Source organism: Nuphar pumila, chromosome 6, assembly GCF_984573655.1.
Source record: "Nuphar pumila chromosome 6, dmNupPumi1.hap1.1, whole genome shotgun sequence".
NCBI classification, from domain to species: Eukaryota; Viridiplantae; Streptophyta; class Magnoliopsida; order Nymphaeales; family Nymphaeaceae; genus Nuphar; species Nuphar pumila.
The window spans coordinates 2691324-2979681 of record NC_143254.1 but is presented as its reverse complement, the minus strand read 5'-3'; the positions used below and the strand labels follow the sequence as shown (position 1 = coordinate 2979681).

Sequence of the window (288358 nt, the reverse complement as noted above, 5' to 3'; positions counted from 1 at the left end):
AGTTATTGGACATACATTCATGATTGTATAAGGCACGAACTTTAAGAAATGAAAGTTGAATGAATAGTATACATAGGATAATAATACAGAGCATGATAAGCAACTCTACTAGGTGAGGCATAGTGTAGGGCATTGTTTGAGGTGTTTACCTCGTCCATATATTGGGATTTGCTCAAAAATTCCTAGGTGACCCTTAGGGGTTAAAATATTGCCCACTAGACACATGTAGGATGTAGCATGAACCATAAAACCTTGGTGGTAGGTATAACTCATCGACACCTTTAGAGCAAGTATAGCTTATTGAGTACCTTTGGTGCAGGTATAGTCTATCGAGCTCTTTAGCTGGTTACTGATGAGCACTTTGTGGCTTCCACCTTGAAACTGGTAAGTAGCTGCAACACTTGTGAGTTTATAGTCTGAGGTGGTTTGGACTATGTTATTGTGAATGATTCATATGTTTGGCCAATGTTGTAGACTATGAATTGTCTACATGGGTTGCTATGCTCAAGTAGGTTATTTTTATAATAGCCGATTAGAGTAGAATATGAGTATGATGATAGAGAATAGTAAATGGGGTAAAATCTATAAATAACATATGTGCTTAGTTAGAAAACTAAACTAAGATTAAAAGCTTATAGTTCATTATATTTGTAATGGTCATGTCTAATTTATAAATGAAAATTTGCTGAGTTGTAGACTCATCCTCTCTCTTGGTTACAACTATAGGTTCAAGAACTGCTCTAAACCGAAGGAACTGGTCATGGACTTTGACTCAGCTACCACCAAACTTTTCAGCATTTGAAGTATTATTCAGTTTATATTTTCTATTTATTTTGCTTTTGTAATTGTGACACTTTTATTTGGATGGTAACAATTATTGGCAATGGATGTATGGACTTTAGTTATTATGAAAAAAAAATTACATGGTTTTAAGGTTATTTTGGTAATTTCTCTTTAAGAACTAACATCCACGAACTCGAGCTTGAGAGGCCCTAGTTTGGGTTGTTACAATTGGTATCAGAGTCAGGTTTTGAAAAAGAAAAGATTATGAAAAAAGAATATCATAGATCAAGGATATTCAAGATTATAACCTCTTATAAGAAGGATAATTTGAATAATTCAAGTGAATCAATAGCCACAAGTCATAAGAAAGTCTACGTAGTTGGTTAAATCTTGAACGTATTGAGTGTTTCATGTTAGCAAGTATAGACGCTAACAGTAGCAATAACAACGAGAGCAACCATAAGAGTGATAGAGATGTAAGAAGACGGAGGCATCCAGAGGTCATTCACATGGACCAAATGGTTAAAGTCCTCTCACTATTCATGATAGCTTTGATGGATGTGTCTAGGGAAATTGAAAGTATGACACCTTTAACTCTTCTCTTGACTTCAATCATAGTGATAATCAATGATCAGGGGCAAGGATTTGAAGCAGAAGGGTTAGCACCACCCCAACCACCCTTTGAGCGATTGTCAGCATCACGAGAACATCCTCCCTATAAACATGTCAGAAGAGGATCAATAAGAAACCAGGGAGGTAGGGACACAACGGCTTGTTGTGCAGGTTGTGGTAAACCCTTCTACGACCACTATAAAATAGGGCCAAGCAACTCTATAGCTAACGATAGCAGGAGAAGAAGTCATGACCATCACAGAACATCCTATCACAAGGATGTTAAGAGGACAATAGTGCAACAAGACAGGAGCATTGTCGTCCTATAAGAGAAACAAGCAACAAGATTATCGCAGCCTCTTTGGAGCATGTCTCTACCTAGGAGAGGTAGAGGGCATTTGAATAGGAACTCATACCTATGTGCTTTTAGCAACACAATAGCAACAACACCTATTAGGATTTTTTCAATCTCCGAGGATGAGGAGGAACCCACATACACCCCAAGTACTCCTACCCCTTAGTGGGTTCTATTGTAATCATTTAGTGCCTTGTAGTCGAGTAATAAAGGCATGTTGTTACAGAACTCGTGAAAACATTATAAATGTCTTTTAATAAATAATAATTTATGTGTGATGAATGTGTCTACTTGCATAAATATTGAATGACTAAACAAGTACAACTACTTTGTAATACACTCTATTATTAATTGTAGTATGAGAACTCGTCAAGGTAGATCGCACCAATCCAGGGGCTCCCAAGCAAATAGGAGTCAAGCTGGCCCTTCTCAAGCAAGGCTAGCATATGAGGGTTCTGTAATAAGAGGTACGACAAGCCCCAATGGCCATGTATCTCCCCAAGCATCTGGAAGTCTACCTCCAAAGAGTATTGGAGTGAAAGGTAGAGGAGTTTCACCAACTTCACTCAGACAAGAGCATGCTACGGTAGGGAGTGGTGTGCCTCTCGGCTATACTGCGAAAACAATTTTGTATGAGTTGTTACAAAATTCACTGCAGTAGAGCCAAAACCAAGTAGTATCTAAAAGCATTTCTTGGGCTGAGAAGTTCAAGAATATGAGGGTGCCTACCTTCGATAGAACTCCTCAAGGAGAGACGACAAAAAAATGGATGATGCAAGCAGAAAAAGCACTGCATGCGATACAATGTCTAAAGGACCAACAGGCTTGGGTGGAAGCATCTAACCTAGTTGGTGATGCAGAATATTGGTGGTGATCCATCAGAGATGTCCTAAGTAATGGAGAGTTTGTTCTTTTGATCACTTTCAAGAATAAATTCTATAGACAGTCTTTCTCCAAGATCAAGAGAATGGAAAAAGAAGAAGAGTTTAGGAGGTTGAAACAAGGAAGCATGAGTGTGGCAGCCTACACTGCCAGATTCAACTTATTGTCTAGATTTGCTAAGGCTTTAGTATCTACAAAAATGCAAGCTCTATGAGTGCACACTAAAGCCCAAGATTATGAGAATGGTGGGACCATTAAAAATTTGGAAGTTCGCCAGATTGGTGGAGATGGCATCTTGTTATAAGTTTTGGGATGCCCGAGCCTCAAAGTCGAAGATTGAAGAGTAGCCAAAGCAATTACAACAAGGATAGTCCAATTCATCATCATGTGGTTTCTTCAAAAAAAGGAAAAATAATGGCAAATTTTTGAAGACACATAAAGAAAACAGTAGAAAAAACAACAATAACCAGTAGGGAAGGAAACTTGAACAACAAGAAGCAAAGAAACCCATGTACCACGAGCCATCGTCCGAGAGCAACAACAATTGTAGGTCTTGTGACTTCAAGCATGAAGTTCGTTGTGATGAGAAGAGTATCAAGTGCTATAATTACGGATAAACAAGACACATCGCAAGGAAGTGCCCCCAGCCAGTGCAAGCAGATGGAGCAAATCCCAGAGACAAACCAATTGCACCAAGTTGAGTTTATGCGACGACTCTGCAAGAAGCTCTAGCTAGTCCAAACATGGTAGAAGGTACACTTCTAATTTATAGTGGCAGTGCTTATGTTCTTTTTGACTCGGGTGCAACACATAGCTTCACTAACCCTACTTTTGCAGCACTATTACCCGTTTCACATATATCTTTAGACATAAACTATAAAGTAGATACACCAGTGGGAAAGAACGTTTGTGTAGATAAGGTTACCATGATGTATAATACAAATCAAAGAACGTCTATTGTCGGTAGACCTCTAGATATTGGAATTTAAGGTAGTGAACATCATCTTAGGCATTGATTGTTTATCTAAACATCATATGATGATCAATTGTCAAAGAAAAAACTGTCAATTTTTAATACCACAAAGCCTCAATATTCACCTTTCAGTGTATTAAAAAACTTGCAAAGTTAACAATTACTTCATGTTTTTAGGCCAACCGTTACCTACAAAAGGGTTCCCTTCGGTATTTGGCTTATATAAAGCCAGAAGTTGGTGATAACCTTTCAGTCACAGAAGTAGATATTGTGCAAGAATTCGTGGATGTTTTCTTTAAAGAACTACCAGGACTTCCACCAGACAGAGAAGTCAAGTTTCAAATTGATCTAGTTCTTGACACTACACCCATCGTGATTGCACCATATAGGATGAAACCTGCAGAACTTAAAGAACTCAAAGAGCAGTTGTAGGAGTTATTAGATATTGGATTTGTCCGTCCATCAATGTCACCTTAGGGTGCACCAATTTTGTTTATGAAAAAAATTGGCGGGTTACCACAAATGTGCATCGATTACCAAAAATTGAATATAGTGACACTAAAGAACAAATACCCACTGCTAAGAATAGACAATTTATTCGATCAACTCAAAAGGGCAACCTGCTTTTCTAAGTTGGATCTAAACTTCGGGTATCACCAATTAAAAATTTGGGAGGAGGACGTGGCCAAGACAGTTTTTCACTCAAGATATGGCCATTATGAATTCCTCGCCATGCCTTTTTGTTTGACGAATGCCCCAACTATATTCATGGATTTAACGAATCGAGTATTCATACTATTTTTGGACAAGTTTCTAGTGGTGTTCATGGATGATGTTCTCATATGTTCAACCAATAAGGAACAACATGCAGAATACTTGAGAATAGTTTTGCAAATACTCAAAGAACATAAGGTATATGCTAAGTTCTCTAAATACGTGTTCTGGCTAGATCAAGTCTCATTTTTTAGACATATTATCAGTAAAAAGGGTGTGATGGTGGACCCAACAAAAGTTGAAGTGGTGACCAACTAGTCTACACCCAAGAATGCCAAAAAAAATCAGAGTTTCTTGGGGTTAGTTGGATATTACAGGTGTTTTATTAAAAGATTTTGAGTATTGACAACCCCAATGACCAAGTTGACAAAAAAGGATGTGAAGTTTGTATAAAACGAGAAGTGCGAGCAAAGTTTTCAAGAAATCAAAAAGCGATTAACCACTACAACAGTATTAGTTCCACTTTCTAACACTGGTGATTTTACCATTTATAGTGATGCATCAAATAGAGCTTTGGGTTGTGTCTAGATGCAACACGACATGGTTATCACATACACATCTCGATAATTAAAAACACATAAGATGAATTACTCAACTCATGATTTGGAGTTAGCGGGAGTAGTGTTTGCACTCAAATTTTGGCAACAATATTTATATGGAGAACAATTCAAGGTCTATACTGACCATCAAAATTTAAAATATTTGTTCTTCCATAAATAATTGAATATGAGGCAAAGGTGATGACTTGAGTTACTAAAGGATTATGATTTTGAATTAAAATATCATCCAGAAGAAACCAACGTAGAGGCTGGTACACTTAGTCAAAAAGCAGAGTCAACCATAAAAATATATGTGCCAAACCTGCTTATCAACTCTTTTGAGCAAAAAGTAGAAGTGCAATGCCTAGCAGGTCGATTGATGTTTGTCTAGGCAACCTCAAGGTCTAAAATTTGGAATAAAATCAAGGAGAGACAACCTTTAGATAAGAAATTGGAAGGAATCAGATCAACAATATGTAAAGGTGAAGTTTCAGACTTTAAAGTGGACAACCAAGGTATTTTGAGATTTTGAGATCAAGTATATATTCCTATGGATGAGGAACATAGAAAACAACTTATTGACAAGGCTCATCATTCCAGGTAATCCACTCACCTTGGTAATGCGAAGATCTACAGAGACTTGACAGACAACTTTTGGTAGAATGAAATGAAGAAGGGTGTTGTTGATTTTGTTAGTAGATGCCTTGTATGTCAGTAAGTAAAAATTTAACATCAAAGATCGGGTGGACTCATGTAGCCACTACCCATCCTTGTATGAAAGTGGGTGAATATAACAATGGGTTTTGTTAAAGGATTTTTTAAGACCAAATAAGGATTGAATACAATATGGGTGATTGTTGATAGATTGATGAAATCTATGTATTGTTTCGTGTGCAAGACAACGTGTTCCTTTGAACAGTCAACTTATCTCTTTATCAGAGAAATAGTGAAATTGCATGGTGTGCCAGACTCCATTATATCCGACAGAGATTCGAAATTTGGCAAAGCTTTCAAGAAGCAACGGAGACTCAATTGAAGATTAGCATAACCTTTTATCCTCCGATAGATGGATAATCGAAAATGATCATCCAAACGTTGGAGGATATATTGCAAGCTTTTGCATTAAAGTATCATGACTCTTGGCACAAGATTATACCATTAATGAAATTTGCCTATAATAAAAGTTTTTAGGCTAGCATTGGTATGGCTCCCTACAAAACTTTATATGGGAGACGTTGTAGAACATCTTTGTGTTGGGACCAGAAAGGTGAGAGAAAAATATTTGGGCCAGAATTGGTTTGACAAATGAAAGAACATATCAAATTCATTCGTAAAGGACTCCTAACTTCTTAGAGTCAATAGAAAAGTTATGCAGATAACATGTGACATAAGTTAGAGTTTGAGCAAAATGACCATGTTTTCTTAACGATATCACCTTTTAAAAGGGCAATGAGGTTCAGAAAGAAAGAAAAATTAAGTCCAAGATATATTGAACCCTTTAAAATCTTCAAAAAATAGGTTCTACAACTTATTGGTTGGCATTACCTCTATCATTGTCCAGGATGCACAATGTGCTTCATGTATCAATATTAAGGAAGTATGTTTCAAATCTTTCACATATAGTAGAAACAATTGAATCAGTGTTGGATATCCAAGAAGACTTAAGTATTAGTGAAGAACCAAAAGAGTTTTTAGAATTCAAAGCGCATAAACTAATGAAGAAGGTTATTTCGATGGTCCCGGTAAGATGTAAGCATCAAAACAAAAATAAACCTACGTGGGAGAGTGAGACAAACATTCATGCATAATTTCTCCAATTATTTTAATGTAAGATTCAAGATGAATTTTCTTTTAAGGATAGTAGAATTGTAATGCCACCCAAGTGGGTGGACTGTTATGGGAGGAGAGGGCGGTTACCCCCTCTCCCTCTTTCTCATATGGAAAGTGGGGAGAGGGAGGAAGGGAAGCACCTCTCTTAATAAGGTAAGGGGGAGAGGAGCATCTATGGTTATAAAAGCCATGGGTCCCCTCTCTTTCCACCTGTCGATTTTGGCAAAGGAAAGAGAGAAGGGACACACATAGAGAAAGGGAGAGATTGAGAGAAAGAGAGAAGAAGAGGAGAGGAAAAGAAGCAAGGGCAGCGAGGAGCACCACTACCTGCTAGCTAAGTCACCTTCCTTCTTCCCCATTATTTAAAAAAAATAGAGGTCTGCAATCGTGTGATTGCTAACGATTGCAAAAGCACAAGGACTAGGAGGTGACCCTATCCCTACTGCTAAAAGGGTGGTAAGGCACAGAGGGGGTTCCCTCTGTCCTCACAACCAACAAACGACAGGGGTAGGGGGCGAACCCTGCTGCCTGTTGTTCTCAGTGGGGATGCACAAAGGGGTTCGTCCCCTCTGCCCTTACCATCGACAACTAGGTTATCTGTGGCCTACGATTGCAAAAAAAATAAAAAATAGAACACTGAGCAAACAACCACTGGCAATCAACGATGCCGCCTACAGTCAGCGATGTCATCGCATTCATGTGGACGACAGGGAGAGGTCCCTACAACAACCGTCGACAACCATGAGGTTGCGCGAGGCATCTCTACAATAGAGAAGGGGGGAGACAGAGACTCCAACTCTCTATCTTGACCCAAAGCGTCAAGCAAACTCGGTTTGTTTATAACGGCAGACTTAGTCAGGTCAAGAAAAAAAAACTTTAAAATAGATGACATACCAACTCGGTCTGGACAGACTAAGTCGGGTCTGACTTGTTACGACACACTGACTAAGTCTGGATAGTTCGAGTCAGGTTTGACTTATTTTGACAAACTGACTCGATCTGAACAAATAAAATCGGTCTGAACAAATGGAGTGAGGTCTAATTTATTTCAACAGATCGACTCTGTCTGAAAAAGACTAAGCTAGGACTCTCTTCTTTGGCAAATTGGTTCGGTATGGACAAACTGAGCTAGATCCATATTTGTGGCAGACCTACTCAGTTTGGATAGACCGAGTTAGGTCTATTTTTGGCAGACCGATGCAGTCCAGACCGAGTCGAGTTTTTTGTTGGCAGACCAACTCAGTCCATATCAAGTTGGGTCAGCGTGTGGGATAGATCGACTCGATCTGGATTGGGTCGGCCATGTGTTAGAAAAAATATATAAACAGTGAATAAGGATATATTCGTATATATATGTATATATACACACATGCGTAAGCGGATATGGACATGTGTACGAATAAGGGTGAAAATTAAGATGGTGAAGACCTCGATTTTTTTAATATGAGTTGGATCCAGATTTAGATCTAAACCCAGATAGGATCTCATATACATAAAGTGGATCCATAACTAATTGTATCTAATTGAGTTTAGTTAAAATCCATGTCCTTTTCATCGTTTATGCCATATTTGAAGCAAACCATCACTAAAGGTCTGGATCGAGCATACCGGATCCAATATCAAGTCAAATTTATAGTTAAAAACTTAAATGACGTGCATTAGAATAAGAGTAGATCTGGAATTCAATCGAAAGATCAAGTTAAACTAAATCTGAACTATAGTGAATACGAATTAGGTGTGGTATAAAGACAAAATGATTCTGGAAAAATTACATGAACGCATAAATGGTGGAAGAGTAAACATATTATTTTTCCCTTGATATGCTTGATTAGTAAATGAGGCATAACTTTTCATTTCAATTTTAGATTCACGTGATTTTTTGATCATTGAATTCTCCTATTCGACTAGGATCCATTAGCAGAGAAAATGGTGACAAACTCTAAGTAAATGGAGTTGTTTGGCATGAAAGCCTAAGGGTGTTTTCATATTTTTTTACGAAGACAAGACTTTAAATGATGATACATGATTTTTATCTATTTTATATCAGAACTTATGAGAATACTAATGCTATTTATTATATTTAAAATTTAAGCATTCTAGGTAAGTGAACATTTACAATTTTTTCCTTAGTTAAATAAAATACATATTGGTTACTTTAGGCATCATTCAATGTGATTCCATGTGTTTTAAGTATGCTAGTTTTATGTTATTTTGAATGGAATAACTGTTTAGCATGCTTAGGAATCCATAACCTTAATGCTCAATATGATGATACATGTTACATATTTCTTAATTTATGACATGATTCAAATTATGAATATATCTTGTGTAGAGATGATCATGTTATTACTACATGTAAAATATTGTTAAAGGTTGATGTATGACTTTGAGAAATGACTGTAGGGTTTCAGAGTTTCGGGATATGATCTATCTTGAGAATGTCACACTCATGTCGTAGGAGGGGCATTGTAAGTATCGTGACGTGATGACTTGACCCTATAGTAGAATGTTATCCTTAAATATATGATGTGTACATATATTAAAAGTAGTTAGTGGACATACATTGATGATTGTATAAGACACTAACTTTAAGAAATAAAAGCTAAATGCATAATGTGCATAGGATAATAATACATAACATGATAAGAAACTCTAATAGCTAAGGCATGATTTAGGGCATTGTTTGAGGTGTGCACCTCATTCATACCTTGGGATTTGCTAAAAAAATCCTAGGTCACACTTAGAGGTTAAAACATTGTCTACTAGATACATGTAGGATGTAGCATGAATTACAAAACTTTAAGGGCAAGTATAGCTCATCGACACCTTGGGGGTAGGTACATCTTCTTGAATACCTTGGGTGTTGGTATAGCCTCTTGAGCTCTTCAGCTAGCTACTAATGATCATTTAGTGGCTCCCGTCGAGCAGCTACAACACTTGTGAGTCTATAGTTTGAGTCGGTTTTAACTATGTTGTTATAGGTGGTTTATATGTCTTGCCAACACTATAGACTCTGAGTTGTTTACACTCAAGAAGATCATTTTTTTAATAGCCGATTAGAGTAACATGTGAATATGATGATAAAGAAAAGTAAATGGGGTAAAATGCAGAAATAACATATGTGTTTAGTTAGAAAACTAAACTAAGATTAGAAGCTTATAGTTCACTATATGTATAATGGTCGTGTTTAATCTGTAAATAAATATTTACTGAGTTGTAGACTCATCCTCTCTCTTGGTTACAATTGTAGATTCAAGAACTGCTCCCAACCGAAGGAACTGACCGTGAACTTTGACTCAGCTGCCACCAAACTTCTCAACATTCAAAGTATTATTCAGTTTACATTTTTTATTTATTCTGCTTATGTAATTGTGACACTTTTATTTGGATGGTAACAGTTATTGCCAATGGATGTATGGACTTTAGTTATTATGGGAAAAAAATGGCATGGTTTTGAGGTTATTTTGGTAGTTTCTTTTTAAGAACTAATGTCCATGAACCCGAGCTCGAGAGGCCCTAGTTTGGGTCATTACACTCTTGTTGTGACAAGTCAAATCTTTATAATCTATTCTTAATTTGGTTTATCATTGAATCATGTTGAAACTTGAATCCATATATGCTATATTTCAATTTAGTCTAACCCACATTTTTTTTGGGATGTATTCTATGAAGGCAGAAGAGAGTGATTGATTAACATTGATCTCCATTGGTGACATGTTTGTCTGTCATTTAGTTTAACTGATTGTTGCAATTGTTGATCGTGCTTTTGTATACATTTTGATTGGTTGTGTTGTAGACTGAATCTGTGATTTTCATATGTTGATATGGTTGTTAATGCTATAAGTTCATTTTCGGTGTTAGCATAATTATCACTAAAACTTTTAGGTATTGTTGTAGTTGATTTCTGTGCTTGAAAGAGTGTATTAATGTGTTATTGATTCTCAGAATAGTGTCAAAGAGAACCAATCTTCATTGTTTTGAGCACAACTCTCTTATTCGGATTTGAAACTATGCTTTTCTAGCTTGTTGGAAAGTTATCGAATATGCCTACAAGTTTTTTTTTTTTCTGCCTGTTTTTTTGTTCCTAAGTTTATTCTGCAAAAAACTCTTTGGTACTTAGTGAACAATCATGCGAGTGACTGTCCAAGACTATACTAGTTTGACTCAGTGATTGAGTCGTATATGAGTCATCTAGACTTCGATCGACTCGATTCTTGTATTGTTGAAACCAAATTAATATTTTCTAAAACTTTCATGTTCGGATCTTTGGCAGATTCCTTAAGAATCAACCTCGTTCTGGTCTGTCCCAATTGGGTTATTCCAGGAGTACTAGGTTTCAAAACGAGTCAACTGTTTCTTTGTCAGAGTTGTTTTTTAACTACTTGTGGTCAAAAAATTACAAACTTAGGTTCGTTGGAAAGGTGAAAGTGTGACTTTCATTTCTCGTGTTGTCACCATTGGCAGATTAAGTGTGCAACTGAGTCTAAATGACTATGAACTGAACCCTGTCAGAATATCGTTTACCAGTTTATAGCTTCCGCACACGAGAATCTATTTGGATCTTGAATCATGGATCGACCTACAATCGATACCACATCACTACGTTTTCGATCCGTCACCACCAACTTGAATGACTCATCTGAGTCACTGTTTTTTTTATAAATATATAAAAACTTATATTTTATTACATATAATAATAAAACATATATCATTTAAAATTTACTCAATTATTGATAAATATTTGGTACTAAAGCATGAAACTATTGAGTAGACATCAAACCTTATAGACGTGATCTATAATATATGTCTATTAGATACGAGCTTTAATGTGATTGTAACATAAGAATGATATCAATGCCATCGAGAAGTAAGCATATCAGGTGATGCTGAACATGAGCGTTTTTTCCCATGCCGACATCGTGGCCATCAGATTTGCAGTCTAAAAAGCTCAAAAGTCAACAAAACCACGTGGCATTCATTCAAAATGCAAGCAGACGGCCACGATGTCGGGATGAGCAAAAATGCTCATGTTCAGCATGACCTGATCTGCTTCCCATCGAGAAGGATTGAGTTTTAGTGTAAGGTTTTGATTGAATTCAACAGGCTGGTAGCGAGTACTTTCAATCCCTCCTATCTCAGACAGGGACATATTCCATCTTATGAGAAGGGTCATATTGTTCTTTAGAGGCCCATCATGTGCCATGGGTGAGATTGAAGATGGACCTGTCTAATAGGATCGAGCCAAGTTAGTTCGGACTTGTCTTGTCCTTAACTCATTTAAGATCCAAGTCGTTTAAAAAATAAACGAGCCAAACTTAAACAAGGTTTATGGCTCAGAACACATAAATGAGCCGAGCTTGAACCGACAGTCCAGCTCGAATAAGTTCAGTAAGCTCGATTAGGCTCAGTTCATATAGTTATATAAAGAAATTAGATTTATATATCTATATATTTTGTTCACGTTCTTAACACAAATTAAAGATGTGGACAGCTCATTTATCAATTTTTGAATAGACGTGTGTTCAAATTTCATTGTTTGTATCTCTTTCAAAATAACATTTTACAAAATTTTGAAAACATTTATAAATTAAAGGTTTTAAGCTCTAGCCGAGCCGTGGTTGAAATTTCATTGTTTGTATCTCGTGTAAAAATTTTCAAATTTCATTGTTTGTATCTCGTGTAAAAATTTCCATGCGCGATACTACACTTTCCCGTCCACGTATACTGACTATAGCCAGAATTTGCTTGGTTTTCTATGGGGTCAGGTGTGAAACAACCTTTTGTGCAAACCAAGTTCATAGTTTAAGTGGGTTCAAGTGATGAGTCAAATCCAGAATGGTTAGGATTCATGTCATGTATGAAATGAGTTTGCATACAAAATGGGTTCGAGTTTGGATCAGTTCGGATATAAATTGCACAGAACAATCTTGGTCATTAGGGGTGTGAACGGGCCTGGTTTACTACCCAAACCAAACCCTACAAGGTCCAGTTATGGTGATAAATAAGAAGACTGGATTAAGACTCGGGTCCGAACCCAAAGGTCTGATTAATACATGAACCTGGGTACAGTTTGTGAAATTTTATACCATACCCACACCCGACCCGAGTTCCGATTAAGACCCATAAATTTGTCATTGTAAAAATGATAAAAAATATGGTTTTACCGGGTATGGTCAGGATTTGGTTCATGTAGTTCTTATCGTATCTGGGTATGGTTTTCTTATAGTGGACCCGATTAAACCTGAGTTCGGTCGTGATACCATACCCAAAAGTCTGGTTCCACCTGAGTTCGAACCAAACCTGACCCGTTGACACCCGTCATACACACAAAAAAAAAGGATTGGGTAGAAATGAATGTGCACAAATGCATATCCAGGACTATAAATATGTTGCATAGCTGAAATAAAAAAGATCTCACAATAAATCAAAAATATATTGCTTGGAAAATATTGAGAAAATTACTGCACGTGCAAATTAAATACTATAAACAAAATACAATTTGTATAGATATTAAATAATAAAAAGTTTTTTAATTTTCATGATTAATTCACAACAATTGCTCATATTCGGGATCATGATAATAACAGTTAAAATACTTGCATTATTAGTCTCGTAGTTTTAAGGTATTACAATCTCTTAAATGTATTTTCAATATAAGTATTGATTAAATTGTAAAATATGCTGTTTAAATATAAAATCCTGAAATGTTGTTGATTCATTAAGCAGGAGTGTCAAGGGGTCGGGTTTGGTTCGGCCATGTGGAACCAGACTTGGACTAGATTTTCAGGTATGGTATTGGGTCCGGACTCGGGTCTAATTGAGCCTACTATAAGAGAAACCATACCCGAAACTGAAAAAACTACATGAACCAGATCATATATGAGAAAATAATATTTTTATCATTTTTACATTAAAAAATTACAAGTCTTAATTGGAGCTCGGGTGGGGTTCGAGTCTGGTATAAAATTTCACAAATTATACCTGAGTCCATGTATAAATCGGATCTTCGGGTCTAGACCCCGGTCTTAATCGGGTCTTCTTATTTGTCACCATACCCGGATCCTATAAGATTTTAGTCCAGGTAAACCAGACCCGTTGACACCCCCTATTCATAACTTCATAACTATCATTCGCTTAACCCAGGTAAGACCGTCGGGGTTAATTTAAAAGTTTGGGGTGCACATGAATTAGAGGTGGTGGAGTTACGTCTTTACACGTGTCTCTACAAAATGAAGAACTTGTTCTTAAGATGACTACGCATTTTTTCCTTTCGGAAAAATTTCAATAGAAGAAGATGAAAAGGTTAAAAAGCGCGCCAAACGCCAAGGGTGTTCAATGGATCACTGACTGTGCAAAGCCGCCTTGAAAAAGAAACGAAAAGAGACTGAAGCAGCGGGAAAAAAATGCAGCGCCAGAAATCCATCCTCCCCTTCTTCAAGAACGCCCCGCCGGAAAACCCTAAATCCGGAGACCCGGCCGTCCCGTCGAACCCTGGAAAACCTCCGTCGAGAAGCCGAGATGCCGGAGTTCCTCCCGCATCCCGGAATCCGCCGGCGAGAAGCCGAGACGCAGGAGGTCCACCCTTCTCCGGAAATCCTCCTCCGGAGAAGCGAAACTCCGGCGGTTCCTCCTACATGGAGATACTGAACCGACGAGGCAAAGAGCAGTTTCCGTCGGGTATGACGTCGGAGGGCTTCACGTTGGTGGACGTTAAGGGCACGGAAACTCCGCCCGAGAAGGTAGGCCGTCTGCCCCCGGCACGCTGGGATTCGAATGTTATGAGGAAGTTCGAGATCGATGACGGCAGCGAGGGTGCGATCGGTGAGAGGTATGCGAGTGAGAAGCCTAGTGTTGAGATTACAGTGAAATTTCTCATTATGTTTATTTTTTGCTTTTGCATTTCTTTTCTGTTTCTCAGTTAGTTACTAATTGACGCGGTTAATAGCGATTAATGCATTAATCTGTGGAATGTTCAGCAAAAAATGCTGACAAAGTAACTGTGCTTGTTTTTCTTTTGTACATGACAAGCTATGTGTCTGAGTGTTCGATTTAAGTGTATCTGAGTTTCAAATGTGTTGCGATCCACAAGTTCTGCACGAACGCGTGCTTTATTCTTTGTTATGCTTGATTTTTATAGACAGTTGATTTTAAGATATATTGGTCTCTGACTTTGGTGTTTCCTGTTTGCAGTTTGTCTAATGGAGGGCCTGTTAGTTTTCATCTACTTTCTAACAAAAAAATGAATGAGAATAAAGGATTCCTGAAGCAGTGCATTCCTTCATCCGTTCCATTCAATGGCATTGACTCTAACTTTGTTGGTAATAATTATGTTTTTTCTCATGATGAAATTGACACCAATTCAAAGGTAGGGCGCCGGCCCCAGGCATGTTGGGATTCGAATGTTATGACGAAGTTCGAGATTGATGACTGCAGCGAGGGCGCTATCGGTGAGAGGTATGCGAGTGAGAAAGCCCAACGTAACTTGAGATGATAGTGAAATTTCTGATTTTTGTACTTTTTTTTCATTTATTTTCTGTTTCTATGTTAGTTACCAATTGATGCGGTTAATAGTGATTAATGTGTTAATCTGCGGATTTCTCAGCAAAAAATGTTGACAAAGTAACTGCGCTCTTGTTTTTTCTTAATTGTGATTTACATTTTCTTCTGTACACGACAAGCTATGTGTCTCAGTGCTTGATTTAAGTGTGTCTCAGTTTTCAAATTTATTGCGATCCACAAGTTCTGCATGAATGCATGCTTTATTCTTTGTTATGCTTGACCTTTAGGGGCAATTTATTTTAAGATATGTAGGTCCCTGACTTTTGTGCTTCTTGTTTGCAGTTTGTCTAATGGAGGGCCTGTTAGTTTTCATCTGCAGTCTGACAAAAAAATGGATGAGAATAAAGGATTCCTGAAGCAGTGCATTCCTTCAAGTGATCCATTCGGTGACATTGGCTCTAACTCTTTTTGTAACAATGGTGGTGTTTCTCATGATGAAATTGACACCAATTCTTTGGGCCCAGAAACACCAGCTATGCGACCTCTTGTTCCTCGCCTAAAACGAGTCCAAGACGAATGTAAGCTGGAGGACATATTAGGTTCTCCTCTATCAGATTCTTGTAAAAGGAAAAGGCTTGCTCAAGAATCTATGATTGATGTTACGAGAAAAGTAGCTGAAGATTTTGGCAGTAAGTACGAGTGGCTTAATCCTTCTTTGATAAGAGATGCTAAAGGAAGAAGGCCAGATGATGCTCTTTATGACAAAAGGACCTTGTACATACCTCCTGATGCTCTTAAGAAAATGTCAGCAACACAGAAACAATATTGGTCAGTGAAAAACCAATATGTGGATGTAATCATCTTCTTCAAAGTGGTAAGCTGTAGGCTATTGTGCCATCAGTTAGATAGGAAGTTTCTGTTAGTTCTTGGTACTGCATATTAGTTGAAAATCATGATGTTTAATATTGTACACTTGCTATTACTTTTGTGCTATGAGTTTTTTTTTAATTTCAAAATATTGGATTCTGCACAGCCATTTCTTTGATTGTTTATTTAGCATAAACTTAGTCGACAAGGATTTCTGTTTAATCTTTAACACACATTTTACTAGCAGCCATATCACTATAACTAGCTCTGTTCTCAAATTTCATATTCTACCTTTTGTAGCAGTCAATATCTTCTCATTTGCAAATTCTACCCATGCTCTGTAGCCTCTCCAGAGCTAGTGGATTTCCCCTTCCTCTGGATTTTCATCAACAAAATTTTGATGTGTAAAAGACTAAAAAACAGAGTGTTTCACTCGTGGGCTTAAAACACAAGGAGTGTAGCCAATATATATATATATATATATATATATATATATATATATATATATATATATATATATATATATAGAGAGAGAGAGAGAGAGAGAGAGAGAGAGAGAGAGAGAGAGAGAGAGAGAGAGAGAGAGAGAGAGAGAGAGAGAGAGAGAGCTTTTCTGGTGATTTTTCAGGATTCTAACCCTTTAAATGTGTTCATCATGGTCGATTTACTAGAAATCATCGCCCATATCATATGTTTTTGATAAAAAAAGGATATTTAGAGCCTAAAAAATTTACAAAGATTTTAGACCATTGTTTTTTTGAACCTTATAAAAGCCCATCCATGTGTCGACATTGAATGCTCCAAGTGCTGATCCCTATAAAATCAAGTACGAAAATAAAATGAAAAAGTCCTAAAAACCCATTTGGCATGTTTGCATCACTCTCTCTCCCTCTATAGGAAAAATATTTGCTACTAATGAAGGTAAGGGACTAATGACCTTGAAATCATAGGTGCTAGTTGTATCGACTCAATCTAACCACATAGATGTGTTCATCATGGTTTTTTGCTAGGGATCAAGCCTTGGGTTGTACTTTTCTGATGTAAAAACATGATTTTTCAACTTATGAAATTTTAGCACATTTTGGGCCATTGATTTTTAAAACCCTTTAAAAACCTAATTACTTGTCATAACCACATGATTCAAAACAAGCTTCCTACTAAACAAACCATGTAGATCACATCCGTAACATTTGATCTACAAAAAATTAAATTTTTTTGAAGAAAAGAGTGCTTTTTGCTCATTAGTTCCTTACCTTCATTAGTAGCCAATATATATATATATATATATATATATATATATATATAGGGTTTATTTAACATGAAACTAGTTGTGTTTAACATTAGCTACGTTTAACCATATTAAACAACAACAACAACAACAACAACAACAACAACAACAACAACAACAACAACTACACCTTCATCCCAAAACAATTGGGGTCAGCGATATGAACCAAAAAAAGAAATTCAATTTGGGTCTTCCACCTGAATCCTTTTCCTCCAATCATTTCTATCCAATGCCATGTCCTCGGTGAGGTTCAAAGCATTCATATCCTTTCCTATCATCTCCATCCAAGTCTTCCTAGGCCTACCCCGACCTCTTTTAACTAATATATTTTCCCATTTCTCCAACCTTCTAACTGGAGCATCATTAGGCCTTCGCCAAATATGTCCAAACCACCGTAAACGATTCTCTCGCATCTTATTTTCAATGGGTGCAACACCTACCTTCTTACGTATCTCCTCGTTCCGAATCTTATCTTAAAGGAATGACATCTTTGAAATGCATGTTTGCTTTTTCGGCATTATAGGTCTTTTGAGCTTGGAGTGAAATGAAAAGTCAAACATATTTTCCAAAAAAGTAACTTTATGAATCTATCAAGGTTACTTTTTGATCTCGAAAAGTAATCATGCATTTTAAAAAATGCCATTCTTTTAAGGGAATTTTAGTCATTTTAGTAAGGTTGAATCCATCTAATGTTAAATACAACTAGTTTAATGTTCTCTCTCTCTCTCTCTATATATATATATATAGCAAGCAGTTACATTTGGAGTGGATCCCAGAAAGAAAAAGAAGTCTGTGTTACAGAATAAGTAGTCAAGCTTTCAGAGTTTTGGCAGTTCTTGATACCCCTGAATATAAAATGTTGGATCCCGTTTATCATGATCCTGCTCTGTTCTGGACCCTGGAGATGTTCTGCAGATGGAACATCTCCTTTGTATGTGCATGCGTGTGTGTGATACAGCATATCCATGTCCAATGTTATGTTCATTCGCATAATGTAGATTGTACATGATGTCTTGTTCTAATTTTCTTTCACATTCTAGTCATAAGTTGTTCAAAGAAAATCCTTTATATGTTACTGCCTGTTGCATTATAAAATTAGTTTGCACTTTTGAACGGAACCATTATGGAATCTGCTCTTATTTCTTCTTCTTACAAGCACATTCTTATCATATGCAGATAGCTGAAGGTTATTTAGGCTGATGTGTCAGCATGTTTTCATGCTGCAAATGTTTGCTTATGTTATCCATTACCCATTGGGCACACATTTTTGTGTTTGACTTATTATGGTCTCATAGCTGTTGGTGTCAGGTGAATAACATTTCCTATGGTATAATCAGACATTTGCCATTTCCATAAAGTGAATAAGGGAACACTATCACAGTTCGGAGATGCAATTATGCCAAAAGTATCACTCTCATTTAGATTTGTAATTGGTGAATTTTGAATGATTTGTTCTTAACTTGTTACCTTTTTCATATAAAGTGCATCACTTGTTTTGTTCTGAAAAAATATTAAATTTAGACTCATTATTAGATCTCATCCCTGCGTGAATGTTAAATCTATTATGGGCTAATATTTGTTTCATTTATATGGATATAGGGAAAATTTTATGAGCTTTATGAATTAGACGCTGAAATTGGACATAAAGAGTTTGATTGGAAAATTACAGTTAGTGGTGTTGGCAAATGCAGACAGGTATCTTCCATGTGCTTTGAATGTTATGATTTGGCTGAATCATAGGGTAACTTCATATATATGTGTGTGTGATTCATAAATTTCGCAATATACATGTTTATATAAATGTTATGTATGTAAATATGTGGTATTATATATACATTTATATTATGTATTTAGATGTTGACTTGACCGAGTCACATTGACTCAACCAAATCATGGCTGACTCAGATGAGTTAACATTCAACCTATAACTTGGTCAACTCTTGTTGAATGCTGGGACATGCACAAGGTTAACCTAGTGAATAGCCAATTGTGGTTGACTTGGCCGAGTCAGTGATTAAATCGGCAATTTTTTAAACATTGATTAGGTATGAATTTGTTTCAAATAACTACATTTGATTAAGGTGTTTAAGATGGTGGATAGTGATGAAAAAACAGCCATTGGATATCTTTATGCGGAAATGGTCAAAACAAAGAAAGCCATTATCGATAACGTAAAAGCTAAAAGGGAACAATATTAACCTTTATGAAACCTCATAGGTGAGAGGTGGACCAGTTGTTAAAAGATGACCTTGAATGCAACAGGTTAAAAAATGAACCAATAATCACGCACATAAAGTGCGAATACACAAACCCATTTAAAGGGTTACCAAATGCACATAAAGTGCAAACCCATAAACCCACAAAGGGGTTAAGCCAAAAGGCTAAGAGAATACATCTTTATTAAGAGTGAGGGTAAAAACCCTTCACATTTATACATGAAGGGAGAGCTAGGGAGAGAGGGCATTGGGAGGTCCAACAAGGACTCGTTGGGCCCCCCAATGCAATGCATTTAATGCATTTACAATCAAGAAAAAGAAAAATAAAAAAAGAAAAGAAAAAAGAAAAGGGAAATAAAAGAAAAGTAAGAAAGACTAAAATGCCCCTATTGGGCAGAATTATAGAAATACCCTTTGTCGGGTATGACATGATATATATATATATATATATGTTTATATATATATATACATGGTTACATATATTTTAACACCCCCCCTAACCTAAAACTTTACGTGGGGATAACGAAAACTTTGAAGATACAAAAGGAGGATTCCAAGTCTTCAAAAGTCTTCAGTGGAAGCCATAATCTTTATAGCACATGAAAGAACTTTGCAAATGTCAGCCTTTAACTGTCTTTAATGATCATCCCCAAGCTCCTACCATGATGTATCATAGGTACTTCTTTCATCTCATCTTGAAGATCCTATGAAACAAGCCAAAAAACTCCAAGTAAAAAGTATCTTTTTATCTCGAACAAATAAAGCATATCAAATAAAATGAATCAAGAGACCATAACATTGATCGAGAAGAACATATGAACTTAAATACAATATTGATAAAACTCACTATGTTCTTGAAGAAAGATATGCGCACAAAGGCCCAATAAATACTCACAAAGGAATTTATCAATACTTGGAAGTAAGAAGTGTGTGCACAAAAGAACACGAAAACACTTACAAGTGCACGAAGACACACAAAATATGAGATTTGTATTAAAATCAAGTAAGACTCTTTTAGAAAAGTTTCATGTATTAGAAATATCTTTAAGAAGACAATGTTCACACAAGAACTAATTGCTCCCAAGGGAATGTGTATAAGAGCACACCAAAGAAAGCATGTTTAACACACACAAATCAATAATAGGAAGACATTTTATCAACAAAAGATGAGTTAATGATTTCTCACACATCTTAGAGAGAAGAAAGTCTATGCCAACAAATATCAAGTGCGAACTTGCAAGAACATGATTTAATTAAGTATAATAAAGACATCCACCCAAGAGTCAAGAATGAATGTTATTTGAGTAGAGAACCTTACTCAATGAGGAATTTCTCACTCAAATATTTGACAAATAAAAGTGAGAATACTCACCCTATAAGGAATTCAAATATTTGAGTGATTTTCAAATATGCATATCAATGATATGATCTTTTTATCGATAAATATTTTTCTTTGCAAGTAATAAGGAAAAACTCATTTAGAAGGAAATCTCATATGATATATGCAGATAAAAAATAAATTAAGAATGAAATTTTGCAAATTTCAACAATAGTTCATCCACTACAAGCAATTACCTCATTAGTCCACAAAAACCCATAAATCAAGTTTATAAGCTATTAGAACAAGAATATAAACATAATGCCACTAAAGGCCAAAGACACACACAAAGGTGTGTATAAACACCTCTTGTCTGCATATAATAATACTTGAAATGAGTGTATCAACGACTAGAACAAGAGTACAAAAGTCAACCATGGGCTAAAATCACATATAAAAATGTGAATAAACACCTCTTGTCTACATATAATGACACTCTAAATCAAGTATGTTCAGCTACTAGAACAAGAGTACAAAACCAACCATGGGCTAAAACACACACAAAGGTGTGACTACACATCTCTTGTCTACATAAAATGATACTTGAAATGAGTGTATCATCGACTAAAACAAGGACACAAAAGCCAACCATAGGCTAACATCACACACAATGGTGTGAAACACCAAGCCTTGTCTACATATAATGACGCTCAAAACAAGTGTGTTCAACTACTAGATCAAGAGAACAAAGCCAACAAAGGGCTAACAATACATACGAAGGTGTGAACAATATTTCTTGTCTACATATGATGACACTTAGATAATGGGTATAAGAGGAGAAGACACTTGAGGCAAGAAGGCTTGTAATGAAAAACATTTAACAGGAAGGATATCAATTTTTCAATAAACCTTGAAACACTGTGGTTTCAAACCTTAGACATCCATCACAGGCATACATAATTAAGAGCATCCGTAATAAAATCAATGGCAAAAACAAACGAGTGACACACTCATTATCAGAGATCACATAACATGTCATTTAGAGTCAAACTACAAGTTGATAATCTAAAATGACATAATACAAGGTTCACATAACTCACCTCAACAAACATCTCTGATTCAATAATAACAAGGCCAAAAAGTAATGCATTAAATAACAACCTGCGACAGACAATAAGAGTGTCATAAAAAGGCAAAGAGTACTCTATTAAAAACAACATTCTTTCGAATACGTAATGCTATGTGAAGGGTCCATTTTGGGATAATCCAAGAATAAAACCAAGCTTTAATTAAGCAACTATATGCTCAACAAGTGCAATTCAAATGCAAGAAAATGAGAACATATTACGGCCAACGTAGGCACCCTTTAATAGAAGTGATACAAGCAAGAGGTTTGGAAATCTCTTGTGAAAAATTAACACACGAACGAACAAGTTTATAAACTTGCATCGTTAGAAGAAAATCCAAACTAAAGGATTAAGCTAAACATAGTCCATTCTTAAAAAATGAAATCTTTTATACCAAAAGATCTTATTATGCAATAAACACAATATGAAATTTTAGGCAAATAATGCATTCTAAGGTTCTATATTATGTGGGAAATTCTTTAAAAGATCTTTCTTAATGAACACAATGGTTCATACAACGTTCTTACCACAAAAACTTTCCAAAAGAGACCACCAAGATTCTTAAATAAACCAAAAACATTGAAGGACCTTTACAATCCTTCTTTTCACAAGGATCACGGAATTCTCATAAATAGTTATCACTAACAAGAACCACTTAGGGTTCATACAAAAAAGAAAGACAAAGACTTAATCCAAATGTGAGATATTCATATTCAAGAATTACCAAATTCATACATCAATTAAAAAGTGCACTAAGACACATAAACAAGACTCTGAGAGGTCCTCAAAAAAAGAATTAAGTTTCAAATGAGAGTCAAGTGCATTAATCAAATACCAATAATACTTATTTATCAAGAATATATATATAATTTTAGAAGTTAACTTATAAGTCAATCATGAAACAACTATACAAAAATCATCAAAATTGAAGACAATTATATTTGAAAAAAGAACATCACTACTTGGAGGACCATAAATTACTATTATATGTTATGGGTAATTGATGAGTTTGTAGAGAAGTATGTGAATGATCACAATCCTTCGTATACTAAAATTTTCAATCTCAACCCAACTTTCTTTAAGAGCTTCCTATACATATGGAATTCATGTTTTCAAACAAAGTTATGTGTATTCGCAAGAGATAACTTTTAAAATATCAAAGTTATTTTGTAAGATTAAATTTAAAGAGTCAAAGAATTTTATCACAAAAAGCTTTTAATACTTGAAGTCAACATAATAATAAAACATACACGAGTTTAAATAGGATTGGTATCAAATTTAAAAGATAAACATGATATACGACCCATTTTTGAGCAATCATATATCTAACAAGTTTACCAAATGTTAAAAAATATTATTTAAAGCTATTTTTAAAACATGCGAACAAGTGAAATATGATATGTGAAAAGTAAGAGTTCAATGTTCAAGTACCACAAGCACTAAATGTGCAAAATACATTTTGATTTTTAAAGAGAGCATAATGATAAAGAAAACACATGCAAGAAAATAGTTTTATAATGCATGATACTTTAAGAAAAAGAATACATACCAAATAATCTTCAAGAAAATATAAAAAAACAATGAATACTTCATCATTCTTTGAAGTTTCTTGAGCGACACGCTTTCCGATGCACCAAAAGACAACCCGATCACGACCTCACTCTAATACCATGTTAAAAGATGACCTTGAATGCAATAGGTTAAAAAATGAACCAATAATCACACACATAAAGTGCGAATACACAAACCCATTTAAAGGGTTACCAAATGCACATAAAGTGCAAACCCATAAACCCACAAAGGGGTTAAGCCAAAAGGCTAAAAGAATACATCTTTATTAAGAGAGTGAGGGAAAAAACCCTTCACACTAAAAAGAATACATTGTAAGGGGGTTTACCCCATATTTATACATGAAGGGAGAGCTAGGGAGAGAGGGCATTGGGAGGCCCAACAAGGACTCGTTGGGCCCCCAACGACCCAACGACTCTTAATTGGGACCCCCAATGCAATGCATTTAATGCATTTACAATCAAGAAAAAGAAAAAGAAAAAGAAAAATAAGAAAAGAAAAAAGAAAAGTAAAAGAAAAGAAAAGAAAGACTAAAATGCCTCTATTGGGCAGAATTATAGAAATACCCTTTATGGTACGGAATGTTGGGCTGCCAAGAGACATCATATTCAAAAAATGAGTGTAGCTGAGATGCGTATGCTTAGATGGATGTGTGGAAATACCATAAAAGATAAGATTCAGAACGAGGAGATACATAAGAAGGTAGGCGTTACACCCATTGAAAATAAGATGAGAGAGAATCGTTTACGGTGGTTTGGACATATTCGGCGAAGGCCTAATGATGCTCCAGTTAGAAGGATGGAGAAATGGGAAAATATATTAGTTAAAAGAGGTCGGGTAGGCCTAGGAAGACTTGGATGGAGATGATAGGAAAGGATATGCATGCTTTGAACCTCACCGAGGACATGGCATTGGATAGAAATGATTGGAGGAGAAGGATTCATGTGGAAGACCCAGAATGATTTTCTTTGTTGGTTCATATCGCCGACCCCAATTGTTTTGGGATGAAGGCGTAGTTGTTGTTGTTGTTGTTGTTGTACCCTTTATCGGGTATGATGTGATATATATATACATGATTACATATATTTTAACACCAGTATCTTCACCATCCTCTTGATGTTAGTTATTATTATAACCATTATTTGAAATATCTTCCAGAATTCATGTTTGGCAGAGATAAATAATTAGAAATAGCTAATAACATTAAACTTTAGTATTGAATTGTGAGTAATCTTTATGATATGAGGAGATAACAGTAGTAAGAAATCTTGTTCCTATCGTCTAGTAACAATAACTTTGTTTTGGCATTTTCAATCTCTTTTTAGGCTATCATGTTATATATCTTTTTCCTTTGAAGCTTAATATCTATGATTGAACTATTTAACATTGCTTCTATTGTTGCTATTTAGATTACAAGAGAGTACGTTTTGTAATGATGCCGTAAACCTGGAGAAGTTTGTTTCACATCTTGAGCCACACTTGTGGTTACAGTGGATGTTAAGGAAACTATAATGTGTTTGATCAAATCCACAAGTGAATTGGAGCATAAATGGCCCAACGATCTTATCTTTTCCCATTGCAGTTTGGAGTTATTAGAGATATTATCATTTTTACTTAGTATTTCTATAAGTAGAATTTTGGTGCTAAGAGCAATATACTAAAGTATTAAATATGTTATTGTTTTATTAAAGATGTTTTTTAGGAGGAGCTTGAATGCTGAATGATGAAAATGTGAAAGGAACAAGCACTTGTTGATTGAAAACATCTGTAAGTTGTTGGTGATCTTTGGGAAGAGACAAATGAAAAAGAAGATGACTGTTTGAATATTCACTTGTTAATTTAACCCAAGTTGAGAGAGTTAGAGGGAACTTTATACTGGGTTTAGACTGTAAAATTTATTTTATTTGGATTGTAGACTTTTTATATTGGTCGTATGGTGGCCTATGATTTGTGATCTTGCCAGTGTTTTTTATTGTTGCAGATATGAATAAAAACATATCTTGAATCTTTTAAAAAAAGAAAGATTATTGCAATAAAAACAAAAGGTGACAAGTACTCATCATATCTTGATTATTGAGCATTTGATATTCCAAATTACATGGTTGATAATTGCTTATTGTTATTGATTTTATGCCATAATCTATTTACTTCATTATTGCAATATCAAATAGTTGGCCATGATGTCATATAGATAATCAAATTTTATAGAATCTAGGATAGAATTCAATTTTGAGCATTTAATTTAGCTTCATTCATACCACAAAAAATTATTTTGTACACTTAAAAATTGTTTCTTCTGTTATTTGTTATTAAGTTTTAAATATTAAATACTTGCGTTATAATAATTTATGTTTTGGTATACTACTGACACAGTAATACATTTGACAGCTTTGATACTAGTTACAAGACACATGTTACAACCTTGGGAAAGGTAATTTGAATGTGGTTTGCACTGGAATGTTGGGTTTATGAGCAAGGTTTCTAAGTTTTACCTATTAATTGAACATAGTTGACTAGCTCATATATTGGATAGATGTTCCAAGCTGTACAGATACTCAACATAGCAGCCTCATAAATTTAGCCAAAAAAGATAAAAACATGTGATGCACATCCTATTATGAAACGACTAACATTTGGCCATGCTAAGTATTTCCTTTCATTCTGATTTTTCTGTTGTTTTGGTAGTATTTCTTGCACGGCCTTGTCTACTTTGATTGATGTAACTATAGGATGTTGCTTTATAAGTTTATAATACATTTTAATTGACCAGGTTGGCGTTTCTGAGAGTGGAATTGATGAAGCTGTTCAAAAGCTGATTGCTCGAGGGTAAGGCTCTCTCTAAACCTGAAAGCAATCTGATTTGATTACATACTTGGTTTCTATTAGCTGTGAGGCTGCAGAGTGGATACCTCCACACCACAGTATCAACATTTTGGGCCAAAGAAATTGTATAAAGGGCTGGTTTGATATTTGGGAATTTCCTTGGAAGTACTATACCATTCATTTAGGCCTCGTTTGTTTCATGCAACTTACATGGGAAAGTGCTGATCTGGCAACCCTGGTGTAATCCTTTTCCACCATGAATGAAATAAGCATAAAATCATCACGGTGAGAAAGTGCCATGCTGGCACAAGTGGGCCCCAGTTTTTCCGACCACATACCACTTTTTATGTGTAAACTCATTCATACCTCCCCTCTTATGAAAGCTTTCACATGGGCTTAGCTAGCAGGAATTTTTAGAAATCCGAGCCCATTCCCATGTAAAGCCTTTCCTTTACATGTGAATGAAACAAATAAGGCCTTATAGAATTCTGAAGGCTTGAATTATTTAGTTATTTGGGTGTAATGTCTTGAATTGAGTATTTAGTTATTTGTATCTAATGTCGATATTGTGGCATGCAGCATGCGTAAGGCTTTACCTTAATGGTTTATTTCTTTTAGGAACATGGTTGTGGAGTATGGTTACCCAAGTAAAAACCAAGTATCTTCTAAAAGAATTGTTCTATAGAGGAACCTTTGAGGATGTCTCTTATGTTTCTTTATGCAATTGCTTGATTACTTATTTTATGTGTGGGGGCTGGGTGGGAGGGAGTGGGGGGTGTTGTCAGATGTTTGTCATTGAGCTATGGTTTCCTTTTAATTTTTCTAGTTAGTGTCCATTCAGTTCTTTCTGCAATTGGGAATGTTATTCTTATTAGTTTTGTGTATTTGGAAGGTACAAAGTTGGACGAATGGAGCAAATTGAGACAGCTGAGCAAGCCAAGAGTAGAGGCGGTTCTTCTGCTGTGAGCATTTCTTGGGACATTGCGAAGCCAATCATATATACGTTGCTTTTTGGATGCATGTTTAATTGTTTATGTTATTCAGTCTATTTGTACACTATGCCTTGTTTGTAAATTTTCTTGGAAGTTCATATAATTGATTTTGAAATTACATGGGAAGTGAGTATATTGTCAAAATCTAAAAATGATGGTTACCAATTTAGAGAAAGCACATGGGAAGTGAGTAAAGAAGTGTGAGAAAAAGCACATAGAAAATATGAAAAGATGAGAAGACATATACGAAGCATGGACGAAATGTGTGGGAAACACAAGAGAAGCATGAGAGAATCTAGATTCTAATCAAGTTTTAGAAGCAAGGAGTATCATGCTTCCAAAGTGAGTTTTTGGGAAGAGCACTTCTCACCTATTTAAGAAACTTCTAGGAACTTTGTATCCAAACACGATGCAAGAATAAAAAACCACCCCTTATACACCTTAATATAGATAAAAATAGGTAAGGGATTCAGGTCTAGATCAGGTCAAATCCAAGAAAGTCTGACCTATACCTACTGAAGTACCAGTACTAGTACCCGTGTTGACAGGGGTCAACACAGGTATGGTGAAAGTGCACTAGGATCGAGGCAACAAGCACTAGAGGGGGGGGGGGGGTGAATAGTGCTTTTAAAAACTTTCTGCGGAATATTGAAGGATTTTGCAAATCACAAAGCAAACACACAAAGAACACAAGATTTTATCCTGGTTCGGTCAAACCCGACCTACATCCAGTCCCCAAGCAAAACCCGCTTGAGATTTTCCACTATCAACCTTGTAAACTACAAGATCACACAGACCATAACCGGTCCCACTTTCAGTAACAATCCCACTGAAAGCAAACAACTCCTTTACACCAAGGAGTCCTTCTTTTTACAGAAAATAAATAACAACTTACAATACAACCTATGAGCCTTCCTTTTGAATGCAAATGAGATGCAATTGGCTTTTGAGGTTGTTGAAACACTCTACTCACGAATTCACTATCTCTCAAAGTGATTTGAGTGAAAAACTGAGGTGAAAATATCACGTGAGTGAGAAAATCAATACTTGACTGAATAAGAGTGAAAAGCAAGATTCAAATCGATTGAATTGTTGTTTTTGAGTGTAAAATGCACTCATATTTATAGTTAAAAGATTCCATACGTTGAGAGTATGAAAGGGTGTCAAAACTGTCCATTTCGAACGATCAAATCGTTTGAAAATTGAAAAGACACGCCTTTTTGAAGTTTCAGGAAAACGACGAAATTAGTCGACTGAAACATCAGTTAGTCGACTAATAGTTAGTTATTAGTAGACTGACAGTTATCGTCGGTCGACTGATCTGTTAATCGAGCCGTTTGAAAATCTGAACTTTTGAAACTTAGTCGACTTGAGAAAAGTTAGTCGATTGATAATATCATCAGTAGACTGAAAAACCTTTTAGTCGACTGCTGCTAAAAACTTCTGAAAAACAAACATTCTGTTCGGTCGACTGATAAAAAGCATTAGTCGACTGCTGCTAAATTTTTCAGAAAACACATGTTCTGTTCAGTCGACTGATAAAACCATTAGTCGACTGCTGCTAATTTTCCAGAAAACAGACATTCTGTCCAGTCGACTGATAAAACCTTCGGTCGACTAATTTGACAAGAATGACTCTTTAGAAAATATGGCGCGAAAGGATTAGTCGACTGATAAGTCTATTGGTCGACTAATAAACATGAAAATTTAAGAAAAGAGTTTTCTAAAAAGATTTTCAAAAGAGTTTTTTTTAGAAAAGTTTTTCTAAAGACTTTTAAGGTGAAATGCAACCTAAATATGCACTCTAAGTAAGGCTCTTACAAGAATCTAAGACTTTTAATGAATTAAACATTTGCACACTAGTCTTCAAGGATTCTTCACTGAATTCTTCAATTTCTTCATAGCCTTAGCTGAAATGCAGTTGATTCTACTTGCTCATCATCAAAACCTTGTACTTGAAGTATCATGTATGACTTCATTGTCGTAACATATGGTACCCTTTTGGAAGTACCCATGTTATATAGAAGGGAAGTGTACTTGTAATATTTAGATTTCTCAAGTAGTTAGAAGCATGGATAAATGTTTTATATTGTTGAAGAATTTATATCAGTTAATTGAATCAAGCTCATTAATGGACAATATGGAGAGAAATCATCGGTGCTGCTAGCAACATCAGATAACTATCAGTGCCTAGCTAAACTCAGTAGTTAATTTTTCTATTGGAAAGTTTACATACAGGCCATTTGGATGAAAATACTGTCATATATTTCACGTCTGTAAAACCTCTGGAATTCTCTGTATGTATTTATTATGATGGTTCTTTTTTTTCTCTTGAATTTGTAAGTTGTAACAGATTATAGTGGTTTAAGTCACTATTAAATGTGTATACAACGCTGTCGCTCACAGGTAAGTGAAATCGGCATGCGTTAGTTCTGTCTTTGACAACCACTGTACAATATGCTGCATTTTCATGGTGTTTTTTCACAAGCAATGTTCATGGAATAATTTATGGTTACATTTAGAAAACAGAATATGATTTTTTGAAGTTATCTGCTGGTCTGTTAGCATATGCAATCAGATTTAGTAGGTTCATGTTACTGCATTGCAGGTGATCCAGAGGAAGCTAGTCCATGTCCTCTCCCCATCTACTAGTACTTGTGGAAATACTTCAGCAGCCGTTCATCTTCTTGCCTTGAAAGAGGTTTGAGCTGCTGTAATATATATATATATATATATATATATATATATATATATATATATATATATATATATATATATATAAAATTTGGATGTGCTATTCTTTTGCTTTGTGCTGTTCATCAAGGTCTTTTCACATTGATCTCTATGCAATCACACTATTTAAAAATGTTTGGCTTTTGGATTTGATCTTTATGGGGATTTAATTCATATACTGATGGATCTTTCTAAATATCATTCTAATAGTTCATTTAAGCAAAAACTCTTGGATCAATTAAGAACAATCCTTTAGAGGGAAAGGTTTGACTTGTTTGACAAATACTGCACACTAAACACAAAGCTTCTTGATGGTATACATTGAATAGTTGATTCTTGTAGGGTTGAATGCCACTTAAGATGTGAAAAATGTGTAAACTTTGGTACTGAAAACTTTGACTAACTAATTAAGTATTCTTCTTGTTTTGCTTTTCTTTCCTAGGCTCATATTTTTGTGAACTATTTCTTGACATGATAATATCCTACAGTTGTAAGGATAAATGGATTGTAACATCCAAAATACTTGCAGCCATATCAAGTATGGCTAGAGAATGTTGTAGAATAAATGGACGACATGTTAAGGACATCATATCCAGGTCTTGTTAACAACTCTCTTTTGATAGGTGTTTGTTTATTCCTTTCAAAGTTTTGTCCTCTTCTTAAAACTTTTGAACTGTCTGAAGACTGAACTGACCTTTTCAAAGTAGTGGTGAATTGCATGATAAGTTGGATATTCACATTTATGCCCTCATATTTTGTTTGTGGTTGCTATTGAAGCATAAATAGTTTTAGTATTGAAGTCTCTAATATGTATTGGTAGTGGATGTGGGTGCAATTATGGATATGATAATCTCTCTGTCACATGGGTACACCGAAACAACCCTGTGACCACATTGACACATCAGGACATGGATGTGGGTGGTGGGTGCAATATTGGTGCATTTTGGGTTGGGTCAGGTCCAATCGGATGCCAACTCGACCCAAGAACCAGTTTCTTTTTCCTTCGTAAATTTCCACCTGGTTCCCCTTTTACAGCCCCTCTCCAGTCCTGACACTCAAAATTGCTGGTGGCAGAAAGAAGGGTTTATATCCCTCCCTCCCCCCATGTTATGGTCATAAAAAAGAAGAAGTTACTGCCCTCATGCCTAGGCGAGGGCAGGTTAGGTGCTAGTCGGCAAAAAAGGTACCCTTTTTTGGGAAAACTAAGAATCTGACCGATTCTTAGTTTTCCTAATCCCTAACTTTAGGGACTTGAAAATCTTTTGAAATGTTTTCAAAAGTTCCAATACTTTTTATTTCTAAATTGGTTCTATTGGCCATAGAAACACTTGTACTATAAAAGTGTTTTGTGCATTCATATACAATTTCTAAAGAATTCATGTGAAATGAGGCACCAAAGTCATGTATCCAAGAAAGCGTACCTAAAGGAGAGGAGGTGGAGATGGCGGCACCTAAAGTTTGTGTGGAGAAAGTCTTAAAGAATTGTTGTAATGCTTCTGATAGTTGATTAATAGTATCCGTAAGATCTTATTTCTTGATTGTTTCTTCACCTTTTTTGGATGACTTCTACGTTTGTTACTTTCTTTTCGAGCTTGGGACATTCCGGTTCGATGTGTCTCGGTTCTTGACAAAAGTGGCAAATTACCTTTCTTCCTCTTCTATTGTTGTTCCTCCCAAATGTGAAGGTTTATATGCTTTAACGTTGTTGTCGGGTCTTGTCATGACAAAAACCTCTTCACTTTCCTTAGTCATATTAAGTCGAGTTTCGGCTTGGTACACCTCAACAAAGGCATCACTAAGAGAGGTGGTGATGGTCCTATGTAAGATTGTGGACATCACTTGCTCAAACTCGTGTCTCAACCCAAATAGGAACACACAGTGTTCGTTCTCAAGTTGCTTTTGCTCTAATTCGATGGCGAGCCTTCGCACTTAGGCTCAAGCAAATCTAACTCATCCCAAAGAGGTGAGAGAGTGCCATAATAATTTCTCACTTATCACCTTGTTTAGTGGTTCAGATTTTCTCTTTAAGAAAGTATTGTCGTGCCAAGTCTTTTTTGCACAAACGTATTCTTGAAAAAAATCCATGTATCACATGCCCTTTTAAACTTTACTATGTTGTGGCATAGTCACCAATATCGTTAAAGGTAAATTTTCGACGAGGGTATTTATCAAAGAGATTTTTAAAAGTTGATAAATCTTGGGAGTTTAAAAAATTGGAAAAAATATAAATAACAACAAAAAAGTTATCAAATGCATTATTTTCTTCCAAAAACATAAGGAAACATGTTTTACAAACAACAACAACAACAACTACGCCTTCATCCCAAAACAATTGGGGTCGGCGATATGAACCAACAAAGAAAATCATTCTGGGTCTTCCACATGAATTCTTCTCCTCCATTCATTTCTATCCAATGCCATGTCCTCGGTGAGGTTCAAAGCATTTATATCTTTTCCTATCACCTCCATCCATGTCTTCCTAGGCCTACCCCGACCTCTTTTAACTAATATATTTTCCCATTTCTCCATCCTTCTAACTGGAGCATCATTAGGCCTTCGTCGAATATGTCCAAACCACCGTAAACGATTCTCTCTCATCTTATTTTCAATGGGTGCAACGCCTACCTTCTTACGTATCTCCTCGTTCCGAATCTTATCTTTTATTGTATTTCCACACATCCATCTCCGCATACGCATCTCAGCTACACTCATTTTTTGAATATGATGTCTCTTGGCAGCCCAACATTCCGTACTATATAGTAAAGCGGGCCTAATAGTCGTCCTATAAAACTTTCCCTTCAACCGCAATGGCATTATACGATCGCACAACACTCCAGTTGCACTCTTCCATTTCATCCACCCAACCTTTATCCTATGATTTACATCTCCATCAATTTCTCCATACTTTTGAATGATAGATCCCAAATATTTGAAAGAATCATCCACCGGTATTTCGTGCTCACCAAGCTTCACTACACTCCCATCACTACTTCGTTGCTTACTAAATCGACATTCCATGTATTCTGTCTTACTCTTACTCAACTTAAAACCTCTTGCTTCCAATGTCTGTCTCCATAGTTCTAACTTAGCATTAACCCTAGCTCTAGACTCATCAATCAAAACAATATCATCAGCAAACAACATACACCACAACACATTTTCTTGAATTGATCTCGTAAGCTCATCCATCACTATAGCAAATAGGAAAGGACTTAAAGCAGATCCTTGATGTAACCCAACCGTTATAGCAAAATTGGTTGTCACCCCTCCACAAGTGCGGACATTGGTTACTACTCCTTCATACATATCTTCAATTATACTAATGTACTTGAGAGAAACACCTTTCTTCATCATTGTCCACCAGAGAACGTCCCTAGGTACTCTATCGTAAGCCTTCTCTAAATCAATAAAAACCATATGCAAATCTTTGTTCTTCTCTCTATTTCTCTCAATAAGTTGTCTAAGAAGATGTATAGCTTCCATAGTTGATCTTCCAGGCATAAAACCAAATTGATTCTCCGATATCATGACAACCTTCCTCAACCTAGACTCAATCACCCTCTCCCAAAGTTTCATAGTATGACTCATGAGTTTTATACCACGATAGTTTGTGCAATCTTGTATATCACCCTTATTTTTATATAGAGGCACCAAAGTACTCTTCCTCCACTCATTAGGCATCTTATTTGTCCGCCAAATCTTGTTAAAAAGATTTGTCAACCATTCTAAACCTTTCTCTCCCAAGCATTTCCAAGCCTCGATAGGTATACCATCTGGGCCAACTGCCCTTCTTGATTTCATTTTCTTCAAAGCCTCTGCAATTTCTTTCTTTTGAAACATGTTTTAAAGGTTTTAAAATATAAAAGAAACAAAAAAAAGGAAATGCAAACTTAAAATAAATAAAAAAAGTTTTTTTTCCAAGAATATCATGATATTTTGTCTTTTGGCAATATTTTGAAAATATTGCGACATATTACCTTTAATATCAGCTACCTTAAAATATCGGTATTTCTTGCTATATTTTCAAAATATCGCTGATATCGGTGACAGTGGTTCACAACAATCTTGAGTTTTGTACTATTTAGAAACCAAAAAAGAATTTGGGCATTCTCGGCTTTTCAATCTTCAACCTTGATGTAGTATTCTTTAAGCGCCTTTTCTCTTTCATCATCATCAAAAGCTTTAACTTGATCTTCATCCTTTTTGGTAAGTATGGGTTGTGGTTCACATTTAGTACCACTTACATGTCTCCACAATTTTTTTCCCTTGAGGTGATTTTCCATAGCTGCGGCTCACATTAGATAATTGGAGTTGTTTAGCTTGAATGTGACAACCATCGTGGGTTTTTTTTTGCCCATCTGGAAAGAAAAGAACAAGAGTTTGAAGAAGCCCCTTTCTTTGCTGCAATCACGATCCTTGGAGAAGTTCCACGATCCCAAGAGTCTATGACTCTGATACCATGTAATGAAACAAGCAAAAATACAAGAGAGAACCCAATAAGGGTACACAAGAATACAATAAAGTGTGCACGAGCACTAGTCCACCAAGGGACAATGCGAGAACCAAGTAGAAGCAATTACAAAAGCACAAAAGTGCAAACAATAGCCACTATGGGCAAGCACAAAACATACAAAGTATATCTTTATTCACTTGAGAGAATGCTTGGAAAAAGCATAACAAGAGGGGGTTTGAGCTCCTTTGAATGGGCACATTGGACCTAACAGCTATAATTATAGCTGTTGGGGAGATTCCAACAACTAAGTCCAATATGCCCTTACATTACAATAAACTGATAAAAAAAATAATGTACAAATGATAGATTTGCCCCTAATGGGCAGTTCCTATGATAGTCATGTAAAAAGACAAAAATGTCCCTATGTGGGCAAATCTATTACAATGAAAAAACAGGCATATATATAATATATATACTCATATATGCATATATATAAGAAAATGTATGTATGCATATAAGTATACATACATATATGCTATGTCACAGTGATTCGGCCAACCAGGTGCCGCACCCGCATCGAAAATCTCAAATTTAACTAAGTGTGAAAATACATGACATTACAATATATATATATATATATATATATATATATATATATATATCCCCCCCCCCCCCCATAGTTTTGCCCTTGGTGTTATTGGGCATGCCTTGAGCTCGTACGAATTTCGATTTTGACGAAATCACTTCCGTTCTCTTCGAATTTTCTATGTGAACGTAATCGTGCATTCAAAAATCATAGAATAAGTCATCAACATATCTATTACTTAGATATTATAATTGATCAGGAATATTGAAAGTTGTCTGGTGTTACATATACATCCATTAGGATATGCATGTATCATGGTCACACATGTAACAGACTTTTTGAAATATCACAATATACATCCGTGCCAAGACAATTTTTGTTTCAGGAGATGCTCCTGTAACTTATTTTTCCATCATGTTTATTTGTTAGCAATTAATTTCTCTGTAAATTGAATGATTTTACTGGTTTCTCTTTTCCTTTTTTGTGGTTATTTTCTTGGAACTCGTAGCCTAGACTTCATTCTATTTGTACTAGTTATATTTTCTTTTTAAATTTTCATTTTTCACGTTAAAAACATGGCATTTAGTTTTTTCCTACCTCCTGGTCTTTTCTTATAACTTTAACAATTCCACTAAATCTATTGTCAGGGAAACTGTGGGAGTGATGAAAGTAATTCCTATGTATATGGATTTGCGTTTGTTGATTTTGCTGCTTTAAAATTTTGGGTGGGCTCCATATGTGATGATGCCTCTTGTTCAGCCTTGGGTGCATTGCTTATGCATGTAAGTCATCTTTTCTCATGTTTCTTGGAAACGTGAAAAAATGCACGTATAATGACTTGTTGATTTGTTTACTAGGTGTCTCCTAAGGAAGTAATATATGAAAACGGAGGTGAGCTTAGTTTATGTTCTATCTGTTAGAAGCATTGCAAAGACTACTCTATGATAGCTGAAGATTGAATGTGATCATGAATTGCAGGACTTTCTAAAGAAGGTCAGAAAGCATTGAAAAAATATGCTTCGTCAGGTAATACAATGTTTTTATTTTCCATTATATGATGAACATGATATAGTCATCAATATCTATGTTTCTAGCATAAATAATGCAATTGATCAGTTTGTGAGCTATTTACCTAACATAAATATTTGTGGATAGATTGCAACAGAAAGAAAGGTTAGGCAATGAAATGGTAGATAAAAATCTCTACAGTTGTTACATTTGGTTTGGGCATGGTTGATAATGTTTTCTTCTAATAGATATTCTTTTGATATCATCTCATGAAACAATCATGGCATTTATATTTTTGTTTATAAATCACATGGAGAAATCATCTTGCCTCGTTGGCAGTGCATCAATGGTGGTGTAGGTTTGTGTATAACATACATATTTTGTCACTTTGACTCCTTTATGCGACTGATTGTCATTCTGCCTTTTCTTCTATTCAAATTTCCTTTTTTGTGTGGCTTGTGTTTCAATACCCTATGAATATGAACCAATATGAGAATTTCGTTGGGGCGTTCCCTACTGAGCGACGCGCTGTACTCTATAGGCCTGGAGGCAGTGATAAATGGGCAAGGGTTGCTAGGTCGTCGCTCGGAAGCGACGCATCACACCGGCGCCCGGGTGTGGTGTCACATAGGCAAGGGTTCCCTCACTTTGTTGGACGGGTGGGGGTAAAGAAGTTAGTCCAAGACCATAAAATTAGGTTAGCCACTTGGAACATAGGATCTTTAACTGGTAAGTTGGTAGAGTTAGTAGATGTTATGTGTAGGAGAAAGATTGATATTTTATGTCTACAAGAGACCAAATGGGTAGGTGAGAAAGCAAAAGTGATAGAACCTTGGGGATATAAGATTTGGCATACATGAATAAATAGGAATAGGAATGAAGTAGAGATTGTTATGAGTCGTGAGTTTATAGATAATGTAGTTGAGGTCTGTAGGAAGGGTGATAGGATTTTACTTATTAAATTAGTAGTAGGTACGGATATTATTAATATTATTAGTGTTTATGCACCTCAAGTAGGTTTAGATGATTCCATTAAGCGTCAATTTTGGGAAGATTTAGATGAAGTAGTACAAGGGATATCTTATGGAGAAAGGCTTTTCATCGGCAGTGACCTTAATGGGCATGTAGGCATTAGTAGGGATGGATTTGAGAGTATCCATGGAGGCTATGGTATAGGAGAAAGAAACGAAAGTGGAGAAAGGATTTTAGATTTTGGTTTGTCCTATGATATGATCTTAGCAAACACTTGGTTTAGGAAGAGCGAGTCTCACATAGTAACATTTAAAAGTGGGGTTAATACGAGTTAGATAGATTTTTTCCTACTTAGAAAGAGAGATAAGAACTCCGCCTGTGTAGTTATACACTGCCGGTCCCAAGCCCGGATAAAGGAGGAGGGTTGCGGTAGGCCTGTGACAGCCAGCATAAAAACTTTGTCATATCCTATGAAAATGAACCAATATGAGAATTTCGTTGGGGCGTTCCCTACTGAGCGACGCGCTGTACTCTTTAGGCCCGGAGGCAGTGATAAATGTGCAAGGGTTGCTAGGTCGTCGCCCAGAAACGACGCGTCACACCGGCGCCCGGGTGTGGTGTCAAATAGGCAAGGGTTCCCTCACTTTGTTGGACGGGTGGGGGTAAAGAAGTTAGTCCAAGACCATAAAATTAGGTTAGCCACTTGGAACATAGGGTCTTTAACTGGTAAGTTGGTAGAGTTAGTAGATGTTATGTGTAGGAAAAAGATTGATATTTTATGTCTTCAAGAGACCAAATGGGTAGGTGAGAAAGCTAAAGTGATAGAACCTTGGGGATATAAGATTTGGTATACAGGAATAAATAGGAATAGGAATGGAGTAGGGATTGTTATGAGTCGTCGGTTTATAGATAATGTAGTTGAGGTCCGTAGGAAGGGTGATAGAATTTTACTTATTAAATTAGTATTAGGTACGGATATTATTAATATTATTAGTGTTTATGCACCTCAAGTAGGTTTAGATGATTCCATTAAGCATCAATTTTGGGAAGATTTAGATGGAGTAGTACAAGAGACATCTTATGGAGAAAAGCTTTTCATCGGCGGTGACCTTAATGGACATGTAGGCATTAGTAGGGATGGATTTGAGAATATCCATGGAGGCTATGGTATAGGAGAAAGAAATGAAAGTGGAGAAAGGATTTTAGATTTTTGTTTGTCCTATGATATGATCTTAGCAAACACTTGGTTTAGGAAGAGGGAGTCTCACCTAGTAACATTTAAAAGTGGGGTTAATACGAGTCAGATAGATTTTTCCTACTTAGAAAGAGAGATAGGGGTTGTTGCATCGATTGTAAGGTTATACCGGGAGAAAGTGTAGCTACACAACATAGAGTCTTAATTTTAGATCTTAGAATTAGACAATGCCGCAAAAGGGATAGACATAGGATAGATCCTAGAATTAAGTGGTGGGCACTGAAAGGAGCTAAACAAGGAATGTTTGTAGAGCTGGTAGTTAAGGAAGTTGATTGGTGTCTCGAGGAGGATTCAGAATCAATGTGGAATAAGATAGCGGGTGGTATGAGAAAAGTAGCTAAGGAGGTATTGGGTGAGTCTAAAGGCGGTGCACCACTAGGTAAGGATACATCATGGTGGAACGAGGATGTCAAATTAGCTATTAAGGTTAAAAGAGAGTGTTATAGAAATCTAAGTAAGAGTCGTGATAATGAGAATTTGGAGAAGTATATGATAGCAAAGAAGGAAGCTAAAAAAGTTGTTCGAAACGCGAGGGCTAAGGTATATAAGGAGGTTTATGACAAGTTGGATACCAAAGAAGGCGAGAAGGATATTTATAGGCTTGCAAAGATGAGAGATAGGAAATCGAAGGATTTGGGTATGGTTAGATGTATCAAAGATGAAACGCAAAGGGTTTTAGTCAAAGATGAGGAGATTAAGGAGAGATGGAAAGATTATTTTGATAAGCTATTTAATGATAGTCATGCTCAAGATCTTGGAGACTTCTCCATTCCTTTTCATGAGATAAATCGTGACTTCATGCGCAAGATTCAAAAGAAAGAAATTGCAGAGGCTTTGAAGAAAATGAAATCAAGAAAGGCAGTTGGCCCAGATGGTATACCTATCGAGGCTTGGAAATGCTTGGGAGATAAAGGTTTAGAATGGTTGACAAATCTTTTTAACTTGATTTGGCGGACAAATAAGATGCCTAATGAGTGGAGGAAGAGTACTTTGGTGCCTTTATATAAGAATAAGGGTGATATACAAGATTGCACAAACTATCGTGGTATAAAACTCATGAGTCATACTATGAAACTTTGGGAGAGGGTGATTGAGTCTAGGTTGAGGAAGGTTGTCATGATATCGGAGAATCAATTTGGTTTTATGCCTGGAAGATCAACTATGGAAGCTATACATCTTCTTAGACAACTTATTGAAAGATATAGAGAGAGGAACAAAGATTTGCATATGGTTTTTATTGATTTAGAGAAGGCATACGATAGAGTACCTAGGGACGTTCTCTGGTGGACAATGATGAAGAAAGGTGTTTCTCTCAAGTACATTAGTATAATTAAAGATATGTATGAAGGAGTAGTAACCAATGTCCGCACTTGTGGAGGGGTGACAACCAATTTCCCGATAACGGTTGGGTTACATCAAGGATCTGCTTTAAGCCCTTTCCTATTTGCGATAGTGATGGATGAGCTTACGAGATCAATTCAAGAAAATGTACCGTGGTGTATGTTGTTTGCTGATGATATTGTTTTGATTGATGAGTCTAGAGCTGGGGTTAATGCTAAGTTAGAATTATGGAGACAGACATTGGAAGCTAGAGGTTTTAAGTTGAGTAAGAGTAAGACTGAATATATGGAATGTCGGTTTAGTAAGCAACGAAGTAGTGATGGGAGTGTAGTGAAGCTTGGTGAGCAAGATATACCGGTGAATGATTATTTCAAATATTTGGGATCCATCATTCAAAAGTATGGAGAAATTGATGGAGATGTAAATCATAGGATAAAGGTTGGGTGGATGAAATGGAAAAGTACTACTGGAGTGCTGTGCGATCGTAGAATGCCATTGCGGTTGAAGGGAAAGTTTTATAGGACGACTATTAGACCCGCTTTACTATATTGTACGGAATGTTGGGCTGCCAAGAGACATCATATTCAAAAAATGAGTGTAGCTGAGATGCGGATGCTTAGATGGATGTGTGGAAATACAATAAAAGATAAGATTCGGAACGAAGAGATACGTAAGAAGGTAGGTGTTGCACCCATTGAAAATAAGATGCGAGAGAATCGTTTACGGTGGTTTGGACATATTCGGCGAAGGCCTAATGATGCTCCAGTTAGAAGGTTGGAGAAATGGGAAAATATATTAGTTAAAAGAGGTCGGTGTAGGCCTAGGAAGACTTGGATGGAGATGATAGGAAAGGATATGAATGCTTTGAACCTCACCGAGGACATGGCGTTGGGTAGAAATGATTGGAGGAAAAGGATTCATGTGGAAGACCCAAAATGAATTTCTTTTTTGGTTCATATCGCTGACCCCAATTGTTTTGGGATGAAGGCGTAGTTGTTGTTGTTGTTGTTGTTGTAGAAAGAGAGATAAGGGTTGTTGCATCGATTGTAAGGTTATACCGGGAGAAAGTGTAGCTACACAACATAGAGTTTTAATTTTAGATCTTAGAATTAGACAATGCCGCAAAAGGGATAGACATAGGATAGATCATAGAATTAAGTGGTGGGCACTGAAAGGAGCTAAACAAAAAATGTTTGTCGAGCAGGTAGTTAAGGAAGTTGATTGGTGTCTCGAGGAGGATTCAGAATCTATGTGGAATAAGATAGCGGGTGGCATGAGAAAGGTGGCTAAGGAGGTATTGAGTGAGTCTAAAGGCAGTGCACCGCTAGGTAATGATACATCATGGTGGAACGAGAATGTCAAATTAGCTATTAAGGTTAAAAGAGAGTGTTATAGAAATCTAAGTAAAAGTTGTGATAATGAGAATTTGGAGAAGTATATGATAGCAAAAAAGGAAGCTAAAAAAGTAGTTCGGAACGCGAGGGATAAGGTATATAAGGAGGTTTATGACAAGTTGGATACCAAAGAAGGCGAGAAGGATATTTATAGGCTTGCAAAGATGAGAGATAGGAAATCGAAGGATTTGGGTATGGTTAGATGTATCAAAGATGAAACGCAAAGGGTTTTAGTCAAAGATGAGGAGATTAAGGAGAGATGGAAAGATTATTTTGATAAGCTATTTAATGATAGTCATGCTCAAGATCTTGGAGACTTCTCCATTCCTTTTCATGAGATAAATCGTGACTTCATGCGCAAGATTCAAAAGAAAGAAATTGCAGAGGCTTTGAAGAAAATGAAATCAAGAAGGGCAGTTGGCCCAGATGGTATACCTATCGAGGCTTGGAAATGCTTGGGAGAGAAAGGTTTAGAATGGTTGACAAATCTTTTTAACTTGATTTGGCGAACAAATAAGATGCCTAATGAGTGGAGGAAGAGTACTTTGGTGCCTTTATATAAGAATAAGGGTGATATACAAGATTGCACAAACTATCATGGTATAAAACTCATGAGTCATACTATGAAACTTTGGGAGAGGGTGATTGAGTCTAGGTTGAGGAAGGTTGTCATGATATCGGAGAATCAATTTGGTTTTATGCCTGAAAGATCAACTATGGAAGCTATACATCTTCTTAGACAACTTATTGAGAGAAATAGAGAGAGGAACAAAGATTTGCATATGGTTTTTATTGATTTGGAGAAGGCTTACGATAGAGTACCTAGGGACGTTCTCTGGTGGACAATGATGAAGAAAGGTGTTTCTCTCAAGTACATTAGTATAATTGAAGATATGTATGAAGGAGTAGTAACCAATGTCCGCACTTGTGGAGGGGTGACAACCAATTTTCCTATAACGGTTGGGTTACATCAAGGATCTGCTTTAAGTCCTTTCCTATTTGCTATAGTGATGGATGAGCTTACGAGATCAATTCAAGAAAATGTGTTGTGGTGTATGTTGTTTGCTGATGATATTGTTTTGATTGATGAGTCTAGAGCTAGGGTTAATGCTAAGTTAGAATTATGGAGACAGACATTGGAAGCAAGAGGTTTTAAGTTGAGTAAGAGTAAGACAGAATACATGGAATGTCGATTTAGTAAGCAACGAAGTAGTGATGGGAGTGTAGTGAAGCTTGGTGAGCACGAAATACCGGTGGATGATTCTTTCAAATATTTGGGATCTATCATTCAAAAGTATGGAGAAATTGATGGAGATGTAAATCATAGGATAAAGGTTGGGTGGATGAAATGGAAGAGTGCAACTGGAGTGTTGTGCGATCGTAGAATGCCATTGCGGTTGAAGGGAAAGTTTTATAGGACGACTATTAGGCCCGCTTTACTATATAGTACGGAATGTTGGGCTGCCAAGAGACATCATATTAAAAAAATGAGTGTAGCTGAGATGCGTATGCGGAGATGGATGTGTGGAAATACAATAAAAGATAAGATTCGGAACGAGGAGATACGTAAGAAGGTAGGCGTTGCACCCATTGAAAATAAGATGAAAGAGAATCGTTTACGGTGGTTTGGACATATTCGACGAAGGCCTAATGATGCTCCAGTTAGAAGGATGGAGAAATGGGAAAATATATTAGTTAAAAGAGGTCGGGGTAGGCCTAGGAAGACATGGATGGAGGTGATAGGAAAAGATATGAATGCTTTGAACCTCACCGAGGACATGGCATTGGATAGAAATGAATGGAGGAGAAGAATTCATGTGGAAGACCCAGAATGATTTTCTTTGTTGGTTCATATCGCCGACCCCAATTGTTTTGGGATGAAGGCGTAGTTGTTGTTGTTGTTGTTGTGTTTCAATAAAAGAATTTACAAAGATACACTTGATGATAGCTAGGATGGAGCACTAGAATTTGCTGTAAAAAAGATGGAGCACTACCATGGTATTTTGAAATTTGCTAGGCACAAAATTGGTAAAGTTTGTCAATGTTTGTTGCTTCTGATGGACCTAAAAATGTTCTCAAATTTCTTTTCTTGTTCCTTTCTCACAAATTTTGGAATGTCACCGGTGGCTTGCATTAATGATCTCCAAATAATAATAATAATTTCATCAATTGCAACCTTTGTTAGCTTCGCTTTGTGAAATACAAAAATCTTTATGAAAATTCAATATGTTCTTTTTTGTAAATTTACTATTACACTGATTGGTGGTACCAAATTAATGCATCACATTGCTATGTTGTTTAAAAAAGTTCTTGGGGCAAAATAAATTTACGCATCCACTGCTTTAAGTGAATTAAAAAACAAACCAATTTATTTTGCCCAAGCTATTAAAGATATGAGTGTAACACATAAAAAGTCATTTGTTAGTTCCAATGGTTACGTCAATTTTTTTTCTAGATTCATGGATCGTTAAATATATGATAACAGTGTCATTGACAACTGGTTGGAAATGGCTATGCATAGATTATTATGGTGCATTGGTGTTTGATGGACTAACTATCCCCATGCTATGTCTTTTTTTTTTTGGAAAGATATCACCAAGCTATGTCACACAAATACTCCTTTTTGATTATCGTATGTCATGTCCCCTTATATGCTTGTAGTAATGGGAAACACACAAAAATGGTGACTATCTTTGTCTCTATAGTTGTATCTTCATGACAGTCTCTACAGCTGTTGTAGGCCGCCTTTGGTTTTGTAATTCTGAAATTGAAGTTTACCATTTGTTCTCAACATACACTAGTATAATGTTTATGTTCATGATAAAAAATCACTTGCTGAATTTCCTTGGCGTCCCTCAGCTTGCCAATGTTCTTTTGGACTTGCCAATTGATATACATTCTATGTTTCCTTAAATTGTATCACAGTCTCAATTAGGTTATGTTATTTCAAGGTTTTTTCATAATATTGAATGGCGACTTTTTGATTGACCATATGTCTAAGAATTGAATTTTCGTTTTATGTTGTGAAAATTTGGTTTGCCTATGCATTATAAGGTGAGGTTCTTGTTTCATTTATGGCATGGAGAGTCCTGCATTCTCAGTTGTTGAGAATGATAGCAGATTTCCCTTACAATTACATTGCTATGCAGTCAATGTGCACGAAAATGGTAAAATCCATTTAATGTCAGAATAACTATTAATAGCATTTCGAAAACTGTTTGTGTTTGTCTGCTATGAAATTGAGCGAGTAGTTGATTAAAGTTGTCATGCTCCCAAACTAGCATATAATTGGTCTAGTCTTAGGGTGTGACTTTAAGTTGTTTATATATGTCTTCAGGTTTTAAATAAACCCGTCAAAGCTTTAGAAAAGCAAGAAAATGAACATTTACTGAGCATTGTAACAACTCTATGTAATATATCATTTTCATTAAAATCTCCAATACAAGGCAAGATACAACTATGAAGTGATTGAGAAAACTCTAAACTTGCATTAGGGTTAGATATTCTCAAATGAAGCACAAAGGAGAAGTGGGAAGGAAGTTAACTATACTTCTCATTTTCAAGGAGAATCCCTTTTCATTTTAAGGGTCGATTCTCACTATTTTACAAGGTAAGAACAAAAAATAAAATATACATGACTAAACTACCCCTAACAATTAAATAATATACAAGGGAATACATAAATAGAAGTAGCACAAGACTAGTAAAACACTATTTTATGTAAGTCTCAATACTCCCCTTCAAACTTGGAATGATGTAATGGGACCATTTTGAGTTTGGAAAGGAAAGAGTTGAAATGTGAAAGAGCAAGACTCTTAGTAAACATATCTGCTATCTGATTCTTTGAGCTCACATGTTCCAGAACAATGACTTCATCTTCATAAGCTCTCCTTGTATAATGACAATTTATTTCAGTGTATTTAGTTCGCTCATGAAACTTTGGATTCTTTGCAATATGAATAGTGTTCATATTGTTATAATATAAATGAGTCTTGTCCATGCTTGAGATTCCCAACTCATTCAATAACCATCGTATCCAAATAATCTCAGCACTGCAGTCACTTGAACCATAGTTCTATATTATGCTTCCATTGTGGATAACACAACCCTCTGTTGTTTCTTGCTTTTCCATGAGATTAGGGAGCTTCCAAGAAAAATACAGAAGCCAATCGTAGAGAGTTGATCCCGAGTAGAGCCTCCAAAATCAATATCACAAAAGGTCTTAGCACAATGTCAGATGACGATGAAAAAACATACCGTAGTGCATAGTGTCTCTCACATATCTGATGATCTTGAGTACAACTGTTAAGTGAATTGTCCTGGGAGTACTCATAAATTGACAGACTACAAGAACTACATAGGTAATATCTGGCCTGGAAATGGTCAATTATATGATACTTCCAATTGTATGTATACTATAAGATTTTCTAACTCTACACCATCTGTGGCTCTCAACTTTAAATTTGCTTCCATGAAAAAATTGATTCTTTTTTAGTCATCTGCCAGTCTTGGCTTTACCACCAAATTTGTTGCATACTTATGTTTTGACAAGTATAATCCCCTCATTGAGTATTCTATCTCCTGACTAAAAAAATATTTTAAATGCCCCAAGTCTTTCATCTCAAACATGTTGGCTAACTTCTTCTTGGTCTCCTCAACTCTCTCCAAGTCATCTCCATAGAGTATTATATCATTTACATAGGGAAGTAATATGCATTTCCCGAGCATAGAGGAAGACACAAACAAGGTAGAGTTATGATGACTCTGCTCAAACCCAAGAGATTTCACTGCTGAACTAAACTTCTCAAACTAGACTCGTGGTGCCGGTTTAAGTCCATAAAGCTCCCTGCAAAGTCTACAAACCCTACCTTCTAGGTCTGAATATCCTTTTGGTAGTTCCATATACACTTCCTCCTCCCGGTCTTTATTGAAGAAAACATTTTTTACATCTAACTACTATAGATTCCACTGTTGTACTGCAACCACAATAAACAATGTACAAATAATTGTCATATGAGTTACAAATGAGCGAAGGTTTCAACAAAATCAATTCCAAACCGTTGACTATAGCCTTTTGCTACTAATCTTGTGTTATATCTTTCAAGTGACTCATTTGCCTTGGTCTTTATCTTATAATCCCATTTACTCCCAACAACATTCTTTTCTGGCGGAGGTTTTACCAATTCCCACGCATCCTCTCAAGTGCACTCATTTCTTCTGCCATAGCTCTTTGCCACTCCTCTTTTCATGCTGCATCTACATAAAACTTAGGCTCAACATAAGAATGAATTAATGCTAAAAATGCGTAATGCTGATGAGAGAAAGATTCATAGGATACAAAACGATAACGAAGGATCAAAGTTCTAGAGATTCTATGTACCTGAGGAGGATTAAGGAAGGAAGATGACAACTCAGATAATGACTCTAAATTTTGGTGGTCGGATTCAGCTGACGAAGGAATGCGATCAAAATTGGCTTCTTTTCTTCTCTCTGACTTCTCTTCTACGGTTCTACCTAATTCAAGAAAGAGATTTCAACCTCATTTTTATGTCTTCTTGAGTAGGTTTATCCAAACCGACTATCTCTAGGTTGAATCTGCTCTCCTTGAATCTCCTCCCAGTCCAAGCCAACTGGGCCAATTGTCCTTTTTAAAAGACCCCCCCAAACCTCGATAAGGTTGTCGAGGGGCGATATACCATCCGGTCAGCGGTCCACTTATACTTATGTGAACGGATATTTAAATTCAAACACTTAAAATCAATCAAAACAATATTCATTTGGAATAAAAGATTTTGAAATGAAATTTCATCTGATTTTCAATGCCATATCCTATTTTCTAAATAACACAGCTTCAAATAAACTCAAAGATGATAAAATAAAACTAGGGTAACACTTAAAACCATAATTATATTTATAAGAGATATAGCTAATTACTTTTGAAGCAATTGAGAAAATCTGATGGCTTTTCAAAACAATTTAGAAGAACTTGTTTAACTTCGAAAAGATTGTTAAATTGCATTTAATAATAGTAAAACTTTGTGATTTATGAAAATCAATGCTTTTGAAAAGGATATGAAAGATGAAATCAATTATTGGATTTGTCTGATTACTTACTAAGCAAAAGACTAATTTTTAAATCATTTGAAACTTAGGTAATCTAAATTCAGAATCTCTGGCTACAATCAATTGCTTGTGGGCAAATGAACATGTAGCATGCTTAATCTTAAATATTGGAATTATAACTATCATGAAACTCCTTTTCAGAAATCCAACTTTAAATGGGAATACTAGAACTTACTATCCATAATAAACTAATTTTTGACACTTTAATCCTAATTAACAGAACCATAATTGCTTACAAAATTTAAGAAAAATATATATGTACACCCCTACTTATGGAAGGCATTTAACTACCTAGTTACAAAACTTAAATTAACAAAACCTCACTCTAACTATCAAAACTACAATTAACTACATATAAAACTTAAGAAGCCTAATTATTGAAAACCACAATTAATTACTTATCTAATAGTTGCAGTCCACACCTTTGCTTCCTAGCTCCTTGCGCCTTCGCTCCTTAGCCCCATGCTCCTCCCTTCCTTTCCCCGTTTCCATACCCCTTGGGGGGGGGGCATAGGGGTGAAATGACTATTTCACCCCAGGCTTTCTTTCTTATTTACATATAAGTCCCTTGCCTTCCTCCTTATTTACTTGTTTATTCTCCATTTACTTAAAACATTACATGTAAATATAAATAAGCAAATACTCCCTCTCCCTATTTGAATCCATGAAAGACATCTAAAAATTCAAATTCTTTGAAGGATACAAAGTCAACATCAAGGTTCAAGTAAAAATTTTGAAATTTTGCGGTTGGGTCCAAGATTGCGCCTCTTGAAATCTTAAGTATTTCTTTGGTCTTAAGCTTTTAAAAATTCTATTTTTACATATTATTACTTTGTGTCAAAAGTCTGGGATAAAATCTTTCATAATTTAATTATTAAAAATATTTTCTTGTTATGGGTACCTTTCACAACACTTGGACAAATAAAGACCTAAGGTTGACTTTTGTATAAATCACTATATTTGGAGTAAAATTAAGGCCTATAATTTACGAAAGTAGGGCAGTATGTTACAAAAGTAGTCATGCAATCACATTTCTTTGAGATGATATGGATCAATAGAAACTGTTCACTCCTTTTGTTTGTCTTGAAACTCTTTTGTAATTCAAGTACTTGTGTTGTCATGTACTTGCATTCAGGTGCAACTTGATAATCAGCAAAATGGTAAAGTTCACGGGAACTATTAATAAGTTGAAATTGTTTTTATCTGCAACAAGATTCAAATGCTTCCCTTGAAATGATATGGATCAATAGGAATTTTTTGCTCCCTTCCCTTTCCACTGGACCTTTATTTTGTATTCAACTGCCAGTGCTGTCATGTACATGTGCTTGAGTGCGACCAGTTTATCAAGGTATAGATTTCTTGTCCTTTTCCATGCATCTATTCATTGGTTTTTAAATGTGTTAAGTGAAAAAAATGTGTTAAGTGATGTATTAACTGCAACAATATATGGATCAATAGCTACCATTTATTTATCTGATCTAGGATGATGTTGATAATCAGAGATGAAATCATATTTCATTTCATGCTTTAGTCATGGCTTCTTTCCACCTGCCTAAAAGATCAAGCATTTGAAACGTCAGTTCTTTTCTGTATACTCTTGATGATGTCCCCATTGATGTTGTTCCATTATCAGTGTTAAGCCTCCATCATTTGTTTTATGTCATATTCTTTACTACTTAAAGATCATGTCTTCTATGTTAAATTATTCTATTTTCCCCTTGATAACCTAAAAGGGAAGCTTGTAATCTTGTCCAGGTTCTACTTTTTTGCAAATGAGCTCGGTTCTACCTGGCACTGATTTCATGGATGCTGCTGTAGTTTGCAAGTTGATTCAATCAGAGCATTACTTTAGTGGATCCAGTAATTCTTGGAGTTCTGCATTAAATGGTATCCTGCACCAAGAGCTTGCTCTAAGTGCCCTTGGTGCACTTCTTAGAAATCTATCTAGGTTTATGGTGAGTTTCTTGTATGCTTTGGTACACAATTCATTTTTTGCAGGATTGAGTTACAGTATAGTGATGACTTTCCCTTCTAAAACCAGCTAGATGATGCTTTACGTAATGGGGATATATCACCTTATGAAGTTTACAAAAGTTCACTGCGTATGGATGGTCCGACTCTTGTAAACCTTGAGATTTTCAGCAACAATGCTGACGGTGGTACATCAGGTAACCTATAACTCAAACTTAAAAATTTACTTTAGAAACACATACCGTAAAAAATATCTTTTTCTTTCTTTCATGCCAAAAAATATGATGTGCTTGGAAATTGATCCCTCCCATCGTTTTTTTTACCTTTTGCAACATGAAAAATAACTTTGACCTTGTGATAACTGTAACGCCCCAAAATTTCAAACTTGCGAACCTTTCAGGAAACATGCAAGAGACTAGAAAAAATATCTTTCCTTTAGAGTTTGTTTATGAAATCAGCGAAAGACTATTCTTTTATTAAATTCAGAAAGGCAAGCTGACAACTTTGGGCACGTTAGCTAGAAGAACCAAAACGCACAATCCATGTCATTTAAGAAGTTTCCCCAATAGTACAAAATTCGGATATCCCAAGGAAAATCCGTTACAAAACCCAAAACGTCCAGGACGGGAGCTAAGAGCAGGAAGAAGAAAGTCTTGAAGCCATCTTTCCATCGCGCCATCGCCCGTGTTGTACCCAATCATCACCTGTACCCATAAAATAGGTTAGTTTCGCAAAAAACTAGTAGGTGCACAAAAGAGACTACAGGAAACTGTATGCTAAGCAGTGCAAAGTAGATATTCAGTTCAAGCAAGCAGTGCAAAACAAGTAAGCAGTGCAACTGTCAAACGCAACATGACGATTCATTTGATCGTAAGCTGTGAAATACCACACAACTAGGTTGTTTTCGTTCTTAGAACAGGGTCTCTATATTTAATCATTATCAGGACATCGTTTGTCGCTCTCACTATTTCTAACAAACTCTTTGTTCTGAACAACCTTAATCTATTCCCAACTCTCAAGGCCTTACGCGGGCAACTGTCACCTGTTATGACTCACTTAAGGCGTCATACTTTCTCAGAAAAACCCACCCTTCCATAGAAGGTCCAAAACATGATCTAAAATCAATAAAGATCTGATTCTCACATCAGGGTTCAACATGTATGCATGCTAAAGCAGAAAGCCAAAACTATAGATTCATAACTCAAAAGATCATTACAGCTCACCATAACTTTTTATGGTAATCAAAATTCACAAGTTACACGTCGGATCGCTTGGACAGGAAAATATACAACCTCATAAGGAATTACTGCCCTAGATGGTATACCTGGTATTGGACCATACACTTCCTCACAGGAGTTCACCGTCTTTGCGGCTACCCGCTCGTGGAGAGTGTACATCCTCACAGAGATTCTATCGCTCTAGTCGGGTTACCAGATCTTGGAATTGTACAACCTCACAAGGAATTACCGCCCTAGATGGTATACCTGGTCTTGGACCATACACTTCCTCACATGAGTTCACCGTCTTTGCGGCTACCCGCTCGTGGACAGTGTACATCCTCATAGAGATTCTACCGCTCTAGCCGGGTCACCTCGTCTTGATCATACATACCCTCACAGAGAATTCTTTAGGAACCCGATTCCCAACAAATGCCATATGCAATGAAAATCATTGCGATACACGCATCAACACAAATGACTGCTCTCAGGGTCGATAGCCACTATTATAATCAACAAGATCAACGCTGGATCATCTGGTCCAGGAAATATACTTGGTCTTAGATCATACACTTCCTCACAAGAGTTCACCGTCTTTGCGGCTACCCACCCTTGGACAATGTACATCCTCACAAAGAATCTACCACTCTAGCCGGTTACCAGATCTTGATCATACACGCCCTCGCAGATAATCCTTTGGAGATCAGGTCCTCAACAGATACCATACTCAGTGATACATGCATCAATACAATCGACTGCTCCGAACAATTGACTGCTCTTGGGGTTAGTAGCCACCAACATGGGCACAAACATGTATACCAACAATATGCATCGTATCACTTTACATGGTAAAACAAATCACAAGATCACACGTTCTTCCAACAAGGTTCCATGAACTATGAACATTTATCGCATGCTTTCAACATTTCTTATCACGTGGCATTTCAATCACATCATAAAGAAGCATATAATACTACGTATCGTATCATTGCCACCAGGAACATTGCATTCCTCAAATAGGACCTCGAAGCATGCATAAACAAAGCATGAGTTCTATACACATGAGAACACGCAAAATACATAATATGAATCGACTAAACATCAACACATGTAACTCTTACGTAGTTCAATAAATTCACAGGATTTAAGTTATATATGCAAATATTCAAATCATTGCATCATCATATGTATTCAAATTCTTATCTCAAAGCATATCGCATTCGACCTTTCTAGCGTGTAACTCATGCCCATATCTTCAAGACATTTCAATCAAATTCAAGATACTTATCAATCATGTTATACAAGTATGTTATATTCACTTAGGCAATCATAACACAATTCTCTGCAATAAAACTATGTAGGCGTGATGTATTATTCACCTAAATAGTCTAAACTAATCATTTGTCGGTGTGACATGTCATCCATCTATATGCTAACATAAACATCATAATCATAAGAATCTCGGAGACACACAAAGTCATACGTAATTTCATCAATAAGCTTTTACTTGACAAAAATATGTATCCAAAACACACGAAAGTCTTATGACCCATCAACCAGTGTGAACAAACTTATGTTTCGATATTACTGGCCTGCGGGTACGCGCAGAAAAAATGTAGAAACAATTGAGATTAGTTCGGGCGTCTGTTATTCTATGTATTTTCAATAACCCGAATATCTAGTTGAGTCCGCTCTTAAGGGCACTACTTTAGCCGAGAGAGGATTCCCCAAAGACAGGTAAGCAGTGCCACAGATGCATCCAACTTCTGCAGAAGTGTTGAACTAACTTTTGTAGCCCCTTTCCCCTAACTCCAATGACTGGGGAGGCCGGATCTTTACCCGTGAGGTGGTTGTTAACAACTTGTCCATTGGAATTTTTGTACCACTTTGTCCTCTCCCTTGACAGACAACAAGAAGCGAATGGGTGCGTTAGATGTTGCTTAACTAATGACCCATTATATGCTGTGGTCTTTCAACCACTCGAGCATTTAGCCTGTTAAGGCGATCAGTCACCATTTTATGTGATTACAGCATTGTGCATTTAGCACTATTTGAGGTCGCACGACCGTCTCATCCGATCATTGCAGTACTAGCGTGTAGTGCACGACTACAAATACTCTAGGATGAAAGGGGTGTAGTTCCTCAATAGGAACCTCAACAAAAGTGTTTCACAAAGATATAATGTTTCTTAAACTTTTGACATCCTTTATCTTTTGAAACAACCAACAACTTGTGCCAACATCTGGCATGTGATTTTCTCGAATCTCATCCGCTATCGAGGTATCTACATGCCTCACATGACTTGATACCGGCCTCGATAGATGGGATCCAGGTTTCTCAACAGAACCCTCGCTAAGAAGTTCGCTCAAGCCCCAATTTGGGGTTACCCTAGATATGTCGAATAGGCGAACAAAACCAACCAAAACACATTCTTTCAAATACTTTGATTTGGGCAGTCTTTGATGATTTTGCGCAGCTCTCTAAATCTCAAGTCTACTTTGCAGGACTGTGCACTCGAAGAGTCAGGATCCTTGCGAGGTATCCCTTTCCTTAGATGAGGATGTATCGCCAAGCTCTCGACTTAACTCTTGTCGCAAGAGAGAGAGAGAGAGAGAGAGAGAGAGAGAGAGAGAGAGAGAGAGAGAGAGAGAGAGAGCGGTAAATGCCTTTGCATCCTCCACGAGGATGCCTTTATAGCACGTGCAATGAGCGAAAACCTGAGCGTCATCTGCAATAGCAAGGCAGTAACAAAACATTTGCAAAAGCAAGAGCCTGGGCGCAAAGCGCGACAGCAAGGTAAAGACTTGACAAAAAGTAAATGATAAGGATTGCGAAACCGTGTCCTTGAGTTAAATGCGTACTCGTATAAATATATATTTGTATATATATTTATGTAATTGTCCTTTTTAGTTAATTGAACTCAATTCAATTGTCCAAGTCCTCCGTGCAATCTTCTCTTAACTTGGGGAGTTGCAAGCTTGCTGGTGTCTGTGGGTGTAAACGATTGATGGCTCAGACCGCGGAGCGCGAGCGGGACCCGTCGTACGAACTGCAAAAGTGATGATCTTAGCAAGCTAACACCAAAAATAGAAGGTCAGGGACACTTTCGGCGTTCTGACATAAAGGAAGCAGGGGCATCATGCCCTTGCGCACCTGCTATCAGCGCACGAAGCAGGGGCAGGGGCAGCATGCCCTCGGCGAACCTGCTTTACGAGCAAGAAACAGGGGCAGGGGCTGCGAGCCCCTGCTTACCTGCTGTCAGCGAGAAACAGGGAGGCAGGGGGCTGCACCCCTGCCTGAAGAAGACAACGAAGGAGGCTTCATCCTGCCTATCGTAAGAGCAAAGAGGCAGGAGCGAGGCCCTTGCCCGCAAGCCACTAAGGGGGAGGCAGGGGGCTTTTTCCCTGCCTGCCGAATATACAAAGAGGCAAGGGGGAAAGCCCCTGCCTGACACCTGAAAAGAGGGAGCAGGGAGGGGCCCCTGTCGTAACAGGGAGGGGCTCAACCCCTCCCCTGCCGTAACAAGGAGCAGGGAGGGGGTTGGGCCCCTCACCTGTTAAAGGTGGTGCGGGGAGGGGGTTCGACCCCTCCCTTGGCCGCAGGGAGCAGGGAGGGGGCTCGACCCCTCCCTGAAATCAAAGGGAGTAAGGAGGGAGCTTGACCCTTCCTGCGTACTATGAAGGCAGGGAGGGTTCAGCCCTCCCCTGTGAAGATAGAAGGCAGGGAGGGTGAGACCCTCCCTTGCGCACCTAAATAGAGGAATAGGGAGGGGCTCGACCCTCTCTGTGATAAAGGAGACAGGGAGGGGTCTCGACTCTCCCTGGTGAAGAAGGAGACAGGGAGGGGTCTTGACCCTCCCTGGTGAAGACAAAAGGGCAGACAGGGCCCCCAAAACCCCCTGCCGGAACCCTTCTCACAGGCGGCAGGAGTAAAAACCCCTGTCGACCTGTCGGCAAACTGGTAGGGGCTAAAGCCCCTGTCGGATGGCCATTCCCTGCCGTAAAAGACCGACAGGCAGGGGCTTTTGCTCTTGTCGGTCGACGGAAGGAAGAAAAGAAAAGGGGAAGAGGAGGCGACAGAGGGGTACACGCCCGGGCTTCCAGTGGTAGGTGGTCGGATGCTGGGCGAGAACGGAGGGTGCCGGGGCGGAAGGCGGTGGGTCACCGGTGCCTTCGTTGCATAGAGAAGGAAGAAGGTGGTGGCCGGCGGCTTCCGTCGCCGGGGCCTTCGCAGCAGAGAGAAGGAAGAAGGTGGTGGCTTGCGTCTTCGGTTGTCGGTGACTGTGGTCGTCAGTGGCTGCGGGGGAACGAGAGGAGGCGGTTGGGGGAGAGAGCAGAGAGAACGAGAGAGCAGAGGGGAAATGGGGGTTTCGAGAACCTCCCCCCCTTGGCCTCGTTGTCTTTAAAAGACACGAGAGGCGATGCCTCTGTTGGGTCTGGGTTGGGTTCAGGTCCGGATCCGACCTGAATCCAAGCTTTTTTTTGGTTTTTACAATAACTGATAAATTAACAATACCTGCATCTATAAAGTCTTTAATAATTTCATGATTTTATGTGATACTTGGAAGATTTTAAGCAGTCAATCTTTTTAAACATGGTTAAATAAACTGATTGAAGGTAAAGAAAAAGGTTCAAAGAGAGATTAAAGAACCTTAATTGGTGGCTTTTTTAAAGAGATTGACTAAACGACGTTTCAGTGTTGCAAATCATGGACTTGAGTCCTGTCTAGTTTTCACAAGACTTCTTTTTCTCCTCTTTTTTTTTTTGATGTCAAAAAGAAAACTTGTTTGACAGGGGAGGGACTGACATTTTGACAAGGTTTCACACCAAAAAAAGAAGTAATAACCCATTGTAGGTATGGTTCTTACTCTTTCCAAATTTTCATGAATGGGTTATGAGCTGCCATCTCCAAAACATTATACCATTTTGGGGGGGGGGGGGCTTCTTAGGTTAGTATTGGTAGGCTAAAAATTTTAATTTTAGCCTATAACGTACACTTTTTAACTTCAGGGTGACTAATTACATGGACAGTTCCGGATCTTTATTTGAAAACACAACAAAAAGTATATAATGTTAAAAATCCATGACATGTACAATATTGTAACGCCCCAAAATCGTGGACTTGAAACCTTTTATGAAAAAGATTGAAAGCTTTGAAATCGATTACTTATTAGAGTTTGAAACAGGAGTTCAGCGGAAAATTATGTTTGTAATAGCAAGTCCCTAGACTTTGGGCGCATTACAACACAAACTTCCCTTTACAAACCGTTTTGCAACTCGAATATATATTTTATTGAAATGAAAAGAAGAACAAAGTTTTGGTAATACAGTTTTAGTAATCCAGAGTTTTAATCAGAAGAGATGCCTTTAAAGAAACTTTATACCACATTTACCAAAAGTGTCCTCAGGAGCGCAACGTCAGGGAAAGGGGCTCGCCTTGAACGCATCACCTCATCGTGCCATCGCAAGCTGTCTCAACCTGTTCACCACCTGCCCATGAAATGAGTCAGTCTCACAACAGACTAGTAGGGGTGCAAAAGACAAGAAGGTACAAATGCTGCAATAAACAAGATATCTGATAGATCAAGTAGGAAAAAAATAAGACTAGCAGAACTAACCAAACATACTGTGGAGTAAACAAAACTCTAGTAAAGCAAACATCTAAATACAAGAGCAATAAGGACCATAGTGCTAAACAAGCAAACTATAGCGATCCAATTAATACTATAGGTAAAGAGTGACTAACTCTATTCAACAGTCAAACAAAGCAACTGCATAAGACAAACATTCATAACAATGCTCGTAAAACAATACAATTACCATTAGATGTTTCAGTCCATCGGCAAGTAACTACATTAATCGTAAGGCACACACTATTGCATCACAAGCAATTCATAAGTTACACATGATACACAATCATACGGTATTAGTTATATCACAATATGTAAGCAGCTTATAAGACAAGCGGCTACATCAGTCCTAGTTGCCACCAGTTCGTAGATTACGTGTTGTATGCAATCATATCAATCATAAGAGACGCACGCCAACGAATAAGCATTTAACTAGTATGAGAAACTAGTTATTGCTAAACAAAGAACTGCGTAAGCAGTTTAATCAACTAGAGTAACGCCTCGGCAGACATGCATAGCTCAACGAGTAGCATACTAAGCTACCGAACAAGCAAGCAATCAATTCATGTCACAACACATATCTCATAATCATGTGCGTAGGCTATATCTTGTTCTCAGTATGAGCTGGCCATTGTGGGTACGCACAAGGAAAAAACGTAGGAACGACCGAGATCGATTTGGGGGTCCATTATGCTATGTATTTTATTATACCCCGAATGACTGACTGAGTCTGCATCCTAAGGGGACGGCCAATGACCAAGAGAGTAAGTCCCCAAAGGCGAACATGGCCTATGGATGCATCCAACTTTTGCAGAAGTGCTAGACGACTACCACCTAGGATAATTATGGTAGCCCCATTTCCCCTACCTCTGATGACTGGGAAAGCTGAACCTTTGCTCGTAATAACCATTAATGGCTCGTCCATCAGAGTTTTGTACCATTCATCCTCTCTCTTGATGAACCATCCTGAATGGGCACGACGGGAGGTTTCTTAACCGCCGTCTCATTCTATATGCTCTGGTCTTTCGACCCAATCGAGCATCTTGCCTGTGAAGGCGTATAATTATCATTATGTGAATTACATGCGCCATTGCGCGTTCGAGGCAACTGCACACCTTTCATCCTACTCACCACAGTAACAACGTACCTGTTCAAAAGTACAATCACGATAAGAGGGGTAAGGATTTCTCATAGGAATTCCCCCACACATCTGCTTTAAAGAAGTCCACAGTGAACTCACTAAAGATCCAACTTATCACGCTCGGGTCCTTTAAACAGTTGTAAGCATTTTGCCTATTAGGCGAATATCAACATTTCATGATTACCTTAAAGTGTCAATACACGTTTCGAGGTTACTACAAACCTCTCATCCTGCTCTTCGTAGTCCAAACATATTGTACATGACCGAGAGTACGACTACAAGGAGAGAAGCATGAATTCCTTAAAAGAAATCCATCAACAATAATCTTGCGATAATCTCGCGAAAGAAGGAAGTGCGCCAACTATCTTGGTTTAACCAGAAAGCCTAGAAACTAAGTCTCGCATTAGAGGTGATATAATGTCGATCTTAGCGATGGTGCAAGTACCTCGATAGGACTCTCGCCCTACTCGTGCACAGGCTCCTAAACAAGGTTATCTGAGTCGTATCGGATACGCGAATCGAAGTTGCAACACACTTCTCCCAAATACATCGATTTGGGAGATCCATCTGCAATCTCGTAAAAGGCTTTCGAAATTTGCTTTGCAAAACTATACGTTTCGAAAATAGGTTGGTGCTTAAAAAGTCATCCTTTGGAGAACCGAGTGCATAGGTGTGCATCGTGTCTTTTAAGACAAATAAGTGAAAACGGTATACACTATACACTCGAAACTGCACTCAGGGAGTGCAAGCTCGTGCACATTATAGTGTCGTGGCAAATCGAGGAGCAAGACTCGATGCGCAAAGCTACACCTCAAGCGTAAAATGCACAAGCCACACACGAGCTATGAAATCATACCTCGACCATCGAAACACACAAGCAGACAACTACGTAAGCAACTCACAGGGTATGGGATCCTATCCTGACTAAGCAAGTGCAAAAGATGACTCGCGAGGCATGGAGTTGTACCTCGATTAAACAATAAGCGTAAGCAAGTAAATGAGCATACAACAGTGATAAGAATACATGCACGAGCAAAGCATATACACGAAATGCAACATCAAAGTAAGGACGAACAACACATACAAAAAGTAAGTGCAAAAGCAAGCACGACTACAACAGGAAAGTAAGGTAGTAAGTAGTAAGGCCATGGCGCATAAAGCGCGAGGCAACAAAAGTAAATGCAGAAAGTAAAGTGCGAGAACGTAAAAGAGGACTAGGATTGCATCCTGGAGAAAAGGCATACATATACAAGTAAATGTCATAGCGCAAAGCGCGGGGCAACAGGAAAGTAAAGTACGAAAAAGTAAAGAGGACAAGGATCGCGGAACCGCGTCCTTGAGTTAAAATGACATGAACTGTAAAGACATGAATAAAAAGCCTGAGCACATATAGCGCGACGACAACAGAAAAGAAAAGTGCAAGAAAGTAAAGAGGACAAGGATTGCGAAATTGCGTCCTTGAATTAAAAGACATACATATATATTTATACGTATACATATATCATCGTCTTCTTTCATTTTTAGTTATCTTTCCTTATTTTAGCATTTATCCATTCATTGTCTATTTACGCAAGAATCCCCTACCTTGAGGGGTTGCGGGTCCTCATACGCCTGCAGCGTAGGTAAGCACGAGCTCGAACCACTAAGGCAAGTTAGATCCACTGTTCAACCTGTGATGCTTAGAACATTAGTAATATGCCATAATACAAACGAGAAGCGGGTCCGGTAAGACCTGCAGTGGTACCGGACCCCAAATACGAGGGTAGGTAGCTCCCTGCAAAAAAACAACAAAGGCAGGGAGTCCTGGGTTTCCTACCTGCTGGAGCAGCAATGGCCCCCTGACAGAGCCTTGCTGACCACCAACAGTAAACAGTGGCAGAGGCAGGGAGCCTTGCTCCCTACATGCCCTAACAATAGAGAGGGCCCCCCAGCCACACGAGCGGGACAGGGAGACCTGCTCCCAGACTGCCAGAAATGCAGAGGCAGGGGCAGAGACACTGCACCCTGCCCACGAGGATGCAGGAGGCAAGGACCTCACCCCTGCCTGGCAAAAAGCCACAGAGGCAGGGACAAAAAAGGCAGGGGAGGGAGCAGAGGCTCCCTGCCGAACCTGACTCAACAGGAAACAGGACAGGGGGCGCAACCCTCTGCTGGAAACGAGATAGGCAAGGGCTCTACCCCTGCCGGCAACAGGATCAAGGCAGGGGGACAAAGCCCCTTGCCGGCAAAACACAAGAGAGCAGAGGGAGCTTCGCCTCCTGCCGGGAAACACAAGAGGGATAAGGGGAGAGGAACCCCCTGTCGACAAGACAAGCGGCAGGGGGCGGAGCCCCCTGTCGGCAAAACAAGAGGGACAAGGGGAGCGGAGCCCCCCTGTCGACAAGGCAAATGGCAAGGGGATGAAGCCCCCTGCTGCCAGCACAACAAGAAGGGCAGGGTGAAGCGGAGCCCCCCTGCCGACCCAGCAAGGACAAGGGGAACGGAGCCCCTGTCGATAAGAGGCAACGACAGGGGGCTCAGCTCCCTTGTCGGTCAACCCCTCACAAAGGAGAAGAAGAAGAGGGGAGGGTTTACCTCGGGAGATCGCGGCAACGGGGGAGTCGAGGGGCCTCGGGGTCGCCTATGTTGAGTGCCAAAATCCTTGTAGAAAGGGAGGAGCGCAACATCGACCGAACACAAGGAGATGAGGCAAAAAATGGGTGTGCTCGGGGTCGTCGAGGGTTTACCAGAAGGGAGTCACCGGTGTTGTGGGACCAAGGAGGAGGGAGAAGGGGGATGGCGACGTCATCGCCAGTCACGGGTGGCGATGGTTGGACCTCGTCCAATGGGAGAAAGCAACGGGGTCGTCGGTAACTTCGATCACCGGCGGCAACATAGGAGTCATCGACCAGGGGAAACAGGAGGAGCCAGAGAGAGAAGAGCAGCAATGGTGCTATCGTCGGCGGCGGCTGTCGTTAGGTGGCCACAAAAGAAGGGGAATCGAGTATTAAAATATGATTGTACATATATATATATATATTCCTATGTGTCTATCTACATATATTTATATATTTTCTTTGTATTACCCACTAGGGGTAAAATAGTCTTTTTACCCTCATTCACGCCATGTACATTTTTCCCTATTTATTTTTCTCTTTTCTTTTTCCTTTTTCTTTTTTTTCTTTTACCTTGGAAATGCCACCCCTTGAGGGACGTTGGAGCCTCCAGCGGTCACATTTGTGACCGTTGGAAGGGCTCTAACATCCCTTAGGAGCCCTTCCAAGGGTTCTCTTTTTATGCCTATAAATAAATGGGTTCTCCCCCATTGTAAGTATGTTTCTTTGAAGCCCTCTTGAGTGGAATATATTTTTTCACTTCATTTTGTGTGTTTTTTTGCCCATTAGTGGCTACTTGTGTATGTGTGTGTTTTGCTTTTGGAGATATCGCTTCCCTCATTTGGCACTTCATTACATGGTATCAGTGTTATTAAAAACGCGCCTCGCCTCAAGGCGAGGGGCTTTATGCCTTGAGGCGCAAGGGTAAAGCGCAAAACTTCCGAGGCGTGCGCCTCATAGGCCTTGAGGCGCACGCCTCGAGGCGAGGCGCGCCTCAGGAAGAGGCGTATACGCCTCAATGCATTTGGTCAAATGAGGGTCAAAACCCTCATTTGACCAAAAGTTAGGGCTTAAATAAACGCTCCCCGACTCTAATGAGGGTGAAAACCCTCATTTTTTTTACGCCTGTTTTTTTTCTCACAACAGTCACACTCTCTCGGCTCTCACACAGTGGCGGAGCCAGAAGTTTTTCGTTGGGTGGGCAGACTTCGGGTGGTGATGATCGACCTCTATCGGTGGCGCAATGGCTCGAAGCCTCCGTGGTGGTGAAGATCATAGATCGAGATCGAAAGCTTGTTTCGGTAGTTGAGCCACCTCCTTCTCGGTGGTGATCCAGCAGCAAGTCGAAGGTCTTCCAACTGAGGTGCCTCCTCAGCTCCCTCTCGGAGGGGACGGTCCTCGCCACAGCATGAGGCGGAGCAACTCCCTCGGCTGGCTCCATCCCATGTCCACCGTCTCCTGCGTCTGGGTGCCATAGGGTACTCTGTATCGCAGGGAGGCTTGATCTCCACTCCTGCACCACCCTGCTCTGATCTTCTTCGACAAGCATTCGCAAGGAAAGAATGCAACCACCAAATCGTGCGGAATGAAGAAGAAGACCCTTTAGTTTATTTTACTTTCGTCTGACATTTAATTATTTTTTTAGTATACACAGCATGCATATCTTATTTCTTTCCCGGGCTGCAAACAAATCTGCGTGAGTTGCATACTCACGCAGAGTGTTTGATCTCGCAGTACGCCCAAAAAGATCTGCAGATTCCTGTTTTTTTTAGCCATATATGTTATGTCAGAAAATCTTGATCTACGAATCATGCAGATGTGCATGATTCATAGACCATAGTTGTTTGGTCTGCCGCAGTCGATCTAGTAGTTTGGGAGAGCGCAGTTGGTCCTCAATCTGCCTCGCATTATCGGCTAGATGAAGCCAGCGTGAGCACTTCGTAAAAAAAAAAAACTCTGATTTAGTGCGATGGAGCGTCAACAACCTGTGTACATCACGTTGCAGATCATCGCAGATCTGCAGCCCTGTGCATAACGAAAAAATTAATACAGTCATGGTCTGCAATACACTCGTAGATTTGCTCAGATCTGAACACCCTGCACAAAACATAAATTTTTTTATTTCTTGTTTTGGGTCGGTAGCATATCGGCACCAGCGTGGATCAGATCACTGCGAGTCTAGATCTGTTGATCGTTGACATTCAGCATAAGTATTGAAAATATTTTTTCTCCTATACGCTGACCTGCGAAATCAGCAGATTGCACTGTTAGGTCCATTCAGCATGATCAACGGTGAAGTTATTGGTTATTAGCTTTACGTGTGTGTTGCAGTATATAGTTAGGTTAATCATTTTTTTTTTCTTCATTTCTGCAGATTCTTGTTAGTTTCTTGATAGGTAAGTTTCATATTTGTTTTCTAAGTAGCCAGATTTGTTAGGGAATGCTAGAAACTTACTGGAGGTAATTGCTACAACTTGAGGGGCTTAAGTCCACCCATGCAACACACAAAGCTCCAGTTGAGTGCTACCTTGAAGAATTTCAAGGATGACCAAAACATGAAAGACACATTTGGGTATAATATCTGAGATTAGAGAACTTAGCGACTTTGAAATGATATTCACACAATTGATCACAAATATATTTACACAAACACCACATCTACTTCACTGTCTTGCTCATCTAAGTAATCAAACTTTCTTGAAGTACAACCAACAGCAGTTTTGCATCAACAAGAATACACGACCCTGACCCTTTCCCTTTACCCACTCAGGGTCCAAAGAAACAACAAAAATAAAAAGGAAAGAATTAATAAACTTGGACAAAAAAACAGCAGTTGTTGCTTCATCAATAAAGCATTTCTTATTTATTTATAATTTTAGATATTTTTTATAGTTTTTTTTTAAGTTTTAATACAAAAAAAATTTGAGGCTTACGCTTTGCGCCTCGAGGCTTACGCCTCGCCTCAAATTTTGGCGGAGCGCCTCGCTACGCCTCAACGCTTTTCACAACACTGCATGGTATCAAAGCAAGGGTAAGGAAGCTTCATCGGGATCTCACTTGACAAGTAATATCTATCCTCTCTCTTGCCTTTAAATCTTTGTTTTTTAATATGGCCAACAATGATGCAAAAATCGATCTCTCATTCAAATTGAATGGGACCAATTACCGAATGTGGGCGGCCGCTATGGAGAATAACCTCAAAGGTAAAAAAACTTTGGGGGTATGTGTGTGAGACCATTCCGGAACCTCAATTGAAATTAACTAAGTTTGAAGGTGATGGGGAAAAAACTTTAAATGAAGAAAAAAAAAGGCTATTTTTTACTTCTCTTCAAAAATGGAGGATTTGGAAAGTGAGCATGCTAAAATTCTAGCATGGTTCATGAATAATGTGGATTTAAAGATTTGTGCAAATCTTGCAAAATTTAAGAAGGCCAATGAAGCTTGGTTCTTTATGAAAGGAATGTACACGCAAAGAGATCTTGCTAGGCATTTCTTTTTACAAGAAAAGGTGAGAGAAACCAAGCAAGGTGATATGAGTATTAGGGACTATTATAATGCCCTATCTTCTTTGTGGGATGAACTTGTTCTTCTTGAACCTCAATGGGAAGGTAGTGTTATTGCCATGAGGAAAGAGCAAATGGAGAAAGAAAGATTCTTTCAATTCATTCATGGGCTTCGTCTCAAATTTGAGCAACTTAGAGGATCCCTACTTCATAGGGCTTCTACTCCTCTAAGTGATATTTTGGCCGACTTATGTCAAGAAGAAACTCGCTTGGCCTTGAAAAGAGATGTTGATGAAGTTCATGTCGTATCTAGACCCGACAATAATGGTAGGTCATATAAACCACCCCACTTTTGGAAGAATAATGATGGTGGAGGGAGAAATGTTATTTGTCATAATTGTAATGAACTGGGTCATATTCGCCCGGATTGCCCTAAATTCAAAAGGAAGGTTGCTTCCGTTGGTGAAATTCCTCCAAATACTAATGAAGATTCAAAGAAGGATGGAGACATAAAGGAGTCCATTGCGCATCTTATCGAAACTCTTCAACAATTCATAAATATGAACTCCTCTACATCATCTTCTTTGCCTTCTACTTCCGGTGCCGCCATTTCCTCTTTTTCGGGTATGACTTCTTGGATCCTTGACTCGGGTGCCTCCTTTCATATGACCACAAATGCATCGCTTTTATCAAAACCAAGTCTTAACAATCCTTGGATGTTGAAGGCATTGGAAACCTTGAGAAAACTTTTTACCAAAACAAAGAATTTTTTGTTCCTAAAATCCGAATTATTCCAAAACTTAATTTAAATCTTTTTTCCGTTTCTCAAATTACCGATTTTGAATGTAATGTTTCTTTTTTACCAACCCATTGCTATGTGCAGGATCTCCGGTCCGGAAAGCGAATTGGGCAAGGCCATAGAAGAGGGGATCTTTACTATATGGATTTTTTGTCTTTGCCATCTAAATCATTTTGTAATCATGTTCAATCTAAAGATATTGAGACTTGGCATAAGAGGCTTAGACATCCTAGTATTTCCAAGTTGTATCTATTTTCTTTTTTGGAAAAATTTTGTAGTACAAATACATTTACATGCAATGATTGTATTCTTAAAAAGATTCATTCACTTCCGTATTCGCATAGTAATTTTGTGTCAAAAAGATCTTTTGAACTTGTGCATTCCGATGTATGGGGGCCGACACCCGTTATGTCCAAAGGGGGATATTCCTACTATGTTACCTTCATTGATGACTTTTCTAGATATACATGGGTATACATTATTCAAAACAAATCCGATGTCTTCAATATTTTTAAAGAATTTCATGTTCTTATTCAAAATCAAATTCAACTCAATATAGTTATATTTAGATCCGATAATGGAGGGGAGTACATGTCTAGAGACTTTCAAAATTATTTTAAATCAAACAGAATTTTACATCAACGTTCTTGTCCTAAAACTCCGCAACAAAATGGTCTTGCGGAAAGGAAACATAGACACTTGATTGAAACCACAAGAACACTTCTTGTCTCTAAAAATGTTCCTAAAAATTTTTGGGCCGAAGCTCTTCTTACCGCAACATATCTTATCAATCGTATGCCTTCCTCTTCATTAAAGAATGTATCACCTTTTGAAAAATTGTTCAAAATTACTCTCGATTTTAATAGACTAAGGATCTTTGGATATAAATGTTTTGTGCTTATTCAAGGACAAGACAAATTATCACCAAAGGCCCTTGAATGTGTATTTATTGGCTATGGTGAAAATAAAAAAGGTTATAGATGCTATGATCTTCAAAACAATAAACTCTATGTATCAAGAAATGTAAACTTTCTTGAGGATCAAAATGGTTTTGATATTCACATATCTAAAGAAGACATTGATTATTCCTTCCTATTTGATTTAGCTCATAGAATTGAGTCCCTAGACACAAATATTTGTGATAATACTTGTGATGGGATTTTACATCATAATGACATACCTCAACATGATAAGGTTTTTCAAAATGAAAACTCTAATGATTTAAATATATATACTCGGCGGTTTGGAAATGAACATCAATCGGCTCTTGAAATATATTCTCAAAACTTAGAAGAATCTAGTGATGACAACCAACCTAGAAGGTCTTCTCGTAATAGTAGGCCACCACAAAAATTTGTATCTTATGAATCTTTTTCACCCAATTATAGAACTTGCCTCATGATACATTTGTATCATGAACCTACCTCTTATAAAGAAGCTAAGGTTCATCCTCATTGGATTGAAGCAATGAGAATTGAATTAGAGGCTCTTAACAAAGCCCAAACTTGGAGCATTATTCGTTAACCATTAGGAAAAAAGGCTATTGGGTGTAGATGGGTATATAAAGTCAACACCAAATGTGACGGATCTCTTGAAAGATACAAAGCTTGTTTGGTTGCAAAGGGCTACGCCCAAGAATATGAGATAGATTATAAAGTGACCTTTGCTCTAATTGCTAGAATGACTAGTGTACGAACGTTAATTGCCTTAGCCTCTATTAAACAATGGTCGATTTATCAACTTGATGTTAAAAAGACCTTTTTAAATGGAACTTTATGTGAAGAAGTCCTTATGGATCCACCGCCAGGTTTTGAAATTGGTAAAGGAAATATTCTAAAGTTAAACAAAGCCCTCTATGGTCTCAAACAAGCACCAAAATCTTGGTATGATCTTTTTAGCAAAGTAGTTCTTCATAATGGTTTTTCTTCTTGTTATACCGATACTGCTTTGTTTGTTAAAACTTCTAATGAAAATATAACAATTTTATTGTTTTATGTTGATGACATGATTATCACAGGTAATGACAAAAAATGTATTGATCTTATTAAGAATATTTTGAAAGAAAATTTTGATATGTCTGACCTTGGTTTTCTAAGGTATTTTTTAGGTATTGAAGTTGCATATTTCCCTAAAGGGTATATCCTCTCCCAAATGAAGCTTGTCTCCGATATCATTGTCAGGTCTGGGCTTACAGATGACAAAAAAGTAGAGACTCCAGAAATGATCAACGTCAAGATGAGAGCCAGTGATGGCACTCCTTTAGAAGATCCCACGCCTTATCGTCAGTTGATTGGGTCACTAACATATTTATCTATCACCAGGCCGGACATCTCTCATGTGGTTCGTAGTGCAAGCCAATTTCAGACTGCTCCTACCATTCACATGGCTGCAGTCATGAGGATTGTCAGATATTTAAAGAACACTATAACTAAAGGATTATTCTTACCCTCTTCTTCACCTCTTACTTTACTTGCTTATACTGACTCTGATTGGGGTGGTAACCCCCGATGATCATATTTCCACCACAGGTTATTGTGTGTTTCTTGGAGAGTCACTTATTTCATAGAGGTATAAGAAGCAGCAAAAAGTATCACTCTCTTCTACAGAGGCAGAATATCGTGCGATGATTACTACCACCGTTGAGATTGTATGGTTAAGAAGTCGGCTTAAAGATATGGGTGTTTCATTCTCAACTCCTTCGAAGCTGTGTTGCGACAACAAGAGTTCTATCTACATTGCCTGCAATCACACCTTCCATGAACGAACCAAGCACATTGAGATGAACTGCCATTATGTTAGTGATGAGTTCCTACGTGGCACTATTCAATTGCCATATGTTCCTACCGAATACCAGTTGGCGGACTTCTTCACCAAAACTTTGCCATCGCCTCGCTTTTACTTTATACTCAGCAAACTCTTGGTGATCTCCCTGTGTGTTTGAGGGGGGTGTTAAAATATGATTGTACATATATATATTTATATATTTAGATCATGACACACACACACATATATATATATAATTATATATATATATATATGTCTATGTGTCTATCTACATATATAAATACATATATTTATATATTTTCTTTATAATACCCACTAGGGGTAAAATAGCCTTTTTACCCCCATTCATGCCATGCACATTTTTCCCTATTTCTTTTTCTCTTTTCTCTTTTCTCTTTTCTTTTCTTTTTCCTTTTTTTCTTTTAGCTTGGAAATGTCACCCCTTGAGGGACGTTGGAGCCTCCAACGGTCACATTTGTGACCGTTGGAAGGGCTCCAACATCCCTTAGGAGCCCTTCCAAGGGTTCTCTTTTTATGCCTATAAATAAAGGGGTTCTCCCCCATTGTAAGTATGCTTCTTTGAAGCCCTCTTGAGTGGAATTTATTTTTTCACTTCATTTTGTGTGTTTCTACCACTTTTGTGGTTGTATTTTTGCCCATTAGTGGCTACTTGTGTATGTGTGTGTTTTGCTCTTGGCGATATCGCTTCCCTCATTGGACACTTCATTACACCGAGGACGGGGTTCTGGCAAGGCGTAGCCGGCGTCGAGGCATAGATGGCCAGATGATCGTCGATGGCAATAATCGGGGGTTCACGAAGGAGATACCAGGGCTGCTGACGGTAGGTGGCCAGAAGCAGCGAGGAGTCGAGGGGTCGCTTGCATGGGGCTGTCATAATGGGGTGGTTGCTGACGACAGGTTGTCGGAGGTGGCAGTGCTCGCCGACGATGGTGAGTCGGGAAAGGCGACGAGAAGGAGACTTCGACGTCGGGGGCTCTGGCACAGCCAACAGTCAGACGGGAGGAGACAGGGAAGTCGGCGACACGACGACGACTCTGGTCGTCGGTGGCCACAGAGGAAGGGGCGATGACCGGTGGCGGGTGGTCGTCAGCGAAAGTGGTAGCGGGGGACGAGAGGAGACGGGATAGACGAAGTTTAGAGAGAAGGGGCGAGGGTTTTGCCCCTCGCCCGAGGCGCCTGTGTCTTTTAAAAGACTCAGGCTTTTCGATCGTTCGAGAAGCCGGGGTCGGGTCAGGCTCGAGTCCGATTCGGACTCGGATCCGGGCCCGACACAGCGGACCAAACCTCAACACGTGTCTTACACGAGTCCGATACAAATTTTTTTTTTTTACAATATGGACTATATTTAAATTCAAACCAGTTGCAAAAAAAATAGTTTATTAAAAATTTGTTCATGGAACCCTAAAAGAAAAGGTGAGAGTTAATGACAAGAGAAAAGGGTGCTACTAGAACACTATGATTATGAATCTGCCAAGTTTTCAGTTCATGAATATTTTTACTCAAGATTCCTGTTTATGCTATTTTTCTCCTTTTAAAATATTTGAACTTCAGTAGGTTGTTTCTGAGATATTCTTGAGAAAAAACACAATTGCTTGAAATTTTGTAGAAATTAGTAACGTTGACTCTCTCTGTATCTGTCTTTCTCTTTCTCTCTCTAATATAAATGTGTAATATATATGTATATATATAGAGAGAGAGTAGAGAATAGCTGCCTACAACAATCCGTGCCTACGGCGCTTTTGAACGGTTCTTTTCCATGTTTTCTCAAATTTGACCATACAAATGTGTTTTGCGTTTGATTTTAAAAAATCCTAGCAAATCGACCATGCTGAACACATCTGTGTGGTTAGATTTGGGAAAAACAACTCAGAAACTCCCCCTTCGCTCACGGTATGCAGCTACTTCCTTCTCATAGAGTAGAGAGTAGCTGCCTACACCAATCCGTGCCTACGCTGCCTATGGGGATTTTGAAGGGTTATTTTTCATGTTTTTCTTGAATATGACAGTATAGATGTGTTATACGTGTTTGATTCCGATGCGTAGGTAGGTTTTTATAAGGCTTGAAAATTGACGATGTAAATTTGTTATAAATATCATAACTATTAAAGGCTTAAAAAATCATGTTTTTTATCAAAAAAACACAATCCAAATGTCGTTCCTAGCAAATCAACCATGTTGAATGCATTTGCATGGTCAGATTTGGGAAAACTAAAGCAACCTGGGAACCACCCCTTCGCTCGTGGTAGGCTGCCATGGGCAGCTACTCCACTCTCTCTCTCTATGTGTGTGTGTGTGTGTGTGTGAGAGAGAGAGAGAGAGAGAGAGAAGATTTCTTGTTCTCTATCTTCTATATGCACGATAAAGTTGAGGCTTACATCTGTTTTTTCAGGAACATTATATAATCATCTTGATCACTGTGTTACGGCATTTGGCAAACGACTTCTAAGAAATTGGATCTGCCACCCTTTGCAGAATATTGAGGAAATTAATAAGCGACTTAATGTGGTCGAGGAGATGATGATTCATTCAGAAATAACATTCTTGCTTGAACAATATTTACAAAAGGTTTCTGATCTTGAGAGACTTGTGGGACGTCTCAAGATCAATATTGGGTCATCTTCCATGCTATGTTTTCCTTTTGTTGGAGAAAAAATATTGAAGCAACAGGTATGTTAATTGGATTTAATACCCTGAGATGTTGAAGAAAAAAAATGAAAAATTCTCAACTAGGATCATTTAGTTTTGCAAAACCTTTCCTGTTTTACAGTGAAAGCAGTAATAAGTCAGTTTTTGGATACATAATACCTTATTTGAACATACAACCACTGTCTATTATAGAAGACATTTCTGATGTTTGCATCTGGCACTGTGTAACTGAAGCATTTATACCTGTCAGGTGAAAACATTTGGTTCACTTGTTAAAGGACTCAAGACAGGTCTGGAACTATTGTTGGTTTTACAGAATGATCATGGGAATTCGTGTATATTAAAAAATCTGGACCTCTCAATCAAGACTGGCTTTGAGGAGCTTTGTGTCCATCTTCAGCAAATAGAAGTGGCCTTTGATGATGACTTTCCACATTACCAGGTCTGGGACAACAATAATGTCATTGCTTTTACTGCACTATATGCTTCCATCTTAATGTTCTCTTTGTGTTAGATTGCTCCACCTTAATTGATGTTTGTGTTTTTACCTTAAGTTGGTTATGCACATAGCCACATGGTGTATCTGTGAATCTTAATTCTGATATTAAAAAGAGGGATTAAATGGTGCTGTGTTTTTCTTAGGCATAATTTCTGCTTTATGTATATATTTTTCATCTTTTTTCATGGTTGCATTGATGAATGCATCTCTGATTTCTTCGCTGCATCCAGGACCATGATCTGAAAGATGCAGATGCAGAGACGTTAACTGTTCTTATTGAGCTGTTCACTGAAAAGATCGATAAATGGTCTGAAGTGATTCATGCCCTCAGTTGCATTGATGTATTGCGGTCCTTTGCAATTGCAGCAATTTCGTCAAGTGGTTCTATGTGCAGACCCGTATTTGTGCCAAGAGATGGTTCCATAAGCTTGAGAAATGAGAATGAAGGCCCTATACTTAGGTTAAAAGGTTTATGGCATCCTTGTGCTACTGTAGACAATGGTGGCAGGCTTGTTCCAAATGACATACTTCTTGGTCATGATGTGGCAGAGTATCACCCTTGTTCCCTTCTATTGACCGGGCCAAACATGGGTGGAAAATCTACTCTTCTACGTGCTACTTGTCTTGCTGTTATACTTTCTCAGGCATGTTGAATATGTTTATTATGCACTGCCACTTTTAATTTTACAAATGGTTGCGATTGGACTTTTGATGAAACTTTCAGCTTGTGATTAATTTGTATCTTCCTTTACTTGCAGCTAGGGTGCTTTGTCCCTTGTGAAACGTGTGCCTTATCACCTGTAGACATCATCTTCACACGCCTTGGTGCAACAGATCGTATAATGTCTGGCGAGAGTTAGTTTCATCTCATTGTCTTGCAGTATGCAAGTAGTTTAAATGTCCTAATGATAATGCATTCCTGCTTGTTCTTCTAGATCTCAAACATGTGATTTCAGTTTAAAAAAAGTTCTTTTTTATTGCAGACATCTTGTTTTGTTTAGCTTCTTGAAAGTGAGGCAGTCTATCCGTATGTTCATCTAAAGCTTGTAAATTTAAAACATGGATTTCTATTTTGCAGGCACTTTTCTCATTGAATGTGCAGAGACTGCATCAATCTTGAAGTATGCTACTCAACATTCTCTTGTTGTTCTTGATGAATTAGGTAGAGGAACTTCTACATTTGACGGATATGCCCTTGCATATGCTGTGAGTACCAAACCTTTTCCTAATACAGTATATATCACCATTCACATTTTTGTCCCTGTGTTAATCTTGCTTGACATGAAAAATCAAATTATTAAATATTTCAGGCTCGATTTGTGAGCAATAGCCCCCAAAACGGGAGGGGTGATGGCCCTCAAAATGGTGGATTTCAACATCCTTCTAAGGATGTTGTGAAATGCGCAGAAGCAACACCACTCTCATCTCCCCTCCCGTATCCTTCCCTATACTGGCTTCCAAACAGAGCCTCAGTCTTGATTTAAACAATCTCTCTATTTAGCCTGCTTGACATCTAAGTTACTTCATCATGACGACTCAAATTTGACAATGCAATCATAGTTTGTGCTTGCTCAGAATTGTTTGATCAATGCAATCATGGTTTATCCTTATCCCAAGGGATTTTAAACTTCAGTTGATCACGTTGATGGTGGATAGCCTACTTGTCCTGCCTCATTCCACGGTCACTAGTTCCCAGAATAAACCCTCCTAAAAAATGGTTTTTATTTTCCTTTCTACTCTTGCTACTGGACTTGGGCGAAGGGGTCGGTGAATCAACTGAGATGCAACACCACAGTTTTGCCAGTTTTTTTGTTTATTCTTAGTCACCATTCCATCTCTTTTCTCATTCCAGGTTCTCAGGCATATGGTTGAAAGAGTCCACTGCAGGTTGCTGTTTGCCACACACTATCATCCTCTCACAAAGGAGTTTGCTTCCCATCCTCATGTGAACTTGCAGTACATGGCCTGCATGTTCAAGTTCAAGAGAACAGGATACTCGTCTGGACATCCCTCCAACGATGGCGATAAGCAGCTTACTTTTCTATACAAGCTGGCATCGGGTGTTTGCCCAGAGAGTTATGGCATGGAGGTGGCACTCATGGCTGGGATCCTGAAGCCCGTGGTTGAATCTGCATACAATGCAAGTCAGATTATGAAGTCATGGGTTAGCAAGAGCTTCCAGTTAAGTGAGGGAAGATCTGAATTTTCAACTCTTCATGAGAATTGGCTCAAGAGCCTGTTGGAGATCTCGAGAATAGGTGGACATGTTTCTGATGAAGACGATGTTTTTGATACACTGTTGTGCCTGTGGCATGAAATCCAGAGTTGCTACAGATAAGAGTATGGGAAAACATTTAACTTGAGATTGGAAATGTGTATAAAGATGGTTCAAAATCGTAGTGACAAATGCATAGTTTGAAGTGTATGCAGGTGAACCTGCATACACGTTTAAATGCTCTCTCTCTCTCTCTCGATATAGTAAAATATGGTGGTAATGCCTTGCCTAACGAATGATTTATCTTTTTCCTTTCTTTTATCATCTAGTGTTGAGAAACTACTACTGTGATTTGGACATCCCATTATGGGTTGAAAGGTGTCATGTTAACCGTGGACTTGTGTCGGTGTTTGCAGTGTAAAACCACAAGTACTCCCTCTCGGACCACTGAAGACAGTTTCCCATTTGGCTTTGGCCTTGCAGCCCAAGGATGCACAACCCTGGTATCCGTGTTGTCTTGAACTGCAGAATTTAATCAAATCCTATACAATTTTTCTAGACCAAATCACATTGCTTAGTTCACAAGTGGCCTATAGTTGGTGTTTACGTGATGTTATCTAACCCAGAAAGGTGTGAAATTTTCTCCATATTTATTAACTCCCGGACACTGAGGGGCTATAACATGACCATGCAAACAAAAGCCTTCCAAGAAGGCACTCATTGATGAAGACAAATCCATAAAAAAAATCCAAGGGTTTTTATCTATTCTGAAAAATAAAGGTAATCCATGCTTTTTTAGCATCCTTTAAGGATTCTAAGACAATCAAAAACTCATTGAACAACTATATATCTTGCCTCAAACAAAACCTTTTGCCTTCAGCTAACATCCTGTCAAAGATTAAAATTGTAGTTCTTTTGAGAATCACACCGTTCACCAGCCAAGTAGTAGGAGCTTCAAAAGAGTCATACGAATAAGTAGACCATTCTTTGCTTGCCTGAAATATGCAGCTTGAGAATCATCATCCACATCCACTGTTATCTGAAAAGTATGAGTAATGTCACACAAAGTAGCAGTATTCAATATAATAATAAAACAAACAAGTTGATCACAACAACAACAGCAGCAATAATAATAGTAATTTGTATATGTTACAACTTTCAATATGCACTTCAAAGTCATCTGCTCACCTCATCGAGCCTTGGTAGTGGATGCATAACGACAGCATGCTTCTGCAACACACCCATGACTTTCTTGTCTAAAGTGTACTTTCCTCGAGCCTTCTCATATAAGTCAAGTCGGTCACCAAATCTTTCCCGCTGAATGCGTGTTTGATACACATCACATTTTGATGCCAGTTCCATGAGATCTGCACTTTCTTTCCATTCAACTCTTTTAGAAAAGGTAGTCCTGCAAAAGGGAAAATGGTGCATTTAGGATAAAATATTTCTTACAACATATAAGTTTTATGCTTTCATAAGCCACATGTGGTTCACATAAAAGGAACTAAAAACATACAATGTCATATAATTTGTTCTATGTATCATCTTTCTATGGAGGCTGGTCCAGAAATGGAACTCGTTTATGGATGGCTAATTAACCACCAATGTAGATATCAAGTGTCAACGTGCTTGATTTAAATGGTAATAGTGAAATATATTGGAATGCTTGATTCTAAATTGTATACATTGTCTTGGGTAGACATACTTTCAAGTTGCATATTTGAAGCCACATTAATGGTCACCTGAGGAGCGCAAACAAAATCCTCCAAAGGGGTATGGATTAGGGTGGGCAAAGTTTGACACAATATGGCGACCGAGAAGTCTATGTTTGATAGGCCCACACCCACATCGTCTGCTAGTGTTAGAGTACAATAAGAAATATTGAAAAAGAAAAGTTGTGTTGGGTTATTCTATCTATTATGATGTATGTCATTAGCTTGAAATGTAGACAGAGAAGAAGCCTATTTCATGGCCAAAATACTAGTTGTGCGACATTTATTGCAAAAAATATAGCTTCAATTATGAGTCACCCCTAAAGAAACAACCAAAATACCTAAAATGTTAAACAAATTGCAGTTAACAATTGAAGCACAATGTGCAAAAAATGATGAAGAGTTCGTTACCATAATCACGTCTACCGTCCTGGAAGCATCTAAGGAGGTGGTAGGTGAAGGGAAACGGTAACGCCCCAAAAATTTAGGACTTGTAACTTTTTATGAAAAGTTTGGAAGCTTTGTAATCAATCATTAATCAGAGTTTTTAAATAATAATTCAGTGAAAAATAGTGTTTGAAATAACAAGTTAATGGACCTTGGGGGTATTACAACCCAAACTTTCATTAACAAATAGATTTGAAACTTTGTACATTTTAAGAAACCAAAGAGATTATGAAAATACTTATACAAAAGAGAGATTTCTAGGAAAACCTTTATGCAAATTTATCGAAATATCCTCAAAAGCGAAACATTAGGAAAAGAGTCTCATCTTGATCTCATCACGCCATCGTGCCATCGCAAGTTGTATCACCTGTACACCACCTAGCCATAAAATGAGTCTGTTTCACAAAAAACCAGTAGGTATGCAAGAGAGTCAATATAGAACTGAAACAAGTTATGAGTTATATTTAGCATGTGCAATAGATTATGCAAATGAGTAAGTATTTCTAACATGAACAATTGAGTATGCAAACAAATAAAAGTTTACAAGGTGATCAATTATCCATAAAATCAAGTGAGCTATCAACTATCACAAGGTATACACGATTTTACGGCAAGTAACTACCTAACTCATAAGGTGCAAGCACTTGCATAACAAGCAGTTTATAGGTTGCACGCGGTAAGAAATCATACGACAATAGTTATACTAATTATAAGATGTAAGCAACTTATAAGACAAGCAACTACATTAGTTCTAGTTGTAAACAGTTCGTGGATTACGAGCTGTAAGCAGTCACATTAGTCTTAAGATGCAACTAGTTTATAGATTACGAGCTGTAAGCAATCACATGACAAGTCAGGATAATTCGACCAAGCATGTCACATGTGTCATATTGTCACTAATATAATGCTATTATCATAAGCATTTAACTAGTACGAGCAGTCAGTTATTACTAGCAAAGAACTAGTGTAACGCTACAACAAGCATGCATAATTCAATGAGTAGTATACTGAACTAAGCAAGTCATGTCATAGCATGCATATCTCAATAATGTGAATAGTTTAACTTATGTTTCGAAATTAGCTGGCCAAGCGGGTACGTACAAGGCATGAATCATAAAAACAACTGAGACTAGTTCGAGGGTCTATTATGTCATGTATTTCAATACCCCAAATAGCTAGTTGAGTCCGCTCCTAAGGGGACGGTCGGTGATCGAGAGAAAATTCTTCAAAGGCCACTCGTTTCACTTGTTCCAAATGATGCATCTAACTTCTGCAGAAGTGCCTGAAAGCTATCTTTTGTAGCCCTTTTTCTCTAACTTCGATGACTGAGAAAGCTGAGTCTTTTGTTCGTAACTGTCATTAATGGCATGTCCATCAGAGTTTTGTACCATCCATTCTCTCTCTTGACGAACGGTGTCGAACGAGCACGATGAGGGTTTCTTAACTGCCACCCTGTTCTACATGCTCTGGTCTTTTGACTTACTCGAGCATCTTGCCTGTTAAGGTGAAACCATCACCATTATGTGAGTTATACATGCTATTGCACGTTCGAGGTAAACGTGGACCTCTCATCCTACTCATCGTAATACGCAATGTAACTGCTCAAAAGTACAATCACGATGAGAGGGGGATGGATTTCTCACATGAAATTCCCAACACATTTGCTTTATAAAAGTACACCGTATAATCACTTGAGTTCATATTTGTCATGCTCTGGTCTTTTAGACCCTCACGAGCCTCTTGTTAGGCGATCATCAACATTACATGATTACAACAAGGTGCCAAAACACGTTTCAAGGTTACCACGGACCTCTCATCCGATCATCATAACACCAATGTGATGTACTTGTCCAAAGGTATGGCCATACCTGTCAAAAGGTACGACTACGATAAAAGGAAAATGATTTCTCAAAAGAAACCCCAACATTTATCTTTTATAAAAGAAGTGATACAATAATTACTCAGTTTGATAAGATCAAGTCTTTTAATTTATATTAACAACAATGGCATATTGCACGATACGAGATTGTCTCGAATCTCTCGTTTGGAGTAACGATACAATATTGCATGCAGGAGATCACTACAAAACTTGATTTCGTTCTCCAAAGACATGGCAATTTGGGAGACTTGCTTGATATATTACAACTCCCAAAACCTTTGAGCTTGCTTTGCAAGACTACACCCTCGATAAGTTATAACCCTTTTCAGAGTTTCTAAATCATATCAAAATATCAAATTATAGTTGTAAAACATTCTTTTCGAAAGTGCTGACTTGGAAAACCTAGTTGCACTTTCGCAACCTGTGAGACTTCCAATCTTTGTTTTTGCAAAATGGTGCATTTAACAACTAGATTCGCATAAGGAATCCTTTTAAAAAGAACTGTTGCACACAAGCGCAACTCGCATCCTTCAAAAATTAGCGAAAACAAGATATATAAAAGACTCATTTACTCGTATACCACAACTACGAGCATGTGCCCATTATAGCGTGACAACAAAGTACTAAGCAATACTCGATTTGCAAAATCACACATTATGCGAAAAATGCATAAGCAAAATGCATGACATACAAAACCGTACCTCGGACAAAGGATGGGCAAGCAAGTAAATGTGTAAGCAACGCACAAGGTACGAAATTGTACCTCAGCCAAATATCTGAGCAAGCAAGTAAATGTGTAAAAAATGCATGAGGTATGAAACCATACATCGACCAATAAGCATGAAGGCAAATAAATACGCTGTAAACAACCCAAATTTTCCACCTTCGCTCACAAACCCTTTCCTCTTACCACTAGTGTTTTCTCTTTAAATCCTTCATAGAACCAGTTGGTCGACATCTGAGCCAGGGCTATTCAGAGCTCAAATTTTGCCCCAAATTCAAATATTTCAAAATTCAATCTCTATTTTGGCTGAATTTCAATTGTCAATTTTCATCCCTGAACAGGAACGTTCAATTCTTTGTTTCTCCCAGGGGCCCGGGACTTCAAATTCCTCATCCAGGGTTTGCATTTTTCATATCATTTCATACCATTTTGTTTTGTTTTGTATCATTCTATACCATTTCATACCATTTCATATCATTTCATATCATTTTATCGCATTGCATGTTATTTTCGATATCCAACACTTTTATTTTTTAAAATCTCCAATCCAGATTCGAGTTTTAAATCCTTATTTTGAAATCAATTTCAAATACTTGGGTTTTAGATCGATATTTTGCCATTTGTCAACCCCCGGGATCTTATATTTCAAAATATCTCCTTTAGAAAGCGATGTGGATTCATTTAAACTCAAATTTTAACTGATCTCAATTCTAAGATGAGACCCATTTAGGTGGTGTCACTTATGGATCCCTTCTTTCATCCAAATTTCTCAAATTTTAGAGTTTTAGTTGATTTAGGACTCTGTTTTTACATTTTAAACCTTTTTAAAATTTTATTTTGGTTTTAAATCAGAGGTAGCCTTACCCCTTGCCTATTTCTTTCATTTTGGCCAAAATATTAGAGTTTCAGTCGAACTAGGACTCTATTACAGAATTTCAGTCGGATTAGGACTCTACCTTTTATTTCTATTTTTACCTCTTTTCGAGAAAATCCTTTAAAATCTTTCAAAAGAAACCAAAATCTTATAGTTTCAGTGAGACTAGGACTCTATCCCGAAGTTTCAGTCGGATTAGAACTTTACCATTCACTTCTATTTTTACCCATTTTTAAGAAAATCTTTCAAAAACTTTCTAAAGAAATCAAAATTTTAGAGTTTTAGTTGGATCAGAACTTTGTTCCAAAGTTTCTGTCGGATTAGGACTCTAACCTTGACTTCATTTTTGAGAAAATCTTTCAAAAACTTTTTCATTTATCTTTCAAAAAAAACAAATTTCAAAATTCTAGGACTTTATTTTTGAGTTTCAAAATTTTAGAACTCTGTCCGAGAGTTTCAGTCGGTTTAGAACTCTACTCTCATTTCATTTTTTACTTTTATTTCACTTGTTTTTCGAAAACATACCCAATTCTCAGAGTTCTAGTTGATTTAGGACTCTATTTTAGAGTTTCAATTAATTAGGACTCTAACCCTGATTTTATCTTTTTGTTTGTTTTCACTAATCTTGTAGAAGATCTTTCAAAACATCTTCATTTGTCTTTTAAAAAATCAAATTTCAAAGTTTTAGGGTCTTATCCCAGAGTTTCAGTCGGTTTAAGACTCTAGTCTGGAGTTTTAGTTAGTTTAGGACTTTGTTTAAACTTTTGGTTTTCATCCAGTGATTTTAACCTCATTTCAAAACCCCTTTTTTTAATCTTTATTTCAATCTTTTCAAAACCTAAATGTGGGGCCCACACGGATGGCGCCACATTTGAGAGATTTTCAACTCAGTTAGGACTCTAGCTGATTTAAAACTTTGGTTTTTATCTTTTGTTGCAAACCCCTTTTGAAAACCTCATTTTTAACTCCTTTATTTTCAATTTTTAAAATCGTTTTTGAAAAATCAAATGGGGCCCATAGTAGGTGGCACCACATTTGAGGGTATTTAGGTTAGTTTAGGGTTTAGTAGTGTTTAAGTTAGATTAGGAGTTTGAAAAAGCCAAAATTGATTTTAAAACTCAAAGTTTATTTTGACATTTTAAAATTTTGTTTTTAAATCTTGAAATTAGAGCTTTTACAATCAAATGTTGGCCCACACTAGGTGGCGTCACATTTGAGATTGTTTTAAGTGAATTAGGACTTAATTAAGTTTACTTAGGGTTAGTAGTTAGTGTTTTAATTAGGTTAGAAGTCTTTAGGAAAATATCCCCCCTTAATTGGATTAATTAAAAAGAATTTCAAAAAAACAAAACTCTCTAATTAAGAGTTGGAAAAAAAAAACTATAAAAAGGGGCTATGAGGGCATGCTTTCTCATCAAATTTGTGGCTATCTCTCACCTCCAAGTTCCAACCCCTCCTCCATTGCTGTCCAAAGTAAGCGCGTCTTCCTTTTTTCTATTTTGTTCTAATTTTTTTTATTATTTTCACCATTGTCGTCCCCCTATGCATGAGTTCTTTTCATTTTTTTGTTCAGGCCCCATGCTCCATGATTCAAGATGATGATCCACTGATCATCCTTGATTTTTTTTACATTTTTTGATCTGTTAGATTCATTGAAAATACGTTTATTATGCTAAATACCGGAAAAAGACCGAGATTCGACCTTTCGATAGGTCGAATCCCTATTTTGATGGTTAAATCAAATTTCCAACCGTGTTATTCCTGATTTTTTTTATTATTTCATCATATTCATGTTTGTTTTACTTATTCAAGCATCAAATCAAAATTCTTTATGTTATTTGCAAGTTTTTTATGATTTTGCATATCCCTAACTCGAGATGCTTTTTCTGATCTGTAAAAAGGATTATTTTTTTTCATCTGCCTAGTTTCTCCATGTGAAATTTTACAGTTTTTCTTTATTGTTTGATGTCTGATGCAGGTCTGACACTATGACAGGTACGTGCCCATAGGCAAAATTGCATATTTTTCTTTCTTTATTTAATTTTTATATTTAAATAATACCAAAAACAAATTTTTTCGATTTCATTTTAATTTTAGGGTTATTAAAAGTGTTCATGTCAATTTTTACAGATTTTGGAATTCATTTGATGCATTATTTACTTCTTTCATAAAAACAGGATGCCCACGGAGTACCGATTCAACTTAAATACGGGCAAAATTTGATTTTTTTGTAATATTTCATATTTTTTATGAAAAGTTTCAGATTTTTAGTGTTTGATCATGCTCATAATCATATTAGGGTGCTCTCCACCCAATTTTGCATTGTTTTGTATTCGTTTGATCACCAGATTAAACAAATTACCAAAATATTTTCTAAGAAACCCTGATTTTAACTATATTTTGCAATAAAGGTCAATTTTCAAGGGTATTTTAGCCATCTTTCTCAAAATTCTGAATTTCAAAGTTGTTTATTTTTATTATTTATTCAATTCTACATTATTCTTTATTATGTTTATTTCAAGAAAACATGGAAAAAGGCTTATATCCGAATAAATCTCTCAATTTCAGATATTGTTGGATAAATCCAGAAAAACCGACATATCGCTAGTTTTGTAGAGACACTCAAGATTATATTTTGCTTTATTTTCCTTATTTCAATTCAATTATTGTTGTAAAATATAATTAAACATTGGAATAAGAATTTAATTTCCTGCTTAGATTAGGACTGCATTGCATATAGTTTATTTTCAATAAATATTAATTGTGCAATGGATGATGATACATGCATATTTCAGATTCACAATGGTCAACATGAATGGCACATGCACTCGTTTTTAAGGAGTTAATAAACTCGATTGAGTTTGTATTTGTGGCCATAGTCAGAATATGAACAATATCCAGATTTATCATCTTCTTTTAAGCCACAAACAACCTACACTCTTAGGTTATCTTCAAAAACCATTGCATATTTTCAAAGTTTTCCAAGTATTTTTCCCCTTTTAGAACCAATGAGATATATTCAATGCATATTTGTGGCCATAGTCAGGGATATGTGATGAGTTTATTTCATCTAAATTCTATAAGGTAGAAAAAATACTTTTATCAATAATTTTAATAAATTCTTCAGAAAATATTTTCTCAAACTACATTCATGCATCATCTAGGTTAGATTGTATCATGAAAATATTTTCATAGGGCCACATGCCCATTCTTTTGATCAACTCAAAAAGCCTATCCAAGGTGTTAAAACCCGTGACTCGGGACTCGACTCGTTCTTTATTGACTCAGGACTCGGCAGGTCAACTCGGTGACTCAGACCGGGTTTTGTTAACTTTTGATTTTAAAAGAAAAACAATATATAAATATGCACTAGAAGATAAATAGTTGAAAATGATAAATAGTTGCTTCATCCTTGTGATTGTAGGTTTTAATTTGGTTGGTGAGTCTGTTTTTCTTGGATCTAGTCATAATGATCACTCTTGTAAAGGAAGATGAGAAATTCTCAGAACTGTTTGATCACTTCTCCTTCTGAATCTGTTCTTTTTCTCGTACTGTTGTAACCATCTATTTCTTTTCCCTTGTTACTTTTATATTTATCATTTATTTCAGAGAAGCTTTCTATTACAGTTGATCTGCAATTTCTATGTTCTTTTTCATTGAATTTGTTGTGGTAAGATGAAATGATTTGGAATTTTGGATGTGTTATCAAATGTGTTAGGAATGCACATCTATGGTATGTGTTGTTAAAATTTTACTGGTGCATTGTCTTTATTGGAACCTACAAGTCACAAGTTAACAGAAAATACACATACGTAGAATTACAAAGTCAAGGATGAAAGCACATAGTTGAGCGTGTGATGGATAAGACTCATATTTCCTTAATTTTTACCTTCAAAATATTTCTTATAGTAAGATGAATTGGATTGCTGTGGTCAAATCATAGTGATAGACTTCTCTTAAGGTCCTTGTGACGCACAGTGTAATCTAGTGACAATTTTGATGCACAACTAGATAAAAACAATTTGATATGCACTAGAAGTTTTTTTTTTCTTCAGAATGATCTAAGGCTCAGCACTCGCCCGAGTCAGACCTGAGTCTTGGCAAACCGAGTTTGCCTTGCCGGATTGACTCGCTGGAGGGCTGAGGCGAGCCGAGTCACCGAGTTGACTCGACGAGTTTTAAAACCTTGAGCCTGTCTTAGAAAAATCAATTTTCTCAAAGTCACCTGAGTTTTTCTCAAAATCAATTTTCTCAAAACCCTTCATTTAAAAAAAAATAATCTTTCTAAGTTCAATTCATGATTGTCCAACGTTCCAATACTTTTCAATTTCAAAATTCAAGTTCAAAGAAATCAACTTTCTTAGAGTCATTTGAGTTTTCTTCAAAATCGATTTTCTCAAAACATCAGGCTATCTTCAGAAATTGATCTTCCTTTCTTCAAAAGTCTTCTCCCAATGTGAGTCAAGATTTTCAAAGTATCCTTTTTTCAAGTATTTTCCAATATTCGAAGCATACATCATGTTTTCAATCTGCATTTATTTCAAAGTTCATAGCACATGCTTAATTCTTTGTGCATTTAGGAATTGAACATCGATTTAGACAAGTTGAATAAAGCAAAGCACATGATTGATCCTTGGTTAGATTACCCCTGGTTATAGTGCCAAGAACGGTTGAATCTCGTACCGACAAGCGACTCTCATTCCTCAAATTTTTTTTTGTATTTTAAAACGGATGCGAGTTATTTTCAAATCTTTTCCAAAGGTCAGTTTGACTTGCAAAAGTAAAATTTTGCAATGATAACACATGCAAAGCAAATAAGTACAAGAAAAATAAAGTAAATCTAAACAAATTTAGCATGACTATTTTAATTATTTCAACTTAATTTGGTTTATCTACTGCCCTTTTTGCGCAACTTTCACATACCTTAGAGGTTGTGTCGTTGCGAGTATCTATGAGCGTAGATGATGCGAGGCTCGAGCCACGGAGCCAGAGCGGGGTCCATCATACAAACTACAAACAGACGTGATTATTAAAATACCGCAAGTGTTGACCGAGTTAGGGGTCGCCCCCAACCCGTGATTTGACACCATTGGGCTTTGGACATACGACATCCCAACACAGGATTACGTGAACTAATAACACTTATCAAACAAGACCCGGGGAGACCCGTTTGGTCCCACTGGCATAGGTACCCCTGCCTGTCGGCTGGAGCAGGAAGGCGACAAGGGCCTCACCTCTATCTATCGGATATGAGATGCAACAATGGCCATGCCCCTGTCATCCAGATTCCCAGAGGCAGCACAGGGCGAGCCCCTACCTACCAGGATCGAGAGACAACAAGGACCATGACCCTGTCAGCCATACTCTCAGAGGCTACATGGGGTGAGCCCCTGCCTGTCGGGATCGAGAGGCGATAGGGGTCATGCCCTGCCTGTCGGGATCGAGAGGCGATAGGGGCCATGCCCCTGTCAGCCGGACTTTCAGAGGCTGCAGGGAGCGAGCCCCTGCTTGCCAGGATCGAGAGGGAGAGTGCAGGGGTTTCCTTTTCTTCGTAGAGGGAAAGGGAGAGCGGCGTGGGGGAGGAATATGGTTTTTAAAAAAAATCTCACCCCCCCTGCGTCGGGTGTTATAACCCTTGTGGGTTATCGGATCTGGGTCGAGTCTGAATCTGACTCGGGTCCGAAAAGGATTTTTTTAAGTAGGTTTTACATCCTACCCCCCTCTTAAAAGAATTTTGTCCACGAAATTTCATTTAAAGATTATTCTCAAAGATCATGTTCTTAGTCAGTCAATGTTAATGAGGATGCACCACATGTGTGAGTGATCCCAAACACTTATGCCTTTAAAATAAAGGTTTCGATTGAACAAACTATATGCGTGATTTCCTTAATAAACTCTTGTCTCTTGAATGGGTTCTCTGTATTTTATCATAATCTGGTTATCGTTTGTTGTCCTTGTTATCTCTAACAGACTCTTTGTCCAAAATAATCTTAACGTATTCTCATATTTCAAGGTCTTGTGCGGCCACTTGTCATAACTTCGCTTAAGGTGTCATTCTCATAATGACCTATCTTTCCTTAGAAGACCCAAACATAACCTCATATCAAGATTTAAGATCAATAAGGATCTGATTATCTAATCATGCTACAACAGAAAGCCAAATCTATAAATTCATAAACGGTTATCTCCATCAATCTTAGAAGATCATCATAACTAACTATAACTTTTTACGTAATCAAAATTCACAAGATCTACATCGGATCACCTGGCCTGAGAAATGTACGACCTCACAAAGGATTTCCGCCCTAGTTGGTTTACCTGGTCTTGCACAATACACTTCCTCAAAGGAAGTCACCGTCTTAGTGGCTACACGCTCTTGGACAATGTACTTCCTCACAGAGATTCACCGCTCTAGGCAGATTATTTGATCTTGATCATACATATACTCATAGATAATCATTTGGGCACAGGTCTTCAACAAATACCATATTTAGTGATACACACATCAATACAAATGACTGATCTCAGGGTCAATAGCCACTAACATAGGCACAAGCATGTATCACATCATACATCAATTCACATGACACTTAAATCGTAAAATTACACATTTAGTCAATAAGGTTCCATGAACCATAATTCACTATTAAACTTAAACGTGTATCGTATGATTTCAATATTTCATAGCACGTGGCATTTTAATCACGTCATACAAAAACATATTATCTAAGGCATCATATATTGCCACAAGGAACATTGCATTTCTTAAATTGAACCTCAAAGCATGCGCAAACATAAGTTCTATGCATACCTAAGTGAACCTTAATACAAATTTATTGAAATATCCTTTAGAGCGAAACGTCAGGAAAGAGTCTCATCTTGATCTCATCACGCCATTGTGTCATCGCAAGCTGTAACACATGTACACCACCTGCCCATGAAATAGGTCAGTTTCATGAAAAAATGGTAGGTATGCAAGATAGTCAATATAGAACTGAAACAATTCATGAGTTATATTTAGCATGTGCAATAGACTATGCAAATGAGTAAGTATTTCTAACATGAACAATTGAGTATGCAAATAAATAAAAGTTTACAAATTAAGCAATTATCCATAAAATCAAGTGAGCTATCAACTATCACAAGGTATACATGATTTTACGATAAATAACTACCTAACTCATAAGGTGCAAACAATTGCATAACAAGTAGTTTATAAGTTGCACACGGTAAACAATCATACGACAACAATTATACTAATCACAAGGTGTAAGCAACTTATAAGACAAACAGCTACATTAGTCCTAGTTGTAAACAGTTCGTGGATTATGAGTTGTAAGCAGTCACATTAGTCTTAAGTTGTAACCAGTTCATAGATTACGAGTTGTAAGCAATCACATGACAAGCTAGGATAGTTCGACCAAGCATGTCACATGTGTTGTATTGCCACTAGGATAATGCTATTATCATAAGCATTTAACTAATATGAGCAGCCATTTATTACTAGCAAAGAACTAGTGTAACACTGCAACAAGCATGCATAATTCAACGAGTAGTATATTAAACTAAGAAAGTCATATCATAGCACACATATCTCAATAATGTTAATAGTTTAACTTATGTTTCAATATTAGTTGGCTAGGCGGGTATGCGCAAGGCACGAATCGTAGAAACAATCGAAGAAACAAATATACTTTCAATTATGCAACATTTATTGCAAAATACTAGTTGTGCAACATTAATTGCAAAAAATATAGCTTCAATTATGAGTCACCCCTAAAGAAACAACCAAAATACCTAAAATGTTAAACAAATTGCAGTTAACAATTAAAGGACAATGTGCAAAAAATGATAAAGAGTTCCTTACCATAATCATGTCTACCATACTGGAAGTATCTAAGGAAGTGGTAGGTGAAGGGAAACTCAGCGAACAAAAGATTTGACCCATACGCTCACTATAAGATTAGTGTTAACCTCAATGACCTAATAGATAAAGTTGAAGACGTGGCCACAAAGAATGTGGATGTTAGAAGGGCGAGAAGGCATTTCAGCAAGGAGATTGAGATGGGGCACCTCATCAAGGGGATGATGTAGAGAAGGAAATACAAGTTTCGAAGAACATATCAAAGTGAAAAAGAAAGTATGGTGCTCTTGGACAAGTACTTTGGTCATTTATTATTTTGTGTATAAATGTTTTTAAGATGTTTACCATTATTTTTTATTTTAAATTCAATCATTTATTAAATTGTCATATATATTGTAGGAGCTGCAAGGCGAGGAGAGTGATCGCACATGCCACATACACTATTTATATTGGTTTTAAGCATAACAGATTGGGGTGTCAACAGGTCAGGATTGGTTCAGACCCGGGTGGAACCAGACCTAGCCCTGATTTTCAGGTATGATATTGAATCCGAACAAGATCTAATCAGAGCCACCATAAGAGAAACCGTACTTGGACAATAAGAACTACATGAACCAGACTTAGGCCATACCCGATAAAATAATGTTTTATATCATTTTTATATGAAAAATTTATGGGTCTTAATCGAAACTCGGGTCAGGCTTAGATCGCATATAAAATTTTACAAACTATACCTTAATCCATGTATTAATTAGACCTTCAGGTATGGTCTCAAATCTTAATTGGGTATTTTTATTTATCACCATACTTGAACTCTATAGGATTTGGTATAGGTCGGGTCCAAGTAAAGCCGACCCATTGACACCCCCAACAATAGTGGTTCCTATATCTATCAGAGGATGTGAAGGATAGGCTTGATCGTATGCATTTCTATAAATTCTTGAAGATCACACTATGAAACATTAGTCACCCACTCATAGAGGTCGTTGTGTTGTTCTGAAATATGACAACTAACACATTCTAGTTTAAAGATATTGAGATGACCATCACGTTAGAGAATGTGACACGAATCACCAGATTTAAGTGTCATGGGGAGCCTGTGACTCGACATTGGTGGATAGATTTGAAACACATGTGATATGTATTTGGGAGCGAATGGTGATGTGATCCTAGAAGAAAGGCTAAAGTTATCATGGTTGAGGAATTACTTTGGCCCCAATAGAGCGATAAAAATGAAGAAAGAACTACCATATGTTGGAAGGAAGACTGGTATCGATAATATCTTAGATAAGGTACTGAGAGCATTATTGCTCTACTTTTTTGGCACATGTGTATTGATCGACACTAGTAGAAAGTCGATCCATAGTATGTATATTGAACTTATGAGAGACTTGAATTGCTTTGAGCAATATACATGGAGAGTTGTCACACTTGCACACCTCTATGCAAGTCTGAGTAGCATGAGGGTGGGAATAATGAATATCATTGCATGTTGGTACTGTTTGAAATAGTTATTCCTTCATTTACACCTAAATTATTAACATTTTTGATGTAATATTTTGTATATTAATATGTTAATCCTTATATGAATCCCTGCAGGTTTGGGCATGTGAGCATATATCTATTGGAAGGCCTCTGATATGTCATTCTCTCCCTGAATTTCCACATACTGCAATGTGGAGTCGGTTAAGAAACGAGGAGGGGACTGATCGAAACGCGTCTAGTCATTATATGGACAAAGCTTGTTACTTAAACTTATTGCGAACAATGACTAAGGAAAATATAAGTTTTTTATAATGTTTAATACTTTTTTATAAGTAATGCAATATAGGACTAACTGTCAATTAATGTTCGTTATGTAGGTAAAGTTGCGCACTTACCAAGATGCAGAGCAGGAGGAGGAGAATCAGGATGTGGTTGTGCAAGTAAAGGCCATCGCAAAGATGGATATGTGGTTGCACAAAATGAATAAAGCTGAGTAGTTTGACAAATTAGATATATTCAGCAACCAGCCGATCGCCCTTACGTAGTTTGCAAAACCATCCCGCTGAAAATAAAGGATTAGCGATCTTTTCGTAATTGAAGCATGTCAAAACTTTCACTATAAAAAATTCCTTTTCACACCAGTAGAGGGCTTTATTTGAGTTATCGATATGTCAGTAATTGTGTTATAGTAGGTCATATCAATATATCCTTTAGTAGAACTACTTTGTAGCGCTAGTAAACATTGTCTTTATTGACGCTAAATTTATGCCAATAAAAATCTCTTTACAAGCGCAATATTAGTGCCATTAAAGAGATTTTCCTACATTTTATTTTTTGGTAGAAATATCAATTTTTGCGCCAATAAGGCCTAACTTTCTGGCATATTTATTCATGCTAGAAAACATCACTTCATTGGTGCAATTTTTGTGCCAATGAACATAACTTTTTGGCACATTTTAATGCCAAAAAGTGATATTTTTTGGCATAATTTTCTCACCAGTAAAGGCCATTTTTTTGGCATATTTTTCTCGTGCACATTTTTATGCCAGAAAACATCATTTTTTTGCCATTAAAATGTGCCAGCGAAGTGATGTTTTCTAGCATGAAAAATACACAAAAAAAGTTCTTTTTTCTAGCATAATTTTTTTGTCAATAATTATATTTTTTTATTTTCTTGTTATCAATTCGTTCATACATTTGTTCATTCATAACCTGCTTATATATACATTCAATAATATGTACTTGTTCATTCATTCATTGAATACAAAAAATGCTTATACATTCATTTATTCATTTAATACAAAAAATGCTTAGACATTCACTTACTTATTGATTCATTTAATACAAAATAAGTTTATACATTCATTCATTAATGAAGCAAATCATTCATTGACTTCAAAACTTGTTTATATATTCATTCATTCATTTATTCAATCATTCAACATTCATACACACACTATTATATCTCTTCATTCAACCCTTTATAACTACATCCTCTATAACTCCAACATTTATATTTAAAATCCTTCAAGAAATACAACATGCAAAGCCATTACAAAATACTCATATATCTCTTCCTTCAACCCTTCATACTACATACTTCATAACTCTAACATTTATAATTGAAACCTTACAAGAAACACAACATGAAAAGCATTCATACACACACTACTATAGTTCTTCCTTTATGCCTTCATAACTACATCTTTTATAACTTCAACATTCATAATTGAAACCCTATAAAAGACACAACTTGTAAAGCATTCATACACACACTTCTATATTTTTTCCTTCAACCCTCCATAATTACATCCACCTTAACTCCAACATTCACAATTGAAGCCCTATAAGAAATACAACATGCAAAGCATTCATATACACTATTATATCTCTTCCTTTCTCCATAACTTTAATATTTACAATTAAAGCCCTGCAAGAAATACAACATACAAAGCATTAATACACACTACTATATTTCTTTCTTCAACCCTCTATAATTATATCCTCTATAACTTCATCATCCACAATTGAAACTCTGTAAAAAACACAACATAAAAAACATTCATACACACACTACTATATTTCTTTCTTCAACCCTCCATAACTCCAACATTTAAAACTACAACATTCATATAACATTTAAAGCATGTTGGATGAGGAAATAGTCTTGAAGGTCAAACCAATATGACAAAATTCATATATATATATATATATATATATATATATATATATATATATATATATATATATATATATATATATATATATATATATATATATATATATATATAAAATCAAATAACAGACAAAAAAAAGCAAAGTTTCATTTTAAATATATACTCACACTTTCAAAGTTCATGAATTGCATGGAGGAGAGATGGTCTAAGAACCTGAGTTGTACTACACTTGTATACGAGTCCTACAAATAAACATAGATGAAAAAAAAAATATATATATATATATATATATATTAAATATTTTTATAGTTCATGAATCAAGAAAGGATGACATTGTATAACTTGAAGTTTCATGCATCAATATCCACCACTAATGAGAAAGGATGTATGGTGAACACATCATGCGCTCTTCGAGTGGAATATATTGCCTAAAGATCTTCTTATGTTGGTACCTAACGTTTCTCCAAGTTGTTGTGTATTGCTTCAAAACTCAAGCTTTAAAATTTTTAAGAACATAAATTTTTTTCTTCAATAATAATATACATATTTTACTTATAGTTCAATGAATAAATGCTAAATTTCAAGAAAATTATACTATATATAAGAAATATACATACCAATACTAAAGTCCAAGCACACTCCTTATAATAATATGGTAATACATGTTAAAAAGTAAAATGTAAATGTGTGCAGTTAGGATCTCTCGCCAACATTCCTATGAAGCAATTAATGCCTCTTCTCCTATGGGTTAGTCATCTGTATCAATGCCAACCTTATGCTTCTATCTTTTTCAAAGTTCTATAGTAAGTAAAGTATTGATAATACATGCATTAATAATCTGTTAGTTATCATCAACAACATTGCATTGCCATTATAAGAACAAATACCTGATGTGCCAGTAGGCATATATGATTCTTGCATTAATGCTTGTGATGATACCCATCTAAGAAGAATCTGTTGAAATTTTAACAATGAGTTAATAACATTTATGACAAAATTAACATTCAAAATATGCATGCATTAACTAAATACGTTACAAAATTAAGTATTATAATAAAAATAAATGTGATATAAGACTAACCATGAATAAAACTTTATTTTGTAGGTAAAGTAGTGCTCTTACAAAGACACTGAGAAGGAGGAGAAGAATCAGGTTAGGGTTGTACAAGAGAAAGATATCACAAGGAGGGACATTTGGTTGGACAACATGAATGAAGTTGAGCGCCAAATGACAAATTGAGTGGTTCGGCAGTTTGAGTTTGTTCAACAACCACCATGTCGCCCTCGTGTAATTAACAAAATCACCTTGATGAAAATGAAGGATCAAACAAATGATTATCCCATGACATTTCTCTCTGAACCTCAAGATTGGTGCGACGACGATGAAGATATCGATTTGTCATCCATGGTACATGCCTATGATGATGAAGATGTAGTTGTTGACAACCTATAGTTTGCAAACAATCCCTTCATAAAGAGGGGCATTAAAGAGGTGAAACTTGGGGTGAGGAGTCTGAAGTACTAAAAGATTCTTAGTGAAACAGAAAGTGAATTAGCTCTTGCATTGGCTAAAATCTACATGTTGAAGGAGTTTCTTAAAGCAAAGGAGTCCTTTATAGGAACTCAACCAGACCTTATTACTTACAATAATAAGGTCATCGATGAGCTACAAGCTCCCTGGATGCATCCACATCAATGACTTTTGTTTTTTATAATTTTGTAAATCATTATAATTAATTAAATAATATTTATAAATAATTACAAATATAGTTGTAATTGAATTTATATTTAACTAATAAGAATGTATACCGAGTTTAATAATTTAACTAGTTTGAATTGTATATACTTACTTTGAATTGTGAATGAATGCATAGTTTTGTGAATTATGTCATAAGTTTCAAATGTATATACCTATAAATTTGATCATTTCATAATGTAAATTTTAATATTATAGGTGAATTGTGTATGTGCATGAAATTTAAATATTATAGGTGAATTTGAATGTTATAGGTGAATTGTGTATCTACGATAAATTTTAATATTACAAATGAATTTGGTGAATTGTGTATTTATGATAAATTATAATATTACCAGTGAATTGCATATATGCAATAATTTTGAATATTATAGGTGAATTATATATCTACTGTAAATTTTCAGTTATTACAGGTAAAATTTAATATTACAAGCGAATTATGTATTTGCAAACTTCTTGTAACCGAACCTTGTTGAAACTTTGCAAATAGTACACTAAATTCACATATATATATATATATATATATATATATATATATATATATTGCGAAGTTTGCAAAAGCAAATATGTAAACTTTTTATAACTGAAACTTGATAAAACTTCATAAATATTCTACTAAATTCACATATATTATACAAAGTTCATATAGAACTGTGCAGATCTCCTTTTAAGCAATTGGTCTTCAAGGAGATCTACAAATATGTGGTGATCTGTGCATATAACACATTACGAATTTTCGTTAAATCCAAACTCTGAAATGACTATCACAAATAAGGTACTAACTTCGCAAATAAGTTTATTGCGAATATGCTCTTTATATGCTAACTTTCTAACAAATTTGTATATTTTAAAAAACATTATAAATATTAAAGATGACTAAAATGCAAACTTCTTTCTTTTATTGGAGTTTTGTACAATCTTAAATATATGTAAAGTTACTCTAAAAGATATTGATTTCCTACGCTTTGCACATATCCTTGTTGTAGAACATTAAACTTGGAATGAAATTAAACATATAAAATATGTATATCTTCCATAGAATACAATTAAATATACATAATATTAAATATAAAATAAATATTTAAAATACATTTATGTAACAGTTTAATTAAATTTACATATAATTTTTGGCAATTCTGCTAAATTTAGATATAATGTTTTATAATAGTAATTAACTTATACTCCCTAAAATTATCCATAACTTAGCCTTCGATATCTTTTCATCTAGCACTTCATTGTTCGATGTCACCTCATCCTCTGCCTTTTGTGTTCAGATGTGGTCCTCTTTGGCTACTTGTCTTCTCCTCAACCTTTTGTTTGACACTATCCAAAGTCATTTTCTTTGTCCTTCGTTTATAGAATTTGATCATATGTTTCTTATAGTTTGTTGTATTATTCTGAAAAAAAAAGTTATATTAAAAAACAACTAACTATCGCTTACATAAAAAAAATATGACAAAATAAGACATAAATATGTACCTAAATGAAGTTCAATTTTGTATTTTTGTCCAAGTATTGCATGTACAGTGAGACAAATATAACATAATCAATCTTATAACAATTATATACCAAGTCAAGAATATGTATATGTATGAATCAAGTTAACAAACATATACAAAGTGATTACTTATTTTCTTGTTGAGGAATACCCTCTATGAGTCAAACTATCCAATGAGCATAACAATCGAAGTCAAGTCACCCTGTAAAAAAAATGAACCTGCAATGCGACATTCAACCTATCAAACATGAGAGAGAAATAAACCCATTATTGAATAAGTAATGTTATCATACTAGTGCTATGATGTTTTTATATTCATTTATTGTGGACCTCGTCAAATTGTACAACATGAATTTCCTCGCTTTTACATCCATTTCCCAAAGAACTTAGTGTCGGTTGCCCCAGTTGACATGAATTAAGATAGTAAACATAAATTAGGTTTAAGGTCATTGTGTACGTGAAAAATTATGTTTTTTAAGTATGCAAATTTGTCCAACAAATACTTTGTCAGATTAAAAAAAACATACGACAATTAGCCAGTCTTCAAGCTTCTACGAGCCCCATTTACTAACCCTTTTATTTCAACCATTTGTTGTGAACATTTAATGTCCACCAGTTAGTTTTTATTAATTTATGGAAAACAATATAAAAATTATTTTTTTAGACTCAGAGAAAGACAGGATAAGGTAAATGATCTTGAGAAGTTTCGCTCATGTTGTTATGTCATGAGTGTAGGGCGTCTGGACTCTTTCTATAAATATTGTTATATGCTATATAAGACATATATGTTCATGTTAGATTCAAATAAGTCTACAAACAAATGTAACAAATAAACAAACTAATGTGCAAAAGTAATACCTACGTCACTTCCAATATAGTTTTTTTGTAAAATTCATGCTCTTTCATCTATTTTGGTTGTTGCACGCCTTTTTTTATTTTCATTAACATCTTTTCATTACCAATTGAAATTGAGTATAAACACATACATACATGTCAGTGCCATTGGTTGTCTACACACATGACTTAGGATAATCATTATACCTCGGGCACTATAATTAGGTCATCGGTTGGTGGTTTGGTTCTCGGCTTTGGAGAGAATACCTTTGTCTTATAGTTACTTGATTTATAAGAATACTTTTGAAAAACTATGATTGTAATTTTAAGACTATATATGTTAAATTTTTACAATTGATTAACTTTGTATGACTGATTTTAATGATTGGATTACAAATGTGTTATAGGATGAATTGAATTTTTTTTGTCATTTTTCTTCCACTTCGTTGGTGGGGGTGCATTTTTGGATGGTCTGTGATAGAGTTGTTTGTGATGCTTCTATTTTGGGTGGCAAATATATACATGTCCTATGACAAAGGATGGAGAAGTCTGTAAATGGTATATGTGCAAAAGAAGTGAACCTGGACAAGGCCTATAAAGAGCTCAACCCAACTACTATTGGGCTTAGGATAGGCCCATGTCTTTCCATCTTATCTGGCCAGGTTTTGAGTGGGTTGAGTTGGGCCCTTTAAATACAACCAATAAACAGGTCGGGTTAGACGATTCTCCATTGGGTTTACAATATATCCCTGGCTGCAATCATGCTTGTGGATTTAGACGTTGGACCAAACTTCTATACTTTGTGCAAGTTCACAAGGCACAACAAGTGCCAAAAGCCAAAGTTACATTATTGCATGCAGCCATCAAAATTTTATTAGTACATGTTTTATTTTGTTAGCCATATTTTAGGAGAAGAGCTACCATTTGTCAACACTTGATATAGGAGGAAGTGTTTTTTCATGCACAAACAAACAAGCACAAATTTTTTTTGTACTTTTCCGGACCATATTTCTCATGCTACACAAGCAAGCATTTTTTTTTTGTGGAAAAGTTATCATATCAAAACTTGTCATAGGCAAAATTTTCTTTTCCCATGAGAATTTTCTTGCTTCCAAACGTGCTCATGGGGAAGAGAGAGATAGAGAGAGTTTCATTTAGGCTCCATTTTTTGTCTTAATTTCGTAAATAGCCTTATCTTTTTCATATATGACCCCTTATCTGCTAGAAACTGGATTGGTAAAGGAGCCGAGCAGGACTGGTAAAGGATCCGAACAAGCCTAGCTTAGGTGTTCAAGCGTGGCTCATTCTTATAGATAGCCAAGCAGAGTTTGAGTTCTTAATGAGCCCGACTTTAGTGAGCAGAGTTCGAGCTGACTTGTTTACAGAAAACACCACAACAAAGCAGTGGATTAGCGACGACCACATTCTGTCGCTATTACGTCGCTAATCCGTTGCTAACCGGATTAGTGACGACGAGGCGACGGATAGCTTATGTCGCGAATTTTTCGACACTAACTGGCGACGGATTTATTCTGTCGCTAATTGCGACAGAATAACGAACGATGAATTCCGTCGATACTAAACAACGACCTCGACTTGGCGACGGATTTACATCCATCGCTAGGCCGTTGCTAGATTTATATGTATAGCGACGAAAAAATCTGTCGCTAAATTGTCGCAAACACGAAAAAAAATAAAAAAATTTATTTGAAAATTAAATATCGAGATCGGTACAATTTATATTTCTTGTACAATTTATATTTCCTGTAAATAAAAAACAAAGTACACATAAAATTTCATATAAAAGGAATCTACAACAATTAATCGTTCCACCTTAAAATTAACAAGTTTAATTATTTATAATTCAACAATTACAATTTCAAAAAAAAAAGAACTTCTTCAACACAGTTCTCTAATCATCGCCAAGATTTTGTGCGTCTTCTTGTTTATTGCCTTGATCTGTCCTTTCAGCTCTGCTACGCTGATTATCGCTAGCAGCCTACACAAGAAAAGAACAGTCAGTATTGATAAACAAAATATAATGAAATAAATTATACACTATATGTGATTCTATCTTGTGCTCATATGTGTTCTAAGGCAGTAAAAAAACTTTATATGTGATTCTATCATGCTCATATGTGCTCTAAGGCAGGCAAAAAACTCTATATGTGATTCTATCATGAATGATATGTGTTTTAAGGCGGGAAAAAAAACTTTATATGCGATTATATCATGCTCACATGTGTTCTAAGGCAGCTAGAAAAACTCTATATGTGATTCTACCATGCTCATATGTGCTCTAAGGCATGCAAAAAGCTATATATGTGATTCGATCGTGCTCATATGTGTGCTAAGGCAGTCAAACAATTGAATATGTGATTATAGCATGCTCATATGTGTTCTAAGGCAGTTAGAAAAACTCTACATGTGATTCTATCATGCTCATATGTGCTCTAAGGCAGGCAAAGCAAAAAACTTTATATGTGATTCTATCATGAATGGTATATGTTCTAAGGCAGTAAAAAAACCTTATATGTAATTTTGGCATGCTCATATGTGTTTTAAGGTAGTCAAAAAACTGAATATGTGATTATAACATGCTCATATGTGTTCTAAGGCAGTCAAAAAATTGAATATGTGATTATAGCATCCCCATATGTGTTCTAAGGCAGTAAAAAAAACTTTATATGTGATTCTATCATGCTTATATATGCTCTAAGGCAGGCAAAAAACTTTATATGTGATTATAGCATGCTCATCTGTGCTCTAAGGCAGGCAAAAAACTCTATATGTGATTCTATCATGCTCATATGTGCTCTAAGGCAGGCAAAAAGTTATATATGTGATTCAATTATGCTCATATGTGTTCTAAGGCAGTCAAAAAACTGAATATGTGATTATACCTGAGAGGGACCTGCAATCGAAGATCCCCTGTTCAGCAAAAAACTGTTGAACTCATATCGGAGAACGTCGACGACGGTGCCATGGAAGTAGTCACGCAGTGTGTCCTTAACGATCTGGCGTACATCTTCACTGGAAAGAATAACCTGCTGCTTGGTGCTTACGGCGGCAGAAGAAGTCTGTGAGTCGTAACTTGAAGAAGCAATAACAGGTGAAGTGTTCATATTACTCCCAAACCCGAATACACGACCTTTTTTTGGTTCACCTGCTGTAGTCACCCATGCTGCTGGATCAAATGATGGAAGCTGAGTAGCGTCATCGCCATATCGCTCTACCATCTGTTGCTCATAGGCCTCCTACAAAATAATGTTTAAAGTATGCATTAATAATTAATGATAACATTATGATAACTTGCATATTGCATTGATTATTAGTAGAATAAATGCATACCATTGTCGTTCTCGCCTTCTTTGATACGAAGTCTCCCGTGGTCTTCCGTTTATGTGTTTCAACAAATACATCCTTATATTGTACAATGCCTCATTTTTCTGCTTCCTGCGAAGTGAAATGATAAAAGATTTAGTTAACAAGTTTGCAACAATACTTATAAAATTAATATTATATATTGATGAGTTACCATTTTCTTCTAGTGGCTCCCAAATGTCTTAGATCCACCTGTGTGTAGATGGGCTTCGGGCATTTTCGCTCGATTTTGTGCAGCCTTCGCAAAGCGATTTCAAAATGCATCTCCCGCCCACTTATCGCACATTTCATCCCAATAATCTCTTCTGATAGTAATAGGGTCATGACCCTTCCACTGTAGTGGATCATCTATTTCGTCAGATGCTTTTTTTGCTGCAGTCTTCATATTGTGCAGCATGTCTGCAAATCGATTGGCAGCCAGCTTCTGCCACACCTTCCTTACATCATTTTCTTCCACTGTAATTGCGAAGCGATTTGAAGCCTACATGTATTTTTAGAAAGTTAGTAGACATGAATAAAAAAATATAAATATAAAACACATTAACTATGAGAAACAACTGTATACCGTGAATGAGAACCACAATCTGTCTAACACCTCCTTTGGATACTATTTCCATTGAGCAACCGGTCCTGGTAGATGTTGAATAAGTGAATTCCTAATTTCGCGTACTATTTTTTGTGGCTCAACCCTCGTGTTGCACATGAATTGGTACACAGTAAATATCAATATAAAATATTTATAAGATATGCAATAATTGAAAACGAAATACTTACGGTCGATTATCGATATACACTATTCGAATGAGTCTTCTTGTGCCAGACTGAGAAGACCCTGCTTCCTGTGTTGGCTCCTGACTTGTGTGTTCAACTGGTGTAGGTGGGTCGTGTACAGGCGAAACATCATCTGTAAAAAAATACGTTAGAAATTCTCAGAATGCGCATTTGAACTAATCAAACATCCAATTAGTTAAATGATATACCTATCACAGGAGCCCGTAAAGATGAAGGTTGGGCCTGGCTACTACTGGATGAGCGACCACTGTAACCTCCACGAACCATATTCTAACAAATAACATATGTCATACAATACATTCAAATAATTTGCATCAAGTATTACAATACATTCAAGTCATTCGCATTAAGTATTACAATACTTCAAATCATTTGCATCAAGTATTGCAATACATTCAAATGATTCGCAACAAGTATTACAATACATTCAAATCATTCATATCAAACACTGCAATGCATTCAAATCATTCACATCAAGCATTGCAATGCATTCAAATCATTCGCATCAAGTATTACAATGCATTCAAATAATTCAAATCATTCACATCAAGTATTGCAATACAACTCATTCATTCACATCAGGTATTACAATACATTCAAATAATTCACATCAAGTATTATAATACATTCAAATAATTCAAATCATTCACATCAAGTATTATAATAGAACTCATTCATTCGCATCAAGTATTATAATACATTCAAATAATTCAAATCATTCACATCATTCATTGCAATGCATTCAAATCGTTCGTATCAAGTATTACAATACATTCAAATCATTCACATCAAGTATTGCAATGCATTTGAATCATTCGTATCAAGTATTACAATACATTCAAATAATTTAAATCATTCACATCAAGTATTGTAATAGAACTCATTCATTCGCATCAAGTATTATAATATATTCAAATAATTCAAATCATTCACATCATTCATTGCAATGCATTCAAATCATTTGTATCAAGTATTACAATACATTCAAATAATTCAAATCATTCACATCAAGTATTGCAATACAACTCATTCATTCACATCAGGTATTACAATACATTCAAATAATTCAAATCATTTACATCAAGTATTGCAATGCATTTAAATAGAGGTTTGTATTACAAGATTTTGCTCACTAGCTCGAGAATTCTTCCTCGTCACTTGTTTTATTTTTTTCTTCTTCTTCCTCTTCTTCTTCTTCTTCTTCATTGTTTACCCATCCACTTGGTATATTATTTGGATCACATTCTTCTATGAATGTTTCATCGGCCAATGAAGATATGACATGCATATCATGTGCAACATCGTGACCATAAGCGAAGTCATAGACATCATCTGATTGATAGTAATCGTTGTCTTCAGCTAACTTATCTTCACGTAACTGATCATACTCAGGGTATAGTTTGGACTTCACCTTGCAAACTGCCCACAATTTCTTTCATGCGTCAATCTAAAAGCTTTGGAATCCTCCATGCAGTACGAACATGCCAACCTCCCATGTATGCTCCAATCAGATAGCATACCATATGTAGGGAAGTCACTGATTGTCCATAGAACATCGACCTTCATGTTGAATTTTTTTTTTTTGTGGGCATCATACGTGGTAACACCGTCATCCCACAGTACTTTTATTTCATCAATCAATGGCCTTAAATATACATCAAGATTTTGGCCAGGTAAGGTCAGACCAGGGATCAACATAGACAAGAAAAGATTTGGACGTTTCATACACAAGTTTGGTGGAAGGTTGTATGGAGTTACAAATACTGGTCAGCATGAGTATGAAGTTGATCTACCCCTAAATGGATTAAATCCATCTATACATAGATCGAGTCTAACATTTCGCACTTCCATTGTGAAGTTCTGATGAGTACGATCAAAGTGCTTCCAAGCTTCAGCGTCAACATGATGCGTGATCTTGTTTTCATCGTGTCGAACTTTATTTGCATATCATGTCATGTGTTTAGCTGTCCTTGAAAACATATACAATCGTTGGAATCTAGAAGTGATAGGAAAGTAGTATAGCGACTTATATGAAACTTTCTTTGATCTTGTGCTACTATTGCCTCTTGTCTTTGGTATGAACCGAGGATGCCCACATGACGGGCATGGTATGTTGTTTTCCTGCTCCTTGAAATACAACATGCAGTGATTTGGACAAACATCAATCTTTTTGTAACCCATACCTAGAGCGTTGACCATAACTTTCGCACGATAGAAAATTTGTGGCAATTTCTCATCTTTGGGCAACATACTCTTCACAATCATGCACAAATGGTCAAAACATGATTGACTGAAATTCTACTCGGACTTCAAATTCATTAGTTGAAGAACTGCAGACAAGATAGTGTGACACTCGCAACCGTTCTAATGTGGCTCATGAGCATCTCTAAGTAAATCATAAAATCTACTAGTTGCATCGTTTGATGATTCTTCATCTACGACAGTTCTTACATCACTAAAACTCATAGCAAAACCCAGTTATGTTCCTGCGACATCAAATATCAAATCCGTATATGGATTATCGTGCACCACATTCACCCGTGCATCAAAATCGTTTCTAAATTCTTCTCCATGAAACATCCAGTTCTGATAATCACTCACAAAACCCTTCATGTATAGGTGATGTCTAACGCCATAAGGTTCTACAAATCGATTATTCTTACAAATCTTGCAGGGACACCTAATCTGACCTGTGGGATCCACTCTACTGACACTTGTCATTGCAAATTCAATAAAACTTTCAACACCATCCATATATTTATGCGATAACTCATTGTCCACTATCCTACGATATATCCATTCACGGTTTGCAGTCATTTTCTTATGATGTTACGAATAATAACCTAACGAATTAAAAGAGAACCATCAGAATGCTATGATGAAGAAAATATCAAATTTATAATGCAATATATGATGTCATACAATAACAAGAATTATGATGTATGCATTGATAACTTGATATTTTCATGTGCAAACTATTAATGACACAATACAATCATTTGAAACATGCTTTTATTAAACAATTTCATATGGAAAATACATTAAATTTAAAGTAACTGCATGCAAGCATGAATACAATTACATCAAACATTGCAATAAATCATAATCATTCATATCAAACAAATGCAAACATGTACCTGCAGCAAATACACTTCAATGTATCTGCAGTAAACTACAAACAATGCCTATATGAATTGTTTATATGTGTATCCCTTACTTTAATTTGGAGATGCTTTCGAAATTTCATACAATAACCATGTCATGAAAACCCCACTACTTGCATGTGACATGAGTAGTGTAGTAATCAAACTCAAGGTAATTAAGCAAGTTTTGGACCAATACAAAAAGTATCATGTATGTCGCAGATAACAAAGGTATATTGATGCATGACTTAACTCCATGTTTAACTCTTTTGTTGGTCAAATGATCGTACTAGACAACAAACATGACACAGTTTTTTAACAACCCTACAATTTTTTAAAATCTGCCCGACATTCAAAACTGCAACTTTTCAGTTGTAAAAGGACCTTTTCACCTTTCACACATGCAAATTGTCTCTGATACGCGAACTCTCTCAAATATCTAAAATGCAAGTTTTTTCTCGTATTTGTGAATTTTCTTTCAAATATGTGAATTTTCTCAAACATTTGTGAATGTCCTCCTACATGCTTTCGTTACTTTCATATTTGTGAATGTCCTAACCTTCACATGCGAATGTCCTCACACATTTGCGAACATTCTTTTGCCTGTGCCCCTTATGCGACTTTTAGTAAAAAAAAGTGTTAGAAAAAAGCTGACACTTCAAAAGCACAATGGTTATTTATCGACACTTATAAAACACCATTAAAGCCTTTAGCACCGCTTCAAAAGCGCAATGGACATTTAGCAATGCTTCAAAGCGTGATGGGCCTTTAGCGACACTTCAAAAGTGCTAAAGCCTTTAGTGCCACTTCAAAAGCATGTATTTGGTGGAAATCACAAAATACAGTGAGACATTCACGTATTTTGGAGAAAAAATATATATTCGGGAGGACATTTACATATTCTCATACTTCGAGAGAAAATTCATAAATGTATGTGAGAAAAATCACATATTTGATAGAAAAATCGCAAATAAAGGAGGAAATTCACATACTTGAATATTTGAGAGGAAAGTTTGCATATTTGGAGGAAATTCATATATGCGAAGGGTGAAAAGGTCCTTTTATAACTGAGAAGTTGTGATTTTGGACACAGGCTGGTGTCTGGAAATTGCAAGTTTTTTTGGAAAACACATCATTTTTGTTATATTGTGTGGTCATTTTCCATTTTTTTATATTTGATTGTTTTTGGATGACATCAATTTTTTAGTTTTAATCAATAAAATTACTATTTTTATATTTAATGATAAATATTTTTATTAAAAATAATAGTTAAATATATTAAAATTTTAAAATAATGGTTATTTGCGACAATGTCTAAGCATGTCTGCTCATGTCACCAATGACATACACCCCCCAAAAAAATGATCATACTGTATGGTAAAAATGATATATTTTTTAAAAAAAATCATAATTTGTTAAATTTGCCCAATGGCCAAAATTGCAAATAACCAACTTTGTTAGGACCTTTTTACCCTTCGCATGTGCGAAACTCATGAAGTTCGCATGGTATATTACTTTGCTTGTGAGGTGTCTTAAACTCCCACTTAAGAGGAGGACTGCCTTTTTTTTTTTTTGCGAACCTCAGAAAGCACACAAAAAATTATATTCTTTATGTGATCTTCTATGTTAATCGTAAGAACACATATTTTATACCAAAATCACAGGTACCTTGCGAACCTTCTTTCTCCTTTCATTAACCATCACTTAAATGTATGTTCACACATATTTTTGTGTGATCTTAGTGAAACACACAAAAATAAGTTTGGTGAACCTCCTTATGATCACTAAATGCCTTAGAAAAGTTACATATAGAATGTGATTTTCATGTTTGTGTTTTTTCGTGATATAAAAAATGATTCTATGCACCCTAGGGCTATTTTTGCATTTTCTAGGGTTTTTTTTTGGTCCCCAACTTGCTTGATCTTTTGCAAAAAAAAAATGTTACTGTTTTTTGGCCAGTTTTTTCCAATGATTCATCGACAACACTTCATTGTTGCATTTCGATGAGGTTGCTTCCTAGGTTAGGTCGAAAGGTGAGTTTCATACAAACAATATATATGCATATTGTTTTATTGAGCATCATCTAGGCTCATGTGTATTTGTGTGTGGTTGTTTGCTTGTCATGTGTTTTATTTAATTTTCAGTGTTTCTATGTTGAAATAATAGTTTATCTAAAAAATATGATTTTTATAGAAAAAATTCATCCACTTAAAGGGTGAAAATTTGTTTATAAAAAAATATGTTTGCATTAGAGCAATCATTTACCCATAACACATCTCATTCCATGAGATGTCACAAGAAGAGCTTCCTCTATCTTCGTCTTCCTCTCACTCGCCATCTTTTTCAGGTTTCTCTCTCTGTGAGAGTGATAAAACTCTTGAAAGGTACAAAGCTATATTAGTTGCCTAGAAATATTCTTAATAATATGAAATATATTATGAGAAAACCTTGCCCCATTTGTTAGGATGATCACAATTAGGACCTTAGTAGCCCTTGCCTCTCTGAAGAGATGATTTATATATCAAATGAATGTTAAGAATGTATTTTTCAATGAAAATTGGGTTTGAGAAGTTTATGTGGAAACATCGCCTGGCACAATTATCTCTAAAGAAAAAGCTCTTCGTTTGGATAAAGCCTTATTGGGTTTTAAACAAACACTAAAGACTTGGTATAACAAATTTAGTCAAGTTATGCTTTATGTTGGATTTCAATCTTATTTGACTGATACGCTTTTGTCTATTAAGAATTTTTATGTTGGTATTATTATTCTTCTCCTTTATCTAAACGACATGATCATCATTGGTAGTGATAAATAGAGAGTTGAAAATATTAAAAGGCTTTTTAAAATACATTTTGAAATGACTGATTTTAGCTTTTAAAATGTTTTCTTGGTATAGAAATTGCTTATTCTTCTAGAGGATATTTGTTGCCTCAATCTAAATTTGGTTTAGATATTGTTGCTAAGTCTGATATCTGAGGTGATAAATGATCAAAATGGAGATTGATGATGGATAACCATTCAGAAATCCAACACTTTACAGATAGCTTATTCGAGCACTGTCATATCTTTTAATTACGATTTCTAACATTGCACATGCAGTTCATATAATGAGCCAGTTCCAACATGCTCCCACCACTCTCATATGAGAGCAATTTTGTGTATTACTAGGTATATAAAAACTTCTATTTTTTAATAAATATTTTTATCTGCTTCTTTCTCTTTAGATTTAATTATTTATATCGATGCTAACTGGAAAGGTGATTAAAATAACCGATACTCAATCATTAATTTTTTTTTTTTTTTAGGTGACTTGTTGATTTCATGGAGGTGTAAAAAACAATATAAAGTTTTATTTTCTTCAACTGAAGTAGAATATTGAGCTATGGCTAGAACCACTGTGACAGTGGTTAGGTTAAGGAGATTGCTGATTGATATAGGCATTCAGAGTAAAGGAGTATCACGACTGTGGTGTGACAACAAAAGTTCTATCTACATTGCCAGCAATTAGACTTTTCATTAACGAACCAAACACATTTAGATGAACTATCACTATGTACGAAGGAAATTTCTACACGATACACATGAAATTATTGACTCTCTTGCTTATAGTAGAAAAACAAATGTGATGTTTAAGACGAACATGTCTAAGGCTTTCGATAGGGTGGACTGGGCAATGTTGAAAGATTTAACATACATCAAAAAATAAACTTATACCTACATTCATTAGTTTATTTATTCAAAAATAAACCCACTCATATATACATTCATTCATTAATTCAAAAATCAATATACTCATACAACAACAACAACAACAACTACGCCTTCATCCCAAAACAATTGGGGTCAGCGATATGAACCAAAAAAGAAATTCATTTTGGGTCTTCCACATGAATCCTTTTCCTCCAATCATTTCTATCCAACGCCATGTCCTCGGTGAGGTTCAAAGCATTCATATCCTTTCCTATCATCTCCATTCAAGTCTTCCTAGGCCTACCCCGACCTCTTTTAACTAATATATTTTCCCATTTCTCCAACCTTCTAACTGGAGCATCATTAGGCCTTCGCCGAATATGTCCAAACCACCGAAAACGATTCTCTCGCATCTTATTTTCAATGGGTGCAACACCTACCTTCTTACGTATCTCTTCGTTCCGAATCTTATCTTTTATTGTATTTCCACACATCCATCTAAGCATCCGCATCTCAGCTACACTCATTTTTTGAATATGATGTCTCTTGGCAGCCCAACATTCCGTACCATATAGTAAAGCGGGTCTAATAGTCGTCCTATAAAACTTTCCCTTCAACCTCAATGGCATTCTACGATCGCACAGCACTCCAGTAGCACTTTTCCATTTCATCCACCCAACCTTTATCCTATGATTTACATCTCCATCAATTTCTCCATACTTTTGAATGATGGATCCCAAATATTTGAAATAATCATTCACCGGTATATCTTGCTTACCAAGCTTCACTACACTCCCATCCCTACTTCGTTGCTTACTAAACCGACATTCCATATATTCAGTCTTACTCTTACTCAACTTAAAATCTCTAGCTTCCAATGTCTGTCTCCATAATTCTAACTTAGCATTAACCCCAGCTCTAGACTCATCAATCAAAACAATATCATCAGCAAACAACATACACCACGGTACATTTTCTTGAATTGATCTCGTAAGCTCATCCATCACTATCGCAAATAGGAAAGGGCTTAAAGCAGATCCTTGATGTAACCCAACCGTTATCGGAAAATTGGTTGTCACCCCTCCACAAATGCGGACATTGGTTACTACTCCTTCATACATATCTTTAATTATACTAATGTACTTGAGAGAAACACCTTTCTTCATCATTGTCCACCAGAGAACGTCCCTAGGTACTCTATCGTATGCCTTCTCTAAATCAATAAAAACCATATGCAAATCTTTGTTCTTCTCTCTATATCTTTCAATAAGTTGTCTAAGAAGATGTATAACTTCCATATGCAAATCTCTATATCTTTCAATACTCATACTTATATTAATTCTAAAATGAATCGGCTTTTATATGCATTTATTCATTATGCTTATTTAATATTTATTTATTTATTCAAAAAATGAACCTAGTCGTGCATACATTCATTTATTATAAAATTAATTTATTCATATAAATATTCATTAATTTGTTTTAAAATTAATACATCAATTATTTATTAAAAATAAATATACTAATAGTACATTCATTTATTTATTCAAAAATAAAAATACTCATTTGTACCTCCTCAGGCGTCATGATCCTAACATAATTATTGATATGCTAAGCTTAATTATGTATAATGAAATCTTTTACTTTTGTTCTTTTTTGTGCTTTCTCCTCTTCTTAATGACATTTTTCTGGCTGCATCATATTTGGTTATATGAATTTCTTTAAGAACATAAAGAGAGTTTTAGATACCCTGATAACGTACAGATATATAGTGAGAACTACTCGACTAAAATATCTAAAAAAAACATTAGGCTGATTTAAAAAATCGTAGTACATCTTGGAAAACGTCTAAATTTTGCCCTAAACTACAGTCATTTTCCTCTATAAATACCTTATTAGAGAAACGGTTTAGGAGTTATCTCAGTGGCGCCATGAATTCACCGCCATTTCTTCCTCTTCCTCCTACTTCTTCCTAAGAGATGGAAGGAGACAAAGACGTCCAGCTTCTCTGCAAGGCTGCTGCGAACCATCTCTTCCTCGCCCAATTTGAGTCCTTTAGGGCAACCCTGCTCAGCCTCAAGAAGCGAGACCCCGGCATCGCCCTCGCCATCCTCCAGACCGTAGTCGCCAACGGCGGCGAATTCGACGGAATCCTCTGGTCCAAAACGTGCAATTCCCCTTCGCACCTCGCGTGGCTGTCGTCGCTCGAGCTCTCCCGGTTCGAATCGCCGTCTTCGACATGGAATCTCGCCCCCGAAACCCTATTTCTCAGGGTAGAGTTCCTTCTCGTCGTCCAATCGATCATTTCTCGCGTCTCCAATGAGGCGCTCCCGGACCTGGAGGCGATCGGTCGCCGCCATCTCTCGGAGGAGGGCGGGAGCTTCGATCCGGGGTCGGATGATCTCGCTAGGGCCTCCGTGAGCGAGGAGTTGTATCCCGTGGATGCAGTTTCGGTTTTAGGGAGGGTCTGGCGGCTGGGGCTGCATAGGTTGAGGGAAGACGTGGGTGGTGATCATGCCAGTGGTGGTGGTGGCGGCGGCATTGGAGAAGTCGAACTCGAATCTCTTGAGAGCGAGTTGAGGTGCCTGAAGCGGATTGCGTGCGATCAGGCGGAGCTCTTTGATGCTCTGTGTCGTAATTTGCAGGCACAGAGGAAGCCGGCAGATTGTCCGGAGGACCCAGGATTGGTAGTTAGTCTGGTTACTGACCAAGGTGTGAAACCGGTGGGCGGGGACGACCTAAGATGGGGAATTAAGGTCTTGCAGGTTGTTCAGAGGGCACATTTAGAGCAGATGAGTGAGCATTTGAGGGATGGTGCTGTCGACAAAGCTGTTTCTTGCATCCGATTTCTCCATCTTGATTATGGAGTCCCAGTGGATGAGTATCGGTACGTTAGTTCCTTCTTTCTCCTTTGTGATCAACTTTTATTTGTTTTTGAACATAATTGTTTCTGTTCATTGATTTTTACCCCCTCAAAAGCAATAACGGAAAAATTTATGAATGCAAAGAAGGGTGACAACTGAAAAGTAGTCACCAGGTTGCACAAATACAATGGAAGAGGGGAGAGATGGGTTAGGTCACTTTGATGTCCTCGAATCCATCCCGCTTGCCTGAATCCCATCAAGATACAGAATTGGCCAAGTTATGCTTGCTCGTGGTTGGACTTTTAATTAAGCTTTGAGCACACTCGATTGGTACAATTTTTTACTTACTGATATAGATGCCATATCCTTGGGGTGCAGCTTAGCAAGGCAGAATCTGTTTGTTCAATGGTGTTTTGTGCCTTAACAAATACTATTTTCGAGGACTGATTGTACCCCATATATATATATATATATACTTCTGGAAGCAAGTTACTGTCCAGATTAACCCATTCTGTCAATATAATCTTTCTCCATATTTACGTTTCTATTTTTATAGTTTAATTTATTTATATATATTTAAATGCACCAATGTTTCCAGGGATTCTCCCAAGAAAAAAACATTTTTTTTTTCAAAATATCACGAGATCTTCCCTCGCTGATATTTTCCCGAGAATGAGACTTGTGACCATGACTAAGTTCAACAACCAAACCAAACATGTCATAGCCGAATCTATATCTGTCCATTTTTCTTTCCCCATGAGCTGAATTTCCGACATGATCCTTCTGCTGCATATAACATGCAGGTCTGATTTTTTGTTGTCAAACACAAGAAAGTTCCTTTCCAACCAGATGACTCTCCATGTATCTGCCACCACCATATTAAATGTGACACAATTATGTTGACTTGTTTTCTTGCTACTTGCTTATGTTCTTATCAATGGAGTATGGAATTCTCTAGATTCTTAACAGAGATAAAGTAAAGCCTCTCTTTCTCCCTGCAGCAATGGTAAATGGTTCAGATTGTGCATAATAGTTTCTTCAAATTGTATGTGTTTGTTGTAATATTGATCATTTTATATTGAAGGATGTGGATTTCAGCGTATTACCTCTTCATGGTCCTTCCTTTGTCGGTGCTAGTGTTGGTTATATATATATATATATATATATATATATATATATATATATATATATATATATATATATATATATATATATATATATATTGGTTCTTCCTACACTCCATACAGTACGGACAGTACTGATTTTCTATATTTGAAAGTATATTTTGCACATTAGACCCCACAAATCTGTTCAGCGTGATTTATTTGCTAGGAATTGGCTGTTGAATCAAACATGTTTTTTTTGATGAAAAAATATGATGCTATGAGCTTTGGAAATTCTGAGCCATTGTTTTTTTAAGCCTTACAAAAACCTGCTCATATGTCATAATCGGCTGATTTAAAAACTGAATCCAGGGCCCTCGCCCTACAACTCGGTCTAAGCTAAACCATGTAGATGTCAGATTTCAGAAAAAAAACTGTAAAATGAAAAAAATAGAAATTTAGGACTGTCCACCACACCTTGCTACTCGGTAGGAGGAACTGATCACTCACTCATTCTCTCTCTCTCTCTCTATATATATGTATATTTATAAAAAATCTTTCAGGACTGAGGATTAGGTTCCTGATTCCTAGTTGCTGGCTGTTGTGTTTCTTCATGATTTGCGACATCAAACTAATTGGATGATCTGTTGCCTTTTCACAGATGAGGCTATCCTAAATATGTTGTTTCTTTGATAAGCTTTCTATGTCATCGTATGCTTCATAGAGTTTTTTTTCTTGCAGGTTAATTTTGAAAGATTTGATTAAAAAGGTTATATTGCACGAGGACATTTTTCCTGAAACCTGGATTGGCCGACAAGGCAAATTGTTGATGATGTATAGGGAAGCTTTGTCCTCTGGCTGCATGGAGTTAGCTCAAATTATTCAGGTAATGTAGAATTTGGCCACAAGCTTCAGTTTGAACATTCTAAGTGCTTGTATTTAACTTAGTTGAAATTTGCATGTAATATCTTATATCAGGGCATCCGTTAATTTTTATTCAACTTTTTCACAGTGGTTTCTGGTTGTGTTGTGGTAGTGGAGGGTAGGCAGAGTATGGCGTGATTATGTTTCTGCTTTATTGACTTAAACAATCTTTGTCTTGAGTTAACTAAATATGTCTTCTCATAATCTCATGTTCATTAGCTGCATGTGGGGAATGCATTCTTTTGATGAATTTTTTATTTTTGGCAAGCAACTTGTTATTAAATTATTTTCAGAGGAACTAACTTGTTTGATAGATTTAGTTGCTGATTGCTTGAAGTTTGTGCATTTTGTGTTGTATCTAGTTGACTCCAATGATTTCAACCTTTGTCAGGATTATCTCCTATTTTAGGAATGTTAAATCTTCACATTTGCAAGTTAGTTTCCAATCTCATGCACAAATTCATAGTCTGTAGGAACTAGCAACAGATGGTGGTTACCTATGTCACAAAGACACGGGAGGATACTGATACACTATTCGGATACGTGACACGGTTTCAAGATTTTTTTTCAAAAATAGGACACGAGGACACACACACACACACATATATATATATTTGGAAACTAGCCAAACAATTTTAAATTTCTAACTTATCCACTAATCTTAACAAGCATCAACTAACAAGTTTAACCATGTTTAACCATTCTTGCTGATTCTTCTGAAGATGAATGATCAACTTAAGCATCTAAGTTGAATGGATTGTTCTTCTGAAGGGCAGTCATACGCCCTATCTCTGCGACAGGCATTGAAGGCACCAAACTCCAGTACAAACAAAACAACCTTCTGGTTTCTGCAGCAAGTTAACCTCAACATGGATCATAAAATATGTGAATGATATTTAGTATTATTTAGAATTATAAAAACCCATAGCATATTTAGACAAAACCAGCCTTATTGTGTACCAATAATCAAAATTAATGAAACTGTTTTCTTAAAACCTTAGGAAATTCAGATATGAATGCAATTTCTCCTCTACTTATATCACTAATGTTAAAAAAAACAGCATCATTATTTGAGTGATTCTTCTGGCTTAAGTAAACCATACCAAGAAGAAAAAATCAAGTTTATTTTAATCATAAGGACACATAAAAGGCCAAAAATACAATTGAAATCAACACATTTTAATTAAACATACTGTTTCTTTCAAATAATTATTTCTATATATTGAAACTGGGTATGTGTAATAAGTGCCAATTTCTGAGGAAAGAACCAAATCAAACAGACGGGAAAGAAATAATAACAAACCCGGGGGCATGCAATGCCTAAATCTACCATGATTCCTTCTTGTATCGAGTGGCAAATGTAATTTCCTCTTCCTCCCCCTTTTCGGTCCTCAGTCCTCACTCCTCACAGGGGGCGACTAAGACTATCATAGTCTCAGAGAGACTCAAAAAGAGGGAGAAAGAGAGACTGCCCTCTTGGAGCAGCCCTCCTCCTCCCCATTTTTGGTCTTCTACCAGAGAGAGAGAGAGAGAGAGAGAGAGAGAGAGAGAGAGAGAGAGAGAGAGAGAGAGAGAGAGAGAGAGAGAGAGAGAGAGAGAGAGACCTGGGGTGATACCATCACCGCAATGCCCTCACCATTGCAATGAGCAGGGAGCTTGGAGAGGTGCAGCACAAAGAGAGGGGAAATGAACAAGGGGGTTAGGGTTTCGCTAGAAAGACTTGAAACCCATCATTTTTTATTTTAATTTTTAAGCTTGAAAATGACTCTGTGAGGCATGACATGTCATTGACCAAGCCCAATTCGCTAAAAACCGTGACAACAATGTGTCGTGGCCATAATTGCGTTGTATCATGTGTCCACGCATGTCAATCATGACATGGGACCATTTTTGGTGTATCCTTGTGATAGTTGGTTACTCACTGACTGACCGAAGGGCAGGAACGACACATTGACTGACCCACCAGTGACCAGAGGGAGGGAAGGTGGAGCAACAACACAGACAAGACTAGAAAGAGATATTTTTCTCAAAGCTTATAAAAAGCACGTTTCACTATTTTGAGAAGACATTGATTGTTAGGATAGGAGAGACCTTGACCTAACAAGAGAGGTAAGGTTCTATCAATCCGTATCTTCGTGGAATCATTATTGATCATCTTTGTAAGGAGATGCATCCCCGGGAGCTGAATCTGATTCTGGATGACCTTTTTGAGCGATGAAAGATTTCCTCGAGTGGGCGTCTTTGAGAGCATGGGTTAGAGAATGGCTGAAATACTGTCAATGGTACTACATGAAAGCACTTTACCCTGAGGTCACCATCGAAGAGTTCTTCAAGGCCCAAGTAGTCAATCAATCGGTCATGGAAGGTCAATCGTGCATTTCGATTAGGGTCGTATTCTATGGTTACGATTCTACCAGATATGTCTTTTTCATTCCGTCGAAAATCGATTTTACGGTATAGACGCTTATGACCTCCCCCTCTATGCCTTGCGGTAATGATTCCTCTGCCATTACGACCTTTACCACAACGATGCTGTCCATAGATCAAATTTGTTCGTGGATTGGATTTCACTTGACTGTTTACGGCTCCTTTGCGTGTGCTAGGGGTAGAAGTTTTGTATAAATGTATCGCCATGTTATTAAGTATTTATTTATTTTGTATTTAAGTTCTTTTCTCTATAAGAGGTGGAATAGAATAACCAGGTTGAAGCGTAATGATCATACGTCTGTAATGCATTGTATGTCGCATAATAGGTCCCATTCTTCTACCCTTTCCTGTGAGTCAATGGCTATTCATAGCTACTACCTTGACACCAAAGAAGAGTTCGATCCAATGCTTTATTTCTGCCCTAGTTGATCCTGATTTGACATTAGAAGTATATTGATTGTTCCCCAATAACCAAATACTTTTTTCTGTAAATACTGCATATTTGATTCCATCCATAAATCCATTTTCTTCCCTATGAGTTCCAGTATCTATAAGAGGTACAAGACCATGAAAAACTATTAGCCTTAGCATAACATGCGTCTGGCAAGAGATCAGTATTGGCATGCCTCTTCTTGATGTTTGCCAAGGTTCCCTATGGCTGTGGGATTTATACCCACTTGAGAAGCTTCTTTCTCTTCAGAAACTGGCACATTATCTGCAATAATAATTTTCAAAATGAAGCATCTAAGCAATATCTTGTCTTCTTAAAATATCATTAAAACTAATTAACAATATAGTTACAATATCATTGAGTAATTATCCATTTTTTCGGCAAGACCTGAAAAATCATATTTGCTGTTTTTCAAGTTTGCTTAGTTCCTCAATTTCTTAATTCTTTTATGTTAGTCTTGTTGAAAAGTTCTCAAGTAAAATGGCTTCTTATAATCATTAGGGATTCTTCGCCAGAAATTCTGAAGAATAAAGTTTGTATCATAGGCATCAGCATGTAGCAGTTTCTATCATCACTCAGGAAATTCGAAAATTCTCTTGATTACATTTTAACGTTTTATTTGTTTTTCTGTTGTAATTTACAATTTCATTGTGCTTTAACAAGGCACTGCTAATCACTATTTATATGGGGAATGTTCGTTTGCATGAGCTTTCTCTAACCTTCAAACTTTTGTGGCGAGTACTGTTAACCAATTTGCAAAGTGAATAATGATCTGAGAATTCAGATCATGTTTATTTTTCATTAAGATGTTCATTTGGTGATTGATTTGGCAACCTTAGTCCTTCAGCTTGACTCCCTCTGCCTCTCCATACGTGCATACATACTGTATACATGTGATCTGTGGTGTGTGTGGATGTTCCAGTGTTTGTCCCATCAACTAGAATATGAAGAAGGAATCGACTCTCCGGAGCAATTCATGGCAACCATTCCATTCTAGCAACCTCTGCACATAAAAAAGGCCCAAAAATAAGACTGCCAACTATGCTTGGTAAGTCAAACATGCCTATCAGAACAAAAGCAGAAACCTCTTGTCTTCTCTCCATATACAGTACATATGGTAAAGAGGGAGAGAGGAGAGGAGGGTGGCAGAATTGTTGTGGAAATAGAGGCAGATCAGTGGTCCTTTCCAGGTCATTGTATTAATATATTTAGGGCTTGGGAACATTTCACAAATTACAAATTGCTATTACTGTACATGTTACTCTGCTGTAGACCAGAAACACAGAAAATTGTCCATAGACCACCATTAGAGTCAATATTATACATTGATCCACTAAGCTAGTGAGTAGCGGTGTACTATCTCATCCCAATGAGAGTAAGTCCTTTCTTATTGAAGTAAATCTTTTTCAAAGATTCTATGTGAATTTCTGGACGAAATCAAGGTAGTTAACATTCAGAAAGTGAAATAACTCTAACAATAGAGGGAGATATCTGCTTCATTCTTCTGACAGTGGGAGAAGAGATAAAACCAGAGTTATCGGAAGCGCCCCTACAGTTGGGGAAGCGCGCTTCCCCGATACGCGTTTCAGAAGCGCGAAATGTCACGCTTCCGAAACGCGTGGGGAAGCGTTTCCTTTTTTGGGAAGCGTGCTTCTCCCATGCTTCCCCTTCGCTTCTCTCTTTTTTTTTTATTTTATTTTTTATTTTTTTTCTTCTTTTTTCGCTTCCCCCTCGCTTGCTAGGTCACTTTCGGTTCGCTTCTTAGGTCGCTTCCGAGATGGTTCGTGATTCGCTTCTAAGTAGTCCCCCGCTTCCTGCTTCCTAAATTTTTGAAAGTGCCTCGCTTCCCGCTCTCGCTTCCTGTTTCCTGACTGACAACCATGGATAAAACTAACTATTGAGTATTGTCCCAAATCGGAGTTTGAAACTCGTGTAATTAACTTAACCTCTTCAGGTTATTTGATTTGGCTAATCCAAGAAAAAAATGGGATAGATCTCTTTTAAATCTCATTTAGCTACACATGGTGAAAGTTATTCTAACAGCCCCTATCAAGTTGTCATGGTCCAAGACCATGGACAACTTGTCTTTCAACTCCCAATGTCTAGATGTAGACAAGCTTTGGCAAATAAATCTGCAATACGACTTTCTCCAAAAATAAATATTGTCTTCAGCTCTTAATCTCCTATCTTCACACAAACAAAGTGTTCGATGCTACTGTAATGAAACAACAATGGATGTCTCTAAGGGCTATCCTATCTTCACACAAACAAAGTGTTCGATGCTACTGTAATGAAACAACAATGGATGTCTCTAAGGGCTACAAGAGTACACTAGTGCCAAGAACAATATGCCACTCAAGGTCAAGATACAAATTCACAAAGGGTACATTTGGTTGTGTTTTTGAAAAGTGAAAATACTGTTCAAAAGAGATTCACTTTCAAAATCTTATGAGACCTCATGGGAAAGTGAATCTCACACAAATGAGTTTCACTTTCCTCGCTTTTTATGAGGTTTGCTTCTGAGTTTTGTGCCAATTTCTTTTTATGTTTGGTTGCTTTTGAGGTATTGTTCAAATGAGATTCACTTTCTAAATTTCATGTGATTCCACAACCAAACGAACCCAAAAAGTCACACAATAACAAGCCACTAAGGGGCTAAAATAAAAAATAAATAATTTTGTTTGTCACAAATATGCTTGAGAAGGCATAACATTGCAATGAGAAAACTCCCATATTTATAGAGCAAAAGCGAGAGCATTGGGCTAGTCCAACTAGCTTAGCTGTTGGGCTAATCCCAACAGCTAGAAAGCTCAAAAAATAAAAGAAAAAAACAGGAAATTTTTTTACAAAATGCCCCCTAATGGGCATGACCTATTACATGATATAAAAAGACCACAATGTTGTAAGGAAATATGCGGAAATAAAAACAATGTCCTACAATAGACATTCACATATAGAAAGCAAAGAACAAGTCCAAAAAGGACATACACAAAAGCCAACAATGGCTTGCAAACATTAATTCTTATAAATGCAAGAAAGGGCTTCAAGAAGCCATACTTTACAAAGGGGGAGACCCCACTTATTTATAGGCAAGGAGGAGTGAGAGAGCGGGATAAAAGCAAGGGAGAGAGAGACCACATTGGGAGGCCCAACAAGGTGTCGTTGGGCTCCCAACAATCACAATTATGATCGTTGGGGGCCCAACGACTCTTAGTTGGCCCCCCCAATGTGAATGCATTAAATGCATTTTAGAAAAAAGAAAAAAAATACAAAGAAAAAGGAAAATAAGAAAAATAAAAAAAAACAAAAAAATAAAAAAGACTACAATGCCCCTATTGGGCAGAATTACAGGAATACCCTTATCAGGTATGATTGAATATATATATATATATATTGATTACATGTATTTTAACACCCTCCCTCAAGCTTTACGAGGATATAACCGAAAGCTTGTTGAGAAGGAACATAAAACGAGCAGCAGCAAGGGCTTTAGTGAAGAAGTCTCCCAATTGGTACTCAGATGTAACGTAAGACAGTGCTATGGTTCCTCTTAGGTATTCATCACGAACGTAGTGACAGTCCATCTCGATGTGTTTAGTACGGTCATGGAAGGTGTGATTGCTTGCGATATAGATTGCGCTTTTGTTGTCACAACATATCTTTGAAGGAGTAGAGATGACTATGCCCATATCATTGAGGAGACTTCTAAGCCACACAAGCTCCATGGTTGTAGTGGCTATTGCACGATACTCCGCTTCTGTTGAGGACAATGATACTTTGTGCTGATGCTTGCATCTCCAAGAAATCAGAGTCACCTAAGAAAACACAAAAATTAGTAGTTGAGACTATCATTGAGATTTCCTCTCCAATCAACATTAGTATAAGCAATTAAATCAACTGATGACGAAGAGGAAAGAAAAACTCCCTTAGTTATGGTGTTTTTGATGTATCTGACTATCCTTAAGACTGCACTCATGTGCACAGTTGTAGGTGCATGTTGAAATTGATTGACTGAGTGAACTGCATGAGCTATGTCTCGCCGAGTGATGGATAAGTAGGTCAGAGACCCAACAAGTTGACGGTAGGGAGTAGGATCCTCGAAGAGAGTTCCATCTTCCAACCTTAACTTTACATTGATAACTTCATGAGTTTCTGTCTTCTTATCATCGGAGATGACAAACTTGGAACAAATGTCAGTAGCAAGTTTCATCTGAGAGAGAATGTACCCTCGGGGAGAGTACGCTACTTCAATTCCTAAAAAATATCTTAAGAAACCAAGGTCAGACATGTCAAAATTCTCTTTTAAAACTTTTTTAATATCATTGATTCCTTGCTCATCACTTCCAGTGATGATCATATCATCAACATAAAGTAGTAGAATAACTACTGGAGACCTTGCACTTTTCACAAACAAAGCAGTGTCAGTATAGCATGAGCGAAAATTTAAACTTGTCATTACATTGCTAAATCTATCATGCCAAGCCTTTGAAGCTTGCTTTAAACCATATAATGCCTTTTTAAGTTTGAGAATTTTATTTTCACCAATACATACTCCTGGTGGAGGATCCATGTAAACCTCTTCATTTAATTTACCATTTAGGAATGCATTCTTAATATCTAATTGATAAATAAGCCATTTTTTAACTGACGCAACCGCAATAAGAGTCCTAAAACTAGTCATCCTAGCTACGGAAGCGAAGGTTTCTTCATAGTCTATACCGTATTCTTGAGCGTATCCTTTTGCTACCAACCAGGCTTTATAGCGTTCTAATGACCCATCACTTTTAGTTTTAATTTTGAAGACCCATCTACATCCAATAGATTTTTTTCCAGTGGGTAATGAGGTTATTTCCCAAGTTTTTGCCTTTTCAAGGGCACTAAGTTCTAAGTTCATGACTTCAACCCATTAGGGAATGTTTTTGGCTTCATTATAATGTGAAGGTTCATGAAAAGAGTGTAACACAATTAGACACACTCTATACTTTGGTGTTAGAGACTCATAGGAAACAAACCTGTTAGGAGGATTGGAGATTTGGCCGGATCTCCTTAAAGAGGTTTCTTCTATGTTGGAACCTTGAGAGTATTTTTCTAAGACACTCATGAGAACTTGTTGACCGCGCCTAACATAGGTTTGGATGGGTCTATCACTTTCATTTTCAACATTGTTAAGAGGAATATCCTCTAGATCATTCAACAAATCATTAGAGATTTTCTCTTCTTGAGGAGTCACATCTTCTTGAGAGAGAAGATCAAATAAGAAAGCATATTCGCTTTCGTCAATATCTTTAGTTTTCTCAAAACCATTTTCATTTTTTAAAAAGGTTACATCTTTAGATACATATAGGTTGTTATTTTTAAGGTCGAAGCATCTAAAACCCTTTTGATTTTCTCCATATCCTAAGAAAACACATTCAATAGCTTTAGGTGATAATTTATCTCTTTTATGTGTAACGACAAAACATTTACACCAAAAAATTCTTAATCTATTGAAATCGGGTGTTCTTTAAATAATTTTTCATATGGAGATGTATTTTGTAAGGATGAAGATATCATTTTATTTATCAAGTAAGTTGAAGTTAAAGCGACTTTGGCCCAATAACTTTTTGGATTTTTTTTGGAAATAAGAAGTGTCCTAGTGGTTTCCAAAATGTGTCTATGCTTTCTTTCAGCTAGACCATTTTGTTGAGGAGAGTCCTAAGACATGATCTTTGATGACAAATTTCATTTGTTTCCAAATAATTTTGAAATTCATTTGATAGATACTCTCCACCCGAATCGGATCTAAGAGTAGAGATGTTACTTGAAAATTGTTTTTTGACTATCATATGAAATTTCTTGAAGAAGTCAAAACTTCAGATTTTAAATTGAGAAAATAGATCCACACATATCTAGTGTAGTCACCAATGAAAGTAACATAATAGGAGTATCCTCCTTTCGATATGACCGGAGAAGGACCCCAAATGTCCGAATGGACTAACTCAAAAGGTCTTTTGGACACAAAAGTTCTATTTGGAAAATAAGTGGATTTCATTTTTTCAAAATTAAAATTCTTGCAAACAAAATGTTTCTCTTTATAAAATTTCTTTCCAAAAGGAAATGAGTACATTTTTGAGAAACTTGGATGTTCAAGTCTTTGGTGCCAAGTTTCAATATTTTTATCTTGGATATGATTACAAAAAGAGTTAGTGGGAAGTTTCAAGTTGTTCATGCAATAGAGATCTCCCCTCCTATGGCCTTGCCCAATCTGCTTCCTGGACCGGAGATCCTGTATAAAACAATCCTTAGTTGAGAAGAAGATTTCACATCCATGATCACATATTTGAGAAACAAAAATGAGATTTAAATTAAGTTGAGGTACCACTCTTACGTTTGGCACAAAGAATTCTTTGAAAAATTTAAAGTTCCAAAACTTTTTACTTGTAAAGATGTACCATCGACGGTTGAAACATAAGAGTTTTTAGAGTTATTACACAAATCAGAAAACCCATTTTCAAGAGGGGTCACATGAAAGGAAGCTCCAGAATCAAGAATTCAAGAAGACATACCTGGAGGAGACGAAGAAGCTATGACGACACTCGAAGTTTATGGCGATTTGAGTGAGAATTTGGAGTACTTCCGATAGTTGAGCAAGAGAGAAGGACTCCTTCCTTTTGATAGACTCCTTCTTTTGAGTAATTTCTTCAACGGAGGCAACCTTACTTTTTGGTACTTCATTTAGCTTAGGGCAATTAGGTCTTATATGACCCGGTTCTTGGTAATGATGGCAAATGACTTTTCTATAGTTGCCATTATAGTTATTTTGCCTCCCAAAGTATGGATGCTTATAGGCTTTCACATGATTGCTGGGTTTAAACACGACCAAAACTTCATCTCCACCCATAATCATGCCAAGACGAGTTTCTTCTTGGCATATTTCGGCTATGACATCTTTCAAAGTAAGAGGCTTAGATCTATGAAGTAGGGAAGATCTAACTTGTTCATATTCGGGACTAAGCCCATGTAGAAATTGGAAAAAGTGTTCTTTTTCCATTTGTTCTCTTCTTAGTTCCATATCTTCACTAGAAACCCACTTTGGTTCTAGTAGAGATAGCTCATCCCATAAGGGTCCAAGGGTACTAAAGTAATCTCTTACACCCATTTCTCCTTTCTTAATAGTTCAGATTTTTTCTTGGAGAAAGAATTGACGAGCAAGGTCTTTTTGAGTATACATACCTTTCATAAAGAACCATGCTTCATTTGCCATCCGAAATTTAGCAATGTTGGCGCAAATTTTAAGCTCCACATTGTTCATGAACCAAGCAAGAATTTTTGCATGCTTGCTTTCCCAATCTTCCACTTTAGATTGGTGATCTTCAATAGCCTTCATGCGGGCATTTCTTTCAAGAGCTTTTTCTTGATCACCATCCATCTTGGTGAGTTGGAGTTGCAGTTCCGGAATAGTGCCCATGACGTATCCCCAAAGCTTTTTACCCTTGAGGTTGTTCTCCATGGCGGCGGCCCACATCATGTAGTTGAAACCATTAAGTTTGAAGGAGAGATCAATCTTTTGTTCTCCTTTCATTTTAAACTCAAGAAGACGAACCGAGAAAGAGGAATATAATATGAAAAACATAACTAGTCAACTAGCTATATCAAGAATCAAGAGCATACATTTGACTCTGATACCATGTAAGGAAATATGCGAAAATAAAAACAATGTCCTACAATGGACATTCACATATAGAAAGCAAAGAACAAGTCCAAAAAGGACATACACAAAAGCCAACAATGGCTTGCAAACATAAATTCTTATAAATGCAAGAAAGGGCTTCAAGAAGCCATACTTTACAAAGGAGGAGTGAGAGAGAGGGAGAAAAGTAAGGGAGAGAGATACCACATTGGGAGGCCCAACAAGGTGTCGTTGGGCTCCCAACCGTCACAATTGTGACCGTTGGGGGCCCAATGACACCTTGTTGCCCACCCCCTCCAATGTGAATGCATTAAATGCATTTTAGAAAAAAAGAAAACAAAAAAATACAAGAAAGAAAAAGGAAAATAAGAAAAAGGAAAACAAAAATAAAAAGACTACAATGCCCCTATTGGGCAGAATTACAGGAATACCCTTATCGGGTATGATTGAATATATATATATATATATATATATATATATATTGATTACATGTATTTTAACAAATGCTCCTAATGGGCATGACCCATTACATGCATTGAAAATACATATATCTACATATGTATGTACTTATATATGTACCATTACATGTGTACACACACACATATATATATATATATAGATAGATAGATAGATAGATATGTATATATATAACTATATACATATGCAAATTAACACTCCCTCAAACTTACGGTGTGATAACTGAAAGTTTGTCTAGTAGAAAGTGAAACCACGGTGAAAAAAGAGTTTTTGTAAAAAAATCAGCCAACTCATATTCTGAGGTGACATACGGCATGATAGACTTCTTTAGGAGTTCTTCACGCACATAGTGATAATCAATATGTTTAGTCCTTTTGTGAAATGTATGGTTGCGAGTTTTGTATGTTGCACTCTTGTTGGCACAACAAAGTCTTGAATTTTATCCCAATCCATGCCATTCTTCTACTGCGGGATCTTGTGGTCACTTTCTTTTACTAAAATATGTTGCCATTGACAGTGCCATCAATGTTTTTGGCAAATATGTGCTATAATAGGAAATCCTGAAATATGGCATGTGTCAGTGAAGTGCATCTCCTATTGTAAAGCAGTTATTTCATTTTACTTCTTGTTCGTTCTTTTCTATTTGAATGGTAAATTCAGTCTAAGAAATAAAAATTCTTTTATACGTTTTGCATTTTTTGGGACATTTCCTCTTGGTCAGTGCCGATTAAAAAAGCCACTTAAAGATAGTTCTTATTTTTGTCTTTTGAAAGGTGAATTGTGTGTTCTATAATTGTTTGTTTTAAATTTTTTATATCTCTGTTTGTATGAGTAACATTCAGAGGAGTTGGTGTTGCTAGATTTTTGGCATATTTTAGAGGTTTCAATCAGTAAGATTGCACACATGAAGTCATGGCCCAAGACTTTATGTTTATGTACTATGCTACTGCTTTTAAGGTTTTGAAATTTGACATGATTGGACAATCAGATTGTTTTTCATTTTTTGCCAGTCTATTCAAGATGAATTACTCTCTGAAGAAATTGAGAAATGCAGAGCCTCCAACAGCAGATTTTTCCCTCCTCCCATACAACGGCTCCAGGACTTATTGAAAACCTCAGATTTGGATGATGCTGCGGAGTCTAAGGATGATACATCTTCAAAGAACTTGATAATTAAGTTTTGCATGCGGGACATGTATCACTATGCTCGTGTTTCTGGGCTTCATGTTATGGAAACAGTTGTGGAAGCTGCTTTAGCTGCAATCAAGAAGGAACAATTTGAAGATGCTAGCAATGTATGTATGGTTTTGGCACTTCTGCAACAGATAGTGTTAGATGGCTGACTTTTTTGCAGTAGTTCTTGTATTTGTGTCACGTACTTGCCCTGTTTTACTTGTTATTGGCTTGATATATGCATTTGTGCTTGTGCGTTTGCCTTGATTTACTTATTATTGGCCTCATGTATGTTCTTTTCCTTCACTAGTGCTGGTGATCTGATTGTTCTTGCTTGGCAGGTTCTTTCACCTTTCCCCCTTCTTCAACCTCTTGTAGCTACCATGGGTTGGGACCTACTACGTGGTAAAACTGCAGCACGGAGAAAATTAATGAAATTCTTATGGAAAAGTAAATCACAGAAGTTACGACTGGAAGAATTTTCCTTTTACGGAAAGCAATCTGAAGAGGTTGGATTCCTTTTTACTGGAGAACCACTCGTGCTTGGATATAATTGTAGTTTGGCCATGCCTGTTATGTGCTACATTTGAGATTTCTTTTACTTTATCATGACAGATATCCTGTGTAGACCATCTCTGTGACCTCTTATGCTACCGTCTGGATATGGCTTCTTTTGCCGCTTGTGTAAATTCTGGTCAAGAATGGAAACCAAAGTACTCATTGTTGTTATCTAGTTATGAATCACTATTGGAGGAAAGTGATGATTGGCATGCTGATCCGTTTGTTGCAAATTTTGTGCTTGAGCGACTCGCTGCCCAGACTCCTTTGCGTGTAAGTTTCTGTACTTGCATTATTTTAGTGATTGTAATAATTGTGGCATTCTTTGTTAGTTTAACTGTTTTTTTTGTCTAATTAATTGAATTATTTGGTTCTTATATTAATTAATATTTGCCTTATAGATCTTGGGTGACACTACTCCTTTGATTTGATAAAAGTGTTTCCTTTTTGAATGCCCAAAGGAGAAGAAATAAAACAAGAATATGCGCTTGGCGTTGCACAACTTTATGCACAAAGTGATTAATTCTTTTTCCTTTTTGGAGGACAACTTTTTTCTTTATGCTAAAGAGAAAAGAAAAGAAGATTCTGCTTTTCTTTGTTTAGTTTAACTATAATTTGCTTATTTATTTGGTGTTGGTATTTCTGGCTAAATCATATATGGTAATAGTTTTATTGTTACTAATGGTCACCCCACACCTACGCCCATCAAAGAGAGAAAAATAACTACTATTCTTGAATTAGTAGTTTTGTTGTTTAGTGTTCAAAATTATGATTCTCTTTCTAGATGGTTTTTTATGTGGATAGTCCCTTGATTTACTTGTCTTCAGTAGCAGTGATAAATGTGCTGAGTGGCTTAGCTCCCTCAACCTTAGGAAACATGCTTAAAGAGGTCAGCTTGAGGTTTTTCTTTCTTTTTTTTAAAACTTTGAAATATGACCTCTATCTTAGGCTTGCTTGATATAAAAGCAGCTGCTATCATTCTCTTTTACCTTCCTCATGCATGCCTCTGCCTCTGTATGTATGTGTGCATGTGTGTACCATTAGTGGATGTAAACAAATTTATGAAACTATTTTTCATTGAAGGATTTTTAAGATTCAACATTGGTTCATAGCACTAATTGACACCTACAAGGGCATTTTAGTATTTTTTCAAAAACTGTAACAGTCTTGGATCCTACATATCTCAGTTTATTTCAAGCTGTTGGAAAGGGAAGAAAGAGAAAGATGAAGAAATGAGATAGGGAGATGGATGAAAGGGGGAGATGAGGTTGTCCTTTTTTTTTGTGAATATCAAGGTTATCACCCCTCTTATGATAGACATTACCTCTTAAGGCGGTTTTATAATATATGGCCAAATTACCTTTCTAACATTAAGTGCATTAACAACACTAGGGGCTCTGTACTAGGGTTGCTGGAAATGCTGTAAGAGGATGAAAAACACATTTCCTGGGAAACCATTTCTGAAATGTTTAACACTGCGTTTTCAAAATGTTTGGGAAACACCAAAAAATTTATGGGAAACATGTTTCCCACCCTAAGGGATACACATTTCCCACTCTATGGGAAATGTATTTCCCATATTACCGGGAACACATTTCCCATGTGTTTCCCTTTTGTGGGATACATGTTTCTCATGTTTGGTTTCATTAATTTATTATGTTATTAAGGCTTTTCTTAAACATTTCTTGGTAGTTTCTCATTTCCCATTTCACATGCACTTGGAAAGCCTCGTTCACCGTTTCAGTTTTCCTTTCTGCAACCTTGCTCTATACCCCTAGATAGTTGGGTCAACTTAAAAGCATCCAAGTTGAAGGACGTTGCTTGACATATGGGGTGTGCATCCTTTGCCGCAAGGTCAAAGCTGGGAGCACTATGGGGGGGGGGGTGCAGTGGATTTTGGTGGTTAGGCTTGCACTAGGGTCGGGTGGGTTCACACCCATCTGGGTCATGGCCAATGAGAACTGGCTTTTCCCTTGGCTTAGCCCAAAAGAGAAAAACCTATAAATAGTACAAAATGGACTTGATTTAACACCCTCTCAGGCCTGGGTAAATACATCTATAATCAAGACGCATCACTATGTCTCGATCTTCCAACTACTTAAGTAATAACACCATCTAATCAATTGTGTACAAGCACTACTAACGCAAAACAGAAGGAAAGAGGTTCTTGGGTTTTATTTATTGATCCTCTTGCTATTTGATCAAATATCCCCCGTCAGGACATGTCAGCGCTTTAATTTTCACAACGTCTTGATCCACACCTCATCTCCTTGTTAAAAGCAGGCCCATTCCTATTAATAATCACAATGTAGTGGGTATAGTTTAGTGTTAAAAATGTGATTCATTCTATTACCAGCTAAAATAGTCAAGGGTTCTTTCAGTTTTATGCAATTCATATTCTGATAAGAACTTTATTTCTTATAAGGGTTTAATCCTCAATTGAGCATAATAAACCTTTGTTCTGATTTGCATCCAAAAAATAGGGATTATGAGCCGTGAAGCATATTTTTTTCCAGCTTTACTGATATTTGTCCTCCATGTGAATACTGTTAAAATGTATTGTTTAAGATATATATATATATATATATATATATATTTTTGGATCTGTAATTTGGGTATATGACCAGGGGTATTTTGGTCTTTTTTACATGTAATAGGTGCTGTCCATTAGGGACAGTTTTGGGTTTGTTTTTATCTTTTTATTTATTTTTTGTTTAGGGGCTCTATGGTCAATATGACCATAGAGTCGGGGCTCTCCAACTGTCATAAATATGACCTATGGGGAGCTCTCAATGACTATATTGGGAGCTCCCCAATGTCCCCCACTTGTATATAAAAGGGCTGTTGTCTCCTTGTGTAATGCTTGTTCTAAGCATTTTGAATAATATCTTTTATTTTATATTTGTGCTCTTGCTCTCTTTTGTGAGGTTTATGTGTTTAGCCCTTAGTGGCTCTTTTGTATTTGGCCCATAAGGGGCTTTTGTATTTGTGGATCCGCACATTTGTAGCCCTTTTGTGACATTGTGTTTGTGCACTTGTTATTTCATTACATGGTATTAGAACTAGAAACTCTTGAAGGCTTGTGGATTTGAAAAGAGGGCGTGTTGAAAGCTCAGAATGTGTAAAGAAGCTTATCGTGAATCTACATCAACTTGGGACTTCTTCGCTCCTTATCTTTCTCTTCTTCTTCTCCGCTATGGATGATAAAGAAATTGTAACCGTTGTTCCCATCAATTTTGATGGGAACAACTACAATATGTGTGCTGCGATGGTGAAAAGTGTTAAATTTGTATGTTTATATTTTATGTACATACACATATATGTGTATATATATCATAGTCACCTATATTGTTAAAGGTAATTTCTTGGCGAGGGTATTTCTCAGAGAGATTTTCAAAAGTTGATAAATCTCGGGAATATCTCAGGAGTTTAAAAAATTGAAAAAATATAAATAACAACAAAAAACCCAAGAAAATAATAAGTTTTTTATTATTTTTCTTTCAAAAATACAAAGAAACATGTTTTAAAATATAAAAGAAACAAAAATACAGAAATGCAAACTTAAATTTAAAAAATAACTCAGAAAATATCACAAAAATATCGTGATAATATCAAAATATTTTTATATTTGCCGATATTTTAAAAGTATCGCGATATATTCCCGATATTATCTTCAACCTTAAAATTGCCGATAATATCACGATATTTTCAAAATATCGGCGATATCAGTGACTGATATATATATATATATATATATTATAACTAAGTAGTAGGTTAGTTACCTTTTTGTAGTTCTATTAGAGCCATTAGACCTGTTCTAATGTCTCTTTGGTGTTCCTTGATGTGTATATAAAGGAGTGAAACCCCTCACTTGTAACAATGCATTTTGTTGCATTTCTTGATCAATAAAATCATATTTTTTATCTCTTTTGTGAGAATACCCCTTTGAAGATTTTGTGTGAACTCCATTATAAGTGTTTCTCTTGTTGATTGTCTACTTGTGTATTTTGTGGACTTTGGTGGTGATATTTGAATATCACCATTTCATTACATGGTATCAGAGCCTGGTGATCAAGTTGTATTTTGCTCAGTGCATTGAAAAGCGTGCCACTTAAAGTTTAGAGGCGTTGAAACTCATATATAACTCTTATTCAAGTGCTTGTGAGATCTGCTTACTTGGTGGTGGAGTGTTTGTTACTTACTCCTATTCCTTCTTCCTCTTCTCTATCTCCTTTAGCCCTTGTAAAATGGATGACAATGAAAATGTTACCATAAAACCCGTAAAACTCATAAAACTCAATGATTTTAATTATGTAACATGGGCTTTAATCATGAAGCACCTCATATTGGGAAAAGGGTTATGGGGACTAGTGGATGAGACTGATCTGGAACCCAAACTAGTCCTTACCAAAGTAGAAGTTGAAAGAAAAGTATCTCTTACGGAGGGTATCTTTTATGGACGTTGAAAAATCCAAGGCAATGACCACCTATGAGAAAAAATGAAAGGAACGGAGAATGAGGCATGCCAAGATTATGTCTTGGCTTATTAGTAGTGTTGATATTAAAAATTGCTCTAGCCTTGCTAAATTTGAACATGCAAATAAGACATGAGATTATATCAAGAAAATGTTATTTTCTTAAGGATATTGCACATGTGTGCAATTTGCAAGACAAAATACAAAATATGATTCAAGGAAACAAGAGTATTAAAGAATACTATAATGAGTTGTTCGAGCTTTGGGAAGAGTTGGCTCTTCTTGAACCAAAATGACATTGTCTCTAAGATATAGAATTCGCCAAAAACAAATAGATGCAAAACACTTTTACCAATTCATTAATGGATTGAGTCGGAATTCAAATCCACCAAATCCGCTTCTTCATCGAGGGAAAATTCTCTCAATTGAAGACACTATAGAAGAATTAAGTATGAAGGAAAATTGGTTGAAAAAATGCTTTACTAAGAATGAAGATGACTTGGTCCTTGCTGTATCTAGACCGAGAAATTATATACATTACTTACAAACCACCACACTATGCAAGACAAGGAAATGAGCATGATAGAAGACAAGGAAATGAGTATGACATAAAAAGGCTATTTTCCACTATTGTCGCAAACCGTGACACATAAGACCCCAATGTCCCAAACTTAGAAGGCATTTTGAGAAGACAGCTGCTTTATGAGTTTCCTTACGAGCCAAATGACATTGCCCTTACTCAAGAATCATCCATTGGAAGCATGTCTTTGGCTCAACTTATGGAAGCTCTTCAACCTTTTCTCAAATGAGCATCTTTATCCATTGGATTTGCTGTTGTGTCTTTCTTGGATCCTGGTAAAAATCCTTGGCTTCTTGATTCTGGTGCCTCGTTCCACATGATACTTAACAATAATATTTTATCTGAATGTCGTGATAACTCAAGTGCGTTTATTGTGGATGGTATATCCCTTGAAATAAAAGGTATAGGAAATTTTGAATTTTTTTCTCAAAATCCATTTTTTAATACCAAAAGTTAGATTTATCCCTAAATTAAATTTAAATCTTTTATCTGTCTCGCAAATATCTGATCATGGATGTTACGTCTCCTCCTTTGATAGATGTTGGGTGCAAGATCGCCTGTCAGGGTAGCTGATTGGGGAAGGCCACAGGGAAGAAGGTCTATATTATATAGGTTTTTTGGAAATTTCTTAAAAAATGTTGTAATGTTCAAAAAGTAGATTTGAATTTATGGCATAAGAGGCTTGGCCATCTTAATATATCCAAAATACAATACTTTCTGAACCTAAACAAATTTTGTAATTTTGAAAGCTTTACTTGTGAAGATTGTATTCTTGAAAAATTGAAAAGATTACCTTTTCAAGAAAAAAACTTTCTTTTTATCTAGACCACTCGAGTCAATACATTCATATGTATGGGGTCCGACACCTATTATTATCTAAAGGTGGATACTCTTATTATGTAATTTTCGTTGATGATTTTTCTAGAAATACTTGAATCTATTTCCTTAAACATAAGTTAGAAGTTTTTTCTCAATTTCAAATATTTCATAACTTAGTCAAAAATAAATTTAAAAATGATATTTCTATCTTTTGCACTGATTAAAGGGGAGAATTTTTATCAAAATAATTTAAAGATTATTTAAATCTCTATGGCATTACACACCAAAAATCATGTCCTCACACACCATATCAGAATGGTTTGGCTGAAAGAAAACATATGCACTTTATAGAAACCACAATGACCTTACTTATAACAATAAGTGCCAAAATAATTTTGGGTTGTAGCATCTTTAAATGTTGTGTATATATTTTGATGCAAATGTTTTGTTTTTACTAACAAAAATGATAAACTTTCTCCTCATGCTATTCCATGTGTCTTTTTGGGTTATGCAAATAACAAAAAAAGGATACAAATGTTTTGATTTTAAAAGTGAAAAACTTTATGTTTTCAGGAATGTGACTTTCTTGGAAAAAGAAAGATTCTTTAAAATACTAAGGAAATAACCTAGTATTCCTTTTTGTTGGATCTAATTCCAAAATATGTTGATTTTGAGTTTAGTGAAAATTATGAGCCTAGAAATGATTCGGTAGATGAAAACCAATCTCATAATGATGAAAGTAAGGAAGAGAAATCCCTTCAAGATAAAAAATTGTTTACAATACTTTAGGCTTGGGAGCATTAACCATCAATGTACATTAGAAAAAGATTCCAACATTGAAAGTCAATCCGAAGTTTCAGCTAGAAGGTCATCCAGAATCACAAAACCATATGAAAAATTTGTCCTAACTCTTCCTCATCTAAGTATAAAGCATAGCTTTAATTCATTTATATATAGAACCATCTACCTATGCTCAAGCCATAGAATATCCTTAGTGGATAGAAGCTATGAGAATTGAACTAGAAGCTCTAGAAAGATCCAAGACTTGGACTATCCAAGATATCCCACAAGGAAAGAAACCCATAGGTTAGATGGGTATTTAAGGTGAAAACTAAGAGTGATATAAAAAGACAAAGCTAGGTTAGTTTCCAAAAGGTATTATCAAGAATCTGGCATAGATTATAAAGAAACCTTTGCCCCAGTTGCTAAGGTGACCACTGTCAGGACTTTATTTGCCTTATCTGTTAAAAAATGACCTATATACCAGATGAATGTCAAAAATGCTTTCTTTAATGGAAACCTAGTTGAAGAAATATACATGAAAGCTTCACTTGGTATCATTGTCCCTAAGAAAAAAAGTCTTTATTTGGACAAAGCTCTTTATACTCTTAAACAAGCACCGAAAGCTTGGTATTATAGGTTTAGTCGGGTCATGCTTGATATTGGATTTCGATCTTGTTTATTTGACACAATAATATTTGTTAAACTCTCTAATGCAGGTATTATAATCCTTCTTCTCTACGTGGATGATATGATTATCATCGGAGGAGATAAACAGGGAGTTAAAAACATTAAAAAACTTCTCAAAAAATATTTTGAAATGACAGTTTTTTAAAAATATTTTCTAAGAATTGAAGTTGCTTATTCTCTTAGAGGTTATCTATTGTCTCAATCTAAGTTTACTCTTGTTGTTTCCAGGTCTGGTATTTTAGATGACAAGAAAGTTGATACTCAAGAGATTGTTAATGCAAAAATGAGAATCAAAGATGCCGAATCACTTGAAGATTCAACCCCTTACAAACAACTTATAGGAGCACTTACACACATCCAATCAATTTCATCATGCTCAGACTTTCTGTTCACATGGGAATTGTTTTGCACATTATTAGATGCATTAAGTCTTCTATTTATCAAGGCCTTTTTTTATCTGCTTCTTCCATGTTAGATTTAACTGCTTGTACTGATGCTGACTAGAGAGGTGATCCCAATAATTGACACTCAACCACGGGTTTTTGTGTTTTCTTCGGAGAGTCATCGATCTTATGGCGATATAAGAAGCAACAAAAGATTTTTCTCTCTTCAACTGAAGTAGAATACCGAGCAATGAGTACAACCACTATGGAGGTGGTGTGGCTCAAAAGATTGCTGGCATATATGGGCATTCAGATTAAAGGAGTATCACGAATGTGTTGTGACAACAAAAGTTTCATCTATATTACCAGTAATTGGACTTTTCACGAGCGTACCAAACATATTGAGATGGACTGTCACTATGTACGAGAAGAGTATTTACAAGGCATTATCGATTTGGCGGATTTCTTCACCAAACCTCTCGATGCTCCTAGATTTTACTTTCTCTTAGGCGAACTTTCGATTGTTCAACTGTAAAGTTGGAGGGGGAGTATTAAATTGTATATATATATATATATATATATATATATATATAGTAACTAAGTATTAGGTTGGTTACCTTTTTGTAGTTCTATTTGAACTAGTCAACATTATGTTAACTAGTCAAATAAAGACGTTGGAGTTGGACCAGCTCCAATGTCGCTTAAGTGTTCCTTGATGTGTATATAAAAGGTTAAAACCCCTCACTTGTAACAATGCATTTTGCTTGATCAATAAAATAATATTTTCTATCTCGTTTGTGAGAATACCCTTTTGAGGGTTTTGTGTGTGAACTCCATTGTAAGTGTTTCTCTTGTTGATTGTCCACTTGTGTATTTTGTGGACTTTGGTGGTGATATTTGAATATCACCATTTCTTTACCAAAAGAATCCTCATGAGTAAATATATGTGACAATTTGTTGATGGTTTCGCATTGAAACCACAACCAATTCTCACAGAGCCGATGGTGAATCTAAGGAAGAGAGCCTTAAGGGAGTTGAAAGAGAAAAGGCTATGCTCGAATACAAGAAAACTTATAAGGAATGAGAAGTGGACCATGCCAAGGTTCTTCCTCTCTTTATGGGTAGTATGCATGAGGAACCATGCTTCAATATTTTTGAATTTTAAAGAGGGGACGAAGCTTAAAAATATGTTAGACAAACCTATACCAAAAAAGATGTTGCTCACAAGTGGGATCTTAAAGACAAAATAAATAGTTGCAAGCAAGGAGATAAAACAATGAGGTTATACTGAAGTACCCTCAAAAGACTTTGGGATAAATTGGCTAAGCTTGAGCCTATGTGGGAGACACCTAATGATGCTCAAGAATGGAAGAAGTATAAGCACGATGAACAACTGTTCCAATTTTTTAGAGGTCTTAGACCCGAATTTGAACAAGTTCAGGTTAATATCATTCATAGGAAAAAACATCTTCCCTTGCATGAAGTCTTGGCTCAAGTGTGAATGGATGAAACAAGGTTGAAATCTGTCACATGGGTGCGGGTGCGGTGCAATTTCAAAAATTTTGGACACGGGGACTCGGCTATGTATATATATATATATTTTAAAAAATATATATAATTATATATATAACAATAAATTAATAATAAGATTATAAATTTTAAAGCAAATATAAAAAAATAATTCTTAACAATACAAACATACCAAAATATAACATATAAAGAAGCTTGTGAGTGTGATAAACAACAAAGCTTATCATAAATCTGCCTCATCGTCTGAATTAGAGGGAAAAATAGGATTGAGGTAGTCCATGTTGAGAGTATGCAAATCATGTTCTCCCTCCAAGTCAAAATATTCTGGATTTACATCCCAATACTTGGATGGTCCACAACTGCATCAAAAAATGACTTAGTATCTAACTTCAAACTTTGAATACAAATATTTAAATACGGACTTTGAATACAAAAAAAGTACCTATACTCATCTTTAGTGCGGCGAGAAATTAATTGTAGATTAGAGTGAACACAAACCAAATCCTCTGCTCTTTTACTAGTGAGTTTGTTTCTTTTAATGTTGTGAATTTAAGCATATGTATGTAATGAAACAAGGTACAATGAAACAATAGTGAAACAAACACAATGCCAACAAAGGGCTTTAATAAACTCACTTGGTCACTAATGGACCAAATACAATCTCAAGAGAGATAAAAATACCAAAACAGCACAAGAGGCATACAAGCCTATAAGATGGGAAAAAACTCTAGAGAAAACCCTCAAATGCTTCTTAAAACATTGAGGAATCTCACTCTAACACATGGGAGGCAGTCCATCTCTTTGGACTGCCTTCCAACAGTCATTATTATGACTGTTGGGCACAACTGTCATAGATATGACTGTTGTGCTTGAACTGAATGGCAGTTTATTTATTACAATGCTAAATTACATTTCAGTCCTTAGTGGACTGTACTATATGATAAAAGACAAAAATACCCTTATTGGGTATTTGAATATAATTTTATTTTTAACACTCCTCAAACTTATGGGAAAATCACCGAAAGTTTGCTAAGAAGATACAAAAATTGAGGTAGTGGAAGAGCTTTGGTGAATAAGTCTCCAATCTGAAATTCAGACTGGACATATGACAACGTAATGGTCCCCTTCAAATATTCTTCGCGAACATAGTGACAATCCATCTCAATGTGTTTTGTTCGTTTGTGAAATATGTGATTGCTGGCTATATATATGGCACTTTTATTATCACAGCATAGCTTTGAATGTTCTGAGACATCAACACCCCATATCAGAAAGTAGTGCTCTCATCCACACAACTTCAGTGGTTGTGGTAGCCATTGCCCTGTACTTAGCTTCCGTAGAGGATAAAGACACTTTCTGTTGTTTTTTGCATCGCCAAGAAATGAGAGAATCGCCAAAAAACACACAAAAGCCAGTAGTTGAGTGACGGTTATTGGGATCTCCTCCCCAGTCAGAATCAGTGTAAGAAATAAGACTTAAAGATGAGGAAGAGGATAAGAATAGTCCTTTAGATATAGTTTTCTTGATATATCGAACTATTCTTAATACTGCACTCATGTGGACGGTTGTGGGCGCATGTTGAAATTGACTTGCAGAATGTACAACATGCGCAATATCTGGCCTTGTAATGGACAAGTACATCAACGATCCAATAAGTTGTCGATAAGGGGTTGGATCATTTAATAATACTCCATCTTCAGTTCGCATTTTTGCATTTATTACTTCAGGAGTATCAGCATATTTTGTGTCTGTGATTCCTGAACGCTCAACAATATCAGCTGCAAACTTGATTTGAGATAACATATATCCTCTTGGTGAGTAGGCTACTTCAATTCCTAAAAAGTATCTCAAAAAACCAAGATCAGTCATATCAAAAGACTTTTTAATTAAAATTTTAATATCTTTAATTTCCTTTTGATCATTCCCTGTGATGATCATATCATCAACATACAAAAGAAGAATGATCAATGAGGTACCTGTAGATCTCAAAAAAAGAGCAGTGTCAGTGTAACAAGATTTAAATCCAAGTTTTAATATCGTACCACTGAACCGATCATACCATGCTTTAGGGGCTTGTTTGAGCTCGTATAGGGCTTTTTGAAGACGAATGACCATGCCTTTTTCAATAGACAAACCAGGGGGAGGATCCATATATACTTCTTCATTTAAGTTTCCGTTCAAGAATGCATTTTTAACATCTAACTGGTATATCGGTCATTTTCGAATGGATGCTATAGCGACTAGAGTTCTAAGTGTAGTCATACGAGCTACTGGGGCAAAGGTTTCTTCATAATCTATACCATATTCTTGAGAATATCCTTTTGCAACAAGTCTTGCTTTATATCTCTCAAGAGACCCGTCACTTTTTGTTTTAATTTTAAACACCCATCTACACCCTATTGTCTTCTTTCCGATAGGAAGAGGTTGAATTGTCCAAGTGTGAGCCTTGTGTAATGCATCTAATTCAATTTTCATGGCTTCAACGCATTCGTTTATATTTTTGGCCTCGTTATAGTTGGATGGTTTATGATAGGAATGAATAGCTAGAAGACATGCCCTGTAGTTTGGTAAGAAGGATTCATATGAGACAAACCTACTTGGAGGCCTATGTGTTCGTTCTGACCTTCTAACCCTAGTTTCTTCAGTATTTGTTAATTGATTATATCTGTCAAGGGCACATGGATGCTCCCCAGTATTTCGTCTAGAGTATTGAAGAAGATCTTGAGATGGTTCACTACTTGAGTCATTAATAGACTCGAAGGTTTTAATATCATTACTAATACCTTTATTGGGTAACAAATCAAATAAGAAAGCATACTCAGATTCTTCCTTAGGAACTTCAAAATCAAATCCACTGTCATTTTCTAGAAAGGTAACATTTCTAGAAACATAGAGTTTATCATTTGTTTTATCATAACATCGATATCCTTTTTGATTATCTGCATAACCAAGAAAGACACATTTTATGGCTTTAGGAGAGAGTTTGCTATATTTTTCAAGAAGCACGAAGCATTTACAACCAAATACCCTTAGCCTTTTTAAATCAGGAGAAATTTTAAAGAGTTTTTCAATAGGAGACTTGTTTTCCAAAGTTTGAGAAGGCATTCTATTTATTAGATAGATTGCGGTTAGGGCAGCTTCAACCCAAAATTGCTTTGGAATTTCTTTTGAAATAAGTAGGGTTCTAGTAGTTTCAATGATATGATGATGTTTTCTTTCAGAAATCCCATTTTGTTGAGGTGTCCTAGGGCATGATTTTTGATGCACAATTCCATGTTTTTTTAGATATAATTGAAATTCATTTGAAAGAAACTCTCCCCCAAAGTCGGAGCAGAAAACTTTAATATTTGTTTTAAATTGATTTTTAACTAGATTGTGAAAGTTTTTAAAACATGAAAAAACTTCAGATTTGAGTTTTAGAAAGTAAATCTAAGTATGTCTACTAAAATCATCTATAAATGTAACATAGTACGAGTAGCCACCTTTTGACATAACAGGGGCGGGACCCCACACATCCGAATGCACTAATTCAAAAATTTTACGTGTCACAGAGGTTTTAGACCCAAAAGGTATTATTTGCATTTTTCCAAGTATACAATCTTTACATACAAAATTTTTATCTTTACAAAATTTTTCCAAAATGGAAAAAAAGATAATTTCGTTATACTTGGGTGTCCTAATCTTTTATGCCAAAGATCTATATTAATGTCTTTGACATGATTACAAAACGAGTATTTTGGTAAACACAGGAAATCCATGTAGTAAAGGTCTCCTCGTCTATGGCCTTGCCCAATCAGCTTCCCTGACTGAAGATCCTGCACCCAACATGCCTTAGATGAGAAGAATACTTTACAACCATAGTCAGCAATTTGAGAGACCGAAAAAAGGTTTAAATCCAGTTTGGGAATGACTCTCACTTTTGGAACAAAGTTTTTTTTTGAATGATCATCAAGGTTTCCTAAGCTTTTGACTTTTAAAGAGGTACCATTGGCAGTTGACACACATGAGAAATATGATTTAGTGCAATCGGATAATAGAGATTCATTATGAGTCATGTGGAAAGAAGCACCTGAGTCTAGAATCCAAGAGGTCTTACATGGAGGAGACGAGGAAGAGATGACAGCTCCGGATGTAGAAGGTGCAGCCTTAAGAAGTTGTGAGACGACTTCTGCTATTTGAGCAAGATTTAATTCATTGAAGCTGCCGCCTTTTCTTGATTCTTGAGGTTCTTCACTTAAGGCGGCCACCTTTTTAAATTTGGGACATTCCGGTCTTATATGTCCGGGTTCCTTACAATGATGACAAATAATTTTTCCTTTGTATCCTCCTCCATTATGTCCTTCCCCATTGAACTTCTTCTCAAAGTGAGGTGGTTTATATGTTTTCACAAAATTTTCGGGCCTTGCCATGGCAAGGACCTCATCATTAGACTTGTGCATTCCAAGTCTTGTCTCTTCTTGACAAATTTGAGCAAGGGCCTCACTTATAGAAGGAGAAGTGGTCCTATGAAGTAAGGAAGATCTTGCTCAAATTCCGGTCGAAGGCCATAAAGAAAGGAGAAAAGATTTTCTCTTTCGATTTGGGTCCTTCTCATATCAATAGCCAAACCTTCCCATTTTGGTTCCAACATGGCTAATTCATCCCAAATAGGAGATAAAATACCGTAAAAATCTCTTACACTTTTATCTCCTTGTTTTGAATTACGTACCTTGTCTTGGAGATAATAAAGTCTAGCCATATCCTTTTGGATAAAGGTACTTTTTAGAAAGCTCCATGCGTCACATGCCTTCTTGAATTTGATGATATTGGTGGCGATCTTGAACTCCATTGTATTCATAAACCATGAGAGTATTTGTGCATTGCTTGCCTCCCAATCTTCCAATTTATTTTGGAATTCTTCCAAGGCTTTTTCTTTTTCTTCTTCGGACAAGGCTTTGAACTTCTTCTCTTCTAGTCAATTTGAGTTGTGGTTCACTAGTAGAACCACTAACAAAACCCCACAAATTTTTTCCCTCGATATGATTCTCCATAGCCGTCGCCCACATCAAGTAGTTGTTTTCATTGAGTTTGTAGGTGATGACGGTGGCAGACTCTCTTTCTCCCATAATGAATACTTAGAGTTTAAAATAAAGGAGATAGAGATGATCAATAATCGAAGAACACTTCCTTCACGAGATTCTGCTTCTTTCAAGAGCCTAGCTCTGATACCATGTAATGAAACAAGGTACAATGGAACAATAGTGAAACAAACACAATGCCAACAAAGGGCTTTAATAAACTCACTTGGTCACTAATGGACCAAATACAATCTCAAGAGAGATAAAAATACCAAAACAGCACAAGAGGCACACAAGCCTATAAGATGGGAAAAAACTCTAGAGAAAACCCTCAAATGCTTCTTAAAGCATTGAGGAATAACAAGGGAGTGAGGCTCTATTTATAGAGCCTCACTCTAACACATGGGAGGCAGTCCATCTCTTTGGACTGCCTTCCAACAATCATTATTATGACTGTTGGGTGGCAGTCCAACGTCTGACTGTTGGGCACAACTGTCATAGATATGACTATTGTGCTTGAACTGTATGGCAGTTTATTTATTACAATGCTAAATTACATTTCAGTCCTTAGTGGACTGTACTATATGATAAAAGACAAAAATACCCTTATCGGGTATTTGAATACAATTTTATTTTTAACAATGTACTCCATTTTCTTTCACAACACGATGATGTAGCAGGTTGGGATAACAACTTCATTGCAAGACGTTACACTGATCCATATGTTGCCCACCAATTAAGGGGTTCTTTCTCGTCCCTTGTCATGAGTGTTGCTAAAGAATCAAATCTCTCAGTAGAGAACTTTCCAAATTCACTATTTAGAACCTTAAACATTAGAGGATCATTAAAAAGTCTTCTCAAACATATCATTCTATTATTTGATATCTTAAGATCTTTATTTGGAGAAACACGATCAACACCTGTTGTCAATCATTTTTTTGCATAGTATTTTAGATTGAGAGAGTGTGTCATGCAATGCAAATGTGTATTGCTTTTATCCCATCTTCTCACTAAAACTGAATGTACATGATTGTAAAATTCTGAATCATCAAGTGCAACATCTTTCTTCTCATGTTTAAAAATGATACTTTGAACTTTTTCAATCATATTGTCCCACATTTCATAAATTATATGAAGCATGGGTATATCTTTGTCAACTTCTCTCAATATTTCCCAAATAGGCTTTATAAATTCAACAAAATATGTAATTTTATCCCACCAAAAATCATCATAGGCGCATTTTTTGATAGCTCGAGCCTTAACATCATCTTTAGTACGATAAAAATCCCAATTTTGATCAGCCACCATCATCATCAATGCATTCTTGAGTTGCTTAATTCTTTTCATCATAACAATGAGAGAAACAAAATGAGTTTCAACAACTTTCGGTAACTTGAGATCAGAATGCTTATTAAATATAGAAAGGGCACGATGATGGTTTACAACAAAATTTCTAATATTTCGAACATCAGACTCTATTTTCTCAATCCATAAACACATTTCACGTGCATGTGCATCATCTTTTGATGGATTGCATATATTCTTAAGTGCCAAATTTAAACTGTGTGCTACACAAGGAGTCCAAAAAATATGTGAATATGACTGCAAACTAGAGCATTGCCAATAATGATTTGCACCACACTTTCTTCACCCACTTTTTTTATCACTTCGACAAATAATCTCTTTAAATATTCAACATCTTTATACTCCCCAGATGCGTTAACAGTCTTCAAAAAGATTGACCCATTAAGTGAGTAAACAATGAAGTTTATCAGTGGTCGCCTTTGTATATCAGTTCACCCATCAGAAACAATAGACACTCCATGTTGTTTCTATGCAAATTTTTTGGTCTCTAACAAGTCTTCAATTCTATTTTTTTTCTCTGCAAGAATGACTGTTCTTAGTTTTTTTAAACTAGGAGGCACATAACCACTCAAATTACAATTAGCCAAAGATGTAATCATATTTTTCCAGTATGGACTTCTAACTACATTAAAAGGAATTGAGCTTGAGTAAAAGAATCGACCAATCTTTTTATCAATTTCTGCTCTTGGCATGTTTTTGAATGACACTTGTATTGTTTTATTGCTTTCCATCTTTCTTTTCTTCAAAAGCTCTTCTTGTACATCACTAGCAATAGTAAATGGCAGATTATTCAAATCGCTTCTCATCTCTGCAATTTTCTTCTTTTCAACTTCCTCTTGTTCTTTTTTTAATTGCTTTAACAAGTCTTTGTCAACCCCAGAACATGCCCTAATTCCTTGACCACGAATATGCAAAAGATGTGCTTTCACACGCGTATAAGGACCTGTGAAAACAGACTTACATAGATTACATTGAAACTGCACATTCCCACCACCACCACCACCACCACTAGCTTTTATCCCTTTTGTCACAAGCCTCCAAAGTGGTTGAGAAACTTCTAATTCAGGGTTAGAACTTGAACCAACTGTATTGACACTGCCACTAGAACTCACTATTATATCTAAAAAGTGAAAACGGAAAAGCCATCAACTTTTGGATCATCTGGTGGTTACAATGCAAAACCATCAACTCAAAATTTCATAAATATAAATATTGAAGCATTCAAGCATCCAAAAATCGTGTTTTTCCTAGCAAATTAACACAATCTACATGGACAGATTTACCTGGCTTTCCACATACACATTCATTGAGTGATCATTTTTAGGGCAGGTGAATGAGTTAACCAAACTGAACAGATGATGTTCGAGCTCAACTTATTTTCGGAGTGAGTCGAGCCAAGCTCAACTCATGCACAACAATTTTAACTATTTTTTATTTCATTAACATCCTGATTCTGCAGATGTGTTTTATAAAGGATCAGAAGGTCAGGTCTGGTATATCGGACCCAATTACATTGGCACAAAAAACCGCAATATTTAATGAACAAACGATATTTACAAAACATGGCGTTTTTCTTTGCACCTACTACTGAAAATACCCCAATAAAATTGGGGTATTTTCAAGATAAGTCGGAATCCTGCCCTCTCTTTCAAACGAGGCCATCTCCCATGAGGGGCCTTGCATGCCGGCAATGAAGGAGAGGACGAAGAGGGGAGGGAGAAGCGACACAGAGGGAGGTCTCGACCCCTCCCTTGCGTATAGAAGGAATGGGGAGGCAGGGAGGGGCTCAACCCCTCCCCTGCGAAAATGGGGCACCGGGGAGGGGCTCTCCCCTGCGAAAACGGGATGGCAAGGAGGGGCTCGGCCCCTTCTTTGTGCAATCAGGGAGAAGAAGAAGAAGACAACGAGAGGGAGAGAGAGTTATTACCTGAGAGGTGGCCAAAAAAAGGAGTCGCCGACGTTGGGAGGCGCACAGGGGGTGTTGGCGTCGACTGCCGGAATACGACGAGCGGGAGGGGGGCTGCCAGCATTGAGTGACCGGGAAACAGGAGAGAAAAGGGAGGCTCGAGGGGTGGTGGCAGAGGGTCGCCGATGGCCTGCCGAAGCTCGGATGAGAGAACCCTAAAAAGCTAAAATGAATTGGGGGGGTATTCCCCTCCCCCTGCGCCTCTTAAGGGTCGGGCCCCGACCCTTAAGACTGTTTTGGATCCGGGTCAGGTTTGAATCCGGACCCGACCCGACTCGACCCGAGTCCAAATTACTTTTCAAATTGGACGAATATAAACTCGGTCAAAGTTGACCGAGTCTATAAAGTGGACGAACTCGACCTAGATGCGTTAATCGAGTCCGACACCTGTTGACCAAGTCCGCCCCGTGTTCGAAGCCGCACCCGTGTCGGGGCGTGTCGATGCAGGTGCGTCGACCCCCTGGCCGAGTCCGTGTGACATAGGTTGAAATCCATGTCCGATTCTAAGGAGATCAAGGATAATGTTTTGTCCGTTTCAAGACCAGGTGCCAATACAAATGTTTATAAACCACAACATTTTTTCAAAACCTTACTATGAGAGACCTAGATACGATGACAACAAGAAAAAAAATAATATGTCATAGTTGTGGAGAACCGGGACACATCAAGCCCTATTGTTCCAAGTTCAAGGGAAGAGAAGACAAAAATGTGGCATCCGTGGGGACGTCTTACAAAATGAAGATTCAAAATCCATTGGAACCATGTTCTCAAATCATTGAGGCCCTTTATCCACTAATCAAGAACTCCTCTTCCTCTCTTTTTGGAGCCGCAATGTGGTCTCTACATCTTTACCTCCCGATAATGTTTCTTGGCTTTTAGATTTCGGATACTCATTTCATATGACTCCACATATTTCTTTGTTTTTCGAATGTTGTACTAATTCAACGCAAAATAATGTTTTTACCGCCGATGGGTCCTCTCTTAATATAAAAGGCATTGAGAATTTAAAAAATATTTCAAAATTTTTTATTCCAAAAAATAGATTTGTCCCAAAATTAAATTTAAACCTTCTCTTTGTTTATCAAATTACCGACCGTTGGTGTAGTCTCTTCTTCTCGTCTAAACAATGTTGGGTGTAGACCTCTACTACATGGATCATCCTTTTCTTTCAAAAGATAACTTTTGTTATAATGTTCAAAATGTAGGCATAGTTTTGTGGCATCAAAGACTAGGACATCCTAGTTTATCAACGTTATCTCATGTACCACATTTGAACAAATTTTGTAATGAATAATTCTATTGTGAGGATTGTATTCTTGGCAAAATAAAAGCCCTTTCCTTTCCTAAAAGGACATTTTCTTCTAAACCGTTTGAATCGGAGTTGCCAGTCGAGGAAGCGGAAGCGGGAAGCGGAAGCGGAAGCGGGAAGTGAAGTACTTCTAAATTTTTTGGAATCGAGAAGCGCAAAAGATCCTAAAAGAGAAATGGGAATCGTCTCGGAAGCGAGAAGAGAAGCGAACCGAAAGCAACCTAGGAAGCGACTTGAAAGCGACCTAGGAAGCAAACCGAAAGCAAATTAGGATTCGAATGGAGGACGAAAAAGGAAGCGACCTAGGACTTGAGTGGGAAGCGAATATGAATCCAAAGAGAAGCAAAAATATAATTATATTTTTTTAATTTACCAAAATATAAGATTTATGTTATTATTGACAAAATAAAACATGAGTATTTAAAAACTGAATCATATATGCAAAGTTCAACCATTTAACACATACACCTGTTGCAAGAATTTAATAAATAATATATCAAGTAAAGTTTATAATTCATATTCATATTGCAACCATCTAACAAATGCTACATGTTCCAAGCATTTAATAAATAATACATCAAAAGATCCATAATTCATATTCCTGTTGCAACTATTTAACAAATAAATCTTATTGCAACTTGCAAGCATTTAATAAATAATGCATAAAAAAATCATAATTCATATTCCATATGCAACCATTTTACAAATGCATGCAAGCATTTACTAAATAATATATTAAGAAAACTAATAAAATTGATTAAGAAGCGTACCTTTTTCGAGAAAAGAATCAAATGACTTGTTATTTGATGTTTTGATCTCTGCAGGATATAAAATGAGAGAATGATGAGAAGATGTTAAATTCAATTACAACAGAAGATAATAAAACCAGTTTTCTTTCAAAACCGAAACAAATAAAAGAATGTTATCAGGTCTACTACTTTTATGTTTGCAGATCCTCTGCTGATGAGTAAAAGCATAGTGCTAACCTTAGTAGATCCTCTTCCCTACACTTTTACCAGTACTGTCACTGTACCTTACAAATTAACAACGCCCGGCATAAACAACAACCACCATCACATATTCATCTATCCATCAAGATTCAATAAGAAGGCCTGATTCCTGAACTTACAAATTAACAGTGCCCATGTCATACTCATCTATGCACCAAAATTCAATAAGAAGACCAGAAATGCATGAGCACGGTAATTCACCTCTTTGATCTTGTTATTAACATGATCCCAAAGAATGCGAGAAAGGAAACCACCATCAACCAATTCGCATCGCAATCGCACGAGGGCACTTACACTGAGATAATGACAGGGTCATACACCAAATGTAAGGTCTGTTAGTTTTGTAAAACCCGAGTTCATCCACGCGTGAAGGGTGAGGAAGAGAGAGAGAGAGAGGAGCTGCAGAGAAAACCCGATTCTACTCACATGGATCGACTGTTCTTATTCATTTATATGCACACACTAATACAAATTTTAGGGTACTAAAATACCCCTATTACAACAGTAATAAATTACATACATGCCATTAATGAAATAGCATGATTACGGGTCTGGATCCTCTGACCCGTGACCCATTACAAGAAGCACACACATCTTTTCACCCTCCCTCAAGTTGTGCATGGTTCTGAACCATGAAAAACTTGCCTTTTAACATCCAAAATTTGTCTTTTGTCAATCCTTTTGTAAATATATCAGCCACTTGATCTGTAGTTCGTACAAATTCGGGCTCAATCTCCTTCTCTTCTACTTTTTGTCTTACAAAATGCTGATCTATTTCAATATGTTTGGCACGACTGTGATAGATAGGATTAAATGACATATTGATGGCACTTTGGTTGTCACATAAAAGAAGAGATCGAGAGATCGACTCTCTCACTTCTGTCAGTAAATGCCTAATCCAGGTAGCTTCAGTAGTAGCGGCTGCCATTGATCTATATTCGGCTTCTGTACTTGATCTAGCAACAACCTTTTGTTTCTTGCTACTCCAGGAAACCAAATTCATCCCAACAAACACATAATAGCCGGATACTGATCTACGTTTATCTGGATCTCCCACCCAGTCTGCATCAGTATAGACAATAATCTCATGTGCATTTTGTTCATTTGTCTTTCTCTTATACAAAAGACCATCCCCAACAGTTCCCTTCAGGTACCGAAGTATTCGTTTAATTGCTTCCATATGCCCTTCACATGGCGCATGCATAAACTGAGATACCTGATTTACAGAGTAAACAATATCAGGTCGAGTGAAAGTGAGGTATTGTAACATGCCCACTATGCTACGATATTGTGTGGGAATCTCATATGGATCTCCATCTTGAGAACTGAGTTTCTGGTGAAGAACACCAGGAGTTCCCAAGGGCTTGCAATCTTTCATACCTGCCTTATTGAGGACATCAATAGTATACTTGTGTTGAGTGAGAGTCATTTCTTCAGGGGTACTGTCGACTTCAACTCCAAGGAAGTATCGTAATTTACCAAGGTCCTTCATTTTGAATCTCTGATTCAAGAGATGTTTTACCTCCTCAATATGCTCATTGGAATTACCAGTGATGATAATATCATCTACATATATCAACAACATATTAACTATGTCTTGGTTCTTGAATATAAACAAGGAATGGTCAAGGAGAGATCTCCCATAACCATATTTTTGTATTTCAAGAGAGAAACTATCAAACCAAGAACGAGATGCCTGCTTCAATCCATATATCGCCCTTTTTAATCTGCATACGTATTTTGTAGGATTGCCTTCTGCATAACCAGTGGGTTGCTCCATGTATACTTCCTCCTTCAAATTTCCATGGAGAAAAGCATTTTTCACATCAAGTTGACTAATAGTCCATTGATGTTCAATAGCTAAAGAAAGTATGACTCTGATTGTCCCCATTTTCACCACTGGACTAAAAGTCTCATCATAATCCTGTCCTTGCTCCTATGTAAATCCTTTGGCTATAAGCCTCGCTTTGTACCGTTCTATAGTCCCATCCGGTTTATACTTTATTTTGTACACCCATTTCGACCCAACTACATTTCTGTCAGGTGGTCTCGGTACAACATCCCCACTTTCAGCATTGGATACCTTAAAACAAACACATTACTGAAAATTCCTACACATTCTAGCAGACCCCTATATGAAACAACATAAAACCAATCCAAAAACCCAAAATCTTCAAAGGATTCCATAAATTCAAGATAAATTCAATTACTTGCATCCGATATTCATAAAATTCAATAAAAAAGGGGAAGTGAAACGCTAATGTAACGACCCCAATTCATACCCCTTGAAAATGCATATTTTTTTTCTTTTTAAAACTATTGCGGAAATCTTCCCAGAAACCCCGGGGCCTTTACAGTTCCACTCCCAATTAGATAAACAACCAACCACAATAGTGCTTACAATTATCATCGATACCAAACCAAACCTTTATTGAAATATTGATTAATAAGTTTAGAGACAGTTGCATAAATGAAGGATTCAGAGTGCAATAACAACTAAATGAAACGAAAAAGAAATAAAAGTAGTCACGCTGTCTATCTGTGATCTGTCTAACAAGTCTTTGACACCCGTAACTTCCTCAGAAGCCAGTCATTTCACAGATCACCTGCGGCTGCGAAAAACCATAGAAAGAGGGGCTCAGAAATCCGAAGAATTCTGCGTACAGATCCCTCTGAAAGTGCACTAGGATCGAGGCAACGAGCACTAGAGGGGGGGGGGGTGAATAGTGCTTTTAAAAACTTTCTGCGGAATATTGAAGGATTTTGCAAATCACAAAGCAAACACACAAAGAACACAAGATTTTATCCTGGTTCGGTCAAACCTGACCTACATCCAGTCCCCAAGCAAAACCCGCTTGATATTTTCCACTATCAACCTTGTAAACTACAAGATCACACAGACCATAACCGGTCCCACTTTCAGTAACAATCCCACTGAAAGCAAACAACTCCTTTACACCAAGGAGTCCTTTTTACAGAAAATAAATAACAACTTACAATACAACCTATGAGCCTTCCTTTTGAATGCAAATGAGATGCAATTGGCTTTTGAGGTTGTTGAAACACTCTACTCACGAATTCACTATCTCTCAAAGTGATTTGAGTGAAAAACTGAGGTGAAAATATCACGTGAGTGAGAAAATCAATACTTGACTGAATAAGAGTGAAAATCAAGATTCAAATCGATTGAATTGTTGTTTTTGAGTGTAAAATGCACTCATATTTATAGTTAAAAGATTCCATACGTTGAGAGTATGAAAGGGTGTCAAAACGGTCCATTTCGAACGATCAAAACGTTTGAAAAATGAAAAGACACGCCTTTTTGAAGTTTCAGGAAAACGACAAAATTAGTCGACTGAAACATCAGTTAGTCGACTAATAGTTAGTTATTAGTAGACTGACAGTTATCGTCGGTCGACTGATCTGTTAATCGAGCCGTTTGAAAATCTGAACTTTTGAAACTTAGTTGACTTGAGAAAAGTTAATCGACTGATAATATCATCAGTAGACTGAAAAACCTTTTAGTCGACTGCTGCTAAAAACTTCTGAAAAACAAACATTCTGTTCGGTCGACTGATAAAAAGCATTAGTCGACTGCTGCTAAATTTTTCAGAAAACACATGTTCTGTTCAGTCGACTGAAAAACCATTAGTCGACTGCTGCTAATTTTCCAGAAAACACATGTTCTGTTCAGTCGACTGAAAAACCATTAGTCGACTGCTGCTAATTTTCCAGAAAACAGACATTCTGTCCAGTCGACTGATAAAACCTTCGGTCGACTAATTTGACAAGAATGACTTTTTAGAAAATATGGCGCGAAAGGATTAGTCGACTGATAAGTCTATTGGTCGACTAATAAACATGAAAATTTAAGAAAAGAGTTTTCTAAAAAGATTTTCAAAAGAGTTTCTTTTAGAAAAGTTTTTCTAAAGACTTTTAAGGTGAAATGCAACCTAAATATGCACTCTAAGTAAGGCTCTTACAAGAATCTAAGACTTTTAATGAATTAAACATTTACACACTAGTCTTCAAGGATTCTTCACTGAATTCTTCAATTTCTTCATAGCCTTAGCTGAAATGCAGTTGATTCCACTTGCTCATCATCAAAACCTTGTACTTGAAGTATCATGTATGGCTTCATTGTCGTAACACCCTCTAATGAAATAAATGAGCATGAAGAACACATACACGATTTCATGTAATAATTCAGAGGAATACAATTATGGCAATTACATAATTCAATTAAGCATTCACGCAACATGGATATTTATTAAGCATGAAAGAACATTAATCAATAACAGGAATTACCATTTAAGTAAGCAAGATATTAACATGCATTAGAAATTAAACGTCATGGATCCACCATGTAACAATTAAGGGAAATAAGTAAATATGCATGTTGTAATGCATAACAGGAATATGCATGATTTATGTGAAATGCATGAACAATTTATTATCTTTCATTAAATCTTTTCTTTCCATATGCATGCCCTATTAAATGCATACAATTTAAGTTTCTCTTTTTAATTATCGTTGCCCGCAGATACGCCAAATAGGTAAAATCTCCGAAGTCAAGTTAGGTTCCATGGGTAGCTTAGCACACAAGTTATATTTTATTACTGGGTTTCAAACTTAGCACTCGACCGAATCACCTTCGAAACATTAGACCTCCGCATCTAATGTCGGGAACAATAGGGACACACCACGCCCACAAGCGCCACTTCCTTGGTATACAAAAACAACAACTGTGTCGAACACACCACCCCCAGGTAAAGTGGCGGTCTCTACCTAAAATCGTGGTCAGGAGAAAGAACCTCAATATTGGGTTCATGGGTCAAAGTTGAGCACACAAAGTTTTTGTATTCTCGTGGTCCCCCAAAACCGAATCTCTAAGATTCTCATTCTTTCGATGGGAGATCACAGAACGTATATTACACTGTTCTTATTCATTATTTTTTTATTAAAAACCAATTATCGAGTTTTGCAATTCAGCATGCAAAAACAAAGGCAAGAGCTCGCATCTACTCCTGCGAGAACCATCACGAGACTCCCGCCCGTAGAACCACATAGAACAATGCAATATAGTGCAATAAAAGTAAATGTGATATTTGCGATGCATTTAAAATACATAAAGAAAGAACAAACCAATGCTCGAGGCCCATCAGGTCCATGGTGATTCATTTAGAACATCGATGCATCATATGCAAAAATCATAACAATATGCAATTTATGCAATGATACCAACATGATTTCAAATGCACATTCATTCATACCAATTTAACAATGTGCATGAGCTACCACAGTCATATGCATGTGTTCACCATCCATGTGAAATTGCTTTCATGAAATCACTTAACACACATGCATTCATTCATGATTCATTAGTACATGAGAACATTTATGCAGGATTGTACATGATAAACACACATCGATTTCATGTATGCACATACACTTGAAACAAATCCATAAATGCACGATAATTACACATGTCCCATAAATGTAGGCATATGAAACTTTTCATTCATAACATGTGTTAACATCCACACACATGAACATAACCTGGATCTAGAAATTGAATTTCAGGGCTGCACACATTCATATCATGTATGCACCTGTACCAAAACAAACTTTGCAATAACATGTTAACATGCATGCATTCATATCCAACATGCTAAATTCAAATTAAAGCATAAGAACTCCATTCATTAGATTAAGTCCACCATACTTAGCAAAAATCTGGAAAATAATCACATGACTAGGCTCGTTCTTTTTAAATGTACACGAGCACTTGGAATCACTTGAGATAATATATTTCTAATGCATATCGTATCAATTCCAAGCATATGAAACCAAACCCCATTCTTTTGTATACAACAAGCCAACTTTAATTTGATTAACAAGTCTGAAAAAACGTAAAAAGCATAAATGAATACCCATATTTTCTTTTTGAAGAAGGTTTACACCCACTCAGCCGACTGCCAGTCGGCTGGGGCTCGGCTCCAGCCCAGCCGACCCAGTTGGCTAGGGCCGTCTGCCCCAGGCACAAAACATTTAAAACGGAATTCTTTTCAGAAACAACTATACATGTATCATGCAAGGTTCCATAATGAACACACTGTAATTATTCTCAAGGTTGCACATACATGTTTTTATAGATTTAAGGCTTAAATATGCAGAGATTAAACATGATTACATTCACATATGACAGTATCCAAAACAAATCATATGCACGTTCATAAGTCTAATAGAATCACTAAGCCACTTGTGTATGCTTATTCCACAATGAATATATATTCAATATTTTCAGCAAGCACATCATTACACAATTTTTTTTTTGAAAAATACCATGCATACACCACGATTTCAACATATAGTTTCATGCATTTATTCAGTCCATGACATGATTCACACATAGGAATCGATTCCCACGAGAACTAGGCATTAAACGGATGCATATGCATTACTTAAAAATTCTGTTCTAGCACAGAAATAAATATGTACATAATTTTTGTTTTTAAAAGATGAAAAGAGTGAAAAACACATGCATGGAAAGGGATCCATAAATCCTCTTTCGTATATCTTAGAGTGATCACATAGATTTACTCTTTTACCATGGTTTTTGATCATGGTATAGCATGAGAATCGAATCATAATTCAATTTCTCACTTATGTCAAAAGAAGAGACCCGTACTTCAAAATTGATGCGGGGGAGAGCGTGCTCTGTTGCGCAAATCTGTAAACAAATAAAGGTGATAATTAACATACAGAAAGTCCCTACCAGCTATAGAACTATACCACTGGGATTCGAGCTTGCCAAGTCCCAACACAAGGTAACGTGCACTAACTTCCCCTGTCAAACAAGTGGAATCCTCGTTGGTTCTACCAAAAGATAATCAGGCAGAGGCATCGCCCCTGTCTGCCAAGAACCGAAAGGTGGCAAGGGCATCACCCTTGTGTGAACACCCCAAATGTTTCAAAGATTTGCAAAATGACCCTTTTTGCCTCTGACTCCATCTTCTGAGAAAATCAAAGCGATTTCAAAGCTAAATTTCAGTCATTCTTCAGATTTTCGGAATGAGTTCCATATTGATATACTCAAAATTCAATTCCTAATCCGAACCCAGTGTTTTAAATTCAAATCTGAGCCTCGTTGTCCGATTTTCAAATTAAAATTACAAAAATACCAAAAATGGGTTTGAATGACTCGGGTAGTTCATCTGACGCTCTGTTGGATCCACAACCCTATATTTCTCAGTTCGAGGTTGTAGACCTCGAATATTTCCTAAAATTTCGGATATAAACCCATGTTCTGAAGAAATTTTCCCAAAATAGCTTTGAATTATCAGAAAAACTCTCTTTTGTAAATATTTTTGCAAAAATACAAAAAAAATCAGTTTTAAATCTTTATTTCCTCGCAAATCTTAGGATTTTATTCTAAAAATACAAAAAAATGGAAAAATAACACAAAAAACCAAAAAATTTGGGAAAACTATAAGAAAAACAAATGATTCTCAAAGTTTTAAAAAGCTTTTTGCTGAAAACCTCAATTTTGAACTATTTTATAAAAAAAATTAAAATGGACCTCCCTTTTGAAAAAGGGGAAAATCGCAAATGGTCGCAGGCTTGCCCTTCCCTCGCACATTTTTGCCTCTGGAAGCCTCCATTATAGGAGGGCCCTCACCATCGTCGATCTTCAACAACTTTCGTTCCTCTCCACCTTCCATCCCCAACTGTTTTCCTTCTCGAGCATTCCAACTCCCCTTTAAAAAGAAGCCCCCATTACCTCTATGAGGATCTCGGCGTTACCTTCTCCTCCTACTTTCTTCCTGGCTTTCCTCTGATCGTCTTCCCTATTGACAAAAGGGAATCAATCCTGCCGAAGGAACTCCAAACAACCCAGTAAGTAACATCATCTTCTCTTTGATTTTTGATTCTCTGTGAGAATTTCATTTTATCGCGTCCCCAATCTATAGTTTGGTTCCCCTTCATTTCCTCTTCGCCATAAAGCCTCAAAGGTGTGATCGACCTGCATATAGCAGGATCGATCCACCTGTAGGCTATAGCAACGGAATTTCATGTTCCAACATGTTCCCCCTTTTAATCCCTTCAATTTGGATCTTCGTTTCGTTTTATATATATTGCATTGGATATAACTAACATCGTTTCTCTCTTTTTCTATGTATATGCTCCTGTATTGTCTTCGATTGTCTCTTCTTATTACAATTTTTCGGTTGACATCTGATGACCCTTTTGTATCTTAATTTCTCTTTTATTTTGGTTTTCTATTTTTTTTTTCATTCTTTTTGATTTCTGAATCCTTGTTCTGTTCACTCATTATAAGTCGGGTTTTAATTCCTCGGGTTCATGCTGGTTTCCCAACTGCATCCATTGCACTGAGATCCTTGCCAATCTGGCTGCCACTATTTTACTCAATGTGCTTTACTATGTTGTAATTATGGAAATACACTAAGCCCCCTTTATTTTGTAACTGAAATTTCGTTAGGCTGGTACCTCGATGCTTTGTTCAAATGTTGGATGCATGGTCGATTTTCCTACCATATCCCTATCAGATGCAATTTTGCAAGAAAGATCTTTCTATTTTGATACAAAAGATCAGTTCCTAGCAAAATATCTCGAGGGAAATGTCTTTTGATTGAAAACCAATCTGATTAGGTCGTGGGATCTGAGGGATTCCACCTTGGAAATTCCTCCATGGACGTTTATTCCCACCTCTATATCCATTCGTTACATCCCATCAAGACCCCCTTTGGCAATATTGTTCGAATCCATCATTTCACTTGGCAGAAACCCAGGTTATTGGCTAGGCGAAAACCATTAATTCTCTACTGCACGTGAACATCCATATGTCATTCACTCCTGTTATACATATATGATCATACCCCCTCACAAGGCATCCATAAGATTTTTTTTTTTTAAGCCTTCGAATCCATTCTGCAAGTTATTATAGCAGTTGTCAAGTAAGTGGATGATTTGGTTGAATCCACGATTGGTTATCCCCATTTCTTGAGAACATCAATGAAAGATCACAAAGATATTTTCAAAATAAAGTGATTAGATATGGATTCTCAGGGGAGGCGATATAGGTAGCAAAGGCATGGTAGAAGAAATTGAAAGCACTGAAAGTGTATTGTCCCACAGCAGCTTGCTGAGCAGGAATCAACTTAAGTCCCTGTCATTAGCCGATAATCATCTAAAAAAATCGCCTTGCATTTGCCAAGATCAGTCCACAGGTTATCTACTGATCGTTTTGCATCTTTGGTCATTGGATGCCTAACATTGGCATCCAGCCAATGACATTACCCCTTGCATCTGACTTGAATAACTTATTGGCCTTTGATCCCATTTATTGCATCACTTAGTTGTAGCATATCTAGCTTGTGGTATTAATGTGTTTGGCATCTTCCCCTTGTTGCATCACACTGTATTTCTATCATACTGCAATTCATCATATCGTTACAACTACCACCGACAACCACATGCAAATGCATTCCACTGCCTCTTCACTACATTCTCACACCTGTTATAATTATATTAACTTTATATTCAACTCTTCCCTGTTCAATGTATTTCTTATATATATGTATATATATATGTATATATATATATTTATATATATATATATATATTTATATATATATATATATATATATATATAAATATATATGTGTGTGTGTGTGGGTGTGCGTGTGCATGTTTCCTATAGTATCGGTATACCCGCAATCTTCAGTGGAATTTTTAAGGATGTGGCTGTGTTATTTTTCATTGTTCATTATCTGATATATCTTTTTTTGACACATTTGATATTCCCACTAATGCTTTTGCTGACCCCTATAGCAGTTTACTGAAGAAGTGGTCAGGCCACCATTATGAAGAATTTGTTGTTACGCCACTCCAGGAGATTAACAGTGATTTGAAAATACACTGTAAAAAAAAAGGGGGGATTAATGATTTGATTGTTGATTTAAGGACCCTTGCTCCCATCATGGGTTTGTTCAGATTAAAGCCCTTACCACAGTGCTGAATGCAAGAGCATGAGGTTCAGCATTTCAGAGATTCCCTTATTGGCATATACAGCCTATCATGGCCACCTGTGGCAAATTTCGTACCCTTTGCCCTGTTTACTGCCTTTCCATAACATCTGCCAACTTCCCACATCACATATTATATATCCATTACATATGTGCATTTCCCTGTTAAAAGCATTATTCATCATGATTCCTCCATTATTCACACAAGATTTACCTGCATCTTATTATCATCTGTATAGGTCAGGTTATGTTTACTCATTTCATTTATCAATATTTTACTCACAATAGCTCATACCACAGATAATTAATACATCCCATCTATTTCGTAATCCCCACTTTCACCCCCCCTATCACCGGTACTCATGCACTGCTCATATCATATCATCTTGTTTGTAGAATGATTGGGTTCACCTTTCATCTTATCTAGGTGTCTTAGTCAAAATCAGAATCCCTGATTCACTGCATACCAGCTAGCATCACCATATCCATATCCATCATGGCTTCTTGTGATTCAATAGCACAGCAACCTCATGGTTGCTATAGCTTTCTATGTTTCATTGCATATCATATCTTGCATCTTCCCTCTGCATGTCCCACCACTTCAGCCATGCCCCTACCCATAATTTGTTAAAACAAAATGGCTAGATTTCCTGCAATAACAGCTATTTTCATCTGAGAACCATTTTTTCATCCAGGAACGATCTGAATGTAATGCTTGCAAAACAGCAAGGAGAAGCTTCAAAGTTATCCAGAGTTCTGATCATAGGATTGGAAGCCCTATTAATAAGCTGAATACTGTGCAGAATAACTATCTATCTCCACTTAATGCACCCACAGTGGCACAGAACACTGCTGCGTTGCCCTTGTATTTTCCACACACACACCATTTGTTATCCATCATAATGTTCATCACCCTTCATTAATCATCTGTGCAGAACCTGTAATATATCTAACAGTCACACCTTCACTCACAACACCATCCACTACACTGGTACACAGCACTCCAGCTATCAACCTTACTTCCCCAGCCTTCACCATTGCTGCACATATGCCATATATATTCATTAGATGATCACTGTTGTACCCTACCTATAGCAGTGCATCTAGGAGTTGCATCTCTTCAGCAGATTTCATTGCATTAGCACTAACATCTATTTTATTCGTGTTTATCTCATTGACACTATCATGCATGCATACATCTTATTAGCCATATACATGTAAATTGCCCCTTTTAAATTATTATTTCCATGGGTATGCCTGAGTGTTTTATTAGTTAGACTCAATGTGATGTAAACTGTCTCCTACATATATCTTTTATATGATACTAATCTTGTTTTTGCAGAAAATAGGCAATGTTACCCTCCTTCTGAGATTAGAAGCCTTGTAATTATAAGTGTTGTAATAGCTAGATCTAAATGAGAATTTACATTCCTTGCTTTAGGTAGAATGAATGAGCATCATAGAATACCATGAATTGTTTATTCCATGCATTTTTTTTTCTTTATTTCTCAAATTCTCACAATGGTGAAACACAAATGGCACGTGCACCATTTCATAAAAGGTAAGTTAATTCTAAGTTGATGATTTACACCAACGGCCATAGTCGGGGTGTAAACAAGACTTAGTATTCTTATCTTTTATGAAATAACACTGGATCCACACTGGATCCTCTTTCAAAAATCATCATATTCTTCAAATATTTTACCTTTTATCAGAGTTTAACTTAGAATTAATTCAATATATATACCAATGGCCATAGTCAGGGTATATTGAGAGTTAATTCCATTCTAAACTCTATAAAAGCACAAAAATGTGTTTCATTCTTTACTAGAATTTTAATATAGATTACTATATAATACATTCAATGACCATAGTCAATGATGTATTATATTTTCAATCTTATTTTAATTCATTTAAGGAATGAAATAGTTTTTCAAATTTCAATTTCAAAATTATTCAAATTCATTCATCATATAGGATAGAATTGCATCATATTTTCAAAACTTCCTTTTTCAAAAACTCCAAGTGATGTTAATATCTTCTTCAATCTATCTTCGATCCTTATCAAATCCAATTCATCCTTTTCATTTTCAAAATTCAATTTCATTTTCAAAATTCAATTTCATTTTCAATCTCAAAGTTCTATTTAACTTTGAGATTTCAAAGTCATTTTATTCAAATTCAAATCAAATTTCAAAGTTCAAATTGACTTTGAAATTCCAAATTCATTTTATATTCACATTTTCAATCAAAATCAAAGTTCAAATTAACTTTGAGATTCTTGATTCATTTTCAGAATTTAACTCCAAATCCATTTTAGGATCTAGGATTCAACACTCATGTTAGATCTCAGACTCCAGATCCAATTCTTCCTCAGGATCCAGACTCCGATTTCACTTTGGATCTTAGACTTCTGGTCCAAATTCCATCTTAGGGTCTAGAACCCAACTCTACATTGGATCTCTGATTTCAGATCCAAATCCATCTTAGGATCTAGAGCCCAACTCTACATTGGATCTCAGACTTCAGATCCAAATTTATCTTAGGATCCAGACTCAAACTTCACTTTGGATCTCAGACTTCAGATCCAAATCCATTCTAGGATCCAGAACCCAATTCTATTGTGGATCTCAGATTTCAGATCCAATTCCATCTTAGGATCCAGGATCCAATTCTACTTTGGATCTCAAACTTCAGATCCAATTCCATATTAGGATCCAGAGTCCAACTCTATTTTCATATCCAAAAACCATCTTGGATTCAAAACCTTGAATCTAATTCCATTCCAAAAATTCCAGATTCAAATCCCATCTTGAATCCCATATTTTAAATCAACTTCTCAAACCAATTCCACTTCATTCAGATTTCAAGATCAAGTTCCCATTTCGGATCCTAAATCCAAAAATTCAACTTTGAACCTTATCTTGGACTCAAATTTCATCTTGAAAATCCAACTTTTAAATCAATTCCATTTTTTCAAATTTTGATCAAAATTCCCAATTCTATTTTTCCTTCTGATTCAATTCCATTTTTCTTCTAATTCAAAGTCCATTTATGACTTTGAAAATTCCTTTTATCTCAAAACTTCAAAAAATTATTTTTCCAAATCCAGATTCATATTCCCAAGCTCTTGATTATTCTAAAAACTTAGAACTTCAATCTTAAGTTGTAAGATAGAAATCATTTCTTCACTTTATCAGATTCATCTCAAACACTTGGGAATTCTTCAAAAACACTTTAAAAAAGAACATGCATCTTTGCATTTGCACAAGCATGATTCTTTGTGCATTTAGACTTAGGATAAATACTTAGATAATTTCTTAGCAAAGCAAAATGCATTAATTCGACCCTTGATTCGATTACCCCTGGTAAAGGCGTCAGGAACAGTCGAATCTCGTACCGACGAGCGGATCCCGTCTCCCAGTTTTCCCGCAAATATTTCAAAAACGGAGGCGAGTTATTTTTAATATTTTTTAAAAAATTAAGGTCAAGTGAGACCCGCAAAAGAGTTCCTCTTCTCTTCTCTTCTTTCTTTTCTCTTCTCTCTTTCTTTTCCGTTCTTTTATCTTTTCTCCCTTCAAAAAGGAGGAAAATAAGAGGTTGGAAAGGAAAAGAGAAAGAATATTACGAGAGGAAAAATTTTGCGATGATCACACCTTGCCAGCAAAAAACAGGAGGGTGACAGGGGCAAGCCCCTGGCTGCCTGAAAAGTGAGAGGCGGCAGGGGCATTGCCCCTGCCTGCCGGAATCCCAAAGGTGGCAGGGGGCGAGCCCCTGCCTGCCAGCAACAGAAAGGGAGGGCGCAGGGAGAGAGGGGGGCGTACCTGGGAGGTCGGCGGCGGCGACAACGACGACGAGCGGGATGTGAGGGAGGCGGCGTTGTCGTCGACCGGCGTCGCACGCGTAGAGCGCATAGCGAGAGGGGAGGAGCGCAGGGAGAGGGGAGGCCTTTTGTTAAGAGAGGCCTCTCCCCTGTGCGTTCTCTTAAAGACACGGTGGAGGGCATGAATCGGGAAACCCCAAAGGGGTTTCCCTTTTTTTTCAGAAGGGGAACGGAGGATCGCGACTGTGCGGGGGCGAAGAGGGTTTAAAAGAAACCCTCGCCCCTTCGTGTTTTAACCCTAACGGGTTTGGGTCGGGTCCGGGTCCGACCCGAATTTGTTTTTTTTTTTTTTTCCAAAAAAAATGAGGGTTTTACAGCTAACCTCTACGAGACGAAGCTGAACGTCATTAGCGACAAATTGAAAGTCGTTGAGGTTCTGGCCACAGCGACCCCTCATCAACGTCGCCAACTGCTCGTCCTCCTCCATTTGCACCTGAACCCACTTGATTTCCTTTGAAACCTCCCCCATTCTCTACTCCCCCACCCAAAGAAAAAAAAGGCCCTATAGTTCAATCAATTCGGAAAAGAAAGAACATAAAAGGAAGCAACTAAAACTCCTCGAAATTGGATTCCCTCACCTTAGAAATGCTCCTTCTAGCTTTCGATGTCGTCCTCGTCGTCTCCACCGCCGTTTTTGCTTCCACCGCGACGACTCTAACGATCAATCTCCTGGTTCCTCCATGAAGACTAACACAAACTTCTTCCCGATTGCTTCCCCCTCGCTTCACTTCACCTTTACATAGTGATGGTTCCCACAACCACACTGATCTTATCTTCTTACCGAGAAGAAATCAACCAAAAACCCATAAAAAAATTGAATCCAACAATCACAAAAAAAAAAGAAAAGAAAAGAAAAGAAACAGAAGATGAGAGAGCGAGACAGACGAGATAAAGAGATCAAGTGATAGAGAGTGATCGAGAGATAGACGAGAAAAAGAGAGTGAGAGAGCGAGAGACATACAAGAGAGAGAGAGAGAGAGAGAGAGAGAGAGAGAGAGAGAGAGAGAGAGAGAGAGAGAGAGAGAGAGAGAGAGAGAGAGTCGAATTTGGTTTCGACTTTCCCTTTTTATAATGCCTATTTACTATAATACCCTTTACAAAAGGTTTTTTTTATATTTTTTTTGTAAAAATCAAAACGGAAGGTCAAAAGGGAAGATTGCTTCCCAAAATAGGAAGCGAGCTTCCCTTTTTGGGGTAGCAGGCTTCTTGTATTGGGGAAACACATTTCCATTTTAGGGGGAAGCACACTTCCTAAAATAAAAGTGTGCTTCCCGTGATGTTTCAGAAGCACAACATTTTTTGTTTTCGAACCATATTTCGGGGAAGCGCGCTTCGACATGCCAAGTGGCGTTTTCGGTAACCCTGGTTTGAATTAGTGAACTCGAATGTGTGGGGACCCTCCCCTATCTTATCTAAAGGTGGCTACTCTTATTATGTGATATTTGTTAATGATTATACTAGATTTTCTTGGATATACTTTCTTAGGCACAAGTATGAAATTTTTAAAAAATATAATAACCTTGTCAAAAATCAATTTAAAACTGAAATTTCTATCTTTCCCTTCAACGCTGAGGGAGAGTTTATGTCAAATGATTTCAAAACTTATTTTGAAGACAATGAGATTTTACACCAAAGATCATGTTCTTGTACACCTCAACAAAATGAATTAGCTGAAAGAAAACATAGGTACATAATTGAGACCCCTAGAACCCTTTTAATTTCAAAAAAATGTTCCAAAATATTTTTGGGCTGAAGCTTGTTTGATTGTTGTGTATCTTATTAACAAACTTCTATCATCTAAGCTTCAAAATGTTTCTCCTTATGAAAAACTCTTTAAAATCTCTCATGATTATCTTATATTAGGATCTTTTGGATGTAAGTGTTTTGTTCTTACTAAAAAAATAATAAACTTTTTCCTAAAGCTATACTCTGTGCATTCTTTAGATATGGGAAAACTCAAAAGGGATTTAAATGTTTTGATTTAGAAAGCGACAAACTTTATATCTTAAGGAATGCTTATTTTTTTGAGAATGAAAGTTTCTTTAAAAATGTGCCTAAGAAGAACTCTGAGTATTCTTTTTTATTTGAAATATTACCTAAAAAGAGTGATGATTCTTTATTTGAGAATATTAGTAATGAAGAGCCTCAACTCAATCTCCAGGATGGTGAGAATATTAAATTAGAAGAACCCAGTATAATTCAATATAGAAGACGTGGAAATGATAGACAACCAAGTGCTCTAGAAAATTATTCTACCTTAGAAACCCAACAACTAGAAGGTGTTAGAAGATTAGACTTTTAGACCCCCATATAGATTTGTTTAATATGAATCATTTTCTCCACAATATAAAGTTTGTCTAGCTAAGATTTTGTCCTATTTTGAACCTGACTTAGGCAAAGGAATATCCCGAATGGATAAAAGCTATGATTTAAGAATTAGAAGCACTTAAAAAATCTAAGACTTGAGAAATAACTCATTTGATTAGGGATAAAAAAACCATAGGTTGCAAATGAGTTTATAAAGTTTAAACTAGGAGTGATGAGACCCTAGAAAGGAACATGGCCAAGTTAGTTATCAAGGGTTACACAAAAGAATACGAGATAGACTATGATGAAACATTTGCACCTATAGCTAGGATGACTTCAGTTATGACCCTCATAGTTGTTGCTACTGTTAGAGGTTGGGCTATCTAGCAAATGAATGTAAAAGATGTTTTTTTAAATAGGGATTTAAAAGAAAAAGTTTATATCAATACACCTCTTTGATATAAAGCTCCTCCTGATCAGGTGCTTCTATTGAGAAATGCTCTTTATGGTTTAAAACAAGCACTTAAAACTTAATATTATCGTTTTTGCTTTGTTATGCTCAAACTTGGTTTTAAATCTTGCTATACTGATACTGCCATGTTTACTAAGAAATCTGATATAAGGATTGTTATTCTTCTTTATGTTATGTCATGATCATCACAGGTGAAGATAAACAGGGAGTAAAGTATATTAAATGTATTCTAAAAAAAATATCTTGAAATAATTGATCTTAGATTTCTTAGATTTTTTTAGGAATTGAGGTTGCTTATTCTCCTGGAGGATATTTACTTTCTCAAACCAAGTTTGCTAATGATATTATTGACAAGTTAGGAATTATTAACGAAAAAATTATGGATACCCCTGAAGTTATTAATGCCAAAATGAAGATTAATGACGAGACACTTTTGGATGATCCTAATCTGTATCGCCAAATGATTGATGCCTTAACTTATTTAACTATTATTAGGCTTAATATTGCGCATGCGGTTCATACTGCTACCCAATTCCAACATTCTCCCACCACAATTCACATGAGTGTTGTGATGGGGATTGTTAGATATTTACGAACCTCTACTTCTAGAGGTCTTTTGTTTTCATCCTCCTCTTTTCTTGAGCTGATTGCTTATTCTGACTCAGATTGGGGTGGAGATCCAAATGATCGTCGCTCAACTATTGGTTTTTGTGTATTTTTATGTGATTCTTTAGTGTTGTGGAAATACAAAAAACAACAAAGTATCATTATCATCCATTGAAGTTGACTACTACAACACCAGAGATTGTTTGATTGTGAATGTTACTTGAAGATATGAGCGTTCATCTCTAGATACCCTCCAGACTGTGTTGTGTCAATAAAAGTGTAATATACATAGCTGACAACTATACATTTCATGAGAGGACCAAGCATATAGAAATGAATTGTCACTATGTGTTTAAAATTCCTAAAAAAGACCATCATCCTACCCTATGTCACTTTTGAGTATCAACTGGCAGACTTCTTTACCAAGGCGCTTCCGTTATCTCGATTTCATTTTCTACTTAACAAACTTTCGGTGATCACACCGTAAGTTTGAGGTGGGTGGGTGGGGGGGTGTTAAAATGAATTGTATAAGATTATATGAATATATATATATATATACATATTTATTTTTGGTTATGTAATTTGGGTATATGACTAGGGGTATTTTGATTTTTTGTACATGTAACAGGTGCTGTCCATTAGGGTCAGTTTTGGTTTGTTTTTATCTTTTTATTTCTTTCTTTGTTTAGGGGCTCTATGGTCTATATGTCCATAGAGTCAACTAATATTGGGAGCTCCCAACGACTAATATTGGGAGCTCCCAACGACTAATATTGGGAGCTCCCCAATGTCCCCCACTTGTATATAAAGGGGCTGATGGCTCCTTCTTGTGTAATGCTTGTTATAAGCATTTTGAATAATATCTTTTATTTTATATTTTGCTTTTGCACTCTTTTGTGAGGCTTATGTTTTAGCTCTTAGTGTCTCTTTTGTATTTGGCCCATAAGTGACTTTTGTATTTGTGGATGTGCACATTTGTAGCCCTTTTGTGGCATTGTGTTTGTGCACTTGTTATTTCATTACAACTACTGGATTGAAGTATATACATTATAGCTGCATTGGGTAGCCACACTGTCATGGGTGTCGGCAGTTTTATGTTTTCTCCAAATTCTTCAATAATTGTCTTTATTGATGAATCTTAGAATGCGTTATGAGAAATATCTCTATATTTTTCTCTACACTTGATTTTACTACTACACTTTGTTTTTTGTTTCTCCATTTGACTAAGTTATCATTTCAAGGTAGATCTCTTATCATCAATAGATCCAAACTAGTCCACATCTATATATAGTTGTCAGGATCGTAATCTTGAACAGTATTCCTGTTCTTACAATCCATTTTAGGTATCTCAAGATTATAAAGCTCAAATATGGGAATGACAAGGGAATGCATATATTGGCTCATTACCCTTGCATCATTGAAATATCTAATCTAGTGATAGTCAAGCGTATAAGTTTCCCCCCCACAAGTCTTTTGATGCCCACTCACATCTTTGAAATGCTTAACCTTCATCTCTGATGATTTGATTTGATTAATGAGTGATTTCAGCTTTGCATCCCAGCATTCATAATTCCTTAAGAAATCAAGAACGTACTTTCCTTGAGAAATTACTAATCCTTTTAGGAGTCGTTGGCAGTTCAATCCCAAGAAGGTATCTTAGGAAGTCCTAGATCTTTAATGTCAAAATCTGCTTTAAGACAAATTCTTTTATAATACTAAGATGCAAGCATCTTTTTTGCTATATGTGGTTGCATTTATTGAGTGAGCCAACAGTTTAAGAAGTCACTGTAAAATATCTTTCTGCTAGTGTTTACTGATATATATGGCTAGATTGCAATAATAAAAAGCACTGTATCTGATCTAATCCACGGTGTAAGGCGAATAGCAAGCAATGGATTGGAACCAGAGGGTTATGGTGACTAGAGACTAGGCAACAAGCATGGGGTGGTCTCCTGCGCAAGTCATAAAGAGTTGGCAAAGTGAAGCAAAAGTACCCCAATGGAAAAATTGGATAACATCTTATGGATACATTGATAATAACTCTGATCTAGTCCGCCACATCAATGCACACAAATAAAATAATATCAGTCTGAGAGCTAATCCCCCCCCCCCCCCCCCCCATGCTACAAGAAGAATGCCTTCCTTTGGTAGTGAGTGATGCTCTCTCAGGTCATTTTCTTCTAAATTGTCTGATATTAGATCTGTTTTTCTGGGATGTGATCTGGGTTTCTAATGTGATTAGTTTGTCGCATTCTTATTGAGGTCCTTTTCTTAATTTATGTTTGTATATCTTTCCTGTTGGTTGATAAGCTTCCTTGTTTTGTAGGTCTTACTTGATGTTGTCCCAGAGATAAAGTTTCAAGATGCTATCGAGCTTATTAGCATGCAACCAATTTCATCTACTGCAGTTGCCTGGAAAAGGTGCTCTGTTGGCCTCTAGGTTTAATCGACCTGTTTTTATTTATAATAATTTAATATCTGCAACTTCTTGGAAATACATACTTCTCAGAAGGTTCAAGGAAATTGTTTCAGAAAAATCTCAAAGTAATCTTAGTACTTTGAAAATAAAAGTGAAAAATGTAAATTTAAAAATAGTTTTGATATTTTTCATGCTTGAGAACATTGAAAAATGGAAAATATCACGATGCTTTTGTGAAAATATCTCAAAAATGAGATAAAGTGTGCGATAAGCACACCACCACCAATGTGCATAAATGCACAAGAACACTTAGAACAAATGTACACAAAGGTACAATAAAGAAACTCAAATGCACAAAGGCATACAAAATATAAAGAATTTTATTGAGAAGAATGAAGAACAAAAGCTCCAAGAAGTGCATTTTACAAAGGGGGAACTCCCCTATTTTTAAGAGGAAAAGGAGCCTTGGAGGGGCTCCACTAGCTGTTGGAGCCCCTCCAACGGTTAGAAATCTAACCGTTGGAGGGGCTCCAACAACTAGTGTTGAGCCCTCCAAGTTGACTTTGGGTCAACAAACAAAAAAGACAAAAAAAAAATGAAAAGAAAAAAAGAAAAAGAAGAAAAGTAAAAAATACAAAAAGAATTACAGATGAATATGCGCAAAAGAGAAATGACTAAAATACCCTTGCGGGTTTTACAAGAAAAAGGAAACATATATATTTACATATATATATAAAGATAGATACATATACATATATACATGATGTATATATGTATATGTATCTCTCTTTATATATATATGTAAATATTTACATAAAGAGAGATACATTTTAACACCCTCCCTCAAACTTAGGGCACAATGACCGAAAGTTTGCTAAGGAGAAAGTTGAATCTTGGAGAGCAAAGCGCCTTGGTGAAGAAATCTGCCAACTGATATTCTGAAGTTACATAAGGAAGATCGATGACTTTTTGTAGATATGCCTCTCGGACATAATGGCAGTCTATCTCAATATGCTTTGTCCGCTCATGAAACGTGTGATTCTTAGCAATATAGATTGCACTCTTATTATCACAACACAACTTTGTGGGTTCTTGAATTGGAATCCCATGTCTTGCAGCAACTGATGAATCCAGACAATCTCCATAGTTGTAGACGCCATGGCTCGATATTCTGCTTCGGTGGATGATAGAGACACCTTATGTTGTTTCTTACATCTCCATGAGATCAGGGATTCACCTAAAAAAATGCAAAAGCCTGTAGTGGAGTGACGATTATTTGGGTCACCTCCCCAATCAGAGTCAGTATATGCAATTAAATTCAACTCAGAAGATGAGGAAAGGAAAACTCCCTTGTTTAAAGTTCCCTTTAAGTATCTGACAACTCGGAGAACGACACTCATATGAACGGATGTAGGAGCATGCTGAAATTGGCTTGCAGTATGCACGGCATGAGAGAAGTCCGGCCTTGTGATGCTAAGATACATTAGAGATCCCACAAGTTGTCGGTAGGGGGTAGGATCCTCCAAAGATTTCCCATCATCGATCTTCATTTTTGATCCCACAATTTCAGGGGTCTCACAGATTTTATCATCAGTGATACCTGATCTGTCAAGAATCTCACAGGCAAGTTTAGTTTGAGACAAAAAATAGCCTCTATGAGAGTAGGCTACCTCGATACCAAGAAAGTAAGTCAGATACCCCAGGTCTGACATTTCAAACCTTTCTTTTAAAGTGGTTTTAATGTTTCTGATGCCCTTTATGTCACTACCTGTTATCAACATATCATCAACATACAACAGTAAAATCACAATTCCTGCATCCGACTTTTTGACGAACAGAGCAGTGTCAGTGTAGCATGAGGAAAAACCATTTTGAACCATCATATCATTAAATCGATCATACCAAGCCTTAGGAGCTTGTTTTAAACCATAAAGCGCTTTTTGCAAACGAAGGACTTTCCTCTTTGGTACGTTCATACCATGAGTAGCATCCATGTAGACTTCTTCATTAAGGTCCCCATTTAGAAATGCATTTTTAACATCCATTTGGTAAATATTCCATTTTTTAATAGATGCAATGGTGATCAAACACCTTACAGTAACCATTCGTGCAACAGGAGCAAAGGTTTCTTCGTAATCGATGCCGTATTCTTGACTATATCCTTTTGCGACAAGACAGGCTTTATATCTTTCGAGAGTACCATCACTCTTGGTTTTGACTTTAAAAACCCATCTACATCCTATTGTTTTCTTTCCTTCTGGAAGACATTGAAAAACCCATGTTTTGGCTTTGTTGAGGGCTCTAAGTTCGTTGTCCATGGCATCCCTCCATTTTATCATTTCCTTAGCTTCTTTAAAATTTCTAGGTTCTTGATATGAGTGAATGGCACTAAGACATGCCCTATGCTTTGGAGAAAAAGACTCATAGGATATAAATCTAGAAGGATTTTTCCTAGATCTTTCAGTTCTTCAAGAGTTGTTGGAAGATTCACTAAGGTCACTATATTTCTCTATTGCACTTCTAAAAGTGCTTTTATCTCTATGAGTATAGGTAATTGGTTCATTTATCATTTCTTCTTCATCATGAATGGTTTGAGGAATACTTTCACTTATATCCTCATTCTCATTTAATTCATCATCGCTAAAAAAATCTTCATTTCTAGATAATAGTTCAAATAAAAAAGAATAGTCGGCATTATCTTCATGAGTTTTGTGTTCTTCAAAACCACTTATGTTTTTTAAAAATGTTATATTTCTTGAAACATATAGTTTATCATTCTTAATATCATAACACCTAAAACCTTTTTGGGTCTCCGAATATCCTAAAAATGCACAAGGAATAGCTTTGGGAGATAATTTATCATTCTTATCGGTGAGAACAAAACATTTACAACAAAAAATTCTTAACCTATTGTAATCGGGTTCTTTTTTATACAAGATTTCATATGGAGATATTTGATTCAAGTTTTTGGATGGAAGTCGGTTGATTAGATAAACCGATGCAAGAGCCGCTTCGGCCCAAAATCTTTTTGGAATTTTTTGAGAAATTAGCAAAGTTCTTGTAGTTTCAATTATGTGTCTATGTTTTCGTTCGGCCAACCCATTTTGTTGGGGAGTTTTGGGACAAGACCTTTGACGAACAATCCCATTATTTTCAATATAACTTTTGAAATCATTTGAGAGATATTCTCCCCCGGAATCAGTTCTAAGAATTTGTAATTTACTATTGAATTGATTTTGTATTAACATGTGAAAAACCTTAAAAGTAGAGAAAACCTCATGTTTATGTTTGAGGAAGTATATCCAACTATACCTTGAAAAATCATCCACATAAATAACATAATACGAAAAACCTCCCTTAGACACAACGGGTGCCGGTCCCCAAACATCCGAATGCACAATTTCGAAAGGCTTAGTTGAAAACATAGTTCTTTGTCTAAAATGTAAGCTTCTCATTTTACCAAGAATACAATAATTACAATTGAAATTATCTTTACATAAGGTTTTAGCAAAATGTAAATACGAAAGCTTGACAATATTTGGATGCCCAAGGCGTTTATGCCAAACATTTATATCCTTATGTTGGGCAACATTACAAAAAGAGGTTTTTGGAATTTGAAGAAATTCCATGAGATAAAGATCTCCCTTCCTAGAGCCTTCCCCAATCAACTTCCCGGACCGGCGATCCTGTATCCAACATTTATTTGATGAGAATTTGATATCACACCCATGATCCGATAGTTGAGAGACGAAAAGCAAATTTAAATTTAGTTTTGGTATAAATCTAACTTTTGGAATAAAAAAACCTTGTCTTTCAAAATCACCAATTCCTTTTATTTCAAGAGAAGCCCCATCCGCGGTGGAGACAAAAGAGGGTGACAAATTTTTTGAGTATTTAGAAAGTGAAAAAACATTTGGAGTCATATGAAAGGATGCACCCGAGTCTAAGAGCCAAAGAGTCTTACCGGGAAGAGAGAAGGTGGTCATGGCGGCTCCGGAAACGGATCCCTTGAGGAGTGGTTGAAGAGCTTCCATGATTTGATTGAGAGACAAAGTAGCATGATTGGAAGTAGAAGGACCTTCCTCCTTGGTTGATTGGAAAGTAGTAGACATAGCCACCATCTTCTTCCATTTAGGGCATACCGGTTTAATGTGACCCGGTTCTTTGCAAAAATGGCATATGATCTTACTATAATCTCTTCTTCCATAATGCCCACCATTTTCTCTTCCTCCTTGATTTTTGTTAAAATGAGGGGGTTTATAGGTTTTAACATTGTTCCCCGGTCTTGAGACGGCATAAGCACCCTCATCCTCATCTTTAGAGGGAACGGCCAACACACTTAGATTGGTTTTATTCATTCCCAATCTAGTTTCTTCTCCACTTAATTTGGTAAGTACATCTTCCAAAGGAGGGGAAGAGAAAGAAGATAAGAGAGAGGATCTAGTTTGTTCAAACTCGGGTCTAAGCCCATTTAAAAAGTTAAAGAAATGATCCTCTTCTAATTGTTTGGCCCTCAATTCAATAGCCTCACCACTCCATTTAGGTTCTTGGAGGGCAAGCTCATCCCAAATAGTGGATAACTCAGCGAAATACTCTCTAACAGACATTTCTCCTTGTTGAAGGGTTAAAGCCTTCTTTTGGAGATAGTATTTATGGGACAAATCTCTTGAAGTATACATTCTTTCAAGATATTCCCATACTTGATATGCCTTTTTGAACTTTAGAATGTTGGCATTAATTTTGGTCTCAACCGAAGAGAAGAACCATGAGAGTATTTTGTAATTTTTCATTTCCCACTCTTCATGCTTCTTATTGTAATCTTCAAAAGCCTTTTCTCTTTCTTCTCCTTCAAGAACCTTGATCTCCCCTCTCTCAAGGGTAGTAATTTTTGGTTCGGGTTCAGGAATAGTTCCTTGAACATATCCCCAAAGTCCCTTTCCTTTTATATGGCCCTCCATATTCCCGGCCCATACATGATAATTCGTTTCATTCAATTTGAAGCCAAGAGAGAAGTGAAAATCCTTTTCGCCCATTAGAGAGGATACAAAGAGAAATAAATGCGTACCACAATGCGAAATGAGTCCCTTCTTGATGTAGGAAGCTTCTAAAATATAGAATGAAGAGCAGAGTCTTCACTCCAACCACCACAACTTAATGGTACGCTTTACGAGGTACTCCAACGAAGAGAGAAAAGAGCACGATCTTCTTTTCTTTTGAGCCTAGCTCTGATACCATGTGAAAATATCTCAAAAATGAGATAAAGTATGCGATAAGCACAACACCACCAATGTGCATAAATGCACAAGAACACTTAGAACAAATGTACACAAAGGTACAATAAAGAAACTCAAATGCACAAAGGCATACAAAATATAAAGAATTTTATTGAGAAGAATGGAGAACAAAAGCTCCAAGAAGTGCATTTTACAAAGGGGGAACTCCCCTATTTATAAGAGGAAAAGGAGCCTTGGAGGGGCTCCACTAGCTGTTGGAGCCCCTCCAACGGTTAGAAATCTAACCGTTGGAGAGGCTCAACAGCTAGTGTTGAGCCCTCCAAGTTGACTTTGGGTCAACAAACAAAAAAGACAGAAAAAATGAAAAGAAAAAAAGAAAAAGAAGAAAAGTAAAAAATATAAAAAGAATTACAGCATATTCATAATTATGAATATGCGCAAAAGCGAAATGATTAAAATACCCTTGCAGGTTTTACAAGAAAAAGGAAACATATATATTTACATATATATATAAAGATAGATACATACACATATATACATGATGTATATATGTATATGTATCTCTCTTTATATATATATGTAAATATTTACATAAAGAGATACATTTTAACAGCTTTTGTGATAATTGATAAAGTTACGATGTAATGGAAATTATTGATAAATATTGTGATAAAATGCTTTTGATATCACTTGTCTTTAAAAAATGCTCATATGTTATAACGTCACAACGTTGAAGGAACTTCTGAGTCCTGACTCTGTTACAACTGTATTATGAAATCTTTACAAAGCAAGCTTTCCTCAAGGCGTTATTGTGGAATATGTAGTTTTGTTTCAACAATTATGTGATGCTTGCAAGCAACACTGCATTGTATAGGAAAAGTACCTTTTGTCTATTAGTTTGAATCTGCTACGCACATTATGTCCTGGATTTCGAACGTTGTGGCAAAATCGGTCATGCAATAGGCTTTTAACAATCTCAAAATTTTACCAAGGAATCCCTAAAACATCATCCCAGTATCTACAATTTCCAATGTATTGAATGATGCTCACCTTCATATTGTTGTTCCTCCATCTCATTATGGTTGTCCTCTGTGGAGGTGAAAGAAGAGGAAATAAAACAGGAAGGCATGAGTTAGGTCGTTGGAAAGTTCTGATATCAGGTAGTGGAGGTAATAGTGTATCACAACTAAAGAGAAACTTGTTGAGGAAGAAGACAAGACAAAGATGAAAGAACACTATCAGGTAAGTTGTGGTGTTCCTCTCTTGTTCTTGAAGCATGTGCATAGATACATGGGGTTAAATAGCCAAAAGACCCTTACAATTAAAGATCTGAGACAGAGGACATGGTAAAACAAAATATTAAAAGCTATGCAACATGGGCACTTCTACCATGCCCTGTACTTGTCTTGTACAGTGTTGACATGAGTAATGGTGCTGGGCACTACTATTGGGTATGGGTCAACCGGGTTTTGCACTGGACCCACCCACTTTTCTCATTTTATGGTCCGGCTAACTTATGAACATGTGTCAAATTTTAACTGTATATTTGTGGAACTTTAAATGTTAGTTAGCTATATGTTTTATATTTTAAACTTTTAGTCCACAATGGATAATAGTGTGTGTATACGTGTGTGTGCATTGTGTGTGTGTGTGTGCCTGCAGGCATGTGTGGGCATGGGTGCGTGCAGGGTGTGTGTGCATGTGCACGTGTGTGTGTGTTTGGGTGTGGATGTTTATGTGTGTGTGTGCATGGGTGTGGATGTTATATGTGTGTCTGCATGCATGTGTGTGTGTCCGTGCATGCACACATGTGTGTGTGTGTGTGCATGTGTGTAGGTGCATATACCTTGGCTGCTATCACTGTGCACATGCTGCTAAACAGCACATTTTTGTAGTTCCTTGCACACCATCGGATCTCTGTGATCCAACGGCACTGGGTGTTAGTTGGTCATCTGCATCTGCACCCTATTATAAATCTATATGTATCATGTGACCATCTTTTTAGAAATTTTCTTGTTGTACTTCATGCCTGCAGTCAAACATGAAGACATTGTTTAACAGTTTAAAAGCTTTATATTTGTAGTTCTTCAGTCTTTTGAGTTTCATGCTTCAAGTTTGCTGGCAATGCTTATATGGGTAATGTGTGCATGCATGCTCTTAATAGATATCTTTTGATCACTTAAAGCGTTCACCCCAGTTAACCCTCATGTAAACTACTTGACATTTATGGGTCCACACATGGCACTGATGAGATATTCCACTCTTTATATGTCCTTTGCTGTTTCTGTCGCTGCATTTTCTTTGTTTTTGTATTTATAAAAAACTGATCTATTTTCGTGTCTGATGCACCAACAGGATGCTGGACCTTGAGCTTATACACATGAAATATGCTCTAGAGTCGGTTGTGCTAGCCTTAGGAGCGATGGAAACAAGTATGACCAAGGAACCTGAAAATTATAAAAGGATGGCATTTTGGTATTTACAAGACCTTCGGAATCATCTGGAAGCCATCAATAGTCCTCCACGTAAGGTCTGTGGGCTAGAATATCATATGCCTGCACCTGTCTCCTTTTACTTCTTTTCCCTTTTGTCCATTTATGACAAATTTACTCTGTGTTGAATCTTGTTTCTGTTTAATCTACACAGCAACATTGATAGAGGCCTGTTGTCAACATTTTGTGTTGAAAATTCCATTCTCACAAATGCTTATTTTACTATTCTCTCACTATTTATGATGAACATGTCTTAAGTGTATTATTGCCCTTCATACGTTTTTCTGAACATGCCCATGTCAATACCTCATCTATCAGATGTTCTCCATTCTTTGTCATTAGATGTTCTTTTTGGTGACGTGTCTTGTCTATTTACAGATATTGATGGTTAGCACAATCATATCAATGCTACATATGGATGACATTGCTGTAAATTTCACACAGTATGTCTTGTCAAAGGGCTATCCTGAACTTCCACGTTCAGATACTTGGGAGCAACGTCCTCTGTCTGTTCTGGAAAAGGATAAGGAAGTTGTCTTGTCCTTCATTGAGCTTATACTTGGTATATTGAAGCATAACTTGCCTACAAGTGGTTTTGAAGTTGAGCCAAACTTATGGAGCAGTGGAATGCTAGCTGCTTCAGAACAGGCCATGGAGTGGAGAATTTCTAGTTCAAAACAGTTTATCGAGGATTGGGAGTGGCGTTTGTCCTTTTTGCAGCAACTCCTTCCATCTTCTACTCTCTGTTGGAGCTGGAAAGAGGCACTGGCGATACTTCGTGCTGCTCCTTCCAAATTGCTAAATGTGTGAGTCAAAATGTGAAATTCACAAGATTCCTTGTTTACTGATTGCATGTTTGCTTCGGTCACATGTGGGATGAGCAATCGTAGCTGAGAATCCAAAAACTGTGTTTGTGACCAACTTTCAAAGGATTCAAGGGAGAATCATTCTCAAGCGAGAATCACATTCACAACTAGCACTTTCTCATGTTTCACTGAACTTGAGAAAATGCTGTGATTGTGATTTGCAATCACTGAAAGCAGAGAAAAATCCAAGAATCACAGGGTTTTGCAAACATGCCCTGAAAATTCTTTTTGTCTTCAAGCTACAAGTTTATTTGCATGTGTGTTTTCACTATCCATGGTGTTTGTATGCTCGAGTATTTTAAGTAAAACATGAATTCTAGGAGAACATGTTTAAGTTTGCATTACTTTGAAGTTACCCCTGAAATTCCTTGGTACCTTGACTATGCTTGCATATTGCTCTCTCTCTCTTCCTTGCATCCGCTTATGATTCCTTGTAAAAACGTTCCTTTTAATCTTTGGTTCATAGCATGCTTCATGCTTTGTGTCTGTTTAGATGGCCTTTATCTTTTTGGAACCTAAGCAGAATGGTCTTTGATGAAGCATGTGCTCTGGCTCAACTTCTGTGCATGTGTAGAAACACATTTTCTCTCTTTTCTAATTGCTTTTCCGGTTATTTGTCACAGTTGCTTGCAAAGGGCTAAGTATGATATTGGAGAAGAAACTGTTCATAGGTTTTCTTTACCTCCTGAAGATAAAGCAGCTTTGGATCTTGCTGAGTGGGTAGATGGTGCTTCTAAAAAGGCATCAGTATGTTCTGAAGTTTACATAGTCCTTTATCTTGTTATGAGTCTTCTAAATATAATTCAACATCACACTTTGCTTCCTTTTTCCTTCATCATCCATTTAAAGTAGTATAAATCATGAAGATAATGATCATGACAGTTCAAAGGGCAGGTTAAGGCAATGATTTCCTTTTTTTTTTGCCAGCCAACTCTGATCACCATTCACCCAAATCACCTCAACTGAGTTGCTTTCTGGGTTTGTGCGTGCATGAGTCAAATCACACACATTCTGGAACTAATATATCAAGTAGAGGATTGTTTTTTGCATCACGTAGATCATACTTTAGCTCATAAAAGGTTACATTCCTTGAAATCCATGCTCGTGCAGTTTGGGACTGTAACTTATACGTCCTTTGAGATTGTCATCCTATCCCATAAACTTGGATATTTTAGCTCTTCAGAAGAATGTGATTAAAAGAGAATGAAATTTAAAAGACTAAGAAGATGCAGAACTAAGATAAACCTGCAGGGGAGGACATTGAAAGAAGGGGTAGGATGGTTACTTCAGTGGCTTACTACTCTACCATATGAAATTTTGAATTTCATGAGTGACAAACTTAAGAATTTCGATGGAGACAGAAGAGAAGACATAAGCGGGAGTGCTATCTGGCTGCTATACGAGTTCCAATACTCTCATTAGTGCTGTCCTGTTTCAATAATTTTAAGTGTTTAGGCCAGCCTTGGGGTTATTTTACTATTTTACTTTGATACAAGTTATAATTATAATGATGACAGCTCATGAGAACTGCAATATGATACACAAAATGCACGTTACAAGAATGCCACCCCACGTCCTTCCTGCCTCTCACACAACCATTGTACAAACTTTGTGCGTGAGTAGATATTTTTGTAGAAAGAACTGTAAATAGATGTGTTAAAAGAATATTGTGTAACTTAATTGATGGCTGAAATTGAGAAATTTTGGCTAGTTTATTCCCCTAATTTTTGAGTACACAAGATTATTTGCACTTCTGGAGTTGTATCCAGAGTGTATTCTATTAGAGAACAAGCTCCCAATCGATATAGAGTTTTTGGCCTCTGGAGAATGTGTATTTGACAAACTATTTCTCTCCGCCTAATCTTTGTGTCAATTTTAGAGATGTTGTTGGGTCTTTTTGATATGATTTGGTCAGAGAGAAATAAGCTTGTCTGGGTCTTCAATTTATTGTTTCTATTTAGCATCTGTCCTATCTGCTTGGTTGGTGGTATCAGCATGTAGCTGAATTTATTCAGGATTGTTCTGCATTGATATTGCTAGTTACTCGTGAAAGGGTAGAAATATCCATATGTATGTGTTTCTATGCATGCACTCGTGTTCATCTATGTACCTGTTTCTGCATTTGTGCATGTGCATGCACGTAGATGTGTACGCAATGCATGCATAGAATTATTTTTTTTGCTGATTTTTCAGGTAGATGATGCTCTCTCTCGTGTGGCTGAGGGAATTCCAAGTGCTGAACAGGAACTTGACTTTTCTTCTTTGCGTTCCCAATTAGGAGCTATAGCAGCAGTATGGTCCTTCATCCAATTTCAACTAGTCTTCCTTTTCAAAAAGAGATGGTGGATGATTTTCCCATCTTCTTAATTGAAGCATTCATCTGATCAAATGTAACTGTCAACTTCTTAGGTTCTTCTTTGTGTTGATGTATCTACTACATCTGCTAGATCTGTGGAATTGTGTAGGCAGCTGCTAAAGCAGGCAAGATTGAATGCTTATTTAAACTTCAGGCCGCTTACATTTTGGATTCGGAGCAATTCAAACTTGCTACACAGTCAGATATGTGGATTTACTGTATCTTGGTTTGATATGGAAGTTATTTTGCACAGGCACAGACTTTGTTATCTGAAATTTATCCTGGGGGCACTCCAAAACCTGGCTCAACTCACTGGGACCGGGTTCAAGAGATATGCATCATTTCTGTCACAAAGCGTGTCCTTCAGCGCTTGACTGACTTTGTGGAGAAGGTCTGTTCTTGATTGTGATGTTTGAGATTTTTGTGCTTGGGTTCTGCATCGGATACTGTAACTATTTTGAATGTGTATTCTGAACAGTTGACTGTGCATATCCTGGAGTGCAAGTTGTCTCCTGAATTGGATTGTTCATATGTAGAGTATGAGTTGCATGCGAGGTTTCTAGTTCTTGATCCTCATTTGTTAGTGTCTGTTCTGATTTCTTAATGTTGATTAGGATATGGGTATGTGCAAATCATAGTTATCTTGCAAGCAATATGTTTTGGGATCTAGAAACAGACTAAAACATGCATTCAAGGTTTTGTAATGAAACACCAAGTGCACAAATACAATGCCACAATGTGGCTACAAGGGTGCACACTCACAAGAACAAGAGCTACTAATGAGCCAAATACAAAGAGCCACTAAGGGCTAATCACACAAACTCTCAGAAGAGAGAAATGACATAAAAAATAATGAGTTTATTGAACAATCATAAAAGGGTTAGCTCAACTAGCTGTTGGGCCAGCTCCCAATCAGATGTCAGTTGCCAAACTCAAAATAAAAAATTAAAAACCAAAAAACTGAAAAAAGAAAACTCGCTAGTCCCTAGTGGACTAACTCCTATTACAATAGGAAATGATTGAAATACCCTTGATGAGTTTTTCAGTTTACATACATAGTGAACTTATGTATATTATAATCAAATTACAAATGAATACAAATGACATATACACAATACATTTTAACACCCTTCAAACTTACGGTGTGATCACCGAAAGTTTGTCAAGAAGAAAATAAAATTGCGGTGACGGAAGCGCCTTGGTGAAGATGTCTGCTAGTTCATACTCGAAAGTAACATAAGGTAGGGTGATGATCTGCATAAAAAATTCTTCACAAACATAATGACAATCTATTTCTATATGTTTGGTTCTTTCATAAAATGTATGGTTGTCAACTGTATATATTGCACTCTTGTTATCACAACATAATCTGAAGGGTGTTTAAAGATGAATGCTCATGTCTTCAAGTAATCTTCATAACCAAAGCCATTGCAAGGTACTTGGTCTCAGTGGATGATAATGATACTTTTTGTTGTTTTTTGCACTTCAACGACATCAGATAATCACCTACAAAAACACAAAAATCAATAGTTGAGCGTCGATCATTTGCATCTCCTCTCGAATCTCAGTAAGAATAAGCAATCAACTCAAGAGAGGAAGAGAAGGATAACAAAAGACCTCTAGAAATAGAGGTTTATAAATATCTAACAATTCTCATCAATATGAAGTTATGAATTGCATGCGCAATATCAAGCTTAGTAATAATTAAATAAGTCAAGGTGCTAATCATTTGGCGATATGAATTAGAATAATCCAGAGGTGTCCCATCATCAATTTTCATCTTGACATTAATAACTTCAGGTGTATCTACCCTCTTTTCATCAGTAATGCCTAACCTGTCAATAATATCTTTAACAAATTTGGTTTGAGAAAACAAATATCCTCTAGGAGAGTATGCAATCTCAATTCCAAGAAAAAATTTGATAATTCCAAGATCAGTCATTTCAAAATATTTTTTGAGGATACATTTAATATCCTTTACTTCCTCTTTGTCTTTACCTGTAATGATCATATCATCAACATAAAGGAGAATTATAACAATCCCTGCATCAAATTTCTTAATAAATATAGTAGTATCAGTATAACAAGACTTAAAACCAAACTTTAACATAACAGAACTAAAGCGATCATACCAGGCTTTAGGTGCCTTTTTCAAACCATAAGGAGCTTTTTTCAATCGAAGTACCTTACAAGACATAACTTCATATCTAGGAGGTGAATCCATATAAACATTTTTTTTTAAATCTTCATTTAAAAATGCAGTTTTAACATTCATTTGGTATATAGGTCAACCTTTAATAGCAACAATAGCAATAAAGGTTCTAACTAAAGTCATCCTAGCTACTGGTGCAAATGTCTCATCAGAGTCTATTCTGTATTCTTGTGCATACCTTTTAACAACTAACCGAACCTTGTTTCTTTATAGAGTGCCATCACTCTTAGTTTTAACTTTATGCACCCATCTACAACCTATAGTTTTCTTACTTTTAGGCAAATCAGAAACTTCCTAAGTCATGAATTTTTCGAGTGCTCCTAATTCTTCATTTGTAGCTTTTACCCATTCAGAATATTCTTTTGCTTGTTTATATGTGGAAGGTTCAAAATAAGTAAAAATCCTAGTTAGACAAGCCCTATATTGAGGTGAGAAGGATTCATATGAAATAAATCTATCAGGGGGTCTCCTTTTTGTTTTAAATAAGTTATGGATGGATTATGAGTCTGGGTTGAACCCATGATCCAAATCCATATCCATATCCATTTGGATTTCACCCCATTCATGGGCACTAGTTAATATGGATTCTGGACTAGGTCCATATCCATATTGACGTCAACCTAAATGTATATAGGCCGATCAACTTCGATCCAAATTGGCAAAAAACCCAAAATAGAGCTCGGTCTAATTTAAAAAATGCAATTTCTGAACCAACCCATGTCATTTTCGACAAATCGAATCTCCTACGAAATCTACGGTCCATAACAGATCTAACTATGGTCCAAGATCCATTTAACTCCTGAATTTCGCCTGAATTTAACCTGAATTTTGCTCGAATTTAAAACTTAAAAAGAACTAAAATTCGCAGGTGTTATATATCATATATAGATATCTTCAATGGGCCTCGGACCAAGTCCAGACCTCCATTGACGTTAGCTATAATTACTATTTTCAATAATTTTGACATATTAAATATAACTATTTAATTAAAAATTATATTTTTGAACTTGAAATTATCGAGAATTTTTATGAGATATTACGTCCCTAACCTCTTAAAAGAATTTTGTTAACAAAATTTAGTACTTACTCGAATAAATGAGGATATTTGTCTCTATCGCATGCCTCAGGTTCCAATATACATTCCTCAATACCTTGTTATTGGATTTGGGTTAAACATACTAACAAAATCTTTCATTAATTTCTAAACTTCTTTCAACTATTTCAATGTTTTTGTCGAGTACATAGGTTACCAATATTTAGATACAACCTAAAGGGTTATAAATGAATGTGTTACACTATGCTTCCGCTGCGTACTCTGATCAAATAATTTACCCTCAAATATCAAGTCTATCCATTTAGGGTTGTTCCCGTCAAAGCAATACAATCATACCAAACATACAATTTAAATCATCACACACTGATTTTAAATATGATTATCCATACAGTCAAATAAAAATTTCCATAATTCAAGACAGTAAGGAAACAAAAATTTACAAGATACCTTTCATGTAGGGACTACTTCTGGAGTGCGAGTTTATGGTCTTTGTGGTGGTGATTCTGACTAGCTTTGGTACCAACTCTGTCTTTTTCAAAGACATATTGGTATCCTCAAATAATTTTATTTCTAAGCTCTGATACCAACTCTGTAATGACTCCAAACTAACTTTAGAAAAATGTGATTTTTTTCCTCCATCTCTTTCTCTCTCTAGATAACGTTTCCTCTCTTTATATAAGAAAGGCTCCCTACTCTAGATCATCATTGTTTGGGATAGAGTTCTACTTTTTGGTAGAACTCTACCTTATCATAACTACTATATATATGTTTCTTAAAGTTTTAAATTCTCTTTTGTTTTAAATAAGTTATGGATGGATTATGGATTTGGATTGGACCCATGATCCAAATCCATATCCATATTCATTTGGATTTCAGCCCGTTCATGGGCACTAGTCAATATGGATCCTGGACTAGGTCCAAATCTATATTGACGTCAACCCAAATGTATATAGGTCGATCGACTACGATCCAAATTGGAAAAAGACCCAAGATAGAGGCCAATTTAATTTGAAAAATGCATTTTCTGAACCAACCCATATCCATTTTCGACAAATCAGATCTCCTACGACATCTACGGTCCATAACAGATCTAACTATGGTCCAAGATCCATTTAACTCCTGAATTTTGCTCAAATTTAAAAGTTAAAAATAAATAAAACTTGTAGGTGTTACATATCATATATAGATATCTTCAATGGCCCTAGACCAGGTCCAGACTCCCATTGATGTCAGCCATAATTACTATTTTCAGCATTTTTGACATATTAAATATAACTATTTAATTAAAAATTATATTTTGAAACTTGAAATTATCAGAAAATTTTACAAGATATTACAGAAATACCCTTAATGGGTATTTCAGTTTACATACATAGTGAACTATATATATGTATATAAATACAAATTACAAATGAATACAAATGGCATATACACAATACGTTTTAACAGGTTTCACACTAGTTGGATAGAAAATTTGGGAGGAAATGTGAATTTCCGAATAATTTCTGTGAGTGCTAGGATGACACTGTATTGATATAGCTGTGTGGTTGATCATTGATTCCAGGCTTGCTGTTTACATAGTAATGTCGTGCGTTTCTGGTCTTCATATAAACATGACTTTGGAGATGCAATGGACACTCATATTGTCATGTACTCAGCTTCATTGGAGGAAACTGAAACATTTTCTTTTTCTTTTTTGTTGCATCTCTGCAATTAATGGGATCACCTAAAATGTGTAGTATTCTGTTGTGAAATGTCTGTCCATCCCATCTCTACACTAGTCAACATCAGTGTAAGAAAAGCCATCTGGATTTAGAAAGAATGTCGAGGATAAAAAAAATCTCTCAAAATAGTGGATTTGTGACATTTCTTGTCACGCACATAAGACACACTTGTATGAACATTAGTGAAGTGAGCTGAAACTAACAACATGAACTGGATGTGAGATGTTTGATTGGATAATGGTAAAAAATGTTAGTAGTGTTCATGATAGCTGTTGAAGGGAATATTGTCAGGCTATAGAGTACCACTGTGGCTCTTATTGCATTTAGAAAATTGGAGTGCCACCGGTCATTTCACTTGAAATACTTGTTCTTCATACAATATCATCTGCTTTTTTGCTTGAGAAAGGAAGTAACAGTTTGAGGAGTCAACCACTTAATGAAGGAAACCTGAATCTGTCATCTCAAACTGAGTAAATAGTTTCTTGATGAGTTATTATTGTTTTTTTTAATTACCAATGATGATCATAACATCAAAGAATTGAGTAGTAACAAATTAAGATGATTTCAGACTACCAGTGCTGTGAAAAACATTGAGGCGTAGCGAGGTGCTCCACCAAAATCTGAGGCGAGGCGTAAGCCTCGAGTCATTAAGCGTAAGCCTCAAAATTTTGCTAATAAAAACCATTCATTATAAATGAAATGCAAACGACACTCATTTCAACACTTCTATGCACAATTTTAGAGACACCATCATATTTAATAAACTCATTCATGTTCCAATAATCTCAATACTTCCACATACAAATGATAAGACATAAGAACGAATAGCAATCATGAAAAGTATCTTAACCGATAAAACAAGAGAAACATGAAAGAAAACTCAACAAACAAGAAAAGAGTATCCATATTTTTCAAAGCATAAAAAAACTGTAACTCTAGATATCTCTCTACAAATCGAAATGACAAAATTCACCAAATTAGGGCCATCTCGAATAGAAAAATAAAAGGGAAATTTGAGAAAGATGACCAAAAATGCATCAATGACTAGAAGAAAGAAAAAAAAGGAACCAAGATTATCCAAGAACAAAAAGAAAACACTTAACCTGGATTATCCAAGAAAAAACAAAAGGGAAAACAAGAAACAAAGAGAGAGAGAGAGAAAACGAAAGGGGAAAGAGCAAAACAAAAGGAAAAACTAAGATTATCCAAGAAAAAAAGCATCAACGATTGAGAGAGAGAAAGAGGGGGGAAAGAGCACACCTGACCTCCGGGAGAGGGAGAGCGAGCGGGCGCAACAGTGACAGTGGTGGCGACGGTGGCGAAGGAGGAGCGTGAAGGTTCAACCGTGGCAGCAGGCGCAATGGTGTTGATGTGGCGATGGTGGCGAAGCGTGAAGAGCGAGCAGGAGAGGAACAACATAAAGAGCGAGCATGAGAGGAGAGGGAGAGCGAACAGGCGAAGGAGGAGCGACAAGGGAAAATCAGCTTGAAAAGTGGAGTAAATGCCCTTTTTACTAGCCTAATTAGTTAAAACTGCATGAAAAACCCTAATTTTTGGAATTGAGGCGTATATGCCTCGGCTTGAGGCGCGCCTCAAGGCATATGAGGCGCACACCTTGGGGCTTTTGCGCTTTATACATGCGCTTTTTTTGTGCCTTGAGGCGCGTTTTTAATAACACTGCAGACTACAATATCTGTATAGGAAGATATAAAACCAGCTTTTGACATGGTAACACTAAACCTATCTTGCAGGCTCTTGGTTCTTGCTTGAGTTCATAGAAAGTGTTTTCTCATTAATAAAAAAAAATTGAGGACTTGTACACTAAATGAAGGGTCTGCACAAAGTTTTCTTTGCAAATCACTATTCTTGAATCTTGACATCCATATGATGTAACTGCTATTTCTTAATAGTTGTCATTAGCTCCAAGCCTATATCACATAGACACGGCTATTGAGCAGCCGTACCTGTGTTGGCACGGGTATGGGTACCGGACGTAGCACGAGTACGTGCTGGTCTAGATCGAGTCGAGTCCCACCCGACACAAATCTTTTTTTTTTGATGTTGGTAAAAGAGGGAAGAAGAAAAAGGGGGACGAGGAAGATGAAGAAGAAAGCGGAAGTGGAGGACAAAAAAAGAAAGAGAAGGAAGAAGAAGACCAGAGAGAGAGACGTACCTTTCACCGCTGAGAGAGGGAGAGCCTTTTTTTCTTCTTCAAATCTGCCCGAGAGAGAGAGACCTACCTTTTTATTAAAAACAAAATTTCATTCCCCTCCCCCTTCTTTCCAAAAAATTACAGCCACCCCCTACAAACTTTTTTTAAAATTTTTTGATATGGATCCACACTTAATCTAGACCCAAACTCTTTCTCTTTCTCTCTCTCTCTCTCTCTCTCTATATATATATATATATATATATATATATATATATAGCCGTGTCTCCGTACCCTCATTTTTTGAAATTGCTGTGTTGTACCCGCACCCGTACCCATGTGACATAGCTCCAAGTTTTTGAATATTGGTCACTCATGCAACAAGAAAAGGAGCTTATCATAAATGACTATATTGTTGAGTGTATCTGTCTAGCTTTATAGTGTTCATACTTTCTGTGACACTTGATGTTTACCTTAAAGAGTTTCTGCATTTGTCATACTTAGATTTTTTTATTCCTTGAGGGAAGCAACTGAATCTTTCAAGTTTTTGCCCTGTAAAAGGAATCTATTTTGGATGCTTGTAGCTTTTTTGTATTTCATAGACTCAAAGAGTGAATTCTAGCAAGGAAAGCCTCACGGAGGTCTGCCAATGTTTGGTTCACAATGGACTGGCCTGTGAATTCAATCTAAAAATAATAACTCATTAAAGACTAAACAATATTGTTAAAAGCGCCTCGCTTTGAGGCGAGGCCCTCTGCGCTGCAAGGTGCCAGCCTAAGGCTTGAAGAAGAAGAATTTATTTCAAAGCTATATAATTTGTTTCTAAGTTAGTTTTTTTAATCCTGTTATGCTATGTAGTTTTTTTCACAGCTATATAATTTGTTTATATAATTAGTTTCTCAATTATATAATCAGTTTCTCAGTTATATAATCAGTTTCTCGGTTACTTTTACATGTTAATCTCATATTTTTTAGCATTTATTTGAGATTTTCTATTTCTTATTGGTTGTTGCTTCATCACTAAAGTATTTTATTTATTTATTTGTATTTTTAAATATTTTTTTATAGTTTTTTTAAGTTTTCAAAAAAAAAATTGAGGCTTACACTTTACGCCATGAGGCTTACACCTCACCTCAGTTTTTGGTGGAGCGCCTCGCTACGCCTCAACGCTTTTCACAACATTGAGACTAAACAAAAGAGTAATTTTCTTGTAAAGAGTGATTGTCACATATGTGTAATATACATTAAGTTTTTTGGCATCTGAACTAAAAGGATTCTTGTTTTCATTTTCTGATTCCACTTCTGAAAGTTTGTTTTTGCTGAGATATAGAAAACAATTTCATTTCTGCAAGTTTGTTTTTTTTCTAAAAGCATAAATAAGTTTGTAAATTTATGCTTATGCCTTTTGTGTGCCTCCAGGAAAAACCGATGGTCCTCCAAACAATTTTTGCTGGAGAAACTATTGGAACTTCATCTTATGAAATGAACAAACAGGGGCATAGGCAGCGACCCATTGCCATCTTGCATCAGATGATTGAGGATGCTCATAAGGGAAAACGACAATTTTTGAGTGGTGAGTGTAGCTTTCTGTAGTCATGTGATCTTCCATTTTATTATTGTGAACTTTCATGGAATTTTGCCATGCAGCATCCATTTTTTGGTAGATGTGTAATCCTTAAAAGTTTACTTCATTATTTTGTTTTGTTAGTTAAATTTTCTCAAATGGACCTCTAATGATCTGTAGGAAAGCTTCACAATCTTGTAAGAGCTCTTGTTGATGAAGAAATAGATGAAAGTCCCCTGAAAGGAGATAGCCTCTATATGGATAAGAAAGCACGATCTAGTACAGAGAAAGATGGAGTGCTTGGGCTTGGATTTAAAATTGTCAAGCCAACTTCATTTAGTACAACTGCTGGAGAGCGTAACTTAGAACCCCTTGGTTATGATACCAAAGATTCTGGGAAAAGGTCTCTTGGTCACTTGAGCAGCAAACCTGCAACTTATCTTTCTGCCTTCATACTTTATGTTGCCAACATTGGGGACATAGTTGACGGGATCGACACAACTCATGATTTTAACTTTTTCTCACTTGTGTACGAATGGCCTAAAGATGTAAGTATCCGGTGCTGGAATAGGCCTAGAACTCCTTTTTTTCTGCTAGTCATGCTTTTTGGCACATTGAAACTTCTACACTATGTACATGGTGCCTATTTGTGGCAATTCATTCTTTTGACATTGGCCTAATTATTACTGGTGTTATTTGATAGAAGAATCTATTATAAGTGAAACTGATCAAGCAATGCACGATAAAGGAGCTGTGTCCAATGTCATGGTTTCCTGGCACACTAGTTCTCTGCTTTTAGGCAAACCTCAGGACACTTGATTCAGTGGTGATAACATGTGTGCATTTAAACATTTTCATTTACCTGTGTTTCTTTGTTAGTTGCAAGTTGAAGTTTCAATATGAATGGAAGTGTGCTAAATGGTGGCTCCAATAAGTTGCACATGTGGATGAATGCACGTGCACACACATGCAGATAGATAGATAGATAAACCAACACTTCCTCAACCATGACTCTGGTAACTTCTTTGGATCTCATTGGTCTGGTCTATTTATTATACTAAGCCATCTAGCTGCATTTGCACTTTAATCTTGCAGACTTGGTTACCTATTGAAAGACTATGATCAAAAAATTGAGCGAAGCTTTTATTATTTGTTTTCAAGCTCGCTGATAGACTGAGTAAAATCAGATTGTTTATCATGTTCATTTCCCTATTGTACATGCACACATATGGTGTGTGATTGTGGGTGCAGGATTATTGATCTTGTTTTGTGACTCATATGCAACAAAATTGGTGTATTGTTTTCCAATGTTGTCAATGCATAAATGGCATTTGAAATTTTTTACCTCCTCTCATTTGTTTACTTATTCTGCTAAGGATGCCACTTTTAACTGTTGTGTTCATCTAAGTATGCTAAAATTCTTTTTTGGTTCCACAGATTCTCTGGAGAAGTGATGCATATACATCTCTAGCATGTATGCATGCATGCATTTCCTTGATAAATTTGTCCATTTCTCTCTGCAATCAACCACCTTGTATAGCTTTTGTAGAGAATATTGCTTTCCTGGGTAATTTGCTTTGATATTATTTTCTGCAGCTTTTAACTCGTTTGGTCTTTGAAAGAAGCAATGTTGATGCAGCTGTAAAAGTAGCTGATATTATGGGTGCTGATTTGGTTCACAAAGTGATATCAGCTTGTGTGCCACCAGTTTACCCTCCAAGGGCTGGTCATGGTTGGGCTTGTATTCCCCTGATGCCATCCTTTGGGAGGATGAGCCTAGATAATAAATCCCGATCTAATATTTCTGCAGAAGCCAAGGCTACCATTCGTGGTTCATCATCCACAGCATCGGTAACCCCTGTATATCCTCTTCAGCTAAGTGTGGTCAAGCATCTGGCTACATTATCTCCTGTGAGAGCTGTATTGGCCTGTGTGTTTGGAAGTAGCATATTATCCAGTGGCAATGTTTCTGTAGAATCAAATTCCTATGATGACTCAATGTCCCAAAGTGCTGACAATGATAGGCTGTTTTATGAATTTGCCGTTGATCAGTCATACAGGTGTTCAGTTTAACGTGAAAGCATTCCCACCTATTTTTTGTTCAGTTTTATAATGGATTCAGATTATCTAACTATTAGTTTTCAATATGAAACAGATTCCCTACTTTACATCGATGGATACAGATGCAGTCAAATCTTCATAGGGTGTCTGAATCTGCTGCCACTTCAAGATGCATCGCTGAAGTTGGAAAATCCAAAACTGAGTCTAGATTTTCCATTAAACGTCCTTTTGAACCTGAGAGTGATACAGAATCAGAAGAGGAAGATAAAGGGCCTGTTATAGTTGGTGGTCACATTTCTACATCTGTTTCAGAATCTGATACACAGCACCATGGCTCCTCAGAATCCCTACAAAATGTGCAAAAGTTTGAAAATGTTGACCTCGACAAGGCAGTTTTTCTGTCACTGGATTGGGAGAATGAAGGGCCATATGAAGAAGCTGTTCAAAGGTTATCTTGTTATTCTCCTTTAGTGATTTCTTACGTTTTTACCCAAATGGTATCTAATTTCTTTCCTGTAACTCATTTATTATTTGGTTTGCTTTGCCCCAACTTTTTATGATAGGAGGGTTGGACTGGATTCTTCAGGTTAGGGTTGACATTCATTTTTGTTTTCCATCTTCACCACACTTTGTCAAACGCTATCAACTTTCTTCAGATCTTAGCTTGATATTAATGCTGATGTTGAGGGTCAGCCAACAGCAAAAGCTACATTCTTTGAGACATACAGCTTATTGCAGTAGGAAAACATCTACATGTTTGAACTTGGTGGCCTAAGAACAATAATTAGTAAAGTTAGTTGACGTGTTTTCCATTTTTTTTACAGTCCACTAGGGACTGAAATGTATTTCTTTAGTTTTATTTTTACTATTTCTTTTTTGTATTTTTCATAATATGACTGTTGGGAGGCAGTCCAACTAGTCGTTGGACTGCCCCCAACGGTCATATATATGACTGTTGGAAGTCAGTCCTACGGCCGTTGGACTGCCTCCCACACTTTAAGTGAGGCTCTATAAATAGAGCCTCACTCTACTCTTGTAAGGCAATGCTCTTAGCAACATTTTTGTGGAGTTTATAAAGTTTCCTTTTTTCTTATAAGCTTTTGTCTCTTGCTATTTTTATAGTTCATATTTTATCTCTTTTATGAGATTATAATTGGTCTATTAGAGACCACAGTTCTTGCACTTGTGTAGCCCTTTGTTGGCATTATATTTGAGTATCATTGATTCATTTTATGGTATCAGAGCTCAGCTCTTGAAGAAGGTGATTCTCGTGATTATTCCACGCATGGGAGTGCTCTTCAATCCTTGGTCCTTTTCTAACTCATCTACTAAAAAATCCTTGTAATCATTATGGGAGAAAGAGAGTTCGCCACTGTCATCTTCTACAAGCTCAATGAAAACAATTATTTGATGTGGGCGACGATAACGAAGAATCACATCAAAGGTAAAAAAATTATAGGGTTTTGTTAATGGTTCTACTCAGAGTTACCAGTCGAGGAAGCGGGAGCGGGAAGTGAGGCACTTTCAAAAATTTAGGAAGCGGGGAAGCGTGGGACCACTTAGAAGAAAATTCTGAACCGTCTCGGAAGCGACCTAGGAAGCGAATTGGAAGTGACCTAGGAAGCGAGGGGGAAGCGAAAAAATAAAAAAAATGGGGAAGCGCGCTTTCCACAAATGAAAAGCGTGTTTCCCATAAAAGGGAAGCATGCTTCCCAAAAAAGGGGATGCTTCCCCTCACGCTTCGGAAGCGCGACGTTTCACGCTTCTGCAGCGCGCTTCCCCTTTTAACTAGGCGCTTTCGGTAACTCTGGTTCTACTAATGAACCATAACTCAAATTGACAAGAAGAGAACGAGATCAAGTCAAAGCCTTGTCCGAAGAAGAAAAGGAAAAAGTTTCGTAAGAATATCAAAACAAGATGGAATATTGGAACGCGAGCAATGCACAAATACTCTCATGGTTTATGAATACCATGGAGTTTAAAATCGCCACCAACATCATTAAGTTTAAGAAGGCATGTGATGCATGGAGCTTTCTAAAGAGTACCTTTATCTAAAACGATATGGTTAGGTTATATTATCTTCAAGATAAGGTACATAATTCAAAATAAGGAGATACAAGTGTAAGAGACTTTTACGGTATTTTATCTCCTATTTGGCATGAACTAGCCATGTTGGAACCAAAATGAGAAGGTTCGGCTATTGAAATGAGAAGATCTCAAATAGAACGAGAAAATCTTTTTTCTTTTCTTTATGACCTTGAACCGAAATTTGAGCAAGTTAGGTCTTCTTTACTTCATAAGACCACAACTCCCTCTATAAGTGAGGCTCTTGCTCAAATTTGCCAAGAGGAAACAAAACTTGGAATGTACAAGTCTAATGATGAGGTCCTTGCCATGGTAAGACCCAAAATTTTTGTGAAAACATATAACCACCTCACTTTGAGAGGAAATTCAATGGGGAAGAAATAATAGAGGAGGATACAAAGGTAAAATCATTTGTCACCATTGTAAAGAATTAGGGCATATAAGACTGGATTGTCCCAAATTTAAAAAAGTGGCTGCCTTACGTGAAGAACCCCAAGAATCAAAGAAAGAGAGCAACTTCAATGAATTGAATATTGCTCAAATAGCAGAGGCCGTCTCACAAATTCTTAAAGCTACTCCTATATTCGGTGCTGCCATCTCCTCTTCCTCTCCTCCAGGCTATGTCACAGGGACTCGGCAAAACAGATGCCGCACCCGCGTCGACGCGATGCGACGCGGGTTCGCGTGCGGGTGCGGCACCGGGTGCGGTCAACACGACCGTGGGTGCGGTCAACACACCCAGGGTCATTTTTGTCCATAATTTGGGCGTAAAAAAAAAAAATTTCCCCCGATGAAAAGGAGGATTAGGGCAAAAATTTTTTTTTGCCCTAATCTGTCCTCTCTCCCCCCCTGAGCTCGAGCTCTCCCATCGCCGCCCTAGCTCCGCCTCCCAGGCTCCTCCTCTCCTTTCGCAGGTATGTCTCTCACTCTCTTCTTGGGTCGGCTGGGGAGGGGCCGAACACCCCCCCCCCCCCCCCCCCTCTCGGTCTCTTGTTGGGTCGGCAGGGGAGGGGCTGAGCCTCCCCTGCTCCCTCGTTTTTCGGCACAGGAGGGGCCGAGCCCCTCCCCCATCTAGCTCTTTTTTTGGGTCGACAGGGGAGGGGCCGAGCCCCTCCCTTTTATGTTTTTATTTTTTGGGTCGACAGGGGAGGGGCCGAGCCCCTCCCCTTTATGTTTTTCGTTTTTGGGTCGACAGGGGAGGGGCCGAGCCCCTCCCCTTTATTTAAATGTTATAAACTGTTGAATGGTATCTAGTAAGTCATCCATTGTTGAATGTTGCGTATGTGTCTTGAAGCATGGCAACAGTGGAAGTAATCTTATTCACTGCTCTTCTTCATTTTTATTTTGCGTGGTGGGACTAGGCGCTTGCTACCAGCCATGGAATTAACTAAGTATGCAGTGTATATCTAAGAATTAATAAGCTCAAATGCATGACTAAGAATAAATAAGTTCAAATGCATGTTGCAATTCAAGGGTGTGCTTGGTGGTAGAAATGAATGCAGAAGCTCCTTGCCTGGAGGGTTAGCACAGAATTGATGTTTTGGTTCAATCTGTTTTTAAAACCTGCAAGTAATGGGTCAACTGTCAATGTCTTGACCACTAAATGAATGTCTGCCTGATTTAATGGATGCTTAAATGAAACCACTTGCATGCCTGATTCCAGGTAAGGTCACTAGTACCCATCAAGAAGATTAGTGACATTCATATTCCTCTCCTTTAAGAGCTTTTATTTTCTAGAAGATGCCTTTACATTCATGGAGAAGCATGGTGAAAGTCCTGATTTAGCTTAATCTTAAACCGAGTTTTTCGTTCATTTCCATGAAGTTCATTGAGTGGTATAGACTGCTAATTATCTAGAATATAACACATGGATTGGTGACAATGACTAAGAAATAGTGGTCCATTTCCATACTGCACCTAGATGAAACCTAGGAGAAAATCATGAAAAATTAAAATAAATTATTGTGCCTTATAACATTTAAATAATTTCAAATAAATGTTAAACTGTTAAAACTTCAAAATTATATATATATATATAATTTTTTTTTTACATTTTTGCCCCTGCCGCACCCCCGCACCCGGGTTTTTTGGAAGTGCCGAATCCTCGCACCCGCACCCGCACCCACACCCGCACCCGCACCCATGTGACATAGCCTCCAGGTAAATCATATTTGGGCACCTCTTTTCACATGACTCATAATGAGTCTTTCTTATATGATTGCACTAAATCATATTTTTCATGCGTGTCAACTGCCGATGGTACCTCTTTAAAAGTTAAAAGCATAGGTAACCTTGACAATATCTCAAAATTTTTTTTTGTTCCAAAAGTGAGGGTTATTCACAAATTGGATTTGAACTTTTTTTCAGTCTCTCAATTTTTTGACTACGGATGTAAAGTATTCTTCTCATCTAAGGCTTGTTGGGTATAGGATCTCCCGTCAATGAAGTTGATTGGGCAAGTCCATAGAAGAGAAAATCTTTACTATATGGATTCCTTATGTTTATCAAAAAATTCATTTTGTAATAATGTCAAATACATTAATTTAGTTCTTTGGCATAAAAGATTAGTACACCCAAGTATATCCAAATTATCTTATTTTCCATTTTTGGAAAAATTTTGTGCAGATAAAAATTTTGTATGTGAAGATTGTATACTTGAAAAAATGCAAATGATACATTTTGGATCTAAAACCTTTGTATCACATGAAAATTTTGAATTAGTGCATTCGGATATATGGGGTCCCACTTTCGTTATATCAAATGGTGGTTATTCATATTATATTACATTTATAGATGATTTTAATAAACATACTTGAATTTACTTCCTAAAACTCAAATCTGAAGTTTTTTCATGTTTTAAAATTTTTCATAATCTTGTTAAAAATAAATTTAAAACAAATATTAAAGTCTTTTGCTCTGACTTTGGGGGAGAGTTTCTTTCAAATGAATTTTCACTATATCTAAAAAATCATCGAATTGTTTATCAAAAATCTTGTCCTAGGACCCATCAACAAAATGGTATTTTCGAAAAAAAACATCATCACATTATTGAAACTACTAGAACCCTACTTATTTCAAAAGAAATTCCAAAACAATTTTGGGCCGAAGCCGCCCTAACCGAGTACATCTAATAAATAAAATGCCTTCTCAAACATTGAAAAACAAATCTCCTATTGAAAAACTTTTTAAAATACCACCTGACTTGAAAAGGCTAAGGGTATTTGGTTGTAAATGTTTTGTCCTTCTTGAAAAATATAATAAACTCTTTCCTAAAGCTATAAAACGTGTCTTTCTTGGATATGCCAAAAATAAAAAAGGATATCGATGTTATGATCAAACAAATGCTAAGCTTTATGTTTCTAGAAATGTTACGTTTTTTGGAAAACGATAATGGATTTGCTTTTGAAAAACCTAAGGAAGAATCTGAGTATGCCTTCTTATTTGATTTGCTACCCAAATTAAATAATGAAATTGTTGATAATGATAGTGAAAATTTTGAGACCGTTAATGACTCAAGTGAAAAAAGAAAACAATCTCATAATCTTCTACAATACTCTAGACTAGATAATGAGGAGCATCCATGTGCCCTTGAAAGATATAATCAACTAACAAATGTTGAAGAAACTAGTGTTAAAAGATCATAACGAATACTTAGGCTTTCAAATAGGTTTGTCTCATACGAATCCTTTTCTTCAAAGTATAGGGCTTGCCTTCTAGCCATTCTTTCATATCATGAAACATCTAACTACAAAGAAGCTAAAAACATAAAAGAATGGGTTGAAGCCATGAAAATAGAATTAGATGCGTTACACAAGGCTCATAATTGGGCAATTCAACCTCTTCCCATAGAAAAGAAGACAATAGGGTGTAGATGAATTTTTAAAATTAAAACAAAAAGTGACGAGTCCCTTGAATGATATAAAGCAAGGCTAGTTGCAAAAGGATACTCTCAGAAATATGGAGTAGATTATGAAGAAACATTTGCCCTAGTGGCTCATATGACCACAGTTAGGGTTCTAGTTGCAGTAGCATCCATTATAAAATGACCTATATATCAGTTAGATGTTAATTATGCATTCTTAAATGAGAACTTAAATGAAAAAAGTATACATGGATCCTCTTATTCGTTTGACAATTGAAAATGACATGATTCTTCGTCTTCAAAAAGCTTTATATGGGCTTAAACAAACCCTTAAAGCATGGTATGATCGATTTAGTGGTACTATGTTAAAACTTAAATTTAAATCTTGTTACATTGACACTGCTCTTTTTATTAGATCTTTAGATTCCTCATTTATCATTCTTCTTTTATATGTTGATGATATGATCATCACTGAGAATGAGCAGAAGGAAATTGAAGAGATTAAAATTATGCTTAAAAAATCTTTTGATATGACTAGCCTTGGTTTCTTGAGATATTTTTTAGGAATTGAATTAGCCTATTCGCCAAGAGGGTACATTTTATCTCAAATCAAGTTTGCAACTGATATTGTTGCACGTTCGAGAATCACTGACACAAAATATGCTGAAACTCCTGAAGTGATAAATGCAAAAATAAGAGCTGAAGACAAAGTGTTATTAGATAATCCAACTCCTTATAGACAACTTATTGGATCATTAATGTACTTGCTTGTTACAAGGCCAGATTTTGCGCATGCATACACACTGCGAGTCAATTTCAACATGCACCCATGATGTTTCACATGTGTGCAGTATTAAGAATAATTTGATATATCAAGAAAACCATATCTAAAGGGCTATTCTTATCATTTTCATCATCTTTAAATCTTATTGCTTATATTGATTCTGACTAGGGAGGTGATCCCAATAACCGCCATGCAACTATAAGTTTTTGTGTGTTTGTAGGTGATTTCCTCATTTCTTGGCGATGCAAAAAACAACAAAAAATGTATTTATCTTCCACAAAAGCCAAGTACAGGCAATGACTACAACAACCACCGAGGTCGTGAGGATGAGAGCGCTGCTTTTCGATATGGGTGTTGATGTCTCAGAACCTTCTAAACTGTGATGCGATAACAAAAACACCATGTATATAGCCAACAATCACACATTTCATGAGCGAACGAAATATATTGAAATGGATTGTCACTATTTTCGCGAAGAATATTTGAAGAGAATGATTACTTTGCCATATGTTCAGGTAGAGTTTCAGATTGCGGACTTCTTCACCAAAGCTCTTCCTCTACCCAGATTTTTGTATCTTCTTAGCAAACTTTCGTTGATTGCACCGTAAGTTTGAGGGAGAGTGTTAAAATACTATGTACATACATATACCTATCAAGGGTATTTTAGTCTTTTTATAAACATGTATTTGAAATGAAATGGGGATCTTTGAAACACGAGCTTAGATTAACAAGAGCAAGTGTCAAGAATGACACTAAAGCATAACCCTTAAAAAGGGTATAACTGGAAACAAAATAAAAATAAAAATGTATTCTTTATTGATATGAAAAACCAATTGCTTAAGAAGCATTGGAGTAAAATACAAGAGGGGCTGCACCCCTTTATATACACAGCTGAAAGAGGACTCAATAGAGCTGTTGGGCACAATCCAACAGCTCTATTTAGAGCTGTTGGAATGTGTCAGTCCAACAACTCTATTGCTAGTCAAGTCTGGACAGGACTTGACTAGCAACAGTCATTCTAGTTCAAACTGAACTAGATGACATAAAAACAAGAAATAAAAATAAAGGAAAAAAATTACAGAAAAGAAAGAAAGTTAAAATGTATTTATATATATATATAATAATATAATATTATTATATATACATATATGTACAGTTTTACATTTTAACACTGTCCCTCAAACTTACGGTACAATGAGCGAAAGTTTGTCTAAGAGAAAGTGAAATCGGGGAGCAGCGAGAGGCTTTGTAAAGAAGTCTGCTAACTGATATTCTGAAGTGACATATGGCAGATCAATTATCCCGTGTAGATATTCCTCTCTGACGTAGTGACAATCCATTTCGATGTGTTTGGTGCGTTCGTGAAATGTTCTGTTACTGGCAATGTAGATCGCACTTTTGTTGTCACAACACATTTGTGAAGCCTTTGTTGCTTCAACTCCCATGTCAGCAAGCAGTCGTCGGAGCCAAACTACTTCCATGGTCGTGGTTGCCATGGCTCTGTATTCAACTTCGGTGGATGAGAGAGATACCTTCTGCTGCTTTTTACACCTCCATGAGATTAATGATTCTCCTAAAAAGACACAAAAGCCAGTGGTTGAGTGTCTGTTATTGGGATCACCTCCCCAATCAGCATCAGTATATGCAATTAAATCAAGAGAAGAGGAGGAAGATAAAAAAAGTCCTCGTGAAAGAGAGGACTTGATGTATCTGATAATACGCATGACTGCTCCCATATGAACAGAAGTAGGAGCATGTTAAAATTGACTTGCTGTATGAACAACATGTGCTATATCTGGTCTGGTAATGGATAGATAGGAAAGTGCCCCGACAAGCTGTCTGTAAGGAGTAGGGTCTGCAAGAAGTTCTCCATCATCAATCTTCATTTTAACATTAACAACTTCTGGAGTGTCGACTTTCTTATCATCAGTAATACCAGACCTGAAAACAATATCAAAAGCAAATTTAGTCTGAGATAATAAATATCCTCTAGGAGAATAAGCAACTTCAATGCCTAAAAAATATCTCAACAAACCCAAATCAGTCATTTCAAAATGAGATTTAAGAAGTGTTTTGATTGTTTCAACTCCCTGTTTATCGCTTCCGGTGATGATCATATCATCCACATAGAGAAGAAGCACAATGATCCCTGCATCAGAATTCTTAATAAACAAAGCAATGTCAGTTAAATAGAATTGAAAACCATATCAATCATAACACGACTAAACCTATCATACCAAGCTTTTGGTGCTTGTTTAAGTCCATAAAGAGCTTTTTCTAAGCGAAGGACTTTACCCTTAGGAATACTTAGACCAGGAGGGGGTTCCATATATACTTCTTCAACTAGCTTTCCATTTAAAAAAGCATTTTTGACATCCATTTGAAAAATAGACCATTTTTTGATAGAAGCTAAGGCAATTAAGGTTCGGACAGTAGTCATACGAGCCACCGGAGCAAAGGTTTCTTCATAATCAATCCCATATTCTTGGGCATAACCTTTGGCTACTAAACGGGCTTTATATCTTTCAAGAGTACCATCACTCTTGGTTTTAATTTTATAAACCCATCGACATCCTATAGTTTTCTTCCCTGGAGGAAGATCTTGAATATTCCATGTAGAAGCCTTTTCAAGTGCATCTAATTCAGCTTTCATGGCTTCTATCCATTTGATATCATTGTTTGCTTGAAAATATGTGGATGGTTCTTCATATGAGTGAATTAATGCAATAACTGCCCTATATGTGGGTGACCAAGTCTCTTATGCCACAGTTCCAACTCTATTTTTTGAATATTATAACAAAAAGCTTTCTTCGGCATTTCCAAAAAATCCATGTAATAAAGTCCTCCTTCTCTATGGCCTTCCCCAATCAGCTTGCCTGACTGGCGATCCTGTACCCAACAACCATGAGAAGAAAAAGAAATATTACACCCATAATCAGAAATTTGAGATACAGATAAAATATTTAAATTTAATTTGGGAACATGTCTAATTTTTGGAATAAAAAATTTTTTTGTTTTATAAATTTTTTCAAAATTTCCTATTCCTTCTATTTCAAGAGAAGTCCCATCAGCAGTAAAGACCTTTGACACACTTGTTTTATTTTTAACACATTTAGATAGACTTTGATTATTTGGGGTCATATGAAAAGATGCACCAGAGTCAAGAAGCCAAGAAATTTTACCTAGATCAGAAAAAGATGAGGCTGCTGCGCCGGTTGAAGCTTCAGATGAGGAAGAGGCACCTTTGATGAGAGGCTGAAGAATCTCCATTAGTTGGGCCAGGGAAACTGGTGCATCCTGATCTTTAGGCTCCGATCCAGCAATTGCAGCTCTTTTTTCTCTCAGCTCCTTAAGTTTGGGACATTGTGGCCTGTAGTGTCCCGGTTCATGACAGTGATGACAAATAACTTTCTTCTTATCATAGTCACCATTTTGTCGGTTAAAGTGAGGAGGCCTATATGATCGAACATGATTCCCTGGTCTAGACACGGCTAAAACGAAATCATCTTCAATTTTTAAAGAACCTTTCCGGAGACGATTTTCTTCCATTGTTAACTCTTCAATAGTTTCAACAATAGAAGGAATTTTTCCCCGGTGAAGTAGGGCCGATTTAGTGGTTTCAAATTCCGGCCTTAATCCAGTGATAAACTGGTAAAAATGTTAAGCATCGAGTTGTTTCTGACGAAGCTCGATGTCTTCGGCACAATGCCACTTTGGTTCTAAAAGGGAAAGTTCTTCCCAAAGTTCGGACAACCCATTGTAATATTCACGAATAGTTTTGTCTCCTTGTGTCATCATTCGAACTTTTTCTTTGAGGTTGCACACGTGTGCAATATCTTTAAGGGAATACATATTCTTAAGGTATTCCCATGCCTTATCGGCATGATCAAATTTGGCAAGACTTGAGCATTTTTTAATGTCAACGCTATTGATAAGCCATGACATTATCTTCGCATGAGATATTCTCCATTCTTTCCATTTCTTCTCGTATGAGGCAATAGCCTTGATTTTCTCTTCTTCCGATAGAGGGACCTCTTTATCTCCCTCCTTTTTAGTAAGAGATAGCTTAAGTTCCGAATCGGAACCATCCACAATCCCCCATAAGCCTTTTCCCCATATATGGTGCTTCATGATTGAAGCCCATGTTACATAGTTCGTATCGCTTAGTTTCATAGGCATGATGGTGACTTTATCATTGTCATCCATCGATTACAAGGAGAGAAAGAATAGGGATAGAAGAGAAACAAGAAGGAAAATGAAAAAGAAAGAAAAAAAAACAATACAACAAGATGTGAAATCTTCTCCAATGAAGTGATAAAACACTTCTCTTCAAGTGGCGAACACTTTTGTAAACGGGCACGGAAACCGAGGCAGCTTTTCCTCAAGATTTAGTACTTCCGCGGCTCTGATACCATGAAATGAAATGGGGATCTTCGAAACACGAGCTTAGATTAACAAGAGCAAGTATCAAGAATGACACTAAAGCATAACCCTTAAAAAGGGTATAACTGGAAACAAAATAAAAATAAAAATGTATTCTTTATTGATATGAAAAACCAATTGCTTAAGAAGCGTTGGAGTAAAATACAAGAGGGGCTGCACCACTTTATATACACAGCTGAAAGAGGACTCAATAGAGCTGTTGGGCACAGTCCAACAGCTCTATTTAGAGCTGTTGGAATGTGTCAGTCCAACAGCTCTATTAAGAGCTGACAGCTCTATTGCTAGTCAAGTCTGGACAGGACTTGACTAGCAAGAGTCATTCTAGTTCAAACTGAACTAGATGACATAAAGACAAGAAATAAAAATAAAGGAAAAAAATTACAGAAAAGAAAGAAATGAAAAATGTATTTATATATATATATATAATAATATAATATTATTATATATACATATATGTACAGTTTTACATTTTAACAGTATTTAGTACAGTCCACTAGGGACTGAAATGTATTTCTTTATTTTTATTTTTACTTTTTCTTGTATTTTTCATAATATGGTGAGGCTCTATAAATAGAGCCTTATTCTACTCTAGTAAGGCAATGCTCTTAGAAGCATTTTTGTGGAGTTTATAAAGTTTCCTTTATTCTTATAGGTTTTTGTGTCTTGTTGCTAATTTTGTAGTTCATATTTTATCTCTTTCATGCTAAGTCACACGGACTCGGCTGAAAGGTTGACACACTCGTGTCGACATGCCCCGACACGGCTGCGGCTTCAGACACAATCAACTAAGTGTCGGACTCGGTCAATGCATCGGGGCCGAGTCCGTTCACATTTTGGACTCGGTCAACTTTGATCGAGTCTATTTTTATCCATTTATTAAAATTAATTTGGACTCGGGTCGGGTCCGGATCCAGACCCGACCCAGATCCAAGACGGTATCGAGGTCGGGGCCCGACCCTTAAGAGGCTACGCAGGGGGAGGGGCAGACGACAAACCCCTCCCCGCCGATCGCTCCCTCTCCCCCACCTGTCCCTCTCTCCTCGTCCCCTTCAGACTCGTCAATGAACCCGACCTCGACGACCGTAGCTGCCGGCAATGCCAGCCACCGGTGATCCCAGAGGTATATCCCTCCTCCCTATTCAGTTCTTCTTCCTCTTCCTCTGCCAGGGGGCTTGCCCCCTGCCTCATTCGTGTTTTTCGGCAGGGGGCGGAGGCCCCTGCCTCAGTTTCCGCCCCCTGCCTCAGATCTGTTTTTCGGTAGGGGGCTCCGCCTCCCCTGCCTCAATTTGTTTTTTCGGCAGGGGGCGGAGCCCCCTACCCCCGTTTGGTTTTCCCGCACGGGGCTCAATATGGACTACCTCGATCCTGTTCTTCCCTCTAATTCAGACGATGAGGCAGATTTATGCTAAGTTTTGTTGTTATCACACTCACAAACTTCTTTATGTGTTATATTTTGGTAAGTTTGTGTTGTTACTTTAATAGAATTACTTTTTTATTTTTGCTTTAAAATTTACAATCTTATATATATATATATATATATATATATATATATATATATATATATATATATATATATATATATATATATAGCCGTGTCCCCGTGTCCAAAATTTTTGAAATTGCTCCGCACCCGTACCCGCACCCATGTGACTTTGCTTTCATGAGATTGTAATTGGTTCATTAGAGACCACGGTTCTTGCACTTGTGTAGCCCTTTGTTGGCATTATATTTGAGCATCATTGATTCATTTCACACATGGTGGTCCATGTTATCTGCCAGGACCTACAGGGTGGGTCATAATTCCATCACAGATGAAGATCAGCAATTCGTAAGATATATTGGATATCATGTTTGTGTAGTTCTTATAATCATGTATCTTGCTCATGAGAGTCAATCTTATAAAGATCACTTAGATATCGGCGATTATGTTTCATCATATCATATGTTAAAATAAAAAAGCAAAAGAAGAAAAGGAAGATTATGTAAATAATCAGAAAAGAAGATGTCATATCATGCCACTAACTAAATCATGGAAATAATCCAAAAAGAAAATGTCATATCATGGGAACTAACTGATGTAGTGGAACAAAGGTGGATCTGCAATAAACAAGCTGCCTCAGGGTGGGGGTGGGGGTGGGGGGTGGGGGTGAACATTCCAACTCTCCAAGAGAACATCCTCATTAATTGGTAGTCAATAGAAATGCTACTCGAGGAAGCCTTACGCCACGGGGGATTTTATTGCAACACAGTAATTGGGAAAAATATTACCACCTTATGAGGCAAAAAATTGAGATCAGTGAAGTTAGGAAAAAGGAGATGAATAGAGATCTGAAGGCTTTAATGGCTAACAACTTATCGTGAGTCGACAAATTGAGACCCTCACCTTGCAAACTGGGTCTGTCCTCCCTAACCTACCCCAGATGATGACCAGCTCATGGAATATATGCGATACAACCTTTTGAGATAGTAAAAGTTTGGCATTTTCCCTTTAGTTAAAAGTAAAGTCAAAAGCATTGACCATTAGTTTATGGTTGATATCTGGAGGATAGTGCTAGTTGTATTATAGTGATGTGAAAAGAAGGTTGAATGCATAGTCACCAATATCGCTGATATTTTGAAAATATTGTGATATTATCGACAATTGTTTTTTTTTAATTTAAGTTTGCATTTCTTACTTTTTTGTTTCTTTTATATAACCTTTAAAACATGTTTATATTTTTGAAAGAAAAATAATACAATACTTATTATTTTCTTGGGTTTTTTGTTATTTATATTTTTTTCAATTTTTTAAGCTCCCGAGATATTTCCAAGATTTATCAACTTTTGAAAATCTCTCTGATAAATACCCTCGCCGAGAAATTACCCTTAACGATACAAGTGACTATGGTTAAATGGTTGTTTGCTTAAAACAAGAGATTTTTTTTATATCTATTACTATAAAAAATGTGAGTTCCTATGCAGTTAGCTCCCCTATAATTTTGTTTATGGACGTGTTGATGGCTTGAGAAAGGACCCGTGGATAGAGCTGGCTGGTATAAGATGCATCGATTATATGTCACGAAATATGCGGAAAAACAAAAGCAAGAACCACAAAGAGCTTACGATAACACAAACACAACGTGCACATGTCCACCATGGGATAATACAGGGTGCCAACATAGGCAACACAAACAGCCACTAAGGGCAATACCATGCATTAAAGCACAAAAACAAGAATAAATTCATAATATAATCATAAAGTGAGTTAGAATGCTTTAGAAGAGCATTGGAGAACAAGAGGGGGGGGGGATTCATTCCTATTTATACACAAGAGGTAGTCTCAAATAGAGTTGTTGAACTGTTCCAGCAGCTCTGTTGACTAGTCAACTCTATGTTGACTAGTCCAGAAAGAACCCAACAACTCTATTTGGTCTTTGACCAAATAGTCCCTATAAAAACAAAAAAAGACAAAAAGAACAAAATAAAGTAAAAGAACTAAGTTACTCCTAATGGGCACAACCTGTTACAACGATGAAGGGTAGTACCTGTTAAAAAAATATATACATATGTATATATATATATACATGTCTATAAATATATAAATTATATAATTCATTTGTAATATCCAATAGGGATAAAATAATCTTTTCACCATTTCTCGCATATTCATTTTTTGAATATGTTTTATTTCTTTTTGTATTTTTATTTTTCTTTTTCTTTTTTAGTTATTTTGTCTTTTAGGCATTGAGGGGCCCACCATATAGTCATTGGGCCCCTCCAACAGTCATAAATATGACCGTTAGAGGGGCTCCAACGCGTATATGGGAGACCCTTATGACCGTTGGAGGGGCTCCAACGCGTATATGGGAGACCCTCCTTGGGTCCTCTCTCTTGTATAAACATGGGGTTATCCCCCTTGTATTTGTAAGCCTTTTTCAAGGCTCATTTCAATAAATATTCTATTATATTTTTTTCATGCTTGTGTAGCCTTTTTAGGCTTTTATATTGTCCCTTTGTGGACTTCTTGTTTGATTGTCGTAGTGCTTGTCCATTATTGGACTTTGTGAATGCTTGCACATTCTTGGGTTACACTTTTGGCTATTTCCTTACATGGTATCAGAGTGAGGTCTCTAGGAGAATAGATCGTATGTTGCGTCATCACGATGGTCATCTCGAAAATGTGTCACTAAAAGTTGTGTAACTTGGATTCAAGAAAAGTTCTTACCCAGTATGTCTCATATTTTTTTAAGTGTCTTTTGTATTATTTATCTCATTTATGTATCTCTATTTGTATATGATGTATTGTCTCTTTATGTATCTCATTTACATAAATGTATCTCTATTTTAAATAGTAGCCTCTTGTTAATGTGTTAAAAATGAATAGGTTTTTTAAAGTAATTATTAAATCTTGTGCGTAAGCATATTTTCATAAAATATTTGTTTTAATTATGCATATCATCATAAAAATTATATTTTATAAGAATAGATGATTTTCCTTTAAAAATCTTAAATATTGTGCTTTTCATATGGATAAATCCTTTGTTGTATGCATTTGATTTTTATGGTAATGATTATTGATAGTTCTAGGCATACGTTAAACTATGATTTTTAGGTATATTATAAAAATTTTATGAAAATTTTAGAAACTTGTATGATGCACATCTTATGTCATCATGTTTTCCTTAACTTCTTTGTAATATCGTGGATATTTTTGTATATTGACATATTCATATTTTATATGATTTCAATAGTTCTCTCACTTTTTCCCCTCAATAATATTCTTCTTTTGCCTTTTAGCATTTACCCCTTAGGTGGTTTTGTGTATTTTGCACTTTATGTGCTTGTGATATTTGGTTCTTTATTGAACCCTCTTGTGTTATCCCTTGTAATTTGTATTTTCGCATATTTCATTACAATAGTTAACTTTAAGATGTTTTCCTCGTTATACAAAACTAATTGTTTGAAAAACATTCTCGATTGATTATGCTTGAGAATGATCTTAGATATTTGTATTCATCTCTATTCGACTGTTATATAGAAAATAAATCTTGCATTGGATGCTTTGAATGCATTTTATAATGTTAACTCGTTTTTCTCTAAAAATGTGTCATAGTCACACAAAAATAAATTGCATTATGAATAATGTTTGGTATAATTTCATAGCTTCTATATAACTATGAGTTCTTAGATTATTTTCATGATTGGTAGTAATTATGCTTTCTTTTGGGATTGTAAAACGTTCTTCTAAAAACTTTATATGTATTATTTCCTTAATATTACATGTTTTGTTTGTCTCATAGTAGACTTTTGTTTTTAAAAGACTTCTTTTTAAGACAATATGTTTTTGTCTTCTCTTTAAAAATTATTAGATCTTTTGTATGTAACGTGCCCTAGTGCATCTATTCCTTGATCGGTGAATTTATGACTTCATCTTTAATAATTGATTATGTTAAGCATGATTCTTGTTTATTCAAAAGGTTGTCATGAGACATTGTTATGCATATAATTGCATTTTTTTCTAAGATTGGTCATCTACCATTATTGTTTTTTTTTTCTCGATTTGAAATTGTTTTTTCATATCGGTTCCTTTTATGAACTCACTTATTTGGAAAATGATTTTCGTGAGTATTTATTGCCTTTTTATGACATTTGTGTTGTCTATCACAGATTTTACATGATGCATCTGTTAAGATATACTTATAGGTGTGTATATATACATGTATATGTATATATGTGTTTATTGTTAACTGAAATACCCATTAGGGGTATTTTGGTCTTTTCTCTGTAATAGGTGTCAGCCCTTAGGGGCTGACACTTCTGCATTTTATTTCATGTATTTATTTTTGTCTTTTTCTTTTTTTACCTTTTTGTCTTTTTCAGATTTGATGGAACAACTCCGTATAGCTGTTGGAATTGCCCCAACAGCTATATTTATGATGGGACAGCTCCATATAGCTGTTGGAGCTGCCCCAACAGCTATATTTATGACTGTTGAGTGCAGCCCCAACAGCCATATTGAGCTGCACCCCATTTGGCTCCATTGTATTATAAATTGGCCTCTTGTAGCCTTGTATTCCTAACTCATTCTTGAGTGCTTCTATGCAACAACAAGTTTGTAGACCCTTGTGTGGGTGGTTTTGTGATTCAATCAAGTATTTTTACTTGATTGAAAGTGTGTTCTTGCATGTGTATCAGATTCAATCCACTTCATTACATGGTATCAGAGCTTTGGTGGTCCAAAGGCAAGTTTTTTGAAGAAAGTCCATGACAATATCAAGAGGAGAATCGTACGCTTAGGGGATACAACAAATCGAGGATTGTTGCATCGAAAAGCGTGCCATCTCTCAAATAAGTGCTCGTATTTCACTCTTTTTTCTTTCTTCTTCGTTCTCTGCCTTTTCTCTTAGCCTTGAAAGGAAATAGAAAATGAAAGAGAGGTAATGGTCTCCATTCCCGTACGCCTAAACGATACAAACTATGTGATGTGGGCATCCATAGTTAAACACAAAATATGGAAAAAGGGATTATGGGGTTTGGTGGACGGTACCGAAAGAGAACGCAAGCTCATTCTTCCGAAAAATGAGAATGGGAAAGAGGTTGCTCTTCAAGGAGAGGAAATGGGTAAAGCCGTTTCCGATTACGAGAAAAAATGGAAAGAGTGGAGGATGGGCCACTCCAAAATAATTGGATGGTTCATCAATAGTGTGGACTGTAAAAGTATCTTCAACAAGATACTTTAGTTGATAATGCAATAACCTTGAGAATAAATGTGTGAACATACACACCCAAGAACACTTGTGCACAAGCACAACACACTGAATCACAAATGTGCAAATGCACTCATAAGATTCATAAACAACTAAAGAGGTTGGGCTATAATCCCAAATCCCTTAAGAAAATACAAGAGGAGCTGCCCATATATATAGGGCTTTGAGAAGGCCTTGGGAGGGGCTCCACATAGTCGTTGGAGCCCCTCCAACGGTCACAAATGTGACCGTTGGAGGGGTCCAACGACTAGTGGGTTGGGCCCCTCCCAATGCAAGTACAATGCATTAAATGTAAAAAGAAAAAGAAATAAAGAAGAAAGAAAAAGAAAATAAATACAAAAAACATATTCTCGAAAAAGAATATGTGTATAGTTCCTAAACTACCCTTATTAGGAATATATATATATTTTATATATATAATCGGTAAATACATATACATATATTATATATATGTATATGTATTACCTTATATATATAAAATATATATGCAAAAATACAAGTTTGATTACATAGTTTAACATGGACATTCACAAATGTTCTAGCTTAGCGAAATTTGATTTCGCTAGTGATGCATGAAAATATCTTAAAGACACGTATAATCTTAAAGATATTGCACACATATGCAATGTCCAAAACAAGGTCAGAACCATGACCCAAGGAGAAATGAGTATTAGAGAATATTACAATGCACTTTCTCTTCTTTGGGATGAATTGACTCTTCTTGAGCCAAAATGGCATTGTCCTCAAGATGTAGAACTCCGTGAAAATCAAATTAAAACGGAGCATTTCTACCAATTTGTGAATGAGCTTATGCCCGAATTTGAGGGAACTAAATAGGCTCTCCTTCATAAAGGAGGTGTGCCATCCATAGTCGAAACTCTTGAAGAATTGACTATGGAAGAAAATAGATAGAAGAAGCCATCCACTTCAAAGGATGAAAAAACCGTGCTTGCTATGTCAAAGCCCAGTAATCATACTAGGAGTTATAAACCTCCTCACTTTGTGAAAAATGAGAATGGGAGAAATCCTAACAACTATGAGAGAAATGACAAAAATGGTAGTAAAATCATATGCTATCATTGTTATGAATCAGGACACATCAAGTCGTTTTGTCCAAAAAGAAAGAAAGAAGATCACCGAGATGATAAAAGAGTTGCTTCGGTGGAAAGGAATGATGTTGAAAACTCCAAATGCATTGGCTCCCTATCTTTAGCTCAATTAATGGAGGCACTACAACCAATGTTCAAAATTCAAGCTTCTTCCTTTTTGGGGGCGGCCGTATCCACAAGTGGTGACCCTGGTAAGACTTCTTGGATCTTGGACCCTGGTGCCTCTTTTCATATGACTCCAAATGAGTCAATATTATCCGAATGTCATTCTAACTCAAATGTTCTTATGTTTCAACCGCCGACGGAACATCCTTAAAAATCAAAAGTCTTGAAATCTTTCAAAAACAACCAAACTTTCACATACCAAATATTAGGGTTGTGCCAAAATTAAATTTGAACCTTTTATCGGTTTCACAAATTACGGATCATGGTTTTTAAGTTTTATTTTCTTCTAATGATTGTTTAATACAGGATTTCAGTCCGGGAAACCGATTGGGCAATGCCATATAAGAGATCTCTATGTAATGGACAATCTTGAGTTATCAAAACAATATTTTTGTAATTTTATGAAAAAATAAGATATAAAAAATTGGCATAAAAGACTAGGACATCCTAGTGTGACCAAATTACACTTGTTTCCATTTCTTACTTATTATAAAGAAAAGAATTTGGTTTGTGAAGATTGCATTTTTGGCAAAATGAAAGCTTTACCCTTTAGGCAAAGACAATTTATATCAAAAAATCCATTTGAGTTAGTACATTCGGATGTATGGGGACCGACTCCAGTTATATCTAAAGGCGAGGTATCTTACTATGTTATATTTGTAGATGATTATAGTAGACATTCTTGGATCTTTTTTCTTAAGCAAAAGTCTGAAGTACTTGATTTTTAGATCCGATTCTGGGGGGAATTTGTATAAAAAGAATTTAAAAATTTTCTTGATTCAAATGGCTTCATTCATCAAAAATCTTGCCCTTACACTCCTCAACAAAATGGACTAGCTGAAAGAAAGCATAAACATATTGTTGAGACCAGTAGAACACTTCTTGTATCAAAAAATGTTCCAAAAATGTTTTGGGCCGAAGCTGCTCTTACAACAGTCTATTTGATAAATAGAATGCCCTCAAAAGCTATTGAAAATATATCCCCTATTGAAAAATTGCTTAAAATCCTCCCCGATTATAAAAGATTGAGAGTCTTTGGATGTAAGTGTTTTGTTCTTACCCATAAGAACAACAAACTTTCCCCAAAAGCAATCCCTTATGTTTTTTTGGGTTATGCCGAAAATCAAAAGGGATATAGATGTTATGACAGGAAATGGGCAAATTATATGTTTCACGAAATGTTACATTTCTTGAAAATGAAGATGGTTTTAGCAAGGAAAAAACCCAAGAAAACTAGGATTATTCGTTTCTTTTTTATCTCATCAATGAACATGAAGGGTATGAAAATCTTCATAACGAGCATGAAAGTGAACTTGAAGACTCTGACTCTCATGACAAGTGAAAATATAGACAATAATCTTAACAATATCGACCCATCCCATAGTAACATACAAACATATACTAGGCGGACCGAAGGGCACCCACCATGTGCTTTAGAAAGATATTCCCAAAATCAAGATATTGATTTTGGTAGTATTAGAAAATCGGTAAGAATTTCAAAAGCCCCTAGTAGGTTTGTATCCTATGATTCCTTTGAACCAAGATACCGAGCATGCTTAATGGCCATACACTCATATTTTGAACCATCATCTTACTATGAAGCTAAAAATCATCTAGAATGAATTAAAGCCATGAATGATGAATTAGAAGCATTAGAAAATGCAAAAACTTAGAAAATTCAAACATTACCTAAAGGAAGGAAAACTATAGGATGTAGATGGGTTTACAAAATCAAAACCAAATGGGATGGGACATTGGAAAGATATAAAGCTAGACTAGTAGCTAAGGGATACAGTCAAAAATATGGAATTGACTATGATGAGACCTTTGCCCCAGTTGCTTGAATGACGACTGTCAGAACTCTCATCTCTATAGCATCAATCCAAAAATGGTCAATTTTTCAAATAGATGTGAAAAATGTCTTTTTAAATGGTAATCTGGATGAGGAGGTCTACATGGATCCTCCACCAAGTTTGAATTTAGCACATGGGAAAACTCTTCATCTACGAAAAACCTTGTATGGGTTAAAACAAGTTCCCAAAGCTTGGTATGATAGATTTAGTAATCTGATGACTCAACTGCATTTTAAATCTTGTTTTACTGACACTGCATTGTTTGTTAAGTCTTCCAATGTAGGGATGGTTATACTGTTGCTTTATGTAGATGATATGATAATCATAGGAGGTGATAAGCAGAGAGTAAACCATATCAAAGATGTGCTTAAAGACAACTTTGATATGACAGATCTTGGCTTTTTACAATATTTCTTTGGAATTGAAGTAGCTTACTCACCTCGTGGTTATTTTTTGTCATAGACTAAGTATGCCGCAGAGATCATAGAGAGATCAGGACTCTCAGATGAAAAACGGGATGACACTCTAGAGGTCATAAATGCAAAAATGAAGAAGGATGATGGAGAACTTCTGAAAGATCCAACCCCATACAGACAAATGATTGGAGCTTTGTCCTACCTTTCTATTACTCGTCCTGATATCTCTCATGCTATTAACTCTGCCATGCAATTTCAGCATGCTCCCACTACAGTACATATGAGTGTTGTAATGAGAATTATTAGATATATTAAGAATTCTATAAGTCATGGATTGTTTTTATCATCTTCTTCCTCATTAGAAGTCATTACATACTCAGATTCTGACTGTGGAGGGGATGTGAATGATAGACGCTCAACTACTGGTTTGTGTATTTTTGTAAGTGACTCCCTAATCTCCTGGCGATGCAAGAAGCAATAGAAGGTGTCTCTCTCCTCAACTGAAGCTGAGTATCGCGCCATGACAACGACTACGTCTGAGTTAGTATGGTTGCAACAACTACTAGAGGATTTGAGAATTCACACCACAGAACCTTCCAGATTATGCTGTGACAATAAGAGTGTTGTATATATCGCGAGCAATCATACGTTTCATGAGAGGACAAAACACATTGAAATGGATTGCCACTATGTTCGGGAAGAATTTCTGCGGAAGATTATCACACTGCCTTATGTTTCATCAGAGTATCAACTCGCAGACTTCCTCACCAAAGCACTTCCTTCACCCAAATTTCACTTTTTACTTGGCAAACTCTCGGTTGTTGCACCATGAGTTTGAGGGGGGTATTAAGATATACATATACGTGTATATATATGTATATATACATGTATATGTATATATGTGTTTATTGTTAACTGAAATACCCATTAGGGGTATTTCGGCCTTTTCTCTGTAATAGGTGTCAACCCATTAGGGGCTGACATTTCTGTATTTTATTTTATGTATTTATTTTTGTCTTTTTCTTTTTTTTACCTTTTTGTCTTTTTCAGATTTGATGGGACAACTCCATATAGCTGTTGGAGCTGCCCCAACAATTATATTTATGATGGGACAACTCCATATAGCTGTTGGAGCTGCCCCAACAACTATATTTATGACTGTTGAGTGCAGCCCCAATAGCCATATTGAGCTGCACCCCATTGGCTCCATTGTATTATAAATTGACCTCTTGTGGCCTTGTATTCCTAACTTATTCTTGAGTGCTTCTATGCAATAACAAGTTTGTAGACCCTTGCGTGGGTGGTTTCGTGATTCAATCAAGTATTTTTACTTGATTGAAAGTGTGTTCTTGCATGTGTATCAGATTCAATCCACTTCATTACAACATCAATCTTCTTGGCCTTATTATTGTTGAATCAGAGATGTTTGTTGGGGTGAGATTTGTGCACCTCGATTTATATCATTTTAGATTGTCAACTTGTAGTTTGACTTTGATTGACAGTTCTGTGATATTTGATTGCGTGTGTATTGAATCACTCTTTTGTTTTTGACCATTGTTTTTATTATGGATGCTTTTAATTATGTGTATCTGTGATGAATATCTAATTGTTGAAACCATGATGTTTCGAAATATGATCAAAATTGATATTTTTTAATTGCATTAGTGTTTCCATTACAAGTTTTCTTACCTCGAGTGTCCTCTCCTTTTTATGCCTCTTATTTAAGTGTCGTCATATGTAATATGTAGACGAGAGATGTTTGTTCACATCTTCGTGTGTGTTTTTAGCCCGTTGTTGTCTTTGTACTCTTGTTCTAGTCGTTGATACACTTGTTTTTAAGTGTCATTATATGTAGACAAGAGATGTTTATTCACACCTTTGTGTGTGATTTTTAGCCCATTATTGGCTTTGTACTCTTGCTCTAGTAGCTGATATACTTGATCCTTTGTGTCGTTATATGTAGACAAGAGTTGTTTATTCATACTTTCATGTGTGATTTTTAGCCTTTTGTTGGCATTATGCTCTTGTTCTAATCGCTGATACACTAGTTTTAAGTGTCATTATATGTAGACAAGATGTGTTTATACACACCTTCGTGTGTGTCTTTGACCCTTTAGTGACATTATATCTATACTCTTGTTCTAGTCGCTTATACACTTGATTTCTGGGTTTTAGAGGTCTAATGTGGTGATTGCTTGTAGTGGATGAATAATTGTTGAGATTTGCAAAATTCCATATTTATGAGAATTTTTAAATTTATCGTCTTTCACAAATTGGTTTTGATTTGCGCATATCATTCTTTTTATCATGTGAGATTTTTTTTATTCTGTAATGAATTTTTTAAATCTTTACTAGTTTTTTTCCTTGTATGGAAAAATATTTATCGATAAAAGTTCATGCATTTCATTGATTATCTATATATATATATATATTTATATTTGGACCTCTATAATTAAAATCACTAAGATGTGTGAGTTATGTTTCTAATTGATTATCGTGCCCACATTGTGTATTAGCATGAAGTTAATTAGCTCTTTCTAATCCGTTTTGTAAAAGTTTTTACTCATTCAATAAACTTGTTCTTTATTTTTTCATGTCTTTGTGCATGTGTACTCCTTTGAGAGTGTTCATCTTGCCTTTGTGCCTATTTTGGCCTATTGAGAATCTAGTGCCTTTGAGCATATAGCTTTAGTCATGAAGACATTTTCACATGGTGTATAATCAATGCTTCTTAGTCATTTTTGTGATAAATAAAGATTTATTTATTTTATTTGTGTTCTTCCATTTATACCCTTTTATGGGTTTTGTTTAAAGTGTCTTTAATAGACGTTCTTTTGAGAGATTCGTGTGTTTTGTGGAAGACCACCATTTCATTTAAGATAATTGTTATACATAATTGTTTCTCTTCTTAATGAATAAGATGTCCTTTAAATAATCAAATCTTCTTATTATCAAAGTTATAGTTTCTTGAAAAATAAGTTGATTATGACTTAATTTCGTCTTTGAGGGATGCTCCTCTTGTCTTTCTTAATATCTAATGGTTCAAAAAGTTATTACTATTGTGTTTAAACCATTTTATTCTTGCTTTACAATATATTGTTGTTAAAAAATTTGCAACTCTTGGGCTAGAATAGTACTTGGAGTCTTCTTTTGGTTTGTTTTTTCTATGCAAGATCTTTAAGACGTGATACCTTCGATACATCATGGAGATAACCAATGAAGGTGCTTGGGGATGATCACCAATAAAGGCGTTTTGAAGACTTATATTTGAAAAAATTTTCTAAGATGTCATAAAGATGGAGATTTCCCTTAAAGACTCTTGATGATTTGAACTTCTTCCCAAGATTCTTTTTGTATTTTCAAACTTTCAGGATAACTTTTCCCGTCAAGTTTGAGGGGGAGTGTTAAATATATATATATATATATATATATATATATATATATATATATATATATATATATATATATATATATATATATATATATATATATATATATATATATATATAGCCGAGTCCTCGTGTCCAAAATTTTTGAAATTGTGCCGTACTCGTACCCGCACCCATGTGACATAGCTTTTTAGGCTTTTATATTGTCCCTTTGTGGACTTCTTGTTTGATTACCGTAGTGCTTGTCCATTGTTGGACTTTGTGAATGCTTGCACATTCTTGGGTTACACTTCCGCCTATTTCCTTTCATTATCTATTACATTATTATAAATAAAATATATATATGAATATATATTTATATATGTACAATATGAAACAAATATATATGTATGGTTATATATATACAACTTAACATTATCATCCATGTGTCATTGGTGGGGATTCTGATGTCATCTTGAGTTTTGCTGATTGCAATCTTCCAATGTGTTTATCCTCCATGGAGAACATTAAAAAATCATGAAACAATGGGAGTTGGCAGATATTCCCCTTAACAAAGACAGATTTTGCTCTAACAAAAGCAAGCCGTTTGTGACTGAAGAAGTTGGGCCAACTTTTTGTTACAGTTCATATCATTAACTGGCTTCATGAGGAGAGGTTTAATTTTCCCTACCCTTCTATCGGATCCAAATCAAATGGGGGTGAAGGTTTCATGCCAGTAAAGAATTTTTAGTTTGAGCAATGGTGACTTGTACTCCTATTTTCAACATTTGATGAAGGTTTGGTGGAATAAGGACCAAGTAGCTTCCAAATTGATGCATAAAACCGAGAAAATTGGAAAACAAAATTTCAATAATGGAGACAATCTGCATGTAAGGGAGATTCAAGAAAATCAAATACTGGGATATTGAATTACAAGAATGGCAAAATAGTATCATCAGGTGGGGAGTCTAACTGGGATCAAATCTAAAATAATATCCAGTCTGTGAATACATAGAATCTATGGACGGGATACACAAGGAGTTAAGATTGGAAGTAATGGCCTCGTGTAACTTGGATGTTTGAGGGCATATCAGTACAAGATTCTTGCATTAGATGGCCTTTGCTAGGGCAAGGACGAGAGCTACATTCCCTCGCTGAAAATCAAGGACCAACTTTATAACGAAGCAGGGCACTTGGTTTCAGCAACTGAGATTTAATGCCCATCAGATTGAAGCCCGTCTATCTTAGCCATCTCTTTAGGGACTCTCTAATCCAGATTCAAAAAAACTATGCCTTTCTTGGAGGAGGAGACCAAATTAGTGATTTGAGCCATGCCACCTAATAAGGCATTGGGGCCGGATGGTTTTCTATCTAATTCTATTGAGTTTTTGGGTTAGTTTGCAAGCTAGGCTTCATGGATCCCTTTAGGGGGTGTTTGTTACACTCCCAATCAAGGGAAGCCTCTTTCTTTTGAAAGAGCCACTTTGGAGGGGAAGTGCTTCCCTAGGAGAGGAGAGGAGAGGAGAGGAGAGGGGAGGGGTGGGGGTGGGGAGAGGAGAGGAGGTATGAACCCATTTTGATAGTAAAGCTACTTTTTTGCAGTTATTATGTGGGTCCCACCATATATTTCTTATAGAAATGTTTGTTTCACTGTTTGTAGCAAAGATGCCCTATTTCCTATGAAAGAGAGACTCTTTCATAGGAAAGAGCATGAAACAAATGCCCCCTTGGGGAATTTTGGTCAAATGGAAGGATGTTATGGAGATGAGTTGATCTACCCTAATACTAAAATGGAAGGGAGTGCTGGTGATACAAATCAGTTATTTGTAACGAGCAGATCCTGTCGAGTCTGTCTGATAGAATAATTTGTAGTGGGAGTTTTATTGGATAGGTCTTGTATAATGTCGAATTGAGTCCGAGACCCATAAGAGGGTGCAGACTCCAGTGTTAGTGAGGGATCAATTGGGGGAAGTGATACTATAAAATAAAGAGAATGTATTGAATTGGGATTGTTAGAGAAATGAGAAACTTAATGGAGGAACTCTACCTCAAATAGGGCATTCACACTCGCCTATTCTCACCTCTCTTTCCATTCCCAATTTCTTCTCCCAACATCTCTATCGTTTCTTACGCTGTGACTAGATTGAGTTCAGGCTTGAGATTTGCTACTTGGCTGACTCTCACGTCACTCAATACATCACCCTTTTGTCCCTATTTCCAATTTTCCCTAAGAACTATTCAACCCGGAAACCTAGGGATTGTATTGAAGCTTGGGTGCTATCAAATAGCATTGACAAATTTTGACCGATTGCTCTTCTCAACAGGTGTTGCAAATTTGTCACCAAGGCCCTCACTGAAAGACTGAAATCAATGCTGCCATAGTTTATATCACGAATTGACATGCGTTCATACTAGGTTGACTGATTCTTGAATGTGGTATCCTGGCAAACAGAAGGATACTTTTCTTTTGCAGGAAACAAATGACACATTTATGGTCAAAGTGATATTCATAAGGCTTTTGACTCTGTTGATAGGAATTACCTTCACTAATGTATGGTCTCCATGAAGTTGGACAGCAAATGGATGAGCTAGATTAGTGACATCCTCAGCAGAGATATCAGTGAGCATCAATTACAAGTTGAATTCTCCACTTCTAATGAGAAGGGCCTCCAAGGAGACCTAATCTTGCTGCTGCTTTTTAACATAGCTTATGAGGGGCTGAATGCCGATTTAGGAAGGCTAGGGAGAGCTGCTTCATTAGAGAGATTAAGATAGATGGAACCACACCACTCACCCACATCTTATTCACTCATGACCTGCTCATCTTTGGTTAGGAAGAGGAAGGACAGTCATGGAGATTTTGCGTCCTTTTGAGATGTTTCTCCTTAGTGTCTGACCTACATGTCAATGAAGACAATATAGAAACAACCCTTTTCAGTGTTCCTGATTCACTCAAGCATTTGTCCAGAATAGTTTCCAGGTGCAGATTGGGAAAATGACCCATGAGATACTTCGCTGTGAGCACCAACAATGGCATTTTCAGAAGTATGCACTATGAGGGAGCCATTGACAAGGTGGAAAACAAATTATAGTCTTGAAGGACAGATATCTGTCCTTGTCTGGCAGAATTACAATTATAGAACATGTGCTGAATAGTATTCCGACATTCCTGCTCACTCTTTTCAAGTTACCAAAGGTGCAAATAAGACTCCAGAACTTTCCCTGCTTTTCGTTGGAGTAATGCAGGTGAAGTGATGCAGAGCAGGCGGTACCAGTACCATGTGACCCTGGCACGGCCAGGGAACCCGACCCACCATTTGGAATGGACGATCGGATCCAGCAGAAGGATCCGACCACAGGTGAGTTGACTCGATGCAGGAAGATAACACGCACCTACTCCTGAAAAGGGAAGACCCGGCTCGACACCGATCCAGTCCCAAATTGAAGTCTTCTCGGGTCCTGGTCCGGGTACGGGTCTGGACCCGAGAACCGGATCCAGTGGCCATCTTTAAAAGCACTGTTTAGGGTTGCGTGAAGGACAGTTTTTTAGAAGAATAACCACAGTTTTCTTTGCCTTTTTGTTTGCCTGTCAATTTTTCCCCATTTTCTATTACTGTTCGTTGTTTGCCTTTTTCCATCAATTTTTTTATCAGCAACCTGTTCACTGACATTTGGCATTGATATAAATAAATTCAAGCATCACCGTCTGGGTGAGCATTATTGTTTTAGCCTGTTCAGCACACGACTGTATACAGTCGTGCCTTCCCAACCTCCATCAAGGCCACACGAGGGTTGGAGATCGCATCAGGTGGCCGTGTCCTCGCTGTCATTAACAAAACCCGCTGAAGGCTGCATCATGAAGAGAAAAAGTTCTATCTTATGGACTGGAGCTAGTTGCTGTAGAAATGCTTGTATTATTAAAACTAGACCATCAGCCCGTCCATATGGCTAGGCCCTACAAAATAACTTAGATAGTTAGATACTGAAAAAAGTTGAAATCCAATACTCTTTATCAAGATTGAAGTAAAAATAGTTGGAACCAAGAACATGTTGATAATTTAAAACATTTTAAGAATACTTTTTGTATAGTTTTGCAAAATAAAAGGCATATACTAATAGATATAATTTTTTTTAGATAAAAAATACCAAACATAACAAAGATCATTTAAGTGTTGAGATAAAAAGGGCAATTTATTGAGTTGGAGAGATTTAGCCCATTTAGTTGAAGGCCAGATAAAATAAATGACAACTTAATTAGTAAATTGTAATAATGGAAGATTTAAAAGGAATACCGATCTTATATGTTGTGCATAGGGTTGGCTGACCACGCATAATGAGGTTTAATTTATTTTTAGTGAGAGAGATACCTAGTTACATGGTAATTCTTTAGTTTTTGAAAATATTATGCAAATGCCATGTAATTAACTTGTTTTTTTCCAAAAAAACATATAAATGTGCAAACAAATTTAAAATTACATTCCCAGAACACATGGCAACAGTGTCATTTGGAAAAAAAGTCATGAAGAATCAAATTTTTGGCATCACACTATCCTTCCGCTTTTATGTAGATAGAGTAAGATGAGAAATTTGACTTGTTTTGTAATATACTGTGAAATCTGTGCTTATACTTAGATGCTTTACTTGTAGGAGTTGCAATTTTTAACCTTTTCTACCGTCTTTGTACTAGTTTATGCTTTATTTATGTATGTAATTTAATGATAGAAATGTACATGCTGATGATAGTAGAATGAATTGAACGAAGCAAATGAGATGCATACAGCTCGGCTTATTTTCCTTGCCTATTAGGGTAATTTATATACTATTTTGTGAAGTATTTTTCCTTGGTATTTCGTGGTCACAATGGTTATCATGATATGATTTCTTGCAAATACTTTTATGGAGTATTTTCCTTAATGTTTCATAGACACGGTTTTTCAATTTGACCAACATCTTGTGTTTTGGTTCCATGGCATTCTCCTTTCAATATTTATCTTGTACAGAACCTGTCGTATTTCTAATTTGCAATCTGGAAGTTACTAGTGGACTTGTTGATTTAGAGTGATGCAGGTGAAAGTGCATTTTCACTTCCTAACATGATGAACAAGAACCATTCTTATCTAGATTGTTTCTATCAAGTATCAAGTGATCTGAGACTTCATTGTATTTTTCTGAATCTCTGTATATGTTTGTTTACAGATTAATCAGTGAAGGAAAATATATGGATGCTGTTGCCCTATCTGATCGCTGCTTACGTGATGGGGCTTCTGATCGGTTACTACAGTTGCTTGTTGAACGAGGAGAGGAAAATCATTCAGCCACTGAACTGTCATATGGTTATGGAGTGCATAATATCTGGAGTAACAGTTGGCAGTATTGTTTGAGGTTGAAAGATAAGCAACTGGCTGCCAGACTTGCTCTCAAGTATGCAACTCTTCACTGCTATTTTTACTTTGTTTTCTCATTCTCCCTTTATGCATTTCCTTTTCCCATGAAATAGTTTTTTGTGCTTAGTTTTTGTAAGATAAATTTGACTCCTGATACCACCAATCATAATGCACTATTAGCTGATTCTGAAGAACAAAATTTATTTAATTCTGTTTTACATTTTGTAATAATGAACCTGAGTTTGTCTGGTCACAGCTTCTATACTCCACTTTATTTTTTGGTTTGCCTAGAAGTTTCATATTCGTTACTCAATATCCTGAGTTAGAATTTGGGAATGGTTTGGCTTGTGCTTTTGCAGTCGTTTATGCTGATAGAGGTGTTTGGCATACTTTTGTATTCTGTGGAAAACATGTAGATGTTTATGGCATTCATTATTTTCTTTATTTGACAATCAGGCCTTTCTTGTTATCACATTAACTTAATTGTGTATAGGAAGATGTTGTATTACTATAGGTATCTTTTATTACATAATCACATAATGTATGTAAATATCTTACATCTCTGTTTGTGTTATTCTCCTAGAATGCATGTATTGATGCTTGAATCAATCATTGGGCAGAGGGGTGTATAAGGGTTAGAAATTTCTATCATTTTTTAGAGTGACTTGGGTGGGGTTTCCTTTCTTATAGTGGTTTTACGTATGGACTTTGTTGGACAAAGAAGATTTGTGGAAAGAACTTGAAAATGCCTAGAGATCAACAAGCATAACCTTGTGCTTTGGAGGGGACTTAATTTTTTACTAAGTTTGGATGGACATATGACCCAGAGCCATTTTACAAACTCTCTAATGATCCATGAAGGGTTTCACTAGGGGTAGCAATCGGGTCGGGTTGGCGGGTCAGAATACCTCAGCACGAACACGACCCGTTTATTAAACGGGCCGGATGTGGCAAATACGAACACAACCCATTTATTAAACGGGTAACCCGACACGACACAGTTAACCCGTTTAATAAACGGGCCGGGTCGACACGACACGATTACACGACACGGCGACCTGTTTATTAAACGGGTTGACCCGATAACATAAACACGATAACTGCACATGCGCACACCACCGTTGGAGATGAGAGGTCTCGGGCTCTCGGTTGCAGCTGGGTAGGAAGGAGTTAGGTGGGTGACTAAAGTGTAAAGTTAGGAGTTAGGGTTAGATAAGTTAACATATATATAAACGGGTTGCGGGTTGACCCGCCCGCCTAACCTGTTTATTAAACATGTCAAACGGGTTGGCGGGTTGGCATACCCCTAACATGAACACTACCCGTTTAATAAATGGGTTAGGCGGGTCAACCCGTTTACGACACAAACCCATTTAAGCCAAACCCTAACCCAGCTAAGAAGCGGGTTGGCGGGTCGGGTTAGATTTTGTGTAACGCCCCAAAATTTCAACTTGTGTTTTCCAAAACATTGACGAAAAACCTTTCAAAGATTTAAGTTTTTACTTTTAAAATCGACAACGGAAGCAATTTAGAAAGGAGCACAAGTTACCAAATTTTGGGTACGTTAGCAGTAAAATCATCATTTCATATTAAACAAATACTTAAGGGAAGTGAGAAAATAAAATAATAGATTATTAATAAAATCTACAGTTTTTTACAAAATAAGCATTTTCCCACTATCCAATAATCTAAAGAAAAACTAAAAACTCAAAGCCAAGACGCCAGCAGAAAGAAGCGAATCGCACCATCGCTCCATCGCCCGTAGTGTACCTAATAAACACCTGTACCCATAGAATGGGTTAGTTTCGCGAAAAACTAGTAGGTGCACAAGAGAGACTACAAGGAACTGAATTAAGTACATTTAATTTAGTAGGCTACGCAGTTTAAAGCAGATATGCAGTTAAACAGGTAAGCAATGCAAGCAGGTGAATAGTGCAAACACTTAAGCAGTACAAGCGAATAAGGCGTGCGAGCGAGTAAGTAGTGCAAGCGAGTAAGCAGTGCAAATGCGTAAGTAGTGCAAACAGTAAGCAGTTCAACGCAAGTAAGCAGTTCAAAGCAAGTAAGCAGTGCAACTGACCAACGCAGCATACGATCCATTTGATCGTAAGTTGAGAACTACTACGCAACAAGCTTGTCCTCGTTCCTAGAACGAGGTCTCTGCATCTAATCACCATCAGGACATCGTTTGTCGCTCACTACTTCTAACAAACGCATTGTCCTGAACAACCTTAATCTATCATCATCTCTCAAAGTCTTACGCGGCTAACCGTCACCGGTTATGACGCACTAAGGCGTCATACTTTCTCAGAGAAGTTCACCCTTCCGTAGAAGGGCCAAAACATGATCACTAACTCAAATCACCAATGATCTAATTCTCACACCTGAGTCAAGCATGTAATCATGCTAAAACAGAAAGCCGAAACTATGAATTCATAGTTGGCTATCACAAACAATCCCAAAAGATCGTCACAGCTCACCATAACTTTTTATGGTAAGCGAAAACACAAGATCCACGTCGGATCGTTCGGTCCGAGAGATATACGACCGGACAAGGAATTACCGCCCTAGAGGGTATACCTGATTATGGACCCTACACTTCCTCACAGGACTTCACCGTCTTTGCAGCTACCCGTTCGTGGACAGTGTACATTCTCACAGAGATCTCCCACTCTAGCCGGGTCACTCGATCTGGAAAATGTATAACCTCACAGCGAAACCCTTGGGGAAACTGATCCCCAACATATGCCATATCCAATGAAAATCATTGCGATACACGCATCAACACAAAAGACCGCTCTTGGGGTCGATAGCTACTAATACAAACAACAAGATCAACGCCGGATCACCTGGTCTGGGAAATGTGTAACCTCACAAGGAATTCCGCCCTAGATGGTATACCTGATCTTGGACCATACACTTCCTCACAGGAGTTCACCGTTGTAAAACCCGAGATTGTTATTAGAAAATATTTCAAAATTTTTCAAGTTGGGCCTAGATCCATATTTCGGATCTAGGACCCATAAAGGGGGTAATTAGGGTTATTTGGTTTAAATCTTGAATTAATAATAATAATAACACTAAATAAAAAAAATTAAGTTTTAAAATTTATCCGAGGATCCACAGTGGATCCATTTGGATCCACTTGTGGATCCATATTATGTTGGGGGTCGGGTTACGGGTCCCGGGTTCGGACCCGAGCCCCACCCCATGTCAACCCTTTTAAGAGAAAAGGGCAACCCGATAAGGGTTGCCCGAAACTCCCGTAACAAAAAAGGAAAAGGGGGAAAGGGGGGGGTTACGCAGGGCGTAACCGACCTCCCCCCCATCTCGACGTGAAGGGGGGGAGGGGTCTTGCCCGATAAGAGGGAGTGGAGAGGGGACCCTCTTCACTCAGCCTCATCTCTATCCCTCGCCTCTCTCTCCACTCAGTCCCTCAATCTCCCTCTCCCTGTCTGCGTGCACACACCGGAGGAAGAAGAGGTCGCCGGAAAGTGCTGCGGCAAACCGCAGCCACCAGTAGCCACCAACAGCCACCAAAGTCTTCCAGCAAGCTCCCTTCTTCACGGCAGCCGCGGGGAGCGACACCAGCCGTCTGTGCCTGCATGTCCCGAGCCTCCGATCGCCGGAAATCTTCAATAAGGTACGGTTCTTCTTCGAACCTGGGTGAGGAATCGAACAGGGGTTCGATTCCATACGTTGATTTGGGGGTTTTCTTGATAAACCCTAAATACCCAAATCAAATTGATTTGGGGGTTTTCTTAATATGCCCTAAATATTGAAATCGGAAAACAGAAATCGTATATGTTTATGAAAACAGTAATCGTATATGCTTGAAAAAAAATGTTGTTTCATGTTGCAGGCCACTAGTGCATGGGTTGGAGGCGACAAGCCCAGCCGACCCAGTCGGCTGGGTGCTGTGTTAGCAGGGCCCAGCCGACCCAGTCGGCTGGGTGCTCTACTTCTTTTGGACCGGGCCATAGCAGGCCCAGCCGACCCAGTCGGCTGGGTGCTGGCCTGTGACTCGTATAAAAAAAAAAGAGGGTTTCCTGTGTGTGCACTTGATCCCCTTTAATGAAAATCTTAGAGATTTTTAACGGGTGTTTCGGTAGATGATGTTTTTGGATGTTGGTATCGTTTTTGGAGCTATATAGTCTTTGGATCTGTTTGTTTTACTTGTTTTTCTTCATTTTGGATTTTCTTGTGGTGTTTAGTATGATTGTATTACGTAAAGAGGTGAATTGCTTAGGAAAAATAAATAGCCTGGACAGAGATTTCTAATTTGGGCGATTTTTTTTAAGTTGGTGTTTGTGAAATAGCAAAAAGAACTGTTCTGGGCACATAAACTGTTGGGTTTCAGTGTTGATGTTGAATGGGGAGGAGGTTATGAAGGTTGTCAGAGACCCTAATCAATCAGATTTGGGGGATTCGGTTGCCATTATCAAATTAAAATAAAACTTTATTTGGGGTTTTGTTATCATTGTATGTGTATAGGGAGAGTCATGTATAACCTGACTTGGGTAGGTTACACGATGGGCATTAGGTGCATCATGAAGTTTCTTGTAGACAAAATCTTTTTATGCTATTGGATTAAAATGTTCATATTAAGCCGTGTACATTGATGTGATTGGTTGCTGAATATCATTCCTTCATATTTTGATAAGTATGATAATGTACTGCTATACTTGCTGCTGAATACGCAAAAATTTGAAATCATAACACCCAGACTTATGAAAGGCTGCATGATATAACTGAAATTGGGTATTAGAATGAGAATCTAAAACTGAATGTTGGAATGCCATTACACAGCTCAACGTGTGTTCAGTTTTAAAACTGCATATATTGGCCTGCGTATTTTGCCTTGTATTCTTGTACTGAAATTTCACTAGACTGATAGTTAGTCCGTAACCTGTCATAATGGAGTTTTCACTTGAGTTGAGATGGAAATCATATGGTCCTTCCACACTCTTGCTTCCTTTATTCTTCTTACCTGTGCTTGATTATTACTAAATTAATGTCTTCATGGCATAGTTATACCTGAAAGGAATCTGTAACCTGTTTCATGAGAAGGATGATTTGTTTTGTTCTTGCTGTTTTCATTTGGGGTTATCAAGCCTCCGAAATCTATTTAAAAATTTGTCTTGAAATGTCATATTGTGATGTGCCAAATAGGAGGACAGCATTATTAGGTACACATAGCCGACCTCCATTCTTTTGTACAGTTCCCCATTCATATTCGGTAAACTGGGCACAACTGTTATCATTAGAGAATGGGTTCATTAGTATTTTCTGTTGGGCAATCTATTGACATAAAATGAAGCATGACTAACTAGTTATACTTGTTAGTAATCATTAATGGGTCAGTTGTGTATAACAGTGCTCATGTTACACTGTTTAGGGAGGATGGATACATGAAACTGAAATTATACATATGGAATGTATCTTTCTTGTATGTCCCTAGCTGAACATTATATTTTTGGCTAGAATCCATGTGTTATTTAAAAGCTTGTGTATTGGATTGAGAGAAAACACTTGCCGTGGAGGTTATGCTTTCACTAACTGTTATGATTATGGTACGCATGAGCGTGAGCATGATTCAATCATTAGTAAGTCTTCTTGAACATGTACACTTGATTTATGTGTGAAATGGTACATGTACACTCACACACTTAAAGAAACCATGGATTGGTTAAGACCCATATGTGATGTAGGTAACACACACATATTGAAAATGCATATGAATGAATTATGACATGCATATGTTTGGGTTTATATTTGCATGAATATGTATGTTGTTTGGCATTTTGGCTTAGTGTTATAAAGGAAACACTGTTATGGTTTTATTATGTGATGCACCGATGGCCAAATTGGACCATCATCGGCCTGGAGTGCCGTGGGTTGGTTTTCTTTTATTTATGTTTCTAAATGCATCACTTGGCACATTACTACACTGTTCTAGTGGTGGTTACGGGCTGGAGTCCCGAATGGGTCCCCGCAAGGGAGGATGCGGATTTTTCACTTTACTTTTGCATATTGTGTTGCAAACTTAAAGAATGAATTAAATAAAAATATAATAAGAACAGTGTAATTTACATTCTGGGATATCTCATCTGGAGTATGAGAATCTTGGATATCCGGTCTTGGGGAGACTGTGAGGATACAAAAACTCCGTGTGCGTTGTTGCCCCTGAACCCGATATTGAGGTTCTTCTCCTGGCCACGGTTTTAGGGAGAATCCGCCACTTTACCCGGGAGTGGTGTGTTAGTCACAGCTGTGATTTTATGGTACCAAGTAGGTGGCACTTGTGGGCGTGGGGTGTCCCTTGTGTCATCGACATTAGATGTGGAGGTCTAATGTTCCGATGGATGGTGCTGTTTCCTGATATCGGTCGAGGGCTAAGTTGGAACCCAGTAATAAAATACAAATTGTGTGTTAAGCTACCCTGGGAACCTACTTGACCTCGGGGTTTGTACCCGTTTGGTGTATCCGCGGGCCACGGTAATTAAAAAGAGGAACTTAAAGTTGTGTGCATTTAATATGGCATGCATATGGAAAGATGGAACTTAAATGAAAGATAATAGAAGAAATCATGCATTGCACATAATCATGCATTTTTCTGTTATGCATTAGATCATGCATGTTTGAATCATTCTTGATATCATGACATCATTTGGTGGTAGCATACGCTTTACTTTGTGAAATCATGCTGAAAGGTTGGTTATTTAGTTGTTGATATATGACACTGTTTACTGTTATTGATTGGTGAGTAAATGAAATCATTGGTAGTTATGGATATTTAAATGTTGCAAATTTTATATCTGCACTCACTCCAATCACTGCATGAAATCTTATCCATGTTCTTTCTCTCACCTGGTTTCTTTAGAAGTAGCTGTGCTCAGAATTTCGGTTCTGACACCCTACTTTGTTGGTTTTTCACATGAAATGGTTAACAGGGAAGTTGGACATGCATCTGGGGATGGATGAGTTATACTTGGGCTTGTCGGCTTCAGTAGAGGACTTAGTGGCTCTATCTTTTGTCTTTTAGTTATTTTAATTTCTGAAATTGTTACTTTACTTTCAGTTGAAGAAAACCTTGTCTTTGAAATTTGCTTACTCATTAATAAAAGAGTTTTAGTTGGTTGATATGGATGATAATTGCAACTTCGTTTGTGGTGGATGGGCTATCCAATGGAAAGTGGAACTGTGAGGACCCCAGATCTCTGGGAAGGTTTCCGCAACTCTTAGAAGAAAAAAAAAATTTCCGCATTTTTAAAAGGGTCTGGATTGGGGTCGTTACAGGTTTGGTATCAGAGCCACTACAAAGACTTGCAATTTTGTCATCTTTGGAGTATTAAATTTTTATTTTGGTATATGAGCCCTGTCCTGAAGCGTCGACAAGTGTGACTCGTCCTCCAGAGCAGTCTTCTTCACTGGTATGGTTATTTAATACTTTTACTTTAAGTATGTGAATTTTGTGTGATTGATTGAAATTATAGTTTAATATTCTATTGGTATGAATTTAATAAGTCTTGGTATGATTACGTGAACGCATATTCTTCGTGATCAACCCTAAGGGGGTAGGATAAGTAAGAGTCTAATTTGTAGAAAGGATGTACGTTGTAGATGTCGCATTATACCCGCAGAGGTGCTTCGTCCTCTACTGCTGCTCCCGCAGATTGGCAGGAGCAAAGGGATTTCATGATGGAAGCCATTCATACCTTGACCGAGACTATGACGGCTCAGGCAACTCAAACAGCGCAGGCGCTGCAAGCGGCCCAGAACCTCTAGGCGGCACAGGCTGCACAAACGGCGCAAGCAGCACAGGCTGCCCAGGCAGCTGCGCAGGCAGCCGCACAAGCAGCAGCTCGTGACCCTCCTGTCAACATAGTTCCAAACGCGGGTGGAGTTTCTTTCGAAAAGTTCCTGAAGTTGGACCCGCCTTCCTTTTCAGGAGAGGCAAACCCAGAGGCAACGGAGCACTGGGTTGAGGAGTTGGAACGAGTGTTTGACGTCCTGTCTGTTCCTGGGGACAGGAAGACATCTTTTGGCACGTACCGTCTGAAGGGCGATGCCAAGAAATGGTGAGACACCCTGCGAAGGGTGAAATTCGCAGATTGGGACGAAATCCCCTGGGAGACGTTCAGGGAAGAGTTTCTGGACACGTATTTCCCCGCATACGCCGAGGAACAGATGCAACGGGAATTCCTTGATCTGACTCAGGGAACCATGAGTCTGGTAGATTACACTACCAAGTTCCGGAACCTCGAGAGGTACTGTCCGAACCTCTTCAGAAATGAGAAGGCAAGAGCGTCGAAGTTCGTGCACGAGCTAAAGGATGGATTACGAGCTCGCGTACTGTCAGGTCGGCCTCCTACCTTGGCCGATGCGATCGAGTCAGCCATGGTTCTGACCAAAGACTGGGAGAGATCTAGGAATGTATCACAAAAGGGAGGCACAAATGGAGGTGATGCTTCGGGCGGAAAGAGGAAGGATCCACCTACAGGCGGAAAGACTCAGGGTGGCAAGAAGCCGCGGATCTATAATGGGCAACAACAAGAAAAGGCCCCGCCAACATGTCGTAGGTGCGGCAAGAACCATCCACTAGGTTTTTGCCCGTTGTTCAAGGGAAATTGCTATCACTGTCAACAGCCAGGGCACATTGCTCCTTTTTGTCCGAACAAGCCAGCAGCTCAGGTAGGACAACAACCACTGCAACAACAACAACAGATACCTCAACCGCAACAGGGTCAGCGGAAGACTAATGGGAGAGTTTATGCCGTTACGACTTCTACTCAGGACGATCAGACTGATCTGGTCTAAGGTATCTTCTTAGTTGACAATCGTTAGTACTCGTGTGATATTTAATTTTGATACTACCGATACTCACATTTAGTACATTCTAATTTCGCGGACGAAATTCTTTTAAGGGGGTAGGGATGTAAAACCCGAGATTGTTATTAGAAAATATTTCAAAATTTTTCAAGTTGGGCCTAGATCCATATTTCGGATCTAGGACCCATAAAGGGGGTAATTAGGGTTATTTGGTTTAAATCTTGAATTAATAATAATAATAACACTAAAAAAAAATTTAAGTTTTAAAATTTATCCGAGAATCCACAGTGGATCCATTTGGATCCACTTGTGGATCCATATTATGTTGGGGGCCGGGTTACGGGTCCCGGGTTCGGACCCGAGCCCCACCCCATGTCAACCCTTTTAAGAGAAAAGGGCAACCCGATAAGGGTTGCCCGAAACTCCCGTAACAAAAAAGGAAAAGGGGGAAAGGGGGGGGGGGTTACGCAGGGCGTAACCGACCTCCCCCCCCCCCCCCCCCCCCCATCTCGGCGTGAAGGGGGGGAGGGGTCTTGCCCGATAAGAGGGAGTGGAGAGGGGACCCTCTTCACTCAGCCTCATCTCTATCCCTCGCCTCTCTCTCCACTCAGTCCCTCAATCTCCCTCTCCCTGTCTGCGTGCGCACACCGGAGGAAGAAGAGGTCGTCGGAAAGTGCTGCGGCAAACCGCAGCCACCAGTAGCCACCAACAACCACCAAAGTCTTCCAACAAGCTCCCTTCTTCACGGCAGCCGCGGGGAGCGACACCAGCCGTCTGTGCCTGCACGTCCCGAGCCTCCGATCGCCGGAAATCTTCAATAAGGTACGGTTCTTCTTCGAACCTGGGTGAGGAATCGAACAGGGGTTCGATTCCATACGTTGATTTGGGGGTTTTCTTGATAAACCCTAAATACCCAAATCAAATTGATTTGGGGGTTTTCTTAATATGCCCTAAATATTGAAATCGGAAAACAGAAATCGTATATGTTTATGAAAACAATAATCGTATATGCTTGAAAAAAAATGTTGTTTCATGTTGCAGGCCACTAGTTGCATGGGTTGGAGGCGACAAGCCCAGCCAACCCAGTCGGCTGGGTGCTCTACTTCTTTTGGACCTTAGCAGGCCCAGCCGACCCAGTCGGCTGGGTGCTGGCCTGTGACTCGTATAAAAAAAAAAGAGGGTTTCCTGTGTGTGCACTTGATCCCCTTTAATGAAAAACTTAGAGATTTTTAACGGGTGTTTCAGTAGATGATGTTTTTGGATGTTGGTATCGTTTTTGGAGCTATATAGTCTTTGGATCTATTTGTTTTACTTGTTTTTCTTCATTTTGGATTTTCTTGTGGTGTTTAGTATGATTGTGGGTCGTTACAACCGTCCTTGCGGCTACCCGTTCGTGGACAATGTACATCCTCACAGAGAATCTACCACTCTAGCCGGGTACCTGGTCTTGATCATACACGCCCTCGCAGATAATCCTTTGGAGATTAGGTGCTCGTCAGACACCCTACTCGGTGATACACGCATCTATACAATCGACTGCTCTGAACAGGTGACTGCTCTCGAGGTCAGTAGCCACAATATGGGCACAAGCATGTATATTAACAATATGCATTGTATCACTCCGCGCAGAAGCATATAATCCTACGCATCGTATGATTGCCACGAGGAATATTGCAATCCTCAAATAGGCCCTCAAAGCATGTGTAAACGACACATGCGAACACGCAGATATGGCAATTCAGTTGATTCTATGGGCGAAGGGCAACTAACTCTACCCGTCAGCCAAACAAAACAACTGAATAAGACAAGCACTCATAACAATGCTCGTAAAATATATAATTACCATAAAATGGCTCAGTCCATGAACAAGTAATTAAATTAATCGTAAGGCATAAACCATTACATCACAAGTCATTCATAAGCAATCATACGACAACAGTTTTATCACACTATGTAAGCAGCTTATAAGACAAGCGGCCACATCAATCCTAGTTGTCACCAGTTCGTAGATTACGAGCTGTATGCAATCACATCAATCATAAGAGATGCAAGTCAACAAGTGTTACACTACAATAAGCACCAAACAGTTCGACCAAGGGATAAAGCAAGTCACATGCTAATATGTAGCAACTGGTATAATGCTATTATTATAAGCATTTAACTAGCATGAGAAACTCCTTATTACTCTGCAAAGAACTGCGTAAGCAGTTTAACCAACTAGAGTAACGCCTTGACAGGCGTGCACAGTTCAACGAGTAGCATACCGAACTATCGAGCAAGCAAGCGAATTAGTAGTGCAGGCGAAGCAGTAGTGCAAGAGAAGCAGTAGTGCAAGCGAAACTCACGACTCAACGACCAGTGTGAACAGACCTTATGTTTCGATAATTACGAACCTGCGGGTACGCGCAGGCAAAACGTAGAACCAACTGAGACTAGTTCGGGCGTTTGTTATTCTATGTATTTTTAATAACCCGAATAGCTAGTTGAGTTCGCTCCAAAGGGACGGCTTTAGCCGAGAGAGGATTCCCCAAAGGAGGCTGTGCCACGGACGCATTCAACTTTTGCAGAAGTGTTGAGCTAACTAATGTAGCCCCTTTCCCCTCACTCCAATGACTGGGGAGGCCGGATAGTTGCTCGTAGGGTGGTTGTTAACAACCTGTCCATTGGAGTTTGTACCGCTCTGTCCTCTCCCTTGACAGACACAAAGAAGCGAATAGGTACGTTAGGGGTTGCTTAACTAACGACCCATTCTATGCTGTGGTGTTTAAACCACTCGAGCATCTTGCCTGTGAAGGCGAAAGTGAGGCCATTTATGTGATTACAACGTTTTGCATTTAGCGTTGTTCGAGGTCGCACGACCGTCTCATTCGATCATCGCAGTACTAGACGTGTCGTGCACGACTACAAGTACTCTAGGATGAAGGGGGTATAGCTCTTCAATAGGGGCCTCAACAGGAGTGTTTCACAAAGATGTAATGTTTATCTTTTGAAACAGCAGTACCTTGTGCCAACATTATGCATGTGATTATCTCGAATCACATCCGCTATCGGGGTATCTACATGTCTCGCATGACTCGATACCAGCCTCGATAGACGGGATACGAGTTTCTCAACAGAACACCCGCTAAGAAGTTCGCTCGAACCCCCAATTCGGGATCACCCGAGATATGCCAAAAAGGCGAGCAGAACCAACCAATCACGTCTCTCCAAATGCTTCGATTTGGGGCAGTCTTTGATGCTCTTGCGCAGCTCCCTAAAATCTCAAGTCGACTCTGCAGGACTGCGTACACGAAGAGCCAGGATCCTTGCAAGGTATCCCTCTCCTTAGACGAGGATGTGTCGCTCGCTCCCGATTGAACTCTTGTTGCAAGAGGGAGAGTGGTAAATGCCTCTTGCATCCTCTACGAGGATGCCTTTAAGGCATACGCAAAGAGCAAGAACCTGCACGTCATCTGCAATAGCAAGGCAATACCAACACATATGCAAAGGCAAGAGTTTAGGCGCAAAGCGCGACAGCAAAGTAAATGCGGTAAGCAGAAGTGCAACGCAAACCCCCGACACAACGCGCAACGGCAAAGTAAAGACAGTAAGCAGGAGTGCAACGCAGAACCTTTGCACGATGCGCAACGGCAAAGTAAAGGAACTGTAAACAGGAGTGCAACACAAAACCTATGGGCGATGCGCAACGACAAAGTAAATACGGTAAGCAGGAGTGCAACGCAGAACCTTTGCACGATGCGCAACGGCAAAGTAAAGGAACTGTAAACAAGAGTGCAACACAAAACCTGTGCGCGATGCGCAACGGCAAAGTAAAGACGGTAAGCAGGAGTGCAACGCAGAACCTTTGCACGATGCGCAACGGCAAAGTAAAGGAACTGTAAACAGGAGTGCAACACAAAACCTGTGCGCGATGCGCAACGGCAAAGTAAAGGACAAGGGTCGCGAAACCGCGTCCTTGAGTTAAATGCATACTCGTATAAATATATATATATATATATATATATTTATTTAATGGTCTCTTTTTAGTTAATTGAACTTAATTCAATCGTCCAAGTCTTCTGTGCAATCTTCCCCTACCTTTGAGAGTTGCAAGCTTGCTGTCGTCTACGGATGTACGCGATTGACTGCTCGGGTCGCGGAGCGCGAGCAGAGTCCATCGTACGAGCTGCAAAAGTAACGATCTTAGCAAGCTAATACCAAAATAGGAAGTCAGGGCACTATCGCCGTCCTGACGTAAGGGAAGCAGAGGTAGGGGCATCGTGCACATGCGCACCTGCTATACGCGCAAAGAACAGGGGCAAGGCCACGATCCCTTGCTGACATGCTGTCAGCGAACAACAGGGAGGCAGGGTTGTGCCCCTGCCTTATGAAGGCAACGAGGGAGGCCGAGGCGTCGCCCTGCTTGCCAAAAGAGCAAAGAGACAGGGGGCCAAGCCCCCACCCGTTAGCACAAAGTAGGAGGCAGGAGGCTTCGCCCCTGCCTGTCGAATACACCAAGAGACAGGGGCTTGGCCCCTGCCGGTCGAGCACACAAACAAGCAGGGGGCGAAGCCCCTGCCTGACGCCCGAGAAGAGAGAGCAGGGAGAGGCTCAACCCCCTCCCCTGCCGTAACAAGTAGCAGGGAGGGGCTCGGCCCCCTCCCCTACCGTATCACAAAGCATGGAAGGGGCTCAGCCCCTCCCCTGCCGAACGAAAGGGCAGGGAGGGGGCTCAGCCCCTCCCCTGCCATAACAGAGAGCAAGGAGAGGGCTCAACCCCTCCCCTGCCTAAAAGGGAGCAGAGAGGAGGGGCTTGGCCCCTCCCGTGACAGAGGGGACAGAGAGGAGGGGGCGGAGCCCCTCTTCTGCCGTAACAGGAGGCAGGGAGGAAGGGCTCGGCCCCTTCCTTGCCTTGACAGAGGGCACAGAGAGGAGGGGGCCGAGCCCCTCCTCTGTCGTGACAGGAGGCAGGGAGGAGGGGCTCGGCCCCTCCCCTGCCGTGACAGAGGGAGCAGAGAGGAGGGGGCCGAACCCCTCCTCTGCCGTAACAGGAGGCAGGGAGGAGGGGCTCGGCCCCTCCCCTGCCGTAACGGAGAGCAGCCGAGAGGAGAGAGAGAGGTGAACGAAAGAGGGGGAGGTGCGTACCTGGTGGTCGCCGGCGGCGGCATCGTCGGCGTCGGAGGGAGGTCGCAGGTGGCGGCAGTGTTGACGTCAGGTCGACAGGGGCCTCCAGAGGGTGCAGAGACGAGAGAGATCGAGAGGCGGTGAGGGAGAGAGACAGTGAGGAGGGGGGTTCGTGAACCTCCCTCACCTCCCTTCCCTCGACCTTAAGATGCACGGGAGAGACGGTCGAGGTGCCCGACCGCCTGTCCCCCCTTTAGATCCGGGTCGGGTCCAAAACTGGATCCGACCCGATCCATTTTTTTGTTTATTACAAATGCAATTGGATCTTTGTCATCTCTTGTCATGATTGCTTCTAAATAATCAAGTCATCTAGAAAGATAGAATAGAAGTTTCCAAACTCGCCATATGCTTGACATGATGATGAGGATCTTGATAAAGCCTACCCAAACACATTATCTTATTATTGGATATGTTTAGATCTTGTTGTGGTGGGAAACAACTAACACCTCCTGATGGACACTCTCTTCCACATTACTTTTGGATTTAAAGAATGTGCCATTCAATACAAAGGAGTGTTGCATTTACCATCATGATTTCACATCATTGAAAGTGTTTTAGATCATAAGCTAGAGGTTCTTTTTGTTCATGCCTAAAAATTAGGCTCGTCTTTATCAATTAGCCTCAGAATTTTCTAAAAATGGGCTGTGTAAACTAGAGTTATCGGAAGCTTCATAGATAGGTGAGAAGCGCACTTCCCCAAAACTCGCTTCCAAAACTTGATAGGAATCACGCTTCTCATATGCTTCCCACACGTTTCTTCCTTGCTTCCCTACATGATTCATATTCGCTTCTATCCACTTCTTTTTATGTTTTTCATGTGCTTTCCATGCTTTTCGCTTATTTCCCATGTACTTTCTTTAAATTGGCAAACATCATTTTTAGATTTTGAGAAGAATTTAATTCTTACACTACGAAATCACAAAATTTAAGAATAATTATTTTTATTTTAGTTTTTATTTATTTCTCATTTGATTTGTATTTTGCTTCCCATTCGATCCCATATCACTTCCTCTTTTATTCCTGTTTTACTTTAAAATTGATTTCTCGCTCACCGCTTCTTATAAATTTTAAAATGTCTCGCTTCTCTCTTCCGCTTCTTGTTTTGTTTCCCGCTTTCGCTTTCCTAGTCTGATAACCTTGGAGTAAATTCAAGGACATAAGAGATATCACACTAAATCATTAACAATGTATCTTGTGATTGGTTTTCTTTACTTTACCCTAGCACATGTATAGCAAGAACTTTAGCAGTAGGCTTTTTAGCAACATTCATTTGGACTGAACATGAAAATGCATGCTTTCACATGTTATTCCACTCTGATTTGGATTTTCTGAATTGTTCATAACTGGCTTCTTGACTTGACTTTTGAAACATCAATTGCAGATATCTTCATAGGTGGGAGCTTAATCCTGCCATGGATGTTCTCACCATGTGCATTTGTCACCTGTCACAAGGTGACACTCTTAGGAATGAGGTACAAGATTGGTGTTTTAGTTTGTATATCACTTTCTTTTCAGTCGTACAAAATGAACCTTTTGTTGGTTTTTTTATTGCATTGATAATGGTGCAAGTGTCAATCAGTGTTTTAGTTTGTATATCAGTTTCTTTTCAGTTTGTTGTACAAAATGAACCTTTTGTAGGTCGTTTTATTGCATTGATAATGGTGCAAGTATCAATATCATACATTATATGTACTTTCAAGTTGTTGACACATGTAAAATAGGATTTTGCAATGTTGTTTGTTCACCTGTGATGGTGATACTTTCTTTGTCTCTAAATAAAAAGAGAGAATGATCCAAGGCTGATTGCTTGAATCCACACTTTTGGACCTCAATTAACAAACTTTCAAACCACGACCTTGATGCTTGTTTCAATGCATATATTGACCCTTTTGATCTGCAGACATATTCCTGGTTATCTTGCTCACAATACCCATGAGGTTGTTCCATATACACTTGTTCTTTCAAATCCCCTTGTAAGAAATAACACTTACTTGGATGCTTCCCATTTTGACAATATGCTGCCATTTGGTTTGAATTTGACTTTTTATTCCCATTTTGATCCCACTATGTTCTTGTCCCTTGGTCTTTTCACAATATCCTATGTTCAACACCCACGTAGTGCCCTGATCTCCTCATGCATTGCATCCACCCATCTTTTGTCTGACTTGGATTCTAAAAATGTCTTCAGCTCAAAATATTTCTCTATTTCTGCCAAGAACAGTTGATGATTAAGGGAGAAGTTATCAAAACTTACCCATCTATCAATGGGATGTCTTACACGTGTTGATCCACGCAACATGGGCTTTTCAAGGTCTTTGTGATTCTCGATGTGTGGTCAGAAGTAAGTTTTGAGGTACCTAGATGATTAGAAGAGGGGAGTGTTATGCCTCTTCGAACATAAACCTACTGAAATCTGGAACCATGATGAGAATCAGGTGGCACTTCATGAGGTTCTGCTGTCAGCTTGATTAGAGCATGCTATTTCATGCGGTGTGTGCATATAAACATTGTCTGCCACTGAAAGCTCTTCAGTGTGTAATCCTGCTGGTATTGAGGAAATAAGTTGATCACTCAACCTAGGTGAATAAGTCTCTGCCGCTGCTGTTGTACTATGTTGCTTAACTGTTTCAGAGAATTTATGAAATGAGTGCTCATCAAATGTAACGACTCCAAACTGACCCTCAAAAACATGTGATTTTTTTTAACAATTGCGGAAAACCTCTGAAAGACCCGGAGCACATTAAAGATTTAATTTTCACAACCCAATCAACCATTTCAGACATAGAATAAATTTAAACCATGAACTGAAATTGCATTTACTCAATCAAATAATTTCAATTAAGTTCTACACAGTTTTCATATCAAAACAAAATCCCCAGTGTACGTCAGAACCCAAGCCACCAAATCATAACCCTTGTGCCCTCCAGCCAGCCAGTCTCTCCATCACGGTGCCTCAGTACATGAAAAACATTTTTAAAAATAGCGTAAAAACTGAAGTTCTCGTACGAGACCCTCTTGAATTCCAACAGTAAGAAAATAGCATAAAGTAAATCAAGCATAAGTTTAAGATGACTCTTCAAACAACATATATTCGGAACAACTTACAAATTATGCAGTTCGAGCAAGCAACCAACAATTTCATGCTAAATTAAATATTTAGGGATGCATGAAATCAATGTTAAACCTTTAGGGATGCATTAATAACTTTTTAAGTTAAATTATCAGAATCGCTTTTGCAAGCATTTTCCTATTTAATGCATACAAATTTAATTTTCACTTTTTTACAAACCCGCAGATACTAAAAAATGGACAAAGTTTTGAAGGTCCAAGGTAGTTCATAGTTGTAGCTTAACACACAATTTGTATTTTAATTACTAGATTCTACACTTGTTCCTCGACCGATATCAAGAATCCACCCTATTAATCAAAACATTAGGAATTCTCACCTAATGCTGGGACATAAAGAAAATTCACATCTATTGATGCCACTTTCTTGGTATACCAATAACTACAACTGAGTCAACAACACTACCCTCAGGCAAAGTAACTGAAGTTTGGCTGAAAACACGAACCATACATCGGGTTCTTGGGGACAACAAATGCACACGGTGTTTAGTATCCTCACGGTCCCCATGACCACCATCCAAGGTTTTCACCCCTTTTAGAGGGACACCAGAGAAGAAAATTATTACATTGTTTGGTCTCTTTTACCATTCTTAATCAATTCAAAGTTCTTCATACAATAACAGTTGGTGAGAGTTTTGGAATGTTGATTTCTTTCAGCCCTAGGTTCGATTTCAAAGAGACGAGAGAGAGAGAGAGCTAATCGATTCATTAACCCTAATCACCTATTTAAAGAGGTGATTAGGTGTAACACAATTATTACATTGTTTGGTCTCTTTTACCATTCTTAATCAATTCAAAGTTCTTCATACAAGAACAGTTGGTGAGAGTTTTGGAATGTTGATTCCTTTCAGCCCTAGGTTCGATTTCAAAGAGACGAGAGAGAGAGAGAGAGAGAGGTGATTAGGTGTAACACAATTACAAGTAGGCATACATAGTTATGCTTAATTACGTATGACTACCTCAAGACATATGAATATTACTTTTAACACTCCCCCTCAAGCTGGAGCATATCTATCTATCATGCTCAGCTTGTTGCAACATCTTGAGAAACCTGCACTTGCGAGAGGCTTGGTGAAGACGTTTGCAACTTGGTCTTCAGACGTCACATGACTAGTAGAAATATGCCCCACCTTCACTAAGTCACATATATAGTGACAATCAACTTCAATGTGTTTCGTTCTCTCATGAAAGACAAGATTGTTAGCTATATGGGTAGTTGCTCGATTATCACACATCATCAACATTGGGGATGAAATCAACACTTGTAGATCTTTTAGAATGGACCTAACCCACATCATTTCAGCAGCAGTTTGAGCCATAGCTCTATATTCTGATTCAGCACTGGAACGAGCTACCACAGTTTGTTTCTTACTTCTCCAAGTAATTAAGTTTCCTCCGACAAACACGCAGAACCCTGTGGTGGACTTTCTATCATCGATGGCCCCTGCATAGTCTGCATCTGAGTATGCAATTATATCAAGGTTGGAGCCTTGTTCATATAGCCATCCCTTTCCAGGAGAGGATTTCAAATACCTGAGAATCATCATAGTTGCCTTTCAATGCACTCGAGTAGGTTTGTCCATGAATTGGCTTAACTTACTCACTGCTAAGGAGATATCTGGCCGTGTTATAGTGACATATAAAAGTTTGCCAACCAGGGATCTAAAACTTCCACTGTCAATAGGTTCTGCTTCTTCATCATACATATGCAGTTTAGGATCCATTGGTATATTGGCTGGTTTGGCGCCTAACATCTTTGTTTCCTGCAATAGATCAAGTACATTCTTTCTTTGTGATAGGACTAACCCCTCACTGTTTCTGGCCACTTCTATGCCCAAGAAATATCTAAGAGAACCGAGATCTTTTGTGACAAAATGCTTCTGAAAATGAATCTTTGTGTCTGAGATATCCTTTGCACTACTCCCTGTAAGAATAATATCATCTACATATACAACCATAACCACAATACCAGCGGAGGTTTTCTTGATAAACAAGGAGTGATCTGAAGATGACCTGTTGAAGCCAAATGCATACATAATTTCAAATAACTTCTGAAACCATGCACATGGACTTTGTTTAAGACCGTATATAGCTTTCTTTAGTTTGCACACCTTGCTACACTCCCTCTGAACGTCAAACCTGGGAGGTTGCTGCATGTACACTGTCTCAGATAGATCTCCATATAAGAAGGCGTTTTTTGCATCTAACTGACATAAACTCCATCCATAATGGACAACTACAGATATGACCAACCGAATAGTCCCAAGACGGTTTACTGGAGAAAAGGTCTCAAAAAAGTCAACTCCATATGTTTGAGTATACCCTTTAACGACCAATCGGGCCTTGTACCTTTCAATTGAGCCATCCGAGTTGTACTTAATAGTGTAGACCCACTTACATCCAACGATATCTGCATCAGTGGGAGGAACAACCAAATCCCATGTGTCACATGAGAGCAAGGCATCCATCTCGACCTGCCTTGCTTGCTTCCACTTAGGATCTAATAATGCTTGTTGATGATTAAGTGGGACAGAAGTGGCAGATAAAGCAGAGATAAAAAATTTCAAGTGAACCCCAAGTCGTGCATCAGTAACAAACTTGGAGATAGGATGTAATGTGCATTGCCTTTTACCTTTTCTGAGAGCAATAGGTCTGTCATCATCAACATTAGATATCTTAATATTTTCAGGAGAACTCACTTCTGAAGAAGGCGATGGTGTAGGTGCTGATTCAGGTGGTGATCTGCGAGTGTACACCAGAGGAGGATCCTGGTACCGAGCAAATGTGGGAGACTGAGAATGAGAGATAGACTTAGAAAATGACTCCAAAGGAAAAGGAGGAATGGGAAGAGGCAGGGTATCACCCTGTTCAACATGCAGTCTGGATGCAGTGGTAGAAAAATAAAGAACAGATTCAAAGAAAGATACATCTGCACTAACATACTCTCGCCGGGAGATGGGATCATAGCACTGGTAGCCTTTTTTATTTTTCGGATATCCAAGAAATACACACTTGATAGCTTGGGCAGACAATTTATCACGGTTAGGTCCAAGTTTATGAACAAAGGAAACACATCCAAATACTTTGGGAGAAATCGGGAACAAAGGAGCATTAGGATAGAGAATGTGCAAGGGAATTTGTTCTTCCAAAGATGAAGATGGCATACGATTAATGAGATAACAAGCGGTGAGAACAGCGTCCCCCCAGTATGAGGATGACATATTTTATTACAACATAAGGGTGCGAGCTACATCTAGAAGATACCTATGTTTTCTTTCAGCAACGCCATTTTGTTGAGATATATGGGCACAGGTAGTTTGAGGACGAATGCCACAACTTCGATAAAATTGTAACAATTCATTGGATTTGAACTCAAGAGCATTATCTGTGCGGATAATCTTGACGAGAGAATGATTAAAGATATAAGAATGAAGGCAACCTCAAACCTTTCTTTTATTAAGAAAACCCATGACAATTTGGAAAAATCATCAACAATAACTAAGTAATAACGACACTGAGACCGACTAGGTACTCTACTAGGTCCCCATACATCAACATGCAAAATCTCAAACATTGTTTGACTCGATGGACTCTGACGAGAAGGAAAGGAGCTTCTGTGATGTTTGCCCAATTGACAGGCGTCACACTGGAATGAATCAGATGGAGAAATCTGAGGAATAAGTCTACGAAGCTTTGGCAAAGGAACATGACCAAGACGGAGATGCCACTGATAGGTACTGGAAGATGGCTCAGACACAAAATTCATGGATCCAACCGGCTGATGTAGATAATAGACACCACCCTCCTCATGGCCTCCACCAATCTGCTTCCCCGTCAGCAAGTCCTGAAAAATGCAACATACAGGATCAAATATCACCCTACAATTATTCTCCTTAGCAATACGACTAACAGATAGTAAGTTCTGAGGAAATGAAGGAGCATGAAGGACATTAGTCAATTGAAGTGTGGGGGATATAGGAATGTTTCCTTGGCCTACAACAGGAGAAGATCTCCCATCATCAAGTATAACATTGCGAGGTTTTGCAATAGGATGTAGCTTAGAAAAATTATGGGAAATCCCACACAAATGTCTAGAGGCGCCAGAATCACTAATCCATCTACTACCTTGATAACTTAGGCTATCACCTGTAGAGCATGCCACATCAGCAACAGGCATAGGGGCACTCAAACTGGGAAGCCAGTGAGACATCAGTTCATTATACTCTGCACGACTGAGAATAACCGAATCGCTGGAGGAGGTAGTGTGGTTCTTTGCCTCGAGATTAACAACTTGAGCCTTGGATGCATTCAGTTTAGGTGATGGAATAGGAGGTCGACCAGTCTTATCCTAGCACCTATCTTCAAGATGTCCAATTTTACCACAATATGTACATTGAGGTCTTCCTCTACCTCCAGTACTACAACCTCGACCTCTTCCTCGAAAACTCAAGAAAGTACCTCTTCCACGACTTGAGGTGATTGCTAGGGCAGATGCCTGTGATTCATAATGAGTTTGAGGAAGAGTGATGGCAAGCCTACTCAGACGATTATAGGACTCTGCAAGAGTAGGAACATCAGAACTCGTTAGCATTTGGACTTTGGCAACCGAGAATTCCGATGACAACCCTGTAAGAAAATGAGCAACCATAGTCTGCTCCTGATGGATCTTCTGTTTGGTGCAGCATAAGGGTCTGTGTGCATTTAGCCTCTCAAAAGCAGATTTAACTGAGGCATAGTATTGTGCTAAAGTCTGATCTTCTTGTTGCAACTGATAAATCTCCTGCTTAACTTGTAGAATACGACTCACATTAGTTTCATGAGAATATGTATCACGGAGATTGTCCCACATTTGTTTAGCCGAGGTGTAATAAATCAGTCCATCAGCTATATGTGGTTATACACTGTTCATTATCCATGACATCACAATGTCATTGTCTTTATCCCAGGTGGCATATTTTCCTATTTTTTCAGTGGGCTCCAATTCCAACAAGACGTGCTTTTTTCGATGACCGGAAACAGACATTATGAAGGTGCGAGACCACCTCGCATAATTCGAATCATCTAGCTTAACTGAACATCCATATGAAAATGGATTTACAAAGGCCTTATATTCACCAATGGCCTCTCCCTTTTGATGATTATCTAAAGCACGTGACTCAGCCATGTAAAACTTCTTTCACCCGGGGCAACCAAAAAAAAATTTAGCCAACCAACTATTTATGTGAAACAATAATCTCCTGCATACTTTGTTTCAGATCAAAATAGTGATCAGATCACTACCACAACAACCAAAGGTTAAACAATGACTATCAACTTGAGATTGAAAACAACTACCATTTAATCTTCCAAAGCAAAGATTTGTTCCCAGACATTCAACAATGACTGATCCCTATTTTTAAATCTGATCGCCGACTGCAATAGTTCAACTGCATCCATTAAAAATAATTTTAAACCCAAGACGATATCAAAACGATCTAACCTTGATTTATAAATTTTTTTTGATCCAGTCGATGTCTTCAGACGCAATCTACAATCAGCAATTGCAGCGTCTTCAAGCCACAATCAGTTCACGATTTCAGCAGCTTCTCCACGATCAACACGAGCACACGATCACGATCGGTAAGTGACCTCCACACCAGCAAAAAAACACGATCACAGTTTCAGCAGCTTCTCCACGATCAACACCAGCACACGATCACGATCAGTAAGTGACCTCACCAGCAAAAAAAACACGATCACGGCAGCACAATTTTTGTTTTTGTTTTTTTTTTCAACAGCGTCGCCCCATCTACGACATCCAGTCCTTCTTCACGTTCAGCGGCAGCAGCGTCATCCCAGAAGGGAGACCCGCTCTGATACCATGTTGATTTCTTTCAGCCCTAGGTTCAATTTCAAAGAGAGAGAGAGCTAATCGATTCATTAACCCTAATCACCTATTTAAAGAGGTGATTAGGTGTAACACAATTACAAGTAGGCATACGTAATTATGCTTAATTACGTATGACCACCTCAAGACATATGAATATTACTTTTAACATGGAAAACGATTTTTAAAAAGATATTTTAAGTAAAAACAAGTGTGAAAGTCGGATATCAAAATATATAAAAACTGGCTCGCACGTGTGGTGGAGTTCGGGTCGATCTCAGGGAACGAGAAATACTTTGTATTCAAGCACACAATTAACTACTCTTTATTGCCAAAAATAAAAATCAATTAATTGAGTAAATAAGGGAGAGAGAGAGAGAGAGAGAGTGTAGCCCTCTGCGGAGGACTTTAAACAATAAAATAATGGCCTTATTACAAACCCAAATTAATTGAATAAAATAAAATAAACCTTAATCCAAAAATAAAGAAAAGATCTTCAGTGCTTTGAGTCCTTTGTCCCTTCTTTGCTTCTTTGTTCACTTTTGTATGTGTTTGATTAAGGGTTCTCTGAGGGCCTTGCTGAGGGCTTGAGGGACCTTTTGAGGACCTCGGAGGGCTCTTCGAGGTTATGAAAATATGCTTCACCGTACGTCTGATCGCTTCCCTGCAAAAACCAAAACACAAAATGCAACAACGACGAAACGAAACGAAACAAAAACTAAGGTTAATTCACTAGAAATTCATCAAAAGAATTGAATTAAACTAAACACTAACTAAACTAGAAGACGAAATAGCCTAACTAACTAACAAACATGAAACATGAAAAGCACTGATGATTGTAAACAAATAACTAAACTAAAAATTAATCCAACTATTATTCTAGACTACACGAATTAAAACTAGCAGAAATTAAACATCTTATTGGTAAAACACTAAAGTATATTAACTATGCTCAAACCAAATTAACTAAAACAGTTAATAAAAATAAAACGCATATGCTGTAAATACCAATGCAATACACTAATAATGTGAGTGGTAAAAGAACTAGCTGGTCAATAAAACATATAACTCTACCTTAAAGATAAACTAACAAATAAAACTATGCAGCTTTCACAAATCAAACTACATCAACTAAAAACAAAACACAGCTATGATAATTGAATACATGAGCTATGTAAAGGCATTTGAAATAGTATATGGTCAATCACAATGGCAATCAACATTCAAGCTTAATCTATAAAACATAAAACAACGTGAATACCTAATCTATGAAAGGAATTAACTTCAATACCTACGATGAATTCTGTACCTATCCTAGATAAAATAAATTAATTGCTAACCTATTAACTTAAGTAATAAAGAAGCTATAAGACAAAAGACACTACTACAAGATTTTTAATTCTGGAAAAGTTAATTACCTACCATGTGAACTACCCATTAGTGCATGCGTGATATAAAGAGAATCGACGTTTTCATTAACATCCACCACACTATGTGTGATTGGCGTTAATGAAAACAAACAGCTCATAGCAGGCATGAATTAATCTACAACAATACCGTGATTCAGAAATCAGGGTATTATGCTCTTCAATATCTTGATCAGTCAGGCTTGATGATGGATCTTGAAAACGCTGGCTTGTGAAGGTGCAGATCCACCCCCACGCAACTGATTCACACAACACACGTTATGCCTCTTCTGGCATGAATTGTATCTGATCGTATTCTATCTTGTGCCTTGTATTGAAACAACGTGCACAAGCAACCACCCTAACTACAGAAATAAATTGACTATCTGCTAAAAAAATAAAGATTTTCACTACTCTGACAAAAATACAAGAGAAATAGCCGATGTTATATGCAATGCACATGAATGATTATAATATGCTAAACTACGATAAACAAATTTCAGATGATGCTATATTTGATGAATATGCAGAAAACCCAGAAACATGCATGCAATGATCCTAAACTACGGAGATGGGAGAGAAGCAAACTGTGATTTACTTTCGATGGAGGGGTTGAGAAAAAGAAGATTGGCTTTTCCTTTGAGCAACGCGCGCCTCCGTCGAGTAAGGCAAGAAGAACCAGCGACAGAATAAGATCAGAAGCAAGACGAATCAAAAAGAGAGAAGAGAACGGAGAAGAACCAGTTGAGAACGAAGAGGAGGAAGAGAAGAGGTCTGTGTTTTTTCAAGAAGGAAAAACATGTTCTATGGCTGAAACACAACTATTTATAAACAAAAATGAGGTTAAAACACATTTTATATGGAAGTACGAAATATTTTCAAAAATTCCAAAACAGGTCTTCCTCAAAAATGTGTTTTTCAAGAGAGGTTTTTCTAAACTAATTAAAAGTAGTTAATTAAAGCCTAATCTAACTAAACTATAATTAAGAAAAATTCTAAACTAATGAAAACACTAAAAACACAGAGTTGGACCAGAAAATGTGTTTTTTCTCGAAAATTCAATTTAAAGCAATTTTTCAAAAACAATAATAAAAATTGGGTTTTAAAGTGATTTTTATCATGGATCATGCATAAATAGATATAAATAAAATGCAAATATTATGCATGATCAACAGTTATGCAAATCCACGTACAATAACAATTTTGGGCCCTTGCCCTATCACATAAACAATGTAATTATTTCAAAACAAATTTTTCAACATGATTAAGACATTACCTTGCATTGCAAGATTTTTCAGTGAACATGAAACACTCATAGATTAAGATTTTTCAGTGCGTATGAAGTCACGATTCATCTCATGAAAAGGAATGGACAAGTCTCCAAGATCCTGAGTATGACTTCCATTAAATAACTTATCAAAATAATCTTTCCATCTCTCCTTAATCTCCTCATCTTTGACTAAAACCGTTTGTGTTTCATCTTTGATACATCTAACCATGCCCAGATCCCTCGATTTTCTATTTCTCATCTTTGCAAGCCTATAAATATCCTTCTCGCCCTCTTTGGTATCCAACTTGTCATAAACCTCCTTATATACCTTATCCCTCGTGTTTCGAACTATTTTTTTAGCTTTCTTCTTTGCTATCATATACTTCTCCAAATTCTCATTATCACGACTCTTACTTAGATTTCTATAACACTCTCTTTTAACCTTAATAGCTAATTTGACATCCTCGTTCCACCATGATGTATCCTTACCTAACGGTGCACCGCCTTTAGACTCACCCAATACCTCCTTAGCCACCTTTCTCATGCCACCCGCTATCTTATTCCACATTGATTCTGAATCCTCCTCGAGACACTAATCAACTTCCTTAACTACCTGCTCTACAAATATTCTTTGTTTAGCTTCTTTCAGTGCCTACCACTTAATTCTAGGATCTATCCTATGTCTATCCCTTTTGTGGCATTGTCTAATTGTAAGATCTAAAATTAAGACTCTATGTTGTGTAGCTACACTTTCTCCCGGTATAACCTTGCAATCGATGCAACAACCCCTATCTCTCTTTCTAAGTAGGAAAAAATCTATCTGACTCATATTAACCTCTTTTAAATGTTACTAGGTGAGACTCCCTCTTCCTAAACCAAGTATTTGCTAAGATCATATCATAGGACAAACCAAAATCTAAAATCCTTTCTCCACTTTCGTTCATTTCTCCTATTACCATAGCCTTCATGGATACTCTCAAATCCATCCCTACTAATGCCTACATGTCCATTAAGGTCACCGCCGATGAAAAGCTTTTCTCCATAAGATATCCCTTGTACTACGCCATCTAAATCTTCCCAAAATTGACGCTTAATGGAATCATCTAAACCTACTTGAGGTGCATAAACACTAATAATATTAATAATATCCGTACCTAATACTAATTTAATAAGTAAAATCCTATCACCCTTCCTACGGACCTCAACTACATTATCTATAAACTCACAACTCATAACAATCCCTACTCCATTCCTATTTCTATTTATTCTTGTATACCAAATCTTATATCCCCAAGGTTCTATCACTTTTTCCTTCTCACCTACCCATTTGGTCTCTTGTAGACATAAAATATCAATTTTTCTCCTACACATAACATCTACTAACTCTATCAACTTACCAGTTAAAGACCCTATGTTTCAAGTGGCTAACCTAATTTTATGGTCTTGGACTAACTTATTTACCCCCACTAGTCCAACAAAGTGAGGGAACCCTTGCCTATTTGACACCACACCCGGGCGCCGGTGTGACGCGTCGCTTCCGGGCGACGACCTAGCAACTCTTGTCCATTTATCACTGCCTCCGGGCCTATAGAGTACAACGCGTCGCTCAGTAGGGAACGCCCCAACGAAATTCTCATATTGGTTCATATTCATAGGGTATGACTAAGTTTTTATGCTGGCTGTCACTGGCCTACCGCAACCCTCCTCCTTTATCCGGGCTTGGGACCGGCAGTGTATAACTAAACAGTTATACACAGGCAGAGTTCATATCTATATAAGTCCATATTTCAAAAATTAAGTATGCATAGCTATTCAAGTCCAAATTTCAAAAATTAACTATGCATAGCTATTTATGTCCAGATTTCAAAAAAAATCAGCATACATACATATACATGTCCAGATTTCTAAAAGTTAGCATGCATACATGTACATGTAGATATCTCAATTGAATAGAATAATAACTAACATGAATATTTAATTCAAAATTGGGCAAATCCCCAATTTCTCATACATGTAGGAATTCTCGTTTGAATAGAATCATATCTAACATAAATATTTAATTCAAAATTGGGCAAATCCCCAATTTCTCATATATGTAGGGATTCCCATTTGAATAGAATCATATCTAACATGCATGTTTAATTTAAAATTGGCAAGTCTCTAATTTCTAAAGCATGTAGAGACTCTAATTTGCATAGCATAATAATTAGCATGCATTTAATAATTTAATTTACCTAATTATCATGCATATCCTAGTTTCTGCAATAATTCTAAGGTTGTTGTGTCCCTTACCTCAATTTAGAATGTAGATCACCAAATAATTCAAGAACAGCATTGAGCTGAGAGAAACCTCCAAATCCATGAGAGAGGGCCTTCCTCCAATTCGTGAGAGCTTCCTGCTGGGCTCCTCCAACCCGTGGTAACGAGAGGAAGATTGAGAGCCTTCTTCTCCAAAAACGGAGATTGAGAGAGAGTGTGAGCTTGAGAGACAAGCTCCAATGGAGTTCTTCAAAATAGGGTAAGGGAGAGATAAGAGTGATATCCTTCCTTCACCAAGCCAAACTAGGGAAAGAATGAGGGGGAAAGAGAGAGAGAGAGAAGAGTGAGAGAGTCTTCTCCAAATTGACAATGGGAGAGGGAAAGAGCGGTCTTCTCCTTCTTCAAAAAACGAAATGGTGAAGAAGTCCTTATAAATCGATCTTGGATGGAGTCTTCAAGCTTGCAAGCTCCTTCTCCTTCAAAATTCGAACATGGGAGAGGCCTTCCTTCTTCTTCACAAGTGAGGATGAGCAATGGGGAAGATGGAGAACTTGAAAAGAGGGAGAAAGAAGGAGAGTCTCTCTCACCAAAACTCATGAAGAGGGAGAGAGAGTGCAAAGAGTGAGGGAGGTGAGGGGCTTTTTATAGCTCAAGTGAGTGGAGGAGGGAATCTTCTACAAATTTCTAGAAGATTCCACTCAAAATTATGTAAGGGGAGGGAATCCCCTTGGTTGCCCTAATGGAATATTCTCTCCACTCACAATCCACTTGGCCACAACTTGTCTCCCACTTGCAAACCTTCTAGAGGCTCCACTACCAAGGTCGACCCCTACTTGGGTCTCCCATTGGGTCCAAGTCCATGTAGACCCAATTAGCTCCTATTTGGGTATTTTAAACCCAACTAATAAATTTAAAATTCTAATTAAATTTAATTCGGAATTAAATGCTAATTTAAATCTAACTAGCAATTAAATGTGCTAAATTAATTCCAATTACAATTTACTTGATAATTTAAATATAATGAACAATTTTAATGCTAAATGCCAATTAATTTCCAAATAAATGCTAATTAAATAAATTATCAATTAAATGTCAATATAATCAACAAGTAAATGGCAATATAATCAACAAGTAAATGGCATTATAACTGTAATTAACCAATAAATACCAATTTAAATGTATTCAACAGTTAAATGCCACACAAATAAATTTAAATGTACTTTTAAATATAATTTAAATTGTAAACCATATTTGGGCAGGAATTCCATTTTTATTTATGAATAATCATTGAAATTCTTAGAAAGTTCTTGGGATTTACAATATATATATGAGTAAATATTGTCTACTAATGAAGGTACGGAACTAATGAATAGAAATAACTTTTTTCTTAAAAAAATACTGATTTCTTTGTAAATCAAATGTTATTGGATGTGATCTACATGGTTTGTTTAGTAGGAAACTAGTTTTGAATCACGTGATTATGGCAAGTAAAGGTTTTTAAAGGGGTTCAAAAATCAACAGCCCACAATGTATCAAAATTTCATAACTCGAAAGATCACATTTTTATATCACAAAAGCACGATCCAAAGCTTGATTCTTAGCAAACAAACCCTGCTGAACGCATCTGTGTGGTTAGATTGAGTCGATACAACTTGCACCTATGATTTCTAGCTCATTAGTTCCGTACCTTCATTAGTAGCCTATATATATACAACAACAACAAACAACAACAACTACGCCTTCATCCCAAAACAATTGGGGTCAGCGATATGAACCAAAAAGAAATTCATTTTGGGTCTTCCACAAGAATCCTTTTCCTCCAATCATATATATATATATATATATATATATATATATATATATATAGATAGATAGCTGTGTCCCCATACCCACATTTTTCTAACTTTCCAGGTCGTACCTTCCGTATCCATACCCATGTGACATAGATTGCAAGACTTTGGTTCCTGAATTTCCATAAAAAATGTGCCATATCTAAGCAATGTTGGGAGGATGGTAAATCCAGCCTTCATGATATAGCAGTCATTAAAACAAATAAATATATTATGTTAATTTATAAAAAATTTGTTTTTGAGTTTTTTCAAAAAGCATTGAACCAGTTCTAGTGGTAGAATTAAACTGTACATAAATATCAAGATTTGTTATGTGCATATAGTAAATAGAAATATAAACTTAACAGTTGCATAAGATCCTCATGAGATTATTGGTACTATTTAAGACTGAAGAATAAGATATCCAGCCATCATCATTTATTATATTAGACATGGCTGAAGCCATTGTGACATTTGTGCAGTGGATTCAATATATGATGGTTCCCTAGTTATAACATTGATTTTATTTTAATGCTTATTGTACTTTTTAGCATCTGGAAATGTGAATTGCCACATTGATAGCTATCTTCATATGATTAGGTCATCCCAGCACGACAAGCTTTACAGCGATATAGTCACATACTACATGCAGATGACAGATATAACAGCTGGCAGGAGGTGAGTTCTCTCATATGCAATATGTTTTGTTTAGTTTGTTTGCCATTTCTAAGAGAGCATGATGCCTATGACAGGCGGAACTAAAATATTTAAAGCTTCTTCCATAAGAACGATTATTCCTTACTTTACTGTCTAAATGAAATTCATTCAGGTTGAAGCCGATTGCAAGGAAGATCCTGAAGGTCTTGCTTTGAGATTGGCTGGCAAGGGTGCTGTTTCTGCAGCTTTAGAAGTAGCTGAAAGTGCCAACTTATCTGTAGATTTGCGGAGAGAGTTGCAAGGAAGACAACTTGTCAAGCTGCTTACTGCTGATCCTGTCAGTGGTGGGGGTCCAGCAGAGGCTTCAAGATTTCTTTCATCATTCCAGGAAGCTAATGATGCTCTGCCAGTTGCTATGGGTGCCATGCAACAGCTTCCCAACTTGCGGTCAAAAGAGCTTCTTGTATTTCAGCATATCTTTATCTCTAAGTTCTTCCATTAACAGAAGAAAGAAGAAAAATATTTGGTTATATATGTAATTTTTTCACTCTATAAGGCTGTATTTTTTCTCTTGTTGAAGGTGCACTTCTTCTTGAAGAGACGTGATGGAAATATGTCAGATATTGAAGTTTCCCGGCTTAATTCTTGGGCCTTGGGTCTTCGTGTTCTTGCTGCTTTGCCTTTGCCTTGGCAGCAACGTTGTTCTGCATTACATGAGCACCCTCTGTTGATCTTGGAAGTTCTGCTTATGTGTAAACAGTTGCAGTCTGCTTCTCTGGTAATGTGGTATTTCTCTAAATCATGTCAGGATCAGTTCTCATATTAGCTACTCATATTTAGATGTTCATTGATTAAGTTTATCTTGGTACTTTTTCATCTTGGAATTGCTCAGCTATTCTTATTTTTCATTTGTAGATCATGAAAGAGTTTCCTTCATTGAGGGACAACAGTTTGATTCTTTTGTATGCTGCTAAAGCAATTGCAATTAACATTAATCCTCCTGTCAGTGAACGGCATCTGCCTGTAGTGGTTCCCAGGACAAAACAGAAAACACAAGCAGGTATGCCAGCCAGGTCAAATTTTAGTAACAGCCTGAGTAACTTGCAGAAAGAGGCTCGTCGAGCATTCTCATGGACACCACGTGATAGTGGTAGTAAGACTAATTCAAAGGAAGTCTATCGAAAGCGGAAAAGCTCAGGATTGTCTCCGTTTGAAAATACTTCTTGGGAAGCAATGACTGGTATTCAGGAGGATTGTAGTTCAGTGCAAACACTTGATGGGCAAGAGAGGTTTCCATCGATTGCCACTGCTGAGGGATGGGTTCTTACAGGTGATAAAAATAAGGATGACACAGTGCGCATTTCCCACAGATATGAAAGTGCTCCTGATATTATTCTTTTCAAGGTATTTGATGAGGGGACTTTGTCCTTGGCTAAATCACTTATTCTGCATTCTCAGTCTCACATTTATTTAATGGAATCTAGTACTAGGTGATATTCTATTTCAATTTTTTTATTCTGCATGATGCTTCTGAAAATTAGGATTCTCTAATGTAGGCACTGTTATCATTGTGCACGGATGAAACGGTATCGGCTAAAGGAGCTTTAGAGTTGTGCATTACACAGATGAAGAACGTCTTAAGCTCTCGACAGTTGCCTTTAAATGCCTCTATGGAGACTGTGGGTCGAGCATACCGTGCGACAGAAACTTTTGTGCAGGTTTCTGGCTTTTAGGTGGATGTGCTTGTTTTGTATACAAAGTCTGAATTATGAAGTAGCCTGTGTTGCTTTAATGATGTGCAGGCACTAGTTCATTCTAAAGCACAGCTAAAGAAGCTTGTGGGGAGCAGCGATCTTTCAATTACTTCAGATAAAAATAGGGAAGCTGATGACACATCTTCTGATGCTGGCAGCTCTAGTGTCAGTAGTCAATGTGCTGATGAGCTGTCTGAGCTTGTGGCACAGGCTGACATCTGGCTAAGACGTGCTGAGCTGCTTCAGAGTCTTCTTGGGTCCGGAATAGTTGCTTCTCTTGATGATATTGCTGACAAAGAATCATCATCCCGTCTCCGGGATAGGCTAATTGAGGATGAGCGGTACAGCATGGCAGTATATACTTGTAAGAAATGCAAGGTACCAGGGAGGTTATACTATATGCTGGAAATGTGGGTTTTCTTTTGTGGATCTTGTCATTTATGAATTTGTGACTGATCAATTAAACGATTCCAGATTGATGTTTTTCGTGTATGGAATGCATGGGGCCATGCTTTAATTCGGATGGAGCACTATGCTCAGGCTCGTGTGAAGTTCAAGTAGGTTGAGCTATTCTTGACAAAGAGATTTTCTACAGTTTTACACTTATATTCTATTCAGTTTGTCAACTCCGGAAACATGGGAATGATCTTGTAATGTTTTTTTTTTTTTTTTCAGACAAGCTCTTCAATTGCACAAGGGAGATCCAGCAGTTGTAGTCCTTGATATCATCAATACAATAGAATCTGGTCCTCCAGTTGATGTTTCTGCTGTCCGTTCAATGTAAGGCCTACTCTCATGGTCTCATGCATATTATTTATTGGAAATTGCCTGACTACAAGGTCAAATTGAAAACAAAATCTGTGATTTTATGTTGCTATGTGCAACACTGTAATGTACTTTTTTTCAAAGTCATGGAAACCTTTTTGTTAATTCTGTCCGTCTCTTGAAACTGGATGCATGCAACAGGCACAATGTTAGGGTTGTAGTTTCAGTTCCTAAGTTTTATTTGGTTGGGTTATACTTTCTTGATTCAGTTTTGATTTTTCCTTAGTGGGCCTCGTAGGTAGTAGAGTCCATGAGTCATATTGATCCAGTATGTTTGGGTCTAGATAAGAGTCACACCATTATAGTACACTTTTGGCTAAAAGGGTTCCTTAATGGGTTTAGGACTAGGTCTAACGAGAGTCATTCCATGGGTTGTTTCGAGATTTCAATTAGGGAACAATTCGTCAAGGCCATTGTTATACTTTTCAGGCCCTCAACATATTTAAATTTCAACATGGCACTTTCTAAGATTGAACAAACTGGCATGCCCATAGATTAGCTTTAATTGGCAAAGGCGATGTGTTTAATTGATCTATATTGCTACTTACCATTTTTCTTGTTTCTCTTTCTGCATCGGAGAGTGGTAACTGCTTAATGTTAACAGATTAAAACTGGATTTTTTATATTGTATGAACTGGCAATTTAATGGATGAAACTAATCTTTCAGGTATGAGCATTTGGCTAAAAGTGCACCTACAATCTTGGATGATTCTCTTTCAGCTGATGCATATCTTAGTGTTTTGCATATACCTTCTACTTTCCCACGATCAGAGAGGTCAAGACGATCTCAGCAAACTGCAAGTCATCCTGCCATATCAACAAGCTCAGATAATTTGGATGATGGTCCTCGGAGCAATTTGGACAATATACGATATGCTGAATGCATCAATTATTTGCAAGAAGTAAGCCCATGTATTTTTCAAAACTTAGTTGAGCAATTCTACATACTTTCAGTATAGAGGTTGCTCTTCCCACCTGGATGGCTTTGTAAAGCCTTTTAGGACTTCTATATTCTTCCAGTTGACTTTACAGAGCTTGTCAGGAATTGGCAAAATATGTCTCATATTTCCTGTTGCATGAAGCTTTCAACTGTTTCTTTCCAGGACTATCATTGTAAGCAGTTCTGTTTGTATGTATGCAGTACGCAAGACAGGAAATGCTTGGTTTTATGTTCCAACATGGACACTATGCAGAGGCTTGTCTGCTGTTCTTTCCTCCAAATGCTGTTCCAGCGCCACCTCAGCCATCACATGCAGCAGTTACTCCTTCTTCTCCTCAGAGACAAGATTCTTTAGCAACTGAATATGGAACCATAGATGATCTTTGTGATTTGTGCATTGGTTATGGTGTTATGTCCATTCTAGAACATGTCCTTGGAACAAGAAGTGAAGCTGCTGCATCTCAGGACATAGCAGTTATCCAGCACACTTCTGCAGCTCTTAACCGAATATGTACCTATTGTGAAACCCATAGACATTTCAATTTTCTCTACATGTTCCAGGTAATATTGATATGTCATTTGATGATGTGTGTCTTTCTGTCCTTACATGCCTTTCTTTCTTTGCATAATGTTACAATTTTTACTTTCTGGTTGTTTTCTGGTATGTATGGCATTACATGCCTTTTTTCTTTGCATAATGATACAATTTTCTTTCTGGCATTTCATGCCTTTTTTTCCTTTGCATGATGTTACTCATTTTGCTTTCTGGTTGTTTGGTCCATAACATTATTCATTATGAGTGCTTGGAACATGTATATGTTTGTTTTATGGTTAATACAGGAGCCAGGGTGTACTTTCATACCTTGTTCCAGGATTTCGATAGTGACTGCTTTGTTGATGTTGGATGTTTATAGGGCAAAAACCATAAGTTGAAATAAGATCTATATTCAATTTCAAAGTATAAAGTTGACCTTGTATTCAGGATTACACATAAGTATCCACAAGAATTAAATCTCTACGGTAATGGGATTTGTCTAGAGGAGAAGATGTCAAACCTAAAGAGTGCTGCTCAAAATGGTTGGGAAGTCTATGTCATTGATATGGTGCATTGCATGTCTGCAGGTTGCTGTGTTGTTAGCTACCATATCCCTGATGGACTTCTACCTATGTTTGCTTGCTGGACTGGCTTCCTAGCTTACAGGAGTGAAGTTACCTATCCTAGCTAACTTTCCCAATGCAACTGATCTCCCTTGGGCTTGTATTCCATTCACCCCTTCGCTGTCTACCTTAAAGAAGGCCTTGAGTCTTCCATGAAAGGCAGACTAAACAATAAAATGCCCGATACCCCATATTGGACACTCTGCTTCCAGTTGTCTAGTGAGACCTTCCACAGCTTGGCCCCCAGCAGTACCTCGAAGGACTCCGGATCAAATAGAAGCAATTTTTCATGAAGTCTTTGTTAGTCTTGCATTCTCAATTTCTTGGTTGTATATCAAAGCACCCATGTTAGCCAGGGTTACTGCAAGTCTTTGTACATCTCAAACTGTCCCAAATAATCTTCACAGGTTTTTTCAGCTGTAACGGTTCTCATTAAGCCTCTGCAGTTATGTCCATCTACATATTATTTTTCCTCACAATATTTTGTGTATAATTTCCCACTTTTCATTAACCATGATCACACCATAGTAGCACCTTTCTGCTTTTTTTTTTTCATTCTGCCTCTTTGATCAGATATGTGTTTATTATTTTACCCTCTGCCAGCTTATCCACATGCCTGTCTTCCGATGGTTCCTTTGACGATACTCAAACCCACCCCCTTGCAATACATCGTGGCTTCAACTTCATTCTTATACCAACTAAAACTTGTAAAAAACTGCATCTTTAATTAGATAGGTGTTATCATGCAACATCACTAACTTTTATCCACAGACCTCCCATGCAACAGTTGCTCCATTAGTGATACTCATCATCTTGCTGTACATTATAGCTGATAACTGGAATCTGTCTCATTTCAGAACCAGATGTCTTCTGTCTTAACTAGCTTCCACTTTATTATTAATTACCCTGACTATTTACTAGCTCTACCCTTTGGTTCCAAGTTCTTTTATTTACTTCTGTTGTTGGTCTAAGAGATTATATTTTATATTTTGCAAATTATGTGCATGCCTAGACTCCTATCATCCGGTGTGTTATTTCTTCCTCTATAGCAAACCCATGGATATTGAGGTTCCACATAATTAAAATATGTACAGGGTTCTAAAGGTTTGCCTTTTATATGCAGAGTATCTTTTGCTATCTAGCACATCACATGCAGCTTTCTCTAGTTCATAATATAGTTGACACTCATACAGTGATCCTCTTCTGTAGTGCTGTTCACTTAGCTGATATGTTTGAACCGTATGAACATCCAGTTGAAATTGGAATTTCTGAAAAATATGTGGCAGTATGGATCAAGGTTGCCAGACTAGGAAGCCAAAGTGGAAAACGATACAGAAAGCGGAAGCGAGAAGCGAGGCATTTTAAAATTTAAAATTTATTGGAAGCAAGAAGCGAAGTATTAATTTGAAAGCGAAACAGGAATAAAAAGGAAGCAATATGAGAACTGAATAGGAATCAAACAAGAAGCAAATAAAAACTAAAATAAAATTTATTATTCTTATATTTCATGATTTTTCAGTAAAAAAATTAATTTTTTGTTAAAATATAACAATGATGGTTGCCAATTTAGAGAAAGCACATGGGAAGTGAGTGGAAGCATGAGAGCAAACACATGAAAAGAAACGTGAAAAAAGCATATAGGAAGCATGGACAATGCGTGTGGAAATCGAGATTCCCATGAAGTTTCGGAAGCGAAGAGTATCACGCTTCCCACCTACCTAAGAAGCTTCTGGTAACTTTGGTGTGGATCTCAAGTCGGCGGCTGATAAGCCATTTCAATATGTATAGCAGATGAGAATGTTTTGAACTCTGTAATTTTGCTAGAAAATTGTTTATAGCTACTCAAAACTTAGTCCTTGGCCCAGTCAATTATTAGTGCTATTGAACGTAAGCACATCTTTTCATCTAGACTCCCTGTAGATTATTCTTTTCTTAACTGTCTGATAAGACAGGTTCTCAAAAAAGACCATGTTGCTGCTGGACTTTGTTGCATTCAGTTGTTTATGAACTCATCTTCACAAGAGGAAGCGATAAAGCATTTGGAACGGGCAAAGGTGAGGTTTACTTCACAATTTTTTAAGTTCGAATATGTTCGTCATCCTTTGTTAATTCCAGCCATTTTAGAGCTATTTTATTGTGCCTTTCCTCTTTACAAAGTACAAATGAGTTTACATTCTTTAATGAGGTGGAAATCTACTTTTCCTGCATCTTTATCATTTCTTTTTCACTATATGACCCTTTAACCATCAACAATATTTTTTTTTAGCGTGTCAAAGGTATTGCTTTCTTGAAAGTCTAATATTGTACTTCCTCCTTGCATTGCCTCAATGTTAATGCTCATTTTAAGTTTTCTTCATTTGAAACAAACAATGTCTGAGGTCATTCCATTTGGTTTTTATTTATGGACTGAATTAATGTAAAGTAGGCAAAACTTCTCATTGAAAAGTTAGGTGCATTTATTTTCCAGTTTCTAGTGTGATCTATCTTGATGATTATAGGATAATAATGTAAGTCTCTTTGTGTGTAAAAATAAATTATTTCTATAAGAGACAAAATTCTCCTCCTGCATGTTCTAGATGGTGATATGAAACTTTAGCTACACTAGAGGACAAATAAAAGAAAAGAAGGCAGAATAATTTTTTTAGAATACCCTGACAGGAGTATTACAGATTGGAAATTGACCATAAAATTTAATCTCTAAATGTGTTCATCCCAAGCTTGAGAGGACTATGTTGTCCCAATTATTTTTGCTGCATATATTCCATTATTGCAACATTTTACCATGCGTGTGATAGGGATGAGGGAGGGAGTCTGTGTATATACAAATGGTATCTAATGTTTTTTTCATATTCAGATGCATTTTGATGAGGGGTTATCAGCACGTCACAGAGCAGGGGAATCAACAAAACTTATCTCAAAGAGTGTTCGTGGAAAGAGCGCCTCAGAAAAACTTACTGAAGAAGGACTAGTTAAATTTTCTGCTCGTGTAGCAATACAGGTACAGTGCTTGTTGTTTCCAGTGAACTCTGTGACTTGAATGAGCAAACATATTGCAGAAACACTTGAAAATGTTTGCTGCAATGATTCTCTCATAACTACATCTGCATGTTGTCCTTGACAGTAGTCATAGAGGCAAGGTATTTGATAGAATTAACATTCTAACTTTCACTTCCATTTGTGTGATGTGATGATAGTCATATTGTTGATATATCACATTCAGTTGTTTCTTAGTTGAGCTGTTGTGAAAGATAGTGTGCTACTGTCGGAAAATGGCTTAAGTAGTTGAGCTAGTGAGATAGCATGCAACATTAGGAAAGTGGCTTACATAAAGTAACTGCTCGATCTTTAGTTTTTATGCTTTTGTATCCAAGAGCCTTGTGTCTCTTGCCCTTACCATGTAATTCAGTTATCTTTGTAATAATTCCTCAAGAGTTCAAAAATAATGCCTACTAGGGCAACACAATTACAACCCACAAAGGGGCACTCACAAAAACAATAAGAGCACACACTCACAATATTAAATTAATATTTTATTAATCTCTAAAATGCATATAATATGCATGCTTAACAAAAGGGGATATACCCCATATATATACAAAAAGAGAGAGCTAACGGCTAGCTGGCCTATTGTCTAAAATGCCCATAAGGGCAATCCAAATTACAAAAGGATAAAAAAATAATAAAAACAAATAAAAAAGATACATTGTCTCTGTCCCATTCCTCAGAATAAAAAAAAAGATATGTGCCTAATTAGACTGCTCATAAATTTGTCTCAAGTTCAAGCCTCCCTAGCTTCTTCAAACTTCACAATATTTAAAGCAATGATTTGCTCAACCGAACTTAGAAGTCATGATTTAACCTTGGCATTGTCTTTGTCCCATTCCTCAAAGGCAATTTCAAAATTTTCATCATCACTTTTTGGCTTCCTCTTTGATCCATCTAGGTATCCACCATACCCAAGTCCCCTAACAATAGCCTTTACATACTCCGCCCAATATGAATAGTTAATCACATCCATCTTGATAGGAATAACCCTCGAAGTGAAAGGTGGGCAGTTTGCAGATGTGGTGGAAGGCCTCTCGGAAGAAGTTAAAACTCCAGTAGAGGACCTTTGAGCCGAGGATATAAGTGGATAGAATCCTTCTTCATCATTCACCAAACCCCCAAACTACAATTCAAGGCTGCACAAAGCACAATACCACAACAGAACAAAAATCCATCAAGAATAATGAAGGTAGAATCGATTCAGCAAGATGCTTCAAAGATTATGCTATCTATGAAAATAGCCAAGCACGACAATAGTATCCCAATGCCGATACCAAAACCATAACTCAAACTGAACAAAATCAGACAAACTGATATATAGAACCTTCACAAGAACACTATATAAGTAGTCCAAGCAGAAACCCATCAATACCACGTGATATCAGTCTCGATGATGAAATCTGATGCCCAAAAATCCAACAATCTGAGTTACCGCAAGGTATAACTCACAAGAAAATTCAATGGATTCTCTTAAAATCAGATTTCTGCCACCAAATGACTGTATCAACAAAATCTCTACTCAAATACGAGCCAACCTAAACCAGTTTGCAAGATCAAAAGCCCCAAATATGACAGAAACAAACAGATTCTTCAAATCTGGTCAACAGGCTATCTGCAATCCAGAAAATATTGGAAATTCTGTAGAAATTCCAATATTCTACCAAAAATCCTGATTCTTGGTTCAAAAGGCTTCTAAAATCAAGAATTAATGAATCCCAGCCTCAAACCATCCAAACTGAACCAACCTGGTCTGCTGTCAAGGAGGATGACGACGTCAGTAGCATGCAGTCCAAGACAGACCTTCAAGAATGGTGTCTCCTTCTCCAGGTTCCTCTTTGAAGCTCTCCTTTACTCCAAATATGACTTTGATGCCATATCAAGAAGGAAAGAAGCACAAAGAAGAAGAAGAGGCATTCAAATGAGAGACTTCATTGATTCTAAAAATGAAAGGTTATAACAATATAGAAAGGGCATCCCCTCTATTACACTAAAAGACAAAAATGGTTGACTCTACAACTAACTAAGGTAAGAGCACACGAATACCCACATATTACATCTCAACATATATAAGATTACATAATGTTTATTTTTCATATAACTGAGATTGTTGAGGTCATTATCTTTGTCAATCACAAAGTATTCTCTTGATTGCTGGCTAAAAATGTAAATTGTGTTCCTAATTCATTGTGCACAATCTATATCCAATGACTTAATTGCATGCTATTGCATTTGGCTTTTTACAATCTATGTCACATAGGTGCGGATGTTAAAACATATGTAATAATACATCTATATATATATATAAATATAGATGTATATTCACCATAATACCCGATAGGGGTATTATGGTCTTTTCACAAGTACCCAATAGGGGTACTTGTTTTGTTTCTTTTATTTCACTGTTTTTTAATTTTTGTTTTTTATTTTTTAAATGCTTTTTTGGATACCGAAAAGGGGCCCCACAATGGAATCGTTGGGGCCCCCAACGGTCACAATTGTGACCGTTGGGGGCTTCCAACGACTCTATTGGGAGCCCCTTTGGTCTCCTTTTCTTATAAATAAGGGGAACCCCCCTTGTATGTTGTATTGCTCTTGAGAGCTCCTCTTCAATAATAGTGATATTATTTTTCATGTGTGTAGCCTTTTTATAAGGCCTTTCGTATATCCCTTAGTGGATTTCCTCTCTTATGCTTGTTGCATTTGTCCGTGTGGGACATAGTGAATGCTTTAGCATTCTTGGATTCTTCTGCATATTTCATTACATGGTATCAGAGCCATACGATCTTCTAAGGTAAAATCGTGTATCTCTCTACCTTTTTTTCTCACACCTCCATTTTGTAGCAATGGAAATCAAGATCGATCTATCATTCAAGCTCAATGGGAAAAATTACATGATGTGGGCATCCGCAATGGAGAATAATCTCAAAGGCAAGAAGCTTTGGGGTTATGTAATGGGGACCATTCCGGAACTCCAACTTAAGCTCACAAAGATGGAAGAAGATCAAGAGAAAGCACTTGAAGGCGATGCTCGTCTCAAGTCTATTGAAGATTATCATCATCAAATGGAAGATTGGGAGAGTAACCATGCAAAAATCCTAGCATGGTTTATGAATAATGTTGAACTTAAGGTATGTGCAAATATTGCAAAATTTCGCCGGGCAAATGAAGCTTGGTTTTTTATGAAGGGTATGTTTACCCAAAAGGATCTTGCAAGAGCTTATTTTTTGCAAGAAAAAGTGAGAACCACAAAACAAGGTGACATGAGCATACAAGACTATTATAGTGCTCTAAATCCTTTCTGGGATGAATTGGCTCTTTTAGAGCCTAAATGGGTGTCTATGGAGGATGTGGTACTAAGACAAAAACAAATGGAACAAGATAGATTGTTTCAATTTTTATTTGGGCTTCGTCCCGAATTTGAACAAGTTAGATCCCACTTCTCCATAGATCTACGTTTCCTCCCTTAGAAGAAGCTATTGCCGAGATTACTCAAGAAGAGACTAGGCATAATATGGGTAAAAACATTGATGAAGTTCTTGCCGTATCTAAACCCGGCAATCATGTCAAAACATACAAACCACCTCATTTTGGTAAGCAAGGGAGTGGTGGAAGAAAAATGATTATATGTCATCATTGTTATGAGCCGGGGCATATTAAACCCGTTTGCCCAAAGCTAAATGGAGCATTCAAGCCAAAGGTGGCTTCCGTTGAAGAATCATCCACCAAAGAAGATGATGACAAGAACGGGGATCTCAAAGATACTCTTGGACAAATCTCCTTGGCTCTCCAACAAATTCTAAAGGCTACTTCTTCCACCTCCGGTGCCACCATTGCCTCATCATCACCTCCCGGTACGTACTCTTGGATTTTAGATTCCGGAGCCTCTTTTCACATGACTCCTCATGAAAATGCATTAACCAATGTGCACACCAATTCAAAAATATCTTGTGTCTCTACGGCCGATGGAACTTTTCTCAAAATAAATGGTGTTGGAACTCTTGATTCTAAAAATGTTCAAAATTTCCTTGTTCCAAAAGTTAGAATAGTTCCAAAATTAAATCTTAACCTCTTTTCCGTTTCTCAAATAGCCGACCATGGATGTGAAATATCTTTCTCATCCCAAGGGTGCTTTGTGCAGGATCTCCGGTCCGGGAAGCGGATTGGGCAAGGCCATAGGAAGGGAGACCTTTATTTTATGGATAACTTAATGCTTTCAAATACCTCATTTTGTACTTATGTCCAAGACAAAAATATTGAAACTTGGCATAAAAGGCTTGGACATCCAAGTTACTCTAAAATGTATCTTTTTCCTTTTGGACACAAATTTTGTAAAGAAAAAGATATCAATTGCAAAGATTGCATTTTTGGAAAAATGAAGTCTTCTCCTTTTCCTATTAGAACCTTTGTGACAACTAGACTTTTTGAATTAGTGCATTCCGATGTTTGGGGACCATCTCTGGTTCTATCCAAAGGTGGTTATTCGTATTATGTTACTTTTATTGATGATTATACTAGATATGTATGGATTTATTTTCTTAACTTTAAATCGGAAGTTTTTAACTTTTTAAAGAATTTCATGCAAAAGTTCAAAATCAATTTCAAAGTCAAATATCCATTCTTAGGTCCGATTCGGGTGGAGAGTACTTATCAAATGATTTTCAATCATATCTAAAACAACATGGCATTTGTCATCAAAAATCTTGCCCAAGAACTCCTCAACAAAACGGTCTAGCGGAAAGAAAACATAGGCATATTTTGGAAACCACTAGATCCTTACTCATTTCTAAAAATATTCCTAAAAATTTTTTGGCCGAAGCCGTGTTAACCTCCACCTATTTAATCAATAGGATGCCATCTTCAAAATTGAACAATATCTCTCCTTATGAAAAACTTTATTATATGACACCCGACTACAATCGTCTTCGTATTTTTGGGTGTAAATGCTTTGTTCTTTTACATAAAAGAGATAAATTGTCACCTAAAGCCATAGAATGTGTATTTTTAGGATATGGTGAAAATCAAAAGGGCTATAGATGCTTTGACCATAAAAACAATAAATTATTTGTCTCCAAAGATGTGACCTTTTTAGAAGATGAAAATGGATTTGAAATATTGGAAAAACCAAATGAATTTGATTATATGTTTATCAATGATCTTTTAGAAGATTCAAATGATGACTCTTTGAGTCATCCGGAAGTTTTAGAAAATACTCATGATTCTCATGATAGTGATGTATCACCAACTAATGGTGACAATCTCCAAGTATGCACTCGGCGTGAGGAAGCCCAACCTATTAGTGCTTTAGAAAAATTCTTGCGGCTTAATGAACCCCTAGAAGAGACCTCCCTTAGGTGTTCTTCTAGAGAATCAATTCCACCTAATAGGTTTGTCTCATATGAAACTCTCTCACCTAACTATAGAGCTTGTCTAATAGCCTTGCATTCTTATTATGAACCTTCCCATTATAATCAAGCAAAAAGTATACCTCATTGGGTTGAAGCAATGAAAGTTGAACTAGATGCTTTATATAAAGCTAAAACTTGAGAAATAGTTCACCTTCCTCCAAATAAGAAAGCTATAGGATGTCGATGGGTCTACAAAGTCAAAACAAAAAGTGATGGTTCCCTAGAACGTTATAAAGCTAGATTAGTTGCTAAGGGATAATCACAAGAGTATGGCATCGATTATGAGGAGACTTTTGCTCTCGTGGCTCGCATGACAAGCGTTAGAACTTTAATTGTGGTAGCATCATCTAAGAAATGGCCTATATTCCAATTAGATGTTAAAAATGTCTTTCTTAATGGTCAGTTGAATGAAGAAGTATATATGGACCCTCCACCGGGAATCAGTGTTAACCAAGGTCAAACCCTTCAGTTATTAAAAGCTTTATATGGTCTTAAACAAGCCCCTAAGGCTTGGTATGATAGATTTAGTGCTATCATGTTACAATTGGGATTTCGCTCATGTTATACTGACACTGATCTTTTTGTTAAACGTGCAGGTAATAGTATCATCATCCTTCTGCTTTATGTTGATGATATGATCATCACTGGCAATGATGAAAGTGGTATTCTTAAAGTTAAAAATATGTTAAAATATAATTTTGATATGTCTGATCTGGGTTTTCTCAGGTACTTTCTTGGTATAGAAGTTGCATACTCTCCTCGAAGGTATATATTGTCACAGATGAAGCTTGTTGCAGACATATGCTCCAAATCTGGGATTTCAGATGATAAAAAGGTGGAGACTCCCGAGGTTATCAATGCTAAACTACGACTGGAGGATGGAATTCTGCTGGATGATCCTATGCCCTACAATCAACTCATAGGCTCCCTCACCTATCTGACTATCACCAGGCCAGATATTGCTCATGTTGTGCACTCTGCAAGCCAATTTCAGCATGCTCATACATCTGTGCATATGAGTGCTGTGCTCCGGATCATTCGATGCATTAAAAATACTTTGACTAAAGGGTTATTCCTATCCTCACTCTCTTCCTTAGATTTACTGGCTTATACTGATGCTGACTGGGGAGGAAACTCAAATGATCGAATCTCAACTACTGGCTTTTGTGTTTTCCTAGGAGATTCGCTAATTGCTTGGAGGTGCAAGAAACAGCAGAAAGTCTCATTGTCTTCTACTGAAGCAGAATACAGGGCTATGGCAACTACTACAATGGAGCTGGTGTGGCTTCGAAGTTTTCTTCAAGATATGGGAGTCGAAATTACCGGTGCTTCGAAGCTTTGTTGCGACAACAAAAGTGCCATCTACATTGCCAGCAACCACACTCTCCATGAAAGGACTAAACATATTGAAATGGACTGTCATTATGTACGGGATGAATATCTTCGTGGGACAGTTACACTGCCATATGTCACTTCAGAATATCAACTTGCAGATTTCTTTACCAAAGCCCTGTCTGCTCCTCGCTTCTTGTTCCTTCTTGGCAAACTTTCGGTCATTCCCCCGTAAAGTTTGAGGGGGGGTGTTAAAACATATGTAATAATACATCTATATATATATAAATATAGATGTATATTCACCATAATACCCGATAGGGGTATTATGGTCTTTTCACAAGTACCCACTAGAGGTACTTGTTTTGTTTCTTTTATTTCACTGTTTTTTAATTTTTGTTTTTTATTTTTTAAATGCTTTTTTGGATACCGAAAAGGGGCCCCACAATGGAATCGTTGGGGTCCCCAACGGTCACAATTGTGACCGTTGGGGGCTTCCAACGACTCTATTGGGAGCCCCTTTGGTCTCCTTTTCTTATAAATAAGGGGAACCCCCCTTGTATGTTGTATTGCTCTTGAGAGCTCCTCTTCAATAATAGTGATATTATTTTTCATGTGTGTAGCCTTTTTATAAGGCCTTTCGTATATCCCTTAGTGGATTTCCTCTCTTATGCTTGTTGCATTTGTCCGTGTGGGACATAGTGAATGCTTTAGCATTCTTGGATTCTTCCGCATATTTCATTACAGCGGATGCGGGTGCGGGTGCGGATACGGCAATGCGTCACTTTAAAAACACTTGTGTGCAGGGAGGGTATATATAGATATATATGTTTTTTAACAGTTTTAAGCTAACACTACATGTATGTGTGTGCATTTATGTATTTATATATAATATAAATAAAACTGGGTGCCAAGAGACATCATATTCAAAAAATGAGTGTAGCTGAGATGCGGATGCTTAGATGGATGTGTGGAAATACAATAAAAGATAAGATTCGGAACGAAGAGATACGTAAGAAGGTAGGTGTTGCACCCATTGAAAATAAGATGCGAGAGAATCGTTTACGGTGGTTTGGACATATTCGGCGAAGGCCTAATGATGCTCCAGTTAGAAGGTTGGAGAAATGGGAAAATATATTAGTTAAAAGAGGTCGGGGTAGGCCTAGGAAGACTTGGATGGAGATGATAGGAAAGGATATGAATGCTTTGAACCTCACCGAGGACATGGCGTTGGATAGAAATGATTGGAGGAAAAGGATTCATGTGGAAGACCCAAAATGAATTTCTTTTTTGGTTCATATCGCTGACCCCAATTGTTTTGGGATGAAGGCGTAGTTGTTGTTGTTGTTGTTGTATAGATAAAACTGGACTTGGGTAGGGTTAACTAAATCTACTTTTCGACAGAAATGGACCTTAGTGTGGTTGACTTCACCTGACACAAAGTTGTGTCCAAGTGTCGCACCCACATGGGTGCGGGTGCGGTGCCCTGTTAGAAGAGTCTGTGTTACATAGTTTAAAATAAACTTGCTTTTTTTTATACAGAATGAGGAACCACCCCTCGAATTAGAGATCTGGTCATGCTGGACTTTGCCTGCCATACCTATGGTTGCTATCCCAGTGGTGTATATCTGTGGTGCACCCCTTGACCCCCAAGGTGATGCTTGCTTCACCTTACTGGAACGGGGTGCCCACATGGGGACTCGAACTCGGGGTTGGGTGATATCTCCCTATCACCGAGCCCGAGACCATGTGGGCAACCCCTTGGTGCCTTGTTAACAATAAACTTGAAGACAGGAAAACACATTGTGATTGACCATCAAAAATAGTTCAGAGTCTTCTGACATACAAAAATTATGGAAAAGAAAAATTAGAACTACACCCTTGAACAATATATATGAGTCTAATAACAACATATAATGCAGAAGCCCGATACTACCATATCAAAGCCCAATAGTTGAAAAGAATAACGAGATGTCTAACCTCTAAAGTCTAAAACTAACAATATACCCCCATCTTTGACGGAAACATGCTAAATAATCTCTAGATCACTTTAGTTCTGTATGAACTGATAGAACTGGTGATAGATTGATTTATGTAACTCATGGAGTTGAAAACTTTTAGCACTATTAAACAGTTTTTGTAATGAAAATCATTAATAGCCTTACAATTGTAAATTGCTTGACGAATGTAAAATAACTTTTCTTCACTGGATCGCTTATCACATGTATGAACACCTTCCAAGACTGCCACACACATGCACTTGTGTCCTTAAGGATGTTGTTAATATATAGAAGAGTTTATTCTTGGTTTACATGGCATTTTTTCCTGACAATCTACTGAAAAAGTTTTATGCAGGTGGATGTAGTGAAATCTTTCAACGATAATGATGGGCCTCCATGGAAGCATTCTCTTTTTGGAAATCCTAATGATCCAGAAACCTTCAGGTATGCCTTTTGTTGTAGTATTTGTGACAAAAGGAACTGGCAAAGCATGCGGTTGTCTAACTTTAATGCTTCGAAGACACATAGAAAGTTTAAATTGGCACAACATGCAGTTTCCAATGTCATATAGGCACTTGTTTATGTTTTGTATGATAAGACAAATTATAACTAATAAATTTATTGATACAAGGTATTTACTATATGATCTGCTTTTACTTGAGACAAGGTAAGTGTTGATAAGTGCATTTATGATAGTATGAAGCATTTCCCAATTCCTCTCACATCTCTTCCTATTCTTTCTTTTGATGCTCCCCTTTTCCACAAGTTGGAGATGCCGCTGTATTGCTATAGCAGTTTAGTGTATGGTCTAAGGGCCCATTTTGTGTTCTGCGGAAACTTCTGGGTTTCTACAGAAATGCACACAACCCCATGCATTTCTGTGGGGGTCACCACGGCAACACAAACATGAGATACCCTTTGCATTCTGAAAGAGGACCTCATTTTCAATGCATGGGGAAACCTCTGGGTTTCCACAGAAATGCACACAACCCCCTCTTTCCGCTGAAACACCCCGTCAGACTCGAGTTCCACGGCAAGTGGTGCTGTGGAGCTCTCTTCGATGGAACACAAACGTGCCCTAAAGTGATTTATCATTTATGGTTCAAGATATTGATTCCATAAATTCAGGTGCTGAAACACTTGGTGGAGCAGCTTGGGTTTCTGCCGGTAACCCTAGTTTTGCCATTTTTGTAGTGACCCAGACCTCTTTACTAATGAAATTTAGGTAAATAGGATGATGTGGTCAAATTCCAACATTGAAAATCAAACAAGGGATCTGCACATCTGGCTAGGTGGATTGGCTTAAGGCATTCAGGCTGAAGGACGTCAAGAGTTTGATATGTGGGGTGTACATTCCTTGCCATAGGCTCCCCTGTGGGCGAATGGGGTTTTGGCCACATGTCAAGGCTGAAATGAAATGGTGATCTTCCACAAGGCATGCAAATCTCTCAAAAGAATGTCTATTAAAGATACTTCAAACAAAACTCATAAAAGGGTATAAATGGAAGAGCACAATAAAAAATAAATAAATCTTTATTTATGACAAAAATGCTTAAGAAACATTGAATACCAATGTTGAAGGGGTTCACCCCTATTTATACAAAAAGAGAGAGTGAGGAGAGCTCACTTTGAGCTCTTATTATAGCTGTTGGACTAGAGTCCAACGACTATTCCTTAGTCAAGTTCCAACTAGGAAGTTGACTATATTATAAATCTAGTTGAAACCGAACTAGATACAAAAAAAGGAAATAAAGAAAAATGAAAAATATTAAAAGGAAAATATATATAATAATAATAATATATTATTATATATATATATATATATATATATGTTACAATTTACATTTTAACACGCCCCCTCAAACTTTACAGAGAGAGGACGGAAAGTTTGGAGAAACGAAGAGAAGAACTCCAAGTCTTAAGATTCTTTAATGAAAATCACCATCTTTATATCATATCAGAAAATTTTGCAAATGTAAGTTTTCCAATGCCTTCATTGGTAATCATCCCCCAAGCAAGCTTCATTGGCTATCTCCATGATGTATCATCACATCCTTAAGAACCTATAGAGAAAGAACTAAAAGAAGACTCCAAGTACACAAGAAAAATATGCTAGCCGAAGAGTTGCAAAATTTTAACAAGATATTTTAAAGCAAGAATAGAGTGATGTAAACAAAATAGTAATAATTTTTCGAATCATTAGATATTAAGAAAGACAAGGGGAATATCTCTCAAAGATGAAATTAAATCATAATCATAAGAAACCATAACATTGATCATAAGAAGATTTGATTATTTAAAGGACATATGATTCATTAAGAAGAGATAAACAATTATAAAAAAATATCTTAAGCATTTCAATCAAGCGAGCACCATGTGAAAATGTATTTAAAAAAGAATCAAGTCCGAAAAATGACTTCAATGTGAAAATATCTTCAATAAGATCAAGTTTAAAGATGACTTGATTAACCCACAAGAATCACAAAGAGGCTAAGTGCACAAAGGCATAATGAAATACTCACAAAGGTGTATAAATGCACAAAGGCTTGAAAAAGAATCTAAATTATTTAGAGAACTCAAAATCTTTAGAAAGGGCTAATTAACTTCATGCATGCAATTATGTGAACCATGCTAATACACACACATATGCATCGTGCAGTTAAAGCATATTTAATGCACATGAAACAACAATGAAAAGATGACAATTTTTATCAATAAAAGATGAGTTAATTAAATTTATGCATACCACAATGTGGATACGATAATCAATTAAAAACATAATTCACTCACCCATCCTAGAGTGATTTTAAGTATAGAGGACCAAATATACATGTATATATATATATATATGTTATCAATGAAATGCATGAATTTTTATCGATAAATATTTTTTCATACAAGGCACAAGTATTAAAGAATTAAAAAATCCCACATGACAAAAGGAATGATATAAGCAAGTCAAAACCAATTTGTGAAAGATGACAAATTTAAAAAATCTCATAAATATCAAGGAATGGTATTTTGCAAAGAGAGATTTTAAAAACTTATATAAAGAAGAAGAAATGAAATTTGTAAATCAATACCAATTTGTGAAAAATTACATTATCACAAATATCAAGGAGTGATATTTTGTAAACAAGATGCATGAAATTATTTTAATGAGTCATTTCTCATAGAAGAGAATATGAGTTAGACAATTTTGAATAGATTAAAATTCTCAAACATTTGAATGAGTAAATTAGAGCATCGGTTTAACCATCACAAGTGATCACCTCCTAGTCCTTCAAACCTCAAATATCAACTGTATCAGCGACTAAACCAAGAACATAAACATGCCACTAAAGGGCCAAAGACATACACGATGGTGTGTAAAAACAACTCTTGTCTATATATAATGACACTTGAAATGAGTGTATCAGTGACTAGAACAAGAGCACAAAGCCAACAATGGGCTAAAAATCACACACGACACGAAAGTGTGAATAAATGTCTCTTGTCTACATATAGTGACACTCAAAATCAAGTGTATTAGCGACTAGAACAAGAGTACAAAGCCAAAAATTGGGCTAAAAATCACACACGAAGGTATGAATAAACATCTCTTGTCTACATATAATAACACTTAACACAAGAGTACAAAGCCAACAATGGGCTAAAAATCATACACGAATGTGTGAATAAACATCTCTTGTCTACATATAATGACACTTAGATAAGAGACACAAAAAAAAAAAAAGACAACCGAGGTAAGAAAGCTTGTAATGGAAACACATTAATGCAATCATTATCAATTTTAACCACATTTGGAAACATCATGGTTTCAAAAATTAGATATCTATCATAGATACATAATTAAAAACATCCATAATAAAAACAATGGCAAAAAACAAATGAGTAATACAATACACTCGCAATCAGAGATCACATAAGTGTCAGTTAGAGTCAAACTACAAGTTGACAATCTAAAATAACATAAAACGAGGTGCACACAACTCACCCCAACAAACATCTCTGATTCAACAATAATAAGGCCAAGAAGATGGATGCATCATATCTGATATACAACACAAATGCCATAAGAAGGCAATAAATACTCACGGAAATCATTTTCCAAATAGGTGAGTTCATAAAAGGAACCGATATGAAAAGACAATTTTAAATTGAAAAAACCAATAATGGTAGATGACCAATCTTAGAAAAAGTGCAATCATATGTATAACAATGTCTCATAACACCCTTTTGAATAAATAAGAATCATGCTTAACATAATCAATTCTTAAAGATGAAGTCATAAATTCACCGATCAAGGAATAGATGCACTAGGGCACGTTACTTACAAAAGATTTTTTAAAGAGAAGACAAGGACATATTGTCTTAAAAGGAACTCTTTTAAAAACAAGTCTATTATGAGACATGTAATATTAAGGAAATAATACATATAAAGTTTTTATGAGAACTTTTTACAATCCGAAAAGTAAGCATAATTACTACCAATCATGCAAATAATCTAGTAACTCATAGTTATATAGAAGCTATGAAATTATACCAAACATTATTCATAATGCAATCCATTTTGTGTGGCTATGACACATTTTTAGAGAAAAACGAGTTAATATTATAAAATGTATTTAAAGCATCCAATGCAAGATTTATTTTCTATATAAAAGTCGAATAGAGAGAACACAAATATGAAGATCATTCTCAAGCATAATCAATCGAGAATGTTTTTCAAAGAATTAGTTTTGCATAATGAGGAAAACATCTTAAGGTTAACCATTGTAATGAGATATGCAAAAATACAAATTACAAGGGATAACAAAAGAGGATTCAATAAAGAACCAAATATCACAAGCACATAAAGTACAAAATACACAAAAATCCACTAGCGGTTAAATGCCAAAAAGCAAAAGAAGAATATTATTGAAGGAAAAAAGTGAGAGAACCGTTGAAATCATACGAGTATGCAAAAATATCCATGATATCACAAAAGAGTTAAGGAAAACATGATGACATAAGATGTACATATACAAGTTTATAAAATTTTCATAAAATTCATATAATATACCTAAAATCATATTTTAATATATGCCTAGAACTATCAATTTCGATAAAAATCAAATGCATACAACAAAGGAATTAGCCATATGAAAAGCACAATATTTAAAATCTATTCTTATAAAATATAATTTTTATGATGATATGCAAAATTAAAACAAATATTTTATAGAAATATGCTTACGTACGAGATTTAACAATTACTTTAAAAAAACCTATTCATTTTTAAACATATTTAACAAGTGGCTACTATTTAAAATAGAGATACATATACGTAAATGAGATGCATAAAGACACAATACATAAGATAAATAATACAAAAGACACTTTAAGAAAATATAAGATACATACCGGATAAGAACTTTCCTTAAATGCAAGCCACACAATTTTGAGTGACACGTTTTTTGAGACAACCATCGCAACACGATCTATTCTCCTAGAGACCAAGCTATGCTACCAAGAAATGAAATGGTGATCTTTCACAAAGCACGCAAATCTCTCAAAAGAATGTCTATTAAAGACACTTCAAACAAAACCCATAAAAGGGTATAAATGGAAGAGCACAATAAAAAATAAATAAATCTTTATTTATGACAAATGCTTAAGAAGCATTGAATACCAATGTTGAAGGGGTTCACCCCTATTTATACAAAAAAGAGAGTGAGGAGAGCTCACTTTGAGCTCTCACAAAAAGAGTTGTTGGACTCTAGTCCAACGGCTCTTATTATAGCCGTTGGACTAGAGTCCAACGACTATTCCTTGGTCAAGTTCCAACTAGGAACTTGACTATATTATAAATCTAGTTCAAACCGAACTAGATAAAAAAAAGGAAATAGAGAAAAATGAAAAATAATAATATAATATTATATATATATATGTTACAATTTACATTTTAACAAGGGCATCATTCTGCCAGAGTTGTAAGCCTCTTGTAAGCTTACACCTCTATGGAACCTTGCCTCCTTTTGGGAGGGGAGGCAGAAATTAGGTGTCACACTTTGAGCTGTGTGCCTTTCGGCTGAGGGGAACACCCATTTTAATCCCTACAAGTTTCTCCTTGAGAAAATGTACTACAGGAAAATTTTGAGAAGACACGGTTTGATCTGCCTTCACTCTTCCCAAAGATATAGATTGTTGCTATATGAATTAAACCTGTCTTGATTTGTAAATCTTCTTGTGCTTTAATGCTTTTATGGAATTGCTGTGTTTACACTTGAAACTTCTTTCTCAGGAGAAGATGTGAGGTTGCTGAAACTCTTGCTGAAAAGAGTTTTGATTTGGCTTTTCGAGTAATATATGAGTTTGGTCTTCCTGGTATCTTCTGAGCACTTGATTTCTTTATAGTTATGCTGTCAATTGACAGTTTTCTTGTTGCATTACTCATCTTCATCTCTGAACTATGTCAAATTATTAATGACTCTTCATTTCAGCTGTTGATATTTATGCTGCTGTTGCAAAATCACTCTCTGAGAGAAAGAAAGGAAATCAGTTGACAGAGTTTCTGAAGAATATCAAGGGTACAATTGATGATGGTGACTGGGACCAGGTATTAAGCTTTTGTTGATGGATCTGATTTGTATGGTGTCAACCCTCAACTATTGTTTGTGAATTTGGATTTAGTTAATTGACCGTTCTTGCAAAGTTGTCTATGTTAGTCAAAAGCTGAAAACCATTGAGACTGAGCAATATATTGAAAGATATACTTAACAATAATGATGATGATGCTAATCACAAGTTGCTAGGGACAAAGCTGGTAATGAAGTTATGATGGGCATAAGTTGCTTAGACAGGTGCTTTTGGCATTTGTATAGGTGCCTAACATTCAAGCCTGTCTGTGTGGCAGTACAGCATAAGCCTAACTGGGTGTAATTTTTTTTCGTTCTCTGGTGGTATTGCCTAAGTTGGTAACTGTGACTTGACATTTTTCTTAATGAATATCTATTACTATGGTTACAGTAACCTCAACAGTGTAAATCACCAAACTCCGAACTTAAGTGGGTTCAATACTAGGGCTGGTACTGTTCTGTGTTATCAACTGAACCCATTTTTCAATTGTAAAAATCGATCACAGTTATGATAGGACATGTAAATTATTTTGTTTGTTTTAAAATAGGTGTTGCTAGCTGCCATTGTCATTTATGCAAACAAGCACAGGGAAAGGCCAGACAGACTTATTGACATGTTAAAAAGCGTCCACAGGTAACAGTTTGAGCCTTGGCTCTTTGCTTGAAGTTTAATGTCATTTGAAGAGTTCAAAAGGTTACCAGTAAGTCTACCTGATAAGAACTACTCATGGCTTTCCTGGTAACAACTCACGTCAGGGCTAGTAATTTTTCTACTGAATACTATTATCAGTTAACAAGTTGAATTCGCTCTGGATGGCTCATATCTTTTTTTTTTCTCGGATCACACATTATTGCAGAAAAGTGATCGCCTGTGTTATTTGTGGTCGTCTAAAGACAGCGTTCCAGATTGCATCTCGAAGTGGGAGTGCAGCAGATATTGATTATGTAGCCCATCAGGTCCGAGTTTTGATGTTTTGTTCTCATATACCTTTTCTTTCAGCATGTCAGTGATAGATAGCATTTTGCCATTTGCAAAGGAAAAAAAGAAACTAGAGACTACCTAATGTTCTGTGGTCTTAATACCATGTAAATCATTGCAGTCCATATGCATGCCATGCTGTCGGCTATCTGTTGTCCTGTAAAATCCATTCGGTCCAAAATCAAGCCATGCACTTTTTTTTTTTGATAGGCAAGCTGGGGTTAGGCAGAACTCACCAGTTATACTAAAAAAAGGCATTTTGCTTGCAGCTAGTTCCATAGTGGCTCTGGCTACGGTTTCTGATACTCCGCCCATTTCATAAAGTATTCGATCCGGTTTAACAACGGATACCCGAAATGGGTACAAAAATGGAAAGATCCGAAGTACAAGCCCTTGCTCATTTGGTCTCAAGCTGCTAAATGAACTCATTTCCTTGTTGAATGTTGCATTCCTTAAAGCACACATTTGTGACTTGCATTGTCAAAGACATCCCTGCCTGACGTAGTGATTTTCATAACCTGGCCTCAGTGAGCATTCATATCACATATTCTGGATTCTTACTTCATAATGGGTGGGGAATCAATCAACCAACTCCCCTGAAATCTGGGACCAGACTCTGAATCAAGTTGTCTCCTTAAGTAGGATGAGTTGCTGAACTAAGAGTTGCCCATACAGGGCCCCGAGGTTTCCTATTGTCAGGCTCTGTGTACAGTTCTAGCTAGGCTTCAAGCCCCTCACAATTCTGATTCTTGTGTCAAACAGACCAAGGTTGCAATAGTCCTACAGTTCATACAGATCAATATACCTCAACTTTGGTCACTGGACTGAGAATTAGTGCCTTTGCCAGATCACACTATTTGATCTAATAAGTTGTACTGCCAAATCTTGCAGGCCTTGCTGTCAAATGCTCTTCCAGTTGTTGACATGTGCAGACAGTGGTTTGATCAGAACTTGTAAATATTTTCTCCAACAATATTGTAAAATCAATGTACATATCAGGGCCAAAGAGCACGCCTTTCATTTTTTCCTTTGTTCAGGCAAGAATAAATGTGTTTCAATTTTTATTGTGAAATAATTTCTTTTTGTAAAGTCGTGGGCTTGTCTGTTTTCTCCTTTTTCCCCATTTCTTTTTTCTGCTCAGGCAAGTATAACTATATTCCAATTTTTGATATGTAAAATAATTTCTTTTTTGTAAAGTCGTGGGTTTGTCTCTTTTTCTTCCCTTTTTTCCTGGCAAATTGTAGTTATGAGCAACATATCGATTAAATATACGTAGGGAAGTACTTTCCCACTTGGTTGTCCCTTTCCTGGAAACAAATATGAGATTCAGCCACGGCAAATCTCTAGTATTTTCGTATTCCATTCAAGGCAAATCCTAAATTAAGCACCACTTGTGGCATATAGCAACTTCCTGCTGTTGAACCCATGTTGAGGACAAATTCCTTCTCTCTCAAACCCAATTAGGAATGCCAATGGATCTGGTTTTATCTGATGTCCAATTGAAACTTATTCCATCTAGCTGGATTTGACCAGCAAAAACTATATTGGATTAAAATCAGATGCGGATATGGTTTTGATTTTTTACTACCAAATTCGATAGTTATCTGGATTGGTAGATTCAAATCTATTTACATATAAAAGCTGAGCTGGTATGACTTGATCAGGGGTTTTCAACTCAACACCTTCACAGTGGTATTTCTGCTGGTGATGCCAATGGCATCGAAGTAGAGGTGGCTGCAGGAGGGCAAGTTGGGAGGAAGAGGGGGTGGTGGAAGAGCTTCATGCTGTGAAGCCTCTCAAAGTGTTGATTTGTCAAATTCATGAGCTTCAACTCCCTATTTGGCATTTCCATGCCAAATACGAGCTCTCAAATCCCTTATTGTCAATGCCTATGAATTAGGGGTGTAAAAAGATCGTGATGTACTCGATTCAGTCCAGCACTGGATTGATAGGATTCATGCCTAGTAATAAAGAGACTGATTAACTATTTGGGTTGGACCAAAACATGCACATTTTGTAGAAAAATTCAGGTATGGTTTATGAAACTTGTGTAGGGCCTAAGTTCCGATCAAGATCCACAGTTTTTTAATGTAAAATACATAGAAAACTATTATTTGACTGGGTCTGGTTTATGTTATTCTTACAGTACCAAGGTATGGCTTTGCCGTTAGTAAGTCCAATTGAGCCCAGGCCTGGACTAGTACCAGTACCTCAGAATTGGATTCAGACCTACCTAGGTCCAGTGAAATTCCAACCAATTGACACCCTTACTCTGATTCAGTGTCTTCTTATAGTACCAGTACCTCAGAATCGGATTCTGACCTACCTAGGTCCAGTGAAATTCCAACCAATTGACACCCTTACTCTGATTCAGTTTCTTATATTGTTCTTTTTTCCATGCCCAAGGAAAACTCTCATTGAGAGATGGGTCACTTAATGGGCCCACTTCCCTATGAGGTAAAACTTTGAGTTGAGCACACAGTGGTTATCACCTTGGAGTGTTGATTTTTTAATACTCAAATTCAAATATAGAAACTTTGAACTTTATTTGTGGATCTCTTCACATTAGCTTCTGATTCTCAGAGCTTAAATTACAAGTGAAAAGAATAAAAAAATAGAGAGATAAAGATAGAAGAAGGGTTTGAGAGTTGATTGGATTCTCATCTCTTCTTGAATTTTCTTGAATCCACTGTCATTTTGGCAACTTATTTTTTTTTTCTTCTTCAAACTTAAGTAACTTCTCTCTTTTTATAGAGTTGTTTCCTTAAGTTTAGCATCCCATGATGAAAGTTATTTCATCATGGATACTGTTTTTGTACCTGTAACCACTCTTCTTGCCTTTCTACTTTACGGGACATGAGTAGATGCCTTTCCACTTTATGGGACATGAGTAGATGATTGAAAGTTAGGGTGATACATGATTGATTTACTATAACCAGCCCAAGTTACCTTAATTTATCATAATCAACACATGTTTCTTTTACTATAACCTGCAAGGGTGATTATCATAACCAACACAAGTTACCTTTTTTTACCGTAACCAACGAGCATAGTAAGAAAGGTTTACCATAACTTGCTTGTTTATCTTATCATGTGTAAATGAGTGTATATTTGATAATTTTGACACACTTACACATGAATTTAAATTATTTATTTATTTTTATTATTATATTATATATATATATATTTGTGCAAACAGTTTGCCCCTCGATTTCTTTATGTTTGAAAGCAATTCCAACCGTAAAGAAATCAACATTATTTATTTAACAATTTTTTTGCTAAATAAATTTTATTTAGATCGAGGAATTGACACAAGATTCATTTAGATTTGAATCCACATTTTGTTTGGGTTTAGTAGCTTGGATTTTATTTATAAATATTTTAAAGATTCATATGAGTTGAATCTAGACTCATACATTTTTTTTAATTGTATGAAATTTTATTTTAAGACTTTTTTTATAGGAGTCTCCAACGTCTTATAGGATTCACACTGTTTTTTTTAGTTGCCCAACATTTTGTATGGTTTTTTTTTTCTTTTTAACAGCCAATATACCTCCCGACGGCCGGCGCATAGGGAGTCACCGTTACTAATATGACAGGCGAGGTTGCTTCCGTCGATTAGGTGAGACTGAAGAAGGTGGTGAGGTAGTGGTGAGGGGAGACCGGAACAGGTGCTGGGAAGGTGATTAGAGGAGATCGGGAGTTGTTGATCTTGGGTGGACATCAGGCAGCCTCTTGGTGTCTCTTCCATCAACCAATATCCGAAGGTCGAGCCTGACCGATGAGGTGTGCTTCCGCTGGTTGGGGAAAAGGGCGACGCATCGTCGGACGATTGTTGGTCCTTGAACGTTCTTCCATCTACGACTGGAACATCTTCTGCCCGGTGAGAGGAGTTTCCACCATTTAAGGTGGACCCGACTAGAAAGAGGGGCACAAGTGGTGGTTTTCAAACCACCGCCTGAGCCTTTCACTGGGCTCTCTATTTTTGTATTTTTAGCTGGCATACCCTCCAGCAACCAACGCACAGGGAGTCATCGTTCCCGTGTGGTCATCAGGTAGGGTCCAGATCCCTCTCGATGGTCGACTCACCTCCGACAACTAGTATCAATTGCTTCGAGCCTCTATTGGATCCTGGTACAGATCCAGTCACGATCTAAAGTAGGATTCAAGTAACGAATCTAAAATATTTTTGTTTTTTTTAGCTGGATGCCCTCCAGCAGCCAGCGCATAGGGAGTCATCATTCTCTTGTGGTCATCAGGTAGGGCGTAGATTCCTCTCTATGGTTGACTCACCTCCAACAACCGAAGCAGGTTATATGCCCCCCCTCCAAACACTGTGTTGGGGTCCGACTGAGCGCCACATATATAAGCACATGGGTCCGAATGAGTGATTGCAAAGACTTATGTATCATTTCTCGCCATGAAACGAAGATTAAAAAAAAAGACAAAAATATCTTTCATCTAGAAACGGAAGGATGATCTTAACTCTTCAAAGTCTAAATGTTCTGTTTTCGCCCTAAGCAATAAACTCCTATGCTATCGCCGAATCACCCTTTGACGACACACCATCTACTGTAACAGAAGCTCTCTTTGACGACACACCCTTTGTCATCGTCTGTTGCAGTCGGAGTGCCCTTTGTCATTGTCTACGCAGTGGGAACATCGTTGCCACTATCAACTGCATCTACCTTCTAGGTGTTTCTTCTCCATTGTCGGATTACCAAAACTCATGTTGTTTTGGTGAGTTTCGTATAAGGTTTTGTTATGTAAACAAATCGATTTGTAAATCTGAATGTTAAATAGAGATGCTTGCCTCTAGGTTACTCTGTGAGTACTTTGTGCCTACAAAGTATCACCAGGGCTCAGTCATCATAAGACTCGAGATAGAAGCACACCATTATACGATCAAGACTATTACCATTAGCATGTTACCATCTTTTCATGGCCTAACCCATGAGGATCTCTATAAGCATAATGATGAATTCCTTGATGTGTGTGATACAGTTAGAATCAATAACGTAAAGGATGACATGTTAAAAATTCGACTGTTTCCATTTTCATTGAAAGATAAAGCCAAGTATTGGCTCAAGACATTGGATACATGTCGAATTGAGACATAGGATCAGTTACAACAAGAATTTCTTCATAAATATTTCCCAATATGCAAGACAAATCAGCTCAGGCGAGCCATCATGAGTTTTTGTGAGAGTGAAGGCAAGCAATTTCATGAATCTTGGGAAAGAATGAAGGAACTCATTCGGAGATGCCCACACCATCAGGTTGCGAGGTGCCAGGTTCTACATTGTTTCTATAATGGTTTATCATAAAGGAACTGCCAACTCATTGATTCATCCTGTGGGGGCAGCATTCTTTTGAAGAGTGAAGATGAGGCATGGCATTTGTTTGACACACTAGCGAAAAACTCTCTTCATCATTCATCCTCATCTTTCTTTTCTTCCTCAAGTACTGAGAGGGGCACATCGAGTATTTTAAAGAAAGGTGGGTTGTTGGAAGTAGGTCCACTTGATGCGATGCAAAGTCAAGTCAATCTACTTAATCGTAAGATAGATCAACTTCTCACCAGTCTCCTGATGCATCAGTCGTCGATGTGTACTCTGTATCACAGTCCATCTCATGAGGTCACTGAGTGCCCTTCGACATCTCAATGCCATAAATTTGTGACAGAATAAGTTCAGGCAGCAGAGGGTTTCAATCGCCCTCAAAATAATCCTTATTCTGCCACATACAATCCAGGGTGGCAGAATCATTCGAAATTCTCTTGGAGGCAACCAGCAGAACCACCCACACATCAGGTCCAGCCTTAGCAACAGTCTTATCAGCATCAGTCATTTTCCCAGTCTCCATTTGCGCCTACTGCACCTTCTCAGGAGCCACAACGACAGTCATCAGTGGAGAAACGTTTGTTGAGGATCTGTGAGGATATAAAGACATCTAATGACAAAAATCAGTAGATATATGATCAAACATTCCAAAAATATGACCAGATTTTGAGTTCGCATACCCAGTCTCTAGTTAAGCTAGAGACGCAAGTGGGGCAATTAGCAGAGTCACTCAGTAGGAGATTAGAGGGAACCTTACCGAGTTAGCCATTGCAAAATCCTAAGGGTAAGGAACCAGTTATGGGAAGTCTTTTTGCTTCTGAGGATGAGCATAGTCAAGCTAAATCCGTTATGGCATTGCGTAGTGGACGCAGTTTGCATGCCTCAGAATCCAACAGAACAACAGAGTATCCTGAGCATTCTACTTCAGCTCAGTCGTCCATCCCAATTAGTCATCATCAAGATAAGGGTGTGTCCTCTCGATAGAAAGAGGAGCCACCAGTGTATATTCCCAAACCACCCTATCCTAGAGCCTTAGAGATGCCGGCAGGTAGCAATCCTGCCAAGGTGCAGAACATGCTTGAGATTTCCAAGAATGTCCAGATTAACCTTCCTCTTCTAGATGCCATTAAGCAAGAGAAAAACCCCCCACCAAGGTCATGCTAAATCAACAGGTGAGTCAGGTGTTGCAGCATTAGAAGCCACCTAAGTTGCAAGACCCTGGTGTGCCCATCATTTCATGTGTGATAGGGAAAATGAAGGTGGAGCGAGCACTGCTAGATCTAGGAGTGAGCATCAATATCCTTTTTGGTTTCTTTTATGATTACTTTGGATTAAGAGAGATGAAGTCGACACCCATGACCCTTCAGCTAACTGACCGTTCTGTAAAGGCGCCGCATGGTATTCTTGAAGATGTGCTAGTGAAGGTCGAGGATTTCTACTTTTCAGTCAACTTTGTCATTCTCAATATGGAGGGCATTGATGATAAGAGTCAGACTCCAATTATTTTAGGCATGCCGTTCTTAGCAACAGCCAATGTGTGCATCAATTGCAAAACTAGAGCTCTGGATCTGTCATTTGGAAATAGAAAGGTTAGGCTCAATATATTTAATGCGGCTATGGGACCTGCTGGGGACTCAACGTGTTTCTCGATTAATGTTATCGAGGAGATCTTGGAGGAGGCACCTGAGATTTACATGGCATCATCTGTAGATTTGTATAGTATAGGAGAGGAGGATGTAGAGATAGGTAGTAGTAGTAGATTGTTCATTAGGTATTTTGTTCCTTCTTCGACCATTTTTTCACGAAGAGAGGGTTTCTAGCCTCTTCCATTCCTGGCTGAAATCCCAGCACTATCATCCATCTTGTCTCCCCAAGAGTTAGAACTTAAGGCTCGGTCGAGCACGCTTAAGTATGCATTTTTGAGAAAGGGGGAGACCCTGCCTGTGATTCTCTCATCACACCTCTCGGATGAGCAAGAGAAGAAATTGCTAGGATGTTGCACGAAAATAGAGAAGTGATTGGGTGATCGGTGGCTGATCTCTGGGGGATTGATCCCTCATTCTGCATGCATCACATTCATACTAATGAGAAGAAAAGGCCAGTTAAAGACATGCAGTGGCGGCTCAACCCAAACATGAAGGAAGTTGTTAAGAAGGAAGTTGTCAAGTGACTCGATGTCGGTATTATCTACCCCATATCTGATAGCCAGTGGGTCAGTCCAGTACAGGTTGTTCCCAAAAAGTCTGGCCTCACTGTGGTCAAGAATGAAAAAGGGGAAGAGATTTCGCAGCGAACCACTACAGAGTGGCGTATCTATAACGATTATAGGAAGTTGAATGAGGCGACACATAAAGATCATTTTCCTCTTCCTTTTATCGATTAGATCTTAGAGAAGTTGGCCGGCCAGAGCTATTATTGTTTTCTCGATGGTTATTCAGGCTATAAACAAGTCACAGTTCATCCGGAGGACCAGGAGAAGGCTAGCTTCACCTGTCTATTTGGCACCTTCGCATTCCGTCGAATGTTGTTTGGGCTCTGCAATGCTGCTGACAACTTTTCAAAGGTGCATGACGTTCATATTTTCTGACATGATCGAGGATGTCATAGAGATTTTTATGGATGATTTCTCTGTGTACGGCTCTTCCTTTGAAGATTGTCTTCATAAGCTTTCATGTGTGCTTCGACAATGTAGGGAGACAAATCTCGTGCTATCTTGGAAAAAGAGTCATTTTATGGTGTCAGAGGGAATTGTTTTAGGCCACATTGTTTCCAGCCGCAGCATTGAGGTGGACCGCACAAAAGTTGAGTCAATTGCAAGGTTGACTCCCCCCTCGACTGTGAGGCAAGTGCAATCATTTATTGGGCATGCCAGATTTTATTGGCGGTTTATTCGAGATTTCAGTAAAATCTCTAGACCGCTATGTGTTTTATTGCAGATGGATGTGCCTTTTACTTTTGATACAGTATGTTTGCAGGTGTTCGAGACATTGAAAAATGTCTTGTTACTACTCCTATTTTGAGGTCACCTAATTAGACATTGACGTTTAAGATCATGTGCGGTGCATCAGACTTCATTATTGGGGTTGTTTTGGGGCAAAAAATAGATAGGAAGCCTTATGTGATTTACTATGTGAGTAAGACCTTGAATGATGCCTAAATGAATTATACGGCAACTAAAAAGGAATTACTCATTGTAGTCTTTGACCTCGACAAGTTTAGATCTTACTTGCTAGGATCCAAAGTAGTTATCTACTCAGACCATGCCGCATTGAAATATTTACTCAACAAGAAAGATACTAAACCCAGGTTGATCTGGTGGATCTTGCTTCTACAAGAATTTAATCTTGAGATTCGAGATAAGAAGGTAGTGAAAATGTAGTAGCCTATCATTGTAAACACCCCAAATTTTCACCTTCATTCACAAACATCTGCCTCCTGCCACTGGGGCCCACTCTCTGAAGCCTTCAGAGAACAAGTTGGTCGACACCCGAGCCAGAGCTATTCAAAGCCCAAGTTTTACATCAAAATCCAAATATTTCATCTTGCAATCAAAATTTAATCTCTATCTTGGCTCAATTTCAAATATTAACTCCTGTCTTTAGACGAGAATTTTTAATATCTTGTCCCTGCTAGGGGTATGGGATTTCAAATCCCTCATCCAGGGTTTGCCTTTTGTATCTCATTTTGTATCATTTCATGTCGTTTCATTGCATTTCAGGTCATTTCATTGTATTGCATCACATTGCATGTCATTCTCGAGATCCAGCACTCTGGTTTTTCAAAATCTTCAATCCAGATTCGAGTTTTAAAACCCTCTTTCAAAATCAATTTCAAATACCTAGGTTTTAGATTGATATTTTGCCATTTGTCAACCCCCGAGATCTTACATTTCAAAATATTTTCTTTAGAAAGCGATCTGAATTCATGTTAAACTCAATTTTTAACTGATCTTACTTCTTAGATGGAACCCATCTAGGTGGTGTCTCTTCTGGATCATTTCTCAAATTTTAGTTATTTTAGAGTTTTAGTCAGATTATGACTCTATCTTTTTCCCTTTTTAAACCTTTTCAAAATTTCATTCTTGTTTTAAATTAGAGGTAGCCTTACCCCTCATCTATTTTCTTTATTTTAGCCAAAATCTCAGAGTTTCAGTCGAACTAAGACTCTATCACAGAGTTTCAGTCAGATTATGACTCTACCTTTCATTTCTATTTTTGTCTGTTTTCAAAAAAATCTTTCAAAAGAAACCAAAATCTTAGTGTTTCAGTCGGACTAAGACTCTATCACAGAGTTTCAGTCGGATTAGGACTCTATCTCTCATTGTTATTTTTAGCCATTTTCAAGAAAACCTTTAAAAAGAAGTCAAAATTTTAGAGTTTTAGTGGAATTAGGACTTTGTTCTAGAGTTTCAGTTGGATTAGGACTCTAATTCTGACTTTAATTTTGAGAAAATCTTTCAAAAACTTCTTCATTTATTCTTCAAAAAATCAAATTTCAAAATTCTAGGACCTTATTGTAGAGTTTCAAAATTTTAGGACTCTACCCCAGAGTTTCAGTTGATTCAGAACTCTACTTTGATTTCATCTTTTTACTCTTATTTTACTTGTTTTTCAAAAACTGATCCAATTCTAAGAGTTTCAAAATTTTAGGACTCTAGTCAGAGTCCTAGTTGATTAAGACTCTAACCCTGATCTCGTCTTTTTGTTTACTTTCACTAATTTTTGAAAAGATCTTTCAAAACCTCTTTGTTTGTCTTTCAAAAACCCAAATTTCAGAGTTTCAAAATTTCAGGACTCTAGTCAGGAGTTTCAGTTGGTTTAGGACTCTTAATTTCTCGATTTTAACCATTGCCTTTATTTTTTTCTGTTTTAAAAATCCTTTTTAACCTTTATTTTAATCCCTTTCAAAACCCTAATGTAGGGCCCACACAGTTGGTGCCACATTTAGAAGAGTTTCAACTCATTCGGAACTCTAGTTGATTTAAAACTTTGATTTTTATCTTTTGTTTTTAACTTCTTTTTGAAAACCTTACTTTTAACCCCTTTATTTTCAGGTTTCTAAAATCGTTTTTCGAAAAATCAAATGAGGCCCACATTAGGTGGCACCACATTTGAAGAAGTTTAGGTTAGTTCAAGTTTAGTTAGTGTTCTAGTTAGATTAGAAGTTTTGAAAAAGTCAAAATCGTTTTTAAAAACCCCATTTTTATTTTATAATTTTTTAAACCTTGTTTTTAACTTTTATTTAAAGTTTTAAAAACCAGATGTGGGCCCACAGAGGTGGCGCCATATTTAATGTTATTTAAAATCAATTAGGATCCAATTAGGTTAGTTAGTTAGCATTTTAGTTAGGTTAGAAGTCCACCAAAAATTGTCACCCTTAATTGATTTAATTAGAAAGAGTTTTAAAAAATAAAAAAACTCCTTAATTAACCCTAATTAAGGAGGTTTTGAAAAACTATAAAAAAGGCTCTATAGGGGGTTGAATTCTACATGTTTTCTTACCCTCTCTCTCTTTCTCTCTCAAAACTGTGTCCCTCTCTCGGTTCCATTGTTGCAGCCCTCAAGGTAAGTCATCTTCTTCTTCTTCTTTTATTTTATTTATTTACTTTATATATTTTTGCCATTGCCGCCCCTTTTAACATGCTTTCCTCTTTCTTTTTGCCTCAAGAAATCATGTGAAAGCTATATGTTGATGATCAGTTGAGTGTTTAAGGCCATTTACACGATTTTGATTCATTAATAATGTTTGAATTTAATTTGTTTTGTTGAACGCCCAAAAAAGATCAAGATTCGACCGTTCAATGGGTTGAATCCCTCTTTTAATGGCTAAATCAAATTCCAACGGCGTTTTCCTTGATTTATCATTATTATTTCATTATGCTCATGTTTGTTTTAATCATTCAAGCATCAAATCCAAATTCATTATGTTATTTACAAGTTTTTCTTTATTATTTTTCATGTTTAGATTAGGGTTATCCATGTTTTATCAATAATATTCGTATTTTGATTCTGGGTGCGCTAGAACGATGTTATTTCATGTGTATTTTTCTGTCAATAAAATCTGATTTTTTTAGGATTGAATCATGCATGTGTCAGTGACCTTTCATAAAAAAAATTGGATTATTTTGGATTCTGTAACTCTGCTAAAAAATTCAGAAACCGAACTCTAATTCTTGTACCATGAAAACGCTATATGGAATCGAGGACGGCTTTTCGAGGTAATATCTCCCTCATCAGAGATCCAATCGATGATCCATAAAAATTAGTCTGTTCTTAGTATTCTAGTATATTCTGTGAAAATTTCATATTTTTCTATGGTTGTTTACTATTTTTCCTTTGTCATAAATTAGAATTTGTTTCACAGAGACCATATTGTATCGTTTAAGCCCTAGTTTAACTTGCATGAATCATATTTCCCTAACTGAAAATCTGATTGATGATCAATAAGAAGTAACAGATTCAACAACATGTCTAATTTTATCAGTGTGATTTCTGTAATTTTTGAACTCTATCTGTTATTTTTTATTTAAGCAAAATCAGAATTACCTTTTCTGGAACCGTTATGTGTTTGCTAGAATCAAGCGTATATTGCCGGAATGATATCTCCCTAACCGAAAATGTTTTTTTTTTATCTGTAAAAAGGATTATTTTTTTTCTGATGTTTAGTTTTTCCATGTGAAATTTTACTTTTTTTAATTACTGTTTGATACCTGATTCGGGTCTCACATTATGACAGGTACATGCCCATAGACAAAATCGCATATTTTTCATCTTTTTATTCAATTTTCATATCAAAATAATGCTAAAAATAATTTTTTTATTTCATTTTAATTTTTGAGTTATTAGAAGTATCCATGTCAATTTTTATAGATTTTGGAATTCATTTGACATATTGTTTAGTTAAATCATAAAAACAGGATGCCTGCAGAGTCCTGATTCAACTGAAACACGGGCAAAATTTTATATTTTTTATAATATTCTAAAATTTTCATGAAAAGTTTTATATTTTTAGGGTTTGATCAGGTTTATAATCATGTTAGGGTGCTCCATACCCGATTTGGTGTTGGTTTGAATCTGTTTGATCCTTGAACTAAAAGTTTTACAAAAATCTTTTTTGAAAACCCTGATTTCAAGGTCATAGTCTTCTTTTTAGGGGAATTTTGGTCATTTTTTTCAAAGTTCTAAATTTTAAAGTTATTTATTTTTATTATTTATTTAATTTTGCATCATCTCTTGTTATGTTTATCTCAGGAAAGCAAAAAAGGCTTATATCCGGATAAATCAAGCAATTTCCAAATATTGTTGGATAAATCCCGAAAAGCCGACATATTTCCACTAACAAGTTTGCTAATTTTGCACAGAAATTCAAGAGTATATTTTTTTTATTTCTTTTTCCTTTTTTATGTAAATTGTTTGTAACTGTAATTTAGAATAAGAATTTACTTTTTTTGCTTAGAATAGGGTTGCATTTCATATAATTTATTTTAATAATATAAATCGTGTGATGGATGATGATTCATGCATATTCAAATTCACCATAGTCTACATGAATGGCACATGCACTCGCTTCTAAGGAGTTAATAAACTTGATTGAGTTCATATTTGTTGCCATAGTAAAAAAAAACAATATCCAGATTTATCTTCTTTTAAGACACAAACAGCCTACACTCTTAGGCATTTTCAGAAATCATAGCATATTTTCTAAAATTTTCTAAGTATTTACCTTTTTTAGAATCAAATGAGATATATTCAATACGTATTCGTGGACATAGTCAGAGATATGTAAAGAATTTATTTCATCTAAATTCTATGAGACACAAAAATCTCTTTTTCAAAGATTTTCCTCAAATTCTTCAAAAAATATTTTTGCAAATTGCATTCATTCACTCATCTAAGTTAGATTGCATCATGAATAGTTTTTCACAAGACTACACTCACATCCCTGTTAAGTTATTTCATAACTCAATCTCAAAACAAAAATTTGATTTTCTCAAAGTCACCTGAATTTTCCTCAAAATTGATTTTCTCAAAACATAAAGATTTCTTCAAAAATCAATTTTCCTTTTTTTCAAAATACTTTCTCAATGTGATTTACAATTTTCAAAGTATCTCCTTTTTCTAACTATTTTCAAATCTTTGAAGCATACATCATATTTTAAATCTGCATTGTCCAAAGTTCATAGCACATGTCTGATTCTTTGTGCATTTAGGAATAGAACATCGATTTAGACAAGTTGAGCAAAGCAAAGCACTTGATTGATCCTTGGTTCGATTGCCCCTGGTTATGGTGTCAGGAATGGTTGAACCTCGTACCGACAAGCGAGTTCCATTCTACAGAATTTTCTCGCATTTTAAAACAGAGACAAGTTATTTTCAAAATCTTTTTCAAATATCAGTTTGACTTGCAAAAGTAAAATTTTGTGATGATAACAGGTTTGACAACCATGATGGGACCTGTCTTCGCCTGGTCAATCTAGTGTTTTGCTCTGTTCAACTTGTCAAAATCATGTTCTACAATGTCAGCTCTATTTAATGTGAACCTAGGAGCCTAGAATCAAACTCAGCTAACATGAAAGCATGTAGACTTAGGCACGGTTTGGTAGGACTGATTGAGGAGGCATTATTCATGCCCACATAGACTTAGGTCAAATACAATTCTCCTCAATATAGGATCTGATTGAAAACAATGTTTGTTTTTCATAAATTTTTCAAAATTCTACTTCTTTAGCTTATTAGAGCCTTCTGTTTTCTTGCATGATGATCATATTTCAAAAATAACCCCACCTACTTTTACCTGGCCACCACGTTGCTGGGCTTTCTTCTAGAACCATAGTTTGGGACAAAGCCTCACAATTGGGTCACCTATTGGGTTGATCCCTTTCTGCCACGTACCGAGGGCCATAGTCCAAAGTATATCGGTAGGCACACAAGGTTATTAGAAAACATGAGCCTAGAACTAGAGAAATTTTTTTTATGCCACGTACATCGAGTTTCGGTTTGAGTATATTGACATAACATGATTGAACACAGATGATCTGAGCTTTAGAGATAGGGTTAAGGTCCTACAGTTATTTCAAAATTTGTGCATATAGAGTCAACCTTTAGAGAATGTTGTATGAGCATACTTGATTGTGTAGGATGCGATTGAATATTATTTGGCAACCTGAGAGATATTGGCGCATTGGTTGAAGAATGAGAGAGAGAGAGATTTTTTGTGCAAGTCAAGTATTATTACTGGGACCCACCAGAGTTATTCAAGTATTGCACCGATCAGGTAATTCGTAGGTGTATCCCAGAGGATGAGGTTCAGTCCATTCTTATTTTTTGTCATTCCCTTGCGTGTGGAGGTCATTACAGCAGTCGAAAGACTGCGGCCAAGGTTCATCAGTCCGAAATTCTATTGGCCAACACTCCACATGGATGCATATGATTTTTGCAAGTGCTGCATTTGCTGTCAGTAGACAGAGAGTATGTCGCAGCGAGATATGATGCCTTTTCTCCTGATCCTTATTGTTGAGATTTTTGATATCTACGGTATTGATTTTATGGGCCCATTTCCTCCATCATTTGGTAACCTGTATATTCTTGTAGCGGTGGATTACGTGTCCAAGTGGGTGGAGGCCATGGCGATCAAGGCCAACGTTCATAAAGTGGTGCTTAAGTTCATTAAGCACAATATTTTTAGTCGGTTTGGGATGCCATGGGCGATTATTAGCGATGGCAAAAAGCATTTTCGAAATGTGCAAGTAGTTCCTTTGTTGAGGAACTACTCTATACATCACAAGTTTGCCACGCCATATCACCCAAAAACCAGTGGTCAGGTTGAAGTGTCTAATAGGGAAATCAAGAGAATTTTAGAGAAGACAGTTCATCCAGACATGAAAGATTAGTCGTTGCATTTGGATGATGCACTATGGGCTTACCGGACTGCATTCAAGACTCCCATTGGAATGTCTCCTTACAGACTGGTTTTCGGAAAGGCATATCACCACCCTGTAGAGCTTGAGCATTGGGCATTTTGGGTGATCAAGAAGATGAATTATGATTATGATCAGACAAGAAGAGAGTGTCGGTTGCAACTATCTGAGTTGGAAGAACTCAGAAATGATGCATACAAGAGTGTGAAGATTTATAAGGCTTGCACCAAGATATTTCATGACAAACATATTAGCAGGAAGGTGTTTGAACCCAGTCAAAAAGTTTGGCTCTTCAACTCTCAATTGCAGCTATTTCCAGAGAAATTGAGGTCAAAATGGGATGGACCATATGTCATCTTGTAGGTTTTTGCATCTGAAGCAGTGAAAATTCAGGATCCTCACACTCAGTTCAAATTCACTGTGAATGGACAAAGATTAAAGCATTATATTTTTGGAGACCCACAGTCAGAGGAGTGCGATATAATTGACCTCATTGATGAATGAGGATGGAGCGATGATTGTTGTAAAATAATTAGCATAGAGATTGTTCTTTTTAATTCATAATTTTTGTTTGCTTGTCACTGATTTTTTTATTTTATTTTTCTTGTCATATTGAATATCATTAGCATTTCATCTGATCTTTTGAGCTAGATTGTGTGCAATTTTAGATCTTTGAGGACAGTTGGATGGATTGAAGGATCTACAAGCCAGCAAAAAACAAAGCATCAGAGTGTGCATTGTGGTGGTGTGTGGACGCGTAGAGGGCCTTCATATCCCATCAGGTTGTATTGCTCCTTCTCCTTTATTAATTATTATTGCCAGCATGCATTATTTGTTCATGATATTCGCATTATTCTAAGCATGGGGGAGTATTGTTGAGGACAACATTGGTTTAAGCATGGGGGGAAGAATTTTTTTAATTTTTTAGTTCATGTGTTCATTTTAAAAAAAAAAACTCGCATAATTGAGGTTACAAAAATCAAATTTAAGCTTTGTATGGAGTGCTAGTTGGAGGAATTAACATATTTTAATAATTTTAAGCCCTATAGAGAAATTTTTTCAAAAATCAAGCTAAAATGCATGATTCTTTATGTAACTTTCAATGAAAAGATAACATAAGATGTGTACCACCTAAGTGAAGTACTTGTATGATCATGTATGACCCCATAAAATAAAAGCAGTGAAAATTTGAGAAAAGAGCAAGTGTAGTTGTTCCGCTTTATCTGGTGCACTCATGTAGTGGGGTGGAGATATAGTTGATTTATTTCCACTCTATGAACAAGAGCCGCTAGATGAATGAACACCTTACCTAGTTGACGTCAGTGAGGCCTACTGTGTTTGAGCAAGTAAGCCTGAAGGGTGTTTACACCTGGTACCTTAAGGCCAACTGGTATGGGAGCTGCCGGCCCAAAGCTCGTTACGAGAATGTAGTAGAAAGCTTAATAGGCATTAACATTGCACACGGTAGGGGCTGCACAAATATTACTGATATTCCAAGCCTAATAACGTGACAGGTTGTTAGGGTTGAGATAGATGTATAGCTCATTACAAAAAAAAAGAGTGAAAGTAAGAAAAACACTGCCTTAGAAAAGATAGAAAATCATACAGAAATTATACAAGTATGAATGAAAGCGTGTTGGCATGATTATGTTTGATTTTCTATGATTGAAATTTAAATTATTGCAAATTTTAGTGAGGTTTAAGAAAAATATTTCTAACGTGGAGGCATGAATTGTTGTTATATGTTCTGTCCTACATAACCATGACATATTAAAGTTAAAAATTTGATTTTCTTGTGGGCTCAATATTTTTATAAAAATAGATGAAATGCAGTGTAATGATGTTTGAGAAGCATCGTTGGAAACCCTCACAAGACCACACTCGTTCTTTGTGGGTGAAACCAAGGGTTGAAAGGGCTTATTGCATGTGCTAAATGCAATCGTGATGCCTGCGAAAATGACTTAGGATAGTTGTTTGATATTTAGTAGAGTTAATAATCTCTGAAATTTTTATGTTCATAATAAGTAACAATTTTTTTATGTTCAAAGCGTTGCTTGAGGTCTACCAACGAGTAAGCATGGGGGATTTTGATGATATCAACACCATCTATCAGAATATTAAAAATCAACATCAAATGCTAGGACATTAGAAAAATCAGCATCCACTAATACTACTTTTTTGGTATACCAATAACAACAGTTGTGTTTGCACACCACCCCCAAGTAAAGTGGCAAAATCTCCTTAAAATCGTAGCCGGGATGTGAACCACCTAATTAGGTTTAGGGGCATAAATTCACACAGAGTTTTAGTATCCTCATGGTTTTTCAAAACCGCAGTCCAAGATTCTCATACTAAAGAAGGGACAGCCGAGAAAAACATGAATTACATTCTTCTCTTTTTTTATATCTTTTTATTAAAAAAATAAATTATTTTAATCTTTTATTTTATAAATCAACATGCAAAACACCACAATTTATGTTTCACAAATCAACATGCAAAACTCATCACGGGACTACAACTCGTGGTAACATGAAACAATATAATTAATCAAATAATCATTAAGTTGATTTTTGCGATGCATAGAACAATACATGCTCAAGGCCCACACGACCTACGGTAATACACTTTGATCATCGATGCATCTAATGCAAAAACCATAATGAGTGATGATGCATGAAATACAACATATTTGAGTCATTAATTACATGCATCTAAGTACAATTTCATGATTTAAATTCATGATTAGGTCGTTGTATGGTTCAAAGAGCTACGTTTCAAATTTGAGTGAAAATGGAGTTAAAATGAAGGAGTTAGAGGCATTTCAATGTTTTGGAGTGAAATCGATAGTGGATTGGGTCCAAATCCGACCCAAATTTAGCATTGTGGGTTTTGGATCAAACAAGATCCTAATATCCATTCCTAAACCCAAATTCATCTAACTTCATATTTTACAAATTTCAAAATAACTTGAAATAAATGGACGTTTTTAAACCAAATGTATTTTAAAGGGGTTTTTTAGTGAAAACAAAATTCTTTAAAAAAGGGGAGCTGTTTTAAAATTTTCAAAAATTAGTTTTTTGAGCCTCCTCATATGGGACGTGTTCTTTATGGAGAGGTTTTTGTCTATGGTTGAAGGAAGAGCTTCTTTGTGTGCCTTGCATCTATCTTCTTCATCTTCATCAGAAATCCGGCCAAAAATCTTCCTCTCTATCACTTCATCTTTCTTGTCCTCTTCATTTTTATCTTTATCTAATCGTTTGGGTCATTATTCTTCATGAATGTTTGTTGTGTTTTTGCATATTTTTGCAGGTGAAGGGCGTGAATCATGCTTGAGAAATCAAGCATTCTCAAAGATCTAGCTGATCTTCTTGTATCTAACAACTAGATTCTTTTCGGGCATTTTGCTCTTCCTTCCTCCACCCATCCACCGTGAACTTGCTGGAAATTTTGTAGACCTTCAAGAAGCCATTGAAGAACGTGATTGAAACTCTCCGAAAGTCGTGGTCCATTCTTCTTGCACCTATATTCGTCAGGCTTTCGAAAGGTAAGCCTTCTTGCATCCCCTTTCGTAGTGTAGGATCATTGGTCAAAACCAAGTATTTAGTTTTTCTTTTATTTTTGTTTCATTTAAATTTTTTTTGTTGAGTCATCCCATATTTGTTTCAGATCTTGGTTAGTATAGGCTGTGGATGATCAGTTAGTGGCTGATACATTTGTTGTATTAAGTGATAAAAAATCATCGGCGCATGAGTAGTGTTTGCATCGATTCTCAAAAATTGCATCGATCTCTTTGAAAATCCGGTGTGCTCTTTTGAAAATCCATTGTCATACCAATACATTCCGGTCTGTGCAATCTGATTTCAGTCATGGTCAAGCGTGTAAGGGTGTTGTAGTCATTAACATGTTCATCCATGGGCATTTCGATCAAAATAACTATTAGGGTATTTTTGGGAACTGATTACTAGCTATTAAGAACGAGAGTATTGATTTTTGTAAAAAAGTTTTATTTCGGATGTCAAATTCATGTAAGGAAGTTAAATAAGAGTTACTTTATTTAGAGTCAAAGTTTGAATAAAAAAAAGGTAAAAAAAAGAGTAGTTCCTAAATGGTAGAGTTTATGAGTTGTTTGCTTAAAAAGGTAGATTAGTTTGAATATTACTTTCTTTATATCTCAATTCACGTTTTCTTTGAGAGTAATACTTTTATTTTAGTAACTTCCATATATCTAATTAGTTTTACATTGCATTTATTTGAATTAGATTAGCATTAGTATTAGAATTAGGTTTGGGAAAATGTGTGGGCCCCAAAGAGAGTTCGACCTTCCTCTTCTTCTCTCTTTCCCACGTTAATTCTCTCTCTCTCTCATATCTAATCCTTTTCCTTTTCTTTTGCTTAGGTGTCATCCATCTAGGACCCTACATTTGGCTAAGTTTAGTAGATGTTTATTACTTCCAAATTTTCCTTTCTAGTGGTTAAATTTACCTCAGCTAATTTAGAAGATTTTTAGAACTTTTTTTTATTCTTTCTCTATTTCGCTTAATCTTTTGATAATTAAGGATTTAATTAGTATAAAACTGATTCTTCTATGGGGACCACACCCCTGCCATGTGTCATCCATTCTTGAGTGCCAATTAGCTAGTGTGGGCCCTACGTAGGACGTGTCATAGCCTAGGGGTCATTGGTTTAGCTGTTTTATTTTCATGTTAGTTCCTTTTTGGATTAAAGTTAATTTTAGAATGAGATTAGTTTAGTTTAGTAATTTTAATCTTT

General features: G+C 36.9%; 2 protein-coding genes across 3 annotated transcripts; both read left to right on the top strand.

The window, feature by feature from the left end:
* Positions 1-15152: 15152 nt before the first annotated feature.
* On the top strand, positions 15153-72569 carry MSH7 (MUTS homolog 7). Its single transcript, XM_090009194.1, has 17 exons — positions 15153-15202; positions 15590-16121; positions 19002-19097; positions 26403-26458; positions 27348-27414; positions 30056-30148; positions 35867-36001; positions 36077-36110; positions 36198-36245; positions 49068-49267; positions 49354-49480; positions 69361-69638; positions 69868-70059; positions 70347-70760; positions 70875-70971; positions 71195-71322; positions 71969-72569. Exons 1-17 carry the CDS (start codon positions 15153-15155, stop codon positions 72452-72454), a joined length of 3033 nt encoding a protein of 1010 aa, XP_089865320.1. The 3' UTR covers positions 72455-72569.
* Positions 72570-106508: 33939 nt separating this feature from the next.
* LOC149833665 (zinc finger FYVE domain protein) lies at positions 106509-269419 on the top strand. Of its 2 annotated transcripts, none has more exons than XM_090010931.1 (36): positions 106509-107478; positions 109300-109444; positions 121517-121801; positions 122021-122188; positions 122295-122510; positions 161845-161939; positions 169527-169701; positions 170042-170469; positions 171153-171276; positions 172723-172821; positions 172939-173010; positions 173139-173276; positions 181444-181597; positions 181769-182136; positions 183185-183648; positions 183744-184097; positions 213677-213901; positions 229241-229331; positions 244216-244293; positions 244445-244735; positions 244853-245050; positions 245188-245676; positions 245829-245990; positions 246075-246404; positions 246501-246583; positions 246702-246806; positions 247519-247753; positions 247993-248352; positions 250902-251003; positions 251804-251947; positions 261087-261175; positions 267018-267100; positions 267217-267332; positions 267900-267985; positions 268209-268308; positions 269222-269419. In XM_090010931.1, the coding sequence occupies exons 1-36, from the start codon at positions 106571-106573 to the stop codon at positions 269285-269287; spliced, it is 7626 nt and encodes a 2541-aa protein (XP_089867057.1). In that variant the 5' UTR covers positions 106509-106570; the 3' UTR covers positions 269288-269419. The 2 variants fall into 2 exon arrangements, with proteins under 2 accessions (XP_089867057.1, XP_089867058.1); XM_090010932.1 differs by having other exon boundaries at positions 244853-245058; positions 245280-245676.
* The last annotated feature ends 18939 nt before the right edge of the window (positions 269420-288358 follow it).

What these genes read in the sequence shown, in the direction of transcription:
- MSH7 (XM_090009194.1), top strand. Translation starts at nt 15,153, where the DNA reads ATGACGAAGTTCGAGATTGATGACTGCAGCGAGGGCGCTATCGGTGAG. An exon ending in ATCTTCTTGCCTTGAAAGAG is followed by an intron (nt 30,149 to 35,866) that starts GTTTGAGCTGCT and finishes ATCTATTGTCAG; the next exon opens with GGAAACTGTGGGAGTGATGA. An exon ending in AAAAAATATTGAAGCAACAG is followed by an intron (nt 69,639 to 69,867) that starts GTATGTTAATTG and finishes TATACCTGTCAG; the next exon opens with GTGAAAACATTTGGTTCACT.
- LOC149833665 (XM_090010931.1), top strand. Translation starts at nt 106,571, where the DNA reads ATGGAAGGAGACAAAGACGTCCAGCTTCTCTGCAAGGCTGCTGCGAAC. An exon ending in AGTTAGCTCAAATTATTCAG is followed by an intron (nt 109,445 to 121,516) that starts GTAATGTAGAAT and finishes ATTTTTTGCCAG; the next exon opens with TCTATTCAAGATGAATTACT. An exon ending in TGTACGAATGGCCTAAAGAT is followed by an intron (nt 182,137 to 183,184) that starts GTAAGTATCCGG and finishes TATTTTCTGCAG; the next exon opens with CTTTTAACTCGTTTGGTCTT.